Source organism: Artibeus jamaicensis, unplaced genomic scaffold, assembly GCF_021234435.1.
Source record: "Artibeus jamaicensis isolate MK-2021 breed Jamaican fruit bat unplaced genomic scaffold, CSHL_Jam_final contig_700, whole genome shotgun sequence".
In the NCBI taxonomy this organism is placed as follows: Eukaryota; Metazoa; Chordata; class Mammalia; order Chiroptera; family Phyllostomidae; genus Artibeus; species Artibeus jamaicensis.
The window spans coordinates 5,998,266-6,232,779 of NW_026521930.1; the positions used below are offsets into that span (position 1 = coordinate 5,998,266).

Genomic DNA, 234,514 nt, shown 5'->3' on the forward strand with positions numbered 1-234,514 from the left:
ATCCTTTACTTGGAGGGCTAGGGAGCAGGTTGGTGGGTAGGCAGGACACATCCCTCAACAGAAGACACCCTATTAACAGCTTTATGTAATGAGGTTCTGTTTAAAATTTCTTCAGAGAAAAGCATTTACTACTGCTAAAAGAGGTTAAAAAACCTCTAGTCTATCCTTTAGGAAATACATCCTGTGTTTTTCCACACTGTTCCCAGAGCCCTGTCCTCTAAGTGGGAGGGAAGGCTTGGGCTCCTTGTGCCCCTTCACAAAGGGACAGCTCATCTTTTCACTGTTTTATGGACAGGACTTCCCGGTATGACACGATGTGGAAAAAAAGTTTTCTCGTTTAAATCTGAAAACCCCTACGAAAACCACTGCCCTGGCAATCTTATTTCTTGGGCAACTTCATGAAATTCCTATTCCTCTTGCCTGGGAAATCATATCATTTATATAAGGGACATCCTCAACCACATATTAAAGGAAGAGATCAATGATTCATTCTCAAGTCAACCCTCCTGCTCAACTGAACAGATCTTCCTACTCCAGGAGAACCTGCCCTGGCCCCCCCCTCACCTGTGTCCCCTTTTGGGGAAGCCCGCTTGGCACTGGCCCCAGTCGTGGTGGCAGCTCGGGGTTCGTGCTCTGGGGAAGGGGAGTGGAGGCATCAGTCAGAATAGCTGGCACTAGATGTAAAATGGGTCTAGAACCAAGCTGGGGACTGGGGCAGGAAGGGAGCATGGCTTTGGGGAGACCTGGGTCCACTGGGGGAGGACAGGAAGATGGGCACGGTTTGGGGAAGAGGAAGAAGGCATGTGGACCTGGAGGACCTGGGTCTTAAGGGGTGGGAGGTGGTGGTGGTGTCCAGATTGGGAGCTCACCTTGGGCTGGAAGGCCCCCTGCAGGGAACCAAAGGAGACAGCCGGCGGGAGGCCCGGAGGTAGGCCGGGCACTGCGGGAGGGAAGGCCGTGTACGGCTGTGGAGAGAAGGGAACTAGTCCAAGCTGGGGATGGAGGTACAGCCCATGTCTGGTCTGCCCATCAGTTCTTTGGCCTCCACCCTAAAGCCCCCCCAGGGAGACCTCTCAGGCTCAAAGCTCCTGCTTTTCAAGCTGAAGACTGGACTCCAACAATTAGCGCCATGCGCACTGATACATCTATACCCACACACCACACACATGCACTCACATTATGCCGGAAAAGGCCTTCCATCTTTCCTGGGTATTTCTCAAACTAGGGAAGAGAAGGGAAGAGTAAGCTGCTAGCCAGGTACCCAGGGCCTTCCCCTGGAAGCCAGACCCTCCCCCCAAGTCTCGGAGCCTCATCACCAGCCCAATGAGCTCACCATGTGGGGGCCGTGGGGTGGCAGCAGACCCGGGGGATAAGGGGTGAAGTGCTGGTGGGTATGCTGGTGGGTGTGCTGGTGCTGGTGGTTGTGCTGGTGGAACTGGAAAGCCAGAGGCCTGGCTGAGCCCCCTGGCCCCACCACCTCGGGGTAGCGAGAGTTCAGGTCCTGGCCGATCAGGTCCTGCTCTGTGGGAGGGGAGGGGGAGAAGGCTTTAATATCTCTTGCCACCATATCAGCCTCCTTGGGCCCGGGTGACTGGACTTCCCTTTTGGCCTTGAGACACTCCCTCCTCAAGCCCTGCAGTCTGCTAAGGTCCAAATGCCCCAAAGCCAACTGGGTCTAAGCCCAGGGCCATGGCCCCCCACCCCCCCGGCCAGGATCCCAAACTCACCAGAAAGGGCGTTAGCGGCTGAGGCCCCAGGGTGCCCTGGCACCTGCAGCAGGGGTGGGGGTGGGGGCAGGGTCGGGCCAGAGGAGAACAAGGAGGGGTGGTGGGGTGGGGGTGGGGGCCGCAGCCCAGGGGGAGGAAAGCCGTGGTTGGACAAAGGCAGGGGCAGTGAGGGCGTTGGGGGCCGGTGGGTGAGCTGCGCGGACGAGGAGGAGGCAGATGAGGAGGAAGAGGACGAAGAGGATGATGAGGGGGGAGGCTGAGCCACGGGAGGGGCCGGGGCCTTGGGGGGCGGCCGTGAAGAGCTGGGGAGAGAAGTGGGGAAATGAGTGAAGGGTTGGGAGATGCCAGCTCTGACAGGAATGGGTCAGAAGCCTGGGCGATACACCTTGACCTTGGTTCTCCAACATGGAAGGTGGTAGAACCTGGCCCCCAGGACCTCCACCCCCACCCCCCAAGGACCCCATCCTCAGACTGAGGTACCTCCCTCACCCAACAACCCCCTCTCTCCTTCTCTTGGTCTGGTCTTCCATACAGGTGCCTCTGATGTCTTTGGCCACATGACTTTCCCTTTTCTGACTCAACCACAGCACAAAACATATCATTCACTTTGAAGCTTAATTACAACAGGCCACTTGGGTTCCTACCCTATGACAGTGGAAGCAGCACCGTGCTGGCCTGGCCTGAGAGTTCGAGGCCCATCTTGCCATTAACATCCTGGGTGACCTTGAGCAAGTCACTGCCCCTCTCTGAGCCTTAGTTTTCTCAATAAGACAAAAAAAGCGATGACGACAATATAGTACCAATAATTCTTACCCTTTAGCGAGCACTTACTTACTGTAGACCAAGTGCTGTCACTTGTTTTACACGCTAATCCAAGTGTAAAACATTCCTCCAACATTTCACACCACCTTCCCAATTGCTGCTGTACCCATATAACTACCTGTACCATTTACTTCTTCCTTTAACATAACACTTTTATTTTTTACTTAGCTTCACCCAAGCCGTAACATGTGAAATCAAAGGGCTGGGGTACTATTTATTTTTTTCTAAGGCACGTAAAAAGCTGAAAATAATTTACTCACATAACATCTGAGATTACATCACACATCACTAACGATGAGCACACACACTTTGGGAAACACCGCATTAACTCACAATTAGTCCTCAAAACAGCTTTAGGATGAAGGTACCATTATTATACCATTTTTAGAAAAAGGAAATTGAGGCTCAGAGAGGTTAAGTGACTTCTCAAAAATCACACTGCCAGTGAGGGGCAGAGCAAGAATTTGAATCCAGGTCTGACACCAAAGCCAGCACTCTTAATCATCATGACAGCATTTCCCAAAGTATGTTCTGAAAAAGACTATTACTAGCAGATGTGCCTTGCAAAAAGGCCTCAGCGGCAAATAATACTGGGAAATGGCACAAATTGGATTCCCCTGCACGGAAATATACAAAATGTTCAGTTTTGTAAAAATCATTTAAAATTTGTTTTACCCAGTGTATTTCAAACTTTTCAGTCTCAGAACCCTTTTTCGGATCATATCTCAGATGTACTAGCCCATGTCCCAGCCACAGAATGCAAGGGTTGGTGCCAAAATGACCAGGTCTTTCCAGACCAAACCCCTAGACCACTTACCTGCCAGTGCTGAGGTCCAGGCTGCTGCCATAGGGGGAAGTGCGGAGGCCGAAAGGTGAGACCCGAAGCTGCAGCTGGGGTGGGGGTGGCAGACTGGGGGTGGCCGGTAGGGGTGCTGGGGCTGAGACAGGAGGCCGAGGGGCTGGTGGAGGTGGTGGTTCCTTCGGGGGGAAAGGCACTAGCAGCGGATCGGGCCCAGGGGGCTGTTCCTGGCTCCGCTCCAGGCCCGACACTTTGGGGACTATGGAGAGTTTTGCTTCACAGTTCCCATTAAAGGCGCCATGAGGGCCGGAGGCTGTGAAGGCAGGACAGCATATTAAGACCCATGCTCAACCCAATTCCCTCCTTTATCTCCAGCCCCAGCCTTCTGGACCAACCTTTGCTGGTTGAGACAGTAAAGGATGGATCGAGGTCATCATCGGAAACCTAGGGAAGAAGGGTAGGGACAGGGTCACGTTCTGATTAGGCCAGACCCTTCCTCAGGAAGGCCCAAGAAGCTCTGCAGTTTGCCAGGAACTGGCAGTAGTGGCAAGTCTATTCCATCACCTTAGTTAAAACCCATTAAAGACTGTGTTCTAGGGTACCTATGCTTGGGGAAAAAGAGTGAAGCAGCTGAGCTTAAGACTCTAATAGTCCAGGAGGCCTAAATCATGCCAGCACTAAAATAGCAGAGAAGCAAGGAAATCAAAACAAAAATGCCGATATCACTAATTGGCCAATGGGCCTACCTGACTTATTTAAGTGTTACCAAAAAATTATAAACTAATTGCTGATATTTAGAAATCCAGATTCTTTATAAAAACTCAGACTTGCAGCTTCTCTTGAGAATGGGCCCCTGATCTCACATGGCAACAATGAGCTAGTAACTAGATAGTGGCTGCCCCCTTAAAATGGACAAGAACTCCCTGGTTCACCATAGTCCCTGTCCCGCCAACTTTTAAAACTAAAACAAGACACACACCAGGGAGTACACATTTAATTAATTACAGGGGTAGAGCACCAACTGTTAGAACCCATTATTTCAAAATAAGCAAGTCAGCCCTATTAATAAACTGAAATACACCTTTATAGTGTATGGTCTTGTGCCAACTACAATTTCTTAGTATCCTAAACATCATGGTCTTTGCTCAGACTCTAACCTATAAGACTGATGGCTAGCAGGAATGACCAACTTGGTTCCACAGCCATTCTGAATTTCTGGGGAGAACCACTGGTACCTTAGAGGTTTAGAAAGGATGACACACCAAGCTAGGAGCCTTCTATTCTTTGGTTGACTAGATATAGTCACTAAAGAAATCATTTGCTCTCTCAATTCCCCCATCCTAGAAACCTAATTCTGGCTCAACCTAACCCATGTTTCCCACTCAAGAGGAGACTGTGTGTGCTGCACACAGGAGCCCTTTAAGCTGCAGTTCATTATATAAGCTGTAACACTGCCCACCCAGTAAGTTCTAGCTCCACTCACCCTCTCGTCCAGATCGCTTTCTGCATCACACTGGGGAGAAGGAAAGACAGAAGTGTCACAAAAGGGAAGGAGTGAGGCCCAGAGATGGAGTACAAGAGGCGGGACCAGTACAGGCAGAAAGCACTTACTATGTATCCAGCTTCTAGAGAGTGACGGGAGGAGGCCTGAGAAAGATCAGAGTCCAGAATTAAGGGAAGCTGACTGGTGAGGCCTATGGACAATGTCTAAACTCCCCTACAAGGCATTCAAGGCCCCTCGTGACCTACTCTCAATCTCTTTCTAGCTTCTTCTACTGCTATTGCCCTCCCTTGTTCCCAATGCTCTGGCCATTTCCCGAATACCCCATACTCTCATAGCTCTGTGCTTTGTCCCAAACAACTTTGCCCTGTTTCTCAGCAAAACTTATGACTATTCTTCAAGGCCTGACTAAGATATCCTAGGGGGCTTTCCATAACCACAACCCTCCTCCCATCCCCCAGGCAAAATGAGTGGCTTCCTCATGTGGGTTTCTGCAGCATCTCTCCCAGATCTCTGCTTTCTTTAGCTTCTCAGGTTTTAATATAGATATTTGCTTGGAGACTGTTTCTTTCTCATCAGACTGCCACCACCTCCAGGGGGAGGTCAAAAACACATCTAATTCATTTATGATTCAACTAAGTCCCTTTGATATATCTCTGAATTATCCATGTTGAGGCAGACTTAGTTCCAGCCAGAAGCAGACAAATCTGACTGTGGACATGTCTTTGTTAGATTTGGATAAGTAGGGAGCTCAAATCTGCTCTGCTTTCATATTTGTCCTTAGATAGTTTCAAAAGACAGGGATCTAGGACCAACTCACCTCTTTCCTTCTCCTTTTATTGGGCCATTTTCTGGCACGATCTCCAGAGGGCGGCCCAGGCTCCCGATCAGAGCTGTCCCCTGGCTCTCCAGTGGCCCCAGTGGAGCCCCCCCTCTTCCGCTTCCCAGAATGCTTTAGCCGATGTTCCAATCGTTCTGGGGGCTGAAGAGAGGCATCCTTCTGTGGAGGAGGAGGTGGGACAAAAGTAGATGGAAAAAGGAAAGCTCCCAACCTCTCTAGGGGTGACCAGGATACCGAAGTGGCTCCCAAGCGGGTAACCTAGTTGGTCCCTGGAGACTACCTCTACCTCCTCCCACCCCAGGGCGGGGCAGAGGCCTGGCCAGAGCAGCCGGTTGCTCTGGTTTGGGGTGCCAGTATTCCCCCCACAACTCCACCCACTCCAGGAACCATACCCTTCTCTCTGCCCCTGTGGAGCCCCCAAAGGTCCCCAGCCCCATCAAACCCCACCTGCAAGGCCTCAAGGCTGGCGAAGCTGGCGATGGCAAAGCCATCGATTAAATCCTCCTCCTCTTCTTCCTCCTCTTCAGGCTCCTCCTCGGCCTCCCCGTCGTCTGCACCCCCCTCCTCCTCCTCCTCTTCTCCGCGACTACCGGAGCCGGCAGGGCGCTTCCGAGCTCGGGGTCGCGGTGGCCGAGGCCTGGGACGCGGCCGCCGCCGTCTCGGGCCTCCAGGCCGTTCTCCAGACGAAGCTGACGACCAGGGCCTGGCGGGCGGCGGCGGCGACGACGAGGATGAGGATCCTCGCGGGGCGGCCAACAGGGCCCGGGGTGCGTCACCACCAGGACCTCGGCGGCGCCGCTGCTCCCGGTCTCGGTCTCGGCGCGAGCAGCGCCGCCGCCGCCGCTCTCCCTCAGCGGCCCAGCCCGGGCCGGGAGCCGCGGCCGTCTCCATGGCGACCGCCCTCAGTGCCGCATCCGGAGGCGGCGGGGCCCGAAGCCGCCTGTCCGCAGGCCTGGGGTCGCAGGCGCGGCGCTGGCTGTTGCACAGGGACCAGAAGGCCACGCTTCCTCTTTAAAGCAGATTCTGATGACCCGGAGCTTACCCCAAGGCCAAGGCCTGGGGAACCGGCGCCGCCCCCGGGGCGACAAGCCCGAGGGTCACCTCCCCCTCCCGAGGGGCCGGCGGGGACAAGACGGCGAAAAAGGGGCGGCCGTCCCTTTAAGACGAAACCTCAAGTTGTCCAGCCCCTGGCCCCTTTAAGACAACTCGACGGTGTCCGGCCGGCCTAGTGTGGCGGCCGCCCCCTGCCAGGGGTCGAGACTAGTCTCCCCGAAGAAGAGGAAGGACCACCCCCTTTAAAAGGGACCGAAAGCTCGCCCCGAAACGCAGACCTTCCCTTTAAAAGTGTCTCAAGTCCTCCGGCTAAAAGAGGCCACCCCTTTAAGGAGTCCTCAAAACAGCAGGCCGTCACTTTACAGGATCGTAGTTTGTTTCCAGTACTCCACAATCGGCCGCTTCCCCTTTAAGTTGAATTTAAAGGACTTCTGGAGTGGGGGGAAGAGGAGGTAATAATCCTCACTGGCTCCAGGTCTCCGAACAGCACAGTTTTCAATTTGTCAGCTTCAGTTCGGCGGCTTCCCCTTTAAGGCAGGAGTTGTAGTCTGCCGAGCCCAGTGGCCACCCCTTTAAGAAGATTTAAAGGGGCCTCCGCCAGTCCCAGCTCCTCCAGCCTCCGCCTCCGGTCGCCATGAAAGGCTCGGGGTGGGGGCGGGACCGCGACGGCCAGCCCTCCAAAGCCCCGGATGTGAGGCAACGGTGACGGGTAGAGCTTCTCTGTCTGCCGACATAAACGTCTCTTCCTCCTTTCCTCGTCTCTGTGTGACTTGCTCTTGAAGGGATCCCAAAAACGGCCGTTGGTCAGCTGGGGAGCTCCAGCGCACCCTGTTGTCTCTCTTGGAGTCTTGGGCCTCTTCTCCGCCAGGACTTCCCTGCCCCTCCTCCCTCTTCCTCCTCAGCCTACGCCTCTTTCCTCTCTCTGCCTCCTCCCACTCTTTGCCCCTTTACCCCGGCACCCCTCCACAAGTCTAGTCGTTGATAGGTGGAAAAGTGTACGTCAGGGTGGAGGGCGGAGTCAAAATCTGGGAGTGGGTAATTTGTAACCGCCCTCAAATTCTGGATTAGGTATACGTCAGAATAGCTGCGTCGTTCATCAGGTCTCGTGACTTGACTGGTTAGAAGTAGGTGCTTGGGTGGTTCTGCAGAGGACTCCGCCTTTTCCTGTTTTTCGGTCATTGGCCCACTTTTTGACGGCATCAAACCGAGCAGCCGAGTTGTGGTGCGGGAGGCTTGAGGAGCGGTTGGCCACTGGGCGGTGCGCAGCTGCGGAAGGTACCTGTCGACTTCCACTTACGTCGTCTTTGCCTTTCCGCCGCTCGGCTTAAACCAAAGGCCTCCTGGCTTCTCGTCACGCGCTTGTCAATACCGTCGTCTGGGGAGCAAGTTGCAGGATCAGCTCCACGGAGCAGGGTGACCGGGACACGCGGTGCCCCTGGCGACCGCCAGAGGCGCGAGGAGAAAGCCGCGTCGCGTTTTCTTTCGGTTTAATGGAAAAGTGCTGGCTTGTGGTATCTCCGTGATAACTACAAAAAAACACCTTGCTCTTGTATGCCAGGCACTTCTTCACATATTTACTCATTGAGCAGTAAGGGTTATTTTAGTATAAAGTATTGATATTAGCCCCATTTTACAGAGGGGGAGGGGATCGATGCACAAACATTTAGCTTGCTAATCAGGATTTGGGCTTGACCTACCTCTAGTGTGTGCTGTTAGCCACTGCTGTATTTTGCCTCTAAGTTATCAAAGCTGTAGAGTGCCACTTCTGACCTCTGTTTGCCTGGGTTATCTTTTTAATATATCACAATGATATATTCAGTGTGCTTTCCAATGTTTATATGGGTATAATCCCCTCTCACTGGGTTATGAGCAAATCAAGTACCATGACAGTTTTTCAAAGGTGCCCAATTGTAGTTGATTACTCTTAGTTCTTGAATCCAGCAGCAGGTGCTGCACTGCATGATAGGAGGAATTCAGGGCCATCTTGATCATGGCCTTGGTCCATTCTGGGATTTTCAGGCTCCTCTTTATTGTGAATGAATTGGGAGGGCCAGGGTCCAGGATCACAGTATCTTCTGGAACAGATTCAGAAGTATCCCTCCACACAGGAAAAATCCTCAAAAGTTATCTCCAGTGACCATTTCCTGATTCTCTTTCTGTTATCTAACCCTCATTGCCTTCCCTAACACCTCCCCCATTTCCCAGTTTTTGAGTGCCAAAGTAGAAACATCAGCCAATATTGCCGATCAATCTCCCACTCAGCTAGGAACATACAAAAGAATCAGAAGTATATTGAAAACTTTACTAGAAATATAGAGAAAAAAATGAAATGGCCTCAAAGGCTTCTTCTCCCTCCTGGATGGATGTACAAATAAACAGATGAAGCTCCTAGGTCTGATGGGGCGGCTCCCTAATCCACTTCCTCCTCTTCCAGGAGCAAGGCATCCAGCTCCTTCAGCCGCTGTTGCAGCAGGGGTCCCACATCTGGGCTGGGGGCCATATTGGGAGTAAGGGTCCTGCTAGCTGCAGCCCGGACCCCACGAGATGGCCTCCGGGATCGAGGAAGGCTGCTGTCCCGAAATTCCACAGCCCGCCGCAGCTTCCTTGAGCTGGTAAAAATCAGAGTCCCGTTGCGCTCCCTCGGTTCTTCAAAGATGGTCTCAAAGGTCCTGGACAAGGCAGGGAGGGGCGCTGGTTACCAGCAGGCCCCCCTAGTTTTAGCCTTCCCTCTTATCAACCCCAAACCTTTAAAACTTCTCACCTCCTGGTTGTAGGTGATTGATAATTCTTGTTGGTGTAAATTTCTTCCAAGCTGAACTCCTTCTTGTTCAACCTGGGAGCAAAGAGCAGAGACCACTAAAAAACCTGGAGCCAGTGAGGTCTGGAGAAGTGATAAGCAAGGCCTAGTCTGCATTTCAGTTTCTGGGACATGCCAGGTGTTAGGAGTACTGCCTGAGGCAGACAGATGGTTCTAAGCACAAATCATGTTCAGACCAAATTGGACTGGGTTCCCTGAGAGGAGACAAAGCCATACTTCAGAGAATGTGAACCTACATCCGCCCTGTTTGCCCTGTTTGGCCAGGGCAGCTCCATACACAATAAGCATTCACCTGATTGGTCGAGGCAGCCCCATTGGTGTAAGGTTTAGTTGAGGACGGGCCACTGTCCTGCGTATTCTAAATCGAGAAACCTTTCCCATGGTCTGCAAAAATGGGACAGAGGGTAAGAATGCAGCATGGGAACAAGCTTCCACTAATCTCCTCCCCTTCGTCTGTACACCTACCTTGGTCTCGGGGTCTGACAGCACTTGGTCCTGTGAGGCCTGTGGCTCCTTCCCCTTGGTTGAACCCAGCCTACAGAGAATGTAAAGGCTCAGGGTCAGACAACATTCACAGTAGTGTCCCCAACTCCTGCCCTCTGGATACTAGGGAAGGAGGCTAGGCCTGGACTGTGGCCAGGGATTTAAAGGTTTATTGAGAGCACTACCTGGGTTTTGCAGGTTCAGAGAAGGAGGAGGAAGTGGATGCGGTGGACGAACAAGATGTGATGAGGGGAGGAGAGCCTCCCACTCCTCCAAGAGGGAAGACCTCTTTCCGGAGACAGGGTCGAGGGGGTGGTGGTGGTGGGGCTCGAGCCATCTCTCCACTACCCACAGTATGTCGCCGAGGCCGTGGCCGGCTTGGGTGGTGTGAAGACAGGGGCCAGCTGCAGGTATCTGAGCCAGGAGGCCCCAGGTCAGGGCAGGAGTGGCTTCGGCCCAGAGGTGGCTTAGGGAGAGGTATGGGGGGATGATGATCTTGAGCTCGCCACTGGTGGATAGGAGGGCGGGGACTGACAGATGCAGGACTCTCAGCAGCCCTGGACTGCTCAGCCTCTGAGATGGCAATCTTCAACTCCAACTTCATGGGGGGTGATGGGGGTGGGGGCTGTGGGGCTTTGTTGGGTGTGAGGAAGATGTCAGCAAAGCTCTCCAGCTTGGAACGAACGGAACGGAAGAGGGGTGCCAAGCCCCAGGGACTGAGGCGGGGGCGTAAAAGGCTGGATGGTGGTGGGGTCGATGGGGCTTCCAGAACAGGATCTGGGGCTGAGGAAAGGAGAGGGTCACAGGTGGGCACTCCTTAGCTGCAGGTGGCTAAGCCCCACCTCAGGAGCTTCAGTCCCTCCCCAACACTAACTTGCCCAGAGGAAGCCCATTCCTAGATAAAACTAAGCCCCAAATTTAGGAGTTGAACATCAGGCCTCTGAAGTTGAAATCCCATCTTCATACACCAAGCTCTGCCCTGGGAGAGGGGTTAATCCCCATCCTCACCTCTACATCTCACACTTCTAAGCTCAGCTACGATTTGCCAGAGCTCTGAATTTCTTCCCTCTATCTCAGTCCTTACCTGGTGATAAGTTCTCCAGAGGGTCTGCAGACAGGGCAGATGCCTGGAATGGGGCTTCCAGGTCCTTGGGTGGAGGTATTGTCTGGTGAACCATCATCATGGATTCAGCTCTGGGGTGAAGGAGCAAGGTAAAGGCTTCCAGATGCAAATCCCGCCTGAACCAGCACCTCCCCTGTCCCTTAAGGCTACTGAGGATACTACATCGAACTACTGAACAAGAAAATTCTAATGCCCCTAGCTCTGGCTGCCTGGACAATGGTTGTTGTCTAGACATCTCCATAATTCCTTCCCCAGCCCTCTCACCTTCTCGCTGGGATGATGAAGTTGGAAGTCTCGTCCATGAAGCCCTGAATATAAACAGGAGATGTTTGTGGGTAGGTAGGGAAGCCCCCTATGGCCTCCTTAGCTTCCCACATCCCGACTCTCTGTCTCCAGATAACCTGCCTGGGTTCACACCAAAAATTTTTTCATATAGGTCTCTGTTCAAGTAGTGTCTTCCACCTAAAATGCTGTCCTATTTGAGCAAAATGTACCACAGACTCAACTCACCTACACTTGTCGCCTACCCACATTGGAGTGCCTGCCCCCAGCTACACCCCTAATGTCCATACTAGAAGTCCCCATACCTCAGCTGGGGGTCTTGGACTGGCAACATCTTCTAACATCACCACCAGAGTGGGCTGGGGGGCCCGGTCCACCTCTCGTGAAGGGTCTTCCTCTAGGCCAGGGGTTGTCCTTGATTGATGCCTCAGGGTGGAAGACTGGTGGATGCGGCTCAAGGGCTCTCGGCATAAGTGCAGTGGGCAGGGAGGCCTAGAGAGGGAACACAGAAATCAGAGGGGCTCAGCGGTGTCCCCAGCTTACCCCATATTCTGCCTTGCTCACCTGGCCTGTGACGACCACATGGCCTGTCTGGGTGGCGAGGCAGGCAGCTGGTTGTGGACAGAATCCCAACGGTTGCTGCAGTGCCATGGGGTAGAGGTCTCCTCTTGGGGCACCAGGGGGACCTAGAAATATTAAGAATAAGGTGACAGAATGAGATTGGAGTGGACAGGGCTTCCCTGTGCCTAACTATGCCCTATGCCAAAAAGATAACAGAGGTAGTGGTTTGAATTCCCTCAAGACCTCCAAAGAAGCGAGTCATCCTGAATTGGGGGCCACATAGTACTCTAAGCTACTGGTGTGGGAGTTGGGGTAATCTCACCCAGGCTCTTTGGAGAAATGAAAAAAAAAAAAAAAAAAGAGGGTGATTTTGGGTTAGTTACTGCCCTGTTTGGGGCCTCCGTTTTTCACTGTAAAATGGAGCCAGTGATGTCAGTATGCGTCTTAAGGATTGCCTAAAAGTTGGGCTGGGAAGAAAGCAGAAGGGTTTCTTTTACTTAAAGAATTGTAGGGATGTGGTTCCAGTCCAGCACTGTTGGCTGTGGTGAATGGGCACTAGAGACCCTGCCCAATTTGAGGCTGGAGTTGGAGAGCCAAGCAGAACTCTAATATTAGAAAGGCTGCCTGAGCGATGTCTGTGAGAATGAGGTGTTTGGACCTCAATTATCCTCGCTAGTGATTTGGCCTGATTGATACTGAGAAGGGACCTGCGAAAGAAGAGAGCCTCTTCAGTTCAGGGGGCTCACCACACGGGCAGCCATGACATCTTCCAGTACCACGGCCAGAACCCGCCGAGAGGCCTTTTCCAAGGGTGAAGGAGCCACTGGGGGCTGCAGCCTCGGCCGTTTCGGGCTTCTGGCTCCCCATAATGCTCGACTCAAAGGCTGGCGGCACAGACGTGGCTGGCCAGGTGGGCTGCAGGATGAAAGCAGAGGGCGGTCGCCTGAGCCTGTGGTTGGCTTTGTGATTTCCCCCGTACAGTGGCCAGGCTCCCCGCTTCCCGAGCTCAACACAGGCTGGCAGGGTGCACTCTCACCTGGATTCCCCGGGCAAGTCCATTGGGGAAGCGGCGGCTCCGGGGAGTCCCTGGGGGATCCCAGGCTGCAGCCTGGGGTGGGAGTGGGGGAGTGGGGGAGTGGGGAGTGAAGGCCAGCCCTTTTCCTAGGGCTCCGCCCTTCATGGTAGCCCGCAGCTCCCGGTAGCCCAAGGGCCTGAGAATTGGGGTGCAAAAGGGCGCCCCCGGTCGGCCGTCCCGAGCGGGCCTTTTCCCACTGCCGCCGCAGCCGCCACCGCGATCAAAGGATCACTTGCGCCAGATTTAGCACCTGCCGCAAGAACCTGGATTGCAGCGGCCCCAGTTCTCCCACGGCCTGAGCCTCCTGAGGCCTTTGTCTCCGTAGATTCCGCCCTGAGAGGCCCCCCGGGATCAGCTGGGATCCCGGTCCTGGGAGGCTCAGTTTCCGCCCGATCCCGCTGCGATCCCTGTCCACTCTCAGTGAGTGGCTAAGGACTCAGAAGCAATACACCCAAACACCGACGTTTCTCCCTCCCACCAGATCCCCTAAACTGGATCCAAGCGGAAAGAATCCTACAGTGCGTTTCCTCCAATCAGACGCCGCGGGAGGATCCTCCTCTCCCTGTAAGCTTCGATTCTGCAAAGCTTCACTCAAGGGCCGCCCGAGCTTGAGCATCACAAACTCAGTCAGGATCCCGGGGGATCCACTGTCCAGCAGATACCCCCTCCACTCCAATCCCGGGAGGTCCCGCCCCCAGACCCCTCCCCCCACCCTCTCCTTATCCCCGCCCAGCGCTCTCCTCAGCCTGGTCAAATGCTTCCTGCCTTCCCTCCCTCCTCCCGCCCTTTCTCCAGCCGCTCCGTGCCCTCCCCCGCGCGCTGCTCACCGCCGCCTCCCGCCGATCTCGGGTCTTCGATGGCTCCCACCTGCGGCTCCTTTAAAAATCAGCCTTACCCTGCACTGCCCAACCGCGGAAGGCCTTCTTCCTGGAGCCTCCAGGCAGTGACCAATCGCCGGTCCGCGTCTTCCTGGGTGGTGAGAAAATAAGTGAAGCCACCTGGCAGCCATCATTCCTAGGGGCATGCAGCCAAATTGAGCAGCACTGCCATTGTGGTTGAGGGCAGATGTCGCTGTCCTGGAAGAACCAAAGTAATCCGCTGCCGTCACCTTCGGATGTCCAGGCAGTGGCGGAAGACTACGCCAAGTTTCTTGATATAGTGGGACAACAGTAGTGAAGCTAGAGTGCTGCCACGTTTTTTAAGGGCATCTTCCGGTTCTTTCGATTTTTTTTTTTTTTTTAGGCCAATCGAGGTTAACTGAATGCTAACGATATGTGAAATTCCCAATTTCCTAGAGAGGCTCCATCGAGGCGGTTTCGTACAGCTCTGGGTACCTCTGCTGGGTTCCCACCTCACAGGCAAGAGTTTGGGAGTGGGTGGCCAGGGCCAGAGACTAGGGTGGGTACCCTTTCCGGCTCCGTTGCTCGCGCGGTGTCCTGTAGAGACTGGGTTGAGCCAAAGAGGGGAAGAGACTGGGGGCGTTGGGCTTCAAGAGGTGTTGTGCACCTCTTCCAGGAGAAGTAAGGGTTTCTCCGTACCTTGCGTACGTCTCAGTAGAGTAACGTCATTGCAGGAGACCAATAACCAATTTGTCGTGCTCGGTGGGGTCCAGCCTCTTTCCTTTCAGCTCCAGTCTCTTTCGAGCCCTCTTTCAAGAGGTGCGTGGCCGATGGGGCGTGGAAACAGTCCTAGTGGTAAGGGATCGGGGATGTACTCCCGTTGCCTTGAGAGGCTGCATTAAGGAACCTTTATCAGCAAGCCAGGCTGTTGGTGGGAAGTGGGTAAGTCCTGCCTTTTTGCATTCATTGTGAAGGCGCTCTCCCTGCCTAACCAAAGCCTGTTCCTCCATTAGTTCTCCTTCCCTGGTCCAAACCAGTACATATTTTCTTTTCTTTCTTCCTTTTAGAGGGAGAAAGGAGAGAGAGAAGTCACTTTGTTATTGTTGCTGCTGTTATTCCGCTTAGTTATGCATTCATTGGTTGCTTCTTGTGTGTGCCCTGACCAGACATAGAACTCGCAATCTTGGCATATCTGGACAACGCTCTAACTAACTGAGCAGCCCAGCCAGGGCCAGTCATGTTTTCTTGATATGAGAGCCTGAAGCCTAGAATTCTTAGCCTGAGAGAAAGGTGCATATCCAGCCCAGCATACTTCTTTCTTATGGAATTAAATGATAAAAATAACGACAGAAAAGATTCGGAAAGAGCAGATTGAGTAAGAGTTGGTGTGGAAAATGAAAACCCCCCAACTTCATAATCTAGGACTCATCCAGATAGCTCTCAGCTCTCCCAGGACTATAGCGACTGTAATGGCTTGCTGGATCCTCTGGAATTCCATGATGAGTGGAAGTAGGCAGCATCTCTTTCAGCTGCAGGTATTCTCTCCTGGATCAGGACTGGCTACATAGTGCCTAAGGATGTTCCTTGGGGGTATGGTGGTGTTTGGAGATCCTTCTCAACCTTCATGAGTTAAGAGGTCCCCCTGTAGGCTCTCATTAATTGCTTAAACATACAGGTGCTTCCTAGGTCCAAGAAAAGCTGCCAGATCTGAGTTTTAATTCTGTAGGTGTCTTGAAGAACTCAACACCAAGGGCAAAGGAAGTAGTGTTAAAGAAAGGGCCTAAAACTGAGAAATAAGGTAGGGAGGGCCCAGCCCTATAACCCTAACCTGGGCACTAGAGTTCATCAAGTTGAAGTCTAAAGTAGAGCCTGGTGTCTTGGCCCCCAGCCCGGGCTAGCAACTGTGAGGCTTCATAGTTTTAAGGTCTTACATCTGCCCTCTTTGTGACTACCATTTCAATAATCCCTATCTTACCTACCACCTGTGTTCACACTCTAAGGTGCGGCCAGAGGCCCCACACAGCCTCCAGTAAGGCAGGTAATGTGCCTGGAGATTGGCTGTTAGGGTACATCAGTGTATCATTCTAAAGGGACCCTGGGCCCTTTTAGATTCTGTGTCTCCCACCTGTTTAACTGTTCCCTGGCTTCAGTAAAATGAGAACAATAAACGCTGTCATGCCTATATCAAAATGGACTTGGAAAATCAAGATAAGTGAGAAATCACATCTGAATGTGCCTGATAAATCAGTTAAGTCTCAGGCTACATGTAAAAAGAGGATGATAAAAACTGCCTCTTCTTCCCCTTGGAGAGTTGTATGCCTCCTGGTCCCCAAAGCAGCTGCTTTGTGCAGTACCTTTCTCTGGAAGCTTGTAGCCTGAGCTCCAGATCAGCCAGGTAGGTTGGGTTAGGATGTGGCTTTAGGGAATTGAGATGAGTTCAGGTTGCTGCTCTGGTTTGCACCAACGATTCAACAAAATTTGTATGCCATGTCCTGTGGATAGATGGGTGCCCTAAGAGTTTGGAGTTTCTGTTCCTATATGCAAAAGTGCTACTCGGGCTGGGAGGCTCGGTTGGAGCATCATTTCACGTACCAAAAGGTTGTAGGTACGATCCCTGGTCCGGGCACATATGGGAGGCAACTAATCAATGTTTCTCATGCACATTGATGTTTCTCCTTTTCTCTCTAAAATTAATAAAAACATATCCTTGGGGTGTATTAAACACAAATACATACATGTATAAATATATATGTATATTTAGTTTTTTTTCCAATATTTTATTTCCAGAGAGAGGGTAGTGAGAGAGAAGGAGAGGGAGAGAAACATCAATGCATGGTTGTCTCACACGTCCCCAACTGGGGACCTGGCCCACAAACCAGGCATGTGCCCTGACTGGGAATCGAACTGGCAACCCTTTGTTTCTCAGGCTAGCACTCAATCCACTGAGCCACAGTGGATTGAGTGCAACACCAGCCAGGGCAAAGTATCTTCATTTTTTTAAATCTTTTTTCTTCCCACTGTTTTGATTGGGTGTTTTCTGCTACCTTGTCTTCCAAATCGGTGATTTGATCCTGTCTTTCATCTAATCATATATTGTTTCCTTCTAGTGTTTTCTTCATTTATTTTTTTTTTTTTTACTTCCAACTAGTTTCCATGTCCTTTTTTTGTGTGTTTTCTATCTCTTTGTTGAGGTTCTCACTGAGTTCATCTATTCTTCTAAGCTCATTTAACATTCTTCAATCAGTGTTTTGAAATCTGCTTCTGGAAGATTGCTTGTTTCCCTTTTGTTCTTTTTCTGGAGTGTTGTCATGTTACTTTAATTTGGGACATGTTTCTTTGTCTCATTTTGCCTTCATCTTTGTGTTCATTTCTATGTATTAGGTAGATCTGCCATATCTTCCAATCTTGGCAGAGTGGTCTTATACAGGTGTCCTGTAGGGCACAGGGGCACAGTCTCCCCTGATCACCTAAGCTGGTGTTCCAGAGGTGTCCCTGTGTGGGTTGTGTCTGCCTTCCTGTTGTAATTGAACCTTGATTGCTGTTGGGACATCAGTGGATGGAGTCGACCCTCAGAAATGATTGACTGTGGGGACTAGCCATGACCACAGCAGACAAACTGCTGTGTAGGTGCTGACCCAACAGAGTGAAATTTGCCCCAGTGGGCTCTGATGCCTTTCAAGATCGCCCTTTGAGTATGCCATTTATGGAGCTGTGAGTATGGCATTTATGCCATTGATGGCATACCCTTTGAGTATGCCAATCTGGAGGTGCTCTGTTATGGCCTGAAGGTGGCCACTAGGCGTGTTGGTTCTGAGGCCCACTGGGAGGGACTCCGTTGCAGGCCAAGGTCAGCTGCTCCTCGTGTCCACCCTGGGCCACCTAGTAGGAGCTACAAAACTATCTGTAGTTGGTAGCTGACTGTGTTGGGCCCAGAGGCGTTTGGGAGAGGCCATGCTGCAAACCAAGGCCAGCTGACACCAGTGCCAGGCCTGGGGCTGCACAGTAAGAGGCACAGGGCACATCAAGGCCTGCTGCTGCTTTCCTGGGTCCTGTGGATCTTTGAGAGTTTTTAGGAAATTCCAACATGAGCCAAGGCCAGCTGCCTGTGTGGAACAGCCGCTGAAAGATCCTTGGACAGTGTGTGAGTTGGGTATGGCAGGGTCACAGGGAGACACCAGGGTTGGGTAAGTGGTACTTACCACGTTAACGCAGGCTCAGGCTTGGTGCCTGCCTGTACCTGCACACGCAAGCTGAGTGGGAGGAGGACTCTACACAGGAACAATGGCAGCTGCCCCTTTAGCCCTAGCCCTGAAGCCACACAATTCAGTTTCTCCCCATATGTCCCTCATGCTTTTCAAGGTGCTAAAGGACTTTTTTTTTTTTTAATAGGACTGCTGGTGGAAGAGAACGGCAGAGTGTTTTAATGAGGTTAGCAAGATTTAGAGAGAATTGTCTTAGTGGAATAGAGTCAGAAGCATTGTTGGAATGGGTCTGCATGAGCAGGGGCACACATTTGCATCCTAGGTGGAGCAGGCGATGAAAAAACAGATACAGTTTAGTAGCCAGTGACAGAAAAGCAATGAAGCACACCTGGAACAATTAAGGCAGAGAGAAGGAATCAAAGGAGAGAGTGAGGATACAGGAGAAATGAGAGAGCAATTATACACTCCACTGCATTCTCCAGCCTTAGAGAGTCTTGGAAAGGACAAAGTATCAATCATCCTTCTTCCATCTTGAGAAGGAAGTTTGTTGAAGGAATGAAGGGAGCAGTAGGTTTTTTTTTATTATTTTTTTATTGATTTTTTAAATGTTTTTTTTTAGAAAGAGAAAAATAGAGAGTTCTCTTGTTCCACTTATTTATGCATTCATTGATTGAATCTTGTATGTGCCCTGACCAGGAATTAAACACACAACCTTGCTGTATTGGGACAATGTTTTAACCAGCTGAGCTACCTGTCCAGGGCAAGGGGCAGAGCTTTAACAAATAAAGTGGGAGAAAACCATGAAGTGAAATCTGGGACCCAACCCTTGGTTTCCTTGGACTAATTTCAAGAGAGTGGTTTACTAGGTTGAAATCTGTAAGAATTTTCTCTGACCGTGTCATTCCTTTAGAACACAGTAGACCACAGAAGTTTCTGGAAAGGACCCTCCTGAGACAAAACCCCTGTTTACTCTTCAGTGGATGAACTAAAGCAAAACTCTAAAAGAAAGAAACAAAAACCCTATTCTTATCCCCAAGTTCTCCTCTTTCAAATCTTAAAACCGTGTACTTCCTTTGCTTACAAGTAGTTAGTACCTCGCTGCCTGCAGTGTGAAGATCAAAATTTCTAGTTCAATTCTCAGGGAAACATGCATGAATGCCTACTATATGCTACATGTATTTGTTTCCCAGGGCTGCCATAACAAAGCGCTACAAACGGTGACTTAAAACAACAGAAATTTATTCTCTTAAAGTTCTGGAAGCTGGAAGTTCAAAATCAAGGTGTCAGCAGGGCCATGTTGCCTCTGAACCCCGAATAGAATCCTTCCTTTCCTCTTGCTAGCTTTCGGCGGTAGCCAACAGTCCTCAGCATTCCTTGGCTGCATCATTCTGATCCTGCCTCTGTAGTCGTGGTGTCTCCTTGTATCTGCTTTGTGTGTCTGCTTTTCTTTCTTATAAGGACACCAGTCAGATTAGATTAGGGCCCACTCTAATCAAGTATGGTCTTGTTTTAATTCGAGTACATCTGTATACAAAGATTCTATTTCCAAATAAGGTCACATTGTAAGAGTATTAGGGATTAAGACTTGAACATATCTTTATAGAGACACAAACAAGTCAACCCCTAACAGTGCTATTTAAGTTTTACAACAACTTTGCAAGGTAGAAACTAAAACTGAGACTCAGAGATGTAAAGTGATTTACTAAATGTCACAAAGATAATTAAAATGAGAGTTGAATTGTCCCTACCTAGCCTATCAAGCTGCAAATACAGTGTTCATTTTCTGTAGCACGAGCTTACCCAGATATTTGCAAAAACTCTTCTTTAAATATTCTATGCTAGAGCCAAACTGATCTAATTATTACCGTGATATATGTCCTATGCTTTCCCATCTTCTAGGTCATAATTCTGTCTCCATTCGTCTGTCTCCATTCATCCAGATTCTATCATCCTCGAGTGCGCAGCTCAAATGGAACCTCCTCCCTGAAGCCTTCTTCAGTCTCTTTTTCTCCAGGCCGTGTCTCACTGTCCCTTCTGCCCTCCAATTATTTGTGTTTCTTTCTCAAATGCTGATCACCTTAAAGGATTGAGTAGAGGGAAATCAGATAATAGATGCGGAAATTTTGTAATATGTAGAATCCCCTAAATTTTTCAGTGAAGTTACAAAAAACTTTCACACATTTTAAAACAGCTTTATTAAGATAGATCTCATATGCGACATAATCGGCCTATTTGAATGGTACAATTGGAAGGCTTTTTGTATATAATCACTACTACAGTCTAATTTTAGAACATTTTCATCACCCCAAAACATTCCACGTCCATTAGCAGTCACTTCCCATTCTGCCCTCTTCCTGGCTCCCACTTCTACAGAAAGAAGTTTGTTTATTCTGGATAGTTCATATAAAGTTTGATACATTATTTTTTTACTTCAACAAGGGCTAGTCTTTATAGGTATTTTTCACAATGAACTAGGGGGATCAACACCCCTATTCTAGAAGAGAAAATTGACCATTATTGAAGATTCATGAGTGCAAAGCTCGTACACGGATTTTGGGTACCACCCCTACAGAGTCTAGCCTAGATCATGAGCTCTTCAATGGGAAGCTCAACCTCCTCCCGCAGTGCAACTCGGGTCAAGCCAGGGCTGGAAAGGGGCACCGAGTTTCAGGGAGAGCCTCTTGGTCCTCTCCCAGCACTCCGGCTGCTGCGTGGCATGAAGAGGTGGTTGCAGGCACAGTCCCGTAGTGTCTTCCTGCTTTGGCTCCAGTGCAATCGTAAGGACCAGCACTCAGTTCACGTAGGTCCCTGTGCGAGAAGAGGATCCCGACCTGTGCCTGGTTTAATAAGGTTAACTTGACCTAGCAGGGAAAGGATGTCACTGCTTTAGGGAAATAAGTGGTGAAGCTGACGTCGCCAAGTTTTTCCAGTAACTTTCTTAGGATTCTTATCCAAAGTGAGAGGTCTTCCAGGGGCGTGGAATGAGGAGGATCACTGGGTGAGAAGGAGACGGGACTGCTGACCAAGGCCATCATGGGTCTATGAAAAAATTGGAAGAAGTCCTAGCTGGTGTGGCTCAGTGGATTGAGTGATGGCCTGAAAACCAAAGGGTTCCTGGTTCAATTCCCAGTCAGGGCACATGACTGGGTTGTGGGCCAGGTCTCCCATAAGGGGCGCTCCAGAAGCAGCCACACATCAATGTTTTTCTCTCTTTTTCCCTCCCTCCTCTCTCTAAAAATAAATGAAATCTTAAAAAAAAAAAGTTGGGAGAGATCCTAGCCTTTTTTTTTTCAGCTGCCATCATATTTAAAAAATGAAAAACAAAAACCTAAAATAGTGGTATTTTCTACATGCATTTAGCAAACTGATGCAATATAATTGTACTATTCATAAAATAATTATAAGGAAAAAATAATACATAAAGCCAAAATAGGATGAGATTTAGGATGATCTCTGGGTCCAGACTACTTGTTTAAGGATAAAATCAAAAGTTTAAATTTTAGAGTTTCCTAAAAGTGAGGCCTGGGACAAAGATCCTCTACCCACAAACCAAGCTGCTGAGGTCCTAAAGCTACGTGTCACAGAGGTACCACATTCAGTGCCTCACAAATGGTTTAGTGTCGGGGATTGATGTCAGGCAGCCTTGGATTCTGATCCTGACTCCATCTCTTCTTACATGCAATGTGGACTTAGGAAAACTAATTTCCCTGAATCTTTTTCTTTAACATAAAATTATTCTAATAACACCTGTTGCATTGTCTACCCACGCCCTTGCCAGACCTCTGCCCAAATTCTGACTCCTTTCTTCCCCAGAATTTAAAAGCACCTTTGTCTTGTGAATAGAACAGTAAGTTGAGGTCTGAGTCCTCTGGAGCTGGGGATCCCAAAGAGAAGGCAGGTCCCAGAGGAGCCTGTTGAGATGAGGGAACATAAGTATGCCTAAAGTCAGACCTTTTGGAAGACCTCAAGGGCCCATCATTGACAAAGATCTCCCTCTGAAGAACTAACCAGTGCAATTTCAGTGTCTGTTCTGGGTAAGTTCCATTCTCTCAGCTTCCAAGTGACACCAGGTTGCTTCCAGGTTTGGGGAATATCCAATATAACTATAGATTTCTAAAAATAACCCTTGACCATCTTTTCTCCAGTGAGTGTTATGGAGAGTCATGTGGGGCTAGGGAAAGGAAGTAAATTTTGTTCAGCACATACGGAACCTCATTGCTTCCCATTTAATCTTCACAGCATCCCTAAAGGGAAGAAACGATTGTCCCCATTTAACTAATGAGGAAATTAAGGCAGAGAGGTTGAGGCTCTTGCTAATGAGGGACGAGGATTCTCAATGAAACAGGAACTCTTTGGAAAGGGACCCAAAGATGACTTAAGTGTTGAAGCTTGGGGTACATATCCTTTGGCTGGAGTGAGAGAGTGCAAGGTTAGTTGACATTCAACATCCCTTCAAGGTGAAGACTAGGGTTTTAATGTGCCACTCGTTAAACGATCTTGGGATCTAGTGTTTTGTGTGTGTGTGTTTTTTAAGCTTTTTGCTACATCACCCTGAATATTCATGTTTACTAATCTCGGGCCTTTATAAACCTGAAATATAAAGGATGTTGAAGTAGTTTCTCTACAGGTTCAGGATTTCAGGATTCTGGTTGGTTGGTTTTTGTTTTTTCCCTGAGCTGGCCCTAGGGAGTTCCTAGAAGGATCCTCTTGTTGGTGAGGCGTATAGGGGAAGGTCTTTCACAGGTGGGGAACAATGCCTCTGACTGAGGTGGTTTTATCAAATCTCCATGGACAAGAGGAACTCTTGGTCAGTGGTCCCAGGATTCTATAGGACTATGAGCCAGATGTGAGGGCTTGAGGATCTACCTCTCTTAATCAACTATGCAAGGGAGGTCTGGCTCAAGTCTTTGAATTTTCCCACTGCCCTCGTCCTCACCCCTCCAAAACTGAAAATCCTCATGGACTAAAACCACTTACAGCCCAAATCCTGAGGTTCTCCCTCTTTTCCAGCAGAAATGAAGGGGAAGAAGATGTAGAAGGAAGGGACCAAAAGTCAAGAGGCAGTGGGAGATAAAGATACCAGTGTCACAGCTTGTGCCTCATCCTGAGACAAAGAACCATGACCTGACACTCACTATGCCCTAACCTTTCAACCTGAAATTTTTATTCAGGTCTGTGTTAATCTCCCACTGCAAACCCTGTGTCAGATATGTTGCTTAGACTGTATCTGGCCTGTTCAAACTCTACCTTGGATTTGCACCCGAAGTACATGGCCTTGCCTCTTCCCTGCGTATGGCTGTTGCTTCTCTAGGAGTCTAGGAACTCATTAGCCACAGAAGAGGCACCTGGAAATTTCTCATTACTTGTGCATGAAGTGCAGGGCCCTGTTCAACTCTCACAGGACATTACCTGAATTAGCATCAGAAGAACTGCCCTCAATGGCAGAACAAATATCAAGAAATATGTTAAGAAGTAGCAAAGATCTTGAGCTTAGTTTTAGATCCAGACCCAGAGATATCTTCCTGAAGTTAAGCATTACCCAGATATCTTCCACAAATCTAGGTGAGTCAGCTAGGAGAGTGAAGGGGGTAGGCACCAGGGATATGGGAATGGAAGATACCTAGTTAGCCAAGGGATAGGACCAGAAGAAGGTGGGACTATGCCCCCAAACTTTAAGGCTTCTCCAAGAAATAAAATTACATTCGTGTGGTGTTTTTTGTTTTTGGTGTTTTTAAAAAACTACTTCAAGATAATAGAACATGCTAGGAAGCATCTGTTGGAGGAGATCATCAAGAGAATATGACTTACATCTCCTAGGCAAGGGACACAAAAGAAAAGATAAACAAATGGGACTACATTCAACTAAGAAAGTTTTCGCACAGCAAAGGAAAATATTCAAAAAATAAGAAAAGACAACACACAGAATGACAAAACATGAGCCAATACATCTGAAAAGGGGTTAATAGCCAAATTTTATAAAGATCTTACAAAACTCAACACTAAAAAAACAATCCAGTTAAAAAACGGGCAAAGGACCTGAATACACCCTCCTCCAAAGAGGACATACAGATGGCCAATAGACAAATGAAAAGATGCTCAACATCACTAATCATCAGAGAAATGCAAATTAAAGCCACAGTGAGTTCTGGCTGGTGTGGCTTAGTGGGTTGAGTGCCAGCCTGTGTTCAATTCCCAGTCAGGGCACAGGCCTGAGTTGCAGGCCAGGTCCTCAGTTGGGGGTGTGCAAGAGGTAACCACACACTGATGTTTCTCTCCCTCTTTTTCTCCCTCCCTTCCCCTCTCTAAAAATGAATGAATAAATAAATAAAAATCTTTAAAAAATAACCACAATGAGACATTATCTCACACTTTTCAGAATGGCTATCATCAATAAATCAAACAAGTGTTGGTGAGGATATGGAAAAGGGGAACCCTTTTACACTGATGGTGGGAATGCAGACTGGTGCAGCCACTGTGGAAAGCAGTATAGACATGCCTCAAAAAATTAAAAATGGATCTGCTTTTTGATCCAGTGATCCCACTTCTGGGAATATGTATGAAGGAACCCCAAAACACTAATTTGAAAGAATATAAGCACCCCTATGTTCATTACAATTGCCAAGATATGGAAGCAGCCTAAGTGTCCATCAATAGATGAATGGATAAAACAACTATGATAGAATACTACTCAGCCATAAAAAAGAAGAAAAATTTTACCTTTTTTGACAGCATGGATGGACCTGGAGAACATTATGCTGAGTGAAATAAGCCAGTCAGAGAAAGACAAATACCATATGATTTCACTCATATGTGGAATCTAATGAGCAAACCGAACTAACAAGTGAAATAGAGGCAGATTCATAGATAGAGAGCAGGATGACAGCTAAAAGGAGGGGACAGCTAAGGTTGGGGATGGAGGGATTGAGCAAAAAGGACTCCTGGACATGGACAACAGTGGGTGGTTATGGTGGGGGGGGAGTAGAGTATAAGAGGACTAAAACTGTAATGGGAAAAATACAATAAAAATTAGGAATAAAAACAGATGTGATACATATATACCATGGGATATTACTCAGTCATAAAAAGTGAAATAAATATTGCCATTTGTGAAAACATGGATGGATCTTGAGAGAATATGACTATTGATTGATCTGTGAGCTCAATCTGAGCAGTCGGAGGCTCCTCACCCCCCTCCCCTGTCCCTGGAATATATCTTCTGCTCACCAGTCCCACAGTGGGAGCCATTTTCAATGGCGCAATATTGACAAGATATTAATGTGTTGTTGAGACCATCTGGATAGTATAGGTGACTGAACCCTGTTAAGGCCACTGTATAAACTTTTTAAGATTCTGGTGGGCATGGGTGGAAATGGACTCGTCTTGCAGCTGCCCAAGACAAGCTTTTTTTTTTTTTTTTTAACTTACTTATCTGTAGATGGGAGGGGAAGGAGAGAGGGAGAGAAACATCAATGTATGGTTTCCTTTCGTGGGTCCCCTGCTGGGAACTGGCCTGCAGGGAACTGGCCTGCAACCCCGGTATGTGGCCTGACTGGGAATCGAACCGCGATTGTCTGGTTCACAGGCCCACGCTCAATCCACTGAGCTACACCAGCCAGGGCCCCAAGACAAGCTTTTTATTTAACTTCCCTGGCCTGTTAAATCTGCCACCTACCAATATGGAGTAGTCTGCCTCTTTCTTTGGTCTCTCCTTGACCTCTGTATATGGGAAGCAGTTTTAGATTTCACCTAGGAAAGTTCCCAGGTTGTGAACCAACAGTATCCCTCTTGTTAGCTAAGTTCCATCTCTCTTAGCTAACTAACTGCCTACCATAGGCCCCACACTGGACAGTTAACTCTTCAATTATGGTGACATGGCTGTGAGATAGACAGTATGATCCCAATTTTACAAATGAAGAAACCTACAATGGTAAGGTGAAGAAATGTGCTTATATTACACAGATGCCAAGAGGTATCAACAGTTTTGCCTGACTGCAAGGCCTGAATTCACAGGTCCTGTACCTCATACCTGTAGAGGGAGTTAATTATGGAATGAGGGTCTCTTTCTGGGGGTTGGGGCGAGGGTGGCACGGGTGGCACAGGGACAAAGGGAAAGCAAAGAAAAAAATTTGCATTCCTTATTTCTGAACTATCGTGCTGAAGAGAATCTGTATAGCATAATGATGAGGATACTTGAGTTTCAAAGTCGGATACATTGGATTCTATTGCTGGCTCACTTCAGCTCTGTTTCTGCGTTTCTTACTGGACTGAGTGTGAGCGCCTCCATTCGGAAAGTGATATGATCAGCCTCATGGGTTTGTCTCCAGTATTAAAATAACAATATAATGTATTTGGAGTGTTTTGCACAATTCCCAGAGCACTGCATGGGTTATTGTTTTTCTTATTACCACTACAATTATTCTTAGGCACAACAATGAATAAGATTCTGACTTTGTCTACTCAGCCCTCAGATCGGTGGAGAAAAGGGAAGAGAGTGCTTCTGTAAATCATGGTGGTCAGGGATCTCTATCCCAGAAGTGTGTATGAGCCCTCCAAGGCTGTGCAGGCTCAAAAGGGAAATCCCTAGTGATTAAGTCAGTAGAAAAGCCACTGGACTTTAAACCTGGGCCAGTCAGAAGGGAGACCGAAGCATCATTGGTTGCCACCCCCAAGCACCCGACAGGGGAACCAAATCCAGCAACCTAGCCCCAACAGGGAATCAAACCCGCAACCTGGTTAGGGAAGATGCTCCAGCCATTCCTAACCAACTGAGCCACACCGGTCAGAGATCAGTTTTCTTATTCTCTGCCCTCACATCGAGCATGTACAAGTTCCATAAATGTGCTCAGCTTCCCAGAACCGTCTTCTCTCAGAGCAGGAACCCAGTTAGGATGCACTCTCAGAGGCATTGTGAGTCAATGGAACCTGAGAGGCCAGGTAGAATAGCGCAGACCAGGCTAAGGCTGGTTCTTTGCGCAGTAAGCCACTGGGTGGCCCTCTGGGGAGGTGAGAAGCCAGCCTCCAGTCAAGTGTTACCTAGCAATATAGAATCTAAAGAATTTGAGACACGTGGTCATAAACTAAAAGGGGGGGGGTGAATGGTGGGGGAGGGGTGTGCGGGGTGGAGGGGAATGAAGGGGGAAATAGAACGGTAATGGCATAATCAATAAAATATATATTTTTTAAAAGTGTTACCTAGCAACAGAGTCCTAGAGTGCAAACCAAAAAGCCAATCAGTAGACGTATCACTGAGCGCTATCAAGAAGCAACATCCTTAAGATCAACTGAATGTCAAGCTTCTGACTATATCCGAATGATGGTTGTACGCCACTGCCATATTTTCTTAGGCCATCCAGGATGGTACTGTCGTTCCAGTATGAGAGTCAGCAGACCAGTGTCTCCTCAGCACCGCAAGAAACAGTGGGCCTTGGGGCTGAAAGACTCCAGAGAGCTGCCCTTCTGGGCAGTGGAGGAAGCTTCGCTGCCAAGTGCTTGTATTTCTTCCTGGGGGAGTGGTGAAGCCTACAGCTCAAAAGGCAACAAGGAAGAAAGAAGGAGGGAGAGGGAAAGGGGGAGGGGAGAGAGGGAGACTTGTGTGTGTTGCCTCTCTTGCGCCCCCTACTGGGAACATGGTTGGGCTCTCACACGCCCCCTCCTGGGGAATCTGAGCGGGAATTGAACCGCCTATCCTTTGGTTAGCAGGCTGGCACTTAATTCACTGGGTCATACCAGCCTGGGTAAAGTTTTTATTTGGCTTTCCCAAGAGAGGGAAAGGCCTAGGTGCAGAGATATGCACCAACCCTGAGGGTTTGGGGCTTTGAGTTTTTATCTGGCAGTGGAGTGGTTGTAGAGCAGGACATTTCAATTAGGCTGCAACGTGTTTCCATGCTCTTTGGAAGCACGGGCTGGGTCATAGTGGTCTGGCATGTTCTATTATATTAGTTCCCAGAGACTCTGCGCCTTAAGGGTACTTCCAGTAATTTTCTAGTCCTGAGGATAAAGGCTCATAAAACAATTAGGGTCAGTCATGCTTAATGGGGTCCAGCTAAGAAGGTCTGAAAGGGGGGCTTTTGTCCTGTTAGTGGTGTGGCCCACTCTGGATACCTGGGTGTGATCAAAGAGACTGGACCCTCTTTTGCTCTCCCTTTTTGCAACGTGGAGACCATTAGGCTTCCATCTGGATGCACCTGAGAGCATATCTCTTGAGGAGGTCTTCTCTCTGAGGGTTCAGAAGGATGTACCCCACCATTGCAGAGGAAGTACTTCCCTAGGCCCCATTCTCTTACCCGGTGTGTTGTTGGTGCCTCCTCCCCTAGGATTTTCAGGCCCCAAACATGCCCACATCTCTTGGATGCAGAGAAAAGAAGGAGGCGTGGAGCTTGGAGGCTGAGGATCCTGAGAAGGGGGCGAGAAGGGGGCGAGGCAGTCAGGACCTGGGATAAGTGAGGAAAGGGGGCTAAGGTGGAATTCAGCATCGTGGTAGTAAACTGGGGCTGCCCTTCCTCCCAGCAGCTCCCTTCACCCTACACCCACATCCCACTCTTCTTTTTAAAGACCACAGTAAGAATGCTCTGAACCTCTCTTCCAAAGTTCTCTTTCCCAGACCTAGAGTCTTCCTTGCATTAAGAGGTAGCTAGCTGATCCTGCTGGGCCCAACTGGGGCTGTGGGGTGAGGTGCCCTTGTTGAAGTGAAGTCTTTTGCCTACTTTCTGCTGAGTACCTAGAACACTGCTGTCTGAAAGAGCTTTCTTCTACTATGCTAATATTCTATATCTGTGTCGTCCCACAGAGAAGGCACAAAGCCACCACAAATGGCTGTTTAGCGCTTGAAATGTGGTTAGTCAGCCTGATCACTTAGGTCCTTATGCCTTGGATGAACAGGCACTTGTGCTGCTCCAGCTCCCTACCCAACTGCCTGATTCCAGGAGAAAAGATGGTTATGGTTATTCAAAGTACCCTACAGTCTTTGGTTCCACTTGTCCTCGCAGAAAGCAAGAGTAAGAAAATAAGGAAGAAACCGAGAATCTAAGAACTTAATTCAGCTTATGTGTGAGAGAGAGAGATTGTCGCTGAAGCTGTAGCAATACCCCCTAGAAGTAATTGCAGGGGCTGTTGCCAGTAATTGCCTCAGGGCTCCTAGCCACAGGGCAACAGTGCTCTCAGGCTCCAGAGAAGCGGTACCCATGGGTACCGCTTTGGGCTGTCCTCCTCCTGGCCAGCCACTAGCAGGTCTAGTCTGCTGAGCAGCCTTCTCTGTAGTAGTATGGGCACTGCTTTCTCAGTGCAAGAACCTGCTTCAGCATCGACTCATCCACACAGGTGAGACACCATTTCTCTGCCCACGGCGTGGCTGCTGCTTTTAAAAAAGCAGGATACTGGCCACCCACATAAGGAAGAAGCCCTCTGCATGTCTTGACTGTGGGGATATTTTTTGCTTTCCCCTTACTGTTAGTCAGACATTGGCAGGTTCACTCTGGTAACTGTCCCCATGTTTGTGGGTCGCATAGTGTCCACTTTTACCAGTGTGCTTACCTGGTCTAGCACTAGCTGCTCCTCAAAGGGGGCAGGCTCTACCTGTACCCCAACTGTGGCTGCCACTTGCACTTGAGCAGGGGCATGTATATCCACAGGTACAGACATTTGTGCACAGACAGTGGGTGTCATGCTTTGCATACTCTCCCCTACTGGACCACCACCAGCTTGTGTACTTGGGTGGGCATTGCCACCATTCCTTACAATGTGGCAGTTACTTTGCTCACCAGGAAAACTTACTCCAGCACCAGCTCATGGCTGTAGGTAGTGCTTCCACTAGAAGCTCTTTTGGCAGATGCACACACACACACACACACACACACACACACACACACACAGGTGAGAAGCCTTACCCTTGCCCAGAGTAAGCTATCTGCTTCTCTCCTGCCCAGCCACAGGTACATCCACTCTGATGATAAGCCCTTTCTCTGCACTGAGTGTGGGAAACCCTTCAAGAGAAAGTATGCCCTGAAAGCCCATTGGTGGATCCATCAGGCAGAGGGTGAGACATAGTCTGGAGACTTTCTATGCCAGGCTCCTGACCTTATGGTTCCCCAGTTCATGTCCACTATTTCCCAGATAAATCGCGGGACTGTGGATGACCTGGGTCAGGCCTGTGAAGGAGTTTATGATGGATGAGATTCCTCCTTATCAAATGTTGGCAATGCAGAGCAAGCAGGGACAGAAGAGAGAGGAAAAACGAAGGTGTACAAAGCAACAGGTCTGTAGGTGCCTTGAGGTACCCCTTCAGAGAGCAGGACATAGAGGTAATCAGAAATGTGTTAGTGAGTTCCGTCACTCAAAAATGGAACAGGTTAGAACTTGACTATGTGCATCCGTTAAGAAAAGGCGAGACTCCTTAATTTTCCATTACCTTCCCCTAGGATGGACACTGTTCACCCAGGTCTGGATTCTAGTCAGTATATAAGGCGCAGTCTATGTGTACTTTAACTGAAGTTGCGTTTTTAGGCACTTTTCCTCACTGAGCATGAAATGAGGAGAATTAATGTCAAAGCCTTTCACCCAGTTGTCCTGCCAGTGCAATCCAGAGAACATTCTAGGTTCAAATCTCACCTCCCTGCCTTTACTAAGAGGTTTTGGACAAGCTGCTCAACTTTTTGAAAATTGTAAATAAGGATACGCATCCTTATAAGGACACTCATTTTTATAAGGACTCTGGAAGGAAAGTTTCAACTAAGATCATCTATATCACTGTGCCCATACAGTGGCACCTGCTATTTAGTTGGTCCTGAACACCATTTCTCTTTACCCAGAACAGGGTGCCTTTGGTCTTTATGTGGCCTCTTGGTGTGTAGACTCCCTGGATCTTCTCCACCCTTTCTGCAGTGGATGGCCTTCCTTCAAGAGGAGCCCTGCTTGTCCCTGTGCCCAATGGGTCCAGGAATTTATACAGAAAGGCACAAGGGGCTCTGCTCTTATCAAGTCAAGAGTGTTTTTTTTTTCTCCAAAGTATTTCCCCATAATAAGAAGTATCTGATTCTGCCTGAATCCTAGGTTCTACCTTAGTGGCTCCCATCAAAATGGTCACAAGCCTGGTGTTAAAAAAACAATTCAACTGAGTAAATTTGAAGATCTAATTGGTTTTATTAAATGATTCAATTCATGAATTGGGCAGCATCTCATCTAGCAAGCAGAGCAGTATTCCAAGAAGTTACACAAAATGGAAAGGAGGCTGCGGTGAGGACATTATTAGCAAAAGGAAAACAATGAACCAGAAGTTCTTTGGAGGAAAACAAAAGTTCATGGTGACAGTGTCTTCTTATTGGCTGAGCTGCACACTTTCCATTGGCTGGGCTGGAAAATCTTCCCTTATTTGATACATCTTTCTGTTGGAGATGCAAGGTAAATCTCTTCCTGTTTGGGTAATTGAGGATCAGTGACTGGGCATGGAAAGCTGCTTGTACAGGCCTTCCCAACTCCAGTTTTAATTTATGTTTCCTTTATTAATTTTCACACTGGCCAAATGGGGCCTTTAGAGCCTAGGGCCAAAAAGGCTAGGCAGAGGCTGCACCTTCAGTCCAACCTTCCTTCTCAGCACTTTAATACCTCAGTATTTAATCATCTTTCCCATTCAATGTCAGCATCTTCTCCTTGTTCAGTTGACAGCACATCATTATTGTTTAAGCAGGGTGTCCACAAAGCAAGTCTGACTCCAGCCTCCTCTGTGTAGTCACTTTCTCCTTTCAAAATGAAATGTGCTATCCGTTTGACTTTTTATTCCCTTAGCAGCCTAAGTTTACATTGTTATTTCTCTAAACTGAGCTATGTGTAGACAGAAAGAGTGGGCAAAAAGCTATCATCCTGAAAACTACCAGTTTAGAAGGTCATTTACTTCTCTAGACTTATACAGAGTTCTCCAAAGTACAGAATGAAGCCCTTCGATATTTGGTACCAACCTACCCTTTCAGTCCTTCAGTTTTACCATATGTGTATCTTGTGCTACATTAGAAAGCAGCATCATTCTCTTCACACTCAGAACTTGCCTGAATTTCTGGCCTTATGCCAGAGAACTTTAACCACCATGGAATTCAGCTGTTTATAAAACAAATGGTATAATGAGCACCACTGCCCATCCCCTCATAGACCAAACTCATTTCCCATGTGATGCATCAGTCTAGAAAGTCATTAGGAGAAGAGAATCTTGTCTTACTCATTTGGGCAATCTTGACATTCTATTTGCTCTCCCAGTAGTTTGTTCAATAAAGTAACTATCCTTACAACAAAGGAGAACTCAATGGAAGATTTACTGCAGTTTTTTTCTACTTCCTCTTTTCAAAAATTATCCTCAGAATGTCTTACTGCCTATGTTATCTTTTTTTTTATCCTCACCCAAGGACATTTTTTTTTCATTGTGTGAAAGAAAAACATTGATTGGGTGCCTTCTCATATGGGCCCTGACTGGAGATGGAACTCATAACCTGGGTTATGTGCCCCAACCCAGAATCGAACCCACGACCATTCAGTCTATGAGGTGATGCTCTAACCGAGCCACACCTGCCAGAGTCTGCCTTTGTTATCTTGTGACTTTCTGTCACATTGTCTTTATTCCCTGTAAGTTTTGGGATAATGTTTTGCCCAAAGAAGGTACTTTAAAATATTAATGGATTGGAAAGATAAATGTGTATGTTACCAGCTGAGGCAAGAGATGTAGCAAATGGAATATTCTCCTGTTCCCAGCTCCCCTGGGCAATAACATTGAGTTGGTGTAATTGCATGACAACACACAGGAGTAGGGACACCCTATGGGGTGGGTGCTGACTGGTTACATCCGCAATTTTCCTTTCCTTTATGTCTTTCCCATACATGCTTGTATCATTCTGCTACTATTAGTTGTGATTTATATGCTTCACTAGATTGTTAACTTCATTCAGGGCGTGGCCCATAACTTATTTTTGTAACCCGGCCTCTCCTCACTGTCTACTACTATGCTTTGTACATTACATAAATGTTATGTAAATGTGTATGTGTGTGTGTGTGTGTGTGTGTGTGTGTGAGTGTGTGTGTGTAGAGCTACGCAGTAGATTGAACCTGAAAAGAGACCAGGTGTGCTCAGGTGGATTCTTGAGTTTCCAAGCAAATTAAGATAATGGGAGGGAAGAGTGCCTAGTTCAGTGGCATGAATAAAGGGCCTATCAGCCCCACATTTAAATCTATTCCTCTGCCTTACTAGCAGTAACCCGCTGAGAGCTTTCCTCAATAGTGGAACCAGGATGATACCATCACCTCACAGAGTGGTGGCTAAGAATAAATAAGATAGAATGTGTACTGTATCGTATATGGTACCCGGACAGAGGAAACGCTGTTAATTCCCTGCCCGAAAGAGCAACAAGTTGAGAACCCAGAGGCTTTTCCACCTGGGTTGGTAGGAGTGGCTTCTTCGCTCAAATCCACTCCTCCTTCTGGTAGGCAGCGCTTGCCGCTGAACTGGGGCGGGTTGCTAACCCCGGGCCACGTCACGGGTGTAAGCCTCAAAACTCAGTCACAAGACACCAAGGGGCCGGCTTCTTGCCCTACGCTTGCGTTGGCTTCGTTCAAACAGGCCGCTTTCGTCACCATCCAATCAGAACGCTCGATCTTCGGCCACCGCCCAATGGGCGCGTGGAATGGGAGGAAAGAGGGCGTGAAGCCTAATCGCAGCGCCATCACACTTGAGGGCAAAGAGGTAGGAAGCCGGCATGGCGCTCTGGTCAATAAAATCGATAGCTGGAAGCTGCCTGTGTTCCAGGCAAAGGCAGTGCAGTAGCAGCGCCGCCATTTTCCCCGAAGGCATCTTCCGGTACCTTTCCCCCAAGTTTGAGCAGGAGTTTCCTGAATAACAGCGAGAGGTTTCCGTTAGTAGTGCAGGCGGTTGATTCCGATTCCCTCCTGACCTGCCCTGGGCACACTCAAGTCCCAGTCCGGCGGCGAGGCGGCGAGTCCCAAATCTCGTGGTCCGCCAGGGGCCGAGGCCGGAACGGAGAAGTTTGTGGAGTCGGTTTCTCGGGTCCAATGGCACCGCCTTCGGCTCCGCTTTCCGCAAGGGGAGCAGGAAAGGCCGGACCCGGCCGGAGAAGGGGAAGGAAACCAAGGGCTATGAAGTTCGCGGACGTGGCCATGTACTTCTCCCCGGAGGAGTGGGGTTGTCTGCTGCCCGCGCAGAGGGCCCTGTACCGGGACGTGATGCAGGAAACCTACGGCCACCTGGGCGTGCTCGGTGAGGCCCGGCCCAGTCTGCTTCCGCGGGGCGAAAGGGTTGGAGGAGCTTGGCGGTTGGGGGGCAGAGTGTCCGGGCTCCTGGCCTGCGACCAGGTTATGTCAGGGGAGGAGAACGGTGGCTTGGCAGAAGATGCACCGGGTAGATATTTATCTAGAGTTACGTATGAGCTAGACCTCTGATTAAGGTTTTTCCCCAGGGTGCGCAGGTCCCAAACCAGCCCTCATCTCCTGGTTGGAACGAAATACCGATGACTGGGAACCAGCTGCCCTGGATCCACAGGAGTGCCCAAGGGGGGTAACAGTCCAAAGAAGTGAGTGAAAAAATGCTGGTGGAGGGCCTGCAGCTTCTGATGACTCAATCCAGACTTATGGTGGCTAGGAGTACCCATGACCCATGTTGCAGGGCTCCGGCTTGCTGAGTTCATTTCACAGTTTTAGGGTTTATGATGGTGTTGGGTCGGTCCACCACACAGAGATTCACATATCAGTTTGCACGCCAGTGATCTGCAGTTCTGTATTGTGTAAATGAATCAGTGAGCTTTTAGAACAAGCTACTACCCTCCTGTCTCCTTCCTAGGATCCCCGCCCCCAGCGGCCTTTGAATTTGGTTCTGACTGGGCAACCCTATACCTCTCTTGAGTTTTCTGTGTTTAGTTAAAGGGACCTCATGGAGAATATGGCTGTTTGGGGTGCAGGGGCCTCTTTCTGCCCTTCTGGCAGAACCCTGATCAGTTCAAGACACACTGCACTCCCCTCAGGATCAAGCAAGGCTCTGATTAACTCCATTCAGGTAGAAGAGCCCCAGATTCACCACAGGGGCAGATGGAACTGTCTGGGCTGGAGTTTCTATATCAGAATCTCCAAGGCCAGGACTATCTAAGATTCATATCTTACCATGGCATTTTCTTACTTAAAATCATTCAGTTTTTGCTAAAGTGGGTTGCCAAATGGCTGTTGGTTATATCTAGTCACTTGGGGAACTTGATAAAAATACAGATTCTTGGAACCCAGCCCAGAACTAGTTACTTAGTGTTATAGATGTCTAGGAATGTGTGTGTTTTGATAGCCCCAGTTGATTTTGATGTACGCTTAGGTTTGAGAACCATTGGGTAAAATATAGTTCAAGGTCCTTACTGCAGCGGTTCTCAGAGTGTGGTCCTCAGACCGGTAGCAGCATCACTCCGGATCATTAGAAATGTGAGTTCATGGGCCCTACCTCACACCTGCTGAATCCAAAACTGGGAGCAGGACTGCTTCAGGAGCTAAGGCCCTTCAGTCTGCTTTGGTAAACCTTCCAACTGATTCCGATCACACTAAAATTTGAGAACCATTGGCTTAGAGGGCCCTATGACTTAGTTGCCAGCTCATAACCTTGTATCCACTTTTTGTCTTATACTTAACTTTTCAAAAACTTTTTAAAAAGATTTTACTTATTTTTAGAGAGGGGAAGAAAGGGAGAGCAATATCAATGTGTGGCTGCTTCTAGCTCACCCCTCACTGGGGACCCAGCCCACAACCCAAGCAAGTGCCCCAGGCTGGGAATCCAATCAGCAACCCTTTGGTTTACAGGTCGGCACTCAATCCACTGAGCCACAACAGCCAGGGCAAAACTTTTAATTTTTTAAAGTTAGTTAAATCTCCAAGAAACCTTCCCAACTTCTCTAGGCTGGGTTTGGGGCTCCTGTAATTCCCTCCATATTTTCATAGCAGGGTATTACACTAGTTTGTCTATGTCACTAACACTCCCTGAAGATGGGCTGAGTGTATTTGTCTTATAACCTGTAACACTGTAATAAGCAAGAGTAGTAGCCCAGTATTTGTTAAATTAATTTCTCCTGTGTCCCTGTAGAAACCAGAACCAGAAAGAAGACTGAAGAGAAGGAAGTATTCCCACCCAAGGAGGCACCACGGAAGGGGAAGAGAGGGCGGAGACCCAGCAAGCCCCGACTGATTCCCAGACAGACATCTGGGGGTCCCATCTGCCCTGACTGTGGTTGCACCTTCCCTGATCACCTGGCTCTGAAAAGCCACAAGTGTGCCCAGAATCTAAAAAAGCCTTACCCTTGCCCAGACTGTGGGCGCCGCTTTTCTTACCCATCCCTGTTGGTTAGTCACCGGCGGGCACACTCTGGTGAATGTCCCTATGTTTGTGACCAGTGTGGCAAGCGTTTCTCTCAGCGTAAGAATCTCTCCCAGCACCAGGTTATCCACACAGGGGAAAAACCCTACCATTGCCCTGACTGTGGCCGCTGCTTCCGTAGGAGCCGGTCCTTGGCCAATCACCGGACCACACATACGGGTGAAAAACCCCACCAGTGTCCTAGCTGTGGGCGACGCTTTGCCTACCCATCCCTGCTAGCCATCCACCAGCGCACACATACAGGAGAGAAGCCCTACACCTGCCTTGAATGCAATCGTCGCTTCCGACAGCGCACCGCTCTTGTCATCCACCAGCGTATCCATACTGGTGAGAAGCCATACCCATGTCCAGACTGTGAGCGGCGCTTCTCTTCGTCCTCTCGTCTTGTGAGCCATCGGCGAGTACACTCTGGGGAGCGTCCTTATGCCTGTGAGCACTGTGAAGCCCGCTTCTCTCAACGCAGTACACTACTCCAGCACCAGCTCTTGCACACAGGAGAGAAGCCCTATCCTTGCCCGGATTGTGGACGTGCCTTCCGTCGGAGTGGCTCCCTAGCCATACATCGCAGCACGCACACCGAGGAGAAGCTGCACGCGTGTGATGACTGTGGCCGTCGCTTTGCTTACCCCTCACTACTGGCCAGTCACCGGCGTGTACACTCAGGCGAGCGGCCCTATGCTTGTGACCTGTGTTCTAAGCGTTTTGCCCAGTGGAGCCACCTGGCCCAGCACCAGCTGCTGCACACTGGGGAGAAGCCTTTCCCCTGCCTTGAGTGTGGCCGTTGCTTTCGCCAGAGGTGGTCTCTGGCGGTCCACAAGTGTAGCCCCAAGGTCCAAAACTGTAGCCCTAGATCTGTTATAGAGGGACCCAGTCAGAAGGACAGTGCCCTTTAGAATGGGAAGAACTGTCTTAAGTTCATTTCATTTCATAGAGGGGCCCAGAGAAGGGAAGAAGAAGCCTTAGGTCACACAGGGCAGATTCAGTACTATAACTCATGTCTCCTGCACAGACCTGAACTTGAGTATATTCCACCATGCTGGCTGCCTTATTCTGTCTAAAGCAGATAAGTCCCACTGGGAGAGCTGACATCTTTTGCTTAAAGTTTAACAAGCTACCCTACCCTAAAATTTCTATGTGTGGACATCAGGGTAAAAGTTCTCCCCATATATTTTAGGGTCTGTCTGCCTTTCAAACTTGCATATAGGGAATACCTGTCCCCTTGCATGCAGACAGGAGGATCTCAATAGGTGGCAGGATGTTACCCTACTCTGCCTCTTCCTCTGTACCAGGTTTGAATAACTGTGTTTAGCCCCCTTCTTACAACACTCCTGCCAAGTGGTTTTCTACCCTAACTTTAAAACTCCCTTGACAGGGAGCTCACTACCTCAAAAGGCAGGTCATTTCATTGTAGGATAGCGGTGATCTTTAGAGCATGGTTAAATGGCACAGTCTTCTTCTCTGTAAAGCCTTGCCCAAAATATGTTTAATTCTTCTACATGTCAGCCTTTCAGATAACTTAGTCACAACTACTTTGTTGTTTTCAGCATTAATTTGGTCAAGCCTTCCTTAGATAGGGTTTCAGTTCCCACATATAATCTCCAAACAGGTGCTGGTTTTTCACTATCCCTTTTAAAGACTCTTACAAAAATAAGCCACCATACCTTCTTGGTCTATAGTTGTTTTAACAGCTCTAAATTGCATTGGATTTGGGAGGAGTGCAGCACTGTACCAGGGGTTTATTGGGTTGCAGACACCCAAATACCTAAGGTTTTTTTTTTTTTTTTTTCCAAAATCCTGATTTTAGAAACATCAATCAGTTGCCTTCCATATGCGTCCTGAGGACCAAATCTACAACATTCTGGTGTATGGGATGATCCTCCAACTAACAACCACCCAGCCAGGGCCCTAAGCTTTTTTAAACCACGTGCTATGAAGCTAAGTTTTCTGTACCCTGTGTATGGAAAATTGGTTCAAGTCGGTTCTGGCACATAAGTGCAGTGAAGTTTGGGAAAAGATGGATCTTAAGGAAAAGCAGGGACAGTATGGGCTAGCAGCAAGAAGTGAAAAAAGGACCAGCTTGTACTTTACCTGGTGGATTTGCATTGGTTCCTGGCATCCAGTGGTGGGAAAATCCTTCAGCCCAGAACCTTCATGAGCTGTCAGTCAACTTTTTTTCCCCCCATAAAATGAGGTGAGGTCATTCAAGGAGGGTAGAAAGTTAGGTGATTACATATAAAGCAGAAAGAGTATACAGAGTTATTGTGTTCATGCCTGCCCCCTCGCATAAGCTCCAGAAGTCTGTGTGTCTTAATTTTTGATTTGCTTCCATGGCACCCACCCCTGAGTAGGTAAGTGCTCAGTAAAGCTTTACTGAATTGAATGAACAGTCCTGTCACTTCACCTTGGGTAGCTGCACCAAATTGGAATTTCCATACCTGACTTGTCTCATTCCAACAGCTGGAAGGGGTCATCCTACTCCTGTTGCTTTCAGTTCTCCTGATACCAGCCCCAGAGTGGGGGAGCAGCTGGGGAACCCAGCTTTTGTGAGTACCTCTGTTCTGATATTTAGCAAGTTGCATTGTAAGAGTTTCTCCTTGGATGATGAGCTACCCCAAGGCAGGGGTCAGACCAGATTGGGTCTCATTAAAATGTCTGTTGAATGAATTTGGTTCCTTGTGGAATTTTTGTAATATGTAAATCTAGCTCCTTGCTAGGTAGAAATTTTTACAGTTCTGATGGAGACCTGCCCCACCCTAGCAGAGACCTATTAGATCTGCCTAGAACCATGTTTTAAGACTGGCTCTTTCCCCTACTTTTATCACCAGGTCGACCAACTATTTCCTTACCTAGGAATTTATAACTTTCTTTGGGCCTGATTGTAACTCATTGCAACTTGGGAACCACTGGTGGCCAAGTTCCATTGTGTGGTCTATGGAGGGCACAGATGAGAGACAACTTCTAGGTTTCAATGCCAGGGTCCATTTGATGACTAGCTGTATCTTTCAAGTAAATTCCCCCTTCTGCTTTAGGTAGTTTGAGTTTCTGTTACTTGCAACCAAAAGAATTAACTAATACACAGTCCCAATATGGGTTAGTCTCCCATCTGCCTTTATGCCTGTATATGAATTATGAAGAAAATTTTCTGATACCTTTTCTGATCTCCAACCTCAGTTAAACCTTCAGTATCACTTTAGTCTTCCATATATCGTGAGCCAGTGAGTACCTTCTCCTTCACTAAGAAAACAGAGGGTATTAGATAGGAACTCCTTCAACATTCCTCTCCTCACTCTGACTCCAGATTTACCAGTGTGAACACTCAGACTCATTTGCTTCTACCCTACCTCAAGAAAGCCCCTCATATGCAATGCTCATCAACATACCTGTGCCTGGTACTCATCAACTGCCTCCTAGGGGATTTTGCTCCATCTATTATTTTTCTCTTTCCTCTTAGTTTTATGATTAGAGTTCCTCTCACATGGAACACACACTCCAGCCAATAAACATGCTAAAATCTATCTTTAAACCATAACTTTCCTTCTGGCCTCTGTCCCCATCTCCCATTTTCACCTAAATTTCTTTTTTTTTTTTTTTTAAGATTTTATTTATCTTTAGATGGGAAGAGAAGGAGAGAGGGAGAGAAATATCAATTTATGGTTGCCTCTCATGTGTCCCCTGCTGGGAACTGGCCTACAACCCAGGCATATACCCTGACTAGGAATCGAATCACAGTTGTCTGGTTCACAGGCCTGCGCTCAATCCACTGAGCCTCACCAGCCAGGGCTAGGCTAAATTTCTTGAAGCAATAGCCATTATGTTTATTCTTTTAAAAAATATATATTTTATTGATTATGCTATTACAGTTGTTCCATTGTTTTCCTCCCTTTTATTCCACCTCCCACCTGCATCCCCTGCCTCCCTTAGTTCATGTCCATGGGTCATATAAATTCTTTGGCTTCTCCAATTCCTACACTATTCTTAGCTGCCTCCTGTCTATTTTGTACCTACCAATTACTCTTATTCCCTGTATCATTTCTCCCATTCTTTCCCCCTCCCCCTCCAGCTGATAACCCTCCCTGTGATCTCCATTTCTGTGGTTCTGTTCCTGTTCTAGTTGTTTGCTTAGTTTGTTTTTGGTTTTGTTTTGTCTTTTTTAGATTCAGTTGTCGATAGTTGTGAGTTTGTTGTCATTTTACTGTTCACATTTTTTATCATCTTTTTCTTAGATAAATCCCTTTAACGTTTCATATAATAAGGGCTTGGTGATAATGAACTCCTATAACTTGACCTTATCTGGGAAGCACTTTATCTGCCCTTCCATTCTAAATGATAGCTTTGCTGGATAGACCAATCTTGGATGTAGGTCCTTGCCTTTCATGACTTGGAATGCTTCTTTCCAGCCCCTTTTTGCCTGTAAGGTCTCTTGAGAAATCAGCTGATATTCTTATGGGAGCTCCTTTGTAGGTAACTCTTCATTTTTCTCTTGACACTTTTAAGATTCTCCTTATCTTTAATTTTGGGTCATTTAAGTCTTGATGTGTTCCTCTTTGGGTACATATTCTTTGGGATTCTCTGAGCTTCCTGGATTTCCTGGAAGTAAATTTCCTTTGCCAGATTAGGGAATTTCTCCTTCATATTTTTCAAATAAGTTTTCAATTTCTTGCTCTTCCTCTTCTCCTGCCTCCCCTATGATTTGGATGTTGGAACATTTAAAGTTGTCCCAGAGGTTCCTAAGCCTTTCCTCATTTTTGAATTCTTGTCTCTTCATTCTGTTCTGGTTGAATGTTTATTTCTTCCTATTGTTCCAAATTGTTGATTTGAGTCCCAGTTTCCTTCCCTTCACTGTTGGTTCCCTGTACATTTCTCTTCATTTCACTTTGCATGGCCTTCACTTTTTCTTCCATTTTGCAACCATACTCAGCCATTTCTGTGAACATCCTGATTCCCAGTGTTTTGAACTGTGCATCTGATAGGTGGACTCTCTCTTCATGCTTAGTTCTCTTTTTGGAATTTTGATCTGTTCTTTCATTAAGGCCATATTTTTTGGTCTCAGCACAGCTGTTATAATGTAAGGGGTGGAAGGTTAAGTATTCCCCAGAGTGGGTCAACCCAGGTCTTGCATTGTGGTGCTGTCTGGGGGGAGGGGTCAGAGGGAACAGTGCTGCTTGCCAGGCTCTCGGCCAGCTTTTAGTCATTTCCTCTGCTACCCACAAGCAAATTGGGCCCTTTTGGTGCTGATTCCCAGGTGGGTGGGTTTGTGTATGTTCCAGGACCCTGTGGGTCTCTCCAATGAACTCTCCTGTGAGGCTGGGAGTTTCTCCTGCCACCGCACCCCCACAGGTTTTTACTGCTAGAGGTTTTGAGGCTTTATTTCCCTGAGCTGGAACCCTGGGTTGTGGGGTCTGTTTCACTCCCCAGTTATTCTTCCCAGTTATCAGTACGCAAATGTGGGACCGCCTGGTCTACCAGCGACCACCTCACCCACCCTGGTCCTCCAGCTTCCAGCTTGCTGTGTGTCCTCTGCACCCCGGCTGCCTGTCTGTGCCCTTCCAGTCCAAATGAATGTTTCTTCTTAACTCCTTAGTTGTCAGACTTCCATACAGTTCGATTTTTGGCAGTTCTGGTTATTTTCTATTTTTAATTTGTTTTTGTCCTTTTGGTTGTGCAAGGAGGCAAACTATATCTACCTACACCTCCATCTTGGCCGGAACTCATTCTGTTTATTCTGTGGCCAACTGTAATAGTATTACAGCCACTTTGTTGAGTATTTATGGTATACCATTTACTGTGTTAAACATTTTATGTACATTCCAATCTAATTTTTACAAAAAAACCCATAAAGTAGGTGCTAGGACATGCTCCTCCATGGGTTTCCCGGGTTGCTACCTATCTTGCTGAGTATGCCAAAAGTGCAAGGCCCTGCCTCAAATTCTCAGGCTTTAGCCAATTCCAGATCTAGAGATCAAATGAGTGAGGGGAGGCTGAGTACTATTGGTTACAGACCATGTTACATTGGCAAAAACATACAATAGATGTTCCTGGCCTTTTCCAAATGTATGTGCAGCCATTCACCAGGGTGCCTAGAACTGATAAATAAATACAGTAAAGTAGCAGGATACAATGTAAATGTTCAGAAATCCATTGCATTTTTATATATCAATAATAAACTACCAGAAGGGGAAACTAAGAAAACCCATTAACAAGTGCATTAAAAAATACACCTAGGAATAAATTTTACCAAGGAGGTGAAAGACATGTTTTCAGAAAATTATAAGACACGGAAGAAAGAAATTGAAGAAGTTACAAGTAAAAGGAAGCATATACTCTGCTAATGGATAAGAAGAAATAACATTGTTAGAATGTCCATACTACCCAAAGCAATCTACAGATTCAATACAATACCTACCAAAATACAAGGATGTACTTCAAGAATAGAACAGCCCTGGCTGCTGTGGCTCAATGGATTGCACATCAGCCTGCAAAATAAAAAGTTGCTGGTTTGATTACCGGTCAGGGCATGTGCCTGGGTGCAGACCAGGTGCCCCATTGTCGTCCAGGTGCCCTGTTGAGGGCATGTTAACCAATCAGTGTATCTCTCACACATCAATGCTTCTCTCCTTCTCTTTCTCTCTCCCCTTCTCTCTAAAAATAATAAACTCTTTTTGAAATGTTAGAAAAAGGACTGAATAAATAATCCAGAAAATTTATATGGAACCACAAAATACCCCAAATAGCCCCTGCAATCTTGAGAAAGAAGAACAAATTTGGAGGAATCACACTACCTGATACCAAACTATACTACAAACCCATAGTAATCAAAACAGCATGGTACTGGCATAAAAACAAACAGATCAATGGAACAGAATACAAAGCCCAGAAATAAATGTATGCCTATAGGGCCAAATACTAAAGGAGGCAAGAATATAAAATGGGGTAAAAACAGTCTCTTAAATAAATGATGGGAAAATTGGACAGACACATACAAAACAAACAAAACTAGACCACCTTCTTACACCATATACAAGAATAAACTCAAAATGGGCTAAAAAATGTAAGACTCCAAACCATAAAACTAGAGGAAAACAGGCAATAAAATCTCTGACATTTCTCTTAGTGATAGTTTTTCCTGATACATCTCAGGCAAGAAAAGAAAAGGAAAAAAAAATAAACAAATGGGACTACATCAAACTAAAAGTTTTTTAAAAAAGACTTTATTATTTTTATAAACGGGAAGGGAGGGGGAGAGGGAGAGAAACATCAATGTGCGGTTGCTTCTCACACACCCCCTTACTGGGGACCTGGCCCACAACCCAGGCATGTGCCCTGACAGCAACCCTTTGATTTGCAGGCTGGCACTCAATCCACTGAGCTACACCAGCCAGGGCCCAACTAAGAAAGTTTTTGCACAGAAATAGAAACCATCAACAAAATGAAAAGACTACTCACTGAGTGGGAGAACATTTTCCAATGATACATATGATAGGTTAATATCCAAAATGTATAAAGAACTCATACAACTCAACAACGAAAACTAAACAGTCCCATTTAAAAATTGGCAAAGGACCTGAATAAATATTTCTCTAAAGAGGACCTACAGATGGCCAATAGACTAATGAAAAGATGCTCAACATTGATAACATCAGAGATATGCAAATTAAAATCACAATGAGCTATTACCTCAGACCTGTCAGAATGACTATCACTAATAAATCATTAAGTGTTAGTAAGGGTGTGGAGAAAAGGAAATCCCCATGCACTGTTGGTAGAAATGCAGATTGGTGCAGCCACTATGGGAAACAATATGGAGGTTCCTCAAGCAATTAAAGATGGAACAACCTTATGACCCAGTGATTCAACTTCTGGATATATATCTGAAGAGACCCGAAACACTAATTTGAAAGACTATGTAAACCTTTATGTTCATTGCAGCATTATTTACAATAGCCAAACTATGGAAGTGACCCAAGTGCCCATCAATAGACGAGTGGATAAAGAAGCTGTGGTACACATATACATTACTTTGCCATTAAAAAAAAACCAAAACATGAAATCTTACCATTTGTGACAGTGTACTAGAGGGTATTATGCTAAGTGAAATAAGTCAGTCAGAGAAAGAAAAATACTATATGATTTCACTTACATGTACAAAATAGGCATGGAGATGTAAAATACAGCATAGGGAAAATAGTCAATAACATTGCAATAAGTATGTATGTATGGTGCCAGTGGGGTGCTGGAAATATCAGGGGGGACACTGTATGCTGTACACCTGAAACTGGTACAAAATATCAAAGTACTGAATGTATACTGTAATGGAAAAAAAAGGTTTTAATACATGACAGAGCATTTTTAAAAATCTGCCCATAGACCACATTTGCTGATATTATCCATTTCACTGACAATACTCTTCAAAAAAAAAAAACTGGGAAAAAGCAAGAAAGAAAAGTATTATTAATTTCTTTGAATTAAAACTTAACAATCAACAATCAATATAGAGATATCCTGACCAGCGTGGCTTAGTTAGGCATCATCCTACAAAGTGAAAGGTCAGCAGTTCAATTCTGGTCAGGGCCCATGACTGGTTGCAAGTTTTGTTGCAGGTCAGGGTATGTCTGGGAGGCAACAAATTGATGTTTCTCACACCCATGCCCCTCTCGCTCTCTCCCTTCCTTCCCCTCTCTCTCAAAAAAAAAAAAAAAAGTCATAGAGAAGTTACTGGTTTGGAGGATACCACTGAAAGCAAAAGCAGAAAATGCTGACATGCTGATTTGAAAGTTCATGTTAATATGTTTAGGAAAGAGACAGAAGCACCTAGAAGATACCAAAACAGGGTCAGGTCCTTTTGCTTGTAGCTGTTGCCATGTTGTAAGTCTGTGTTCCTGGTCCTGCTGCCAACAACGAGTCAACTAATAACAATGAGTCATTCTTGCAAATAAAATAAATATTATACTCACAGGATACTTTGTACAAATCCTGAGTGGTGTTCAAGAAATACGGTTGGAAGCAAAATAAGTTTGTTTTAAAAATTACTATGAAGGGTGCAAAATTATAATTTTTTTGTGGTAAAATTGACCATTTTAACCATTTTTAAATGTACAGTGCATTCACAATGTTCTATAACCATCACCATTATTTTTAGAACTTTTTCATTACCCCAAATAGAAACTCTGTACCCATTAAACAATAAGCAATTACACAAATGTTATATTTGTAAATTTTTTTTAGATTTTATTTATTTACCTTTAGAGGGGGAGGAAAGAAGAGAAATATCAATGTATGGTTGCCTCTCATGTGTCCCCTGCTGGGAACTGGCCTGCAACCCAGGCATGTGCCCTGACTGGGAATCGAACCGCGATCCTTTGGTTCACAGGCCTATGCTCAAACCACTGAGCTATGCCAGCCAGGGTGATATTTGTAATTTTGATAGTTATTAACAAATTGCTTTCCAAGGAGGTTGAATAAATGAATTTATGCTATCAATAACAATATACAGGAATTCCTCTATATACACCTTTAATAACAGTGTATCATTCATTCCTTCATTCCACAGTTATCTTGGGCAACTGCAAAATGCCATGCAATGTTCTAGAAGATGGAGAGGCAGTAGTGCACAATACAAAGTCCTTGCCCTCATGGAGATTAGAGACTATAAGGAAAAGGGAGATGCTATCAGGAAGTAGTCAGTGCAATATGAGTGGATGAAAGTGATGAAGGTATTATTTTGGATAGAAGTACCAACAAACTATTTTTTAAAATATTTTATTTATTTATCTTTAGAGGGGAAGGGAAGGAGAGAGGGAGAGAAACATCAATGTGTGGTTGCCTCTCATGTGTCCCCCACTGGGAACTGGCCTGCAACCCAGGCACGTGCTCTGACTGGGAATCCAACCACGATACTCTGGTTCACAGGCCTGCGCTCAATCCACTGAGCTACTCCAGCCAAGCCCCCAACAACTTTTTAATCCTTGTTCATCTGATAGGTGAAAAATATTATCATGTAAGTTTACTTTGCATTCTCTACTGCAAGGAATAATATGAAATAATACTTTTTCAGCCCTGGCTGGTGTGGCTCAGTGGATTGAGTGCTGGCCTGCAAACCAAAGGGTTGCCGGTTTGATTCCCAGTCAAGGCACATGCCTGGGTTGAGGGAGGTCCTGGGGTAGAGGGTGGGGGGGGGGTGGGGGGGGGGGGGGGGGGGCGGGAAAACACATGAGGCAACCACACATTAATATTTCTCTCTCCCTTCCTCTGAAAATAAATAAAATCTAAATTTTTTTTTAAATATTCTTTTTTCAAATGTTTTGAGAGATCTCTGTTTTCTTTTATAAGAATTGTTCTTTATAGATCCTGCTGGTGTGGCTCACTGGAGTGAGCTCTGACCTGTGAACCAGAGAGCTGCCAGTTGGATTACCAGTCAGGGAACATGCCTGGGTTGTGGGCCAGGTCCCCAGTGGGGGTTGCTCGAGAAGCAACCACACATTGATGTTTCTCTCCCTGTCTTTCTCCCTCTCTTCCCCTCTCTCTAAAAATAAATAAAAAATATAATTTTCTAAAAACTAACCACATCTGAGTAACAAGCATCTAGATCAAGAAACATAATATTATTAGCAAATACCCTAGAAGCTAATAGAGTAACATATCTTGTTTTTTTTTCTTTTAATCCTTATCCAAGGGCATGTTCATTGGTTTTTAGAAAGAGAAATATAGATGTGAGAGAGAAACCAATCAGTTGCTTCCTGGACACACCCTGGCCAGGGATCAAACCTGCAGTCTAGGTATGTGCCCTGACTGAGGATTGAACCCATAACTTTTTGGTGCTGGGATGATGCTTCAACCATCTGGCCAGGGTTATCCCGATTCTTAATAGCTTGGCTTAGTTTTCCATTTTTTAATTTTATATGAATGGAGTTATATATACTATTTTGTGTCTGGCTTTTCTCACTCATTTGTCTACAAGATTTATCCATGTTATGCATGTGATCGTAGACCATTCTCATACCTGAAGAGTATTCCATTTAATGAATATCCTATAATTTATTTATTCACTTTATTGTTGTGGAGAGTTTCCAGTTTTTGGCTGCTGCAACTAGTGTTACTGTGAATAGTTGTGCACATGTCTTACAGTAAACATATGTATGCATTTCTGTTAGGTATACACCTGGGAGTGAAAGTGCTGGGCCATAGCATATGTATATATTCAGCTTTAGTTGGATACTGCCAGTTTTCCCAAGTGGTAACAACTTACATCTTACCAGTGCTGTAAGAGTGTTCAACAATTGCAAAACTTACTTTTGAGTACATATTCTTTTGAATTTAGTTATATTATAAAATAGTATGCAAGCCCTGGCTGGTGCAGCTCAGTGGATTGAGCGCGGGCCTGCGATCCAGACAATTGAGGTTCGATTCCCAGTCAGGGCACATGCCTGGGTTGCAGGCAGGTTCCCTGCAGGCCAGTTCCCAGCAGGGGACGCACGAAAGGCAACCATACATTGATGTTTCTCCTCCTCTCTCCTTCCCTTCCCCTCTAAAGATAAATAAATAAAAATCTTTAAAAAAATAGTATGCAAATTTACATGAATTTTAAAGCCATACTACGTCTTCAAAGTAGTTTCACTGCTGGGGTGGACAGCTTTTTGTTACACCTCTAGAACTTTTCTTTTTTTTTAGAAAAGATTTTATTTATTTATCATTAGAGGAGAAGGAAAGGAGAAAGGGAAAGAAACATTAATGTGTGGTCACCTGTCACAGGCCCCATACTAGGGCCTGGCCTGCAACCCAGGCATGTGCCCTGACTGGGAATCGAACTGGAGACCCTTAGGCACTCATCCACTGAGCCACACCAGTCAGTGTTGGAACTTTTCTTATATGCTCTTATGAATACTTGGTTGGAAATACTTGAAAAAAAATCTTAAAAGATGATCTGATTCATTTCCCAGTTTTATTATTCATTTATGAGCTATAATTTGAACCTAGGTTTTCTGATCAAGGCAGGGTACAGATGGTAATATATGAGAGGGACCCCCCCCCCAAAACCTGGAATTCTGGACAGCAGGCCTCTAGTAGTACAGGCTTCCCCTGCTAAGTAAGTGTTCTAGGAGCCCATATATATGTATTGTATGCCAACTGGGGTTGTGGACGCTGCCTTATGCATCAGTGAATTGTTTTTTTAAGACTCTTGCCATAGCTGGTGTGGCTCAGTGGATTGAGTGTCAGCCTGCAAAACAAAGGATCACCAGTTCAATTCCTAGTCTAGGGCATGTGCCTGGGTTGCAGGCCAGGTCCTCAGTAGAAGGCACCTGAGAGGCAACCACACCTTGATGTCTCTCTCCCTCTCTTTCTCCTTCCCTTCCTCTCTCTCTCTCTCCCTAAAAATAAATAAATAAATAAATAAATAAATAAATAAATATATATATATATATTCTGTTTTTTGGGGGTCCCTCCTCATAATTACAACTATAAATTCATACTTATTAAGTACTTACTTTGTGCAGGGCTCTACACTAAGCACTTAGCTAAACCTGGGAGCCAGGTTTAAAGAAAAAAAACACAGGCCCCAAATGGCAACACTGTAACAGGGTGCAGCCAAGGGGGGGAGGCAAGTAGGGATTTGGAATAGGGTCCAGAACTCAAGGTGTCCAGGAAATATTAGAAAGATGTATAGGATGTCCTCCCCCACCCCCTACACGCTGTAAGCTGGGGGAAGGGACAAATGGAGCAGGGCCATTGAGAGCTGTTTTGCATATCAACAGCTTTGCAGCTAACCTCTGGCATGGTCTATATCTATAACCTTAACATATCTATAACCTTTAACCGGTTTCAGAGATATGTTAAATAGCTGTGGCTAGTCTTTGAGCCAGGGGAATGGAAGTGACTTCCACCCAAGACGTAACTGGGAGGCAACTCCTCCTGGTTAAGCACCTCCATGAGAACTTGGAGATGATTGGCTTCATGCCATGGGGCCACGCCTGCCCAGACCCACTGTGGCAGCCCAGTAAAGCTGGAAGGATATGGGAGTGCTGGCAAGTGTAGCCAATTGTGGGAGGAGTCAGAAATGGAGCTGCAAAGGAAGATTGGTGGGGGGATTTAAACCCAGTCGTGGCAGCCATTAAGGGGAGAACCATGCAGTTTTGGCAGAGTGGAGACCCTCTCACAGCTTTCCCAAGGAGAACCAGGCAGTTTGGCCAGGGTGGAGACCCTCACAGCTTTGCAGAGGAGAACCACACAGTTTTGCCGGAGTGCAGAACTTTGCAGTTTTGGCAGAGTGGAGACCCTACCGCTTTGCAAAGGAGAACCACCCGGTTTAATCCTGGCTGATGACACAGCTGATGGTGCCAGGAGCCTGAATCTACTTCTTTTCCTGAGATAGGGCACCCCAGTTTAGGGCAGAGGGAGAAAGAAGCACTGCGAGCACCTGTGGTACCCTAAAGGACTTTGATATTTTAATGAAGACATTAGGTCACTATTTTAAGTCTGTATAGCTTTAAATAAATATTTCCTTTCCTTTTCACAAATCTCTGGCATTGAGAGACATCTGTCCTCTGGTGGCAGACAAGCAAACCTAGTGGGGGATCCTTTTGGTAATAGTGTATTGTACCCCTCCCTGGCCTGTTCTGTAACAATACTAATGCTAAAGGTCCATGATACCAAACCTAGATTTAATACCTGATCTAACAGCAGTTTCAGCTTCTCCCAGAAACATAATCTTGATCAACCAACGTGGAATTTTCTGGTCATCACTAGTAAGGTAATCTGTGTGTGGGACCCTTCTCCATCCCCCCACCCCACCAAAAAGAAGCAATCTAGGAAATAAAAACCTTCCCTTTCTCTCCATACAAATATATATATATATATATCTGCAGGCCCCCAAATAATTCTTTTTTCTTCCTTGCTAAAAGCACTCCTGCCCCAACTTTCTTCCTATAAAATCTTTCCATTTGTACATCTTGGAGCACCCTTCTAGTTACGAGATGGGATGTGCCGGATATATGAATTGCTTAATAAAGCCAATTATATCTTCAAGTTTACTTGACTAAATTTTGTTTTCTAAGACTTTGAATCTGACTCTGCTTTGGTGATCAGTCACCTGGCCTTTCTATCGCTCGGGTTCTGTGTCTGAAAAAGGGACGCCATTTGTGACCTCTGAGCATGGGCCAAATCAAATACTCAATGGGAACCTGTTCCTGCAGCGGGCTAGGGCTAACTCTGAACGAGTACCCAGAGCACAGTGTTTGGGCAGACTCCCCCAACTCTGTTTTCCCCACTCCATCTGCCTCGGTTTTCGCCCTTCAGCTTTTATTCACCTCCAATTCAAAGATTCTGCCTTTCAGTCAACGCAAGGGAAATGTCTGGCAAGGAGAGATACATGTGGTGTCAAGCCTTGTTGGCACTCTGGTCTTAAAGACCTAGAGGTGGACACAGAGAGAAAAAAGGCTCCCATGCTCACTCTGCTCACAGTATGCAAGGGTATTAAACTTAATGAATTTAAATTTTTTCAAAACTTTTAGGCATTAGTGATTACAATGTTTTTCTTCAGATATCTGCATGCTCCCTGGATTTTACATCTTTTGAATAAAGATGTATTCTTAGGTCACAGAAGCTGGAAATATATGTTGACTTTATTTTTTTAATCCTCACTTTAAAATATTGATTTTTGTTTATTGATTACAGAGAGAGGAAGGGAGAGACAGAGAAATATTGATGTGAGAGAGAAACACGGATCAGCTGCCTCTTGTACACACCCCAGCTGGTGATCAAACCCACAACGTAGGCAGTACCCTGACTGGGATTGAACCTGCAGCATTTTGGTGCGCAGGGACGACACTCCAACCAACTGAGCAACCCGGCCAGGGCTGGGTCCAAGGGGGTTTTTTGTTTTAGAGTAATTACTTGTACTTAAGAATTGAAATCAAGGCATAGTATCTTCAGTCTAATTTTTTCCGTAATGTGTCAACAATTCAGAGTTTTTTCTGACCCATTTAGAAATGCTAGCCCTACTTAAAAACAAGAAGATGTTGAAGGAATAACCATGGAGGTGGGTAGGACTAAGCATGTCTGCATGCCAGGAGCGGTACTTAGTGACTCCAATACCGCTAAACAAAAGACTGCTTCTCCCAACCCTTGAGTTCCAAAGATGATTATTAATGGGAACTAGGTATTATTTTCACTTCATCACATAAGCTGTCTTTAATTAGCAGACCTGGACAGGTTCAGCTCAGTCTCTACTAGCTGGGTGGCCTTAAGCATATTATTGAACATATCTGCACCTTACCTGTCTCACTTGTAAAATGGGGCTAATGTCACCTTGATAGAATTTTCTGAAATAAAACATGAAGGCACCTAATATGTATTTATAGTTTGGAGAACAAATAACAGCTGCTTCCCAACATTTTACTTTAAAATTTTTCAAAGATTCAGCCCTGACTGGTGTAGCTCAATGGATTGAATGCGAGCTGCGAACCAAAGGGTCACCAGTTCAATTCCAGTCAGGGCACATGCCTGGTTGTGGGCCAGGTCCCCAGTATGGGGCACTTGCAAGGCAACCACACACTGATATTTCTCTCCCTCTCTTCGTCCTTCTCTTCTCCTCTGTCTAAAAGTGAATAAATAAAGTCTTTTAAAAAATTCAAAGAGTTGAAAGTGAATACTCATGTCCATCACTTATATTCTGTGATTGACCTAGATTTTTAACTTTTGCTGAGTTTTATCACGTCAGTCCCATCTCTTCCTCTATCCATTTATTTATCCGATTTATTTAATGTAATTCATAGTAAGTTGCAGACATAAACTTCATCCCTAAATACTTCAAAGTAAGACTGAGCTTTATATGCAAGAAACTTTAGCTCTCCCTTGAAGTTCAGATGCACTGTATTACTGACAAGTAAAATTTATGAACCATAATGATCTGTATATTTTATAACATCTCATAATTATCTGATCAAGGTTATTGAACAAATATGTACAATTTGGTGGGCAATAAAACTATCTGAAAGAGCATCTTTGTATTTTTATCATGGTTGGCAGGAAAAAAAAACCCATGACATCAGCCACTTATAATGGAATAGCTTTAGTCTTGAAGGTTTGTTTCAGTCTGACTAGTTAACAGCCAAGTTTGTTAAGTCTTCCTAAGTCTTTCCCATCCCTAGTGCAATGAGAATCAACTTACAATACAGTACCTGAGTAAACAAAAGTATTTTTTGGTACTCATGAAATGCTTAATAGTATCTCTTTAGGTAAAATTAATCCTTCCATGTAAAAGTAGATTCGTTTTTGAGCATTTATTTTCCCTTATTCCATTTCCACACTATTCACCACAGTAAGTGCAGTGAGATACCCCCAGAACACAAAGTTATAAAAATGAGCATATAATTGTAGAAGTGAAATTAGCAGAAGCCACACTTTAGCCAAAAAAAAAAAAAAAAAAATCCAGGTAAAAAAGAACAAGGGTAGGGCCAAAAAATATAAAGATTGAAAAGGCAGTAGCTTGATCAGCAAAGAACATTCTTGAACACAAACAGGAGGCTCAGCATGTGCTACAGAGCCAACCAAAAACTGGTTCCAAGGCCAGACTGTGGGGTGCTGCCAACAGGGACCTTGAAGGCCTTGTTACCTCCAGTGACTAGTCCCATACTGAGCAAATGCTGTCAGACATCCTGCCTCATTTCAGGAATATTCCAAACATGAGGATGAAGACATCTAGTACCTATGGCTACAATCCATTAAGATGAACCATCTGGACTAAAATATACAGGAAGATGTTCAGTCCAGGAGACAGAGGACACAACCCAGGAGAGCAGGGAAGACCCTGCACGACATCTGAGGCTGAGTCCAGGTTGGAGAAAAAGGCCTGAGGGCTTCGGGAGGAAGGTCCCGGGAAAAAAATGGTGATTTGAGATTTGATATTATCCTTGGTAATTTGGAATAAGTTTAAGAAGCAGAAAGGGCAGATGATGCAAGGAGAAAATAAAGAATTAGAAAATTCAAGAAATGCAAGGTGATAATAGCAATTATATTACAATATATACATGTATCAATATGTATACCTTAAATTTACACAATATTATATGTCAAATATATTTCGATTTTAAAAAACCACAACAGTTGACAAGAAAGGAAATATAACATAGAATGTACATGAAATATTATTTATAATAGTTTATTACATTACATATGTTGGGAAAAGGGGTGAAGGGAATGGGGCTAGAAACTAAGAAAGTATCATAGCAGGATGTCCATAAATAATATATCTAAAATTAAGATATCAAGAAATAGCAGTACAAGTATGTTTTTAAATGAAAGCTTCAGAAGAAATGGCTAAAAGTGTATTGATTCAGCCCTGTCTGATGTGGCTCCATGGATTGAGCACCGGCCTGTGAATCAAAAGGGTAACTTGTTCGATTCCCAGTTAGGGCGCATACTTGAGTTGAGGGCCAGGCCCCCAGTAGGGGGCGCATGAGAGACAACCACACACATTGATAGTTCTCTCTCTCTTTCTCCCTACCTTCCCCTGTGTAAAAATAAATAAATAAAGCCCTGGCTGGTATAGCTCAGTGGAGTGAGCACAGGCTGTGAACCAAAGGGTCGTAGGTTTGATTCCCAGTCAGGTCATACGCCTGGGTTGCAGGCCAGGTCCCCAGTGGGGGGTGCACAAGAGGCAACCACATATTGACATTTCTCTCCCTCTCTTTCTCCTTCCCTTTTCGTGTTTAAAAATAAATAAAATCTAAAAAAAAAAAAATAGATGAGATGTTAAGATAGTTTCAGAAATAAATAAAGAAATAAAATCTGACTTCCGGCCAAAATGGAAGCGAAGGTGGAAACACTGTGCCTCCTCGCACAACCAAGTTTAAAGACAACAAAGTTTTAGTAACAAAAATGCAACCAAAATGCAGAAAATTGAACTGTACAGAAGTCCGACAACAACAAACCATTCATCCAGACCGGTAAGAGGAGTGGAGTCAGCGGCTGGTGGAGAGGGGTCTGGTGGGAAAAAGTGGTCAGACTGACCCTGAAGTGCAGGCAGCGGTTGGCAGATCCCAGGCGTGGGGATGGCAACTGCAGACCCAGTAAAGGCACAAGGTGGCTGGCTCACTGCGGTCACACATTCACGTGCAGATAAACCAGGCGAAGGAGCGAGCAGTGAGACAGACCATGCAAACTAGGGCCCCAGCAACGGGAATCAAAGCCTAAAAGCACCAATTGAAAAAACTTTCAGGGTTGAGGTGCCAGTAGAGGCTCCCAGGCTCATAGAGAGTTTGTTGGAGAGACCCACAGGGTCCTGGAGGGTGCACAGACCCACACACCCAGGAGCTGGCACCAGGGCAGACAGGTTTGCTTGAGGGAAGTAGCAGAGGGGACTGAAATCCAAGAGAGAGCGGAACAAATGCCATTGCCCCTCTCTGACCCTGCTTCCACATACAGCATCACAACCCAGCAACCCAGGCAGCCCTGCCCTGGTGAACACCTAAGGCTCCGCCCCTCATATGTAACAGGAGCAAACAGACCAAAATGTTATGGCTCAAGAAGAAGAACAGCTCAAAGCCCCAGAGCCAATACTTCTAAGTGACCAAGAGATAGCCTATCTATCAGATGCACAATTCAATGATCAGGATGCTCACAGAACCAGTTGATTTTAGTCACAAATTAGAGGAACATATGAAGGCTAAACTAATTGAAATGAAGGGAAATGCACAGGAAACCAATAGTGATGGAAAGGAAACTGGGACTCAAATCAAGGCAGTGGACCAGAAGGAAGAAAAAAACAACCAAACAGAAAAGAATGAAGAAACAAGAATTCAAAAAAATGAGGAGAGGCTTAGGAACCTTCAGGACATCTTTAAACGCTCCAACATCCAAATTATAGGGGTACCAGAAGGGAAAGAGGAACAGCCATGAGTGGAAAACTTATTTGAACAAATAATAAAGGAGAACTTCCCCAATCTGGCAAAGGAAATAGACTTCCAGGAAGTCCAGGAAGCTCAGAGAGTCCCAAAGAAGGTGGACCCAAGAAGGAACACACCAAGGCACATCATCATTACATTAGCCAAGATTAAAATGAAGGAGAGAATCCCAGAAGCAGCAAGAGATAAGGGGACAGTCACCTACAAAAGAGGTCCCATCAGACTAACAACTGATTTCTCAAAAGAGACCTTATAGGCAAGAAGGGGCTGGAAAGAAGTATTCCAAGTCATAAAATCCAAAGACCTACATCCAAGATTGGTCTATTCAGCAAAGCTCTCATTTAGAATGGAAGAGCAGATAAAGTGCTTTTCAGATAAGGTCAAATTCAAGGAGTTCATCATCACCAAGCCCTTGTTAAAGGAACTTATCTAAGAAAAAGAAGACAAAAAATATGAACAGTGAAAGGACAGCAAACTCACAGTTATTAACAACCACACCTAAAACGAAAGCAATCTAAGAGGACAGCTAGATCAGGAGCAGAACCATAGAAATGAAGATCTCATGGAGGGTTAGCAACAGGGGAGTGGGAGGAGAAGTAGGGGGGAGAAGGTACAGAGAATAAGTAGCATAGATGGTAGGTAGAAAATAGATAGGGGAGAGGGCAAGAATAGTATGGGAAATATAGAATCTAAAGAACTTGAGACACGTGGTCATAAACTAAAGGGGGGGCGAATGGTACGGGAGGGGTGTGCAGGGTGGAGGGGAATGAAGGGGGGAACAGGACAACTGTAATGGCATAAACAATAAAATATATTTAAAAAAGAAATAAAATCTTTTTTAAAAAGTGTATTGATTCAGTTTGTGAAGGTGAAAAAGTTCTGAAAAGGGATGGTGCTGATGGTTGCACAACAATGTGAACGTACTTAATACCACTGAACTGTACACTTAAAATGGTAACTTTTATGTTATGTATTACCACAATTTTTAAAAGAATAAAGTGCTGCCTTGAGCAGGTAGCTCAGTTGGTTGGAGTGTCGTTCTATACACTAAAAGTTTGTGGGTTTGATTCCAGTGAGCGCACATACCTAGGTTGTGGTTCTATCCCCTCTCAGGACGTATACGGGAGGCAATCAATGGATGTTTCTTTTTCACACAGATTTTTTTTTCTTTCTCCCTCCCTCTCTCTTTCTCAAATCAATTGTCTGGTAAGGATTAAAAAAAAAAAGGAATGAAGTGCTAATACATGCTACAACACAGATGAACCACACTATATTAAGTGAAAGGAGCCAGACACGAAAGGACAAATACTGTATGATTCCATTTATATGAGGAACCAGGACAGGCAAATTGAGAGACAGAAAAATGAGAAGTTACCAGGGGGTGGGGTAGAGGGGAATAGCAAGTGACTGCTTAATGAGTTCTGGGTTTCGTTTTTTTTTTTTAAGATTGTATTTATTTACTTTTAGAGAAAATAGAAAGAGGGAGAAAGAGAAACATCAGTATGTGAGAGATATGATTGGTTGCCTCTCTCACGCTCCCAACCAGGGACCTGGCCCACAACCCAGGCATGTGCCCTGACTGGGAATCGAAACAGCAACCTTTCTGTTTGCAAGCTGATGCTCAAGCCACTGAGCCACACCAGCCAGGGGTAGGTTTCCTTTAGTGATGATGAAAACATTTTGGAAATAGTGGTGATGGTTGCACAACAATGTTAATGTAATTAATGCCACTGAATTGTTAATATAAAAATGGTTAAAATGGCAAATTATATATCATATTTTCTACCACAACCTGAAAATCAATAATGTAATATACCAAAAAACATTGAACTGTACACTTTAAATGGGTGAACTGTATGACTGAATTACTTCTTAAAGCTTTTAGACAAAATTGTACACAAATGTTCAAAGCAGCACTAGACAAAAGGTAGAGACCACTTAAATGTCCATCTCCATCAAGTGATGGATAAACAAAATATGGTATATCCACACAGTGGATACTATTCATATATTATTTAGCCATAAGAAGGAATGAAGTACTGACACCTGGTACATGGTACATGAAAACACTATGCTAAAGACAGAAGCCAGACAGTAAAGGCCATATAATGCATTGAGAAAAAGCAAATCCATGGAGACAGAAAGCAAATTAGTAGTGAAAACACCACTGAATTGTGTTTAAAATGGCTGATATCTAATGATTTATGTGATTTGTATTTTACCACAATAAAAACAGTGCGTATTGACGCCGCCTGGTGTGGCTCAGTGGATTTAGTGTCGGCCTGAGAACTAAAGGGTTATCGGTTCCCAGTCAGGACACATGCCTGGGTTGCAGGTCAGGTCCTCAGTAGGGGGCGTGCGAGGCAACCACAATATGGTGTTTCTCTCCCTCTCGCCCTCCCTTCCCCTCTCTAAAAATACATAAATAAAATCTTTAAAAAAACGTGTCTGGACTGGGAAATGTGCATAAGGAAACATTCAGGGGTGACATCAATGTCCTATACCTTGTTTGGGGTGATGGTTAATACGGTGGTATATATTTGTCCAAACTTGGCGAATTTTACACTGAAGATCGGTGCATTTTACTCTATGTACAATATCACTCAAAAGAATAAAAAGGGTTAAAAGTAGTTTCCTCTAGCGAACAGGGGAAAAGGGTAGAGGGACTGCTTTTACATAACTTTTATATCACTTTTTGAAAACCATATACATTAACTAATTTGGAAAATATGTAATGAAAAATTCCCCATTACAGTTCTAACCTCACCAACCACATTTCTTCGCCAGCTGCTCCAGTCCATTGGCTGAGTGAACCAAATCATGGGTGCAAGGAGTCGGTCGGGCTCCGCAGCTGCAGTCGCAACTGTAAACGCGAACAAGCTTTTCGCGTAGAACAAGCTTTCTACCTCGGCTGTCTCCAGAGTTTGGCCACAGCGTGAGCTTCTTCCCGCAGGGTCTGAGGACCGGATTCCACCCTCCAGAGGCATGGAAGTAAGACTTTTGGAAACACAATTTTAGACTCTACAAATGCCAAGGTTCTCCTCCATCGGCTCCAGAGCCAGCCAACCGAGAGTTGGAGACACGGGCGCCTTTTCCAATGCCCCGCCAGTCCCGAGCCCCCGCTTCCTCTGCTAGGGGCCAATCATCGGTTGCTTTGCTGTGCGGGCTAGGAAGGCGCTGGAAGCTGCCGGCCCGTCCATCTTTCTTGAAGGCAAGAAGGCTCCCCACAACCTCCCCTCGGTTTTGTCTTCCCTCTAAAAACCCACCTGCAGCGGCCATCTTATTTGAGGGCAAGTGGAAGATGAGACCAGAGAAGCCAGACGGGCGCCATGTTTGATATGATCGAGGGACGGCGCCCTTAAGAGCAATCCTTGACAACTGAACCCAGGATGTCGCCATATTTTCTGAAGGCACCTTCCGGGTCCCTCAACCAGGGTGTCTATGGCCAAGCTGCCAAGAAATGAATAAACACCGCGGGGGTTGGTTTGCCCCTATGAGAATCCCTGAATCCCTAGCAGATAGCCCCTGCTACTTCTGTACCCTGGGCTGCGTTGGGACGCCAAGGCTGGGAGGGGCCGTGGCCTGGGGAGCCGTTCCTGCGGACACGAAGAAAGCTGATCCCGATCCGGGAGCAGGGAGGCGGTGGCCCTGGGGACAAGGCCACAGCTCGGGGCTGTAAGGCCCCATGGCGCCGCCCCCAGCCCTGCTCCAGGCGCTCAGAGCTGGGGAGACCCAGCCTGATTGCAAGAAGCCCGGGTCCGTGAGCTTCGCGGACGTGGCCGTGTACTTCTCCCGGGAGGAGTGGGGGTGTCTGCGGCCCGCGCAGAGAGCCCTGTACCGGGATGTGATGCGGGAGACCTACGGCCACCTGGGCGTGCTCGGTGAGGCCCGGGTCAGAGCGCCCCCTCCTCCTTCACTGGGATTCACAAAGGAGATGAGATAGAGGGATTTGGAGGAGTGAGTGCCCTAATCCCGAATTATTCCACAAACAGCACCAGCCACCTCCTATTCCCAGGGCTTCAGGTACCCCTTTGGAACTTCTTCCAACCCGAATCCACTTCCTTCAGGCAGAGAGCACTGAGACTGTATCTATATTGAACATAAATTCTGAGGAAGTGCCCTCACCCTGGCAGGGGGATGTCTTCCCAGGACAGCCTTTCAGGCTAGTACTATGATCCCTGTTCTCTCCCAGGATTCCCAGGCCCTAAACCAGATCTCATCTCTTGGATGGAACAAGAGAGTGAGGCTTGGAGCACCGCCGCCCAGGATCCTGAGGAGGGGGAAAGCGTGGGAGGAGCTCTGAGAGGTGAGGGATTGTCCCAAGTCTACCTGTGCCTGGCACCCCAGGGCTTCCTGTCTAGCAAAAAATATATATATATATATATATATTTCAGATCCCCACTTTCAGGATCCCTAAAGGAATGAAAAAGCCACCCAATGTTGGATCATGGTGGAAAGGGGGCCAACCTGGTACAGTTTTCAGAACTTGAAACAGTCCTCATGTTGAGACCAGAGTAGGAAAATCAGAAGCTCAAGTCCAAACTCAGGTTTCCAGGTCCCTGTGGTAGAAAACACTCATTCTCCCTATTTAAGGAACGACTAAAACACCCTAAAATAGATATGACTTCAGATCTGCCTTTCACATTCCTCAAGCAAAGCAAATTAATACATCAGAAAATGCCCAGTCATGGACAACTTGGCTCTTCTCTCTTCATCATTCCCCAGCACAGTGATCTCCAGTGTATAGGTTTCCTTCTCTGTAAACACCTTATCCCACAGAAAATTAAAAAAACAAAAACACAGTACTAGCTACTGTTTATTGAGCACTCACTAAATGCTTAACATATTTCTACTGATTTAATCCTTCCAACAACCCTGTAAAGAAATCATTATGATTCCCATTTGATATATGAGAAACCAGATAATTCACTCTGAAGAGATTTGAACTTGTTTCCTGTCCTTCAAAGCCTATGTGTTAGTCACTAGGCAGTACTTTTCCAGCACTTCTTAAGTAAAAGTAACCTATAACTTGAGACGATCTAAACAAATGTGTTTTAAAATATATCTTGATTCCTGTTTCCCAGGCAACTCCCCAAACAAGAAGGAAGAGGAACTGGAAGAACTACCAGGAGCCAAGGGACCCAGAAAGACTCCTAGGAAGGGTAGGCCTGAGGAGCTGGTTAAACATAACCCTGACTCAGCCCTGAGCGAGACCTCTGCAAGACCACAGCCACCCACGAAAACGGCCTGGGACCAGAGCACAGTTGCACAGACCCCAGTTCCAGTACCCAGCGTGAGCTCTCAAGCCAGCCAGCGGCGCCATGTATGTGCAGACTGTGGTCGCCGCTTCACTTACCCATCGCTACTGGTCAGCCACCGGCGCATGCACTCCGGTGAGCGGCCCTTCCCTTGTCCGGAGTGTGGCATGCGCTTCAAAAGGAAGTTCGCAGTAGAAGCGCACCAGTGGATCCACCGCTCCTGCTCTGGGGGCCGGCGGGGCCGGAGACCTGGAATCCGGGCTGTGCCTCGAGCCCCTGTTAGGGGTGACCGGGACCCACCTGTGCTATTCAGGCACTACCCGGACATCTTCGAAGAGTGCGGGTGAGTGGCTCCCACGTGTGGGTTTGAGCCTGACCTCTGTGATAAGGACTGACTGGGCCCTGAAGGAGGCTCCTAAATCAGAAACTCGGGAACCTAAGTCATTCCTTAGGCTTCCCTGAAGTTTTCAAACATGTAAAAAGGAAAGTGCCTGTAAAGATTCAAATAGATTAAATTTGACCCTTCCCCTCTCCAGTCTTTCTAAAAAAAAAAAAAATGAAGAGAGTGAGACGCTAGACTTTTTCTCAGTGTTATTTCAGTAGCAGGTGCCACCAAGCTCTTTCCACTGTCTCAAAAAACCTCCCCTTGCTGCCTATCTACATGAGAAGTAAATGCTGAGGAGTGCTAAGGTTTGGGGAAGGGGCCCAGATGAAGGGCACGGCCAGGCCCTAGCTGACACCAGCATGTAGTCCGGGAAGTGGAGTGGGTGGAGAGAGCACAGAATCCCCAGCACAGATCTAGTCTTTACACAAGGCACAGCTGGTCAATTACTCACCCTCCTCAGCCTCACTCCCTCATCTGTAAAATGAGGATGACTAGTATCTACCTCAAAGGAAAGGGTTACTATGACGACTGAAATTTTAACAAGACAGCATGTATGATATAGCAAATGTGCAATAAACATGTGTTGAAAGAATGAATTATCTGCAGTTTACGCTTCAGAAAGGCTAAGGAGGCAGGGTGTGGATATCAATTATCTATAGCCATGTTCTGCAGATGAGTAAACCAAGGCTCAGAAAGACAAACTGATTTTTTCAATATGTCACTGCTTTAAAGCAGCAAAGCTGGACACTGACAGAGTCCAGATATTTCCACCACATTCTCTGAGCAGTCATATCTGGGCAGAACATGATCAGCGTCTCAAGTGAGAGTGAGGTAAGAGCTGAGACCTGGGCAGGAAAGCAGCAGGACAGCAAACAATGGCAACTACAAGAAGGTTTTTTCGGTCCTTAGTTTCCAGTCACAGTGGCCTCCCCTTGGGGCTAGAGGTGGCTCCTCAGGATGCAGGGCCCAACCCTACCTGTCTGGGGGAGTCTCAGCAGGAAAACAGAGCCCCACCAAAGCCAGTAATCTTTTTTTATAAATTATTCTATTTATTTATTTTTAGAGCGAGGGGACTGGAAGGAGAGAGTGGGAGAGAAACATCAGTGTGTGGTTGCCTCTTATGTGTCCCCTACTGGGGACCTGGCCTGCAACCCAGGCATGTGCCCTGACTGGGAATCGAACCGGTGACCCTTTGCTTCACAGGCTTGCGCTCAATCCACTGAGCTACACCAGCCAGGGCCAAAGCCAGTGATTTTTTGCTAAGAAAAGTAGAGCCCAAGCTGGGTTATTCAGTTGGTTGGAGCACCATTCCATATACCTAAAGGCTGTGGGTTTGATTCCCCGTCAGGGCACATATCTAAGTTTTGGGTTTGATCCCTGGTCAAGGTGTGTATGGGGAGGCAACTGATCAATGTTTCTCTCTCACATCAATGTTTCTCTGTCTCTTCCTCTCTCTCTAAAATCAATAAACATGTCCTCTGATAAGGATTAAAAGAAAGAAAAAGGAAAAAAAGTACATACAATATTCAGTGACCTTCTATTGGAGGGACAGCTAGGTGATAAGGGAATTCTGGGGCTCGGAAAGGCTGACTCCATTCTGTCATTCATCAAACAATATCTGAGGCCTCTAGGTTTGTGTGCTGGGCCCCAGCGCACCCTGACTCAGAAGAGAGTGACTGGGGCTGTGATGAAAGGTGTGTAGAGGCACCCGCCTAACCCACCTGGTTGGCGATAAACCAGGAAATGCACCTTGGAGGAGAGGTGCACCTCCCACAGCATTAGGTAGTTGGTGTGTGGGAGATTTTCAGGCAAAGGGAGCAGCCTTGTTTCATAAAAAGGATAAAAAAAATGGACACAGCGTGGAGTAGAGGTAAGACCATGGTCTCTGGAGGCAGATTGTCTGGGTTCGGGTCCCGACTCACTTGCTTTTTAGCTATGCAATCTTGGGCAAGTCACTTCTTACCTTAGTTTACCTATAAAACCTGGATGATAATAGCACCTACCTCATAAAGTTGCTGTAAGGATTAAATGAGATAATATAGAAGAGTACCTTGCATGTTAGTATTTAATAAACAGTGATTATTGTTATTCTAGTCAACATATAATAGTATGTGAAGAGGACCAAGAGGGGACCTAGGCAGGTCTTCTGAAACAAGGTTTCCTGGAGGAAGTAGTTCAAATTGGCCTTGAAGAATGAGAAAGATTTCAACCAAGATAGGCATGCATACGACATGGTAGTACTTCTACCTGACTGAAACATAAAGAGCTAGGTAACATGATGGAAGACAGCAGCAGAGAGGTGCATGCCAAACGGGAAGGGCCACAGGTTCCAGCAGAGGAGCTTAAGCTTTACCCCACAGGCACCGTAGGTATGCAGAATTCTTGAGCAGGAGCAGGGCTGTTTGAGAGGTACTGTCAGACGGTGTCTTTGTAAACAGTGTGCAGTGTGCCCTGTGGAAGGAGACTGGACATCTGCGCCCAAATAGAACTGATCAGGAGCTGGGACCAAGCTAAAGAGCAAGACGTTTTCTTGCAGTTGTTCTTGCTTCCTGACCTTGGAGTTGAGAAGAAAGACACCCATAAGAGGTTTCTGCCATGGAATCTGCATGGCTCAGTGACTGACAATATGATCTGTGAACAAGTAAGTCCCAGAGGTTTGAAGCATGGAGAATAGAGAGCTGGAGCAAGGGAGCCTGACTGCTAGGCAAGGGGCAGTCAGGAGTGGGAGGGTGTGAAGGCCAAGGAGTGACCAGGACTGGAGAGGGGTGAGTCAAAGCAATGAGAAGGTAGAGCTGGAGAGAGGAGGTGCCACCAGGAAATGGGGAACATAACAAAATGTATCATTTTAAATATTTTTAGGGGTATGGTTTAGGGGCATTACGTACATTCACACTATTGTACAACCATCACCACCATTCCTCTCCAGAACTTTTTCATCTTCTCCAACTGAAACTTTGTACCCATTAAACAACAACACTCTATGCTCCCTTTCCCCAGCCCCTGGCTACCACTGTTTTACTATCTGTCTGTATTTCACTACTTTGGATACTTCATATAAACCATTGGGGGGAGGGTGGTTTAAGCAGTGTCAAGATAATCTGATTCACATTTATTTATTTATTTATTTAAAAAACCCACTCCGACTGTTCTGAGAATGGACTGCAGGGTGGAGATACAGAGTAGTACCACCAGAGGTAAACACTGAAAGATGAATGGACAGAGCCTGTCTGTGAGCTGGATGTGGTGGCTAAGAGCATCAGAGGAGCCCAGAACAATAATAAGGTTTTTGAATGAGTGGGAAAGATGGAGGAGCCAGTTCCTGGGGTGGCCCTGGGGGTGATGGCAGGGTGGACCACAGCATTTTAAAGCTGTAAGGAAGCTCTTGGAGTTGTCTAGTTCTACATTTTAAGAAGGGTTTGGGAAGCAGAGGGTGAAATGGGTTTCTTTGTTGATGGGACTCTTTAAGGGGCATAGGGAAGAATGCTTGTCTTTCCACCAAGCATCTCATGGGGAATGTTGGTCTATCCACAGAATAGGCTCTGAGAAAAGCTGAGGCCCAGAGAAGGGAAGGTACTTAAGATCACAGCTGAGTTAGTGGCAGAGGTAGGCATGGAACCCAAACCTCCCAATTTCTCAGCTGATACTCTTCCTCTTTTCACTAGACCAGGCTGCAATGCTGGATGGATGGGAAAGGCAAAAGGCCGGAGGCCCGGAGACCAGCTGGGAGACCCCAGGTCTAAACCAACAAGGGTCTGAGCAAGAGGAGCCTGCTGATGAGAGCCGCTGTCTTAGTGAAGCTTCTCACCCTTGCTCCAGGGCAATTTCATATACCTCCCAAACACTGAATGACATTTTGCCCCCATGACATGATCCCTAAACATAACCCTTATGTTTACTTTTCACTATTTATCATATCATAGCCCACCATTTAAACTTTTTCTCTTTACATTTATATAACAGTATAGAATTGTATGTGTGACCAGAAGCGGCTCTTCTGATCTCCTAGGTCCCTGCTTCTTGCACTACCTCACAATACAACTGCATCTTGGTAACCCGGCCTAAAATCCACCTCTCTTTGGTTGCTGAGACTGTGCCTTCAGTAATTTGAGGCAATACGGCATGCAGTTGCATGGTGTCAGGTTGCCTGGCTTTGAATCCTGTCTTAACCACTTACCACCTGGGGCAAGGTCATCCATTTGTGCCTCAGCCTGCTTATCCAGAAAGGTACCCATCTCTGAAGTGTTGTGAGGGTTAACTGAGTTAACAAGCAAAAGCACTTAGTCTGGAATACAGTAAGTGATATATCAAGGTAAGGGAAGATTATTAGTGTTAGTCATAGCACAAAACCAATTGCAGCTCTTGCATAGTCTGCCATTATTCTGTTTAGGAGAACTTAGAATTGGGAAATCAGGGGGCACATTTAAAGAGAGCATCAAAACAATGAGCCATGTCATCTGTTATCGCATCTAGTTAAAGAAAAATATTTTTATTTATTTTTAGAGAGAGGGGAAGAGAGGGAGAAAGAGGCAGAGGGAAACACTGATGTGAGAAGCACTGATATGTTGCCTGTCAGTTGAGCCCTGACTAGGGATGCAACCCAGGCATGTGTCCTGACGGGAACTGAACCAGCTCCCTTTCACTTTGCCAGACAATGCCCTGAGCCACACAGGTCAGGGCTCATCTCATTTTTTACGCAGTCATAACATAATAAATTAAGAATCCAATTCATTTCACAAGGTTAGCAGGGGTCAGTAAATTCAAAATTATCATGTTGCTTTTCTGAAACAGGCCTGGAGGAGGCAGGGCGAGGTGGGGGAAAAGGCTCCGATTTAGGAGTCTGAAGACCCAAGTCACTACTGGGCTGCCTGAACTTGGGTAACAACTGGGCCGTAGTTTCCTCATCTGTGAAATGAATGAACTCTAAGGCAGAGAGGCTGATTCACCCTAGTGTCCTCAATTAAAGACATAGTAAATGTTGGAAATACCAGATATAGATGATAGATAGATAGATAGATAGATAGATAGATAGATAGATAGATACATACATACATACATACATACTTAAACACAATCTCTGGAGGGATATTTAGGAAACTGTTAAGACAGGAACAGGATACCTTGTAAATGAAAAAGAAATTTAGAAATGAACTGCTTTATCAAAAAACATTCTTTTATTAAGGTAGGTCACTGAGTGGGCCTTTTAGAGGAGATTAGTTAGTGCACGTCTGGCCAGAGCCCCCCGAAAGCTAGACCTGGTTCCCCCTGGGCTAGAACTCCTTGCCACCCGCCGTGCTCACGCACCCCAGCCTCACTTTTCAGCTGCCAGACGTCAGTCGCCGAAGTGGTTGCGGCCATCTTAACTATGGGCAAGGGCGATTCCAAAGCCGCTTGGGGGAATAGCAAGAGAAGAAACTCGAGGGGGTTAATAAACCTGGACGTCAACACCAGACCAACACTGAAATTGTTTAAATGCCGTTCTCTAAAAATAGAAGACGCTAGAATACCGCCATCTTGTCTGAGGGCGCCTTTATTTTCTCGGTCCTGGGACCACCGAGTTCGGGTACCTAGTTCTCGCGTCCTAGAGCGGCCTCACCCGGAGTTAGTTCCGGTCTCCTGGGTCCAGTGGACCTTGGTTCCTAGAGGCGGAATCCCTAGCAGCATCACTCCTTGGATCCGGGCAGGGTATGGCATTATCCCGGTTCCTGCTCCTAGCTTCCAGCAGAGGTGCCCGCGAAGGCCGGCCGGAAGAAGATGATTTGGGGGTGAAGAGGCAGGCACCACGAGCTTTGTGGAGGTGGCCGTGTATTTCTTCCCGGAGGAGTGGGATTGTGTGGGGCGTGATGTGGAAGACCTAGGGGTACCTGGGCGTGCTCCGTGAGGGCCGTTCTTCCCTGATCTTTGAAAAGAGAAGGGGGCTGGTGGGATGGGCAGGACCAAGTGCCTGATTCGCCCTTACTGCTGCACCTGGTGACTCCGTTTCATGTGATTCCCGCTAGATCACCCTAACTGAAATTCATAACTGAGCCTCCCCCCCGACAGACTCCCCCACTGGCTCTCCAGTACTTCCTGCAAAAATGTAAGCTCCCGTGCCACAACGTGAAGGCCCATGGCACGCTAACCTCCAGTTCAAACCAGATCTTTCTCTCCCTGCAGGCAAGCAATCCCATTTGGCCCCAGCTAAATGGGATCTTCGGTTTTTCTACATGCCTCTAGCTCAGTGAGCTTGTATACTTGCTGTTCTGCTCTGTATACACTATATCTTCAAATCTAACATTCTTCAATGCCCTTCTTAAATGCTGTCTCCAAGAAATTCCTCTTGGAGTTCCTTCTGTCCCCTGCTGAAAATAGCCACAAAGCTGGGGCTCTGTCTATATAGACCTGAGCACAGTCTACCCAAAGGTCTCCATACCTCTGTCAGCAGAGCTTATACCTGTTATCTTTCTCCCTAGTGCAAATGTAGAGTTTAGTGTAAATTTAGAGCAGGAACGTTAGCTTGGTTCACCAGTGCCTTCGACATTTAGAATATGGAAAGATGGAAAGGTGAGAAGTGGGGGCAATGTCCCAATTCCAGCTGGAAGGGAAAATGTTTTGTTGAGCAAGAACCATCATATACATGTTCCTTATTAGTTTTTCTTGGTCTGAATTTACGACACCCACTGGAGGCTGAAATCTTAACCCTCTCATTCTCAACTGACTTTGAGGCATCCAGTGTTCCCACGATCAAGTCATGCTGTATGAATCATCCAAACTCTAGGTCCGTGGCAGCATGTGAATTCAAGTTCAGAATGGAGGCACTTCACTTTTTTGTCTCCAGGTCCCTGAGCCCTGTAACCATTGTTCCTCTGGTTGAGGGTATCTTTTCTAGTTGATTCTGAGGTAGTTGGGAATGTACCTGACTCATGAGCCCTTTAACTGGTCAACACAGTTTAGGGGGAGCTTCCGGGGGCTAGGTACCCACCTCAATGCTTCTGCCATTGTAAAGGTTGATTCTGTCACTCAAACATTGGTAGACATGGGAGAATTAACAAGGCAAGTTTTGAATCTGCTGCATCACAATAGCTGTTCAGCAAAACAATACATTTGGAAAGGGCCAGGTGAAGGAGTCTGTTTGGGAATCAATCATCATGAGCCCCTGGGGTCAGAAACACTGACCTGGCCCTGGCTGGGGTGGCTCAGTGGATTGAGTGCCCTGGCCTATGAACCAAAGAGTCACAGGTTTGATTCCCAGTCAGGGCACATGCCCTGGTTGCAGGGCAGGTCTCCAGTAGGGGTGCATGAGGGATAACCACACATTGATGTGTCTCTCTCTCTCCCCTTCTCTCTAAGATAAATAAATCTTAAAAAAACAAAACCGAACCACTGACCTCTTCCCTGAGCCTGTGGGCAAGGCTTCCCATAACCAGGCCCTTCCCATTGCTCTGCCTCCCCCACCTTCACCTAGTCTTTAACATCTGGCACTAATGCAGCACCCTCATCCGTGCCCCAAGTGCAGTCACGCTTTGCCATCACTTTTAACCTGGTCCAGTGTACTGTCTGGAAAGGGACACTTCCCAGCAAGTGTGGCACCCACCTCTGCCTCAGCTAGTACCTCTCATGCTACCTGCTGACTGACACAGGCAAGTGGCCCTACCTCTGTCCCTGCTGTGGAAAGTGCTTCAGCCAGAGGCCTACCAGGCTGGTACCACAGGCAAACCACCCTAGTTTATTCCCCAGGAGGGTTCAGACCCTCTGTGAGTTTCCAGAGCTACCCAGAGCTGTTCTAGGCTTGTGTGTCATAGGCACCGCAGTAAAGGGTGGGCCCTGACAGGTGACAAAATGCTGTTGCACTTAATGGAAATTTTCTGTTTTCTCTTGTGTCCTTTGGGGGCCCGAGAGGCTGACAGAGCTAGGGCCAAGGTTGAGTCCTTGGGCAACTCTGTGTCCTTACCCTTTCCAGATTTTTATCTTCTCTCCCCTTTCTACTGTGATCAACTATTTACTTTCAAGCTTCCCAGCTGTAGGGAGAAGCATCCACCAGATACAAGGTGTCAGGCTGAAGACTCGAGAAGGCCTTTGGAAGTGTTGGTGCCAAAATGGCACCAGGTGTTAGACCTCAGTTCCACAAACTCAGTACTTGAATTCTGGCTAAGAAATAATTCAGAGCCAAGACTCAAACTATAACAGAAAGTTTATTTAGAAAGTCACAGATGTAGAAGAAGAGAGCCGTAAAAAAAAATGGGCTCAGGAAACAAGTTACAGAGTCAAAAGAAGGGCCCTTGGAGCTTGGTGGGGTAGGGGGAGGTAGATAGATAGATAGATGATAGATAGATAGATAGATAGATAGATAGATAGATAGATAGATAGATAGATATGGGTGTACCTTGAGAGATGAGAAAGAGGAAGAAAGGGGAAAGGCACGTAGATGCTCCAGAAAAAGAAAGAGCACACACAAGGTCCCTGTCATAACATCTCAGGGAAGGCTCTCAACAGAGTATGCATCAGCTTTCCAGGTGTTCCCCATCAGGTTTGTGGTTTCCACTGAATGGTCGGTGCCAGGATGGGGTTGTTAGTCAATGCAGCAGACCCTAATGTCAGTTAGGGCAGTAGCTCAGTCTGATTTTGCTGCTTGTCTGGGCCTGGAGCTGAAATCCAGCTGAGGCCTAGATGTCATCTCCAGGGGTTAATGCTTAAGAGAGTAGTCCTCTACAAGGGCTTGTAGTTTTTGCCCATTGCTAGGCACCTGGGGCTCTTGTCCTGGTGACCCTCTGCACCTGGCCTATTATTCCTGCTCTGTTCATGTCTAACTACCTACTACTGAGGGAGGCAAACAGAAGAGTTTCAGACTAGAGCCTGAACCCATTGAAGGTATCAAGTGCATTTCCAAGAACTGCGTGAAACACTATGATTGATTTAGCTGGCCAAAGAAAAAGTATCAAGTCTTTTTAGAGTAGGGTATTTAGAAAGATGTGTGGGAGCACAGAGTAGGAAGTCAACAAATATGCCCAGTGAGAGAGGAAGGTTTGGAGTTATAAATGCCAGGGATTGCTGGTGCCATTTGCTGAGATAAACTCAGGAAGGGGCAGGTTGTGGGAAGGAAGCGATGAGTTCAGGTTGAGGTATGCCAAGTCTGAGGTGCTTGTGGGATATCCGTGCAGAGGCAAAGTGGTACGTGGTTCTCTGATCAAGAGGAGCTCAGGAGCCAGGCCTGAGCTAAAGGCAAATAGATGTTGGAGAGGCGACCTGCAGGACCTGTGGAGGGAGGGTGGGCTTTCATAAAGAGGTTCCTTCCGACCTTTCTCAGATTTTACACTTACTTTCTCCTAGCAGCCCCCACGATCTCCTGAAATAGAAGCTCCCAGAATTTCAGGCTCGGATAAGCTTCCGATAGAAAACGTTCTTTTTCCCTATTTTTTCTACCCTCAGCACTGGGGAAAACATTGCTTGTCACTCAGTGAGAGGCCAAGATCCAATAATGAACGCCACGAAAAATAACTCCCGAAGGCGGGGCGTGCCAGGTCCGGGCTGGGACAGCTGTGGCCCTCCACCAACCTCCAACCCTGCCTCGCCGGGTTGGTCCTCCAAACCTGGGCGGAGCCGCTGCCAGCCAATCGGCGCGGTGGGGCGGGGACCGGCGCGGGAAAAGGATGGCTCGGAGGGCCGAAGACGGGCAGGACGCCCGGCTCGGGCACAGGTAGCTGTCGCAGCCATTTTGATTGTGGGCTGGTGACCCAACAACCTGGAGACCCCGGGCTGACATCATTTGGGCAGAACTACGTAGGCTCCAGGTTCGTGAGGCCGTGTTGCCGCCATTTCTAAGGAAGACGTCTTCCAGTTCCGATTCTCCGTGTGCCTCCAGCAACGAACTTTTAGCTTTTAGCCTTTAGCCATTCGCGTGGTCCCTGGGGAAGCCTCTGCCTGCTTCCCCGGGTTTACTGACCGTGCCCCGTACGTCCGGCCCGCCGGCCGAGCAGGCGTTCCGAAGCACGTGAGGCCCGGCGGACCCAGGGGCAGCGCCGGCCTGTCGCCGGAGCAGGCACTTACCATGGCGCCGCCTTCGGCCCTGTTCTCAGCGCGGGAACCAGAGGGGACACTGCGCGAGGGGAGGAGCCCCGAGCACGTGAGCTTCGCGGACGTGGCCGTGTACTTCTCCCCGGAGGAGTGGGGCTGTCTGCGCCCGGTGCAGAGGGCCCTGTACCGGGACGTCATGCGGGAGACCTACGGCCACCTGGGCGCGCTCGGTGAGAGCCCCACTGTTCGCTTGGGTCCACATCCCCATCCACCCTGCCCAGCATTCGGGCTCTGCTCGGGGAGTGTGACTTCTTCGGTCCCGGACGTCGGGACCGCGGGGTGGGCGGTGGCCTCCCGGCAGCGTGGGGTTTGCGTTCTTCTCCGCCAGGATTCCAAGGCACCAAGCCGGCCCTCATCTCCTGGATGGAGGAAGAGGCTGAACTGTGGGGTTCAGATGCCCGAGATCCGGAGTTGGGAGAGTGTCTGTCAGAAGACCCAGGTGAAGTACTGGAGACCTCTGTCTCATGGGATCTTCCTCTGGGCGGCCTGACCAGACCTGCTACCCTCTGTCACTTCCTTACCCTGATTATCCGTTTCTTCCCTGATGTGCATTCCCAGCTAAGGTGATGATGCCTGGCCGCTGCTTACCTTCTGGATTAAGCAAAGGGGCTGTGAGTGTGTCCAGGCGGGGGTGCGGGTCCCTGGCATACCTGCCTTCACTCCCTGTTCCTGCAAATATGATTGGTCTCTAAGCTCTGTTGAGCTCCACGTCATCCCTCCAGTTTTGCCACGTCCTGTGCTTTGCCACGTCCTGTGTTTTTGTTTATTTATTTTCTGTTTATTTTTTATTTTACTTATTTTAGACAGAGGGAAAGAGAGGGAGAAAGAGGGAGAAACATCAGTGTGTGGTTGCCTCTCATGGCACCCCCTACTGGGGACCTGACTTGGTCAGCAACCTAGGCATGTGCCCTGACTGGGAATTGAACCAGTGACCCTTTGCTTTGGTTCACAGGCCAGTGCTCAATCCACTGAGCCACACCAGCCAGGGCTGTTTGTTTTTATTTTTGTAGCAGCTTCCTTTCTCTTGGCCTCTACTGTTTTCTTCTAGCAGTTCATCCTGGCAGTTTGTTGCACAATACCCAGCCCCTCTGAACTTGGTTCAGCCAGGTTCACATCCCTCTCTGGGCTGTTCCTGATGCTTGAAGCACCCTTAAGCATCTGATCCAGCTAAAATATCTTCTGCCTGTCCCCCAGCCATTTCCCCAGGCCTGAGGTAGAATGTACTGTTTCTTCCCGCTGCTGCTCCGCTGTCTCTGCTGCTTTTCTTTCTGTCCTCTGCAGCTGAGGAAGGGTTTCACTCCAAGCTTCCTTGCCTATATACTGAGCTGAGTCCCAGGGGCACCTGTGGGTCCAGAAGGTGGCTGTATATAAGAGGCTTCTCCATCACCATATAGGGCAGAGGTGTCAAACTCATTTTCACCAGGGGCCACATTGGCCTGACAGTTGCCTACAAAGGACCGAATGTAGTTTCAGCTCCTTAACAGTTAAGGAGTAGTTTCATTTATATGGTCCTAAAATTATTTCAGCCTTTTGAAGGCAACTGTGAGCCTGATGTGGCCCCTGGTGATAATGAGTTTGACAGCCCTGAAATAGGGTGTGGGATTGATTCAAGGACCAGGATAAATAAGCCAGGGTCTGAGCTGTCCCCTTATTTCCTAGCAGGTTCCATAAACAAGGAAGAGAAAGGACAAAGAGAAGGCACTGAGGCACTGGAGAAGATCCTTTCTATGAACACTTGGCCTCTTGGGCTGAAGCCTCTCAAACCCCCTTCTGCTGTGCTCCCTTACAGTGTGGAGCAATCAACCAAGGTGCCTCACCGGGGTCGCCCCCCACTCTTTGCCCATCCCCCTGTTCCGAGGGCGGACCAGCGTCATGGTTGCTATCTCTGTGAGAAGAGTTTTGCCTGGCGCTCCACATTGGTGGAGCACCTATACACCCACACGGGTGAGAAGCCCTTCTCTTGTCCTGACTGTGGCAAGGGCTTCGGCCAAGCCTCCTCTCTGAGCAAGCACCGGGCCATTCACCGTGGGGAGCGGCCCCACCGCTGCCCCAACTGTGGCCGGGCGTTCACCCAGCGCTCTGCCCTTACCACCCACCTACGGGTCCACACGGGTGAGAAGCCGTACCGCTGTGCTGACTGTGGCCACTGTTTCAGCCAGAGCTCTGCTCTCTACCAGCATCAGCGGGTCCACAGCGGCGAGACCCCCTTCCCCTGCCCAGACTGTGGCCGTGCCTTTGCCCATGCCTCAGACCTTCGGCGCCATGGGCGCACCCATACAGGCGAGAAGCCTTACCCGTGCCCAGACTGTGGGCGCTGCTTCCGACAGAGCTCTGAAATGGCAGCCCACCGGCGTACCCACAGTGGGGAACGCCCCTACCCCTGTCCTCAGTGTGGCAGGTGCTTTGCCCAGAAGTCAGCCATGGCCAAACACCAGTGGGTCCATAGGCCTGGTGCTGGGGGACGCAGGAGTCAGGGTGCCAGTGGGTTGCCTGTACCTCTGTCTCCTGGGCAAGGGAACCTAGACCCACCTGTGGACTTCCAGCACTACCCAGAGATATTCCAGGAGTGTGGGTGATGGCCTCAAAGGTGAAAAGAGAAAGGGTGAGGACCTAAACATGTCTTGAGGCTCAAGCTGGAATAGGTATTCAACTTCTGGGGGCTCCAGGGAGGTCATAGAATTCCTTGTAAGAGCTGGACCTGCGGGATGAGGACCATCTTATTTTAGGTTCTTACCAGCTTGAAATGCTGACACCTCATTCTCTACTGTCCTAGACTCCAGAAGTCCCCTTCACTGAATTAGGGCTGGGGTTAGAACCCTGAGTAGGCCTCTGCTGTAGGAAGAAAAGGCTGTTTGTCAGCTTAGATGTGTTAAGAGGATTGAGGTAGAAGAGAACCTTGTTTTACCTATTATCTATTTTTACTGCAGGAGTTAATAACTGATGGTCATGTATTGAATCTGGCCTATAGCTGTCTCTCTCTCTCTCTCTCTTTTTTTTTTTTTTTTTGGCTCAGTCAGAATTTTAAAAGGTTACAAATTACTGGTTAAGATCTCACACAAAAATCTAGGTTTCTGACTTCTGAGAAGTTCAAAAGATTTGGCAACTCTCTCTGAGCTCCCACAAAACCACAGTTGGTGGGAGCTGGGGGCAGTTGTCTGTCCCCTTTGCTCAGCGTGCTCACTACTCTGCATCAGCTGACCAGCGTCAGCTGACACTCATGGTCTGACCAGGTCTCTGGCAAAGCAGGCCTTCTTCATCTGGTAGTTTCCGCTCCTTTACAGGACCTGTTGGGATCCTGTGGTCATTGGAGTTTGCAAACCACAGCATATAGCTTTCCCAAATCAGGGATTCAGGTAGAGAGTATATATGTGAAAGAGTGGCAGGAATGAAGTAAAAGTAGGCTTTATTTTGGAGCTTCCTTGCATTGTATTGTTAACAAGGTACTGTCTTGACCATGATCTCATTTCACCCTCATAACTGCCTGAGGAGGGGAGCACCTTGGTTGGACAGGACAGCTCAGTTAGGAAGAGGCAGTCACACTGAATCTTTTTTCCCAAACCAGTGGCATCTCTGCTGTATCACAGCACTGCTCTCAGCTGGCCAGCAGTTCCTGGTTCTAAAGGGGAAGGCCCTGAGAGCACCCTCCAGCCCTCTGGGCCTCCGTGGGAGAGCCCTATGGCTCAGGCCTTACCCACCCTAGACCCAGCCAGCAGGGCCAACCTCATCACATTCTAGAACTGGAAGGGATCTGAACTTTTGCAGTTGGGGACACTGAAACTGGGGAAAACTAAGCAACCTGTCCAAGGTCACACACAGGGATGGTAAGGTTCTTGGTTTACTGCTCTCTTTACCACACCATTCCTGGATCTCTTGCCAGTGTCTCAGCCAGGGTTCTGGAGGCATCTTCCATTCCTGTGAGGGCTCCCAGGCACTGACCAGAACTGGGGACTGACCAGCCCAGGGTCAGTGAAGCCCAGGTGTAAGATAAGTGACAAAACAGCCACATGGCAGACCAAGGGAAGGCAGTAACCAACCTGAGAGTTAAGGGCAAATGAGCAAAGCTTGATCTTCACTCTCTTCAGGTACATCCATCGTGAACCAAGAGGAACTAGCCCAGGAACATTGGGATTAGTAGCCAGAGGGAACTGTACTCAGCTGTATTCCCAACCTCTGTACACATTCTTTCCCCTCTCACCGTGTGATTACATTATACAACTATCATGAATTCCTTTGTGGTTAGAGTCCAGCCGTGTCCAGGTGATGGAAGCAGCCAGCCCTGGGCAGACCCTGTCCTGCATCTGGTCAGGATGATTCTTGACTAAAGGAGGAGTAGCAGGGGATATGTCCCCTGCTTGCCTGTGTGCACTTGCCTTCTTTACTGAATTCAGCCTCTTGTCTGGCCTACCTTAGGGAGGAAGAAACCAGATTTGTCAACCTGGAGAAACTTCTAAAGAAAAAGGTAGAAGATTCGGGGAAAAGACACTGTTCAGGTGAAGTAATGAAATGAGTTGATTCCCCATCCTAAACCTTTCTGGGAGGATTGGCTTCTGTGCCACCTTATTATAAGTGGGACATGGTGAGAGGAGGTACATTGGTAGTAGGAACTACCTGTGTACCAGCTTTTAATTCCCTACAGAAGCCAGTGTACAACCCTCCCATCCTCTCACCCTCAGGACTGCCTGGGGAAAGCCCAGCTTGAAATGCTAGTTTTCAGCTCAGACTCAAAGCCAGATCTGGACCCTACCCTCAGTTTGCCAATTAAAGGTGCTATAATTACTACTTTCTCTGAGTGCTTTGAAGTTTGCAAGGCTTGCTTCGGGCCCAAACACCATACCTAACTTCTGCTTCCTGCCTTTATGACCCAACTTTCCACTAGTAAATCGCTTTTTGAGTGTCATGAAAATGTTTAAGCCTCGGCCTCCCAGCATTCTTAGCTCCTCATTTCTTGGCATGGATACGTCCACCAAAGGTGGGGTTCTCTCTCTGCTACTGCAGGTCTTTGAGGCTTAGAACCTAAAGCAACTTAGGCCAGGAAGAGAATTTTTCTAGGACTTCACTGGAGAAATGCTTGTCTGTACCAGACATGAGCCCATCCATATGGCCAGTATGAGAGGTCAGGCCATGACCGCATGACCCTAGTTTGTCCAAGCCAACTAAAATAAGGGTAAGTACTTGCTTGAATTGCAAAGATCTCTACAATTTTTAGAAATGTTTACGTGCACCTTTCTAGGAATAGGATTTGTAAAAATGTTTGTGATACAAAGAAGCTAAAACCTGTTCTAGGCCTGCAGTTTTCAAAGTAAAGCCTTCTGCCAAAGAATCACATACTATTTCTTGAAAATATGGCTAGCTCCCTGGGCCTTGTCTCTAGCTATTGAGTCTGGATCCAGGGATGGAATTTTATGCCTGCTAAACTTTGAGAACCACTGCTTTGAACAAAATGTTACTTTCTAGCTGCTCCTAGCTTTGTAAGAGTAAGGGTTGGTCTCAGGGCCTGTTCCAAATGTCAGGCCAGGGAAGGACCTAACCATACACAAAGACTCCCATTTCCTTTGCTCTTGACAAAGGGACCTGTGTCTGGTATCTTCCTGTGTATTTCCAATCTTGAATATACTGGCACATATCTTGTAGCATCTCTAAGAAGGCTTCTTAGCTTGTCCTTTGCATGCAGGGAGGAAGCAGTTCATTCAGGAGCTCCTCTCACACTGAGACCCTTATAAGGTCTTGTTCAAGTGTGGGCTGACCATAAGCCTTGGGTGCACACTAACAGCTCTGCCCCTGTAGTGCCGCACACCAGGGGATGATGCTGTGGGGAAAGTGACTGCCCAGCTTGGGACATATTCAAGGCTCCTCACCAGCACACAGGGGTAGAACAAGGTCAGTGCAGTCCTACCTTGGATTAGTTGGTGCTAGGTCAAGTTGGAACCCTCATCAGAGGCTTCCCTGTGCTTAAGAGACTCACGGCTCTGGGCTGGTGACAGTTGGTCTGGTTGCCTCTTGAAGGCTCATTGCATAGACAGAGGAGGCTGCCTCGAAGTCACTAGTGAGACTGAATTTCCACATGGAAATGATGGTACCAAAGCAGGTTGAAGCCCTGGCCCAACTTCTGCTACATGTGGGCTCATAATCTGTGCTGTGAAGAGTGCAGGCAGTGGACTCTCTCAGACCTGTGGTTGGAATCTTTGCCACCCACTTTGCAGAAGCAGCTGCTCTCCTGTGTAAATTTCTGGTGGGTAAGTGGGTCAGAAAGACTCATCTCTTCACTTGTGTGAGTGGTTTGGGGCTGACCAGGGGGTACGCCAAGTCCAGTTCTTCCAACCAGTTCTTGTAGGGTGTCCATTCTTAGCATAGGTTTTAGTACAGACATTGGGATGGAGAGAAGCATGAAGCTGGAAGCTTTTGCTGTGGTGGGCAGAGAAATACTTCTGCTTTATTTGTAGGAAGATCTCTGTGATTCTAATTGTAAGCGTCTATTGACATCATCCTTACATCTTTTACCACTTGGAATTCTTATGCTTGTCTCGAGACATTAAGGAGACATGGAAAATGCCATTTTCCTCTTAACCAGTTTCTTTCCTTCACTTATCTGGGAAGGCAGCAAGAAGACAAACCATGGCTCTGCATTGCTCATGCAGGAGAAATTTGGCTCTTATCAACAAAGCTACCAAACTAGTTTTCAGCAGCAAGGGACAAGAATTGGATCCAGTTGTCTCTCCAGGGTCCTTTCCCCTCCTTGATTCAAAGCTGCACCTAGGGCAGTGTTTCTCAAGTTTCCTTTCTTTACAATCCTCATTCTAAAGCGGACAGGGCTGGAGAGTTCTTAGCTGTCTTAAGACCCGATGGTTCTCTCCAGTGCCACTCCTGAACTTTATCACCCCACCCTTACCTGGAAGAAATTCCCACATGATCATTGCTTCCTGTGAGACAATTCAGGAACCATGAGCTAAGGCTTCCAAGGATTGAGTTAAACACAGGCTTTGGGGAATTGGAGGGAAGAGGCAGGGTAATTGAAAAGAAAGCAGCTTCCTTTCTGAGGAAGAAGCTCCCGACAAGCTTCTTCAGGAAAGTGCTGAGAAAGAGTGGGGGACTGTCTGCCCTTAGATTCTTAGGTTTTTATTCCTTAGAAAGTTAAAACAAAATGAAGGGTAAATGCGAGTGGGGAAAGTTCTGAAAGCACAGGCCCAGCTCAAGGGAAGACCAGGCAGAGGTCCCTCCAACTCCTCCTACAGAAGCTCCCTACGAGGAGGTGGAACCCTCCTGAGCACCTTCCAACGAATCACAAAGGTGCCTCGCGTTTCCTGGCAACCATTAACGTGCAGCCGCGGGTGTAGTAGGAGAAGGCCGGAAGGTAGGAGCACGAACTTCACTGGCCAATCACTAAGCACTTCAGGGGGAGGGGCGGTACCTTAGGAAATTGGGGGCGGGGCTGTTTCCTTGGCAACCATCCTAGCTCAGCCGGAGGTGGGGAGGGTAGAAATTAGGAGCAGATAAAGGAGGGAGCCAGGAGGTGTGGGGGTAGGCATGCCAGTGGGTGGGTAGTGGAATTCGAGCGGGAATTGGGAGAAGGGTGTCCCAGAGTCTCGTAGAGCTACAGGAAGGCGAGGGTCCGTCTAGGTTCCCCAGGGCGGCCGCAGTTGACCCCAAGGCCCGAGAGCTAAGAGGAATTCGACACCGCCCCCGCTGGCGCTGGGAAGCGTCGCTCCTCGCTGACCTTGTCTCGCCTGTCGTCTCGCCCTTGGCCACAGTTACAGACAGACGCAGAGCCCGGTAGAAGGACAGATAGGCCATTGGACAGATGGAGATCTAGGACACAGACACACAAACTGCCCCAGCCTCTCCAGCTGGCTCCAGGATACTTTGACCTCCCCCACCTCAACGCCGGGGCCGTCCAGCCCAGGGTTAATGCCAACGAGTTTCCACCTCCAGCCACTCCTAGAGAGGCTGCAGCTAGAGAGGCTGCAGCGCTAGCCAACGGGGGGAACTGGCCGCGGACGGACACTTCCTGTGTTGGGGGAGGGGGTTGACTGCTGCATCCCAGCCCTGGGCTGGGGGCCTGACGGCGGGGTCTCAGATGGGGAGTGGTGTCTGGGGACGGCAGGGCGAGTCGTGAAGCTGCCCCATCTCCGAGGCTACAACGAGTGGGGGCTTGTGAGGGCCCCAAGGCAAGCTGGGACCTTGTGAGTGGGGGAGGGGAGGGGCCCGGCCGGCAGGAGAGGCCCAGGGTCAAGACGTCCGGCCTTGGGGGCTGGGGCTAGGCGGCCGGGTCTCCTGGGTGACGCTGAGTGGGCCGGCGTCCAGGGCCTGGGTCTCAGGGCACTCAGGACGGGTCTCAGGATCGTCCGCCATTGCTGCCGCCACCACTGCACTGGGAGTCAGCGGGGATGGAACAGGAGGCGTCGCAGTGGGGCCTCGAGCCGCGGGATGTGCAAAATCTTGACGAAATGGGGTCCGAAGAGTCCCTCAAAGGTGAGGGAGGGAGTGCCCCTCCGAAGAGCGTGTCTGGGATCGGGAGATGGGGTGGTGGTCCGTGGGAGTGAAAGAGGGGGGGGGACTTGGACATCTGGGACTTGGAGGGGGTGGGGGGTGGGAACCGAGTCTCTTGGGTTTGCTGAGGGGAAGGTGGGAATTTCAGCACCTGCTCAAGGGCCAGCGACCATGTTTGAGGAGGAGGGAGAGGTTTGTGTCAACTAATGGTGGGACCCAGTGACCTTCCAGGCTCCACACAATCTGGGTTTTCTGTAATTCTCTGATCCTGCAGGCAACATGCATGAGAATAATGAGGAAGAGGAAATTTCTCAGCAAGAAGGCACTGGGGACTATGAGGTCGAAGAGATTCCTTTTGGGCTTGAACCCCAGAGCCCTGGGTTTGAGCCACAAAGCCCAGAGTTTGAGTCTGAAAGTCCAGATTTTGAGTCCCAGAGTTCTGGGTTAGTGCCCCCAAGCCCTGAATTTGCACCCAGAAGCCCTGAGTCAGATTCTCAGAGCCCTGAGTTTGAACCACAAAGCCCTAGGTATGAGCCTCAAAGTCCTGGGTATGAATCCCAGAGCCCAGGGTATGGACCCCAAAACCCTGAGTTCAAAACCCAAAGCCCTGAATTTGAAGCTCAGAATTCTAAATTCCAGGAAGGTACAGAGATGCTTCTCAATACTGAGAAAAAGAATTCCCTGAGCATCCCCTTGGGAGTCCATCCCTTGGACTCCTTCACCCAGGGGTTTGGGGAACAGCCCACAGGGGACCTTCCCATAGGGCCACCTTTCGAGATGCCCACAGGGGCCCTGTTGGCTACACCACAGTTTGAGATGCTCCAGAATCCCCTGGGCCTGACAGGGACTCTGCGAGGTCCAGGCCGCAGGGGTGGCCGGGCCAGGGGTGGGCAGGGCCCTCGGCCTAACATCTGTGGCATCTGTGGGAAGAGCTTTGGCCGGGGCTCCACCCTTATCCAGCACCAGCGCATCCATACGGGTGAAAAGCCCTATAAATGTGAGGTCTGTAGCAAGGCCTTCTCCCAGAGCTCTGACCTCATCAAACACCAGCGTACCCACACAGGAGAGCGGCCCTACAAGTGTCCCCGTTGTGGCAAGGCCTTCGCTGACAGCTCTTACCTGCTTCGCCACCAGCGCACTCACTCTGGTCAGAAGCCCTACAAGTGCCCACACTGTGGCAAGGCCTTCGGAGACAGCTCCTACCTCTTGCGGCACCAGCGCACTCACAGCCATGAGCGGCCCTACAGCTGCCCCGAGTGCGGCAAATGCTACAGCCAGAACTCATCCCTGCGTAGTCACCAGAGAGTGCACACTGGGCAGAGGCCTTTCAGCTGTGGCATCTGTGGCAAGAGCTTCTCCCAGCGATCGGCACTTATACCCCATGCCCGCAGCCATGCCCGTGAGAAGCCTTTCAAGTGCCCTGAGTGCGGCAAGCGCTTTGGTCAGAGCTCTGTGCTGGCCATTCATGCACGCACCCACCTGCCGGGCCGTACCTACAGCTGCCCAGATTGTGGCAAGACCTTCAATCGCTCTTCTACGCTGATTCAGCACCAGCGTTCTCACACAGGCGAGAGGCCCTATAGATGTGCTGTGTGTGGCAAGGGCTTCTGCCGGTCTTCAACGCTGCTGCAGCATCACCGAGTCCACAGTGGGGAGCGGCCCTACAAGTGCGATGACTGTGGAAAAGCCTTCTCACAGAGCTCCGACCTCATCCGCCACCAGCGGACCCACGCTGCTGGCCGTCGCTGATCTGGGGCCCTGTCAGGGGCAGGCCTGTGGTGGTTGGAAGAGGTGGGGACAGGGAGCTAGACGAATCTTTAGAATAGTGGAAAAGCTGGAGGAGAAAAGAGGAGTTGAGGATTCTAGGAGGAGAGGGGCTAGGGTGGAGGAAGTTTCGTGCCCTGGAGACTTAAGGGAAATGGGTAATGGAAAGGGGTTGGAGGGAGGCCAAATAGGCAGCAGGAGGCTCTGGGAGAATCCAGAAAGAGGTCAACAGAGAGCTGGCCTCAGCAGTAGCCTGCTCCTTGGTGGATGCCTGCTTGGCAAAGTGCTGGAGGGGGGAGGGGGGAGGGGAGGGCTTCTTAAGAGTGGGTTAGCTTAGATCAGTAGCTGCTGAGACCCTTGTTGAGTCAGGAAGGGGTTAGGGTAGGTGGGGTGAGGAGTAAAGCCCAGAGTGGGGCCTGGGCCTCAGTGCAAACCCAGCCTCCCTTGTCTTCCTCAGGCTTTTTGAACCCCTGAATTTGAGTTCAATAAAAACCTTTATGTGCTAAAAGAAATCTGTCCTTAACGTGTGCATTTGCAGTGTCCTGGGCAGTGGGAGACACCAGGTCAAAACTACCAGCAGTCAGTGCAGCTATAGAGCTCTGCCTGGGAAGTGCTTTTATAGTCAGTGTTTCACTATAACCTTATCACGGGCTCAGGAGACACAACTTGCCCATATCTGCCCAAGTTCATCTTCCATGCTTTGAATGCTGCAGATACAGAGGGCTTATTGTGGGTTTGAGAAAGCCCTTCAACTTTGTTGATATACCTCTTCCCAAACATGAAGTGTCTGCCCTTGGGCCAGAAAGCAGACTCATTCTCATATCCAGGCATGGAGCCTGTGTACCTTTTCTCCCTGGCTTCCACCACCTAGCTGTGCCCTTCTCCCTCCCCGCAACCCAGCTGCAACCTCTTGCCACCATTCTGGGCAGACCCTGACCCTGACCAGAACCACAGGTTCCAACTCCACCCATAGGGGTTCATTGTATTGGACCCAGTGCAAGAATTGGATGTCAGCTTTTTTTTTTTTTTTAAGATTTTATTTATTAATCTTTAGAGGGGAAGGGAAGGAGAGAGGGAGAGAAACATCAATGTACGGTTGCCTTTCGTGCATCCCCTGCTGGGAACTGGCCTGCAGGGAACCAGCCTGCAACCCAGGCATGTGCCCTGACTGGGAATCGAGCCGAGATTGTCTGGTTCGCAGGCCCGCGCTCAATCCACTGAGCTACACCAGCCAGGGCTGGATGTCAGCTTTTAAGATCCTCTGACCAGAATGGCCTGATTTTCTGATTTGCTACAGCTCTGCCTCCTTTTTTTAGGACTCTTGGACCTTTTGGTGGGAGCACTCTCTTACCACCCCACCTTTATCTTACTTTCATCTGAGCCTCAGCTCTCCTAACAGTTGGCTCCTCAGGAAAGAATGGGAAGTTGGTGTCATTAGTGATTCTGGGGGGTTCTGGGGTGTGGCCTGATAGTGTCCTGTGAAAGTTTGTTTATTCTATTTCACAGATTGGGAAAGTGGAGGTCACAGGGCTAAGTGACCTGCTCAGAGTCATTCCATGACTAAGAGGCAGATCAGACATTTAGACCTCATGGCTCGGCTTCCCCTGCCCCCAGGAACTTTGCCTCAAGAGACCTTATAGTTGTAGCTCTATGAGAGCTCATGGGCCTTAGGATACTGACATTACCCCCAGCCCTATGGCCATCCTCGGGGCCTTATAACTTGTCAAGGGCAAATCACTTCTCTAAGCACATTTCTTCCTCTTTTAAAAAATATTTTATTTATTTTTAGAGAGAGGGGAAGGGAGGAGGGAAGAGAGGGAGAGAAACATCAATGTGTGGTTGCCTCTTGAGCACCCCCCCCCCACTAGGTACCTGGCCTGCAACCCAAGTATGTGCCCTGACTGGAAACTGCACCCATGACCCTTTGGTTTGCAGGCTGGCAGTCCACTGAGCTACACCAGCCAGGGCCAAGCACATTTAAAATATATATATTAAAATTTTTTATTTATTGATTTTAGAGAGAGAGGAAAGGAGAGAGAAATAGAAGCACTGATTTGTTGTACCACTTGTCTATGCACTCATTGGTTGCTTCTTGTACGTGCCCTGATCAAACCTGCAACCTTGGAGTATCAGGATGACACTCTAACCAACTGAGCTACCATGCCAGGGCCTAAGCAACTTTCAGTCTGGCCTCTCGTGGTCTGCAAGCCTGGAAGAGACCTTAAGAATCGTGTAGTTCAATAGACTTAGGCTGCGTTTAGTGGTTTTGGGAAGTAGAACACTTTTAAAGTAAAATTTCAGTCTTTTAAAGACCTTTGCAAATTTTATACACATTCTAATATAGATACTCTGCTACACAAATTTTTAAAATACTCCCACATTTAATATATAGGGCCCAGCACAAATAATACCTTTTTAATTATAAAATCGTTTATTACAAAATCATAAGCATGTGATTCTGCAACATAACAATATCGTGCTCAAGCACACCACATGACATTTTAGGTGAAATGTTCACATTAAAACTATAAATCAGCCCTGGCTGGTGTAGCTCAGTGGATTGAGCAAGGGCCTACGAACCATACGATCGCGGTTCGATTCCCAGTCAGGGCACATGCCTAGGTTGCAGGCCGGTTCCCAGCAGGGGACTCATGAGAGGCAACCATACATTGATATTTCTCTCCTTCTCTCCTTCCCTTCCCCTCTAAAGATAAATAAATAAAATATTTTAAAAAAACTATAAATCACTATGTCCATATGATTACCCTATCAACCCCACTCAAGCAGGCCTTACTTCTGCTGGACCCTGTAGTTTGTATATGTAAGTATATACGCAGAACTGCACCTGGCTACCTGAAATGATACCACATTTGTAGACTTCAACATTTGTTTCAATTATACAAATTTAATTTTCATATTTTAGAGTTGAATGTTTTTTCAGCCTTCAAACATGTTCATAGGCCCTTGAAAGCTGGGGAACCCTGGGCACAGTGCCTGTGGTGCTTAATGGATAAAGTAGCTTGTAGGCGCAGAACATCAGTATGTAAAAGCTCATCAAATGAGGATGGTGACTCAGCTGCTCAGTCCCCACTCCTTACTTCCATGACAATCCTGAGGTACCTCTAGATGCCAGGCTGGGCAGACCAAACCCAGAAAGAGCATGTGTCTTCTCCGAGATCACGGTGGAAGAACTAATAATGGAAGAGGGAAGAACTCCTAACACAAGATGTCTTGATTTGTGGTGCAGGATGCTGCTTTTACCACATCGTCCTGCTCACCTAAACAACCATTTCTATCTACCACCGATAGGCTCGGAACAGTGCTCAGCAGTTTACAAGTGTTATCTCATTTAAGCTCACACCAACTCTGAAGTATACTCATTACACACGGTGGAGCGAGCATAGGCTTACAGTTGTGAGTACATGGAACGGAGTTTATTTTTGTATTATTAATTATTATTTTCCATTAGAACAACTGTAAACCTACTTTGGCCCCTGCCCTCACACAGTCATTATTCCTTTCTTACAGGTGAAGAAGTGAGTCCCATAGAGGAGAAGTAACCGGCCCACAACACATAGCAGAGCCCGGATTCAAGCCTCGGGCTGACTGGGTTTGACCACTTTACTAACAATACTAAGATGTTACTTTTTCACTGCCTTTCTCCCATGAGGACAGTGTTTCCTAGAGGTTGCCTGACTTGTCATGGCAGATGTCATCACTCCGATGGCTTGTGTGGAATGTAGGCTTGGATGTTATGTTTTAAATTTCTCTCTCCATTTCAATTTCTTCTTTTTTAAAATTAATTTTATTGATTATGCCATTATAGTTGTTCTATTTACCCCCTTCATTCCCTTTCACCCTGCACCTCCTCCCCCCACCATTTCCCCCTTTAGTTTATGACCACGTCTCAAGTTCTTTAGACTCTACATTTCCCATACTATTCTTGCCCTCCCCCCTATTTTTTACCTACCGTCTGTGCTACTTATTCTCTGTACCTTCTCCTCCTCCCACTCCCCTGTTGCTAACCCTCCATGAGACCTCCATTTCTTTGGTTCTGCTTCTGATCTAGCTGTCCTCTTAGTTTGCTTTTGTTTTAGGTGTGGTTCTTAATAACTGTGAGTTTGCTGTCCTTTCACTGTTCATATTTTTTGTCTTCTTTTTCTTAGATAAGTCCCTTTAACATTTCATATAATAAGGGCTTGGTGATGATGAACTCCTTGAACTTGACCTTATCTGAGAAGCACTTTATCTGTCCTTCCATTCTAAATGGAAGCTTTGCTGGATAGAGCAATCTTGGTTGTAGGTCTTTGGATTCTTCTTGGTTATAGGACTTGGAATACTTCTTTCCAGCCCCTTCTTGCCTATAAGGTCTCTTTTGAGAAATCACCTGACAGTCTGATGGGAACTCCTTTGTAGGTGATTGTCCCCTTAGCTCTTGCTGCTTCTAGGATTCTCTTCTTCATTTAATCTTGGTTAATTTAATTATGATGTGCCTTGGTGTGTTTCTTCTTGGGTCCAACTTCTTTGGGACTCTCTGAGCTTCCTGGACTTCCTGGAAGTCTATTTCCTTTGCCAGCTTGGGGAAGTTCTCCTTTATTATTTGTTCAAATAAGTTTTCCACTCATGGCTGTTCCTCTTCCCCTTCTGGTACCTCTATACTTTGGATGTTGGAATGTTTAAAGCTGTCTGCTAAGCAGCTAAGCAGCTAAGCAGCTAAAGCAGCTAAGCCTCTCCTCATTTTTTTGAATTCTTGTTTCTTCATTCTTTTATGTTTGGTTGTTTTTTTCTTCCTTCTGGTTCACTCCCTTGATTTGAGTCCCAGTTTCCTTTCCATCACTATTGCTTTCCTGTGCATTTCCCTTCATTTCACTTAATTTAGCATCCATGTGTTCCTCTAATTTGTGACTAAAATCAACCAGTTCTGTGAGCATCCTGATCACCAGTGTTTTGAACTGTGCATCTGATAGATTGGCTATTTCTTGGTCACTTAGAGTTATGGGCTCTGGGTCTTTGAGTTCTTCTTGAGTCATGTTTTGGTCTGTTCGCACCTGTTACATATGAGGAGCAGAGCATTAGGTGTTCACCAGGGAGGGGCCACCCAGGTTGCTGAGTTGTGACGCTGTATGTGGGGGTGTGGTCAGAGAGGGAGCAATAGCGGTCCCCTCTGCTGCTTCCTGCTGCTGGGGCCTGTGTGGTCTGTCTCACTGCTGGTTCCTTTGCTTGGTTTATCTGCACATGAATGTATGACCGCAGTCAGCCAGCGGCCTTGCAGCCTCACTGGGTCTGCCTGTCGCAACCCCACACCTGGGATCTGCCAACCACTGCCCACATGCCTGGGTCAGTCCAGCAGAGTTTTCCTGCATGACCCTGCTCTGCCAGTCGATGGCTCTGCCCCTCTTACCGACCTGGCTGAAGGGTTCGTTGTTGTCGGACTTCCGTATAGTTCAATTTTCTGTGTTTTGGCTGCGTTTTTTATTACTAAAATTTTGTTATCTTTAAACTTGGTTGTGCGAGAAGGTACAGTGTTTCCACCTACACCTCCATCTTGGCGGAAGTCCAAAACCACTCCATTTTAATTTCTAACTGGACAAACACCAGTAGATATACCCCTTTAACAAAAGCTCTTTGGGGATCCTCAATAACTTTTAAGAGTATAAAGGGGCCCTGAGACCAAAACATTTGAGGGCCACATTTGAACCTTTGTGCCAGCCCTGGTGAGGGGTCAGTGTTAAATGAGTGAGGCCTGAGTCCTACCTTCTGGAACCTTCTACTCTTGAGACTGGAACCCGAACAGTCAGTGCCGTGTGCTCTAATGAGGTATAAATAAAATGGTGATGGAATGGGTCGTTTTGTCCAGGATTTGCGGGATTAAGAAAAGCTTCAAAGTGCTTTGAAATAGGGGAATTGTGGGTAGAAAAGCGGAGGACCTTCACGTACTGGTAAGGGGAACAGCATGTACAAAGGCACACAGGTGGGACAGGACGTATAGGCATTCGAAGACAGGTGCTGGTAAGTGAGTTGGTCTATAGATTCCTGGGGATGGTGGTGACAGGTCTGCTCTGAATTGAGCCTCCCAGGTCTTCTGGGCTTTTTGTTGTTGTTGTTGTTCAATTACATTTGTCCCAATTCCACACTCCCACCCTGTGCTCTCCCGTTTTGTGCTTTTTTTGCTTCCAACCTGGATGCAAATATCCCTTTTTTTTCATCATGGAATATTATCTTCTTAGAGAGACTCTGTTGACCACCTGTATAAAAGGACCCTCTCCATCACCCTGTAACCCCATTATCCTGCTTTATTTTCTTCACAGTCCTATCACTACCCGGAATCACATTTCAACATTTTTATTCTATTCCTCACTGGAGTGATGATTCTTGAGGGGAGGGACTTGTCTGCCATGTTCATCACCATGTCTTCAGAGCAAAGAACAGAGTATAACACCAAGCACTCAAGAAATACTGCCTGAGTGAATACAACCTGACAGGCTTCACCAGACCTACAGACACTTTGCTGTACAGTTTAGTTCTGCGATAGTCCTGTTAAAACTGACCACAAGAGGGCAGTAGTGACCAACCTCTTCAGTCCCTGCAACAGGAGGGGGCCTCAGGGTTTTAAAAAAGTATGGGGGGGGGGGGGAGAGCAATAGCAATGGAGGTTCTACTCTCCCGCCCTAGTAAATTGTTAATGCTTCTCTAACATTTTCTCACTTTCTGTGTCTCTTTCCCTGCTTATCTCTCTTCTTAATATCCTCACCCAACTGATAATGTTTTTTTTACCGATTTTTATAGAGTAAGGGAGAAAGAGGAAGGGAGAAATAATATCAGTGTAAGAGAGAAACATCAATCAATCATTTGTGCACCTAGGTGTGTGCACTGACCAGGGATCCAGCCCACAAACTTTGGGTGCACGGGATGATTCTCCAACCAGTTGAGGTACCTGGCCAGAGCTCTCCCTGCTTCTCTCTCTCTCTCTTTTTAAGAATATGTTTATTGATTTTAGAGAGAGAGGAAAAGAGAGAGTGGAGGGAGAGGAAGGGGGGAGAGAGAGAAGAGAAAAAAGAAAAAAAATGAGAGCTACTATTTGATTTTTATTTAGTGAGAGGGTTGAGAACAAAATGTTCATTTAATTGAGCTATGCTAGAATGTTGCACTAGCACAGAAACATCACAAAGTTGGACAGAATTTTATATTTATTGGGTAAATATACACAGGCAGTGTGCTTGGTACTGGGAACCAGGTGAATGGATATGAGCTCAGAGCCTCACGTGGAGGCCAGAGTGAGGGTGTGAGGGAGTCCTGGCGGGGGCTGCAGATTGAGGGGGCAGGTGCCTGCAGAAGACTGAGCCTGCCATGGGCCCATCCAGACTTGTTTCTCTCTCTTATCACACACACAACTCTCTCGTTAACTGACTGAAATTGTGTCAACTACCTACTATGCATCTAGCTCTGTGATATCATCAGGGATCCCAAGGTGTGATTCCCTACCCATGGAGTTCACTGTTTAATTTGAAACATGAATATTAAGTAAATCATTTAACAATTAACAAAAGAGAAAGAGGGATCAATTAACAAATATGATCCCTGCTGATACAGGCAATTGCATAATAGTCTGCGTGCATATGTGGGATCCTAAATGAGTTGGGGTCAGGGGGCTGCCCTGAGAAAGTGATACATGAGCTGAGACCTGGAGACTGATGAGAGTTAGCCACCCCCCTCCTTAGGGAAAGGACAGGATGGGGGTGTTCTAGGCAGAGAGCTGTCTGGTTGAACGCAGTGAGAGAGGAATAAGCTTGGCGAGTGAGAAAGGCCTGTGTAACTGGAGCTTTGAAGGAAGGTGGGAAGTCTCTACAGGAGGCTGGAGAGGCAAAAGGGCCCAGTTTTGCATTGGTGTAGCATTAAGGATATTTTGCAGATTTTGTAGGGCACACTAAGGAATTTGATCTTTAGCTAAAGAGCAAGGGTTCTGCAGTAGCAATGAGTGACATGTAGCAGATCTGCTCTTGGGCAGCAGAATGGAAAGCTGACTGGACTCCATGTGGGAGAGAGTGCAGGGCAAGTTCTGAGAGTTGGAAACCTCCGTGGACCTCCGTGGACCTCCGTGGACCTCCAAGGGCAGGTGGGTGTGAGGGCCGGGAGCATCACTAGGTCCTGGGATAACAGTTTCTCCAAACTGAGATCAGACATTCTCTCCTAGGGCAGGAAACTAAGAGGGACTGATAGAAGCCAGGAGCACCTAATTACCAGGCCTCACCTCGGTAGCCTTCCTGGCCCACCACTCAGTGAATCTTCACCATAATCCTGCAAAGGAGGCACGCAGGAATGAACTCCATGTTCAAGACAGAAAAACTGGAGCCTAGGGAGAGGCGGTGACTTGCCAGAGGACGCAGAGTGACATGCAGGTAAAGGCAGATGGCTACCAGACATCCCCAGTCCAGTCCTGGGCCCCTTGCATCATGCCTGGGCCTCAGTCTGTGCTACCTCCATCCTGGTTCTTCTCCGTGAGGAGCAGGTCCAGGCCACTCGGATCCACGGCCTCTTTCTCAGACTCCTGCTGTCCAGAGTCTTCTCCAGGGATTCCATTGGAGGCATCGATTGTAGCCTCCATCTTCTCCTTCAGGTTCCGTTTGAAGAAGCCGACCTGTAGGAAGACAAAAACTGAGTGAACAGGAAGTCCATGGAGCATAGTTGGCCCTGGAAAAACATGAAAACACTCATTATGTTAAGAATTCATATGTGCCCCAGACACGTGGTGTCCACTCCAGGGATGCGGTGAAGGTATCTGCCACCTTTCTTGGCAATATGTTGAAAAGATGTACATTTACTGGTTCATTCTTTAGGCTCACCAAATCATCACTGAATACCCTAGCTGTGTGGCTCAGTGGATTGAGAGCCAGCCTGCAAACCCAAAAGTCACTGGTTTGATTCCCAGTCAGGGCACATGCCTGGGTTTCGGGCCAGATCAATGTATCTCTCATACACCTATGTTGGTCCCCCTCTCTTTATCCCTCCCTTTCCCTCTCTCTAAAAGTAAATAAATAAAATCCTACAAAAAAAAAGAAAAAAAACACCACGTACAATATTTTAGGTGGGTGTCTTGACAATATCTAGTGATACAAATAGTGCTTAGTAAGTGTCATATACTCTCTGTGGAAAGTTCTATATATATATAATTTGGCTCAGCAATTAATTCCCAGATCTAGGAATTAATTTGAAACAATATTTGGAAAGTGTGCAAAGATGTGGTCAACAAGAGCCTTTTTTGTCATACCTTTGAAATAGATGTAAATTACAAACAACCTAAATGTTCACCAATAGAGAATGTGTTAGATAAAAGGCGGGCACCCAGAGCACAGGAAACCACCCAAGTTACAGAGTGAGAAGGGGGTCCGACTGGGCTCGGTCGGAAGGACACTGAGGTATAACATCCGGGGCGGGGGAGAGAACACAGGTTCCCAAGCCGTATGTACAGTGTAATCCCATTTACATTTTCTATACATGCACACATGCACTGATTTCTCTGTCTCACGCTCACACGTACATACATATGTTAACAATGAAACTATAACCTGGAAGAATTGAAACAAAAAAGTTGTTAATGACAACCTTCTGGGGTTACGATAGGAAGAAACTTCGATTTTTAGGTTCTCTTTTCTGGAGTCTTTGAATATTTTACATGGAATACCTGCCCTCCAGCTTTCTTTATCTAGCCCACTTCCACTCATCCTTCAAATACCAACTCAAATGCCACCTCCCTTGGGAGGCCTTCTCGTCCTCCCCACCCTAAGTTGGGCCCCTGTGTTCCAGGCCCCAGAACACACAGGCTTCACAGAGGAGCCTTCATCGTGTTTGTTCCTGTCTCTCTCCCCCGTTACACTGCAAGCTTTACAAAGGCAGGAGCCGTGTTTGTGGGACGCGCCTCTGTGTTGCGGAGCCTGGTCTGGGTGTACAGGAAAGCCCTCTCCCTCTTCCTGGGCTCCGAGTCCTGGCCCTGCCAGTGCTTGGCGGAGTAATGGGGGAAGTCTTGCTTGCTCTTTGGGCCTCAGTAGCCTTATCTCTGGATGGAGAGAGTAGGCTGAGGCCCCTTTTCAGCTTTGATGTTCTCTGGTCTTGGCATTCTCCTGCCCAACACCTGCCGATCCCTCTTCCCCAGCCTGCCCATTTCAGCGATGCTCATTCCTTCTAGTCTGACCTTGTGGAGAACCAGGAAAATCAGCAGCAGCAACAACAGCCCCCCAATTCCGCTCAGCACGTAGAGGTACAGCATATCCTTCTCGTATACGACGTCAACCTTCATGATGACCTGGGGGAAGATGAGAGGAGGGAAGTGCAGGGAAGGAGCCTTCCGCACCCCCTAACATTTCTTGGGAATCTGGCCTCAATCTCTAGATCTTCACATTTCCAGTCTGGGCCGTGTTGCAGTGACACTGGCCGGTACAGGCCCCCTTTCTCCAGTACACCTCCCACTGCAGCCCCCAGAGCGAACTGGCAAACAGGTACCATCTGTTTATCTTATTAAACCCTTAGATGGCTTCCCTTAGTCCCAGGAGAAAATGCTAGAATCTCAGTTCAGTACACAGTCTTCTGAATCTGGTTTCTGCTTACCGTTTTTGTTTTTTGTTTTTTTTTAAGATTTTATTTATCTTTAGAGGGGAAGGGAAGGAGAGAAGGAGAGAAATATCACTGTATGGTTGCCTCTCATGCATCCCCTGCTGGGAACCGGCCTGTAACCCAGGCATGTGCCCTGACTGGGAATCAAACTGCAGTTCTTTGGTTTGCAGGCTGGTGCTCAATTCACTGAGCTACACCAGCCAAGGCTCTGCTTACCATTTTAACTGCAACTTCCCTTCTCCTGCTTTGAGCCTTCTGCTCTTAAACCTGCCTAGCCCCTTCTCTCAGCTCCGGGCCCTGCACTTGCTGCTCTCTCTGCTTAGAGTGTCTCCCCATCGTGCTCTGCCAGTAACTCTTTGGTGAGCTGCCATCAAAATGATCTTTACCTGATGCACCTCGGACAGGGGACCTTGTGGTCTGCTTGCTCACCTTGTGGTGAATGCTTGCAGCTTCCATGGAAGCCTGTGCCAAGGCTCATGACACGCTGTGGGGAAGTTCTTACTGTGCTAATCCCAAACCTTCTCCCTCATAGCTGCCCAGTTCTAGCTCTGGCTCTTCCAGCTCTGCCCTGTGGTTCCTCAGATCTCTCTGCTGACCTCTGTTCCCGGGTCTTCTGAGGAGATAAAAAGATACCTGGGCCAGGGAGGCGTTGCTGCCGTAGAGGTGGAAGTGCTTGCTGCTGTTGAAGGAGATGGAGAGGGAGCTGCAGAGGCTGTCCGTGGAGGAGGCCTGTGTGACAGCAGGGAGAAGGCATCAGGGCCAGAACCTGAGGCCATACCCACTGACTCCTGCCCCACCCCAACCCGAGGAGCAGAGGCAGAGGGAACAGGTCCGGGCAGGGAGCATCATGCCTATGAAGTTCTGCATTCAACACGCCACTCCCATTGCTGGAAGGAAAGTGTTGCTATAAAAGACCTATCAAAATTATGCACAGGCCCATGGAAACAGCCTTGCAAATTTCAAACAGATCATGGTTCTCTTTTACCCACAACTGTGTAAACATTGGGGATCTTTTCATCAAGGTAAAACAGGAGACACAAGAAGACCCCCCGGTGGGGCGCCCACCCTCTACCCGACGAGGCTCCCACAACCACTTCCTGTCCATTGCCAGCAGGTGCTACCTTGATTTCCCCCACCAGCTCCACAGTCCCCATCACTTGGATGAGGATCTCCTTCTTGAAGAACACTGGGCAGCGAAACTGGGCTCCGGGCAAACAAGGCTGCTAGGAACAGGGAACAGCAGGGGGCTTAGAGGATCTTGTCTTTCCACCTGTACTCAGGCCAGCCCCCAGCTTAGCCCATAGGTCCATACCTCAGCCACACTGGGTGTCCTTTCCAGATTCTCATAGTGACAGTTGACAGGAGGCTCCTAGCAATGGTGAGGCAGGATCTTCAGTTAGTCCAGAGCTGAGAGAGGACACTGGCCCCTTAAGGCCAGAACCTGGCATTCCTCTCCACCTTAAGATATGCCCTTGACACCCCAGTTCTCTCCTCCTGGGCTTTGGTGGATACAGATATCACTGAATGTGTGACAGGGTTCATCTGTCCTCAATCCCTTCCCAAGCAGCCCTTTATGAGCTCATCCCCACAGGCCCAGGCATCCTTTCCTCCTCCGAGCAGCACTCACCATCTGCACACTCCACTTGTGAGTGATGGGCCCCTCGTGGTGAGATGGCGGTACCCCAATCAAAGCCTCCAGGGTGGGCATGTTATGGTCATACTCGGATGGCTGAATCTTCACCTGGTACAGAGGACAAAGGGCTGCTGAGCCCTGAACACCAGCCACTCTAACTGCCACCCCAGATCCAATCCTCACTGGCTAAGGCACAACAGCCCCCTTATTAGGCTCTGGGCAGTAACCCACCACACTGTGCCCTGTCCTCAATTACGTGTGTGGGTTACACGTGCTTCTCTGCTTTCCTCACACATCCTGCAAGGCACTGCTCAAATACCATTCTGAAAGTTTGCCTCAAGAACAGGGCAGCTTCCCACTCCTGCATTTCCCCATCACTCTACAGCTCCAGCCAGATGCCAGCGTGTCTGCTTGTGTGTCTGCATCTGCACCAGGCTTTGGGCATGAGAGGGGAGCTGTGGTTCACCTCCCCTGCAGTGCACTACTGCCTGACACAGCACCTGGCACATAACAGGCTCCAGAAAAGCAGTTTTCTGAACTAGTGAAAGAATCAGTGACGTTCAACAAGGATAGATGCAAGTATTATTTGCACAATGGAGGTTGGGAAAGATTTGTTTTGGCGAGTGCTTGAACTAATTTAAGAAATAGTTCCTGAGTACCTTTTGTACACAAGAGCTATCTGTGCTAGGTTGGAAGACCCATACGTGTGTAAAAATGTGACACAAGAGTAGTGCTAATGAGAGCCTCAGGGAGGTCGAGCAGTACAATATACATCCAAATTGAGGTGTGTTATCATTTATTCATTCAGCAAATGTTTGCGGACACTTTAAAAAAATATTTTTTTAGCCCTCACCCAAGGATATGTTTATTGATCTGAGAGAGACAGGAAGGGGGAGGGCAGGAGAGGGAGACCTCCAACGGGCCTCACAAACGGGCCCTGACTGGGGTATGTGCCCTGACTTGGAATCGAACCAGTGAGCCCCCAGTGCATAGTGTGATGCTCGACTAACCAAGCCTCCCAGCCAGGGTCATTTGTGGACACTTTTAAAATGTCAGTTATATTGGACTTCTGGCCAAGATGGAGGCATAGGTGGAAACGTTGTGCCTCCTCGCACAACCAAGTTTAAAGACAACAAAGTTTTAGTAACAAAAACACAGCCAAAACATAGAAAATTGAACTGTACAGAAGTCCGACAACAACAACGAACCGTTCATCCAGACCAGTAAAAGGGGCAGAGTCAGTGGCTGGCAGAGTGGGTCGTGCAGGAAAAATCAGCCAGCAACCCAGGCGTGCAGGCAGTGGTTGGCGGATTCCAGGCATGGGATGGCAACGGGTGGACCCAGTGAGGGTGCAAGGCGGCTGGCTGACCATGGTCACACATTCGCGCCCAGATAAATCAGTTGAAGGAGTGAGCAGTGAGACAGACCATGCAGGCTAGGGCCCCAGTGACAGGAATTAAAGCCTAAATGCACCAATTGAAAAAACTTTCGGGTCGAGGTGCCAGGAGAAGCTCCCGGGCTCACAGAGTTTGTTGGAGAGACCCACAGGGTCCTGGAGGGTGCACAGGCCCACACACACAGGAGCCGGCACCAGGGCAGCCAGGTTCGCTTGCGGGAAGCAGCAGAGGGGACTAAAATCAGAGAGAGAGTGGAACAAACGCCATTGCCCCTCTCTGACCCTGCCCCCACATACAGCATCACAACCCAGCAACTGGGTTGCTCCACCCTGGTGAACACCTAAGGCTCCGCCCCTCATATGTAACAGGAGCAAACAGACCAAAACATTATGGCTCAAGCAGAAAAACAGCTCAAAGCCCCAGAGCCAATACTTCTAAGCAACCAGGAGATAGCCAACCTATCAGATGCACAGTTCAACACACTGGTGATCAGGATGCTCACAGAACTGGTTGATTTTAGTCACAAATTAGAGGAACATATGAAGGCTAAACTAACTGAAATGAAGGGAAATGCACAGGAAAGCAATAGTGATGGAAAGGAAACTGGGACTCAAATCAAGGGAGTAGACCAGAAGGAATAAAAAAACAACCAAACAAAAATATGAAGAAACAAGAATTCAAAAAAATGAGGAGAGGCTTAGGAACCTCCAGGACATCTTTAAATGTTCCAACATCTGAATTAAGGGGTACCAGAAGGGGAGGAGGAACAGCAACAAGTGGAAAACTTATTTGAACAAGTAATAAAGGAGAACTTCCCCAATCTGGCAAAGGAAATAGACTTCCAGGAAGTCCAGGAAGCTCAAAGAGTCCCAAAGAAGTGGGACCCAAGAAGGAACACACCAAGGCACATCATAATTACATTAGCCAAGATTAAAATGAAAGAGAATTCTAGAAGCAGCAAGAGATAAGGGGACAGTCACCTACAAAGGAGTTCCCATCAGACTGTCAGCTGATTTCTCAAAAGAGACCTTCCAGGCAAGAAGGGGCTGGAAAGAGGTATTCCAAGTCATGAAATCCAAAGACCTACAACCAAGATTGCTCTATCCAGCAAAACTTTCATTTAGAATGGAAGGACAGATAAGGTGCTTCTCAGATAAGATCAAATTCAAGGAGTTCATCATCACCAAGCCCTTATTATATGAAATGTTAAAGGGACTTATCTAAGAAAAAGAAGTTAAAGAAACATGAACAGTGAAAGGACAACAAACTCACAGTTATTAAGAACCACACCTAAAACAAAAGCAAACTAAGAGGACAGCTAGATCAGGAGCATAACCATAGAAATGAAGATCACATGGAGGGTTAGTAACAGGGGAGTGGGAGGAGGAGAAGGGGGGAGAAGGTACAGAGAATAAGTAGCATAGACGGCAAGTAGAAAATAGACAGGGGGAGGGCAAGAATAGTATGGGAAATGTAGAATCTAAAGAACTTGTGACACATGGACATAAACTAAAGGCGATGGAATGGTGGGGGAGGGGGTGTGCAGGGTGGAGGGGAATGAAAGGGGGAATAGGACAACTGTAATGGCATAATCAACAAAATATATTTTAAAAAACATTAAAAAGTCAGTTATACTGAACTAAAAAGTCTAATGTCAGAGGCAGCATTTGAATTTAACTGTGAAAGATAGGAAATTCACAGGTGAAATGGGGGAAGGTATACAGAAAGAGAAAGTGCAGGGAGTTAGGGCGATCCCAGGTGAGTGTGATGTGGACAGAGGGCAGGGTGCTTGGAAAAAGAGGTGGGAGATAAGTCTGGAAAGGAGACACAGGACCAGACTGGGGCCCAGAAGGCCTGGTGGCAAGAAGTCAGAGAACCATTGGCTGGGCAAGGGGGAGTCATGCAAAACAACTGAGGAGGGGGCGGTTCCAGGGGACTCACCCACTGCAGGCATGGAATGGGAAGAAGCTGGGAAAGGCGGGTCAAGGCCCACGTTGGGAGCCAGTGCCAGCAGTTCACTTGCAAGAAGAGGAGAAATCCAGTCGGAGCAGTATCGGAGAGAAAGGAGAGAAGAGGATACAAACAACAGAGCACGAGGAGGTCTGGGCATGGTGGGAGGAAAAACTCACCGTGACTTGGAAATTTTGCTTGAGGAAAAACAGGTGCTTTTAAAGCACTCTAAGCTAAGACTTCCGCCAAGATGGAGGCATAGGTGGATGTGCCGTGCCTTCTCACACAACCAAGTTTAGAGACAACTAAATATTAGCAACAGAAAACACAGCCAGAACACGGAAAACTGAACTTTTCGGAAGTCCATTAACAACAAATTCTTCAGCCTGACCGGTAAGGGGCAAAACCAGCGGCTGGTGAAGCGGGGTTGCACAGGAAAACTCGGTCAGACGGACTCAGGCGCAGAATGCAGATGCATGGAATCCCGGCGCAGGGTTGGACCTAGTGAGCGACCGAGCGAGCCACCAGGCAAGCGACTGCAGGGGAGACAGCAGGGGAGCGGTGCTGCATGTTGACTGTGGTCTCGCATTTGTGTGCAGGCGGACAGGCGAGGGAGTGGGCAGTTGGACCGGGGCCCGGCGGGTCCCCGCGGCGAGCGGCAGTGGAGGGTGCCGCCATTTCCCTGCTCTGACCCCACCTCCACATACAGCATCATAACCCAGTGACTCTGAGTGGCCCGGCCCAGGTGAACCACCTAAGGCGCTGATCCTCACCCAGCTGTGAGAAACAGCAGAGGGGGTTGCCATTTCCCCGCTCTGACCATGCCCCCACATACAGCGTCACAATCCAGCGACCTGGGAGTCCAAGGCGCCGCTTCTCACACTTAAAGGGCAAGAACAGACCAAAAAGGTTGCAAGAAGATCTCAAAGCCCCAGAGCCCATAGATCTAAGCAATGAAGAAATAGCAAAACTCTCAGATGCACAGTTTAAAACACTGGTCATCAGGATCCTCACAGAACTGGTTGATTACAGCCAAAAATTAGACAAATATATGAAGGCAAAACTAATTGAAATGAATGGAATTGCACAGGACACCAATAGCAATGAAAAGGAAACCAGGACTCAAATCAATGGAGTGGACCAGAAGAAAGCAAATAATGGCCAAACAGAAAAGAGTCAAGAAGCAAGAATTCAAAGAAATGAGGAGAGTCTTAGGAACCTCCAGGACAACTTTAAACGCTCCAACATCCAAATTATAGGGGTACCAGAAGGGAGAAAGGCACAGCCACCAGTGGAAAACTTATTTGAACAAATAATAAAGGAGAATTTCCCCAACCTGGCAAAGGAAATAGGCTTCCAGGAAATCCAGGAAGCTCAGAGAGTCCCAAAGAAGTTGGACCCAAGAAGGAACACACCAAGGCACATCATAATTACATTAGCCAAAATTAAAATGAAGGAGAGAATCCTAGAAGCAGCAAGAGCTAAGGGGACAGTCACCTACAAAGGAGTCCCCATCAGACTGTCAGCCGATTTCTCAAAAGAGACCTTCCAGGCAAGAAGGGGCTGGAAAGAGGTATTCCAAGTCATGAAATCCAAAGACCTACAACCAAGATTGCTCTATCCAGCAAAACTTTCATTTAGAATGGAAGGACAGATAAAGTGCTTCTCAGATAAGATCAAATTCAAGGAGTTCATCATCACCAAGCCCTTATTATATGAAATGTTAAAGGGACTTATCTAAGAAAAAGAAGTTAAAAAAACATGAACAGTGAAAGGACAACAAACTCACAGTTATTAACAACCACACCTAAAACGAAAGCAAACTAAAAGGACAGCTAGATCAGGAGTGGAAACATAGAAATGAAGATCTCAAGGAGGGTTAGCAACAGGGGAGTGGGAGGAGGAGAAGGGGGGGAGAAGGTACAGAAAATAAGTAGCATAGACAGTAGATAGAAAATAGAAGGGGGGGCAAGAATAGCATGGGAAATATAGAATCTAAAGGACTTGAGACACATGGTCATAAACTAAAGGGGGGGTAATGGTGGGGATAGGGGGTAGGGTAGAGGGGAATGAAAGGGGGAATAGAACAACTGTAACAGCATAATCAATAAAAAATTAAAAAAAAATAAAGCACTCTAAGCAAGCCAGCGATGCTAATATAGGAAAAGATGAAAAATTTAGAACATGTTGAGACCAAAGTTTCAAGAGGAGCAATTGTAGTCCTAGTTGTATATCCAAGAGAAATAAAACATGTCCCCACAAAAGCTTGTAGAGGAATGTTTAAGCACATTAGCCATAAAAAATTTAGAACATGTTGAGACCAAAGTTTCAGGAGGAGCAATTGTAGTCCTAGTTGTATATCCAAGAGAAATAAAACATGTCTCCACAAAAGCTTGTAGAGGAATGTTTAAGCACATTAGCCATAAAAAATTTAGAACATGTTGAGACCAAAGTTTCAAGAGGAGCAATTGTAGTCCTAGTTGTATATCCAAGAGAAATAAAACATGTCCCCACAAAAGCTTGTAGAGGAATGTTTAAGCACATTAATCATACTAGCAAAAAAATGGAAACAACCCCAATGTTCATGATTTGATGAATGCATACATCAAATGTGGCCTGCCTTACAGTGGAATATTATTTGGCAATAAAAATGAATGAGATGCTGACCACCTATGACATGGATTGACCCTGAAAATACTATGCTAAGTGAAAAGGCCCATCACAAAAGACTACATGTTATATGGTTTCAGCTGTATGTGTTGTCAGAGCAGATAAATTTACACACAGACAGAAGTGGTGGTTGCCAGGGGCTGGGGGAGGGAGGAGGAAGTGACCACACACGGATACAGAGTTTCTCTTTTGGAGCAGCGCAAATGTCTTACAATTAGACTATGGTGATGCCAGCATGACTTTTGAATGTACTAAAAAACCCCATTGCTTTGTACACTTCAAGCGTGTAAATTGTGTGATATGTGAATCAATAAAGCTGTCAAAAGATCAAAAATAAAAAGATGCTAGGAAGATATCCCAATGGAGGTGAGTGACAAGCTGCAGGGACAGGTGCTTGGGGAAGGAAGAGGGACATGATCTGGAGCTGTCAGTGGAAGGGGGACCCTGACCCTGTGGAAACTGACCCAGAGCAGGCAGTAGCACCGGCCCAGGGCACGTGCCTGATGAGGGGAAATGGTGGTGGTGGTGAAGTAGAAAATAAAGGGTTAGAACCCGTGTGTAATATCATCATTCCAAGCACTGAGAGCACAAGGCCCCTTCTCCTTCTCAATAAATGCATCATCTCATTTAGTTCTGAGTTATTTTGTCTGAAGTAACTGAGTCCTGGAGCTGATGTTTTAACCCAGAGACAGATCACTACACTCCATCACCTTCCTCAGGCAACAGTAGTAACAATAATGCTAAAGGCATGCAAGTTGATAGATACCTTATGTGTCAATTACTAGGCACTTGACACACATTTTCTCATTTGCTCCTTATAACAACCCATAAAGTAGGTGTTAGTATTTCTATTGTACAGATTGAAAAACAGGCTCAGAGAAGTCAAGTAAACTGCCTAGGGCCGCATTAAATGGCAGAGTTCAAAAAGATTTCAGGTCCAAATGGAGCCTCTGCTCCTTACCAGCTAGGGGAGCCGAAGACCTTGAGGAAGGAGACCCTATGGCCCACCTGTCCTGTTCTCACTGGGTTTCATGCTTGTCTAGCTGGTAATAAACCTCAGTTCTTAGAGCTGACCTCCTTGTGGCAAAAAGGGCCTGAGTAACGGGGCAGTTTCAGGAAAGAGGGAGTGGATCACCAATGTCTTATACTGTGCCAGGTTTGGTTAAAACGGAGACCATATCAGGGGCTGCTTGGAGGCCAGGTGTGGGCAGCCATCTGTTTGGCTTAAGATGCTGGAGGGTGGTGAGATGGATGGAGGTATTCGGCCCTGATGACTCTTCTGAGGGAAAGAGGAAGCTCAAGGGGTTTGAGCTGGTTCTGGGCTGAGTGAGGCAAGAATGTAAAGAGGCTTCCACAGTAGCAGGGGGATCTCAGGGCTGCACATAATACCCACCTCACCCCTTGAACAACTTCCACTTCCCTGGGCATGGTGCCAAGCACTCGACAGGCAGAAGGTAACCCACCAAACCTCATGGCCGCCTGTGAAATTCTTATTTCAAACTTTGTTTGTGACAGGGGAACTGAGACTCGGACAGGTAAGTTCCTGGCCCAAGGCCACATAAGTGCGCCAATGGCAGATCTGGGGTCTGGATCCTGCTTGCCTAGTGAAGGGAGTGGCCCGGGTAACCGCCTGGGGGAACCTCAAGCCATTCCAGTGAGCAATACTAAAAGCCAACTCAACTGGCTGTTCCAAACATTCTATTTCCATGCAAGAGGCGGATAGCCAACCTTCCCAAAGGGCGCACTCCCTCATCACAGTCTCCAGGGGAGATGGCTCCAGCCTCTATTCTGAAGGGGCCAAACCTGCTCCAGGCTCCTCTCCCAGTCTGCCCTGCCGTCCCCGCACAGCCTTGGGTGAGACAGTTCCTCTATGGACCCTCCCTTTTTTTTCTCCACCATAAAATGAAAATGCCCTTGACTGGTTGGTCAGTGCCTAGTTCTCTCCCGAGTTGAACTTTAAGAAAGCTTTAGATTCCTCAGCTTTGGGCTCAGGGGCAGCCTCCTCCTTCTGAGTTCCCACAAGGAGGGTCACTATTACAGCACTGAGCCAATTGCATGAGAGAGGACAGATCCTTAACTCAGAGGTTAAACACATGGATCCCGGTGTTCAAGTAAGTGCTCAGATCTCATCTTTCCCCTTATTAGCCGTATAACCTGAGCAAGTTACCTGACCTGTCTATGCCACAGACTTCTCACCGGTAAAACGGGAGTGACAGTGCCTCCTGAAGGTTAGAGGGCTCTCACAGGCTGGTGTGAGAGTTAGAGGGGCTGTGTACATAAGCACCAGGCGCAGAACTAGCGCTTGGTAAGTGGACAGGGAGCCTGTTTTATCTCTCCCTGCTCGGAGCCTTAGCAAAGTCCCTACACTAGCACAGTGGCTCATCAAATGTTTCGGTGAAAGACTAGCTTCTCTTCTCAGAGCCCTCCTGGTTCTCAAGTTCTGTGATTCTAAAAAGAATTCACCCAGTGGTGGAAAGGAGTTGGTGAGTATGCTGTCAGTGGAGGCGGTGAAACCACACAGAAAGGACTGGAGAACTAGGAGGAGGGCCAGACTCACTGCGGATAAGACTGAGTCTAATTGGTCTCTGCATCCTCGGTCCCCAGGATGGGGCTGAGTGAATGTGCAACCTTTAGGGACCTTTTTACATTAAGGTTTGTACCTGGTAAATGTGCTTGACATGGTGGATCTTGGTACCCTTGGGGACGAAACTGATGTAGAGTGTGGAGTTCTCCTGGCTGTGGAGAGAGAGAAGGGAAGAGGTAGAAGGTGAAGAAGACAGCAACCCAGGGGCAACCTGGGCACCTGGGCCAAGGGAAGACTTTGAATTGCCAGCACTGTGCCAGGGACCTCCCCGGCATGACCTCATGTAATCCTCACAAGGCCCTGCTGTTTCCTTTTGGAAACTAAGGCTCATGGAAGGGGTCAGCCTCTTGCCCCAGGCCTGGAACCCAGGGGAATGTGTCTCTGGAGCCGTGTTCTTTTCCCTGCGCACCACCTCCCTAGGGTCTCCACTGTACTGGCCTGTGGCTCCCTCTCCCACCTCACCTTTCCCTTGACCTTCCTAACATCATGCTTTGATCCCGCCACAAACCTACACAGTATCTATCAGAGGCTCCAGCTGCCCCCAGGGTCAGGTCTGAAGCCAGATCCCCCGTCTGCCTGCTTGCTCTCTGCTCCCAGACCTGCCTGACGGTTTGCTGCCTCTGATCCTTCACCTAGGCTTTTGTCTCTGATGAGAATGTCCTCTTTCCTCCCTGGCCTTTGTCCTCACCCTCCAGACCCCAGTTCAAGCCCCCAGCTTCTCCATGACCTCTTCCATCTCTCCTCCAACCCACATCATCTTTCCTGGCTCTAATTGCATTGTACACTTCCAACAATATCATTGTATTTGGCATTTGTGTTCAAAAGCACCAGAGCCCCTGGCTCAGATGCCGGCCCTGTCTTTACCTCACTGAGCCAACTTAAAAAGCCACTCCACTTTTCTGCCTTAATCTCCTTTTCTGTAAATGAGAAAATCCAACTAGTGATCCCTATCGGTCCTTCCTTCCACAATATTCTGAGACTTGCTGATTCTGTGTATGCATGAGTTTGGTCTCTCCAATCTGAACATAAGCTCTATGTGGGCGAGGGCCATTCTGAAAACTCTCCTCCCAACCTCTCCTAGCAGTGCCCGCCCTGGAGGGAAAGGAACTTAGTGCAGCTGAAAACAACAGAGAGACTGGCTGTAGACTTGGACTCAGACTTAAGTTCAGATTCCAGTGTCGATACTTCGTAGCCGTATGACTCGGAGCCAGTCCCTCCCTTCTCTGAGCCTCCGTTTGTTCGTTAGTAAAGTGGAGGGAGGCACAGCTACTTGGGAGGTGGGAAAGCCTAGGGAAAGCCACCAGCTGTGCACACAGCTGGCTCATGGCCTCATGGAAGGTCAGTACTCAATGCGCTTCTTCTTCCATCTGTAATGTTGATCTGACTCAGAGCTCTTAAAAGGCCTTTGCCCTTCTGAGTGTTGAAAATGTTGGGGTTGCAGCTGGAGTCAGTTCTAATTACCCTGAGGGGGTACTCTAGGACAGGGAAGGGGTTTTGAGGGACAATTCAGGCAGTCAAGATCTAGGCCCTGGGTAGGGAGGGTGGGAAGAGAGGGTGAGATGCTGCTCAGGACTCACTTTTCCGTGAGGATGTTGATGGGGTACATGACTGGAATGGTGGTGGTGGCTGAGTTGTCCTCCAGGAGGCCTGAGTCCTCATTGTCACTGCATTGGGGCAAAGGAAGGGCAGTATCAAGAGCAGAGCTTGGCCAGAGCTGCATGGCAGTCTGAGACCACGGCAGGATGCCGGGGGTGCTGCTTGGGGTCTGCTCACCAGCTCACATTGGCGTGCAGCTTGGCAAAGTCCCCCCAGGAGCTGTTCAGCAGAATGTGGAACATCACCTGGATAACAACCTGGCAGGGGAAGAGAGGGCAACGAAGAAGAAAGGGCCTGAGCCTCAGGGGGCAGCCTCAGCACCTCACAACCCCCATACCCAACCTCCATAATAACAGTGACCACTTACCCAGGGCTTGCTACATCTCAAGCTCTGGGCTAGGTGTTTTAACCCCATCACACACAATTAAGTCATGTGTGTGTAAGTTCAGAAAACGAGTAACTCAACTCCAGGTTTGTCTAATTCCAGACTCTCAAACATGACACAAATCACCTCTGCACACATTCCCTTTGGGGTGGTGGGGTGCAAGCCCTTCTCTGCCACTCGCCAGCATCCTTCTCCAGGGCCAGGAGCTCCTTCCCATCCTGAGCTCAGAGGCCCTGGCTTGGTTCCTAGGGGCTTGAAGCACTCACCGAGCTGCCTGCTTTAAAGATGGGAGAGCTCACATTGCAAGAGAGGCTCCTGGTCAGAAGCTTGGGCTCCTCAGGAAGCTCCTCACAGCTCACAGGAATCTGGCTATGGGGCTGGGGGTGAGGAGAGAGAGCGAGCTTTTTAGTGGGTAAGGTGAAGTGGCCTTCTCCAGAGGCCACCAACACCCAGGGCCCACCTCCTCCATCTCTGTCCCTTTCAGGGCACATTTTCAGAAAGGTGGGGTCAAAGACCCAGCGGTGCAGCCAGAGGTTTAGTGCTAAGATGTTCACTGCAACACCATTTATAATAGCGGAAAACTGGAGGTGATCAAGCAGTTCAAAAAGATAGGAGTTGTTCAGTCAACCGGGATATGGTTACAGGAGAGGACATTGTGATGTTAAAATGCTGCTACATCGGCACACTCAGCAATTATTTATTTATAAGAAGATTTTATTTATTTATTTTTAGAACGAGGGGAAGAGAGGGAGAAAGAGAGCGAGAGAAAGATCAATGTGTGGTTGCCTCTTGCATATCCCCTACTGGGGACTTGGCCTACAGCCCAGGCTTGTGCCCTGACTGGGAATTGAACCAGTGACCCTTAGGTTTGTTCACAGGCTGACCCTCAATCCACTGAGCCACACCAGCCAGGGCAGTATAAAAAGAGATTGATCCTGGACTAAGCAGTATAAAATGTTCATCACATTCTGTGAGCAACAGATTTCAGCCTCAGATTGGGAGGGGAATTAGATAAGGTGATAAAGGCTCAGGGAAGTCAAGTGACTTCCCCACAGTCTCACAGCTGGGTAAGCTGGCAGGGATCTGGTAGGAACCTGAACACAGGTTCAGGTGAACACAGGTTGGTTTGACTTCAGATCTCAAGTTCTTTATCCCTCTACTAGATGCCCCTTCAGGACACATTTAATATCGCTGTACAGGAAGAATTCCAGTGTCCACGAACAGCTGAGTGGATAAACAAAATGGAATATTACTGAGCCTTAAAAGGGAATTCATACATGCTATGACATGAACCTCAAAAACATTACGATGAGTGAAGTAACACAGACACAAAAGGACAAATATGTGATTGCGCTCATATGAAATATACAGAATATGCAAATTCACTGAGATGTAAAGTAGATTAGAGGTCATACGGGAAGAAGGTGGGGAACTGGGAGTTATTGCTCAAGGGCACAGAGGTTCTGTTTGCAATGATGAAAAGCCCTGAAAGTAAAGAGTGGCCACGGTTGTGCAATGTCGCCGGCATGATCCGCGGCACCAGGCTGTGTGGTTGAAATGGCAAATTTTGCATTATGTATGTTTTGCCAGAACAAAAACGTTTTTTAAAACATGGAGAAAAAATAATGGTATGGAGAGCAAAATGCCAATTCAGTCCAAATATAGAATAAACAAATGCTGTGATTTGTAGTGGGATAAACTCCTGTAGAAACGGAAGGACAAACACCCAAACTGTAAAAGCAGTAATTGCTGAGTTGCGGAAGTGTGGGGGATTTCGGGCTTTAAACTCCTCTGTAACTTCCAAGTTTCCATGGGGACCGGGTATTACTTTTGTAATAATAATTTAAAAAATAAAAGTCATATTTCAAACGACCCGGGCCATCCCTAAAAAACCTGGTCACCTTTAGGAGGGAGGTAGCTTGATCTCACTAAACCTGTGCACGTCTTGGTCACCAGGTCCCAGAGCCTCTGTCATGCTCCATTTCATGAGATTGTCTCACTCATCCTGTGGGTGTCCCCAGCCTCATTTTTTAGTTATGGAATCTGAGGCTTGCACTAGATGAACCTTGTATCTCGGGTCATACAACTTGAAGGTGGCCACTAGGCTGTAAAACTAGATGTGGCCCTAGGACCTCTGCCTGACAGCCAGTGCCCATGTCTTCAGGCTGTTCTCGCTGCCTATGGCTCCCAGAAGCTTCGGGGTCAAGCAGGTAACGTGGGCAGGCCCTGCCTTCTCACTCACCTTGAGCATCTCCACTTTTCGGAAGGAGAGTCCCCAGGGGAAACTCAGGCTGAGCCGGACCCAGTAAGCATCTTCTCCCGAGTTATTCAGTGTCAGCTCCATAGAGAAGCTGGCAGAGGGGCTCAGACGCAGGACTCTGGATCTGAGGGGGAGATCAGGGAAAAGTTACCGGGGCCAAAGTAAAGGAAGCAGGATCAGTGGTGGGGACTTCCTGAACTGAGGAATTTGGTAGTCCAGAAAAAAATAAATACACATAAAATAAGCTCCTGCTTTAAGCTCCTGCACCGGCTTTAAGTTTTGCGATCTCATTTATTCTGAAGCCAGTGAGGCCAGATAAGACATCTAGTGAGGTGGGGGGATTTCAGAGTGGGGCAGGAGGAGGGGCGGGGAGCCTTACAGACCTTGCAGGGTAGAAGGATAGCCCCAGGTTTGCTTCGCATTGCTTGTCCTCTCCACAGTTTTTTTCAAAAGGGACCTGAAACAAGAAGAAAGGACCAGGAGGCTCAGGCCCCCAGATCCAGACGCCCTGGCCTCTGTTGGCCACTCTTCCCTTCTTACCTCCCTGGTCTCTGAGTGTGGCGAGGGTCTCAGGATGGGCTGTCTGTCCTTACCCTGCTGAACACAGAGGAGTGGGAGGGCAGGGAGACAGGAGAGGTTAGTTAAGGCAACAGAACTCATGAAGGAGGCAGAGAGTTGTAGCTCAGGGCCCGGGGCTCAGCTGGGCTAGCTGTAGTCTGCCCCTCTTAGGAGCCAGCCCCCTCCCAGGCAGGCCCCACCCTCCGGATTCAGCCTAAGGCCATCTGTGCAGTCCTCCTCTGGTGGCAGCTCCTTGAGGATCAGGGTGTCCATTTCTTCTCTTGGACAGATCTGGGCTTTGACCAGGCAGCTCCCACAGGTCCTTCTAGCTCATCCCCTCCTCTGGTGGGAATGCCTGTTGCACAGCCTCTAGGCTCGCCTACCTGGGACTTCTTACTGTGCTTCTCCTCTGTAAACCCCTTCTTCCCCTAGAACAGCTCTCTAATCAGATAAAGGCCAGGTTTTTTTTTTTTTTTAAGTTTCTTTTCCTCCCCTCACCTGAGGATATGTTTATTGATTTTTAGAGAAGAAAAAAAGGAGAGAGATGGGGAGAGAGAGGGAGAGAGAGAGAGAGATGTGAGAAACATGGATAAGTTGCTTCCGTTATGCACCTGGGACAATGCTCCAACCAACTGACCCATCCTGCCAGGGCGAGATCGAGACTCATTTGTGCAACATTTCCAGAGCTTCTGCTCTGGGCCAGGCTCCATGACAGGCACTGGGCATACACCAGAACAAAATGGGTACATGGCCTGCCCTTCTAGTCTGGTGGGAGGAATGACCTGGCATCTTCGGGGTTATGATGGGACAGGATATCTTTAGAGAATGTAGAAGAAAATTCTACCCCACACTTGGGGGTGAGGGAAGCTTCCTGAAGGAATGGCTTCTCAACTAAAATCTAAAGGATGAGCCAGAGGGAGCCAAGTGAAGAAAATGGAGAGGAAGGAAGAAAGAACAATCTACACAAAGGCTCAAGACAAGAGAGACTGTGCCAGTGCAGGAGCAGGAAGGTGTTCAGACTGGCTGGAGCGCCGTGTGTTGGAGGGGCAGGGGAGAGGAGCGGGGTCCAGCTTCCCCTGGGCCTCATAAGCTCTGTTAGGGAGGTGGGACTGCAACCTGAGCATAATGAAGTCTTAGAAGTGTCTTATGGTTTTTCAGCTGTATGTTCTAGTGAGATTCCAGTGTCCTCTGCCTTCAGGTCACCTGCCAAGCAGCCTCTAAACTCTTTCTTGAGGGGCAAGAGTCCTGGCAGCTTCTGCTGACTGCTCGAACCCAATTTCAACATTCATACAGATTCCCACCACCCACTGGACCACCAGTTCCCAAATGGATATTGAGGGCCTCTGTCTTGCTCAGCTGCCCCTCTGCCAGAAGCCAAGCACACCTCTCATTCACCTTGAATTTACCACCATACTTTTCCTCAAGCTGTTGTTCCCTTTGCTTTTCCTTTCTTCACCTACCCAAAGTCTTACTTACTCTGCAGGATTCTGAGACAGTGACACCTCCCCCGGAAAATCTTTTTGGATAACTGTGACCTCGGGTCTCTTTTCTACCCTGAGTTCCTATATCACACAGTTTGGCTTTTTAAAAATTAGGCTGATGGCAGACTGCTCATTGTCCCCAGATAGCCTCCCTCCCCTTCTCCTTCTATTCTTTAATCTGGTCAGATGAGCTCATGTGTTTCTCAGGCTCTTTTGTAATTAGGCGTGGCCATGTGTCTGTGTTCTGACTAATGAGATGTGTGCCCTGGACTCTCCACCCACTATTCCTTCCCCTGGAGCGGCCCCAGAGCCTCCACCCTACGACCCCTTCTTCCCAATCTTGCTTTTCTAAACTTCTCTTAAATACAAACTCCCATAAATTCCTTTGCTGCTTAAGTAAGTCATATTTGGTTATTCATTGCTTTAAACTAAAGACTCCTTTATGGAAAACCTGAGGACTTCCGCCAAGATGGAGGCATAGGTGGATGTGCCGTGCCTTCTCACACAACCAAGTTTAGAGACAACTTAATATTAGCAACAGAAAACACAGTCAGAACACGGAAAACTGAACTTTTCGGAAGTCTGTTAACAACAAATTCTTCAGCCTGACCAGTAAGGGGCGAAACCAGCGGCTGGTGAAGCGGGGTTGCACAGGAGGTCTCGGTCAGACGGACTCAGGCACGGAATCCAGACGCGCGGAATCCCGGTGCAGGGTTGCACCTAGTGAGCGACCAAGCGAGCCACCAGGCAAGCGACCGCGGGGGGAGACAGCGGGAAAGCGGTGCTGCGTGTTGACTGTGGTCGCGCATTTGTGCGCGGAGGGACAGGCGAGGGAGTGGGCGGTTGGACCGGGGCCAGGCGGGTCCCCGCGGCGAGCGGCAGTGGAGGGCAGTGGAGGGCATCACCATTTCCCTGCTCTGACCCCACCTCCACATACAGCGTCATAACCCAGTGACTCTGAGTGGCCCGGCCCAGGTGAACCACCTAAGGCGCTTATCCTCACCCAGCTGTGAGAAACAGCAGAGGGGGTCGCCATTTCCCCGCTCTGACCACGCCCCCACATACAGTGTCACAACCCAGTGACCTGGGAGTCCAAGGCACCGCTTCTCACACTTAAAGGGCCAGAACAGACCAAAAATGTCGCAAGAAGATCTCAAAGCCCCAGAGCCCATAGATCTAAGCAATGAAGAAATAGCAAAACTCTCAGACGCACAGTTTAAAACACTGGTCATCAGGATCCTCACAGAACTGGTTGATTATAGCCACAAATTAGACAAATATATGAAGGCAAAACTAGTTGAAATTAATGGAATTGCACAGGACACCAATAGCAATGAAAAGGAAACTGGGACTCAAATCAATGGAATGGACCAGAAGAAAGCAAATAATGGCCAAACAGAAAAGAGTCAAGAAGCAAGAATTCAAAGAAATGAGGAGAGTCTTAGGAACCTCCAGGACATCTTTAAACGCTCCAACATTCGAATTATAGGGGTACCAGAAGGGGGAAAGGAACAGCCACCAGTGGAAAACTTATTTGAACAAATAATAAAGGAGAATTTTCGCAACCTGGCAAAGGAAATAGACTTCCAAGAAATCCAGGAAGCTCAGAGAGTACCAAAGAAGTTGGACCCAAGAAGGAACATACCAAGGCACATCATAATTACATTAGCCAAAATTAAAATGAAGGAGAGAATCCTAGAAGCAGCAAGAGCTAAGGGAACAGTCACCTACAAAGGAGTCCCCATCAGACTGTCAGCGGATTTCTCAAAAGAGACCTTCCAGGCAAGAAGGGGCTGGAAAGAACTATTCCAAGTCATGAAATCCAAAGACCTACAACCAAGATTGCTCTATCCAGCAAAACTTTCATTTAGAATGGAAGGACAGATAAGGTGCTTCTCAGATAAGATCAAATTCAAGGAGTTCATCACCAAGCCCTTATTATATGAAATGTTAAAGGGACTTATCTAAGAAAAAGAAGTTAAAGAAACATGAACAGTGAAAGGACAACAAACTCACAGTTATTAACAACCACACCCAAAACGAAAGCAAACTAAAAGGACAGCTAGATCAGGAGTGGAAACATAGAAATGAAGATCTCAAGGAGGGTTAGCAACAGGGGAGTGGGAGGAGGAGAAGGGGGGAGAAGGTACAGAAAATAAGTAGCATAGACAGTAGATAGAAAATAGAAGGGGGGGCAAGAATAGCATGGGAAATATAGAATCTAAAGGACTTGAGACGCATGGTCATAAACTAAAGGGGGGGTAATGGTGGGGATAGGGGGGTAGGGTAGAGGGGAATGAAAGGGGGAATAGAACAACTGTAACAGCATAATCAATAAAAAAATTTTTAAAAAAGACTCCTTTATAATACAGTCTTGCTAAATTAAATTTCTATTTCCCACCAATTCCCCCAGCTGATCTCTCCTTACCGCCCTTTGGTCTCTCGATGTCCCTTCTTCTTCCCAGAGAGAGAAATTTAGGGTGACATTGATGGGAGAGATGAGGTCTTGAACACAAACCTGAGGGTGGTAAGAATATATCTTATGTTGTCCTGGCTGGCATAGCTCAGTGGATTGAGCACGGGCCTGTGAACCAAAGGATTGTGGTTCGATTCCCAGTCAGGGCACATGCCTGGGTTGCAGGCCAGCTCCCAGCAAGGGACACATGAGAGGCAACCATGCATTGATATTTCTCTCCCTTTCTCTTTCTCTTCCCCACTAAAGATAAATAAATAAAATCTTTTAAAAAAAGAATATCTTATGTCAAGAGTCAAACTTTTACCACACTTCCAGGTACACACGCACCTTGTCCACAGTTTACAAATGATGAAATTCTCGTAATTAATTGTCTTCCTTACTAGTCGCAGAAAGAGATTTACTGGCATCAGGGTTGTTTCTCGGCACACGCGTCATTCATTCCTCAGCCCCAATTGCACCGCAGACTTTGTAAATTTACCACGGATTTTTTTTTCATTTGAGTCCTGACAGAAGCCCCTGAATCTGTCAAACTGCTCTAGGCAACCATTATTAAAACTTGCATAATAAAAGACTATTCTAGAAATCCTAGTTCCTTGAGAGCAGTGGTAGGGCTTAGTCTTTCATGTTTTTACCAGTGCCTGACAAAGAGACTTTAAAGGTGCTCAAATCACATTCACCTGAAGTTTCTACCAACCCAAAGAGGTAAGCATATCATTTCTACGTTAAGGAGGAGGATAAAAGGTCTAAAAAGGCAGCACAGCTTTTCTGAGGGCTAGAACTAGTGAGTGAACCCAAATCTTTCCAGCTCCCAAGTCTGAACGTTAGTTCTCCCCAGTACGTCTCAGTGTCTCTTCTCTGGCAAATTTATGTTTAAAAATTTGAAGTCTTGTGACAGGAGGTAGGGGTGTGAGGAGGCCCTGCGATGAGTTAGGAATGAAATAAAATTGAATTGATAATTGTCGAAACTAGGTGATAGGTAACTTGGAGGTTCATTCAACTATTTCTTGTACTTTCGTATGTCTGAAAATTCCCATAAAAGAAAAATATAAAACCAACTTCAAGATCTTATATACCAATCATGTACCAAATAATTTATAGGCACACCTACTTTACGCAGGACCATGATGAACCAACTGACTCTGGGTGTTTTAGTAATTGTTTAAATCAAAATGAAAAAGCCTTTTTCTGGTATGGATGTGAATAATAAATGACTATGTGTACTTGGCAAATAATAACACACTACCCCTACTGAATAGTCTGTAACTCGTACAAATAATTATGAAAGCTGGGTAGCAGCATTAATGCATAATGTATGAAAAAGAGTAGGAAAAATGCAAAGTACTTTACAATCACAATCATGCGAAAAAGGTCTTTGTACATGGATGAAGGACTAGAAGAAAACACACTAAACTTATTACTACTGTTATGCAGTAGAAGAAATGGCAGTATAGAGAGATCAAAGTGACTTGTCACTCAGCTGTGACCCAGAGCTAAGCCTTGCACCCAGTGCTGCCTCTCAGGGCATCAGCTCTTCTACCTCTTCATTTCCTGGAGCAGCCTTGCTGGTTCTCTTACCGGGAAGTGGAACCAGAACTCAGTGCAGGATTTGACTGTGGTGACAGCCATGCTCCTGCTGAGTTCGTGTCTCCCTCCTGGAAACAATCCCCGGCTTCTTGTCCGATGGCCATCCAGCTGCAGAGTGTAAGTGAGGTTGGTAACCAGGGGCCCTGAGCAGGGTAAAAAGATGGGAGTTAAATGGTGGTGTATCCTGGGGCCATAAGCCTGGATTTTGGTGGGCAGTGTGCACGGGGAATGGCATAGATGCTCTGGGGAGCAGGAAGACAGTACTGACCTTTGAACTGGGACATGAGAGGCTTGACCTGGAAACAGACTGTGATGTTAACTCCTTCCTTCTTCCTGTTGCTAGTTGAATAGGAGCACTCTACTTCATGCACCGGGATCTCAGCCGGGGAGAAGGACATCAGAGTGATGATATCCACCACAGGCCGGGAGCTGCAGGGCAGAAAACGACCCACTCTCTCCCTTGGCCTCAGCTGCAATCCCCAGGTAGACCTACAGCTCCATCTATCAGAGGCCAGGGAGATCCTCCATCTCTAAGTAGACCTCAACATCAATGTCTCCTTGCAACAATAAAAATAATATGTGATTATGTAAAAATAATTAAAAAAATATGTGATTAGGGCTCCCTGTTTCACTTTAGCAGTCTTCTGAACCATTTTCCATACAGAAGAGTGAGCTTTTAAAAAGAGGAATCATACTGAGCTACTTCCATGCTTATAACCCATCCCTGATGCCATGTGATACAATAAAATCCAGATTCTTTCCTATTCATGCCATCCTGCCTTTCTCTCCAGTCTTCCTTCCTCCACACTCGCCCTTAGCTGGCCTTGTTCCAGCCATATCAGACTACTGCCTTACGTTCATGCCTTGGCAACTCCTGGGCTTTCCACATGGACAACTCCTAAGCCAGACTTCTGCAGGCTTGGCTGTTTCTTACCTTTTAAGTCCCAGCTCAAGTATCACCTCCTCAGAGAGGCCTTTTTTGGCTATTCAATCTATAGTAGATACTCCCTGCTATTCTCTCTCACAGTACCCTGTACATTTCCCTCATAGAACGTATCACAATGATCATTACATCTTTACTGGCCTAATTTTTTATTATATACTTTCCCACACATTCACTCTGTACCCAGTTCAGTACTTAAGACATAGTAGGTGCTCGGGAAATATCTACTCTTTACATGATGTTACGTGATGCTTCCAATAAACTGTAAGATAGGGGTAAGGCAGGAGATTTAATCATCATCTCAGAGGTGAGGAAACTGAGGTCCTGAGAAGCTACATGACTGGGGTAAGATCATCCAACAAGTAAATGGCAGAGCTTCAGCTTGACTCTAGGTCACTAGGTTCTAAAGCCATCACACGCTGCTGCTTCTGTAGGTTTTAATATCAGATAGGCTTGGGTCCAAATCCTAGTCCATCACTGAAAAGCAGCTATTTTGCTTGGAGTAAGGCATGAAGGCTGTATACAAAGAAAACCCATCTCACAGGATTGGAGGGAAGACCAAATGAGCTAACGCCTATAAGCAGTTAGCACAATCCCTGTACACAGTAACTGTTCAAAGGATGAGAGCTGAAATTACTATTAGATGCAAGTCCCAGGAGTCCCATCTTACCTCAGCACCATCACCTGACCCTCAGCCCCCACAGCCACATCTGCCAGGCCGTCCCCTCCAAGGTCCTTCACCCCGTGGATGGAGCGTCCAAACCACCGAATTCCTGGGAACACCTGGATCCCTTCTATCCGCTGAGATCAAGAGAGAAATTCATGCTAAGCTAGGAAGAGAACTGGCTTGAGGGTGGAAGGGTGAGTCCTCGGAGCGGAGTGGAAGCTTAGAGGCTTCCAGGCAGCTGGGGAATGGGTTTTAATTGTCAGGCAGGGTGCCTCACCTGACTCCGCTGGTTGCTCAGCCCACCATGCTGCCCATTGAAGATGTATACAGCCCCCTGCTCCTCCAGAGGGGCTCCCACAGCCACGTCCGTCAGCCTGTCCCCATTGATGTCTGTCAGGGCAGTGATGGCGGCTCCAAATCGTCCAAGAGGGTAGCCAGGATCCCCCTGCAGCTCTGAGACCCTTTCGAACCCCCACTAGGAAGGAACAAGGTGACAAGTTCCACCTCAATCACTTAGCTTTCACAGGGTGAGGCAGTTCATGAGTGGAGAACACTAAAGAAATGTTGGGTGTGGTCCCTCACAGAATCAGCGTAATGCCATCAGACTAACCTGAGTTCAGGTCCCACCTCCACCTCTTGCTATGTGTGACTTTGTGGCTTTGGAAAATACTCAGCCTTGCTAACCTGCAGTGTTCCCATTTGTAAGACAAAGCTCCTAGTACCTTGTGAGGCAATTGTAAGGATCAAATAAGAGCTTATATAAATAAAAGTTTTGGCATTGGGCCTCGTACAGTCTACTGTTAGTGAGTATTAGCTGTAGTTTATCTGTTGATCTAAAGATTGTATGTCCGATCATATGTCTGGTTAACATACGGTCAGACAGGGAAAGCCTTTCAAAGTAACTGGGACCTGCGCAGGCCTGGGAATCTGTTTCTTCCACCCTCTCAGCTCAGTGCTCTGACCCTCACCTGCTTTCTCTGGTAAATAAACACTCGGCCTCCTCTCTGCTCCCCATAGAACAAGGGGGCTCCAATCAGCAGCAGCTCTGTATCTCCATCCTGTTCTATGTCAACACCACACAGCTCACCACCGAAATAAGAGCCAATCTGCAGGGAGAGGAATGTTTGAGGATGAGCCCGTGAGCGGTATATACCTTTTCCCTCAGCTACATCCACTCTCTCAGATGAAAGTTTGTATTCTGGATCCCACTTAGAGCCTGTATGAATTAAGACAAGTTGGGTTCTTTGAGGTTCAGTTTCTTTAACTGGCAAGCGGAGACGACAAAGTTTACCTCAGAGGGCTTTGTGAGGAACAAATGTGACAGTGTTTGCACAGGGCCTGCCACACCACAGGTGGATAAGTGTTCAGAAGGCAGCAGGAAGCATCAACAGTGTCATACCAGCCTGACCTGCAGCGCCCGTGGGTCATGCTCACCTGGGTCCCATTTATTTCCTGGATCTGGCTCCATTGTCTTTTGTCCTTGGACTCTTGGAACAACAGCACCCGCCCCGTATGCTGGAATCGGGGGGCTCCAGCTGCCAGCAGTGACATGAGACCTTGGGAGGGCAACCAGGTCACCGTGTAACCTGAGGAGAGAGGATGGGACTTGGAGTTAGCAAGACAATGACTGCCTTGGAAGAAGGTAAAGCCCAGGAGAAAGGGGATAAAGACCCTGGGAAACTGGGTTAGTAGCAAAGATGCATTGAAACATCCAGAAGATCTTCTCCTGGGAAAAAGCCATGTGCTCCAAGCAATACAAATCCTCCCATCTTGATCCAAGGATGTGTTCCTCAAACTGTGGGCAACACATACACCCAAGGAAAGCAGCCACAAATTAAATATGGTGCAACTTCCTGAGCCTCAGTTCACTTGAGGGTTGGTGAGATTATATTTTGAAAAACATAATAAAATATGGGGGTGGGGTGGGCTGGGGGTGAGGAGGGCAAGAGGGAAAAGTTGGGACAACTGTAATAGCATAAACAATAAAAATATTTAAAAAATAACAAAATAAAAAACATAAAATGGGATAGATTAGTAAGAAGAATACAAAGTTTGCACAAATATTAAAGATAAAGGAGGAGACTTGACAAAATTTCTTGCTTAAAGATATTGCTTCAGGCTATCTTCATACATCACACCTCCTGTGGCAAGGTTCTGGCCCCTCCCTTATGGCACTGATGAGGAAATGCTTCTAGAAACAACTAGCAGTTAGGCTAGAGCTAGGAGCCACCCAATAGGAATATTGTGATTCAGAAAGGAAGGAACTGACTCGATTGGATCTTCTTTGCTTAGAGAAGTTGAAAATGAATGGGAAAAGCAGAGATGTCTGCAACTCTATAGCACATGAGAGGAAGAGTGAGGAGGCTGAACCACTCTCCTATTCATTCATATACATTGCTGAAGTGCAGGGGTTAAGAACTTGCCTTTTGCAATCTAACAGATGGGTTTTAATTCTAGTGTTACTACTTCCTAGCTGTATGATCTTGAGTAAATTGCTTTGCTCTGAGCCTCAGTTTTCTTATCTAAAAAAAAATGGGGGTAGTACCAACCTTATAGCATGGTTCTGAGGAGTAAATAAGAACAAGGATATAAAATGCTTAGCACTATGCTAGTGATATCTAAACTAAGACCTAAAGGATAGTAGCATAATAGGTTCTCAAGATTACATTTATTCATATATATATACATATGTGTGTGCATGTGTGAGGAAAAACTCCCAACAAACAAAATTTATTTATAAAAAATTGTGTATTTATTCTTACGTTTATTTTTATTTACTTTTAAATATATTTTATGCTACTACACTTGTCCCATTTCCCCGTTCATTCCCCTCCAACCCCTCCCACCCACATTTCCCCCTTTTAGTTCATGTCCATGTGTCATAAGTTCTTTAGCTTCTACATTTCCCATACTATTCTTACCCTCCCCCATCTATTTTCTACCTACTGTCTATGCTACTTATTCTCTGTACCTTTCCCCCTTTCTCCTCCACCCACTCCCCTGTTGTTAACCCTCCATGTGATCTCCATTTCTGTGGTTCTGTTCCTGTTCTAGTTGTTTGCTTAGTTTGCTTTTGTTTTAGGTGTGGTTCTTAATAACTGTGAGTTTGCTGTCTTTTTACTGTTCATATTTTTTATCTTCTTTTTCTTAGAAAAGTCCCTTTAACATTTCTATAATAAGGGCTTGTGATGATGAACTCCTTGAACTTGACCTTATCTGAGAAATGCTTTATCTGCTCTTCAATTCTAAAGGAAAGCTTTGCTGGATAGAGCAATCTTGGATGTAGGTCTTTGGATCTCATGACTTGGAATACTTCTTTCCAGCCCCTTCTTGCCTGTAAGGTCTCTTTTGAGAAGTCAGCTGACAGTCTGTTGGAAACTTCTTTGTAGGTGACTGTCCCCTTATCTCTTGCTGCTTCTAGAATTCTCTTTCATTTTCATCTTGACTAATGTAATTATGATGTGCCTTGGTGTGTTCCTTCTTGGGTCCAACTTCTTTGGGACTCTCTGAGCTTGCTGGACTTCCTGGAAGTCTATTTCCTTTGCCAGATTGAGGAAGTTCTCCTTTATTATTTGTTCATATAAGTTTTCCACTGGTTGCTCTTCCTCTCCCATTCTGGTACACCTATAATTCAGATGTTGGAATGTTTCAAGATGTCCTGGAGGTTCCTAAGCCTCTCCTCATTTTTTTGAATTCTTGTTTCTTCATTCTTTTATGTTTGGTTGTTTCTTTCTTCCTTCTGGTTCACTCCCTTGATTTGAGTCCCAGTTTTCTTCCCATCACTATTGGTTCCCTGTGCATTTTCCTTCATTTCACTTAGTGTAGCCTTCATTTTTTCATTTAATTTGTGACCAGAATCAACCAATTCTGTGAGCATCCTGATCACCAGTATTTTGAACTGTGCATCCAATAGGTTGGCTGTCTCCTGGTCGCTTAGATGTATTGGCTTGGGGCTTTGATCTGTTCTTCTGTTTGAGCCATTTTTGGGGGGTCTGGTTGTGCCTGTTACACAGTGAGGGGCAGAGCCTTAGGTGTTCACCAGGGCGGGGTAACCCCCCCAACCCATTGCTAGGTTTTGAAGCTGTATGTGGGGGCAGGGTCAGAGAGGAAGCAGTGGCACTTGCTCTGCTCTCTCTTGGGTTTCAGTTGCTTCTGCCACTTCCACAAGCAAATTGGGTTCTTCTGGTGCTTGTTCCCAGGTGGGTGGGCTTGTGTACATTCTAGGACCCTGTGGGTCTCTCTAGCAAACTCTCCTGTGAGTCTGGGAGTCTCTCCCAGCACCTCAACCCCCCACAGGTGTTTTTAGCTGGTGCTTTAAGGCTTTATTTCCTGGTGCTGGGGCCCCTGGGTTGTGTGGTCTATCTCACTGCCCATTTTCACCTGGTTTATCTGCATGCAAATGTGTGACCACGGTCAGCCAGCCACCTTGCACCCTCACTCAGTCTGCTCATTGCCACCCTGTGCCCAGGGTCTGCCAACTGTCACCTGTGCGCCCAGGTAGCCAGCCACTGCTTTTTCCTGCTGTGACCCCTCTCCGCTGGCTGCCAGCTCCACCCCTCTTACTGGTCTGGATGAATGGTTGTAAAGTTCAATTTTCTGTCAGTTCTGGTTCCTTTTTTGTTCTAAATTTTTGTTGGTGTTAATTTTGGTTGTGTGAGGAGGCACAATATGTCTACCTATGCCTCCATCTTGGCCAGAAGTATTCTTACATGTTTAAACTTGAGTCACCTTCAAAGTGCTCCCCATTTAATGCAATATACCCATCTAGACATTTTTTCCACTGTTCAAAACAGTTTTGAACTCATTGATTTTGATGCCTTTTAGTGCTGCTGCTGTTTTTTGTTTCACCTCTCCCACATTAGCAAAACGTTTTCCTCTGAGGACTTTTTTTCCTCCAGGGAAACAAACAAAAAAAATCGCTCAGGATGAGATTAGGTGACTATGGAGGGTGGGGCATGTGGGTCAGGCTATTGTTGGTCAAAAACTGCTTAACACTCAGCACGGTGTGGCCAGGTGTTTTTTAATTAAAAAAAAAACATCATTAATACACAGGTGAGGGGTTATTAAAAGAAAAGTTAAGAATGTTATAAGCATATTTAAAATCTAAGTTTTATTCATGCTGTTGCTTAATTGCTTTCATTTATTTTTTGAAAGTCAGCCCAAGTGATTCTCTGGCCCCTAAAAGTAAAAGAACTCAACATGAATCCCCCATCATAAAATGGGCAAATGCATTGAAAGAGTCTTAAAAAAAACTCACTGAAGCCAAACGCAGCCTCTCAAAATAATGCCAGTAGGTACACTGATACAGATGGGTTCCTAGAACACTCACCTAGCAGGGAAAGCCTGTACCACAAAGGGCCACCCTCCAGAAGATAATTCTGGGTTTCTTTTTGGTCCCCCCTCGTGTAGTAGGCTGGGTGCCTAACTTTGGAGCAACACTGCCAACTCTTCTGCAGGATGCTAAAGAATGAAAAACCACCTTGCAGGCAGTTGTGTAGGCAGTGCAGTGTACTAGCACAGGATTTGGGGCTAGACTACCCTGGCTCCACCTACCAGTTTTGTGACCCTGGGCAAGTTATTTATTTATTTTTTAAGATTTTATTTATTTATTTTTAGAGAGAGGGGAAGGGAGGGAGAAAGAGAGGGGGAGAAACGTCGATGTGTGAGATCTATCGACCTGTTGCCTCTCGCACACCCCAAACTGGGAACCTGGACTACATCTCAGGCATGTGCCCTGATTGACAGCATTCAGTCCACTGAGCCACACTAGCCAGGGCTGGGCAAGTTATTTAACCTACCCAGTTTCTTCATCTGTAAAGCTAGAGGTAATAAAAATGCCAACTCAAAGAGTTGTTGTGAAGATAAAATATGTTAATACAGGCCATGGACTTAGAACAGTGCCTTACTCAGTAAAGAATGTCAAAAAAAGAAACAAATCACCAAGGGCAGCCTCTCTTAGAAGGGTAAGTACCAGGTGAATGGCATAAATTTTCTCAAGGACAGAACTTGATAAGATCCTAGTGTTTTGAGAATTTAATAAAGGAGTGGCCCACGCCCAGACAAAGGTCATGGGTGAGTCAGGGTGGTTCTCAAGCTATGAGAAGGTAGAACCTGGAAGCAGTCCTTTTCCAGGGCTGTTGGAGCCATTTTGGTCTTGGGACATGCTGACTACATGAACATAAATGAAAGGAGATATAACCTCCAAGCATAAAGGCGAGTCCCCTCTGCAGTCTGAGATGGCCGTCACCTTAGGTAGACAAGCATCTACAGAACCGGGCAAGACTTGCAGGACAAGACTGCAACAGTGGCACCAGGAAGCAGAGGCACACAATAGCAACTATGGATTGACCAGACTCATTTCCTTTGTGCTTGGCATCTAAAGAACTCTGGAGACTCAGTCCCTGGACTTCCTGGACAATTCAACTGGAAGAAGCCTCAATGAGTCACTCCTGGTTCTCTTACTAATGAGGCAGATTGTTTTCAAATGGACCCGAGATTTAATTTAGAGGTATGACTAAGTGACAATACAAAGAGGTCACTGCCACTGAAAGAAGTTTATTACTTACAGCTCCTCAAAGCAGGAGGCAGGCAGGCAGGTCATGCTGGGCCACAGGGAGAAGCACTAGGCTTAGTAAGGAGGCAGGAGTAAGGGTGAGTATGGCCTGAGCCTTTGTTGTGGTTTCTGAGGGAAGGAATGAGGGAGGCAGGAGATATAAGCTTGAGCAAGTTTAGGATTGGATAGTTTGAGCAGTGTTGGCAGGCTTCAGGCTACAAGGATGGTCTTCAGGTGTCCAGTACCTGTCCTGGGATGATTTAAGTCAGGGGGAATGTTGATTTGGTTTACCAAAGTCAGCTAAAAGGGGAAGTTGGGACTACAGCCTCTGGGCTGTTTTGCTGGTGTATGCAACCCCTGCTCTCGGCTGTGCTGTTTACTCTCTGTAGGAATGAGCTGGCCTTGAGAGGAGCAGTCTCTCCATGATTAGCAAGGCTTCAAGATATCAAGGCCTCATAAAGTACAGAAAATAAAAACACGCTTAATACACAGGGGAGGGGTTATTAAAAGAAAAGTTGAGAATGTTATAACCATATTTAAAATCTGAGTTTTATTCATGCTGTTGCTTAATTGCTTTCATTTATTTTTTGAAAGTCAGCCCAAGTGATTCTCTGGCCCCTGAAAGCAAAAGAACTCAACATAAAGGAGAAGTACTCACCCAAATATCCTTCTTTCACTTCTTGTGTCAGTGGCTCATTCCCAACAAATGTATCATCCTGCAGGTCTGCCTTCAGGTCTAGAAAGCCCCCGGCCCAGTCCTTGGCTCCAACTGTCCCCACAATGCCACGGCCCTGCCCAGGGAAGGAGACACGCAGGGTCAAAGCAGGGACGGCTGCATTCCCGTAGGAACACTTGGCCCATTGCTCCAGGCCTGACACTCACCCTACGGAGGTCAGCGCTGATCCCACTGGAAGACAGCTCCATGTTGAAGGATGTCAGGTCATGTTTGCTTGTGCCTAAGAAAAAAGGAGAGGAGAATGGGCTGAGGTGGAAGGAGCAGGAAAAACAGTGATATTCAGTAAAGGACAAAGAGAGAAACACAGCATTTGCAAGATAGAAAGAGAATGAACTTTAGAGTCAGACAGACTGGGAAGTGGATTATGCTTGGAATCTCAATGACACTCCATGAACCCAGATGGGTATCCAGTTACTCCAATCAGCATGTCAAAGATGCAGCGCTTGATTTCTGTTCCTACTCAAACTTCCCACTTCAGTGGATGCTACCCTGACCCACCTGGTGAATCATGCTAAAAACCTAAGAATAATAATGCTTAATTCTTCCCCGTCTCCCTGTTCTATCTCCAATATATCATTAAATCATAGTGGTTCTATCTTCTAAACACATCTGAATAGTCTGCATTGCTACCACAGTAGTCCAAGCCAATCTCGTCCCTTCCCTGACTAATGTGGTAATTTACTAATTGGTCTCTGACTCCATTCTTTGTCTATCCATGCCTTTTTCCCATGGAGCAAGGCAGAGAAAACTCTTTTAAAAAAGGTATATCAGACCAACCTTTTACCTTCTTAAAAACACTGTATTAGTTCTCATTGCTCTTTAGACAAAAATTCAAAGTCCTGTTAGGGCCTTGAATGTCCCTGCCTATCTCTCCAACTTTTCTTCTCCCTCACTTACCAGATCCCAATAACTGACCTTTCTTTCTATTCCTCCAGTATGCCTTCCCCATCTCTGGGCCATAATACCTGCTCTTCTCTCTGACTGAAATGCCTTTTGCCCACATTCTTCACATGGCTCCTTGATTCTCATCTTTTATGTCTTAGTTAAAAGTCATGTCATAGTGAATGTTACCTCAACTAAAAAAGGCATCTTCCTTGAAAAGTCTATCTAAAGTGGCTTCCTCCAGTTAAGACTGTCTTATTTTGTTTTTCTTTTACAGAAGTACATAGGAAGAAACCCCTAGTCCAGGCTTGGGGACCAATGAGAACTTGCCAGAGGAAGTGACATCTAACCTAAGACCTAAAGAATGAGTAAGGGCAGGTCAGGAGAGAAGATAAAAGCTACAGATAATAAGAGTTACGGTTTAGCAAGTGCCTACAAGGTACCAAGCAATTTGCTAAGCAGTTGTTGGGGGATGAATTGTGTTTCCTAAAAAAGGTATGTTGAGACTTCCAGTCAAGATAGAGGAATAGGCAGACACTCTTTGTGTCCTTGCACAACCATAGAAAGAATTACAACTAGATCTCAAAACAAGTAACACTCAGAATCATCAGCAACTTGAGCTGTATGGAAGTCTGGCAATCAAGAATTTAAAGAAGCCACATTCATCCAGAGGAGTAAGAAGGGTGGAGTCGTGGAGACTGGCCGAGAGGCATGCAGGTGCAGTGTGGTGAGGGGAGGTGATGGTGGTGGCAAAACAGATGAGGCCACATTCACATATGGTAGAGAAAAAATTAGAAGAGATAGCTTGGGAGGGAGCGATCACAGCCCCAGGCACAGCCCAGGGTCCAGTGCCAGGGAGATAAATCCCCATAACTTCTGGCTGTAAAATCCAGTGGGGGATCGGGCAGTGACGAAACCGCTGGATTTTCAGGACACTCAGTTTAAAGAGCCCACACGGACTTAGAATGAACACAAACTCACCCACTCTGGGATTCAGCACCAGAGCAACCAGAGCAACAGCTGGAAGGGAACCAGTCACATATGGAAAGTGGGTGAAGTGACTGGAAATGGGGAGAGTGCCAGGCAAACCTCTAGAAGCCAGGCAGTGGCACTGTTCCCTCTCCGAGCCCTGCTCCCACACAGCTACAAAGCAATGAAACAAGTTGCCTTGCCCTAGTGATTACCTAAGCCTCTGCCCCACATAATTTACAGGTGCCTTTTCTTTTTTTTAAGAAAAGATTTTATTTATTTATCTTTAGTGAGAGGGGAAGGGAGGGAGAAACAGAAGGAGAGACACATCAGTGTGCGGTTATCTCTCATGGGTTTCCTACTGGCGGCCTGGCCCACATCCAAGGCATACGCCCCAATTGGGAATCAAACCAGCAACCCTTTGGTTTGCAGGCTGACACTCAGTCCACTGAGCCATACCAGCCAGGGCTACAGGTACCTTTTCTACAACAGGCCATGCTACTAAGACAGGGAGTCAAATCAGTTCTACCTCATACATAGAAACAAAACAGAGAGACTGCCAAATTGAGGAGACAAAGAAATATGGCCCAAATGAAAGAACAGAACAAAACCCCAGAAGAAAAAAAAAACTTAATGAAACAGAGATAACCAACCTATCAGATGCACAGTTCAAACACTGGTGATCAGGATGCTCAAAGAACTGAGTATGGATGACAAAAACATAAAGGAAGAAATGAAGGTTACACTAAGCGAAATAAAGAAAACTCTACAGGGAACCCTCAGTACAGAGAAGGATGCTAGGATTCAAATCAAGGATTTGGAACATAAGGAAGAAATAAGCATTCAACCAGAATAGTAAAAAGAAAAAAGAATTTTAAAAAGAGAGTATAGTATAAGAACCCTCTGGGACATCTCCAAACATACCAATACTGAATCATAGGGATGCCAGAAGGAGAAGAGGAAGTGCAAGAAATTGAAAACTTATTTGAAAAAATAATGAAAGAAAACTTCCTTAATTTGGCAAAAGAAATAGACATACAAGTCCAGGAAGCACAGAGAGTCCCAAACAAGTTGGACCCAAAGAGGACCACACCAAGACATCATAATTAAAATGCCAAAAGTTAAAGATAAAAAGAGAATATTAAAAGCAGCAAGATAAAAGCAGAGAGTTACCTACAAAAATACATTCTCATAAGAATGTCAGCTTAAGGGGGGTGGAAATGGGAGGGAGGTGGGGAGCAAGGGGTGGGGGAGGCTGGGATGGGAAAAATAGACAAAAAAACTGTACTTGAAAAATAAATAAATAAAATGTAAAAAAAAAGAAAAAAGAAAAAAAGAATGTCAGCTGATTTTCCAAAAGAAATTTTGCAGGCAAGAAGTATTCAAAGTGTTGAAAATCAAGGACCCACAACTAGATTACTCTATACAACAAAGCTATCATTCAGAGTGGAAGGGCAGATAAAGTGCTTCCCAGACAAGGTAAAGTTAAAGGAGTTCATCATTACCAACTCATTATTACATGAAATGTTAAATGGGCTTATTTAAGAAAAACATGATGATCAAAACTGTGAACAGTACAAGGGTAACAAATTCACAGCTATCAACAACTGAATCTAAAAAAACAAACTAAACAAACAACCAGAACAGAAACAAAATCATAAATATGAAGATTGTTAGGAGGGTTATCAGCTGGGAGTGGGAAGGGTGAGAGTGGGGGAACAGGTACATGGAATAACAAGCATAATTGGTAGGTACAACATAGACAGGGGGTGTTAAGACTACTATAAGAAATGGAGAACTCAAAGAGTATATGTGCATGACCCGCGGACTAAGTTGGAGGGTTGCTGGAGGGAAGGGGGTACCAGGCAGAGGGGCAAAGGAGGAAAATTTGGGACAACTGTAATAGCATAATCAATAAAATATATTTTAAAAGCATGAAGTCTTAACCCCTAGTACTTCAAAACGTGACCTTATTTGGAAATATGGTCTCTAAGAGACAATCAAGTTAAAACTGGGTCATTAGGGTGGGCCCCAATGGAATATGAATGGTATCCTTATAAAATGGGAAATTTGGACACAGAGATAGATACGTACAGAGAGAAGATAACATGAAGACATGCAGAAAGAAGACAGCCATGTGATTGGAGCAATTCAGAACAAGTCCAGGATTGCCAAGGATTACTAGCAAACACCACAAGCTGGAAAAGGCAAAGAAGAATTTCTCTTCTAGAACTGTCAGAAAGAGCATGGCCCTGCTGACCCCTTGATTTTCATATCTACTCTCTAGAACTAAGAGATAATAAATTTCTGCTGCTTTAACCACTTTTTTTTTTATACTTCGTATTAGCATACCTAGGAAATTAATACAACAGTTAAACCCTACAATTCTGTGAGATTGGTATTATTGTCCCCATTTAACGGAGAACAATGAGCCTCAGGGAAAATGACCTGTCTGAGGTCGCACTGCACAAGAGTGGATTCTTGAGTGGATCTGCCTGGTTCTACTATATACACCACACTGCTTCTTGAATTCTCACATTTCCCCTTCCTGGACACAGAACCAAAGTAGTTCAGCAAGATGTGGAGGCTGGGCCAGAAGTCACCAAAGTGCTGAACTGAACACCAAGGCTGTGTCCTAGCAAAAGGGCATTTCCTGTGGGAACCATGTACCATCCTGCAGACTAGGCTTCCTGGGGAAATACCTTCCCATAGCCAGTCCTCCATCTGGTAATGGCAATCAAAATCTTCCCTTATACTGGACCAAGTAAGAGGACCTATGGAATACTTGCAATTGGCCCCAGCCCACTTGCCCATCTTAGGTAATTTGAGTCCTAGGAAAAGTGAAAACCAGAGAGCTCAGTCCTCCTACAGGGCTCAGCTGACACCGGCAAGACAAAGGTCAGTTTTGGGCCCCACCCTGGACCAAGCTAAATTTCAAGAAGATAGAATTTCAGAGGAAACAGAGGTTGTTCCTAAATTGCCATCTCCTAAATTCCTACTCAAGGTCTTTTTTTTTTTTTAAGAAGAGCTCTTAGCTCACTGTCAGATACTGAGTAGTACTTCTAACTATTATTCAATGTGTCTCTAACCTAATATCCCAAGATGAGTTTCTGTATACGATCTCCTAAACTCTCTCTCCAAGGTCTACCACTCACCCTCAATGACATAGATCTTCTTCTGCAGCTCATTGAATAGATCTTTAAGTTTCTCAAATGTGTCCAGAATCTTTACAAAGTCTTTAGTGGGTGTTGAAGCAAATTTGTGGAGTGTCTCCTGACTTTTCTTGGTCTCAAAATGCTTTCCGATCTGTGAGGGAGAGAAGAATGAAGTGCTGACATCCTCAGAATCTCAGACCAGTTTTCTACTATTTTCATAAGACCATGGCCCCAAGGAGAAAGGGGAGAGGGTTCAGGAATAGGAGAGGGAAGATGAGATGTAGGAAGAAGGAGCCAGAGGCCTGGGGCCAGGGGCCCATACCCCAATGATGTAGCGGATGATGTCTTTGGCCAAATCAATGTTGCCACTGTCAGTGGCTTCCCCATCAGTGATGATGATAAGCACTTTGGTGGCATCTGGACGGGCCCCGAGATCCTGCTGGAATACATGGGTCCTGCATCCAGAAAGAGGGAATATGAGAGACTCCCCCAAAATCATATGAAGTCTTCCCCACTGCTTCCTTCTTTCCCTAAGTCATTTCCCTGTTGATTGTGCAAAAGGCTTTCTTACATTCCTCAGTAGCTATTACCAGCCTTCCAAGTTCTCTACTGGACTTCCTTCCTTGCCCTTGCTGCCACACCTCTCCTAAACCAGTATCTTAACTGAATCCTGAGTAGTCAGCAAGTTGTCCCAGAGTATATGGGTGGTAAGGGGGAGATTTTGTAAGGGGAAACTCGGCTTCCTACCCTCCATTTCAATCACATGGCAACTATCACTTCAATCTGATATGCTGGTGATTTAGGTAAGATTTCAATAGAAAAAAAAATGAGTTCCATGGCCAAAGAAAACTGGAAAGTCACTTGTCCAGAGAAAGCTCATATAGCACTTACTCTGCCACCCCTACTACCCCAGGCTGCCTGTAGATCTCTGCTACAGCAAGTTTCCTAGGGATGTGAAATAGCTAATTTCTGTTTTGGTGTCCTCTCAGACTCACATGACATGAGTTCCTCAAGGAAAGGACCATGTTTGATTTGCTGCTGTATCTCTGGCTGATGACCCAGAGTAGATGCTCAGTGCATGTAAAATAATAAAAGGAAGGGAGGACTGAATACTGGACAAGCCAACTCTCTCAATTCCTGCCCTGTCCACAGCCTCCTTATGATGCAAGATAGGTTGCCCACAGCTTTTGCTGGGACAACAGTTGTATCTGAACCATCTGATCCTTCTCTCCCCACCCCCCAGCTAACCAGAGGTGGACAGTTGATCCAAGAGCAGCCAATTCACAACCCTTGCCTATGACATGACCTGCCTTAAGAGTGGAAGCTGAAAGTCATATGGAGAGGTCACAGTGGCAGGTGGAGGAGAGATAGAGAGAGGAGGGCTGAAGAGTTACTTGGAAGCTGCCAAAGACAGAGGAGCTCTGGTGGGCAGAGCCAGAAACATCTGCTGTCAAGACCTCTAGTTCTGTCTTGGATGCAAAACTTTTCTTTCTTTCTTTTCTTTCTTTCTTTCTTTCTTTCTTTCTTTCTTTCTTTCTTTCTTTCTTTCTCTCTCTCTCTCTCTCTCTCTCTCTCTCTCTCTCTCTCTCTCTCTCTCTCTTTCTTTCTTTCTTTCTTTCTTTCTCTCTCTCTCTCTCTTTCTTTCTCTCTTTCCTTCTCTTTCTCTCTCTTTTCTTCCTTCCTTCCTTCCTTCCTTCCTTCCTTCCTTCCTTCCTTCCTTCCTTCCTTCCTTCCTTCCTTCCTTCCTTCCTTCCTTCCTTCCTTCCTTCCCATAGATTTGTTTTGAAAACCTCTTACTTTTATTTTTACTTTATTTTATTTTTTAGTATTTTATTTATTTAATTTATTTTTATTCTCAATCACTAAGGATAGGCTTATTGATTTTAGAGAGAGGGAAAGGAAGGAAGAGAGAAAAGGAAAGACATCAATGTGAAAGAGATCGATTGGTTGCCTTTCACACATGCCTGACAGGGGAATGAACCCACAACCTAGGCAGGTGCCCTGACCAGGAATTGAACTTGTGACTTTTCAGTTTATGAGAGGACACCCAGCCAATTGAGCCACATCAACCAGGGCTTTCATAGATTTTTTAAAAAATTGATTTTAGAGGGAGAGAGACAGATAGAAACATTGATTTTTTTGTTTTACTTATTTATGCATTCATTGGTTGATTACTGTATGTGCCCTGACCAGTAATTGAACCTGCAACTGTGGCATATGGGGCAATGCTCTAACCAACTGAGCTACCTGCCCAGGGCCAGAAAAACATTTCTTTAGCCTCCATCCACACAGACATGGCCTATTACAGGTCCTGTTCATGGATTTCCACCCCATTTTAAACCATCTCATCTGCATTTTTCAATAGCCTCCTAACTGGCCCCCTTGCTTCCATCCCTGGCACCTCCACAGTCTAATATCTACCCTGTAGCCAGAAGGATCCTTTAAAAACATAAAGCAGATCATCACTCCTCTGCTCCAAGGCTCTGACAACTTCTCATCTTACTTAGAAGAAAAGCTCAAGTCCTTACTATGGCCTCTAGCTCATCCACACATCCATGGTCTCTGACCTCCTTTCCCACTAGTTTCTCCCCTTACTTACTTCTCTTCAGCCACACTGACTTCCTGGCTTTTCTTGGAACATCCCAAGCATCTAATCTCAGGGCCTTTGCTATGTCCTCTGCCTGGACTGTTCTTCCCCCAGGTTTCCACAAGGCTTGCTTCCTCACTTCCAACAAGTCTTTGTTCAAATGTAACCTTCCCTGATCTTTCTATTGAATATTGCTTTATTATTTAATCAAATTTATATCTCCTACTGTATTAGCTAATTTACTTATTTATCTTGTTTATTGCATTTCTCTCACTTACTAGAGTATTAATTTCCAAGAGGGCAGAGATTTTTCTTTGTTCCATTCGCTGCTATGTCCCAGCACCTGGAACGTGGCAAACAACCACCTGCCAGCCAAAGCCAGCTAACAGCTTGTTTTTTTATGCTGTCCATGAGCTAAAATTTTTTTAAAAATATTTTTGCCTTTAAAGGGTTACAAAAACAAACAAAGAACAGTATGCAACCAATACTGTATGTGGCTAGAAAAACCTAAATATTTACTATATGGCCCTTTACGGAAAAAAAATTGCCAACTCCTAATCTGGAACACTGCCTGGCACACAGCTAGATGGTCAAGAAGTATTTATGAAATACATTTCCATGATTTCTCCCTTTTGCTTCCACATTTGACACCTTTCAGGATGTCTTCCCATCCTGTGGTGACCTTTTCTCTAACAACTGCCCCTTTCCCATGGAGAGGCCCTAGAATCTATGTTTGTGCCGTGTGACTCTGCGCCATAAAGTAGATCAAGGCCATAGCTGGGTGGACCCGTGGACATCTAACCCAGGCTTAGCCAGTCATTTTCTCAACTGGAGGCTGGGATTCAGGTAGAGGAACCGAGGCTGCCATTTTTTCAGGGAACATCATTTAACTGTGTACCCACCTAAGCTGTCTACAAAGAGAAAAGAATGAAATGAACATGACAGGTCAAGGGAGCCCCAGAAGGAAAGATCTGGAAACACACATGCAGAGCTTTGAGGTATATGCCACAGGCATGTTTAACCTATGCAAATTCAACTATACATGCTGGGCAAAGAAATGAAAATGAGAGAAATAAGTGTAATAGTACAAAAGATTCTTCTGGCTATTTCATTTAACTTGAGAATACACACAGCGGGTACATGGCATAGGAGCCATAATTCTCTTATTCTTCAAATTGGCCTCAGTTTTCATGGCTAGTGTAATGTTTAAAAATAGTTATTTTAAAAATATACAGTATGGCCCCTCCACATAATCCAGCTATGTTTATTTAGGTCTCAATTTAAACACATTAATCTGATCCAACTTCAGGGGAATAAATTTCTGTAGTAAATTTAGGAAATTAAGATATGCTCATTTTCAGTGTGGGACATGAATATATTGAATTTTATGAACAATTCAAGAAATTCCTCAAGGATAATTTTGACTATTTGTTCATACACTGACTTCAAAGCTGGTCCCCATCTATGAGGTGATTCTGCGGAGGCTTCCATGGTTCACAATAACTTTCCAAGTCCTAGTTCTAGTCCATTGTGAGGCTGGCAATACTCTCTGCCCCAGAAGCTGATGAGCTATCCCTGCAATATCCCTTTGGGATTTATTTAGTCAGTATAAAGTCAATTTCTGTTACTTATAGTTCATAACCTGGACTTAAGTTGCTCCACTTGAATTCTTTTTTTTTTAAGATTATTTATTTATTTTCAGAGAGGGGGAAGGGAGGGAGAAATAGAGGAAGAGAACCATCAATGTGTGGTTGCCTCTTGAGTGTTCCCTACTAGGGACCTGGCCTGCAACCCAGGCATGTGCCCTGACTGGGAATTGAACTGGTGACCCTTTGGTTTGCAGGCCTGAGCTCAGTCTGCTGAGCCCCAGCCAGGGCTGAATTCTTACAATAACCTTCCCCTTGCTGACCCACCTGTTGAGCTCTACATATCAACTTAAAGAAGCTAGTGCACACAGAACAACTGATGGACGGGCTCTCGCCTACAAAAGGGAACTCACGCAACATAGTTTATGGCACCAAAGGTGTTGGTCAACAGGCGCATGTGTTTCACGTTGGCCAGCAGAACATCAGGGTCCTTCAGCTTCACATAATCCAAGAAATTAAATTCTGTTTTGTAGGTTGTGGAAAACTGAACAGCAGCAAACTGTAAGAATAAAAAAGAAATGGAACAGTATATATCCCTTCTCACCTGTCTGCTCCAATCATTACTTCTTTTTTTTTAATTTTTATTTACTGATTTTAGAGAGAGAGAAAGATCAATTTGTTGTTCCACTTATCTATGCATTCATTTGTTCTTCATGTGTGTGCCCTGACCAGAGATCAAACCTGCAACCTTGGTAATTTGGGAACACACTCTAACCTACTGAGCTACCTGGACAGGGTAGATTGGACAGGGTCTCCAATCACTACTTCCCATCTGGGACCTGGGCAACCACACTCCACATCCCTGGCCTCAAATCATTTTTCTTTTTTTTAATCCTCACCCAAGGTTGTTTTTTTTTCCCCATTGCTTTCAGAGAGAGAGGGAGAGAGGAAGAGAGAGAAATATCGATATGAAAAAGAAGCATCAATCGGTTGCCTTCTGCTAGGGATCAAACCCACAAACTGGGTATCTGCCCTAACCAGGAACTGAACCTGCAACCTTTCAGCCTACATGACAATGCTCTTATCAACTGAGCCACACTGGCCAGGGCTCAAATCATTCTTTTGAAAATAAACAAACACCAAAATAAAATTAAATAAACCTCTGACCCTTTATGTAGTACTGTCACTGGGCTCAGTTTCTCTGGGTCTGCCTGCCTCACCAATAGGAAGGGTTCCCAGTAGCCATTATTCTGCTGAGTGACCCTGCTAAATAGGATACAATTGGCTTGGCCAAAGACAGCCACCTGACTGAGGCTAGGCCAGTAATAATGGCCAGTAATAACTTTTTCTCTGAGAATTTAGGATTTGCAGTGGGAGAGGTTAGTTGAGAGAAAGGTTAAGAGAAAAAAAGAAACCTCCTGAAACTTGAACATGTGAACTTAAGACCTTTCCACAGGCCCACGTGATCCAAAGAAGCCAAAGGAGTCATTCTACAGAAAGAAAGAGAAGAGGGAAGCAAAAGCCAAAAAGAAACAGAAATGAGAACTAGAGAAAATTTCAGAAGCTTTCTACTTCTTGGTTCTTGTCCCTTCCAGAGGTCCAATTATAGCCATCCCCTTAGCTTCTGGAGACACTTCTTACTAAATGTTCCTTTTATGCCTTAAGCTGGTTTGGGTAGACATCTATTGCCTATAACCAGGAATCTTAACTGTTATATTTACCTGGTAGGAAGAGTTGCTGAGTTTCTTCATCACATCCTTCATGAATTCCAGAATTTTCTGAAATTCGTATTGTTGCAAGCTCATTGAGCCATCAAACAGAAATACCAGGTCCACATTGCCCTTCAGACATTCTACAGAAGCCAGACACAAAGGGACTTGGTAAGGTGTCTCTGATGGCTGGCCTGCTTGTGCTGGTTCCCGTGTATGCGCAGCCAGTTGGAGGTATTTTTACCCACTGGATCCCCAGTTCCTTACCCTGGTAACCAGGACGCCCTTGCAGCACAGGACCCTTCAGATTCTGATGGAAGAGGTAACACAGGCCACTTAGATAGATATTCTGGTCACATGTCCGAGACAGCCCAGGGTCACAAGCCTGAAGGAAACAAAAATAAAAGGGTCACAGTTTCCTCTTGCTATGTTTTTTTGGTATCAACAGTCAAGAACAAAAACTTTCAGGGTCATCATCTCCTGACCTCACACCTTACATCCAACTGGTTATTGAGCCAAGGTACTTCTGCCTCCAGGTTTCTCATATCAAATCTCCATCTCTACAACCAATGTTCTATACCAATGGATGCTCACTGCCTAGAGGATAAAATCTAAAATTCTTAGTTTGGCATTCATGTTGTTTAGAGCCGGGCACTATCCTGCTTTTCCAGGCCCATCCCCTTCCATTCCAATCTCACATTCTGTGTTTAACCAAATCAAATTACTCACTATCCCCAGAATATACAATGATGTGCCTTTCATTTATGACTTACCTTTCCTGCCAGACTGTAATTTCTTGAAATTCAGAGCTCATGTCACAATCATCTTTATATCTCACTCCCCTTCCCCCATCATAACCTAGCACAGTGTGTGGCATATAACAGCAGCGAAGTAAACAAGCTCCAATTAAATACAATCAATATTTCTCTCAGTCTTTTATTTCTCACGTAGCTGTCACATGCTGCTGGGATGACTTGTAAAGAGCAATAGACTTGGAATCAAATGGGAATTTGATTCAAATCCTGGCTCTACCTCTTTAAAATCATGTAACTTTGGCCAAGTCTCTCCCCCTTGGCCCTGTTTTCTCATGCGTAAAATGTGTACACTAATTCTTAACTCACCTGTCTTGAGGGCTAAGAAATAAAGCAATGTGCCCTGGCTGGTGTGACTCAGTGGATTGAGCACTGGCCTGCGAACCAAAGGGTTGCTAGTTCAATTCCCAGTCAGGGCACATGCCTGGGTTGCAAGCCAGTTCCCAGCAGGGGACACACGAGAAGCAACCATACATTGGTAAAAAGAAAAAAAAAAAAGAAATAAAAGAAATGCTTTCCAAACTTTAGGCATTTGTGTACCACTTCACAATTTCTGCTATGGTATACCATTCATACTGTTGTTTACTTAAAATTTTATTTACTTTAAATTTACTTAAAAAAAACTTTAGCCTTACCCTGAGCAATACAATCTAAGAAATCATGAATTTGATGTGCTTGTATATTGTTTCTACTAATCTATTAAATAAATATATAACAATCAAAACATTAAGTTTGTGCACCACCAAAAATTCATCTTGAATATCAGTTGTTAATAGGTATATAATATTTGGAAGAAAACATAGGTAAGTCAGGTCTTGAAAATAACTAGCTCATAATTTGTTCTCAGTAAACACTAATTGAATCTGAATCTCTCTGATGCCTTTAATCTTCTACAGGATCTTTCATCCATTTTTCCCTTTCGTCTTTTCAATCTGTTTACTAGCATTGAGCTTCGTAGGCTCTGACACCACACTACACAAAACTCTTACCAAAAGGCTTCCATTTGTGGGGTCTGTCGCCAAGGTCATTCCCAAGTACTTAGAAGTGTAGTTGGAACCTGTAGACACCGTAAGATGATTGGTCTGGAGGGATTTAGGCAATCCAGGTGTGGTGGGGCCAACCTCAGTTTCCTTGAGACACAACTCCCTCCAGCTCCCTCACCAGTTACTCACCACTCAGGCTCACTGGCAGGCAGTTTCCAGTGTCGGGCTGGCACTGATAGAGGTTTCCTGTGCTGTTCCCCTCAGCTGGAGCTCCCACAACAACCCTGATGAGAAATCTCACTTGTGAGACGGAGTTACCTAGGTCTTTACCTTCCCACTCCTACTGAATAAGGGGTTTCTGACCCCCTACCAGGGATCTCAAAGCAATACAGCCATTCTCCTTCATGTCCCTGCCAATTTCTTCCCTATCAAATCCCTGGCAAATCATCCAATATGTCAGAATTCTAGAAAGTTAAGGATTTGTTCCATCTGAAGTCTAGAAAAACTGAGGCCCAGAGAATATGCCAGAATGTTATAACTATTCAATCAGTCATCAATTCAAGAGTTACTATGTGCTAAGCTTGGGGTGGGAGGACCGGGAAGAAATTCATTGTCTAGTTAGAGAGACACTCAGGAATCTAGGAAGTATCACCAAGTGTTTTAGGGGCTGCGGTGTTTCCCTTTCTATTTCACACATGGCATTTTAACTGTAAATGGCCCTCATCCTATTATCTGATGGGTTTGCTCCTATTTCTGAGAAATCCCACTATGGTTCTCCTTGTGATCTGTTGGTTTCACTGGCCAGCCCCAGAGCTGGCACGGGGGCGCCCCTTCCGGGGCTCTGAAGGGCAGGGAGGACCTGGGGAATCAGCTCACCGGTTTCCAACCTGCAGGACACGATACCCAAAGTGCCTCCCGGCGTGTGGGAAAGACAAATTTTGCACATGCCGCACATCCAGGTTGTAGCTGGAGGCCAGGGCTGAGGGAAACAAGAGGCACTTTAGCCAATTTCAGCCAGGGATCCCCCCAACTCCATGCCCAGTGTGCAGATTGTTTATCACCCACTTGCCCCAAAGGGACAGGCCAACCTCCAAGAACCAAGCTCCCTCCTAACCAGGCAGCTCACATCCAAGACACAGCTGCAACCAGCCTCCCTGGACTTCCCCTTGAGGGCCTTGGGTCAGGGAAATATGGAAGCAGTGACTCCCTTCGACCCAGAGCTCTGGCAGTCCGAGGGCCTGGGAAGGACACACTTCCTGTTTGGCCTTTCAACAAAGTTGGAAGGATGAAAAGGCAGAGGCCCCTGAGAAAGGAGCAGGCTGAAGAACCTCTCTGAGGAGTTGGGGATGCTTCAAGGTGGGGTGCATCTCCCCATACACTCATTTCTCCCCTGGGTCTGGGGCACAGGCACCCAGAGAACTCAAATAATTAGCCTCAGGCTTCCTCCCACAGACTAATGGTTTCAAGATCCTCTGATCCCTGTGAAGCTGCTTCCTCATTCCTCTAATGCTCCCACACTCCTCACCCCACCAGAGTCCAGTGTCTTCCTTAACCATTACATCTCAGATTCCCCCATCTCAGGCAGCCTAGTCATCATCTGCAAGCCCCAAATTATACTTTCAGACCCTGATCTCCTTCTAAACATCAGGTTTATTACACAGCATCTTAGGATGTCAGAGATGAGGCCCCACCCTTTGTTCAGATGAAGAGATTGAGGCCCAGAAAGGGGAAAAGACTTGCCTAAGATGGCACAGAGAGCTGCCATAGGAGGAACCAGACCCCAGCCCAGCTCTAGACACCCATTACCATCTGCCTTCTTTAGGGGCTCACTCCCCCATCTTTCACTATTGCCATCTTTGTCTCCCTTCTGTGTCTTTGTCTCCATACCTTGCCTATGCTTTGGACTCTTCTTTCTTTCTTCCTTTCTTCCTTTCTTTCTTTCTTTCTTTCTTTCTTTCTTTCTTTCTTTCTTTCTTTCTTTCTTTCTTTCTTCCTTCCTTCCTTCCTTCCTTCCTTCCTTCCTTCCTTCCTTCCTTCCTTCCTTTCTTTCCTTCTTTCTTCTTTCTTTTTCCCCATCTCTCCCTAGGATTTCTGGGCTCCACATTACATGTGGACAATTGCACCCTTACAGCAGCTCCTCCTTTGTTCTTGGTCCATAAAGCATTGCGGTTCCCTGGTCACAGACACATGTTGCTTCCCCTCCTCTCCTCCTTTGCTTACCAAAGAGAAAAGGCCCAGACAGCAGCAGCCTCATTATGATGATGCAGGAGTTCATCCTTCAAACAGTTGTCAGATCCTGACCCAGACTCAGTCTCAGAGGACCTTTGGGATTTGCTGGCAACCTAGACAGGGTGAAAGAGGGAAATAATTATGCTCCGAGGCCTCTTGCAGTGGAACATTCTCGCAGAGGCACCAGGCTGATGACACTCGGTGGTGGTAAAGGAGGGGTGATAGGGGTTGTGAAACCACAGGGTTCAGAGAGGAAGTGTAAGCAGGTTAGAGACATTTCCTGTGCCTGCTTGCATTTTTCACATCATCCAGCAGCAGACAAGAACTGTTGCAGCTTAGTCTTCACCCACTTATGAACTTCAGACCCTTTACAGCTCAGGGGAGGACTGGTCAAATAAACAGTGGTACAACCACAATGGGATAGCTTTGTCTTAACATTAAAAGATGCCCACAACACACTGTGAAAGAAATAGAGCAGGTTACAGAACAGTATATTTAGAAATTTATTTTGATTCCAAAAATAAAATAATAATACTCACAGAATGAGAGAAAATATTTGTATACTATATATTATGATATGAGATTTGATATGTTCTGATATGAGTATCTTGAATATATAAAGAGTTCTTGTAACTCAACAATAAAAAGACAACTCAATTTTTTAAGTGGGCAAAAAGTGTGAATAGACATTTGTCTAAAGATGATATGCAGATGGCCACCAAGCACATGGAAAGATGCTTAACATCATTAGCCATTAGAAAAATAAAAATCAAAACCAAAAGAAGTTACCACTTCATGCTCATGAGAATGGCTAGAATGAAAAAGAAAGAAAAATAACAAGCGTGAGAGAGTGTGGAGAAATTGGAATACTTGTGCTTTGCCAGTGGGGATGTAAAGTGGTGCAGCCACTGTGAAAACATTTTGACAGTTTGTCCAAAAAGAGAAATGGTAAACATAGAGTTACCATGTGATCTAGTAACTTCTGGGTATAGACCCAAAATAATTGAAAACATATGTTTATACAGAAACTTATATGTGAATTCTCATATCAGCATTATTCGTATCAGGAAAACTGGAAACAATGCAATGCCCATTCAACTGATAAATAGATAAACAAATGTGGTTTGTGTCCATAGAGTGGAATATTATTTGGTCATAAAAAGGAATAAAGTACTGGTATATGCTACAACATGGATAGACTTTGTAAATATTATATTAAGTTAAAGAAGTCAGGCACAAAATGTCACATGTTGTATGATTCCATTTCAATGAAATGTTCAGAATAGGCAAACTTATAGAGACAAAAAGTGGATTAGTGGTGGTGAGGACGGGAGGAGTACGGAAAGAGAAGTGACTGCTAGTGGGTATATGGTTTCTTTTGGGGGCAATAAATTGTTCTGGAATTAGATAGTGATGATTGTTGTACAACTTTATAACCATATTAAAAACCATGAATTGTACACTTTAAAACTGTAATATTATGGTATGTGAATTATATCTCAAAAAATGAAAAATAGGAGTTGAAATTAAGTGTGTGTATATGAGTGTAAAACAAATCCAAAAAGACATAACCAAACTCCAAACAGAGTAAGGCTTATACATTTATTGTCTGAAAAATGTTTTTACAAAGAGGATGTAAAATGGGTAGTTTTGGAAAAATGAAAATATTAAAAACACAACAGAATAGAGGAACTGCATTTGTTTATGGGAAAGTGGAAGGGATGTTGAGATTTTCCCTGTGTTGCAGGGAAAGCCTGCTCAACCTGAAAGGTCACTGCCCCAGGGAAGGCTTTTGCAGGTAGATTATTTCTAATGTACTGCCAGGCAGCTTCAACGTGCCAAGTTGGTGCCTGGTAATTGGATGAAGTCAGATGGTCTATTCCAAATTCACTTAAAATCAGACAGTTCAGAGTGACTCCTTTGATTATGTAGCAGTTCCCATGTACATCTAACCAGGTTCTCTGTTTTGTTATGAAATTAAAAACATATATATATTTTTAATTTAAAAGTTACAGAAATATATAGAGTAAAAAGATGATAACTTACCTCCTGCTCCTAAATCTCAAAAATAACCATTGTTAACAATTTAGAGCCATGGATTCTTTATGACAAAAAAAATTGTTCGTTTTAGTTAACCGTACAGGTTTGACCTTTTTGGAAAAGCTAATTATCTCACCAGAGAACATCTAACTCAGAATTAACAGTCAAATTAGCCACCTCCAATGTGAAGGGTTTTTTTTAGGCCATCTTTAAAATTGGGATGCTTGAATTACCAATTAAGTTTCTAGAAGCTGTAAGCATATCATAGCAACGCCTGGGATAACAGGAATTCTGGAAATAATCTCAAAGTCTCTACTGCTTGGATTACAGGTTATGTGTATGTTTCAGCAGGCAAAGTATACTCATTTACATATTTATCATGTTCTGTTGAAGAAAAAAGAATACTTTTTTCTTGTTCTGGTTAAGGACTATAAAGCTGAGGAAGCTACAAACTACAAGTAAGCCCCAAGGATTCTGGAAATTAGTCAGGGGCTCAATGCCCAGACAGCAGGAAATTCCCCTGAAGACTGGGGCTGCAGAACTCTCAGCCCAAGAGGCAGGGTGGATGTCCTGAGGCAGGATGTGCCTTGCACTCACACACACTTCTTCCTCAGTCAAAGCTGACTTCATCATATCTCAGACTGTCATTCTCTGAGGGCCCAAATCCTCTGAACTATCTCTCATTTCTATTCCTTTTGTTTGCAACTCCATCAGGTGTCAACAGAACCATTACCGCCATTCTAGTTTCCTTTCCTCAGTTGGCCGTCCCAAGAGAAGGTTTTATCTTTCAGGTACTACCAAATTCATCTTCAGAAATCTGATCATCTCTCTCTTAGGCTTTAAAACCTCTCATGATTCCCCTTTTGCATACACAAAATCAAGTCCAAGCTCATTGGCATGGCTTTCAAGAGCCTCATTGCTTCTCCATACCCCATGCTCTAACTTACAAAGCTTCTCATCAGTGTTCAAATAGACCAAGTATCCATAGAGGAGTGTATGAAACTTGAAGCACTGGCCATACTGGCAGCCCCTTCTAAGGAAAGCAGTTTCAGTAGGTGCTTTCTATATGATGTCATCTTGGCTTCATCAAATGAACAATATGAAACTGATCCTGCTGGTCAGGTGATGGCTGACCGACCTGAAATTAATGCTCAGGGCAAAGGTAGCCATGGATAGACTGAACTCTACAGATACTAGCTCTCTTCAAGATGGCTCGGTTACTCTACTTACTATGAATTGTTCCATACAAGATCATGAAAATGGACTCCGAACGTATAATCTCATAGATGAATGACAAATGAGATCCTAGACTGGGAAGTTCCGGGGCACACGGAATCTGTGCATCTAAGACAGAGCCAGAAGTCTCAATACCTCAAGTGTCCTTTGTAAAGTAAAATTATTGTAATAATGTCTTATTTTTCTATATATTTATCAATAAAAAGTGAGAGAGAATTTTCTATTGCTCCACTTAAGAGAGTAAACAGGATTTTGTGTCCAGCCATTTCTCATTGTCATCACTGGTCATTCCCTGGTCCAAAAAACCATCATCTTCTGCCTCCTGAATTTTGTGGCACTCCCCTAACTGGTCTACCTGTTTCCACCCTTGCCCCTGCTACAGCCTATTCTCTGTACAGCAGCCAGAGGGATCCTTTGAAACTATGTCAGACTGTGTCACATTCTTACTCAGGTCCCTCCATTGGCTTTCCATTTCCTTCTAACTACGAACCTCAGTTCTCAATGTGGCCCACAAAGCCTTAACCTATCAGATATCTCATTATCTCTCTAACCCTGCCCTCTCTCTAGCTCACTCATTTCCAGCCAGTCTTTTTTATCATTCCAGCACACTCTGCCTCAGGGCATTTGTACTCACTCTGCTGCTCTCTTGCTTGACTTTCTCAAGAAAGCCTTATGGCTTCTGCCTTTATCTCCTTTAGATCTTTGATCCTTAACAATTAGAGACTTCTGTTTATGCTTTCCAATTTACTTATTCATCCAATTTATTGTCCATCTTCCCTACTAAAATATAAACTCCCCTGGGACATTAATATTATTTGTTGTTATTCACTGCTCTATCCTCAGTACCTAAAAAAGTGCCTGGAGCAGAGTAGGTAAATACACACTCAGTAAATATTAACTGAGTGAGTGAATGTTGCTTGGGGCTGCCTTGCCCCTGAGGACAGTTTGGAAGCTTCTTGTTTTCCAATGTCTAGGCTCTCAGAAGCAATAAGCTGTATCCCCAAAAGGGAAAGGTTGGAGGAGTTAAAAGAATGCCAAATTTCTAGAGTCAGGAATTTACTTAATAAATATATAAAGATAAATAATAAGCTGGAGGCAGGTAAGCAACCAGTTGGTTCCTTCCACAAATGTAGAGAGAATTGACCAGGTATAAATAAAGGGAGAATGGTGCAGAACTATAGAGAAGTAGACGTGAGGGAGAACCGGCGAGGTCATCAAATGAGGAACAGTGATAACTTGGAAAGCTACCTCCATTCCCAACAGCCCCTCTAGTCCTAGCCCACATATACTCTCATATTGAACTCTTTCTCTCTTGTGGCTCTTGAATGAATAAAATGTAGAAAATCATGGGTGTGACAGCAGTGAGCTTCTGGGTGTACTTGGGGACCTGTGGGCCTCTGGCAGATGTGGAGTGCAACAGAAAAAGCAGGCTGAGGCCTCCCTACCCCCACCCAACCCACCAGGCTTGACTGCCTACAAACCTAGCATTAATCAGGTGTTGAGATAAGAAACATCCAAACATGTGGAGAATTTGTATGAGTTTATTTGAGTCAAACTGACTACATATGCTGGGGAGCAGGATCTCAAATGCTCCAAAGAATAACAGTTTTGCAGTTTCTTTTGTGCATTGGAAATTAAGGCGTGAGTGCTAGCTGGTCTGACTCTTTCTCTCTTGTACACTCAGTAGATTGAGTGCCGGCCTCAGTAGATTGAGTAGATTGGTGACCAAAAGGTCACCAATTTGATTCCCAGTCAGGGCACATGCCAGGGTTGCAGGCCAGGTCCTCAGTTGGAGGCATTCGAGGGGCAACCAATTGATGTATCTCCCACACATCCGTGTTTCTCTCCCTCTCTTTCTTTCTTCCCCTCTCTCTAAAAATAAATAAATGAAATCTTTTTAAAAAGAAATTAAAAAGCGACCATAAGAAAGATCACACGGATAGTTAAGATTATGTGCTTTCTTATGGGTGATCTACTTTAGAAGGAGAGGTCTGAAAGGGGGCATTTCAATGGTGTGTTAACCTAAAGGCATAGAAACAATGGAAGGGCTTGCTTAAGATAAAAATAAGCTTTTTACTAAAGAAGTACAGGGCTGGGGCTGTGACTACCCACCATCACTTGCTGTTAGGAATTAACAATCAGGTCGCCCTGTGAGGTTACTTTCCATAGAACCCCTTGTTTACACGTGAGAGCAAAGTTCTCTCTTCAGATTCACACAAAAGATTTCCTGGTGCAAATGCTGCTCATTGCCCTCAACTGCTGTCTCCTGGCCCAGGCTCCCCACCCACTGCTTCCTCCTGGGTACAGTGACAAAGGCCATTTTTGTCAGGATGGTTCTGACACAAATATCTGAGTCACCACAGTGATCTTTCCCTTTCTTCCCACCTGCCTCAGAGAAGAGGAGAGGAAGTCACTGAAGCCCAGAAGGGCCCTGTGCCATTAAGGGGCACACACAAGATTGAGGCCACTTAATTTGGAGGTTCAGATTTGCAGACAATAAAAACCCCAACTCAAAGTTGAATAGCTAAGCACTTTATTAAGTGAGAGCAAAGTGAAAGCAAGAATCAAGATCATACATCACCAGATGGGAAATCACCAACACCTAAAAACACACACTGGAGAGTTCTGGAGACGGCATTCGGGGTCCGACCGGGAAAAGTTCCAAGCAAAGTGTCCTCCTCTCAAGTGAGATTCCCAAGTCTCACTTTGGGGGGCTATGGTTAAATACGTTTTAGACAAAAGTGGCTATGCGCCAAGGGCCTTGTGTGACGTGACTAACCAACAGGTCCCTCTGGGAGAAGGGCCAGTTCTCCCTGAAGGAACAGTTAAATATTAAAAGTACTAATCTCCCCAGGGAGAAGGGCCAGTTCTCCCTGGGAGGCAGCATGCCCATATTTCATTCTTACAACAAACGTTACAGCTTGGGCAAAAACAGGGTGGATTCTCAATGTCCCTTTAATCCATCAGGCCCACAGCAGGTGGGCTCGGAGGCCATCGCCCTATTCCAAGGCCCTTATGATATCACGGCTAAGTTGGGCCAGGGCATTCTAAAGTTCTGGAAAACTCTAAAAATTCCCACAAAATTTTCTGAGGGAGGGCTGAGCTGAACACACCACAGGTAGGGATTTGCTAAGTAAGGATGGCATGCCTTAGATGTTCACATATAGTCCAGTCCATGGGGCTCAGTTGTCATGGGGTGACCTCACTCCAGAGGCTCCATTTCCAGCTTCTAGGCATGTGATTAATTTCTGAGGTCAAAAGAGCATACAGTTCAGGACAGAGACCTGGGAACCAGTTCCTGGCAACGTGTTTTGCCATGTTGTGCAGATGAGTTTCTTCACCTCCTCGGGTCTTGGTTCCTTCCTCTGTATGTAGTTCAGATTTCTGTGGGACTCACCAAGCTGTGAGTTGAAATAGCATCATATTAATCTTAATATTCCCATGTTGTTGCCTTATTATTCCCACCTGCTAGTAAAAGGTCTCTAGCTTCCTGCAAATTCCCATGTAACTAACTTCAGAGAATCCAGTGGTATTTTACTTGTGTTCCATTCCCTGGCACGTGAGCGGCTCCTGCTCACACCTTGGCTATTGTCCTATAGCCAAGACCTTACATATTGCATTTTCTTTTTATTGTTGAAACCATTACAAATGTCACCCACTTTCCCTTTCCTTGGTACACCTCCATCCAGCCCCCGCCCTCTCTCTTCCCTGGCCATGGGCTATGCCTATGCAAGGCCTGGCACAAATATCAGCCCTCTTTTATTACATAAAAATCTTTCATTACAAAATGATAACCATGTAATTCTGTAACATAACAATATCACACTCAAGCACACCATATGACATTTTAGATGAACTGTTCAAATTGCTGTCTATCTTGTGCAAGACATTCATGTACCCTACCAACCACACTCAACAGTGTTGCTTCTGCCAGACCCTGTATGGCTAATCTCTTCACTTTCATTCATGTCCACACTCCCCTCTGACAGCTGTCAGTCTGTTCCATGTATCTATGCCTCCGGTTCTATTTTGTTCATCAGTTTATTTTGTTAATTAGATTCCACATGTAAGTGAAATTATATGGTATTCGTCTTTGACTGGCTTATTTCGCTTAGCATAATGATCTCCAGGTTCATCTATGTTTTTGCAAAGAGTAAGAATCCTTTTTTTTTTTTACAGTCATGCAGTATTTCATTGTGTAAATGTACCATATCTTTTTTATCCACTCATCTACTGATGGGCACTTGGGCCGTTTCCAAATCTTGGTTATTGTAAATAATGCTGCTATGACACATAGGGGTGCATATCTACTTCCCGATTGGTGTTTTGGGATTCTTAGGGTATATTCCCAGAAGTGGGATCACTGGGTCAAAAGGCAGATCCATTTTTAATTTTTTGAGGAAACTCCATACTGCTTTCCACAGTGGCTGTAGCAGTCTGCATTTTCACTAACAGTGCACTAGGGTTCCCCTTTTTCCACATCCTTGCCAGCACTTATTGTTTATTGATTTATTGATGATGGCCATTCTGACAGGTGTGAGGTGATACCTCATCATGGATTTAGTTTGCATTTCTCTGATGATTAATGATGTTGCGTATTTTTTCATATGTCTATCAGCCATCTGTATGTACTCTTTGGAAAAGTGTTGAGTTGTATAAACACTTCATAAATTTTGGAAATTACCTCCTTATCAGATGCATCCTTGGCACATATGCTCTCCCATACACTGGGTTCCCTTTTCATTTTGTTGATGTCTTCTTTTGCTGTGCAGAAGCCTGTCAGTTTAATGTAATCCCATTTGTTTATTTTTCCTTTGTTTCTTTTGTCCTAGGAGATATAGATATAGCAATTCTTGACTTTTGGCCTCAAACCCGTGAAAAGGCCAAACCTGAGGGCAGACTGTGGTAGAGTTGAGGAGACTCTCTCTGATTGTAGTTACATTATGAGAGAGGTGTCCCCAGGTGCTACTTCTTGGGCTCTAGTGTGTACAGTCTAGTGAAGTTGCTCTTTCAGGTTTTACTTATGTTTCTTTTCTTAATCTGTCTCTTTTGAACCCTGATTTATATTCAGGGGGCTGAGCCGGACATATACTTGAAAAATAGCCGCTATGTATGTGAAGGATCACTATTCACCTCTGACAACTAAGTCTTTGTTCCTGGATCAAGTTTATTCTGAGTCTCCGCCTGCACCCCCACCCAACTTTAGGAAGTTCCTCTGCTCCCTCCTGAAAAGGTTTTTTGTAGGGTCACTTTTATTTGTTCTCCAGGCATGCCCAGTCATTCTTAAACTTCAGTAGGAGCCTAAACCTAAGTTTGGCCCGCTACATATATCATGGGGATATCATTATGCCCAGTGTATTTTATTTGTTATATCTAGGAAAGAGAACTCCCTTATATCACTCTACCTCAGTGGGTAGAAGGAAAGCTACCTAGTCTTCTCACTAAGTAGCTTGAGTTTATCTAGGAAACAAATCAAACAGAACCTGGAGACTTATTACTGCACGATGTGCTTGCGCTACATAAGGAGGTGAAGTGTTTGTGGGAAGTAGCAGCTATCTCTAGTATCTAAAAGATTAGCAAGGCTTCCTCCCCCATCTCACCACCAATCAGATTCTTCTGAACCCCTTCTGACACAACTACTGCAGCTGAACATTTGGAGCTCCTTCAGGAACTGTGGGTGACTCCCTTCAATCACTTGGATGACTCCATATAAATTTAGATGATCTTAGTCAAATCTCATATTGTGGCAAGTAATAGGAGCTCATTTGAGCTGGCTAAATGAAAAGGACAAATATGTTGAAAGGATATCATGAAGACCTTAGAGGAACCCCAATACAATCAGGATATACAGTCTTCCAAGTGATTAGAAGGGCACCAAGTGATTAGAAGGGCACCACATATCCCACATCTTTCTCTCTCTCTCTGCAGGCCGCCTTTCTCCTCCTCAGCAAAGGTTGATGGTGGCTGCCCCTAGTGGCAAACTCATCTCGACTTTACCTATACTTAATTGAAAAGACTGAAAGGCTAAGATCTCTGAATTTCTACACTATTAGGAGGGAGAATCTGATTGGGATAGCTGGAGTCAAATCTCCACCCTACAGCAATCAGTTGTGGCCAAGGGAACAGGGTCAAATCCTAAACACAAACCAGCATTTGGCTACCTCATCCTCAACCCATGGGTGAGGAAATAGCTCTCAAGGAGAGGTTGTAGGGCTAAGCAGAAGCACCAAAATTCCTTGTTACCTGGGGTACATACAGCTCAATCTTACTTCATAACTTGGCTCAAACTTTCTTTAGCCTCATTTCATACTTTTCTTCCTCTATCCCTCATTGGCCTATTATTATTGCCTGAAATGTACATTCTCCATCACCACTTGTCAAAATCTTCCCAGTCCTGAAGGCATCATGCCAACTTTCCCTTGCCATCCTTTATGATACTTTTGACTAGACGTGTAGTAACAAATTTCAGATTTAAAAGGGACTCCTGAATATCACCTAATTCAGCTCTCCACCATTTCACAGAATCCCTTACATATTACCTTCTACTAAACCTCTTTTTAAGATATTTTATTTATTTATCTTTAGAGGGGAGAGGAAGGAGAGAGGGAAAGAAACATCAACGTATGGTTGCCTCTCGTGCGTCCTCTGCTGGGAACTGGCCTGCAACCCAGGCATGTGCCCTGACTGGGAATCTAACCGCAGTTGTTTGGTTCTCAGGCCTGTGCTCAATCTACTGAGCTACACCAGCCAGGGCACCTTCTACTAAATCTCCAACCAGGCTCTGCTTCTACACTTCCAGAGACAAGATGCTCATGACTTCTTCAGGAGATCCACTGAGTCTTCAGTAGCACCACCTCTAGGAAAATGATTTGTTGTATTACACGCCATTTTGCCTTCTTCTTGACTTCCATGCTTTAGACAGGTTTTTCCCTGTGAAAATGCCCAGGACAAGTCTGTTTTCTTCCCCACTTGGAAGTCCCTTCAGAAATTTGGCCAGGGCTCATTTCACCCCTGAATCTTCTTTTCTCAGTTATATCTATTATTCCCCATAAGACAGTGTCAAGTCCTCTGACCACCCCAAGAGAAACATCTATTTCAACTACCCTTCTAAAATCTGGTGTCTCAAAATAAATGCAACAATAATGTTCCAAGAAATATTTTAATATAAAAGGGAAGAAAATAAATTAAATAACAGTAAAAATAGGAAGTTGGTTGTACTGATTAAAAAATCTATTTTGTAGGCTACTATTAAACTTTAACAAAATAGAATAGATTTACATGTACTAACATAGAAAGACTGTCATGATGATGCAAGTAGAAAAAAGTAAATTACAAATAAGATCTAACAGTCTGTGTTAGATCTTATTTGTCTCAAGTAGGCAGTCTGTCTTCCTCAGCCTCTTTCTCTCCCACATCTCTGTCTCTTAAATATTTCATTTTTGGTGTACATATTAAACAAATGGGGGATGATTTTGCTGAATTATGCATGATTTATTTCTAGGTTATTTCTAAATTCTAGAGATGTCAAGTTCTCTCTACAGTATAGAGAATGAAGTCTGGGGGACTTTCATTCTATGACATATATCTGTAATGTTTGGTTTCTTTTTAAAAAATATTTTATTCATTTATTTTTAGAAGGGGAGGAGAGAGGGAGAGAAATATCAATGTATGGTTGCCTCTCATGTGTCCCCCGCTGGGAACTGGCCTGCAACCCAGGCACGTGACCTGACTGGGAATCGAACTGCACTCATCTGGTTCGCAGGGCTGCACTCAATCCACTGAACTACACCAGCCAGGGCGGTTTCTTTTTTAAATAAAGAGCACATATTGAGTATGTAGGGACTTCCGCCAAGATGAAGGCATAGGTGGAAACACTTTGCTCCCTCGCACAACCAAATCTAAAAACGACAAAGTTTTAACAACAATAAACATAACCAAACCACAGAAAATTGAACAATACAGAGTCCGAAAACAACAAACCACTCAGCTAAACCGGTGAGAAGGGCGAAGCCAGCAGCGGAGCAGGTCAGGCAAAAAAGATCCCCTGACCTGGGCAGCATGCAAGCAGCCGAGGACGGGATCCCAGGTGCGGGGTAGCTACAAGTGGACCCAGGAAAGGCACGATGCGGCTGGTTGTCTGAAGTCGTGCATTTGCACACAGACAAACCAGTGAGGAGACGTGCATTGAGACAGACTGCACAGGCCCTGGCATAGGGCAGCGGTCTCACACATTTGCGCTCAAATAAACCGGTGGGAGCGAGCGGTAAGGAGGACCGGGAGAGAAGAGAGGACTGCCATTGCTCCCTCTCTGACCCCACCCCCACATACAGCGTCACAAACCAGCGACCTGGGTGGCCCCGCCCTGGTGAACACCTAAGGTGCCTCTCCTCATACGTAACAGGCACAAACAGATCAAAACATGGCTCAAGAACAACTCAGAGCCCCAGAGACAATAAATCTAAGCGGTGAAGAAATAGCCAAACTTTCAGATGCACAGTTCAAAACACTGGTGATCAGGATGATCACAGAACTGGTCGATTTTAGTCACAAATTAGAGGAACATATGAAGGCTAAACTAATTGAAATGAATGGAAATGCACAGGAAACCAATAGTAATGGGAAGGAAACTGAGACTCAAATCAAAGGAGCAGACCAGAAGGATGGAAAGAATGACCAAACAGAAAAATATGAATAAACAAAAATTCAAAAAAATGAGGAGAGGCTTAGGAACCTCCAGGACATCTTTAAACGCTCCAACATCCAAATTATAGGGGTACCAGAAGAAGAAGAGGAACAGCCACGAGTGAAAAACTTATTTGAACAAATAATAAAAGAGAACTTCCCCATTCTGGCAAAGGAAATAGACTTCCAGGAAGTTCAGGAAGCTCAGAGAGTCCCAAAGAAGTGGGGACCCAAGAAGGAACACACCAAGGCACATCATAATTATATTAGCCAAGATTAAAATGAAGGAGAGAATCCTAGAAGCAGCAAGAGCTAAGGGGACAGTCACCTACAAAGGAGTCCCCATCAGACTGTCAGCGGATTTCTCAAAAGAGACCTTCCAGGCAAGAAGGGGCTGGAAAGAACTATTCCAAGTCATGAAATCCAAGGACCTACATCCAAGATTGCTCTATCCAGCAAAGCTTTCATTTAGAATGGAAGGGCAGATAAAGTGCTTCTCAGATAAGATCAAATTCAAGGAGTTCATCATCACCAAGCCCTTATTACAGGAAATGTTAAAGGGACTTACCTAAGAAAAAGAAGATAAAAAATAGGAACAGTGAAAGGACAGCAAACTCACAGTTATTAACAACCACACCTAAAACAAAAGCAAACTAACAGGACAGCTAGATCAGGAGTGAACCACAGAAATGAAGATCACGTGGAAGGTTAGCAACAGGGGAGTGGGAGAAGGAGAAGGGGAGAGAAGGTACAGAAAATAAGTAGCATAGACCGTAGATAGAAAATAGATAGGGGGGAGGGTAAGAATAGTGGGGGAAATACAGAATCTAAAGAACTTGAGACACGTGTTCATGAACTACAGAGGGGGGGAACGGTGGGGGAGGGGTTTGCAGGGTGGAGGGGAATGAGGGGGGGAAATAGAACAAATGTAATGGCATAATCAATAAAATTTTTAAAAACCTTTTCTAAAACAAAGAGCACATATTATTTTTATAATCCAAAAACAGCAATAACAAAGGATTTGCAAGATCTCTTCCCTCAGTCACATTCTTTCCATTTATTCATTCAACAAATGCTTTCTAAGGCCTTCTCTGCTTCAGATCCCATACTGGGCCTTGGGCTATGGAGCCCAGCTGTGAGGGGTTCACAGATGTCAGAGAAAACCTGGCATAATAAATGCTAGAACAGAATAAATCCTAGGCTATGAAATCTTAGGACAGGAACTTCCTGGAGTTTTGAAGATAGTACTGTTTGTTGGTAGTAAAGGGCTTTTGGGTGATTGAGAGCATCCTGTGCAAAGGCCCAGAGATGGGGAGAGCTGAGCTGTTTTCTATTTACCCCCAGCCCTACTCTATCCTAGGCCAAGCCACCACCCTCACTGGTCCTCTGCTGCATCCTGCCCCTCCGGTCTATTCTCTACGTTGCAGCTAGAATGACATTTAAAAAAAAACAAATGCAAACATGTCATAACTGTGCTTAAAACCAATCCTGTGGCTTCCTCTTTCTTTTAGGACAAAAAGTCCAAAAATCAGACCCATCAGATCTTGCATCCAATCTATCACAAATCTCTACACTAAAGAAATATCCGGAATCTGATCACCTGTTACCATTTCTAATGTAGCCCAACTGGTTACAAGCCACCACCTTCTCTCCCTTGGATTTTTGCAGGAACCCCCTCACTGTTTCTCTACACCCACTCTCTTACCCCTTCCAACCTCACCCAACAGCCAGAGTAATCATGTCATTCTTCTGGTCTAAAATTTCTAATGGCTCCTATCATACCCAGAGCCAAATTCAAAGGCCTTACAGTGGCCTTATACATCTGGCCTTTCATTTCTTCTCTGACATCACCTCCTCTTGCTCTCTCCCTTGTCCACTTCTAACCAACCACACTGGCCTCCTTTCAGTTCCTCCAACACATAAGGTTTGCTTCATCTCAGGTCTTTTGCCAAGACTGTTTCTCTGCTTGGAATACTGTTCCCCCGGAGCATCACAAGACTTTCTCCCCTACCACCTTCAAAGACATTCTCTCGTTCCCTCTATCTCCAAATTCTACACTCCCTGAGTTCTGTTGTCACTTTGAGTCTTTTTCCCACCTCTCTCTCATTCTTATGACAAGAGATGACTCAGCAGGGCTTCACACATTTGCCCCAGATACAAAGCTGAAGCTCCCTGTCACTTGGGATGATGGAAGGTGGTTAAGTGTGTGAGGGCTGTGGCCATGGGTGTCATTTCTCAAATATCCTGAGGCAGAGCCTGCTGCTGGAGCCCCATGGGGCAAGCCTAGGGGAGTAAGAGTTGAGAACTTGGGCTGTGCCTGGCTTGTGTCAGGTCCAGGTCAGGGACCAGCAATGGGGATACTGACCTGGATGTTGGGCCACAGTGGTAGGGACTCAGATTGATGGGAAAGGTTTTGGATCGCTGGGGTTTGACTGCAGATCGAAAGCTATAGCAAGGTCAGATTAAATCAGCTTTATCTTGGCTTATGAGGCCCCGTGTCCTGAGCTACCTTCCTCTACCCTGTGCCACATCTGTCTGTCCTCATTTCCTACAACTCTCTCCTCTCACCATTCATCAGGCACCCTGGCCTCCTTGTTGTTCCTAGAATACCCCAGGCATATTCCTACCTCAGGGCTTTTGCACTGCTATTTTCTCTGCCTGAAACACTCTTTTTCAGATATCTATGTTATTTCTCTCTTTACTTAGTCCTTTACTTCAAAGTCACCTTTTCAGTCAGTTCTTCCTTGACCACAATCACACAATCCATACCTCCTACCCTCCTTTCTCCAGACTTCATTTTTTCTCCTTGATATCTACCCCTAACAAACAAATGATTGATCATAACTATTACTACCTCTATTAGTATGTCAGCCGCATGAGGACAGGGTTTTTGTTTGTTTATTTGTTTGTTTGTTTTGTCTGTTCTGTTCATTGCTATAGCTCTAGTGTCTAGTACGGTGACTAGCACAAAGGAGGTCTTCAATAAATATTTGTGAATGAACCCAGAGAGGGTGTTGAGCATTTATAATGTGCCAGATATTTTCCAGCCATTAGTTTATTTCTTACCAGAAAAAAAAAACCGGGATGATTCCATTTTTTGAAAAGTATAGTATGTGTAATAGAGCACACAGTACACAGCTTAACAGAGCATAGAAGGAGGGACAGGATGCCCCCTGGAGTTCAGTATGAGGTGGTAGCCCTTCATGTACACGAAAACTGGATAAAATATGCTCAGCTAAAATGTTAATAGTATTTCAGTCTAGGAGGAGGGATTTCAAGTTATTTCAACTTTCTTACTAAGCTGCATGTTGTGATTTTCCTACAACAACAGAATGACTTTGTAATAAGAAAAAAAGTAATTAGAAGTATACTAAACTTACTGAAATATTTCAGTGTACTGAAAATATACTGAATGTGTAGTTTACCACAATAAAAACCATTTTTTAAAGTGTTGGTTCCAGTCCAAGATGGGGGCATAGGAAGACCCTGAACTCATCTCCTTCCTTGAACACATAGAATTTATACCTACAAACAGAGCTGTGCCCCTGAAGAACTGAAAGCTGATTGAACACCTTCTGCACAACCAACAAGAGAGAGACCACTTAAGAAACAATAGGTAAAATGGAGATACTATACCATATCCTACCCTCAACATACTTCCCTGCTGTTGAGAGGGATCACTGGAGGGCATGCTCACAGACTCAAAGGCCAGTAAAAAAACAACAACAACAAAAAAACAGTGGTTTGGGATCTGGCTGGGTGCCTCAGTTGGTTGGAGCACTGTCCTGTACACCAAGAGGTTGTAGGATCGATCCCTAGTCAAGGAACATACCTAGGTTGTGGGTTTGATCCCAGTCTAAGCATGTACAGGAGGCAACTGATCAATGTTTCTCGCTCTCATCAATGTTTCTCTCTATACCCACCCCTTTCTTCTTCTAAAAATCAATAAACATATCCTCAGGTGAAGATTTTTTAAAAAATCCAGTGGTTTAAAGAGCATGTAGACTATATGGAAAGGAAATCCACTAGAGCACCTACCAAACAGGAGGGGGGCTGCAGGAACTCTCTCCTGTGTCAAAGGGCCATTTGTGGGCCCTCCCCCACCCTCTTGATCACACAGGCAGGAGCACAATCCAGGTGCTCTAGCCAACTGACCAAGGCAGTCTGTAAGTGCACTAGGCCCCAGGCCCACACCAGCTCCACAGCTTGTTCCTGAGATTCCCCATGGCCCACACCTGCTCCAACTACAGCTCCAGGCCCCAAAGGGTCTTACCCCAGGGACTAGCATGGCCGAGCTGTCTCCAACTAGATCCACAACCAGCCCACCAAAGCAGCCTCAACAAGGCTTGTCCCAGAGACTCCACATGGTACTTGCCCACTTCAGCACCAGCTCTGACCTGGCTTTCCCCCAGGTCTTCCTGTGGCTCCTGCCAGCTCCAGCTCCAGCTCCAGCTAGCCTGCCAAAGATATCCAGCACAGAGCACATGCAGTCTACAAAGAGAAAGTTCCTACATAAGGCCATTTCTTCAAGACCAGGTGAGGTTTCTGTTTCACTTAATTTATAAAAACAAACACACAGAGACAGCTGAAATGAGGAGACAGAAAAATATGTTACAAACAAAAGACCAGAGCAAAAGCCCAGAAAAAAGAACTAAATGTAATGAAGATAAGCAATCTCCAAAGATAAAAAGTTAAAAACACAAGTTATAAGGATGCTCAATGAACACAGGAAAAGAATAGATGAACTTAGTGAGAACAAAAAGAGATTGAAAATATTAGAAAGAACCAATCATTAGCTGAAGAATACAATAACTGAAATTAAATACACACACACACACACACACACACACACACACACACACACACACATACATTAGAGGGAATCAATGGCAGATTAGTTGATGCGGACAAGTCAGTGAGCTGGAAGACAAGTTAGTAGAAATCCCCTGATCAGAGCAGCAGAAAGAAAAAGAATCCAAAAAAATTAGGATAGTTTAAGAAATTTTGGGGACAACATTTGAATCATAGGAGTGCCAAAAAGCGGAGAAAGACAAAAAGGGACAGAAAACCTATTTAAAGACATAATAGCTGAAATCTTCCCTAACCTGGTGAAGGAAACTCGTTCAAGTACAGGAAGCACAGAGAGTCCCAGAAAAGATAAACCCAGCCCTGGCCAGGCAGAGCAGTTGGTTAGCGTGTTGTCCTGATGCTCCGAGGTTGTGGGTGTGATCCCCACTCAGGGCACATACCAGAATCAACCAGTGAATGCAGAAATAAGTGGAACAACAAAATGATGTTGCTCTCTCTTTCTCTCAAAAAAATCAATCAATAGAAAATATTTTAAAAGATGAACACAAAGAAGCCCACCCCAAGATACATCATAATTAAAATGCCCAAAATTAAAGAGAGAATCTTGAAAGAAGCAAGAGAAAAGGAGCTAGCTGCACACAAGGTCAGAAGGAGTGACATAATATGTTTAAAATGATGAGAGGAAAGACCGACAACCAGCAATACTCTATCCAGCAGTTACTCAGAACTGAAAAACAGAAAATTTCCAGACGGGCAAAAGCTGGAGAAGTTCATCACCACTAAACCAGTATTAAAAGAATGTTAAAAGGATTTCTTTAAGTGAAAAATAAAAGGCCAAAACTAAAAAATAAGAAAATACAGGAAAGAAAAAAACTCACTGATAAAGGTAGACATTCAGTAATTGTAATGGATCAACAGACTACAAATTTAGTATGAAAATCAGAAGATGAAAGTAGTAAGAGCAAATGCAACTACAGTAATGAATTAAGAAATACATATACACATAAAAAGATGTAAAATATGATATCAAAAACAAATGTTAGGATGAATTTTTTTAAAGTGGTGCTTTTATTTATTCTTTTACAACTCTGGGCCCCCCAAAAGTAGTGTTTTTAGAATGCATTTGAACATAAGTGACCATAAACTTAAAATAGAGTGCTATAGACCTGGCTAGTGTGGTTCAGTTGGTTGGAATGTCATCCCATACATCTAAAGGTCACAGGTTCAGTTCCTGGTCAGGGCACATACTTGATCCCGTTGGGGAGCCTACGACAGGCAACCAATTGTTGTTTCTCACATCAATGTTTCTCTCTCTCTCTCCACCACCCTTACTTTCTTTTTAATAGCAATGAAAAAAAGTGTCCTTGAGTGAGGACAAAAAAAATTTTTTTAATCAAATAGACTACTATTATATAGCTTCTTATATAGGAATCTTTTGGCAGTCACAAATTAAAAAAAACTATAATAGATACCCAAAAAATTTTTAAAAGGTACCCAAACAAATCATTAAAGAAAGTCATCAATATACAAGAGAGCAAGAAAAGAAGAAAGGAACAGAGAAGAACTAGAAAAAAGAAACCCCACAGAAAACAAATGGCAATAAGTACATACCTATCCATAATTACTTTATTACTTTGCCATTAAAAAAAAATGAAATCTTTATGGCAGGCCTGTCCCATGGGTCTTTCATAGTGCCCCTTGCCAGGGCAAACTGTGGCCTTGAACCATTCCCTGGCCTCTGCCTGTAAGCTGTAGGAAAAAAAAGAGAGAGAGAAGAATGAAGTTTTGCCATTTGTGACAACATAGATAGACCTAGAAGGTATTATGCTAAATAAAATAAGTCTTACAGAGAAAGACAAATACCATATGATTTCACTTGTAGGTAGAATCTAAAACACAAAAACAAATAAAAAATGAAACAGAAACTAACTTATAAAGAAAACAAAGTGATGGTTGAGAGAGGGAGGTAATAGGAGATTGAGTGCAAAAAGGGAAAGAGATTAATCACAACAAACTCACAACTATCAACAACTGAACCTAAAAAAATGAAACAAGAACCAAAAATGAACTAAGCAAACAACTAGAACAGTAACAGATTCACAGAAAAAGGGATCACATGGAGGGTTATGGGTGGGGAGGGGGGCGGAGGAGAATGGGGAAAAAGGTACAGGGAATAAGAAGCATAAATGGTAGGTACAAAATAGACAGGGGGAGGTTAAGAATAGTATGGGAAATGGAGAAGCCAAAGAACTTATATGTATGACACATGGACGCGAACTAAGGTGGGAGAATGATGGTAGGAGGGGGTTACAGGTTGGAGGGGAATAAAGGAGAGAAAAAATGGGACAACTATAATAGCATAATCAATAAAATATATTTAAAAAGGGAAGGAGATTAAGAAATACAAATTTCCAGTTATAAAATAGATCATAGGGCTATAATGTACAGCATAGGGATAGAGTCAATAATATCATAATAACTATGTATTATGACAGATGGTTGATAACCATTGCAGTGATCACTTTGTAAGGTATATAAATGTTGAATCAATATGTTGCAGGGCTAAAACTAATATAATATGTGCATAAACTATAATGAAAAATACATTTATTCATTGGAAAAAAGTGTACAGGACCTTAAAATGTAGTGTTGTAACTCTAAATTATTATCATAATGGGAAATAAATTATACATAGCCCTGGCCCCAATGCTTTTGCTGTATTTTAAAAACAAATGAGGGACTGGTACTCAGATCCTCTTAACTTATTTAAAACTCCACTTTCTCCTCCTTTGCCTGCTCTTCCAACCTCACCTTCAGGTTTTTACCTTTATGATCTTTGACCCACACACTTTAACCCAAGTGGTAAATGAAGATCAATGGATCTCTCAGTAAAAAAAACAAGAAAAAGATTTTTTTTTAAAAAAAAGGATGCTTTCAGATGTCCATGATACAGTCACACAAATCACTCTCAAGAGTCCTATATGAGCCCTGGCTGGTGTGGTTCAGTGGGTTGGGCATTGTCCCACAAAGAGGGTCCATTCCAGGTTGGGGCACATACCTGGGTCCCTGATTGGGGGCAGGAGAGGCAACTAATCAATGTTTCTCTCACACATCCATGTTTCTCTTCCTCTCTTTCTCCCTTCCCCTCTCTCTGAAAAACAAATAAATAAAATATATATATTTTTAAAAGAGTCCATGTGAATCACTTGCACATGAACTTGTTCTGAGCCTAGTGGGTTGGTCACTGGCCAAGACAAATTCATCACTTTCTTTGCATTGGTTCAAGTGAACATTGCTCCCAAGTAGAAGCAACAGGGAACTATGTGAATAAAAACCTTGCCCTAAAAGAGTTCTGGTTACTCAAGGGGCATGGTTAAGGTTTACTGTAATTATCGAGGGAGACCTCAGAATGAAGGACAGAATGCCTGTCTTCAGTTCAAACAGACCTGGGTCTGAATTCTCACAGGTTGGTTTCCAGATGGTGACCCTGTGCAAGACTCTTAACCTATATGGGAACTCAGTTTTCTCATCTGTAAAATGGAGATAATAATGCTAATCTCCTGTGACACCTATGTAGAGGTAAATAAATGTGAAATGCTCATCATATGTGCTCAGCAAAGTGTAATGTATAAAATGACATATTCATTCAACAAATGTTGTTATGTAAAATGCTAGAGAAACCAGGGTAGACAAAACATGGTAGTCCCTGCCCCGTGGTGCCCACAGGCTAGTGGGGTAGACAGATAGTCAGGGTGCAATTACATGAATAAAGAACTACAAATTGGAGATGAAATCCATGATGGAAGGAACCTGGAGCTTCATTTCCAATAGAGCAGAATTCCTTCCCCATGGCCTACCCTCCCTTCCCCTTCCCTCTCCCCCCCCCCCTCACTCCCTCACACTGGTGTGGATGCTTGTTTTTTAAAAAGTCATGTTAATAAAAACTTAGATGAAAAAAGGAATCACAAATTGTGATAACTACTGAGAGGGAAATGTCCAGAGGGAAAAGTCTAAAGGAGAGAACATATAACCAGGGGCAATTGAGCTAGTTACTTTTTAACCCAGGTGAGGTAACTACGGGTAGATAGAATGTTTTTGTTTTCCTTTAGTGATGTGAGGATCCTTTAGAGGTACAATATGCTGGACACTTTGCAAAGAACTTTTCATAGTTGAGGTTTTCTTATATGATCCTCTCACAAGATCCTAAGCAGAGATTATGACCTTCATTTTACAGAAGTGGAAAATAAGGTTTAGAGAGGTTATATACCATATTTTTCTGTGTATAAGGTGTACTTTTTTGCCCAGATTTTTGAGGAAAAAATAAGGATGAGCATTCTATACCAGTAGTACCTAGATACTTTGTACCTGTTCTTGTGTTTTGTAATTATTTGTTACATAAAATTTCTTGTACCATAATATGTTAAAAAAATAAGTGCTAAAATTCCTTTATAATACAAAAAACAGTCCTGGCTGGTGTGGCTGAATCAATTGAGCACCATTCTACAAACCAAAGGGTCACTGGTTTGAATCCCAGTTAGGGCACATGCCTAGGTTGCGGGCCAGGTCTCTGGTTGGAGGCATGCGAGGCAACCACACATCTATGTTTCTCTCCCTCTCTTTCTCCCTTCCCCTCTCTCTAAAAATAAATAAATAAAATCTTTTAAAAATACATAAACAAGTATCTAAATATAAATAAATAATTGAAGCAAAGATTTGTTTCCGGAAATTTTGGGTCAAAACTGTGAGTGTACAGTATACACAGGAGTACATTATACATGTCAAAATATGGTAACTTCCACAAGGCCAGACACCTCACTGATATCTGTCCAAAGGTAAGACAAAACCCAGAGGTCTTTTGCTTCCATATCTATTGCTTTTTCATGATCTCACTTTTTTCTTTTTGTATTTTTGATTCTGAAATACAGAAGCTTTCTTTTTTAATGTTAAAATACACCTTACAAAAAGGTTTTGAAAAATATGTGTATGGTTTAGAGAACACCATGTAACTATTGATGCGGACACTGGCCTGAAATGTCTGTGTCATTATGGACAAAAAGAGACATTCACACGGACTACCGAGTCTGGTGGAGGAAAAGGGATAGCATGGCTTTTTCTCTCAAGGGGAGCAAAAGCCGAGGCCCTTGCCTTTATTGGGTTTCTTTTGCACAAGAACACAGGTAAAGCTCATTAGTCATCAGGCAGTGAGAATCAAACATACAGAGAACTCTGAGGGTCTATGCTAAGTCAGGGTCAGATAGCTAAAGAACCATAAAACTTTGAGGAACAAAGTCACTTCTCACTTGGACCCTTATCATTTAATTGAGAGCATTCTAAACAAAGCAGGTTTCACAGGAGTTTACATATTCTTTCTTAGGTCTGATCCCCTAGGGAACCCACCTTTTCCAGCACAGGACTGCACCTACCACCAGCATTGTTTCAAGCTTAAGTCAGGCAGGGGAAGTTTCAAGCTTAAGTCAGGGGAAGTAAGGCAGCCAAGAGATTAGGAGACTTCTTGCAGACAGAATGTGGAGGACTCAGGCTATGTCAAAACTGAGGGGCGAGAGTCCATCACCCCCTTTTGCTATAGCCCCCCCAAGTCCTTCCCTGGGGCATCCACGTGATCATGCCTGTCTTAGGTCATTCCCCCCTTGGGGAATGTTACCCGTCATTGGCTAACTGATCAAGCACTGGAGGCCAGTTATGGATGCAGTAAAAGGAGCAGAAGTGGCGCTCCTGCTAGGGAGATAAGCTTTGTCTACTCAGTGGCTTCTGGTCCGAAGGTTGCTCATTCAGCCTTTGCCATGGGGGGTTACAGCTTCTGAAACCAGACAGGGTGGTTCCAAACAACTACCACCCAGGAAGAAGAAATTTAACATACCCCAGAGATCCCCTATGTACCCTTCCCCAGAAGTAATCCTTATTCTAAATTTTGTTATTCATTCACTCTTACCTTTTAAAAAAGTTTTTTTTATCATTTATGTATGTCTTAATATATCATTGCTTTGCTTGGTGTTGAACTTAGATAAATGGCACCTTAGTTTATGCATTATCCTCTAACCTGCTTCTTATTCCCAACATTTTCCTTTTGATATTATCTATATTGATTCTTAGACTTATAATTCATTTTCACAAATAAATATTTCACTATAATGATACCACATTTATTTATATATTCCCCCTTTACACAGACACTTGAGTTATTTCCAATGTCTTGCTGTTTTAGCTATTCTTTCTGTTAAGGAAGATAAAAGGATTTGTTTTAATAAAACAGCTTTCCAAGATGTTACGTTTTGTGAGTTTAAATTCAGTTCTTTTGTCAACATTAACAGTAATATATAATAATAGGTTCTACCATTTATCTTCAGTTTACAATCAGTCAGGAATTATGTTAGGTGTTTTACACACATTTTTAAATTTAATTCTCATAACTTTCCTATCTGGTATGGATTATTTCGAAAGGTAAAAGGGCTATTTCATAGGCAATAGAAACTGAGACTCCTAGAGGCTAGACAATATACCCAAGGTCAATTCACCCAGGCCAACACTGCAACTCAGTCTAATTTTAACGTTCGGCTTCCTTCCACTTTGCTCCATCACTTAATACTATGCTGTACACTAATAAACCAGTGTAATCACGTACTATAAGATATTTAGTACGTCATATATATATTTTATCCTCACCCAAGGATATTTTTCTTCTATTGCTTTTACTGAGAGAGGAAGGAAGAGAAGGTTTAGAGATGGGAAGGGAGGAAGAAAAAGAGGGAGGGAAACATAAATTGGTTGTCTTTCGTAAGCACCCTGATGGAACCAAACCCACAAACTAGGCATGCGCCCTCACCAAGAATCAAACCTGCGAACTTTTGGTTTCTAGGGAAGATGCTCAAAAAAATGAGCCACACTGGCAAGGGCTAGTTTTAATATTTTTAATTATAACAAAATACACATAAATTCCCATTGTTGTACAACCCATCTCCAGCACTCTTACCCATTACTTTAATGTTGCAGTTTGTTTATCTAATTTCTTATTGCTCTTTCCGATTTTTTCCACTGGCTATTTTCTTACCCCAATTGATCAGACGCGCTGTCAAGTGACCTTTGGACAACTCTGGCCGGCTAGAGGTTTGGCAAGCTTATCCATCTTCCCTCGTCTTACAAAAGGCAGTACTTGGTAAACAGCCTCTAGGGGAGCCGAGCTTCGTCAGCCACCTCCACCCCTCAAAGGGCCATCAACTCACAACACCTGGAGCAAACCAAAGCACTTGCTCTGTAATCTACGGGAGACCAAATTTCGCAAGTCGGTGGGTGATTTTGTGACACGTTAAGTCTTTTAGACCAAAGGAAACCCGCCCCTCCGTGGCAAAGCCGTTATTGGATAAAACGGCTGTCAATCACCAGGGAATCGCTAGGAGTGGCTGTCGGTTGCTCACGCTGGAAGGCCAGGACGGCGGGGCGTGCCTTGAGTTCCTCCGCGCGAAGCGCGCGGGCTACAGTCTCTGCGGTAATATCTGACTGTACTCCGTCCCAAGTGGAGTAGAAAATAAAGGGACGTCTCCTCTTCTCCCTCCCTGCCCGGCAGGCGCAATGGCAGAAACCTCAGCGACGGGTGCCGGCGGGGAGGCCGTGGCGGCGGCGGCGGCGGCCGCGGCAGGCTCCGCGGGAGCCTCGTCTTGGGGCCGCGGCTTCTCGAGCTACCGCGCCTTCGATCCTCAGGCGTTGGGCCTCAGCCCGAGCTGGCGGCTGACCGGCTTCTCCGGCATGAAGGGCTGAGGCTGCAAGGTCCCCCAGGAGACGCTGCTCAAACTCCTGGCGGGACTGACGCGGCCGGACGTGCGGGCCCCGCTGGGCCGGGGACTGGTCGGAGGCCAGGAAGAGGCGGCCCAGGAGGCCGGCCTGCCGGTCATGGCGGAATGCAGCCCAAGTTTTCCAACCCTGGGCATTGGCATGGACTCGTGCGTCATACCCCTGAGGCACGGAGGCCTGTCACTGGTGCAAACCACGGACTTCTTTTACCCTTTGGTGGAAGACCCCTACATGATGGGACGCATAGCTTGTGCCAATGTGCTGAGTGACCTCTATGCCATGGGCATTACTGAATGTGACAACATGTTGATGTTACTCAGCGTCAGCCAGAATATGACTGAGGAGGAACGTGAAAAGATAACCCCGCTCATGATCAGAGGCTTTCGGGATGCTGCGGAGGAAGGAGGGACTGCAGTGACTGGTGGACAAACTGTGGTAAACCCTTGGATTATCGTGGGTGGGGTTGCCACTGTGGTGTGTCAGCCAAATGAATTCATCATGCCTGACAGCGCAGTTGTTGGGGATGTGCTGGTGTTAACCAAACCCTTAGGCACCCAAGTTGCTGTCAATGCCCACCAATGGCTGGACAATCCTGAAAGATGGAATAAGATAAAGATGGTGGTCTCCAAAGAAGAGGTAGAGCTGGCCTATCAGGAAGCCATGTTCAACATGGCTACCCTAAACAGAACTGCTGCCGGGTTAATGCACACATTTAATGCCCATGCTGCCACGGATATCACGGGCTTTGGTATTCTGGGACACTCTCAGAACCTTGCAAGACAACAGAGAAATGAGGTTTCTTTTGTCATTCATAATCTGCCAATCATTGCCAAGATGGCTGCCATCAGCAAGGCCAGTGGGCGCTTTGGGCTCCTTCAAGGAACCTCAGCAGAAACTTCTGGGGGATTGCTGATTTGCCTGCCGAGGGAACAGGCTGCTCGCTTTTGTTCCGAAATCAAATCTTCCAAGTATGGGGAGGGTCACCAAGCATGGATCGTCGGAATTGTGGAAAAGGGAAACCGGACGGCCCGGATCATTGACAAGCCTCGAGTCATTGAGGTCCTACCTCGTGGGACCACTGCTGCGGCTCTTGCCCACGACAATTCCAGTGCCTCTGCTGAGCCTAGCTTGTGAGATGGAGTAGCAGAAGCCGCTTGGACCTTGGAGCCTTTGCACACAATCCCAGATGAGTCTCAAGAGTTGATTTTAGGAACAAATTTCCAAAGGCGGCTGCCCACATACCAGTTCCACAGTTGCCCTTTCTAGGTGATTTCAATCAGCCCATCACAAACTGCACATTCCAAGGCCAAAAGTAACATTTTGGACTTCGGTGGGGAGGTTTGTTCAATTTCTGCTTGGAAGACGAGCAGAAAAACCAGTTTCCTCTTTCCAAGAGCAAAATGAGGTTATTCCAGTTTGAGGGAAATGCCAGGGGGGAAAAACTCCGAAGCAAATGAATCTGGATTAATAGGGTTGATAAATTTAAATTGTTGAGAAAGATCTTATAATAATGCAGCGTCAGATTCTTTATTAGACTTTTCTGAAATACTGTCTTTTTCCTGCTCCGGACAAGAATTGAGCACCTTGTCCAGTGACTGGGAAAGGAGGCCCTGCAACCACTGACTTGGTCTCTGTTAATGAAGTCTCTCCCTCTAAACCCCTTTAAGGACTGGGAGAGGCAGAGCTAGCCCCAGAGCCCAGGCCTTGGTAGTCACTAAGATGTTAAACTTTGTGCTGAAAAGTCCTGGTGATTTAGTCAATAACATGATTTCTAGTGTAATAAATAAAAAGGACTTGGTTGAAAATTCTTGTGGCTAATGTTTGGATCCTTGGAATTCTGAATCTTTTAAAGTCTGATAAAAACGAGTCAACTGATACATTTAGAGTCTGGCAAAGTAGAGAGTTTTCTCGTTTCCCCAGTCCTGGACCAGGGGATGTAACACCCAGATTTAGGTTTGCATCTTCCCCTGAGTTGACAGCAAAGGACTCAACAGCATAAGAAACCCCAGGGACTAGAAGGTGGGAGAGGAAATAGCAAAAGTGTCAGTAGTTCTTGGAAAAGGAGAAGAGGCGGAAGAGGGGTAAGTGACTTAGCAGGAGAGAAGAAGCCAAAGTGTAAATGCCTTCAGAGTTGGGGAATACTAACAGGAAGTGAGGAGATATGCCCCAGAGGTACTAAGGGAGTTGGGATCAAAGGTGGGGGTAAAAACACACTCCTTGAAAGTTTATACAGGGTAATTAGATCTTTGAAGTTCTCAAACTTCTCCCCCATTCAAACATCGAGAAGACTGTTCCTCACCTTGGCAGATAAAGGGAGGTTTATTCTCAGGAAAAATGTGAATAAAAAAAAATACTGCAAAATCAGGGCTACTAGGCACAGCAGAAGACAGGGGGCCTGACCCAAAACAGAATAAAACCCGGAAAATGAGGCCCCGAACCCCTTTCTCAGCTATTAAAAACACTGCAGGAAGCTTCTACCAATACTCCTGGAGAAAATGAATATGCCCCCCAGCAAAAGGCCTATAAATAGAAACATTTGAGGAGCCCCCAGTCAAAATCCTTGTGTATGGAAACCTCCCAGTCGAAAAGCTTCACTCCAGCACATTCTTTTTAATGTCTAATTCTTAAAAATGAGCAGTCATCTGAGACAAGCCTCCAATTTGAAGGAAGACAAAGCTAAAAAAAAAAAAGAAAAATTCAGGAAAGGGCAATATAGGGAATGGGAGGGGGAAAAGAAGGCAAACATAAAAGAAGATAAAGTATTCACAAAAAGATAAGAACAAAGCCCTTACAATACAAAAGATAGCTTAAGATTTTAAAATTCAGCAGAAGACATAGAAGATAAAGCTGAGGAAATTGACCAGGAAGTAGAACCAAAAGAAAGATACACAGCCCTGGCTGGTGTGGCTCAGTGGATTGAGCTCAGGACAGTGAGGCAGAGGGTCGCTGGTTCGATTCCCAGTCAGGGCACAAGCCTGGGTTGCAAGCCAGGTTCCCCCATGTAGGGAGGGCAAGAGGCAACCACACACTGATATTTCTCTCTCTCTTTCTCCCTCCCCCTGTCTCTAAAAATAAATAAATAAAACCTTTTTTTAAAAAAGATATACAATAGGAGAAGAAATATGAAAATCAGAGGTGAGCCCAGATGTTCAACATCTAAGAGGCATTCCAGAAAGAGGTAATAAAGCAGACAGAAGAGAGAAAGTTTACCAAAGACTAGTACAAGGAAGTTTTATAACACTTAAAAGCTGTGTCACATACCTCTTGATACCCAGCATGGTGAGTAAAAAAAGACACTAATTATTCAAATTTAATAAAGAGACCCTAATAATAAAAATGTTTATGTAGTGCATACCCTTTGCCAGGCACTGTGCTAAGTTTTATATGTATCAACTCATTTAAAATTCCAACAACTGGCCCTGGTCAGGTAGCTCACATAGATACTGCATCATCTTGATACACCAAGTTTACAGGTTCAAGCCCCAGCCAGACCACATACAAAATCAACCAATGAATGCATAAATAAGTGGAACAACAAATCTCTCTCTCTCTCTCTGGCCCTCTCCCTCCCTCTCTCTGTCTTTCTCTCTCTCTAAAGATCAACAAATGAAAACTTCCAACAACTCCATTTTGTAAATAAGGAAGCTGAGGTGCAGAGAGATTAAGAAATTTGTCCAAGATTACATAGGCAGTCTTCTAGGTGGTTTTAGTCCAAAGCCCATGCTTCTAATCACTGTTCTCTCCTAAAATCTTCTGGAGAGGGAACTAAAGGATCCATAGCCATGAGTCTACAGGAGCTGAGCAGGGCTGCCAGGGGCAGGACATTGTGGACATCACTCATTCAAGACAGGAGTTGGAGCTGACCCAATGGCATGTAACAACAATATAGAAACCAGCAAAGGAAAAAAGGAATGAGGTACATCGACTGTGGACAAAAACAAAACCTTGCATAACAAATTAAATGTAATCATATATAGTACCCAGCAATGAATTTTTGTTTATTCTTTTGACTTTAAATATATTTTATAGATTATGCTATTACACTTGCCCCATTACCCCCCTTTATTGCCCTTCCTCCCACCTGCATTTTCCCCCTTAGTTCACGTCCATGGGTTATACATACAAGTTCTTTGGCTTCTCCATTTCCTATACTATTCTTAACCTCCCCCTGTCCATTTTCTTCCTACCATTTATGCTACTTATGATATGGGAAACTTTGAGAAACCCCTGTTTAACCTTTATTTGCCCAGGCCCCAGGCTCTCTAGAGAGAATGATGGGGCGGTCTGGGAGGGTGGGTGGCCGGATAGTGAGGACTGGAACTGGCACTGATAGGAGAAGCCCTGGGAGACCTTTGCTCACCCAAGACCCCAGGCACCATAGGAGAACGATAAGGCCGTCTGGGAAGAGCAAATAAAGCAAATAGCCAGATAGTCACTAGGACTAGGGCTAGCACCCCCGCAGATAGAACCAATTTTCACATTTAGCCTTTGAACTCTGCTTCTGCCCCGTAGATAGAACTAATTACCGCATTCTGCTTCTGTATCCTGCTTTGCCACGTAGATAGGAAGACCCCTAATCTATATATTCCCCAAGAATCCTTTGTTCGGGGCTCAGAATTTGGAGACTGACTGCTCTGGGCCCGTGCACGTAAAAAGGAATAAACCTCGTACTCCAGAATCCCTCGGTGTCTGGTCGCTTCATTTCCCGTAACACTTATTCCCTGTACCTTTTCCCCCATTTTCCACCCTCTACCTCCCTGCTGATAACCCTCCATATGATCTCCATGGCAATAAATATTTACATAACTAATAATGTAAATACACTTTAACGGAAAAAAGATAATTCATTGGTCACATCAGTTTTTCTTCTGCACAAATCTCTCAAATGGCTTCCCATAAAGTTCCTGCTACATATCTCCAACTTTACCTCATGGCATTCCCCCTGCCTCTCTCACCAAACTCTAGCCCATCAACCTTTCCACGGTGCTTCAAACAAACCAAGATCCTTTGTGCTTCCAGTTCCCTCCATCTGGAGCCTCACCTCAGGCTCTCTACCTGGCAGGCTCACAGTCCTGGCTCAGCTTAAAGAATCCTCTTCATAAAAGCCCCCTCTGACCTTAGCCAACACCTAGCTAACTCTCCCTGTTAATTGGCTTCCCTATGATCCCACAGGACATACTTCTATCCATTAATATTTGTTTAATCTAGTCAAGTACAAGGCCCTGGAGAAACAAAAGCCTGACACTGCTTCTGTTCTCTAGGAGACCCACTCTAGAAGGACATGTAGGAAAGGGACATCAGTCATCTCCAGAATAAGGTGAAAAGTGGTAGTACCAAGAGAGCTAGTGTGGGTGAACTGCTATAGATAACTAACTTGGTGATCAGTGCTCACAGCCAGTCTTTGCATCTGACTGGCCTGGGTAAATCCCTCCCAGTCACCTGCCCACAGCAATCAAGGCTCAACTACAAGAGGAGGGGTGTACTCAGCACACATTAAGGGTGTACCTCGAGTTTCCAGATTGGGTGCTATGGGAGGCTGTGCCAATTGACTCTATGGGACAGGGACTACATCAGGCCATGCTACCAAGACAGGGAGTCATAGAAGCTCGACCGAAAACAGAGCAACAAATGCAGTGAGGTTGCCAAAATGAGGAGACAAAGAAACATGGCCCATATGAAAGAACAGATCAAAATTCCAGAAAAAGGAACTGAAGGAAATGGAGATGAACAGTCTATCAGATGCAGAGTTTAAAACACTGGTTATAAGGATGCTCAAGGAACTTAGGGAGGACCTCAACAGCATAAAATGATCCAGTCAGACACAAAGGATACACTAATTGAAGTAAAGAACAACTTACAGGAAAGCAACAGTACAGTGGATGAAGCCAACAATCAAAGCAATGATTTGGAACATAAGGAAGCAAAAAATAAGCAATCAGGACAACAACAACAAAAAGGAATCCAAAAACACGAGGATAGTGTAAGAAGCCTCTGGGACAACTGCAAGCATTCCAGCATTTACATCAAAGGGGTGTCAGAAGGGGAAGAGAAGAAGCAAGGACTTGGAAATCTGTTTGAAACAGTAATGAAAGACAACTTCCCCAATCGGGTGAAGGAAATAACCATGCAAGTCCAGGGATCAAAGAGAGTCCCAAACAAGATGGATGCAAAGAGGCCCATTCCTAAACACATCATGATTAAAATGCCAAAGGTTAAAAAGATAAAGAGAGATTCTTTTTTTTTAAATTTTTTTATTGATTATGCTGTTACACTCGTTCTAATCCCCCCTTCATTCCCCTCCACCCTACACCCCCGTCCCCACCATTACCCCCTCTTTAGTTTATGACCATGTGTCTCAAATCCTTTAGATTCTATATTTCCCATGCTATTCTTGCCCCCCATCTATTGTCTATGCTACTTATTTTCTGTACCTTCTCCCCCCTTCTCCTCCTCCCACTCCCCTGTTGCTAACCCTCCTTGAGATCTTCATTTCTATGTTTCCACTCCTGATCTAGCTGTCCTTTTAGTTTGCTTTTGTTTTAGGTGTGGTTGTTAATAACTGTGAGTTTGTTGTCCTTTCACTGTTCATGTTTCTTTAACTTCTTTTTCTTAGATAAGTCCCTTTAACATTTCATATAATAAGGGCTTGGTGATGATGAACTCCTTGAATTTGATCTTATCTGAGAAGCACCTTATCTGTCCTTCCATTCTAAATGAAAGTTTTGCTGGATAGAGCAATCTTGGTTGTAGGTCTTTGGATTTCATGACTTGGAATACCTCTTTCCAGCCCCTTCTTGCCTGGAAGGTCTCTTTTGAGAAATCCACTGACAGTCTGATGGGGACTCCTTTGTAGGTGACTGTCCCCTTAGCTCTTGCTGCTTCTAGGATTCTCTCCTTCATTTTAATCTTGGCTAATGTAATGATGATGTGCCTTGGTGTGTTCTTTCTTGGGTCGAACTTCTTTGGTACTCTCTGAACTTCCTGGATTTCCTGGAAGTCTATTTCCTTTGCCAGATTGGGGAAATTTTCCTTTATTATTTGTTCAAATAAGTTTTCCACTTGTGGCTGTGCCTTTCCCCCTTCTGGTACCCCTATAATTCAGATGTTGGAGCGTTTAAAGATGTCCTGGAGGTTCCTAAGACTCTCCTCATTTCTTTGAATTCTTGCTTCTTGACTCTTTTCTGTTTGGCCATTATTTGCTTTCTTCTGGTCCACTCCATTAATTTGAGTCCCAGTTTCCTTTTCATTGCTATTGGTGTCCTGTGCAATTCCATTCATTTCAATTAGTTTCGCCTTCATATATTTGTCTAATTTATGGCTATAATCAACCAGTTCTATGAGGATCCGGATCACCAGTGTTTTAAACTGTGCATCTGAGAGTTTTACTATTTCTTCATTGCTTAGATCTATGGGCTCTGGGGCTTTGAGATCTTCTTGCAACATTTTTGGTCTGTTCTGGCCCTTTAAGTGTGAGAAGCAGCGCCTTGGACTCCCAGGTCGCTGGGTTGTGACACTGTATGTGGGGGCGTGGTCAGAGCGGGTAAGTGGCGACCCCTCTGCTGTTTCTCACAGCTGGGTGAGGAGCAGCGTCTTAGGTGGTTCACCCGGGCCGGGCCACTCAGAGTCACTGGGTTATGACGCTGTATGTAGAGGTGGGGTCAGAGCAGGGAAATGGCGAGCCCTCCCTGCCTCTTGCTGTGGGGACCGGCTGGGTCCGGGTCCAATCGCCCACTCCCTAGCTTGTCTATCCGCGCACAAATGCGCGACCACAGTCAACCCACAGCCCTGCTCCCTGTAGGGGTGAGGGTGTGGAAAGAGCCTGGGATGAGGAGTCCAGGTGATAGGTATAATCATATGCTCGGGTCTGTTCCCTCTCCCGCATGAGGGCCTCCCCTGCCCCCCAACTCCATCCTGTGCTGGACCTGGGTTTAGTTGGTTTTCAGAGGATGATGCTGTGGAGCAAAGAACTTGTATGTCCCTGAAGGAAACTTCACAAGAGCCTTACAGCTCATTCGCAGATGTCCTGGGAGGAAGGTAGAGACATTCCCAGAGACAATGCCTCCTCCTTTCTGCCAGTCCCCAAGGAGCATCTGACCTGTGAGCTCTAGAAGTTCCAGTCCCTGGCTCTTCAAAAACTCTGAGATCCCCAAGACTCCTGAAAAAGGTACTCTCCAAGTGTATTTTATAGTCCAGTAAAAGAGCTGGGTTCTTATCTGGAGAAGCTTAGCAAACACCAGGGAAGGTGCTGAGAAAGGTCCTTGGCTTTTGAAACTTTCAGTTCTCAGATCCCTAGGATAACTCAATGCTCTGAACGTCAGGCCTGTATGTCTACCTGCCTGCTGTACATCATCTGGATGTCCTAGAGCCATCTTGCACTCCATGTGTCCCAAACTAAATTTGTCATCTTCCCTCCCTCCCCAGCATCCAGGGATTCTGTGTCCTCCCTTCAGCAGTTGGCAAAACTCTCCATCCATTTACTCGAGCCACAAACTCAAACGGTTACCCAGGACTCCCTCTGTTCCCCTATCTCTCTTATCCAACTTCCCCGATGCCTAATCCAGGGGCAAATTCAGTGTTCTCGCCTAACCCGGCAGCTCAGCAGCATCCAAATCAAGTGTCCACTCATTCTGGAACACTCTCCTCTCTTAGCCTCCTTAACAACACATTCAGCCAATTTTCTTCCTGCCTCACCTGCCTCTTCTCCACTGCTCAACTGCTAGAGTACTGCAAGTCTGGTGTTGTCTAGCTAGATTCTTGTATTAGTTATGCTTCTCCAATTCCATGCCTTTCAAGTAGTGTCTAAATGTCTGAAGCTACTAAATCTGGATCTCTCCTCTCTCTCCACTAAAGCTTAGGCTCATAGCCCCAGCCAGTGTGGCTCAGTTGCTTGGAGAGTCATGCCATACACCCAAAGTCAGGGGAGTCAATCCCTGGTCAGGGCACATCCCTTGGTTAAGGGTTTGATCCCTGGATGGGCCACATTTGGAAGACAACCAATCAATGTTTCTTTCTCTTTCTCTCTCTAAAATCAATTAACATACTTTAAATTGTTTTAAATTTAAGCTTAGGCTCATAAACGCACCTGCCAACTTGACATGCATCTTCAATTTCCTTTGTGATGATCAAACTGCTGAGGCCACCTGTGTTCAGTCTTGCACCTCATCTCTGTCACAGAATGAGTCTTCTATCCACCACATTGTTCAATATTCACAACCAGTAAACCATGCTCCATTCTACCCTTTCTCGCATCCCTCTAGTTCAAAACTAACAGAGCCTATATATAGACCTACCTCCTAAATATCTTCCCAATTGTCCACTTCTCTCCATCTTCGCCCACCATCAGCCTGGCCCAAGTAACCATCGTCTCTTACCTGGACAGCTGCAGTAACCCATCTCCCTCTTTCTACTCCTGCCCTCCTCCAGTTCATCCTGAACACAGCAGACAGAGGGCTCATAAATACAAAATATAATTATATGGCTCCCCTGCCTAAAACCCTCCAAAGGGCTTCTGTAATACTTAAAATCCAAAGTAATAGAGAATTCGTGGCTACTTGCTCTAATCTGGCCTCAGTTCACTTCTCTAAAACCATATCCAGGCACTCTCCCCTTTGTTTACCATATCCCTGCCATAATGGAATTCCTTTGTCTTTAGAACATGATGAGCCTTTCCTGCTTTAAGCATTGGCGTTCCCTTTACCTGGAAATCCAGTCCACTCGAGTTTGGCATGGCTTAAATGTCATTTCTCAAAGGCAAGTAACAGAAAAACCAAGTAAAAGTGGCTTGACCAACAAATCGATTTATTAACTTACATAGCCAGAATTCTAAATTAGGGCATTTCTGCAACTTGTACAAAGAAAAAAGAAAAAAAAAAAAACCTGGCCCAGCAATACCATCAAGGATCTGAGTCTTTTCTATCTTGGAATCTACCAGCCTCAGCTGGTGGGCTAGCTTTCCTCTCAATCCATTCCTCGCATACTAACATCAAAAGTAGAAACTCCCTGTGTCCTTTTTTGAAAAAGAACCAAGAACCTTCCCCCAAAGACTCTAATGTACTTCCTGTAACTACTCATTGTCAAGAATGGGCCACATGTTCACCCATAAACCGACCCATGGCAGGGCAAAGGAGACAGACACATGATCAACCTAGTAGAGAAGGGTGTACCCGAGAATATAATCGCGGTTCTGCCAAGACGCAGGCGTGATATGGGCAGTTGAATAGGTAACCAACAGTGCTTTACCGCATCTTCCCTGGGCCATGCAACCTAAAGTTGCCCCCACTTTGCATAATGTTTAAATACGTTTAAATTTATTTGCATAGTACGTATCACCATTGGATGCAATACAGTGTGCTCCAAAAAGACCTGGAGGCCAAACTGAATTCGAAACTGGCTACCACTTTCCTAGCTGTTAAGTTAAATTACTCAATGTAATTTCGGTTAAATGGGAATGAGGATGGTGAACGTGATGATGGCATTACCTACCTTTGTGAGGATTAAATAAGTGAAATGCTTAAAACGGCTGCTCTAGCGTCAGTTTATTCCTAGAGCCCACCTGTATTCGGGAGATATCTTTGTAGCGGTACAATAAATGGCCTTCTTGCTAAAACCCCACATTTCCGGCGTTTCACACCGAGCGCCTCTCCTTTTCCGGCGTCGGTAAGTGCAGTGACGCGCCTGCGTTCTTCCCGCCACCTGCCCTTTGTCTCCTCCCCCCCCCCCCGGTGGTAACTGGGGCAGTACCTACACCTTTAAGAGGCTTGGTGAGGTCTGAAAAAAATTCGAGGGCAGAGGTGTAGCAGCGCCCACTGGAAACTTGCTCAATTGGTCCGGGCCGCGTGAGGGGCGGGCCATAGCAAACTCCACGGAAATCGATTTCCTGCCATCCTGCGGCTCCGCCCCCGGAAGCAATGGGTTACCTGGTCCGCGATTGGTGAGAGCCTTTGGAGGCGGGCCCAAGCTGAGCGCGAGTTTCCTCAGTGCAGTGAAGTTTGTAGCGGTGTGCGACATGGCTAGTGGTGGTGGGGAAGAGCGTGGGGTCGCCGGAGGAGAGGGCACCGTTGCCGCCAGCCTCTTCAGATTCAGCTCGGAACCCACGCTCGAGGACATGTAAGATGTCTTTCCTTAGCCTGGGCTGGTGAAATCGCCCCTTTTCTCCCTTTTATTGGGGAGGGTCGCTCCATGTGGTCGGAAGCTAGCCCCTGTGTTAGTCACCCAGCTCTGGTGTTCCAGCTCTGCTGTGTGACCTTGGCCGAACCTTCTACCCTCATACGCAAAAAGAACTTAGCAGTGCACACCCGAGGCAAGGTAAATGGTGACCCCGGGTGAAGAATGTTAGAAGCAGCCCTGAGGAGAAATACTGGTTCCTTGCTGCTTCTGCCTCTGCCCCGCAGGAGTGGGAAGTAGAACGTGGCAAATGGAGCGAGACCTGGGAGGCCCTTGTTTCTTGGTGGAGGAAACCAAGGAAGAGCTTCTTAGGGGCAGTGCCGGTTGGCCTGCATGTTTTCTGTAAGACCATAAGATATAGATATGCAGAGATAGGGGTGTGTCTGGTGGAGGAAACTGCAGAAGCAGCAGCAGGAGATGGAATGGAGAAGAGGTAATTGTTAGGTTTCCATGGAGTTTAGGGTCTGTGTAGGGGTTTGGCTATTTTATAGTCCCATAGAAAGGAGATGACTTGTTTAAGGCCATCTAAGGTGTTAGTTTCAGAATCCCGCTGGATACCCATGTCCCCATTACGTATCACTGAGATAGTCGCCTGGACCCTGCATGCCCTCCCCAACCCCTAACCCTGTGACCTGGGCTTATACCCCTTTTTTCTGTACCAGCCGCCGGCTCCATGCTGAGTTTGCTGCTGAAAGAGACTGGGACCAGTTCCACAAGCCTCGGAACCTCCTCCTGGCCTTGGTGGGGGAAGTCGGGGAGTTGGCAGAGCTCTTGTGAGTAAATAAAAGGCTTCATGGAAGAGTCTTTATGTTGTGGGGGTGGGGACATTTATTTGGTCACCAAATATGCATATTTCCAATTTCCCCTTCTCACTGCAAGGATGTGATCTTCCTGCTGGTGATACAGAGATGAGTTCCTGCTCTCTAGGGGCACCCAGCTTACTGGGAGAGAAAACAGGGAGGCACATTCAGCTCTAAGAAGGGGTGGGTGGCAACCTTCTGTCACCCATGCCTTTAGGGTGGAATGGAAGGTGTTCTATAGAACAGGGGACCCCAACACCTGGGCCACAGACCAGTTAGGAATTGGACTGCAGCGCAGGAGGTAAAGGGGAGTTTGTATGTGTTTCTAGTGTCTGGCACACAACAGACATTCAGTAAGTATGAACTGAATATTTGAACAGGCTCTGGAGGAGTGGGATGGAATAGAATTGGTAATTATAAAATTGGGGTAAGAATTGCTGGAGTGGACAGAAGACATGAACTGATTTGAATGGCAGAAAGAGTACTGTGCCTGTCGGGTACATTGGTCCCCAGAAGAATTAAGGCTGGGAAAGCTCAGGGGGGATTATTCAGTTGGTTGGAGTGTGCTCCTGTGAACCAACACTTCAATTCCCTGTCAGGGCATGTACAGAAAGTAACAGATTCATGTTTATTTTTCTCGCTCTCCCTTTATCTCTTTCTGCATCAATGTAGATATTCTTAGGTGAGGATAACAAAAATTTTTTTAGGCAGAATTAGGGCCCTGGCCACTGTAGCTCAGTGGATTGAGCACAGGCTGCAAACCAAAGGGTCCCCAGTTCATTCCCATTTGGGGCACACACCTGGATTGCGGGACAAGTCCACAGTGGGGGGGGGTCACGTGAGGCAACCACAAGTTGATGTTTCTTTCTCTCTTTCCTTCCTTTTCCCTTTCTCTGAAAAAATAAAGTCTTAAAATAAAAAGAAAGAAAGAGAGAGAGAGAGAGAAAGAGAGAAAGAAAGAAAGAAAGAAAGAAAGAAAGAAAGAAAGAGAGAGAGAGAGAGAGAGAGAAAGGAAGTAAGGGAGGGAGGAAGGAAGGAAGGAAGGGAGAGAGAGAAAGAAAGAAAGAAAGAAAGAGAGAGAGAGAGAAAGAAAGGGAGGGAGGGAGGGAGGGAGGGAGGAAGGAAGGAAGGAAGGAAAGAAAGAAAAGAAAGAAAGACAGGAGAATTAGGGTGGGATGAGACCAGTGAGGGGGCTAGTGTAGATCAGGGGAGAGATGGTGAGGTCTCAGCCAGTGAAGTCACTGTGGGCATGGAGAAATGAGGGCACAGAGATGTGTGTGAGGGCAGGCCATTCATTTATACAGATTTACGAGCACCATCTGTGTACTCATCTTCCAAGGTGAAGAGATGTGGCTTTCCAAGGGATACACATCATTCCCATCTTGACAGTGCAATAAGATGGACAACAGATAAGCAAACTGATGTTAAAATATCGGAAACTGTGATAAGTTCTATAAGGAGAATAACCCAAGGTTGTGGGAAGGAAGGAAACAGGAAGACAGCTTTTCTAAGGAGGAGAAATGTGAGCAGAGACCTGAAAGACAACAGGAAGGAGCCAGCCATGGGGAAGCTCTGGGGGGGAGCAGGGGAAGATCATTGAAGACAAAGAAGCACAAAGGCCTGTGACAGTTTTGACCTGTTTGCAAGACAGAAAAAGTCATAGTGACTTGTAGGTGGGGAGTTGGGGAAAGTAGTGAATCATGACATTGGAAGAGGCAGGAGTCAGCTCATGCAGGACCTGGAGGGCGTGCATGGTCAGGAGTTTAGATTTTATTCCAAGCCCAGCTAGGGGAGATTCAGCAGAGGAAGGACAAAATGTAATTTGTGCTTTTAAAAGCTGATACTGGGCAAGAGTAGAAGATGAGTTAGCAGGCTTCCCCAGTGGTCCAGGTCTGAGATTTAGTCTGGGGTAGCAGTTTCTAGACCTGATGAGGAGTAGAACCAGGTCTTGACGAGTAAAATGGTCTTTGCCAACTCTGGTTTGGCTTAGGTGAGGACACAGAGGTCTGGGTGAATCATATGCTGGTGTCTCTTTCCCGGCCTGGCTCCACCCAGGGCCCAGACAGGTTGAGCTGCCCTTGAAGGAGATTTGCAGGAGGTGGGAGTTCAGTGCTGCAAGGACTGGGGTGCCCTGAGAGGGGAAGCCCATTGTCCAAGTTAGCACCCGCATGTCTGTGCCTGTCTGTGTTCCACCCCCAGTCAGTGGAAGCCTGATGAGGAGCCTGGCCCCCAATCCTGGCCCCCCAAGGAACGGGCAGCCCTTCAGGAGGAGCTTAGCGATGTCCTCATCTACCTGGTAGCATTAGCAGCCCGCTGCCATGTGGACCTGCCCCAAGCGGTGCTCTCCAAGATGGACACCAACCAGCGACGCTACCCGGCACATCTGTCCCGTGGCTCCTCCCGCAAATACACGGACTTGCCACACGGGGCCACCTCTGAAGACCAGACTGTGGGGACTATAGACCTTGCCTGTCAATCCACACGCCAGAACTCAGCCTAGAACCATGGACCCACGGTCTGCAGCTCAGCATGGCATCTGAGGAACAGATGGTGGCCTGGCCATGGAACCTCATTCTGGCCCTTTCCTTACAGCTCATCAGCCTGGCATCCTGATGTCTGAGGTTTGAGGCTCAAGAACCTCTGGAAGACAGCCTCTTGCCACTCTTCTCTCTCAGTAAAGTTTTGTCCAGCAACTTCCGGATCCTTCCTGGGTTGGGGAGGCTCTGTCTCAGCAGGTACTACAGAGGGGCAGCAGGGCTGCTCTGATCTGAGCTCCCACGTTTCTCTGCTGCACCTCCCACCTGCCACGCAGAGATCTCATTTCTAGCAGGTTCCCTGTGGGCTCTCCTGCAAGTTTGTTTCCCCTTTGGAGCCTCTAACAGAAGATTAGAGGCTGTACTTGGTGGTAAAAGCCCAGATTTTGGAGCCAGCACATCAGGGTTCAAACGCTGTATGTGATACTTACCAGCGGGATGATGTTCATCAGTTTCTTCACCTCAAGTGAAAATAATAGTATTTCCCTAATAGGGCAGTAAAGTTAAAGTCGGTTATTGTAGGTAGAGTACTTAGGACGGTGCCTGGCACATACTAGGTACTTAGGTAGTTTGCAGTTATGTCTTTCAACTCAAAACACTGGGATCCCACAGCAGGAAACGTCACCAGTCCAGGTAGGCCTGGGCCCAGGATTGAGCCTCAGGACCCAGCACAAATCAGGGTCAGTCTCGGATGTGGGACAGAACAGGGCTTCCACTGCTCTTGGGCCTCTTGCCCTCCCATCACCAATTTCCCATCCCACATCTACGCCTAAAGATAGTGTTAGCTGTGTGTAATTTATCTGTTGTGTGGCCTCAGGCACAGCACTTCCTTTTTCAGACTCCCATCCCCTGCCTGCCTCATAGGGTGGGGTAATGCTGGGAAAAAGACCTTTAAATTACTCTTGCTGCCCTTATGGGCCTATTTCCCCATCAGTGAGAGGAGTCATCCCTTTTAATGGCCTCATTCCTCTAGTGACCTTATCCCTCTTAACCAGTGACTCTTACTTAGCAGCTAAAACTATCCAGATTGGCACTGCTTGAGCTTTCTGTTCCCAAATCCACCCTGCTTCTCCCTACCAGTGAGAGCAGGAGCCTTATCCTTTCATTCCCTCCCCTTGGTCAGTTATCTCCTGTGCCCCCCATACAATCAAAGGAAGCTTCTCTTCCTTTCCATTAGCCTTCCCACCAACACAAAAACTGAGTCTCCTCCCCAAGACAAAACCAATAAAATTACCCCGGCTTCACAGCCAAGCCTCTTGAAAAGGGTTGTCTACATCCAGCCACTTTGCTTCCTTATTCTCCCATTGATACCCTAACACATTCAAGGCTGGCTTTTATCCCTACCCTTCCACTGAAACGGCTCCCCACTTAATGCAAACCTACAAACAGCAGGCACCAAAGCGGAATCTGACTATGCTAACTGTTTTCTGTGAAACTTTCCTCGATTTTCCAAACGTGACTGTTCTGGGTATCTTTCTACCTGTGGCTGTTCAGATTTTCCCTAGCTGCCCTCTTCTGAATGAGGTGTCATGCACTCCAGCCCTGATATCTGAAACTGTTATTTCCAGTCATCTCCCTGACCCCTTCACATTTACCTCACCTTCAGTATGTCAGGACTGGGTATAAAACAGTTGTTGCCATTTCTGTCTTACTCATCTTGGACCATCCCAGTGACACTGTGGACATCTAAGAAATGAGGTCAGCTTCATCCTCCTCCCCAAAATTCTAGCTTAGTATGTCCCCTACATCTCTTCGGTCTCATGCCTCAAGGCTTCTTTGCTGCTTTGGATTCTTTCACCCTCTCAGGAGACTGACCACTAAGATCCCTAGTGGCCAATCTGCTAACGTTGCTTTTGGGGGATCTGTACAAGATCTAACAAGAGTAGTGTGCAGTTTCAGATGCTCTATATATTTCCCTGACCCTATCTCAGGCAGCCTTCAAGAGCAGCTTAAGCTTGTACACACTGAGCTGCACAATGCTCACTGGCCGTTCACCAAAACGCTGTGGAATACAACATGTGTTTGATCACAAATGTGGTGTATTCATAGAATTTTCCAGATGTGACGTTAAGGACATACCCAGGGAGGGATTATGGGATGACCACACACACACCCCAGTGCCAGCAATGCCTTTTGGTCTTGTAGCCACACTTGGTTTTGTAACAATTGACTTTAGTCTTTGAAGCCTTCCACAGGTCCAACTTTGGTCCTCTCCCCATCTACGTCATTAATAAGTAGATGGTGAGGACGTAATACTTTATTTAGTTACACAGGCTGAAAATTTATACTGAGGAGGACTGGGCATGGTTTCCAGAGTTCCACTAGGGGATTCACCATGTGTCCCAAGTCCAGCCTGCCCGCCATCACACCCTTTCCTAGACCAGAGACCTGGAGTCATTGCCCAAGATAATTCAGACCCTGGGGCACAGGTCCCTGACCCCTCCCTAGCCAGCCACACCCCATAGCAATAAGCTCAGCTACCCTCGCATTCTGGGCAGCGCTCAGAGGCAGTGCTGGCTGTAGCTCCAGAGGGTAGCTTGAAGTCTCGCCCACAGCCAGCGCAGATGTAGAGACGGCGCCGCATGTGCGCACGACGGTGGCGGATGAAGTGGGAACTGAGGCGAAAACGCTGGCCACACTCGCCACACGGGTAGGGCCGCTCGCCAGTGTGTGTGCGGGCATGCTCCGCCAGGTTGGAGCGGTGCCCAAAACGGCGGCCACACACCGCACAACGGTGCGGCTTCTCTCCAGTGTGCACACGCCGGTGCTTGGCCAACGCCGAGCTCTGCGCAAAGCGCGTACCGCAGTCAGCGCATGCGTAAGGCCGCTCGCCTGTGTGTGTGCGTCGGTGGCGCGCCAGGCACGAACTGCCGCCAAAGGCGCGTCCACAGTCTGGGCAGGCATAGGGCTTCTCGCCCGTGTGCACGCGTAGGTGCTGTGCGTAGTTGGAGCTCTGCGCGAAGCGGCGACCACAGTGAGTGCATAAATAAGGCTTCTCGCCAGTGTGGCGCCTTCGGTGCTGCTGCAGATTGGAGGCAGCCGAGAAGCGCTTGTCGCACTCGGGGCACTTGTAGGGCCGCTCGCCGGTGTGTGTGCGTATGTGTTTGGTCAGCGCCGACTTCTGCGAGAAGCGCTGGCCACACTCGGTGCACGTGAAAGGCCGCTCCCCAGTGTGTGTGCGGCCATGTTTGGTCAGTGCTGACTTCTGCGAGAATCCCCGGCCACACTCGGTGCATGCGAAGGGTCGCTCACCCGTGTGCGTGCGCGAATGCTTCGCTAACGTGGAGCGCCGTGCAAAAGCACGGCCACAGTCTGGACATGTGTGCGGTCGCCCCGGATCAGCAGATGGTGCTGGTGCCTGACTTGATACCTAGGGAGAAAGGGAGGACATGTGACTCCTGAGCCATGGGCCTGAGAGCTAGGGACCTACAAGCTGTAATCATTGTTTGCCATATGTAAAACAGGAAAGCAAGGATGCCAGCCTCATAGGATGGCAGTGTGCATTACATTACGTACAAAGTTTTAGAAACAAAAACGCAGCCAAAACATAGAAAATTGAACTGTATGGAAGTCCGACAACAGTGAACCATTCAGCCAGACGGGTAAGAGGGATGGAGTCAGCCGCAGAGTGGGACTGGGCAGGAAAAAGCGGTGGACCGACCCAGGAGCACAGGTGGCGGTTGGCGAATAACAGGCATGGGGTAGCAATGGGCGGACCCAGTGAGGGCGCAGGGCAGGTGGCTGGCCGTAGTCATACGTTCCCGCGCAGATAAACCAAGCGAAGAGCAAGCAGTGAGACAGACCGCTCAAGCTAGGGCCCCAAAGACGGGAATTAGAGCCTGAAAGCACCGATGGGAAAGAGTTTTGGGGTCAAGGTGCTGGGAGAGTTCCTTGGAGAGACCCACAGGGTCCTGCAAGGTACACAACCCGACACACCTGGGAACCAGCACCAGAAGGGCCCAATTTGCTTATGGGAAGCAGCAGACAGGACAGAAATCTGAGAGAGCGGAACAAATGCCACTGCCCCTCTCTGACTCTGTCCCCACATACAACATCACAACCTAGTGACCTGGGTGGCCCTGCCCTGGTGAACACCTAAGACTCCACCCCTCATTCGTAACAGGTGCGAACAGACCAAAACATTATGGCTCAAGAACAGCTCAGAGCCCCAGAACCAATCATTCTAAGCAACCAAAGATAGCCAAACTTTCAGATGCACATTTCGAAGCACTGGTGATCAGGATGCTCACAGAACTGGTTGATCTTGGTCGCAAGTTAGATGGAAAAATAAAGGCTACACTAAGTGAAATGAAGGGAAATGCACAGGAAGGCAATAGTGATGGAAAGGAAACTGGGACTCAAATCAAGGGAGTGAATCAGAAGGAAGAAAAAAACAACCAAACAGAAAAATATGAAGAAACAAGAATACAAAAAAATGAGGAGAGGCTTAGGAACCTCCAGGACATCTTTAAACATTCCAACATCCGAAATTATAGGGGTACCAGAAGGGGAAGAGGAACAGCCACAGGTAGAACACTTATTTGAACAAATAATAAAAGAGAACTCCCCCAATCTGGCAAAGGAAATAGACTTCCAGGAAGCTCAGAGAGTTCCAGAGATATTGGACCCAAGAAGGAACACACCAAGGCACATCATCATTACATTAGGCAAGATTAAAATGAAGGAGAGAATCCTAGAAGCAGGAAGAGATAAGAGGCCAGTCATCTACAAAGGAGTTCCCATCAGACTGTGAGCAGATTTCTCAAAAGAGAACTTACAGGCAAGAAGGGGCTGGAAAGAAGTATTCCAAGTCAAGAAATCCAAAGACCTACAACCAAGATTGCTCTATCCAGCAAAGCTTTCATTTAGAATAGAAGGGCAGATAAAGTGCTTCCCAGATAAGGTCAAATTCAAGGAGTTCATCATCACCAAGCCCTTATTACAGGAAATGTTAAAGGGACTTATCTAAGAAAAAGAAGATAAAAAATATGAACAGTGGAAGGACAAAAAACTCACAGTTATTAAGAACCACACCTAAAACAAAAGCAAACTAACAGGACAGCTAGATCGGGAGCAGAAACATAGAAATGAAGATCACATGGAAGGTTAGCAGCAGGAGAGTGGGAGGAGGAGAAGGTACAGAGAATAACTAGCATAGATGGTAGGTGGAAAATAGACAGGGGGAGGGCAAGAACAGTATGGGAAATGTAGAATCTAAAGAACTTGTGACACATGGACATAAACTAAAGGCGATGGAATGGTGGGGGAGGGGGTGTGCAGGGTGGAGGGGAATGAAAGGGGGAATAGGACAACTAATGGCACAACCAATAAAATATATTTAGAAAAACATTAGCATAAAAAATAATGATAATTACATACTGCATTAATGCACATGTCACAATGTTCAGCGTCATTCTGGCTATTCTTTATGAATTCAACAAACACTTATTAAGGGCATACAATGTGCCAGACTCTGTTCTAGGCACTGGGGATTCAGTATTAAATTTTTTAATTCCTGCTTTTGGAAAGAATGGATAAGGAGTGCTGGTGTTACCGGGATGCTACAAATTTAATAGGATTAAGAAACTACTGGTGTAACATGAGCAAAGATGTAAAGGAGGTGAGAAAGCAGGCTAGAGAGGGAACAGCCAGACCCTGAGGTAGGAGTTTTGCAAGTTCCAGGGAGAGCAAGAGAAAGTGCCTAGGGCAGAATGCATGAGGGGGGAGAGTAACCCATGGGGTACTCCTGGAGGGGATCTCTTAGCTTAAGCCCTTGCGATATGAATGAGATGCAGAACCATTAGAGGAGATGTTAGAAGGTTTTGAGTAGGGACATGACCAGATCAGACTCATTTCAAAAGCCTCCATCAAGTTGCTGGGGTTGCAGAAGACAAGAGGGCAGAGGCAGGAGGCTACTGGACTGCAGTGTCTGGCAAGAGAATACAGTGACTCAGGTCCAGGTGACAGGTGAGAAGTGAAGGTGGTGGGAAGTGGTCTGCTTCTGAATACATTTTTGCCATTTGAGAAAACACTTGATAAATAGATTAGACATGACACATAAAGAAAAAGGAGTCAGAATTACTCCAAGGATTTGAATTTGGCAACTAGCAGGATGGCTGGGGAAGAACAAGTTGACAGGTGAGACCTGCTTCAGATCACATCTGCAATTCTTGATACATCTGCAACTCAGGAGATAGTCCTAGACCAGACATGTTAATTGGGAAGCCATCAGCCCAGAGATGGTTTTTAAAGCCTTAAGACTGAATGAGGTACTCAGGAAGCAACTATCATTTTTAAGCTGTGAAGAAGGCAAGGGTAAAAATCCAAATACAATTCTGAGGCCTGAACTGAAAACAAGCCATGTTCATTAAGACTGGGCTTGTGAAGATAAAATCAGAAAATGTCTTGTAAATGGTAGGTGAAGGGAAAACGTATTTACACTATTAACACTGATCATGTTAACATTTTACATTAACAGTAGAAGGAAGAGGAATTTTGAGGGCATACGGTTCCCTCCTTAGAAAAGAGAAGGCTCATCCCTGCAAAAGTGATGCTGAGTTGTCTTCTGTGGGCCAAGCAATTAGATACATTATTTCATGAATGAATAAATACTCCGCACATATGAAGGAAAAGACAATGTCAGCTTCTCCCATAGTTATCACATTATTATTTTATAGATGAGGAAACAAGTTAATAGAGGCTAAATGACAGCTAAGGAGCAGTTAACACCTTTTTGTTTTTCTTAAGTTGTAGTGAGTACAAATTCAAGGTCTTAAAAATGCTGTGTAAGAACGCAGTCACTTTTTGGTAGCCAACCCGGACATTGGAACACAAGGCAGTTTGGAAAATTAGTGACCAGCCAAGGCAACTCTAACAGTAAATATGGTGTTAACAGCGATCCCAACATTACAGTGTAAAGCTTCAACAATGCTATTTTATATACATTATTGTATTATATCTTCCTGTCACACCCTGAGTCAGGTGTTATCTTTGATAATAGAGAAAACTGAGGTGTGTCCTGACTGGTGTAGCTCAGTGGATTGAGTGTGGACTGCAAACTCAGGGCTTACCAGTTTGATTCCCAGTCAGGGCACAGGCCTGGGTTGTGGGCCAGGTCCCCAGTGGGGGCCATGTGAGAGGCAACCACACACTGATGTTTCTCTCCCTCTCTTTCTTCCTCCCTTCCCTTCTCTAAAAGTAAATAACTAAAAATCTTTAAAATAACAATTACAACTACCATTTATTGAGCAGTCTATGTGCCAGGGACTATGCTAGTGCTTTTCACCCATGTTCCATTTTAAACTCTCACAACCCTTTGGGTAAGGTATCATTAGCTCCACTTTATAAATAAGGAAATAGGCTCAAAAGTAAAGCAGCCCTCACCCACGGCCCTATAGCTAATCAACGGCAGAAGCAGGGTCTGAACTGGAAGTCCATCACTGTCAGAACAGCTGTTCTCTTAGCCATGATGCAATTCTGTCTCACAAGTTAGAGGTCACCTGTGCACCTTACCTCTCTCCGCTGGACGTTTTCAGAACACCGCTTCTTTTTAGCACCAAGTATAAAACGTGGCGCCTGTCCTCCATCCCCTTGCTCCGGGAAGTGTGGTCCACAGACCAGCCCTATTGGCATCACTGGGCACTTGTTAGAATCTCATGTCCCACCCCAGGCCTGATGAGTCAAAATCTTCACTCTGACGAGATTCCCAGGTGATTTCTAAGCATGTTAACAGTAAGATACTATCTAGAAGAGAGCGGAGAAACTCCTGGAGGAAGCAGGTGGAAAGGTGAAGAGGGGTTTACAGGCTGAAAGACCTCATGTGCGAAGTCTGAGCCTGGGCCCAGAAACCCTGCTCAGCCACAGTTCTCCAGCCGTTTGAAGCTGGGGCAAGGGAAGGGGGTTGGGTGATGAAGCCAGTACATGAGTCCCATGGTGTAGATTTTGAATGCCAGGCTTAGGAGCCAGGACTTTATCCTGAGGGGAACAGAAAACCACAGGTTTAAGGAGAGGGAGAGTGGGGACAGAAAGAGAGGATTGGATGTGCAGAGAGCCCTTTAAGGAAATCTCTGTATTCATTAAAGAGACTGGCTTTTGACAGACAGTGAGAGAATGCTTCAGCCCCTGCGTGGACCACAATTAAGGCCTGTCCCGGACAGTGACTGGCCTTAGGACTGGGTGACAGCTAAGAGTTATAGGATGTCAGCACTGGAAGAGGCTTTCAAGATCGCCATTTTCATAGAAACTGGGATTCAGTTTACAGTTCCAATTTCCCACCCTTTGCTCCCCTCCCCCCAGGTTCTCCCCTCCCCCCACCTCACTCCCTCTGGCAGTCCATGTCCATGGGTCATGCACATATGTTTTGGGATTCAGGGAGACCACACCACGAGTTGAGTTATCTTGTGGGCACAGTGCAGTGCTAAATGTTTATGGGGTGTGTGTGAGCATTGCTCATTTCCACCCTCTTCCTCCAAATACAGTCACCCAGATGATACTTAGACTGGCTTTCAAACATCTGACTTTCATCATCTCATTTTACAGACGAGAAAGCACAGGCAAAGCTGATCAACGGTGTAGTCAGAATTTGAACCAATGCTTTTAACTGCTCCCTGTACCATGTACAGTGTGTCCCCACTTACAGCGCATGACCCTCCACCTTCCCATCCTTAGCTCCAGCCAGTCCAGTCAAGGTGCCCAAATATCCCCTGCTTTCTGTCTTGCCTCCACTGCTGTCACTACCTTAGAGCAGCCTACCAGCCTTTTATGACCTGTTCTTCCCACAACAGACAATACATCTTCTAAACAGAAAATCTAAGTCTTTCTTCTGATTTGAGGCTTCGGATAACACGCCACAATCTCACACAACGTGTTAGTTCCTATGCTGGCTTTCAATGCCTTTAACTCTCGGGCCCCATCTCCTCTGAGCCTTTGCTTTAGTTGCTCCCTCCTCCCGGGATGCCCCTCCTTCTGCCTCTGTTTGAGGAATCTGCACTAAGCTTTCTCTGTAAAGCCTGCCCCAGTGCCTTGAGTTGGTTGCCCTCGATCCTGTCTGGGCCTCTGTGTTGGTTTCCCCTTTCACCCCCAGCCCCAGGATTCAGCCTAAAAGGCCTTTGGTAAAAAGGAGTTGAGCCCTGGCTGGTGTAGCTCAGTGGATTGAGCACGGACTGCATACCAAAGGGTCATTGGTTCAATTCCCAGACAGGGCACATGCCTGAGTTGCGGGCCAGGTCCCCAGTGAGGGGCATGTGAGAGACAACCATACAATGATGTTTCTATCCCTCTCTTTCTCACTCCCTACCCCCATCTCTAAAGAAAGAAGGAAAATCTAAAAAAAAAAAAAAGTAGCTGAAAAATTTACTGAAGGATGACCTAGACCCAAGTCCTCAACTTTAGTGAGAATGGATAATAGCAGCAAATATTTACAGTGTTGATCATGTGTCATACCCAGTTCTAACTCTTTACATGTATTAACCCATTTAATCCTCAGAAACTGAAGAAGTATGAGCTGTTACGGTTTTGCTTTTACAAATGAAGAAAGTGAGGCATGTAGAGGTAACAGACTTGCCCAAGTCATATAACTCGTAAGTGATGGAGATGGAAGTCCACCTTAAGTTCTGGAGTGTCCTTTTTTTTTAAGATTTTATTTATTCATTTTTAGATGAATAAATACCCACACCCGTTAGGGGGCAGCAGAACTTTTGTTCCCTGGAAACTGGCTGCTGTGCAGGAAGAAATCTAAGCCTGCTCCCCCAGAAACCTGGTTCAGCCAGAGTTCTCCAGCTATAAGTAGTGTTGGGCTGGCTGAGGCTGGGAGTTCTGTAGGGTTCTTGGAATTGGTGAGAGTTCAGGTCTTGAATGGGGAAATCTAACTAATATTCTGATATTAAAACTCCTCTCTTTCAATTTTTTAAAAAACTCCATCACCCTTAGGCTAAAACCCAAATACCCTACCTGACCTGCCAAATACCCTAACCTCATCCATGCTACAGCATGGCTGAGCCACTTGCATTCACTTCTCCCAGTGCCTCCTCATGCTTGCTGAGCCACTTAAAGGCCCATTTCTTTAGCCTGAAGTAGTCACTCACTTCACCCCTCACTCTCGCTGGTCTCACATAAGCCATCTCTTTACTAATTTTGAGAGCTGGAGCCAGCCACCCAACTGTCTGGTTTCCTGGGCTTCAGTCTCCTCACCTGTGTAATGGAACAAATACTACCTACATTATAGAATTGAGGTGCTTAAAACAGTGTCTGGAGGAGACTTCTAGTCAAGATGGTGGTGCAGGTAAACATGGTTCGCCTCCTCGCCCAAACACAACAAAATTACAACTAACCTATAAAATAACCATCATCCAGAACCATCAGAAATCGACCTGAATGGAAGTTCTCCAAATACAGAATCAAAGAAACCACATCAAGACTGGTAGGAGGAGCAGAGACAAGGGAGGGGCTGGTCCCGCACCCACATGTAGGAGATAAAAATCAGGAGGAATTTCTCAGGAGGGAGGAGTCCCAACCGCACACCAGGACACCCAACCCAGGATTCCACTCAGGGAAAGAAATCTCCATATCTCCTGGCTGTAAAAACCAGCAGGGATTGAGGTGTGGAAAACAGAAACTTTTGGAGTCCCAGACAATTCCTCTTAAAGGGCCTGCATAAAGAGTTACTTGAGCTCACTTCATCTGAGCTCCACCGAGCAACAGTAGGTTGAAAGGCATCAGACACATGGGGGAAAAACTGAATTGTTCAGCACCCCCACAGAGCCTGCAGGTGGGGGCTATATCTGACATCAGTCAATCTGGTTCACACTGTTTGCCCCACCCTGGTGATTCCCTGTAGCCTGTACCCACCCAATTTTGGGCCCACCTAAGCTGTACAGTGGCTTTTCACAAACGGCTTCTCTTGCACCAGGCTTCAGATTATCCTAAATTCTCTCAAGCAACATCTAGCTTTGGGAGCCCTGTATATCTTGCTAAATCGTCCCGGTGCCAGCACTAGCAGCAGTCAGGCTTGGTTCACAGCTTGGTCTTGTATGGGCATCCCCAAGCCCAGCACAAGTAGCTTCCATCTGCAGATCACTTTGTAGCTTATGGTGTGTGACCCCAGAGAGAACACAGGTGATGGCTGTCCCTGGACGTACCAATAGCAATCAAGGATCAACTACAAGAGGAGGGTGTACACAGCCCACCCAGGGAGCACGCCTTGAGTACCCAGCTTGGACAATAGGAGAAGCTGAGCCACTGAACCCTACAGGACACCTACTACATTAGGCTACTCTATTAAACAACTCTACCTAATACACAGAAACAAACACAGGGAGGCTGCCAAAATGAGGAGACAAAAAACATGGTCCAGATGAAAGAAGACGGAGACGAGCAATCCACTAGATGCAGAGATCAAAACACTGATTATGAGGATGCTGAATGAACTTAGTGAGAACCTCAACAACATAAAAAAAGATCCAGTCAGAAATGAAGGATACACTAATTGAAATAAAGAACAATTTACCAACAATCAACAGTAGAGTGGATGAAGCTAAGAAGAAAATCAGTGATTTGGGTTATAAGGAAGCAAAAAACTACCAATCAGAACAGACTCCAAAAAAAGAATCCAAAAAAATGAAGATACTATAACAAGCCTCTGGGACAACTTTAAGCATACCGACATTTGCATCATGGGCATGCTGGAAGAAGAGAAAGAATGAGAAATTGGAAATATATTTGAAAAAATGATGACAGAAAACTTCCTAACTTGGTGAAGAAAACACATACAAGTCCAGGAAGCACAGACAATCTCAAACAAGATTAACCCAAAGAGGCCCACCCCAAGACACATCATAATTAAAATGCCAAAGGCTAAATACAAAGAGAGAATCCTAAAAGCAGTAAGAAAAAAGCAGTTAGTTACCCACAAGGGAGCTCCCATAAGGCTGCCAGCAAATTTCTCAAAAGAAACTTTACAGGTTGCCCTGACCAGCACGGCTCAGTTGGTTGAGCTTTATCCTGCAAAGTGAAAGGTCACCAGTTTGATGTCTGGTCAAGGCACATGCCTAGGTTGCAGGCCTGTTGCCCAGTTGGGGAAGGTGCAAGAGGCAACCACTGTTTCACACACCAAAAATTTTCTCCCTCTCTTACTCTCTCCTTTCCCCTCTCTCTAAAAATAAATAAATAAAATCTTTAAATAAAGAAAAAAAGAAACCTTGCAAACTAGAAGGCATTGGCAAGAAATATTCAAAGTCATGAAAAGCAAGGACCTACAACCAAGATTACTCTACCCAGCAAAGCTACCATTTAGAATCAAAGGGCAGATAAAGAGCTTCCCAGACAAGAAATAGCCAAAGGAGTTCATCATCACCAAACCAGTATCACATGAAATGTTAAAGGGTCTTCTTCAAGAAGATCAAAAATATGAACGATAAAATGGCAATAAATACACATTTATCAACAATTGAGCCTCAAAAACAAACAAGTAGAACAGAAACAATCATAGATACAGAAAATGTTCTGATGGTTGCTAGATGGGAGTGGGTCAGGGAGATGGGCGACAAAACGAAGAAATTAAGAAGTACAAATTGCGTCCTGGCTGGTATGGCTCTGTGGATTCAGTGCCAGCCTGGGAACTGAAAGGTCAAGGGTTTGATTCCCAGTCACGGCACATGACTGGGCTGTGGTCCAGGTTCCTAGTTGGGAACATGCCAGAAGCAAACAATGGATGTTTCTCTGGCACATCAATGTTTGTCTCCCTTGCTCCCTCCCCTCCCTCTAAAATAAATAAATAAAATATAAAAAAAAAATTCTTTAAAATACTAAAAATAAAAATTATTGTATTTCCCTGGCTGATGTAGCTCAGTGGATTGAGCACTGGCCTGCAAACCAAAGGGTTACTGGTTTGATTCCCTCTCAGGGCACATGTCTGGGTTGCTGGCCAGGTCCCCAGCAGGGGGCACATGAGAGACAACCACACATTGGTGTTTCTCTCCCTCTCTCTAAAAATTAATTTAAAAATCTTTAAAAAATAAAAATTGTTAAAAAAAATACAAATTGCTAGTTCCAGAATATCATGGGGACATAAGTACAGCATAGGAAATAGTGTAGCCAAAAAACATATGTGCATGACCCATGGACATGGACTGCCAGAGGGAGTGCAGTGGGGGGAGGGGAGAACCTGGGGGGAGGGGAGCAAAGGGTGGAAAATTGGAACTGTAAACTGTAATAGCATAAACAATAAAATACAATTTTAAAAAACATGGGAAAGATTATTTTCAAAAAGCAGTGGAGAATAGTAAATGACACTGTACCAAGAGTCAGAGGTTACCTTTGCCTAACCTGGCCCATCCCCCCACCCAGTCAGCAATAAGTTCCCAGCTCTGGGGTTCCATCCTGGTGCCTGCACTCATCACACAAAACTGTAGCTGCATGGTTACTTAGCAGTCTACCCTACTACACACTTCAGGCTCCACGGGGAACGAAGGATAACATTTACTCTCCATCACCCAGCACAGAGTTTGGCACAGTAGGTGTGACATGTTTGACGTCAGCATGGGAAGTGGGGGCACAAGGATGGGTTATCAACCCTCAGATCCTAAACCTGAGATTCATGGAGAAGTAGGGACAGGACCCGGCTTCTGTAGCATGGAGACTGGAACCGAACCAGGTTAGGGGAAACGGGGCCCCAGAGTGTGGGACACATACCTCCTTGCTGTCCACGGGGATCTTGAGTTTCACCACCTCATACTTCTCCTCACCCTCATCCTCCTCACCCTTCACCAGCAGCACCATCTCCTCTTGCATCTCTTCCTTCTCCTCCACCGTCTGTGGTTCGCCAGGCATCTTGGTGTCCTGGGGAGGGCAGCTGAGTCAGAAGCTCAGGACCCGCCTCCCACCATAGCCCTGGCCCAGGCAAAGTGGTGTAGTAGCCCTGACTTCTCTAGCTCGATCCTCTTCTCTGGGTCTGGTCCTCTCCCCCTTCCACCCCAGCTCGACCCTAGGCACAAGCACTTCCCAGGGACCAGCTCTGAAGACACTCGTTCACCCCACTCATCTCTGTATTTTGGAACCTGAGCAGTTCGAATCTCCAATCCCAAGGAACCGCCAACCTCCCTGCGCTGAGTCACTCCCTGACGGCCGAGAGCTGCGGGTACCCGCTGAAGGCGGGATCAGGGCGGAGAGCCTGAAGAGCGCGTACTCACCAGCTAGGGGTTCCGTGCTCGCGCAGCCCAAAGCCACAGTCCCAATGGTTGGCCACTCGGTAGAACGGCGGTTCCGGGGGCGGGTCAGGGCCTAGGGGCGGCCGGTCATTGGTCAGAAAACCTAATCCCGCCCCTAGAGGAGGGATCCAGAGGACCCAGGAGTCCCTGCCACACTGTCCCTGGAGGGTGGAAAGCTCAGACCTGCGTGTTCCGCTCTGTCCTTATTCATAGGACCCCCCCCACGCCCCCGGCTGTACAACCCCAACTTTCAAGGTCCTCGCAGTCCGCTTGGAACCCACCTTCAAGGATTGCGTCTCTCGTGGCCGGCTCGAGTGTCTCAGCTGCAGCCAGGCACATCGGCTCCGCCCAAACTAGGCCACGTGTACTCCAGCCCTGGCCTAGGCCTCTGGGTGTGCCCCGCTGGAGGACGAGCCCTGTTGCCTCCTCCTCACTTCTTCCCTTTCCTCTTCTTCCTTCTTTGCCATCTTTTCTCCTTTTTGCGCGTCGCTTCTTCGGTTTCCTTGTCTCATGAATATCTTGATCTTTGAATATATACTTACCAAATCAACAGCCACAAAAAGCTACCGCCGTCACGTCTTGTTGTGGGCCTATTTGCCAGTGTTAGGCAAAGCGTTCGGCATTCACATCTGTTTCATTTTAAATGTATTGGGGTAAAATATCACTACCCAAAGGCTAGTTGCCTTCCCGGACCCTATATACGACCACGTTCATCCTCATACTCCTCCCGCCCCTTCCAATCTGTTGTCTGTATCTGAGTTTGGCGATCTCTTATGATCTGCACAAAGGCGGCTCCATTTTACAGATGGACTAATTGAAGTTCTGGGAATTAACTAATTTGCCTAAATTATATAGCATCCCTGACAATCCAGTAGCCTGAGTGGAAAATCGGTAGCTCACAGTCCAAATCCAGACCACGGAAGTATCTTATTTGACCCTCAGGATGTTTTTACATTTAAAAAACAGCTTAAAAAAAAAAGATGCTTTACACGTTTTTATTTCCAACATTCCAAAATTGGGATATTTCATGTAAAAACTGTATTTCCCATTTCCCTTGGGAAAAAAATCTAATTCTCCCATTTTATGAATGGGATAGCTAAGAATCACATGATGAAAGAAAAGAGAAATAACATTCAGTAAATGCTTAAAATCCCTACCTTGCCTCTACAACTCCTCTGTGGGGATCAGTAATAGTATCTCCCTTTGACAATTGAGGAAACTAAAGCTTGGAGACAGACTTTAAGTCATTTGTTCTAAGTCATATAGCTGTAACAGACTCCAAGGCTGGCGTTCTCTCTATTGCATTAAGCTCTCTCTCACAAATGAGGTTACCTGTGGGATTTTGGTAGCAGAGCTGGGACTCAAATCCAAGCCTCAATCCTCAGATCTGGGACATAATTTGAATGTTGGGATTAAATGTGGACAAACTTGTGTTCTTCCCCAGAGCTGGCGAGAGGTGGCCAGTGCCAGGATACTCAACACTCAGGATCCCCAAAGCCACTTTGATTGCGTTCATTCTTTCATCAAGTATTTATTGAGCCCTACTAAGTGCCTGGCCCCATTCTAGGTACTGGAGATGCAGTAATGAATAAAACAGACAAAAACCTTGACTATTATGGCCATTCTAAGGGTATAAAAAATGTCGACTGTAGCCCTGGCCATATGGCTCAGTGTGGTAGAGCATGGCCCCCACACTGAAAAGGTTGCTGTTGCGGCAGGTTTGGTCCCCAGTCAGGCTGGGAATGGGAGGCAGCCCATCGATGTTTCCACTGATGTTTCTCTCCCTTCCTTTCGCTTTAAAATCAATAAACATGTCCTCGGGTGAGGATGAAAAACATCCAAAAATGTAAAAAATAAAGATAATTTCAGATACTGATAGGTGCAAGAAGGAAATAGAGCAAGATGATGCACTACTAGGGAGTGGTTTGATTGGGGGCTTCTTTAATGTGGGCAGGGGCTGCATCTCTGAGGAAATGATAATTGAGATGCTTTCAATGATGAGAAAACATTAGCCACTTGTAACTCCAGAGGACGTGTGTAGTTCTAAACAGAACTACAGAGGCCTTAAGGTAAGAAGAAGCTTGGCATATTTGAGAAAAAGAAAGAAGGCTTGTTGGGGGGGGGGGGATGTAGTGTGTGAGGTGGAAGAGAGGTAGGTGGGGACCAAGTTCTGGCTGGAACCCCACCTCTAACAAAAGGCAAGGCTTGCTTGGCCTGATTAGAGTGAGTGAGGACACCCAGCTGAGAGCAGGAAGAGTATTCCACTGTGGAAGGACTTGGAAGCAGACTTTTTGAAAAGGAGGACAATGACTCCATGCATTTGTTTTACAAACATGTACAAATATCTACCTAGAATTAGAGATAGTTCCTGTTTTTGATAATCTTAATCTAGTAAAGGAGATTGTGATAAAAATACATATGGGTATATATACATAAGTTTTATATATACATGCAAAGGAAACCACAGGTGTTCTGACAGACTAGTGGGGAAACTGAGTAACTCCCCTGAAGGGAGTAGATATTTGGTACAGCCCTCACTGAGAAGATAAACGTGCTGTGGGAGTTTGCCAGATTGATGAGGACATAGCAGCTTGTGAGGTTATGAAGTTTTGTAGAGGCACAGCACAGTCCAAGGACATTTCACTAAAGTATGGAATGTAATTTCCATAGCCCAGCAGAAGTAATTCCACTGACTGTGGATGGTGGGGCACATGAATGTCTCACGAGATGGACAGCAATTTGAATAGTTTGCCTATAACATCATATTGTGTGCTTCAGGGTGATATTGTTATGGTACAGAACTACATGCTTATGACTTTGTAATAAAAGATTTGGTGTAGAATACCAGCTCATGAAAAGGGGGTGTTATTTTTGCAGGATCCTGTGTTTAATGAGACCTGTTGTGTGCCAGGCCCCTTTCAGGACTGGGAAGTTGAAGTTGAATTAGGAAAAAGCTGTCTTACTCATTACTGTGCACTTCACTATTTGCCTTCAGCCTCACTAGAACTTCAGTTCTTGAATCCCCAGGGCCTTGGTGCATACTCTTCATTCTACTTAGAACACTCCGCCTCCCATCCCATCCCCCTCCTCCTTTCTTGCTTATTCCAAGTCACTCTTTACCGCTTCTTTGGAGAGGCCTTTGGATCATGTAGGATTCTCTCCTGCATCTATGCCTCCTGCATAGTCCTTACCACACTTGAAATGACTTCTTCAGTGTCACTCTTCTGCGTAGAAACTGAGGACAGACTTTGTCTTACTCATCCTTCTACCTCCAGTAACCAGCACTCACTGGGTAATGCTGTTGAGTGACTAAGTATCCTCAAGGAACTCTTGATGGTTAAGTGCTCAGATGAAGGGGATTCCAAACCAGGATGAGATTCAGGGAAGGCTTCTGGGAGGCGGTAATGCTCCAGGTGTTTTGACTGGAGAGGTTAATCAAATAGTGTGTGTGGGAGGGAGCATTCACTTAAAGAAACCAGCATTTCAGAGGCACAAGGCTGAAACCACACTAGGCAAAGGGTTTGAATGCCAACTAAGGAGTTTTCATTTTACAGAAACTGGCATAGGCTAGTGTGGCTCGGTAGTCTGAGCATTGGCCTGCAAGCTAGAGGGTCAAAAAGTCACCTGATGGATTCCCAGTCAGGGCGCATGCCTCACACATGAATGTTTTTCTCTCTTTCTCCCAGCCCTTTTCCTCTCTCTAAAAATAAATAAATATTTTTAATATTACTTATTTATTTTTAGAGAGAGGAGAAGGGAGGGAGAAAGAGATGGAGAGAAACATCAATGTGTGGTTGCCTCTCATGTGCCCCCCCACTGGGGACCTGGCCACAACCCAGGCATGTGCCCTGATTGGGAATCAAACCAGTGACCCTTTGGTTCACAACCTGTGCCCAATCCACTGAGCCACACCAGCCAGGGCTAAATAAATAAAATCTTTTAAAACAGGTGAAGATATGGCAGGGTTTTTAATTGGGGGAGTGACATAGTCAGATGTAATTTTGCAAAGTTCACCGCAGGCCCACTTCAAGGCCAATATGGTAAGGAGGGGAGACAAGGAGAACAAACCAGCAGAGAGGATGTTCCAAGGCCCCAAAGGGTCTCCATTTAGGCCCGGGATGTTTGTGCCAAAGCCTCAAAGAATCCCAGGCCTGAATGCAAAACTTACGGTTTTGAGTGTGTATAACAACTTGGCAGGGGGTGAAGGACCAGTAGGGACCACACCATAACAAGCCTTTATTGGTTCCAGGGGAAGCCTGGCCAAAGGTCAAGATCTCGCCAGAGAGCATCTGTCCAGGTACCATTCCCACAGGCAGATTAGCTGAGATGCCCAACCAGAGAAGTTGCAAAGAAGTCTTGTACTTTATTTCTAGGTGGGTGAACTGCCCTATTCTTTTTTTCCCCTGGCCAGTCATACCAGTTCCTCTCATCCCTTCCTGCCTATTGGTGCCCTCCTTGGAAAAAACTAGGAATTCAAGTTTTGCCACTAATGATACATGGGTCACTGATAAATGTAATTGCCCTTTCCAGGGGATAAAGAGGTATCCCCTTTGCCTTCTCTTAGCTATGTGCAACCAAGTGACCTGTTTCTTGACAAATGCAAAAGGTTTCCTCGTAGACAGAGCATCATTTTCGGGGCCTTTGTACCTATACCCGAGCAGTTGGCCACATTTCTCCCTTACTTGTGTTGAACTTTATGTAAATGGAATCTTAGTTTATGTATTATTCTGTAACTTGCTTCTTACTACCAACATTTTTATATTATCCATATTGATTCTTAGAGCTTTAATTCATTTTCACAAATAGTTTATTTATGTATCCCTGTAATATTCTTTCTTTTAAGGAAGACAAATGAATTTATTGTTATAAAAATTCCTACCCTTTGGAACAGCATGGATGGAACTAGAAAGCGTCATGCTAAGCAAAATAAGCCAGGCGGTGAAAGACAAATACCATATGATCTCACCTTTAACAGGAATCTAATCAACAAAATAAACAAACAAGCAAAATATAACCAAAGACACTGAAATTGAGAATGGGCGGACAGTAGCCAGAGGGAAGAGGGGAGGGAATTTCAGGGGAGAAGGGTGAAGGGTTTGCAGGAACAAGTATTAAGGACACATGGACAATAACGAGGTGGGTGGGAACAAGAGGGAGGGAGGGAGGGCTGGCGGGGGGAGGTCTGGGATGGGGGTAAAAGGCAGAAAACTGTACTTGAACAATTAAAATAAATAAATTTTTCCAAGATGTTTTAAGTTTTATGAATTTAAATTCCAGTTCCTACCTATACCCACCTTAACAGTACTGAGTGATAATAGGTTCTACCATTTAACTTGAGTTTACCATCAGCCAAGAACTATGTTAGGTGCTTTACATGCATTTTTTTAATTGAATTTTCATAACATGCCTATCTGGTATGTATTATCTTTAGGTGACAGGACTCTTTTATAGGCAAAAGAAACTCCTGTTTCTGGAGATTAGATAATTTACCCTAGGTCAACTCACCCAAGCCATGATTGCAACTCAGTCTAATTCTAAAGTTCAAGTTCTTCCAATTCACTCCATGCTTTAATACTGTGTTGTGCACTAATAAAAGCCAAGGGTGATGATGTATTGGGTTGGCCAAAAACTTTGTTTGATTTTTTTCGTAAGATGGCTCTAGTCACACTTAGTTGTCTTTAACTTCATTTGAAACAATTTTGTTAGATTGTATTGTGACAGCTGTCATATCAGTATGCATTAAAAAAAATCATTAAAACTGGTGAATTTTTGTGTAGCCATTTTAATATTGAAGATGGAAGAAAATATGCAACATTTTCAGCATATTACGCTTTATTATTTCAAGAAAGGTAAAAATGTGACTGAAACACAATAAAAGATGGGTGCGGTGTATGGAGAAGGTGCTGTGACTGATGGAACATGTCTGTAGCACAGGAGCTCCAAACCCAAACCTGGGAGCTGCTTCAGTGTTCATGATATTCTGGAAAAAACCCATCTGGTGGACTGCTGTGGACATGCTGTTTATTACTCACATCACAGGGAGGTGCACCAACGGCAGCAGGTCAGGAGAGACCTCATCTCCTCTAGTCTGAAGATCGCTGTAAGGGGTCCCAGACAAAGGAGGCACATGTCCTATGCGTGACTCTAAACTACATTACCTCAGTGTGTGAAAGGTCAAGAAGCAGGCACAGGACAAAAAGCTGCTCCCAAAAGGAGATTAAGGAGGGAGTTACAATCCATTCCCCAAACAATACACATTCCTTCTGGCCAGTGGCCATCTGGTCCACCCTCAGCCATGGGAGGGTGAGGGCCATGTCCACTGACCACACTGTTAAAAGTGGTTTGTGAAGTTTTGTGCTGGAGATTTCTCACTGGACAATGCTTCATGGTCAGATAGATCAGTTGAAGTTGATAGCAATCAAATTGAGACATTAATTGAGAACAAGCAACATTATACCGTGTGTTGTATACCGCTAGCCAACATACTCAAAATATCCAAGTCAATAAAGTTACTGGTGAAAATGAAAAATGTGTCTTCCATTTTATGAAAAAATTATTTGGACTTTTTGGCCAACCCAATACTATAGGGTCTATAACTACCTCCTGTATTTTTAATTATGTCAAAATACAAATGGCACGTACCCTGGCTAGTGTGGCTCAGTGGGTTGAGGGCTGACCTGAGAACCAAAGGGTCGCCAGTTGGATTTGGTCAGGGCACATGCCTGGGTCACTCACTGGTCAGGCCCCTGGCTGGGGGCATGGGAGATGAAATTCTTTTTCATTTTATTTTATTTTTTGTGGTGGTGGTGGTGGTGAGAGGCAATTCCATTAATGGTTTTCTCCACCCCCCCAAAAAAAAGTCTGAAAAAATGCAGATGACATGAAATTTACCATCTTAACCATTTTTAACTATACAGCTCAGTAGTGTTAAGAACATTCCCATTGTTGTGCAATCCATCTCCAGTGCTCTTACATTCTTGTACCTGTGCCACAGGTACCTGTACCTGTACACACCTGTGCCAGCTGTCCTCTAGGGTATGTCCTATAAGTCGAATTGCTGAGGCATTACACTCATGGGTGGAATGCACAGCTTTATCAGTTAAAGCCAAACTCTTTTCCAAGATGGCTGCACCAATTTATACTCCTTTAAGCAGTTCCTTTTTAAAAAAGGTGTGTAACATCTTCGAATGTTTTTAAATGTTCTTATTCAAGTTCCAGATGTTAAAGGAACCAAAAGGCAATACAATTAAAAATCTCTCATCCCCTAACCACCTCATTCTGTTTCCAGAGGCAATCAATATTACCAGGTTCTGGTGATTACCCTTCCAGAAATAGACTAAAGCATATAGTTCCACTTTTACAACAAATAGTATCATTGTATACATACTGTTCTGAAGCTTGCTTATTTCTTTTAACACACACCATAGGCAGTATAACCTGGTGGTCTCTGGGACAGACTGGATACATAATGAATATACTGCTTCACAATAAACTGTCTGTAACCTTCAATAGATGATTTTATCACTCAGTGTCTTATATACCTTATTTGTAAGGAATGGAAAGAATCCTAACTCAAAAGGTTTTAGAGAATTAAATTAGTTAATATATGTAAAGCTTTTAGAACTGTGCCTATTAGAACTGTAACTGTTATCAATATAACTCCATCAATGTTTTCTGATTCTGTTTTACAATTGCTTGTTAGCGTGTTATATCAATGTATCATAATGTTTTAATCCTAATGGATAAACATTTAAGTTGTCTCCAGTATGTCGTTATTACAAACAGCAAAGTAATAACTAATATATCACTTTCCACTCACATCTGTAGGATAAAGTCCTAGAATTGGAACCGCTGCATCAAATGTATTAAATACCGTTGTAACATTTACTAAGATTTTATTTATATATATATTTTAGAAGGGAAGGGAGAAAGAGGGTGAGAAACATGAATTAGCAAGAAATACATTGATTGGTTGCCTTCGCCACAGCACCAAAAGGGGACCTGGGCCACAACCCTGGCATGTGCCCTGACCTTTGGATTTGCAGGCTGGCACTCAATCCACTGAGCAACATGAACCATTAAGGGCAAAATGTCCTTATAATTTTAATAGATTATATCCTTCATGGATATATCTATGTTCATATATATATATATATATATATATATATTAACTTAAAGAGATACGGAAACTTCAGAACAGAAGACACCTAGGTAAGCTACTTTGTTGCCCCAATGAGTAAGCTGATGCCAGGAGAGGGAAAGTAACTTACATACTTAATGCTGGGAACAGCACCAGAATTTATGAAGGTGTCCAGGGTCCTAAAATTCATTAAAGCCCTTTTAAACATTTCATTATTTTGATGTTGCAGTTTGCTTATCTAATTTCTTATTGCTCTTTCCGATTTTTTCCACTGGCTATTTTCTTACCCCAATTGATCATGCGCGCTGTCAAGTGACCTTTGGACAACTCTGGCCGGCTAGAGGTTTGGCAAGCTTATCCATCTTCCCTCGTCTTACAAAAGGCAGTACTTGGTAAACAGCCTCTAGGGGAGCCGAGCTTCGTCAGCCACCTCCACCCCTCAAAGGGCCATCAACTCACAACACCTGGAGCAAACCAAAGCACTTGCTCTGTAATCTACGGGAGACCAAATTTCGCAAGTCGGTGGGTGATTTTGTGACACGTTAAGTCTTTTAGACCAAAGGAAACCCGCCCCTCCGTGGCAAAGCCGTTATTGGATGAAACGGCTGTCAATCACCAGGGAATCGCTAGGAGTGGCTGTCGGTTGCTCACGCTGGAAGGCCAGGACGGCGGGGCGTGCCTTGAGTTCCTCCGCGCGAAGCGCGCGGGCTACAGTCTCTGCGGTAATATCTGACTGTACTCCGTCCCAAGTGGAGTAGAAAATAAAGGGACGTCTCCTCTTCTCCCTCCCTGCCCGGCAGGCGCAATGGCAGAAACCTCAGCGACGGGTGCCGGCGGGGAGGCCGTGGCGGCGGCGGCGGCGGCCGCGGCAGGCTCCGCGGGAGCCTCGTCTTGGGGCCGCGGCTTCTCGAGCTACCGCGCCTTCGATCCCCAGGCGTTGGGCCTCAGCCCGAGCTGGCGGCTGACCGGCTTCTCCGGCATGAAGGGCTGAGGCTGCAAGGTCCCCCAGGAGACGCTGCTCAAACTCCTGGCGGGACTGACGCGGCCGGACGTGCGGGCCCCGCTGGGCCGGGGACTGGTCGGAGGCCAGGAAGAGGCGGCCCAGGAGGCCGGCCTGCGGGTCATGGCGGAATGCAGCCCAAGTTTTCCAACCCTGGGCATTGGCATGGACTCCTGCGTCATACCCCTGAGGCACGGAGGCCTGTCACTGGTGCAAACCACGGACTTCTTTTACCCTTTGGTGGAAGACCCCTACATGATGGGACGCATAGCTTGTGCCAATGTGCTGAGTGACCTCTATGCCATGGGCATTACTGAATGTGACAACATGTTGATGTTACTCAGCGTCAGCCAGAATATGACTGAGGAGGAACGTGAAAAGATAACCCCGCTCATGATCAGAGGCTTTCGGGATGCTGCGGAGGAAGGAGGGACTGCAGTGACTGGTGGACAAACTGTGGTAAACCCTTGGATTATCGTGGGTGGGGTTGCCACTGTGGTGTGTCAGCCAAATGAATTCATCATGCCTGACAGCGCAGTTGTTGGGGATGTGCTGGTGTTAACCAAACCCTTAGGCACCCAAGTTGCTGTCAATGCCCACCAATGGCTGGACAATCCTGAAAGATGGAATAAGATAAAGATGGTGGTCTCCAAAGAAGAGGTAGAGCTGGCCTATCAGGAAGCCATGTTCAACATGGCTACCCTAAACAGAACTGCTGCCGGGTTAATGCACACATTTAATGCCCATGCTGCCACGGATATCACGGGCTTTGGTATTCTGGGACACTCTCAGAACCTTGCAAGACAACAGAGAAATGAGGTTTCTTTTGTCATTCATAATCTGCCAATCATTGCCAAGATGGCTGCCATCAGCAAGGCCAGTGGGCGCTTTGGGCTCCTTCAAGGAACCTCAGCAGAAACTTCTGGGGGATTGCTGATTTGCCTGCCGAGGGAACAGGCTGCTCGCTTTTGTTCCGAAATCAAATCTTCCAAGTATGGGGAGGGTCACCAAGCATGGATCGTCGGAATTGTGGAAAAGGGAAACCGGACGGCCCGGATCATTGACAAGCCTCGAGTCATTGAGGTCCTACCTCGTGGGACCACTGCTGCGGCTCTTGCCCACGACAATTCCAGTGCCTCTGCTGAGCCTAGCTTGTGAGATGGAGTAGCAGAAGCCGTTTGGACCTTGGAGCCTTTGCACACAATCCCAGATGAGTCTCAAGAGTTGATTTTAGGAACAAATTTCCAAAGGCGGCTGCCCACATACCAGTTCCACAGTTGCCCTTTCTAGGTGATTTCAATCAGCCCATCACAAACTGCACATTCCAAGGCCAAAAGTAACATTTTGGACTTCGGTGGGGAGGTTTGTTCAATTTCTGCTTGGAAGACGAGCAGAAAAACCAGTTTCCTCTTTCCAAGAGCAAAATGAGGTTATTCCAGTTTGAGGGAAACGCCAGGGGGGAAAAACTCCGAAGCAAATGAATCTGGATTAATAGGGTTGATAAATTTAAATTGTTGAGAAAGATCTTATAATGCAGCGTCAGATTCTTTATTAGACTTTTCTGAAATACTTACTGTCTTTTTCCTGCTCCGGACAAGAATTGAGCACCTTGTCCAGTGACTGGGAAAGGAGGCCCTGCAACCACTGACTTGGTCTCTGTTAATGAAGTCTCTCCCTCTAAACCCCTTTAAGGACTGGGAGAGGCAGAGCTAGCCCCAGAGCCCAGGCCTTGGTAGTCACTGAGATGTTAAACTTTGTGCTGAAAAGTCCTGGTGATTTAGTCAATAACATGATTTCTAGTGTAATAAATAAAAAGGACTTGGTTGAAAATTCTCGTGGCTAATGTTTGGATCCTTGGAATTCTGAATCTTTTAAAGTCTGATAAAAACGAGTCAACTGATACATTTAGAGTCTGGCAAAGTAGAGAGTTTTCCCGTTTCCCCAGTCCTGGACCAGGGGATGTAACACCCAGATTTAGGTTTGCATCTTCCCCTGAGTTGACAGCAAAGGACTCAACAGCATAAGAAACCCCAGGGACTAGAAGGTGGGAGAGGAAATAGCAAAAGTGTCAGTAGTTCTTGGAAAAGGAGAAGAGGCGGAAGAGGGGTAAGTGACTTAGCAGGAGAGAAGAAGCCAAAGTGTAAATGCCTTCAGAGTTGGGGAATACTAACAGGAAGTGAGGAGATATGCCCCAGAGGTACTAAGGGAGTTGGGATCAAAGGTGGGGGTAAAAACACACTCCTTGAAAGTTTATACAGGGTAATTAGATCTTTGAAGTTCTCAAACTTCTCCCCCATTCAAACATCGAGAAGACTGTTCCTCACCTTGGCAGATAAAGGGAGGTTTATTCTCAGGAAAAATGTGAATAAAAAAAAAAATACTGCAAAATCAGGGCTACTAGGCACAGCAGAAGACAGGGGGCCTGACCCAAAACAGAATAAAACCTGGAAAATGAGGCCCCGAACCCCTTTCTCAGCTATTAAAAACACTGCAGGAAGCTTCTACCAATACTCCTGGACAAAATGAATGTGCCCCCCAGCAAAAGGCCTATAAATAGAAACATTTGAGGAGCCCCCAGTCAAAATCCTTGTGTATGGAAACCTCCCAGTCGAAAAGCTTCACTCCAGCACATTCTTTTTAATGTCTAATTCTTAAAAATGAGCAGTTATCTGAGGCAAGCCTCCAACTTGAAGGAAGACAAAGCTAAAAAAAAAAAAAAGAAAAATTCAGGAAAGGGACAATATAGGGAATGGGAGGGGGAAAAGAAGGCAAACATGAAAGAAGATAAAGTATTCACAAAAAGATAAGAACAAAGCCCTTACAATACAAAAGATAGCTTAAGATTTTAAAATTCAGCAGAAGACATAGAAGATAAAGCTGAGGAAATTGACCAGAAAGTAGAACCAAAAGAAAGATACACAGCCCTGGCTGGTGTGGCTCAGTGGATTGAGCTCAGGACAGTGAGGCAGAGGGTCGCTGGTTCGATTCCCAGTCAGGGCACAAGCCTGGGTTGCAAGCCAGGTTCCCCCATGTAGGGAGGGCAAGAGGCAACCACACACTGATATTTCTCTCTCTCTCTTTCTCCCTCCCCCTGTCTCTAAAAATAAATAAATAAAACCTTTTTTTAAAAAAGATATACAATAGGAGAAGAAATATGAAAATCAGAGGTGAGCCCAGATGTTCAACATCTAAGAGGCATTCCAGGAAGAGGTAATAAAGCAGACAGAAGAGAGAAAGTTTACCAAAGACTAGTACAAGGAAGTTTTATAACACTTAAAAGCTGTGTCACATACCTCTTGATACCTAGCATCATAAGTAAAAAAGGACACTAATTTTATTATTCAAATTTAATAAAGAGACCCTAATAATAAAAATGTTTATGTAGTGCATACCGTTTGCCAGGCACTGTGCTAAGTTTTATATGTATCAACTCATTTAAAATTCCAACAACTGGCCCTGGTCAGGTAGCTCACATAGATACTGCATCATCTTGATACACCAAGTTTACAGGTTCAAGCCCCAGCCAGACCACATACAAAATCAACCAATGAATGCATAAATAAGTGGAACAACAAATCTCTTTCTCTCTCTCTCTCTCTCTCTCTCTCTGGCCCTCTCCCTCCCTCTCTCTGTCTTTCTCTCTCTCTAAAGATCAACAAATGAAAACTTCCAACAACTCCATTTTGTAAATAAGGAAGCTGAGGTGCAGAGAGATTAAGAAATTTGTCCAAGATTACACAGGCAGTCTTCTAGGTGGTTTTAGTCCAAAGCCCATGCTTCTAATCACTGTGCTCTCCTAAAATCTTCTGGAGAGGGAACTAAAGGATCCATAGCCATGAGTCTACAGGAGCTGAGCAGGGCTGCCAGGGGCGGGACATTGTGGACATCACTCATTCAAGACAGGAGTTGGAGCTGACCCAATGGCATGTAACAACAATACAGAAACCAGCAAAGGAAAAAAGGAATGAGGTACATCGACTGTGGACAAAAACAAAACCTTGCATAACAAATTAAATGTAATCATATATAGTACCCAGCAATGAATTTTTGTTTATTCTTTTGACTTTAAATATATTTTATAGATTATGCTATTACACTTGCCCCATTACCCCCCTTTATTGCCCTTCCTCCCACCTGCATTTTCCCCCCTTAGTTCACGTCCATGGGTTATACATACAAGTTCTTTGGCTTCTCCATTTCCTATACTATTCTTAACCTCCCCCTGTCCATTTTCTTCCTACCATTTATGCTACTTATGATATGGGAAACTTTGAGAAACCCCTGTTTAACCTTTATTTGCCCAGGCCCCAGGCTCTCTAGAGAGAATGATGGGGCCGTCTGGGAGGGTGGGTGGCCGGATAGTGAGGACTGGAACTGGCACTGATAGGAGAAGCCCTGGGAGACCTTTGCTCACCCAAGACCCCAGGCACCATAGGAGAACGATAAGGCCGTCTGGGAAGAGCAAATAAAGCAAATAGCCAGATAGTCACTAGGACTAGGGCTAGCACCCCCTGCAGATAGAACCAATTTTCACATTTAGCCTTTGAACTCTGCTTCTGCCCCGTAGATAGAACTAATTACCGCATTCTGCTTCTGTATCCTGCTTTGCCACGTAGATAGGAAGACCCCTAATCTATATATTCCCCAAGAATCCTTTGTTCGGGGCTCAGAATTTGGAGACTGACTGCTCTGGGCCCGTGCACGTAAAAAGGAATAAACCTCGTACTCCAGAATCCCTCGGTGTCTGGTCGCTTCATTTCCCATAACACTTATTCCCTGAACCTTTTCCCCCATTTTCCACCCTCTACCTCCCTGCTGATAACCCTCCATATGATCTCCATGGCAATAAATATTTACATAACTAATAATGTAAATACACTTTAACGGAAAAAAGATAATTCATTGGTCACATCAGTTTTTCTTCTGCACAAATCTCTCAAATGGCTTCCCATAAAGTTCCTGCTACATATCTCCAACTTTACCTCATGGCATTCCCCCCTGCCTCTCTCACCAAGCTCTAGCCCATCAACCTTTCCACGGTGCTTCAAACAAACCAAGATCCTTTGTGCTTCCAGTTCCCTCCATCTGGAGCCTCACCTCAGGCTCTCTACCTGGCAGGCTCACAGTCCTGGCTCAGCTTAAAGAATCCTCTTCATAAAAGCCCCCTCTGACCTTAGCCAACACCTAGCTAACTCTCCCTGTTAATTGGCTTCCCTATGATCCCATAGGACATACTTCTATCCATTAATATTTGTTTAATCTCATCAAGTACAAGGCCCTGGAGAAACAAAAGCCTGACACTGCTTCTGTTCTCTAGGAGACCCACTCTAGAAGGACATGTAGGAAAGGGACATCAGTCATCTCCAGAATAAGGTGAAAAGTGGTAGTACCAAGAGAGCTAGTGTGGGTGAACTGCTATAGATAACTAACTTGGTGATCAGTGCTCACAGCCAGTCTTTGCATCTGACTGGCCTGGGTAAATCCCTCCCAGTGACCTGCCCACAGCAATCAAGGCTCAACTACAAGAGGAGGGTGTACTCAGCACACATTAAGGGTGTACCTCGAGTTTCCAGATTGGGTGCTATGGGAGGCTGTGCCAATTGACTCTATGGGACAGGGACTACATCAGGCCATGCTACCAAGACAGGGAGTCATAGAAGCTCGACCGAAAACAGAGCAACAAATGCAGTGAGGTTGCCAAAATGAGGAGACAAAGAAACATGGCCCATATGAAAGAACAGATCAAAATTCCAGAAAAAGGAACTGAAGGAAATGGAGATGAACAGTCTATCAGATGCAGAGTTTAAAACACTGGTTATAAGGATGCTCAAGGAACTTAGGGAGGACCTCAACAGCATAAAAAGATCCAGTCAGACACAAAGGATACACTAATTGAAGTAAAGAACAACTTACAGGAAAGCAACAGTACAGTGGATGAAGCCAACAATCAAAGCAATGATTTGGAACATAAGGAAGCAAAAAATAAGCAATCAGGACAACAACAACAAAAAGGAATCCAAAAACACGAGGATAGTGTAAGAAGCCTCTGGGACAACTGCAAGCATTCCAGCATTCACATCAAAGGGGTGTCAGAAGGGGAAGAGAAGAAGCAAGGACTTGGAAATCTGTTTGAAACAATAATGAAAGACAACTTCCCCAATCGGGTGAAGGAAATAACCATGCAAGTCCAGGGATCAAAGAGAGTCCCAAACAAGATGGATGCAAAGAGGCCCATTCCTAAACACATCATGATTAAAATGCCAAAGGTTAAAAAGATAAAGAGAGATTCTTAAAAGCAGCAAGAGAAAAGCAGTTAGTTACCTACAGGAGAGTTCTCATAAGACTGTCAACTGATTTCTTAAAAGAAGCTTTGCAGGACAGGAGGGACTGGCAAGAGAAAGTAAAAGTTATGAAAACAGGAACCTACAGACAAGACTGCTCCACCCAGCAAAGCTATCATTTAGAATTGAAGGGCAGATAAAGAGCTTCCCAGACACGAAAAAAATGAAAGGAGTTCATTATCAGCAAACCATTATTATATGAAATGTTAAAGGACTTTTTTAGGAAAAAGATCAACACTATAAACAATAAAATGTCAGCAAATACGTGTCTATCAACAATTGAATATAAAAAACAAACTAAGCTAACAAGAGGAACAGAGAGAGAATGATGGATGCAAAGAGTGTTTTGATGCTTGCCAGTTTGGGAGAGGGGTGTGGGTAAATGGGTGAAGAGGTGAGGGGATAAAGAAGTCGAAATAGGTAGTTACAGAGTAGGCCTGGGAAATGTAAAGTACAGACTAGGAGTGGAGTAGCCACAGAACATATATGCATGAGCCATGGATTGAACAATAGTGTAGAGATTGCCTGAGAATATAAGGGGTGGTAGTGGGAGGAGGAAGGTAAAGGGGGGTAAATGGGGAAATGTAATACTTAATCAATAAAATATGATTTTTTTAAAGGAAAACAAAGTGATTTCCTTTGGAAAAAAGGTCATGGAAGCCTTTCCAGATGAGGTGGCTTAGAAGAATGGCTGTGCAGATAGAGGGGAATTCGGAACTGAATATGCAGAGACGGTTAATGGGCATTCCAGAAACAGTGGACTGTGTAAACTTTGGCAGGAAGCAGGAGAGTAGGGAACATCTGGCTGGATTTCAGCATGTGCGGAGGGCGCAAGGCAGGATAAGTAAGACAGGGAAGGAGTTCTAAGGTGTGTCTGTGACTTATTCCAAATAGGCTAAGCCACAGATTCCTACAAACCCTCTGTCAGGACTCCCACTGAAACATTTAATAAGAACAAACACTTTTCTTAAATTTAAATTTATTTAATTATTGTTCAAGTACAATTTTCTGTTGCCTACTCCCATCCCAGCCCACACCCAGTGCTCCCCACCTCCCTCCCACCTCCACCCCCCTAGTTGTTGTCCATGTGTCCTTTATACTAGTTCCTGTAAATACTTCCTCCTTTCCCCCTGAAATTCCCTCCCGTCTACCCTCTGGTCACTTTCCCCCTGTTCTCTATTGCAATGTCTTTGTTTTTATTTTGCTTGCTTGTTTGTTTCGTTGTTTAGCTTCCTGTTAAAGGTGAGATCATATGGTATTTGTCTTTCAACACCTGGCTTATTTCACTCAGCATAATACTTTCCAGTTCCATCCATGATGTTACAAAGGGTAGGAGCTCCTTCTTTCTTTCTGCTGCATAGAATTCCATTGTGTATATATACCATAATTTTTTGATCCATTCATTTACTGACGGGCACCTAGGTTGCTTCCAGCTTTTGGCTATTGTAAATTGTGCTGCTATGAACATTGGGGTGCATAGGTTCTTTTGAATTGGTGTTTTAGGGTTCTTAGGATATATTCCCAGCAGTGGAATTGCTGGATCAAAAGGCAGGTCCACTTTTAGTTTTTTAAGAAAATTCCACACTGTTTTCCATAGTGGTTGTACCAGTCTGCAATCCCACCAACAATGCATTAGGGTCCCCTCTTCTCCACAACCTCTCCAACACTTGTTGTTTTTTGCTTTGTTTGTGCTGGCCATTCTGACTGGTGTAAAGTGGTATCTCATTGTGGTTTTAATTTGCATCTCTCTGATAGTTAGTGATATTGAGCATCTTTTCATGTGTCCCTGGATCTTCTGCATGTCCTCCTTGGAGAAATGTCTCTTCGAGTCCTTTGCCCACTTTTTAATCGGGTTGCTTGTCTTCTTAGAGTGGAGTCATGTAAGTTCTTTGTATATTTTGGAGATTAAACCCTTGTCTGAGGTATCATTGGCAAGTATGTTTTCCCATACAGTTGGATCTCTTCTTATTTTAATACTGTTTTCTTTAGCCGTGCAAAAGCTTTTAATTTTGATGAGATCCCATTTGTTTATTCTTTCCTTTATATCCTTTGCTCTGGGGGACATATCAGTAAAAAAGTTGCTGCGTGAAATATCTGAGATTTTCTTGCCAATGTTCTCCTCTAGGACTTTAATGGTGCCACGGCTTATAGTTAAGTCCTTTATCCACCTTGAATTTATTTTGGTGTATGGTGTAAGTTGGTGCTCAAGTTTCATATTTTTGCACATAGCTGTCCAGTTCTCCCAATACCATATGTTGCTGCCCCCTTTGTCGAATATTAATTGGCCATAGAGATTTGGGTTTATTTTTGGGCTCTCTGTTCTGTTCCATTGGTCTATGTGCCTGTTTTTATGCCAGTACCAGGCTGTTTTGATTACAGTGGCCTTGTAATACAGTTTGGTATCAGGTATTGTGATCCCTCCTACTTTGTTCTTCTTTCTCAAAATTGCAGCTGCTATTTGGGGTTGTTTATAGTTCCATATAAATTTTTGAAGTGTTTGTTCTATATCTCTGAAGTATGTCACTGGTACTTTTATAGGTATTGCATTGAATCTGTAAATTGCTTTGGGTAGTATGGACATTTTGATGATGTTAATTCTTCCAATCCAGAACCAACATTTTTAAAAAAGATTTTATTTATTTATATTTAGAGAAGAAGGGAAGGAGAGAGGGAGAGAAATATCAATGTATGGTTGCCTCTCCTGAGTCCCCTGCTGGGAACTGGCCTGCAACCCAGCCATGTGCCCTGACTGGGAATCAAACCATGATCATGTGGTTTGCAGGCCCACGCTCAATCCACTGAGCTACACCAGCCAGGGCCAGAATGCACACTTTTAATTTAATTATAGCAACACTTTCTCCTCTCCCCCAGTACAAATCCATCAAGGCCTTAGACTCTGCCTCCATTAAGAAGAGCACTGGGATAATTTGGACATACAACCATGAACACAATACATATTGTCCTGGTCCTCCAGGCATACCACGAAGGGTCCTTGAAGGTCATCATTATATACATGGGGAATTGACGCTCAAGACAAGAAACAGTCTTCCCAATGACATTGGTCAATAGGGTCCCAATCACCTAACTCCCAGTTTCCCATCACACTCTGTGGTCTCTGGGATCTCTGACTGGCCCAGGTTCTCCCACCACAAAGCCACCTGCCCAGCTTATGGGCCTCTACTACTTTATGCTCCAGCTGCTGCCACCGGTTCCATTCTCCAGGGCTTCCCAAGGCTCAATGGAACACCATGGGAACCTGGGCTTTAATGGGCAAGGTGGCCAAACTCTTCTGAGCAGCAGAAGGCCCTGTGTGTTCATGTGTACATTTGCCTGTCTCAGCCAATCCATCCTACATTAAACTTTTATTGGCCTGCACTTGGGAAACACCTTTAGTTTGGGAAAACGAGGGCACCCAGTTCACTCTCTGGAGGGGGAAGGGGAGGCATACAGAGGGCTAATCACAAAGGTAGAACAAAACACAAGACCAAGTACACTGAGGCCCTGACTAAAGCAGGAAGGTCTGGTTGCCTGGATATTTCTGAGAAGAATGGAGAAAACTGACTGCATGTAGGGGTAAGGATGTGGAAAGAGCCTGGGATGAGGAGTCCAGGTGATAGGTATAATCATATGCTCGGGTCTGTTCCCTCTCCCGCATGAGGGCCTCCCCTGCCCCCCAACTCCATCCTGTGCTGGACCTGGGTTTAGTTGGTTTTCAGAGGATGATGCTGTGGAGCAAAGAACTTGTATGTCCCTGAAGGAAACTTCACAAGAGCCTTACAGCTCATTCGCAGATGTCCTGGGAGGAAGGTAGAGACATGCCCAGAGATAATGCCTCCTCCTTTCTGCCAGTCCCCAAGGAGCATCTGACCTGTGAGCTCTAGAAGTTCCAGTCCCTGGCTCTTCAAAAACTCTGAGATCCCGAAGACTCCTGAAAAAGGTACTTTCCAAGTGTGTTTTATAGTCCAGTAAAAGAGCTGGGTTCTTATCTGGAGAAGCTTAGCAAACACCAAGGAAGGTGCTGAGAAAGGTCCTTGGCTCTTGAAACTTTCAGTTCTCAGATCCCTAAGATAACTCAATGCTCTGAACGTCAGGCCTGTATGTCTACCTGCCTGCTGTACATCATCTGGATGTCCTAGAGCCATCTTGCACTCCATGTGTCCCAAACTAAATTTGTCATCTTCCCTCCCTCCCCAGCTTCCAGGGATTCTGTGTCCTCCCTTCAGCAGTTGGCAAAACTCTCCATCCATTTACTCGAGCCACAAACTCAAACGGTTACCCAGGACTCCCTCTGTTCCCCTGTCTCTCTTATCCAACTTCCCCGATGCCTAATCCAGGGGCAAATTCAGTGTTCTCGCCTAACCCGGCAGCTCAGCAGCATCCAAATCAAGTGTCCACTCATTCTGGAACACTCTCCTCTCTTAGCCTCCTTAACAACACATTCAGCCAATTTTCTTCCTGCCTCACCTGCCTCTTCTCCACTGCTCAACTGCTAGAGTACTGCAAGTCTGGTGTTGTCTAGCTAGATTCTTGTATTAGTTATGCTTCTCCAATTCCATGCCTTTCAAGTAGTGTCTAAATGTCTGAAGCTACTAAATCTGGATCTCTCCTCTCTCTCCACTAAAGCTTAGGCTCATAGCCCCAGCCAGTGTGGCTCAGTTGCTTGGAGAGTCATGCCATACACCCAAAGTCAGGGGAGTCAATTCCTGGTCAGGGCACATACCTTGGTTAAGGGTTTGATCCCTGGATGGGCCACATTTGGAAGACAACCAATCAATGTTTCTTTCTCTTTCTCTCTCTAAAATCAATGAACATATTTTAAATTGTTTTAAATTTAAGTTTAGGCTCATAAACGCACCTGCCAACTTGACATGCATCTTCAATTTCCTTTGTGATAATCAAACTGCTGAGGCCACCTGTGTTCAGTCTTGCACCTCATCTTCTCTGTCACAGAATGAGTCTTCTATCCACCACATTGTTCAATATCCACAACCAGTAAACCATGCTCCATTCTACCCTTTCTCCCATCCCTCTAGTTCAAAACTAACAGAGCCTATATATAGACCTACCTCCTAAATATCTTCCCAATTGTCCACTTCTCTCCATCTTCACCCACCATCAGCCTGGCCCAAGTCACCATAGTCTCTTGCCAGGACAACTACAGTAACCCATCTCCCTCTTTCTACTCCTGCCCTCCTCCACTTCATCCTGAACACAGCAGACAGAGGGCTCATAAATACAAAATATAATTATATGGCTCCCCTGCCTAAAACCCCCAAAAGGGCTTCTGTAATACTTAAAATCCAAAGTAATAGAGAATTCATGGCTACTTGCTCTAATCTGGCCTCAGTTCACTTCTCTAAAACCATATCCAGGCACTCTCCCCTTTGTTTACCACATCCCTGCCATACTGGAATTCCTTTGTCTTTAAAACATGGTGAACCTTTCCTGCTTTAAGCATGGGCGTTCCCTTTACCTGGAAATCCAGTCCACTCGAGTTTGGCATGGCTTAAATGTCATTTCTCAAAGGCAAGTAACAGAAAAACCAAGTAAAAGTGGCTTGACCAACAAATCGATTTATTAACTCACATAGCCAGAATTCTAAATTAGGGCATTTCTGCAACTTGTACAAAGAAAAAAGAAAAAAAAAAGCTGGCCCAGCAATACCATCAAGGATCGGAGTCTTTTCTATCTTGCAATCTACTGTTACCGAACAACAAGAGGTTCGAGGGAGGGGCAATACAATATTTGGCCCACCTAGGGATGCCCAAAACTGCTATACAACAGGGGCCCCTCCCAAAAACAAAATACTAAAATCTACTGGGCCTTTCTGTCCACCGCCAATTGGAAAGACATCTCTTAAAGCCAGAGATTTGTGAAAAGGAAACAAAATGTTTATTTAATGCTATTCAGGCCTAATGCCACCACTAAAATATCAAAGTCCTTTAGGGTATACACCTACACCCACACAGTGCTCCCTTCTCCCACTGTCCCAACTCCGGGTACCGTAAATCAGGAAAAGAGCACACGTCTGTATTGCAGGCTGCTGGCACCGTCAGCTGTGTCACTGTGCAGGATCTCGAGTTAATCCAAAGTACTGTGGTACCCTCTCATGGTCCACTAGCAAGAGTCCTTTGTACCCAGTTCCAGTCAAAGTCTCTGTTGCTTTTCAGGCTCCACGGCCAAAGGGGTCACCCCAAAGCCGCGTGGGCCTCTTCTACCAAAGCTGCAGGAGTCCGCACTCCACCAAAAGCATGTGGCTTTCTTCTTCACCTGGCTGCAGGCATCTCCATTCTGGCAAAGCTCAGTGATTCTTCCCCTTTCACCTGGGCAGTTATCGCCTCATGTCCTGGAGCCAGTCTTTTCCAAGCTCTCTCACAGGCCTTCACTCAGGAGTGCAGCCCCTCGTTACATCTTGAGTCCTCTCTCACTCAGAAGAGCAGCCCCTAGTTCCATCTTGAGTCCCCCTAGTTCCATCCTGAGTCCCCTGCTACTCCCTTCTCACTCAGGTGTGCAGCTCCTTAGTTACATCCTGAGTCCAAGCCCTTCTCACTCAGGAGTGCAGCTCTTAGTTCCCATCTTGAGTCCCCTATTTCCGACTCCTCCCAAGATTAGTTACACCTGCCAGTATTTCTGTATTAATACAAGTTTACTGGGCTGCCATCGTTAGTCTGGGCAGTAATCATCCCATGTCCTCGAGCCAATCTTCTCCAAGCCCCTACGCAGGCAGGCGCTGTAACTTGGGGGACCTGCCCCCAGTTACATCTTGGGGGGAAGTGACTTCATCCCCCTAGCTCCAAGCCTGGCCACAGCCATTTAACACATCCAAGTGACCGCCAAAGGCTATAGATATGTTAAAAGATAATGCCATGGATTAGCTGCAAGGCTGAGGCTATACAAAACTCTCCCTTCCCCCCCAACTCACACCTGTGGGGGGGGGGGAGTGAGGACATCTTATATGTCTCTCCATTATTCCCATACACTTTGAACTCTGGACACCATTCCAAACTTTTTTGGGGCCCCCCCCCTGGCTGCACCCTGTATCACTACCAGCCTCAGCTGGTGGGCTAGCTTTCCTCTCAATCCATTCCTCGCATACTAACATCAAAGGTAGAAACTCCCTGCGTCCTTTTTTGAAAAAGAACCAAGAACCTTCCCCCAAAGACTCTAATGTACTTCCTGTAACTGCTCATTGTCAAGAAGGGGCCACACGTTCACCCATAAACCGACCCATGGCAGGGCAAAGGAGACAGACACATGATCAACCTAGTAGAGAAGGGTGTACCCGAGAATATAATCACGGTTCTGCTAAGAAGCAGGCGTGATATGGGCAGTTGAATAGGTAACCAACAGTGCTTTACGGCGTCTTCCCTGGGCCATGCAACCTAAAGTTGCCCCCACTTTGCATAATGTTTAAATACGTTTAAATTTGTTTGCATAGTACGTATAACCATTGGATGCAATACAGTGTACTCCAAAAAGACCTGGAGGCCAAACTGAATTCGAAACTGGCTACCACTTTCCTAAGCTGTTAAGTTAAATTACTCAATGTAATTTCGGTTAAATGGGAATGAGGATGGTGAACGCGATGATGGCATTACCTACTGTTGTGAGGATTAAATAAGTGAAATGCTTAAAACGGCTGCTCTAGCGTCAATTTATTCCTAGAGCCCAGCTGTATTCGGGAGATATCTTTGTAGCGGTACAACAATAGCCATCTTGCTAAAACCCCACATTTCCGGCGTTTCACACCGAGTGCCTCCCCTTTTCCGGCGTCGTCATTAGGCAGGGGACGGTGAGTGAAGTGACGCGCCTGCGTTCTTCCCGCCACCTGCCCTTTGTCTCCCCCCCCCCCCCCGTGGTAACTGGGGCAGTACCTACACCTTTAAGAGGCTAGGTCAGGTCTGAAAAAATTCGAGGGCAGAGGTGTAGCAGCGCCCACTTGAAACTTGCTCAATTGGTCCGGGCCGCGTGAGGGGCGGGCCATAGCAAACTCCACAGAAATCACTTCTGTGATTTCCTGCCATCCTGCGGCTCCGCCCCCGGAAGCAATGGGTTACCTGGTCTGCGATTGGTGAGAGCCTCTGGAGGCGGGCCCAAGCTGAGCGCGAGTTTCCTCAGTGCAGTGAAGTTTGTAGCGGTGTGCGACATGGCTAGTGGTGGTGGGGAAGAGCGTGGGGTCGCCGGAGGAGAGGGCACCGTTGCCGCCAGCCTCTTCAGATTCAGCTCGGAACCCACGCTCGAGGACATGTAAGATGTCTTTCCTTAGCCTGGGTTGGTGAAATCGCCCCTTTTCTCCCTTTTATTGGGGAGGGTCGCTCCATGTGGTCGGAAGCTAGCCCCTGTGTTAGTCACCCAGCTCTGGTGTTCCAGCTCTGCTGTGTGACCTTGGCCGAACCTTCTACCCTCATACGCAAAAAGAACTCGAGGCAAGGTAAATGGTGACCCCGGGTGAAGAATGTTAGAGCAGCCTTCTGCCTCTGTCCCGCAGGAGTGGGAAGTAGAACGTGGCAAATGCAGCGAGACCTGAGAGGCCCTTGTTTCTTGGTGGAGGAAACCAAGGAAGAGCTTCTTAGGGGCAATGCCGGTTGGTCTGCATGTTTTCTGTAAGACCATAAGATATAGATATGCAGAGATAGGGGTGTGTCTGGTGGAGGAAACTGCAGAAGCAGCAGCAGGAGTTGGAGTGGAGAAGAGGTAATTGTTAGGTTTCCATGGAGTTTAGGGTCTGTGTAGGGGTTTGGCTATTTTATAGTCCCATAGAAAGGAGATGACTTGTTTAAGGCCATCTAAGGTGTTAGTTTCAGAATCCCGCTGGAAACCCATGTCCCCATTACGTATCACTGAGACACTCCCAGGACCCTGCATGCCCTCCCCCACCCCTGACCCTGTGACCTGGGCTTACACCCCTTTTTTCTGTACCAGCCGCCGGCTCCATGCTGAGTTTGCTGCTGAAAGAGACTGGGACCAGTTCCACAAGCCTCGGAACCTCCTCCTGGCCTTGGTGGGGGAAGTCGGGGAGTTGGCAGAGCTCTTGTGAGTAAATAAAAGGCTTCATGGAAGAGTCTTTATGTTGTGGGGGTGGGGACATTTATTTGGTCACCAAATATGCATATTTCCAATTTCCCCTTCTCTCTGCAAGGATGTGATCTTCCTGCTGGTGATACAGAGATGAGTTCCTGCTCTCTAGGGGCACCCAGTTTACTGGGAGAGAAAACAGGGAGGCACATTCAGCTCTAAGAAGGCGTGGGTGGCAACCTTCTGTCACCCTATGCCTTTAGGGTGGAATGGAAGGTGTTCTATAGAACAGGGGACCCCAACACATGGGCCACAGACCAGTTAGCAATTGGACCGCAGCGCAGGAGATGAAAGGGAGTTTGTATGGGTGTCTAGTGCCTGGCACACAATAGACATTCAGTAAGTATGAACTGAATATTTGATAGGGTTCTGGAGGAGTGGGATGGAATAGAACTGGTAATTATAAAATTGGGGTAAGAATTGCTGGAGTGGACAGAAGACATGAACCGATTTGAATGGTAGAAAGAGTACTGTACCTGTCGGGTGCATTGGGTCCCCAGAAGAATTAGGGCTGGGAAAGCTCAGGGGGGGTTACTCAGTTGGTTGGAGTGTGCTCCTGTGAACCAACACTTCAATTCCCTGTCAGGGCATGTACAGGAAGTAACGGATTGATGTTTTTCTTTCTCTCTCTCCCTCCATCTCTTTCTGCATCAATGAACATATCCTTAAGTGAGGATAACAAAAAAATTTTTTTAGGCAGAATTAGGGCCCTGGCCACTGTAGCTCAGTGGATTGAGCACAGGCTGCGAACCAAAGGGTCCCCAGTTCATTCCCATTTGGGGCACACACCTAGATTGCGGGACAAGTCCACAGTAGGGGTCACGTGAGAGGCAACCACAAGTTGATGTTTCTTTCTCTCTTTCCTTCCTTTCCCCTCTCTCTGAATCAATAAATAAAGTCTTAAAATAAAAAGAAAGAAAGAAAGACAGGAGAATTAGGGTGGGGTGAGACCAGTGAGGGGGCTAGTGTAGAACATAGGAGAGATGGTGAGGTCTCAGCCAGTGAAGTCACTGTGGGGATGGAGAAATGAGGGCACAGAGATGTGTGTGAGGGCAGGCCATTCATTCATACAGATTTACGAGCACCATCTGTGTACTCATCTTCTAAGGTGAAGAGATGTGGCTTTCCAAGGGATACACATCATTCCCATCTTGACAGTGCAATAAGATGGACAACAGATAAGCAAACTGATGTTAAAATATCGGAAACTGTGATAAGTTCTATAAGGAGAATAACCCAAGGTTGTGGGAAGGAAGGAAACAGGAAGACAGCTTTTCTAAGGAGGAGAAATGTGAGCGGAGACCTGAAAGACAACAGGAAGGAGCCAGCCATGGGGAAGCTCTGGGGGGGAGCAGGGGAAGATCATTGAAGACAAAGAAGCACAAAGGCCTGTGACAGTTTTGACCTGTTTGCAAGACAGAAAAAGTCATAGTGACTTGTAGGTGGGGAGTTGGGGAAAGTAGTGAATCATGACATTGGAAGAGGCAGGGAGTCAGCTCATGCAGGACCTGGAGGGCGTGCATGGTCAGGAGTTTAGATTTTATTCCAAGCCCAGCTAGGGGAGATTCAGCAGAGGAAGGACAAAATGTAATTTGTGCTTTTAAAAGCTGATACTGGGCAAGAGTAGAAGATGAGTTAGCAGGCTTCCCCAGTGGTCCAGGTCTGAGATTTAGTCTGGGGTAGCAGTTTCTAGACCTGATGAGGAGTAGAACCGGGTCTTGACGAGTAAAATGGTCTCTTGCCAACTCTGGTTTGGCTTAGGTGAGGACACAGAGGTCTGGGTGAATCATATGCTGGTGTCTCTTTCCCGGCCTGGCTCCACCCAGGGCCCAGACAGGTTGAGCTGCCCTTGAAGATTTGTAGGAGGTGGGAGTTCAGTGCTGCAAGGACTGGGGTGCCCTGAGAGGGGAAGCCCATTGTCCAAGTTAGCACCCGCATGTCTGTGCCTGTCTGTGTTCCACCCCCAGTCAGTGGAAGCCTGATGAGGAGCCTGGCCCCCAATCCTGGCCCCCCAAGGAACGGGCAGCCCTTCAGGAGGAGCTTAGCGATGTCCTCATCTACCTGGTAGCATTAGCAGCCCGCTGCCATGTGGACCTGCCCCAAGCGGTGCTCTCCAAGATGGACACCAACCGGCGACGCTACCCGGCACATCTGTCCCGTGGCTCCTCCCGCAAATACACGGACTTGCCACACGGGGCCACCTCTGAAGACCAGACTGTGGGGACTATAGACCTTGCCTGTCAATCCACACGCCAGAACTCAGCCTAGAACCATGGACCCACGGTCTGCAACTCAGCATGGCATCTGAGGAACAGATGGTGGCCTGGCCATGGAACCTCATTCTGGCCCTTTCCTTACAGCTCATCAGCCTGGCATCCCGATGTCTGAGGTTTGAGGCTCAAGAACCTCTGGAAGACAGCCTCTTGCCACTCTTCTCTCTCAGTAAAGTTTTGTCCAGCAACTTCTGGATCCTTCCTGGGTTGGGGAGGGTCTGTCTCAGCAGGTACTACAGAGGGGCAGCAGGGCTGCTCTGATCTGAGCTCCCACGTTTCTCTGCTGCATCTCCCACCTGCCACGCAGAGATCTCATTTCTAGCAGGTTCCCTGTGGGCTCTCCTGCAAGTTTGTTTCCCCTTTGGAGCCTCTAACAGAAGATTAGAGGCTGTACTTGGTGGTAAAAGCCCAGATTTTGGAGCCAGCACATCAGGGTTCAAAAACATTGTATTTGATACTTACCAGCGGATGATGTTCATCAGTTTCTTCACCTCAAGTGAAAATAATAGTATTTCCCTGATAGGGCAGTAAAGTTTAAGTCGGTTATTGTAGGTAGAGTACTTAGGACAGTGCCTGGCACATACTAGGTACTTAGGTAGTTTGCAGTTATGTGTCTTTCAACTCAAAACACTGGGATCCCACAGCAGGAAACGTCACCAGTCAAGGTAGGCCTGGGCCCAGGATTGAGGCTCAGGACCCAGCACAAATCAGGGTCAGTCTCGGATGTGGGACAGAACAGGGCTTCCACTGCTCTTGGGCTTGGGCCTCTTGCCCTCCCATCGCCAGTTTCCCATCCCACATCTACGCCTAAAGATAGTGTTAGCTGTGTGTAATTTATCTGTTGTGTGGCCTCAGGCACAGCACTTCCTTTTTCAGACTCCCATCCCCTGCCTGCCTCATAGGGTGGGGTAATGCTGGGAAAAAGACCTTTAAATTACTCTTGCTGCCCTTATGGGCCTATTTCCCCATCATTGAGAGGAGTCATCCCTTTTAATGGCCTCATTCCTCTAGTGACCTTATCCCTCTCAACCAGTGACTCTTACTTAGCAGCTAAAACTATCCAGATTGGCACTGCTTGAGCTTTCTGTTCCCAAATCCACCCTGCTTCTCCCTACCAGTGAGAGCAGGAGCCTTATCCTTTCATTCCCTCCCCTTGGTCAGTTATCTCCTGTGCCCCCCATACAATCAAAGGAAGCTTCTCTTCCTTTCCATTAGCCTTCCCACCAGCACAAAAACTGAGTCTCCTCCCCAAGACAAAACCAATAAAATTACCCCGGCTTCACAGCCAAGCCTCTTGAAAAGGATTGTCTACATCCAGCCACTTTGCTTCCTTATTCTCCCATTGATACCCTAACACATTCAAGGCTGGCTTTTATCCCTACCCTTCCACTGAAACAGCTCCCCACTTAATGCAAACCTACAAACAGCAGGCACCAGAGCAGAATCTGACTATGCTGTTTTCTGTGAAACTTTCCCCTTGATTTTCCAAAGGTGACTGTTCTGGGTATCTTTCTACCTGTGGCTGTTCAGATTTTCCCTAGCTGCCCTCTTCTGAATGAGGTGTCATGCACTCCAGACCTGATATCTGAAACTTATTTCCAGTCATCTCCCTGACCCCTTCACATTTACCTCACCTTCAGTATGTCAGGACTGGGTATAAAACAGTTGTTGCCATTTCTGTCTTACTCATCTTGGACCATCCCAGTGACACTACCTGTCAACATCTAAGCTAAGAAATGAGGTCAGCCCCATCCTCCTCATCCCCAAAATTGTAGCTTCTTAGTATGTCCACTTCATCTCCCCTCTCATTTCATCTGGCTTCTAAGATCCCCAGTGGTCTATTGCCCACTAATCTTGCTTTTTGTCCCTACCTTCCACCAGTAAAGGTCTACAAGCTGTTAAGTCTGGTAAGCATTTTCTAGGGCTCTCTGTGCAGTTCCCTATCCCCATCTGTTTCTTACCCTCAAGACCACTGACCACCTAAAATGATCACCTCTGAAAAGAACTTCTCAAGTTGGGGACCGCATTAAAGACCTAACCAACAAACTTTCCTCACGTAAACTCCAGAGACAACAGACTGCAGATACCTATTTACTTGTCCCTATCTATCCTTCACTGGCTCTCAGATACTCATCTGAAGGAATGGCAATAAGACTTGCTGAACTTTGGGATGTTGAGCCTGAAGACGAGCTGAGTTAATAATAATGAAGCACTTAAAGCTCTGAACAGTGCTATAAAGTATTATTGTCTCTTTATTACGCACTGAGCTCCTTGAAGTTAATGGCAGTCCACCAAAGCCCTGTGGAATGTAGGGCCTGTTTGGTCACAAGTGTGCTATATTTATGGACCCTTCCAGATATGACTCCACACACACAAAACCAGTTCCAGGCATGCTTTTGGATTTATATCCCTGCTAGGTTCTAAGTTGCCTAGCCTGGGGAAGACAGCAATTTGGTTTCTCCCCACCCCACCTCCCCCCGAACCACCTCAATCACAGGCCAGGGCCAGGTGAGGATATACTTCATTTACTAGCATGGGCTGAGGACTTTTAAGGGGATGTGAGCATGGTTTGCAGGGATCCGCATGTCTCCCAGTACTGGAAAGCCAGGCCTTCCATTCCACCCTCTCCCAGACCAGGGTGGTGGGGAGACCGTCACATTAATTGAGCCTGTAAGGGTTGCACCCATAGAGTTGGTTCAGGAACACTGGTGTACTGGACACTAGCACCCCGCAGCAACCAGATAAAGAGATCAGCTACTTTTGCACTCTGGGCAGTGCTCCGTGGCAGTGCTGGCTGTAGCTCCAGAGGGTAGCTTGAAGTCTCGCCCACAGCCAGCGCAGATGTAGAGACGGCGCCGCATGTGCGCACGACGGTGGCGGATGAAGTGTGAACTGAGGCGAAATCGCTGGCCACACTCGCCACACGGGTAGGGCCGCTCGCCCGTGTGTGTGCGGGCATGCTCCGCCAGGTTGGAGCGGTGCCCAAAACGGCGGCCACACACCGCACAACGGTGCGGCTTCTCTCCAGTGTGCACACGCCGGTGCTTGGCCAGCGCCGAGCTCTGCGCAAAGCGCGTACCGCAGTCAGCGCATGCGTAAGGCCGCTCGCCTGTGTGTGTGCGTCGGTGGCGCGCCAGGCACGAACTGCCGCCAAAGGCGCGTCCACAGTCTGGGCAGGCATAGGGCTTCTCGCCCGTGTGCACGCGTAGGTGCTGTGCGTAGTTGGAGCTCTGCGCGAAGCGGCGACCACAGTGAGTGCATAAATAAGGCTTCTCGCCAGTGTGGCGCCTTCGGTGCTGCTGCAGATTGGAGGCAGCCGAGAAGCGCTTGTCGCACTCGGGGCACTCGTAGGGCCGCTCGCCGGTATGCGTGCGGCCGTGTTTGGTCAGCGCCGACTTCTGCGAGAATCCCCGGCCACACTCAGTGCATGCGAAGGGTCGCTCGCCCGTATGTGTGCGCGAATGCTTCGCTAGCGTGGAGCGGCGAGCAAATGCCCGGCCGCAGTCTGGGCACGCGTGCGGGCGTGCGGGATCGGCAGATGGCGCTGGCGCCTCACTTGGGACCTACGGGGAGAGAGGGAACAGGTGAGGCCTGAGAGCCAGGGACCTAGGTGTCTGGAAGCTGTAATCATTGAGTTTGCCATATGTAAAACAGGAAAGCAAGGGAGCCGGCCTCAGAATGGCAGTACGCATTAAATTACATACTGCATTAACGCACATGTCACAATGTTCGGCGTCATTCTGGCTATTCTTTATGAATGCAACAAACACTTATTAAGGGCATACAATGTGCCAGACTCTTCTAGGCACTGGGGATTCAGTATTAAATTTTTTTAATTCCTGCTTTTGGAAAGAATGGATAAGGAGTGCTGGTGTTACCGGGATGCTACAAATTTAATGGGATTAAGAAACTACTGGTGTAACATGAGCAAAGATGTAAAGGAGGTGAGAAAGCAGGCTAGAGAGGGAACAGCCAGACCCTGAGGTAGGAGTTTTGCAAGTTCCAGGAAGAGCAAGAGAAAGTGCCTAGGGCAGAATGCATGAGGGGGAGAGTAACCCATGGGGTACTCCTGGAGGGGATCTCTTAGCTTAAGCCCTTGCGATATGAATGAGATGCAGAACCATTAGAGGAGATGTTAGAAGGTTTTGAGTAGGGACATGACCAGATCAGACTCATTTCAAAAGCCTCCATCAAGTTGCTGGGGTTGCAGAAGACAAGAGGGCAGAGGCAGGAGGCTACTGGACTGCAGTGTCTGGCAAGAGAATACAGTGACTCAGGTCCAGGTGACAGGTGAGAAGTGAAGGTGATGAGAAGTGGTCTGCTTCTGAATACATTTTTGCCATTTGAGAAAAGAGACTTGATAAATAGATTAGACATGACACATAAAGAAAAAGGAGTCAGAATTACTCCAAGGATTTGAATTTGGCAACTAGCAGGATGGCTGGGGAAGAACAAGTTGACAGGTGAGACCTGCTTCAGATCACATCTGCAATTCTTGACACATCTGGAACTCAGGAGATAGTCCTAGACCAGACATGTTAATTGGGAAGCCATCAGCCCATATATGGTTTTTAAAGCTTTGAAACTGAATAAGATTACTCAGGGAATGGGCTGAGAGAACCTGGGGCAGTAAGAGTAGGAGCAGGATGGTTTCTTAGGAGCCAGGCCAGGAGAAAATCCATGCCTTTTAATAACTTTTGAAGATCCAGCACCTACCATTTTTTAAGCTGTGAAGAAGGCAAGGGTAAAACCCAAATACAATTCTGAGGCCTAAATTGAAAATGAGCCAGGTTTATGAAGTCTGGACTTCTAGAGATAAAGTCAGAAAAAGATAGAACTCTTCTGTTAAAGGCAAGTGAAGGGAAAATGTATTAATGTTGTATGATGTTAGTAGTTTGTGTTAACAGTAGAAAGAACATGAATATTGAGGGCATATTGCTCCCTCCTTAGAAGAGAGAAGGCTAATCCCTGCAAAAGTCATGCTGAGTATCTTGTATTGGCCAAGCAATTATGTACATTATTAATTCATGAATGAATAAATACTCAGCACATATGAAGGACAAGACAACATCAACTTCTTCCCAGAGTAGTTATCACAATACTATTTTATTTTATTTTTTAAAGATCTTACTTATTTTTAGAGAGAGGAGAAGGGAAGGAGAAAGAGAAATATCAATGTGTGGTTACCTCTCTAGCACCTCCTATAGGGGTCTCGCCCGCAACCCAGGCATGTGCCTTAATTGGGAATTGAACGGGCAACCCTTTAGTTCGCAGGGCAGCATGCAATCCACTGAGCCATACCAGCCAGGGCATAACATTATTTTATAGATAAGGAAGCAGGTTAACAGAGGCCAAGTGACAGTTCAGGAGCAGTTAGCACATTATTTTTCTTATTGCAATGAGGGCAAATTCAAGGTCTTGAAACCTGCATAAAAGGCAGTCACTTTTTGGCAACCAACTCAAATTAGAACACAAGGCAGTTTGGGAGATTAGTGACCAGTAAAGGGAACTCTACTTTAAACCATACGTAGAGTGGTAACAGTGATCCCAACATTAGTGTAAAGCTTCAACAATCCTATTTTATGTACATTGTATTAAATCTTCCCATCACCCCCTTGAGTCGAGTGTTATCTTTGATAATTGAGAAAACTGAGGTGTGCCCTGACTGGTGTAGTTCAGTTGGTTGGGCATCATGCCTCAAAGCAAAAAGTTGCTGGTTCAATTCCCAGTCAGGGCACATGCCAGGGTTGCCAGCCTGGTCCCTGTGAGCAGCATGTGCAAGAGGGAGCTGATGGGTGTTTCTCTCACACATCGATGTTTCTCTGCCTCTCTTTCTCTCTGCCTTCCCCTCTAAGAATATATAAATAAAACCGTGGAAAGGAAGGAAGGAAGGAAGGAAGGAAGGAAGGAAGGAAGGAAGGAAGGAAGGAAGAAAACTGAGATGGAAGGAGATTAAATTCCTGTAGCCAGTGAGGGTCAGGACCCTTAACATGTAGTAGGGCTACATTGCACTTCCCTGCACTTGAACAGCCAAGATGTGACAGAAGACAGACGCCAAGTCCCTGCTTCTCTCCAAGAGGGATTCAAGTAAAAACACAAGTTGATACTTTAAATTGAGAAACTCTCCATAGCAGATTTGGCACAGTCTGAATTCAAGGTCACACTTTCCTGTCTTGCCTGGGTTTTGACACCTATTGGTTTTATTTCAACACCTCAGCCCTTGCAGAGAGAACTTTCCCTATTATATCTGTGTTTCTTCTGACTCCTTTTTCTTTGGCACCCTTCTTTAAGATGGCTTTGACCAATCTGAGGGCTTCCTTATGCCGGGTTCACTGATTTAGGCAGAACTTCTCCACACAAGCATTCTTGGTATCTGCAGCTCCAAGAGGAGGGGCCTTGGGTGTCCCAGGGAAAATCAAGGTAAGAGGGGCTGAGACTAGCTCATTAAGACCCCAGGCAAGTCACTAGCTTCCCAGGCCTCAATGAACCAAGGAAGGTGAGGGAGGCTAGGTGAGATCAAAATGACCGAACCTGAGGTATACACACATCACAGGATGCAAGAGGATTCTAAGTCTTCTGTAGGCACACTTTTATCTCATTACAATCATTATGTACTCATTTTCACAGATATTAGAAACACAATAGATCACATGAAACCTACCATTCCATCAGTAATATGGTGTGTATGAAGGTGGATTTAATGAAAACAATGAGAATCTATCTGAAGAAAAGCATTAAGTAAATGAGGCCAGCAGGTGAGTGATTTACATGGTGACTGGCAAATACCAGACTAGGTGGTCATTAAAGGACCTCACATGTCTTAAATTCTACAACTATTAGATTTAAAATGAGAATAACAGGTATCTGCACTATAACAAGAGGGTACCAGCCCTGGCTGCTGTAGCTCAGTGGATTGAGTGCGGACTGCAAACCCAGGGCTTACCAGTTTGATTCCCAGTCAGGGCACAGGCCTGGGTTGTGGGCCAGGTCCCCAATGGGGGCCATGTGAGAGGCAACCACACACTGATGTTTCTCTCCCTCTCCTTCTTCCTCCCTTCCCTTCTCTACAAGTAAATAACTAAAAATCTTTAAAATAACAATTACAACTACCATTTATTGAGCAGTCTATGTGCCAGGGACTATGCTAGTGCTTTTCACCCACGTTCCATTTTAAACTCTCACAACCCTTTGGGTTAGGTATCATTAGCTCCACTTTATAAATAAGGAAATAGGCTCAAAAGTAAAGCAGCCCTCACCCACGGCCCTATAGCTAATCAACGGCAGAAGCAGGGTCTGAACTGGAAGTCCATCACTGTCAGAACAGCTGTTCTCTTAGCCATGATGCAATTCTGTCTCACAAGTTAGAGGTCACCTGTGCACCTTACCTCTCTCCGCTGGACGTTTTCAGAACACCGCTTCTTTTTAGCACCAAGTATAAAACGTGGCGCCTGTCCTCCATCCCCTTGCTCCGGGAAGTGTGGTCCACAGACCAGCCCTATTGGCATCACTGGGCACTTGTTAGAATCTCATGTCCCACCCCAGGCCTGATGAGTCAAAATCTTCACTCTGACGAGATTCCCAGGTGATTTCTAAGCACGTTAACATTAAGATACTATCTAGAAGAGAGCGGAGAAACTCCTGGAGGAAGCAGGTGGAAAGGTGAAGAGGGGTTTACAGGCTGAAAGACCTCATGTGCGAAGTCTGAGCCTGGGCCCAGAAACCCTGCTCAGCCACAGTTCTCCAGCCGTTTGAAGCTGGGGCAAGGGAAGGGGGTTGGGTGATGAAGCCAGTACATGAGTCCCATGGTGTAGATTTTGAATGCCAGGCTTAGGAGCCAGGACTTTATCCTGAGGGGAACAGAAAACCACAGGTTTAAGGAGAGGGAGAGTGGGGACAGAAAGAGAGGATTGGATGGGCAGAGAGCCCTTTAAGGAAATCTCTGTATTCAGTAAAGAGACTGGCTTTTGATAGGCAGTGAGAGAATGCTTCAGCCCCTGCGTGGACCATAATTAAGGCCTGTCCCGGACAGTGACTGGCCTTAGGACTGGGTGACAGCTAAGAGTTATAGGATGTCAGCACTGGAAGAGGCTTTCAAGATCGCCATTTTCATAGAAACTGGGATTCAGTTTACAGTTCCAATTTCCCACCCTTTGCTCCCCTCCCCCCACCTCACTCCCTCTGGCAGTCCATGTCCATGGGTCATGCACATATGTTTTGGGATTCAGGGAGACCACACCACGAGTTGAGTTATCTTGTGGGCACAGTGCAGTGCTAAATGTTTATGGGGTGTGTGTGAGCATTGCTCATTTCCACCCTCTTCCTCCAAATACAGTCACCCAGATGATACTTAGACTGGCTTTCAAACATCTGACTTTCATCATCTCATTTTACAGACGAGAAAGCACAGGCAAAGCTGATCAACGGTGTAGTCAGAATTTGAACCAATGCTTTTAACTGCTCCCTGTACCATGTACAGTGTGTCCCCACTTACAGCGCATGACCCTCCACCTTCCCATCCTTAGCTCCAGCCAGTCCAGTCAAGGTGCCCAAATATCCCCTGCTTTCTGTCTTGCCTCCACTGCTGTCACTACCTTAGGGCAGCCTACCGGCCTTATATGACCTGTTCTTCCCACAACAGACAATACATCTTCTAAATAGAAAATCTAAGTCTTTCTTCTGATTTGAGGCTTCAGATAACACGGCACAATCTCACACAACGTGTTAGTTCCTATGCTGGCTTTCAATGCCTTTAACTCTCGGGCCCCATCTCCTCTGAGCCTTTGCTTTAGTTGTTTCCTCCTCCCGGGATGCCCCTCCTTCTGCCTCTGTTTGAGGAATCTGCACTAAGCTTTCTCTGTAAAGCCTGCCCCAGTGCCTTGAGTTGGTTGCCCTCGATCCTGTCTGGGCCTCTGTGTTGGTTTCCCTTTTCACCCCCAGCCCCAGGATTCAGCCTAAAAGGCCTTTGGTAAAAAGGAGTTGAAAAACCAGCAGAAGGATGACCTAGACCCAAGTCCTAAACTTTTGTGAGATGAATGGATAATAGCAGCAAATATTTACAGTGTTTATTATGCTACACTCAGTTCTAACTCTATGTGTATTAACTCATTTAATCCTCACGAATCGAAGAAGTATGAACTGTTATGGTTTTGCTCTTATAAACGAGGAAAGTGAGGCAAAAAGAGGTTAAGAATCTTGCCCAAGGTCATACAGCTGATAAGTAATGAAGATGGAAGTCCACCCTAAGCTCTGGAGTCTGAGGTTTTTCTTAGTTTTTAAGATTGATTGACTCATTGATTGATTTACAGTGAGGGAGATGGAGGGGGAAAGAGATGGAAAGAAACATCGATTGGTTGTCTCCACCCAGGGAACCGAATCCACAACCCAGGAGTTGCCCTCACCAGTATTTGATCTCTTGACCTGTAGTTTCTCAGAAGGACTGAGAAACTAAACTTGGTTGGGTGTGGCCCAACCAAGCCGCACGGGTCAAGGCTGGTGTCCGAGTTCTTACAAGAGGAAGGGGGAGATCAGGAGATCCACAGGATCAGAAAAGTCAGACTAAGCTAGAATGATGGGCCAATGAGGCCTAAGAAAACCAGAATTAAGTAGTTCTGTTTTACTGGCAGAAGCCAAAGCTACAAGCAACCTCTGCCTTGTGTCCATCAGGCCCACTAGGGGGCAGAAGAACTTTCTGTCTTAGAGATCTGGCTCCTGTGCAGGAAGAAGTAAGAGCCTGGTCCCAAAACACCTGGCTCAGCTGGAGTTCCCCAGCTATAAGCAGAGTTGTACTGGCTGTGAGTGGGAGTTCGGGTCTCCTTTATTTTTTTCACCGGGGAATATTTTTTCCCACTGCTTTTAGAGAGTGTAAGGGAGAGGAAGAGAGAGAGAGAAACATGGATCGCTGCCTTCTTGCATGTGTCCACACCAGGGATGGAACCTGGCAACCTGGGTATGTGCCATGGCCAGGAATCAAATCCACAACCTTTGGTCCAATGGACGACACTCCAACCAACTGAGCCACATTGGCAAGGGTGGCAGTTAGGATCTTGAATGGGGAAATCTAACTCATTCTGATATTAAAACACCTCTCTTTTAATGTTTTTAAAAACCCACTATTTAAACCTTCATCACCCTCAGGATAAAACCCAAATATCCTACCTGATCGGCGAACACCCTAAACTCATCCATGCTACAGCATGGCTGAACTACCTGCACTCTCCCATCATCTCCTCACTCACTCCCTCTGAGCCACTGAAAGTCCTGTTTCTTTTGTTTGGAGTAGGCACCCACTTCACCCCTCACTCTCCCTGGTCTCACATAAGCCATCTCTTTATTAACTTTGAGACCTTGGGCCAGTCACCAAATTGTCCAGTATCCTGGGCCTCAGTTTTCTCACTTGTAAAATGGAACAAATACTACCTATGTTATTGAAATAAAATGCTTAAAATAGTGTCTGAAGAATAGTAAACAGCTACTAAGAGTCAGAAGTCACTGTTACCTAACCTGGCCCTGCCCCCACTCAAGTCGGCATTAAGCTCCCAGCATCCACGCTGGTGCCTGCACTCATCACACAGAATTGTAGCTGCGTGGTTACTTAGCAGTCTATCCTGCTACACAGCGGGCTCCACGGGGAACCAAAGACCACATTTACTCCCATCATCCAGCACAGAGCTTGGCACTGTAGGTGTGACATGTTTGACATCCGCATGGTCAGCACAGGGATGGGTTGCCAACCCTCAGATCCTAAACCTGAGATTCATGGAAAAGTGGGAATAGAATCCTGGCTTCCGTAGCATGGAGACTGGGACCGAACCAGGTTAGGGGAAACGGGGCCCCAGAGTGTGGGACACGTACCTCCTTGTTGTCCACGGGGATCTTGAGTTTCACCACCTCATACTTCTCCTCACCCTCATCCTCCTCACTCTTCACCAGCAGCACCATCTCCTCTTGCATCTCTTCTTCCTCCTCCTCCGTCTGTTGTTCGCTAGGCATCTCGGTGTCCTGGGGAGGGCAGCTGAGTCAGAAGCTCAGGACCCTCCCACATTGTGGCCCTGGCCCTGGAGGCAGTGCAGCCCCGGTTTCTCTAGCCCGATCCTGGTCTCTGGGTCAGACCCTCTCCCATCTCACCCCAGCTCAGCCCTAGGCATCAGCATTTCCCCGGGACCAGCTCTGAGGACACTCCTTCACCCTACTTATTCCAGCATTTAAGACCCTGAGCAGTTCAAACCTCCAATCTCAGCAAGTCGCCATCCTCCCTGTGCTCAGTCACTCTCCTGGCCCCTCGGTCAGCGGCCTAGAGCTCTAGGGTACCAGCTGGAGGCTGGATCGGGGTGGAGACCTAGGAGACGGAGCACTCACCGCAAATTCCTCGCTGGCCGCGGCGCAGCCCCAGGCCAGGGTTCGGGGCGGTAAGAGTATTCAGTAAGACCCTGTTCTGGGGGCGGGACAGCCTAGGGAGCGCCTGGTCATTGGTCAGAAGACCTAACCCCGCCCTCTAAGGGGAGGGACCCAGAGGACCCAGATGTCTGAGCTGAAATGCCCCAGGAGGATGGGAAACTCAGATTGAGCGCCTTCCTATGTCCCTCAACCCCTCAACCCCTCAACGTACAGGACCCCATGCTGCTCCACCCTGTCTTTCAAGGTCCTCGCAGTCCAGTTGGAATCTACTACCTTCAAGGCTTGTCTCCCGTGGCCAGCTTGGAGGTGTTGTCTGCGGCCCGGCGCGTCCGCTCCTCCCAAACTAGGCCACGTGCACTCCAGCCCTGGCCTAGGCTTCTAGGTGGCGCCCCGCCTGGAAGGCAGACCCTGTTACCTCCGCACCTCTTCCCTTTCCTCTTTTGCTGTCTTTTTTCCTTCTTTACTAAAAGGCTGTTGCTTTTCCGGTCATCTGGTCCCTGAGGTATCTTGCTCCTTCAATACATACTTACCAAATCAACAGCCACAAAAAGATACCGCTGATCCGTCTTGTATTGGGCCTGCTATGTGCCAGCGTTGTGCTAAGGGCTTCGCACACCTCACGTCTTTTTTAAAAAGATTTTAGTTATTTATTTTTAGAGAGAGGGAGAGAACATAGATGTGTGGTTGCCTCTCGCATATGCCTCATCAGGACCGTGGACAGGCCCTAACACAGGCATGTACTCTGAGCAGAATGGAATTGGTGACCTTCCGTTTTTGCTGGATGACGCTCAATCAACTGAGCCACGCTGGTTGGGGCCACCCTAAGGTTTTTTGTTTTTTTTTTAATTAAATATATTGGGCCCTGGCTGGTGTGGCTGAGAACCAGGAGGTTGCCGGTTCGATTCCTAGTCAGGACACATATCTGGGTTGCAAGGCCGGGTCCCCAGTTGTTAACCTTCGAGAGACAGCTGATTGATGTTTCTTTCCCTTTCTCCCTCCCTTCCCCTATCTCTAAAAATAAGTAAACATCGCTCTGATCTGTCGACATTAGTCTCAATTTCCTTTTCTGGAAAGTGGAGGTCATGATACAAAATTTGAAGCATGCTACTGTACAACGCGGCTCACGGCAGCACAGTGGCTGCACATTACAGATGCTCAGTTCACCCCTGCCTCCTTTTCACGGTAGGTCGGAGGACTAGAGGAACACATCACAGAATTCAAGGGGGACTCTGATCTGGTCCCAATCCTGTGCTGTGTCTTCGCAAAATCAACAACGGATAGCAATGTTTTTATCGACTATAATTTAAACTTTGTGATTTAAAATATCTAAAAATAAATAAAATGTTCAAAAAATAAATGTATTGGGATAAAATATCACGACCCAAAGTCTAGTTATCTTTGGACACCATGCATTTGACCACCTTTACCCTCATCCTCCTCCGCCAACTCCTTTCCCCTCTGTTCTCTGTATCTGTATTTGTTGATTTCTTTTCCTATGCACAAAGGTGGGTCCATTTTACAAAGATGGGGCTAATAGTTCTGGGAAGTAAACTATCCCTGACAATCCAGTAGCCTGAGTGGAAAATCGGTAGCTCACAGTCCAAATCCAGACCACGGAAGTATCTTATTTGCCCCTCAGGATGTTTTTACATTTAAAAAACAGCTTAAAAAAAAAAGGTGCTTTACACATTTTTATTTCCAACATTCCCAAATTGGGATATTTCATGTAAAAACTGTATTTCCCATTTCCCTTGGAAAAAAAATCTAATTCTCCCATTTTATGAATGGGATAGCTAAGAATCATATGATGAAAGAAAAGAGAAATAACATTCAGTAAATGCTTAAAATCCCTACCTTGCCTCTCTACAACTCCTCTGTGGGGATCAGTAATAGTATCTCCCTTTGACAATTGAGGAAACTAAAGCTTGGAGACAGACTTTAAGTCATTTGTTCTAAGTCATATAGCTGTAACAGATTCCAAGGCTGGCGTTCTCTCTATTGCATTAAGCTCTCTCTCACAAATGAGGTTACCTGTGGGATTTTGGTAGCAGAGCTGGGACTCAAATCCAAGCCTCAGTCCTCAGAGTCTGGGACATAATTTGAATGTTGGGATTAAATGTGGACAAACTTGTGTTCTTCCCCAGAGCTGGCGAGAGGTGGCCAGTGCCAGGATACTCAACACTCAGGATCCCCAAAGCCACTTTGATTGCGTTCATTCTTTCATCAAGTATTTATTGAGCCCTACTAAGTGCCTGGCCCCATTCTAGGTACTGGAGATGCAGTAGTGAATAAAACAGACAAAAACCTTGACTATTATGGCCATTCTAAGGGTATAAAAAATGTCGACTGTAGCCCTGGCCATATGGCTCAGTGTGATGGAGCATGGACCCCACACTGAAAAGGTTGCTGTTGCGGCAGGTTTGGTCCCCAGTCAGGCTGGGAATGGGAGGCAGCCCATCGATGTTTCCACTGATGTTTCTCTCCCTTCCTTTCTCTTTAAAATCAATAAACATTTCCTCAGGTGAGGATGAAAAACATCCAAAAATGTAAACAATAAAGATAATTTCAGATACTGATAGGTGCAAGAAGGAAATAGAGCAAGATGATGCACTACTAGGGAGTGGTTTGATTGGGGGCTCCTTTAATGTGGGCAGGGGCTGCATCTCTGAGGAAATGATATTTGAGATGCTTTCAATGATGAGAAAACATTAGCCACTTGTAACTCCAGAGGACGTGTGTAGTTCTAAACAGAACTACAGAGGCCTTAAGGTAAGAAGAAGCTTGGCATATTTGAGAAAAAGAAAGAAGGCTTGTGTGTGGGGGGGGCGGGGATGTAGTGTGTGAGGTGGAAGAGAGGTAGGTGGGGACCAAGTTCTGGCTGGAACCCCACCTCTAACAAAAGGCAAGGCTTGCTTGGCCTGATTAGAGTGAGTGAGGACACCCGGCTGGGAGCAGGAAGAGTATTCCACTGTGGAAGGACTTGGAAGCAGATTTTTTGAAAAGGAGGACAATGACTCCATGCATTTGTTTTACAAACATGTACAAATATCTACCTAGAATTAGAGATAGTTCCTGTTTTTGATAATCTTAGAGTCTAGTAAAGAAGACTGTGGTAAAAAATGGATGAGCCCTGGCTGGTGTGGCTCAATGGACTAAGTGCCAGACTGGGACTTAGTCTTTGCCAGACTAAGTGCCGAAAGGTTGCAGGTTCAACTCCTAGTCAGGGCACATGCCTGGGTTGCAGGCCAGGTCCCCAGTTGGGCTGTATAAGAGACAGCTGATCCATGTATCTCTCACACATCAATGTTTTTCTTCCTTTCTCCCTCCCTTCCCTTCTCTCTAAAAATAAATAAAATCTTAAAAGAATGCATGTATTTATAAATAACTTTTCTATATACATGCAAAGGAAACCGTAGGTATTCTGGCAAACTAGTGCGGAAAGTGAAAAACTCCCTTGAAGGGAGTGGATATTGGGTACAGGCCTCACTGAGGAGATAAACACACAGGTCCTTGGGAGGTGAGTGGAAATTTGCCAGATTGACAAGGAAGTAGCACTTTGTGAGATCATAATGTCTTGTGAGGAGCAAGGACATCATGGTCCAAGGACATTTCACTGATATATTTAGTGAGGCCTATTGTGTGCCAGGCCCCTTTCAGGACTGGGAAGTTGAAGTTGAATTAGGAAAAAGCTGTCTTACTCATTACTGTGCACTTCACTATTTGCCTTCAGCCTCACTAGAACTTCAGTTCTTGAATCCCCAGGGCCTTGGTGCATACTCTTCATTCTGCTTAGAACACTCCGCCTCCCATCCCATCCCCCTCCTCCTTTCTTGCTTATTCCAAGTCACTCTTTACCGCTTCTTTGGAGAGGCCTTTGGATCATGTAGGATTCTCTCCTGCATCTATGCCTCCTGCATAGTCCTTACCACACTTGAAATGACTTCTTCAGTGTCACTCTTCTGCGTAGAAACTGAGGACAGACTTTGTCTTACTCATCCTTCTACCTCCAGTAACCAGCACTCACTGGGTAATGCTGTTGAGTGACTAAGTATCCTCAAGGAACTCTTGATGGTTAAGTGCTCAGATGAAGGGGATTCTAACCCAAGATGAGGTTCAGGGAAGGCTTCTGGGAGGCGGTAATGCTCCAGGTGTTTTGACTGGAGAGGTTAATCAAATAGTGTGTGTGGGAGGGAGCATTCACTTAAAGAAAACAGCATTTCAGAGGCACAAGGCTGAAACCACACTAGGCAAAGGGTTTGAATGCCAACTAAGGAGTTTTCATTTTACAGAAACTGGCATAGGCTAGTGTGGCTCGGTAGTCTGAGCATTGGCCTGCAAGCTAGAGGGTCAAAAAGTCACCTGATGGATTCCCAGTCAGGGCGCATGCCTCACACATGAATGTTTTTCTCTCTTTCTCCCAGCCCTTTTCCTCTCTCTAAAAATAAATAAATATTTTTTAATATTACTTATTTATTTTTAGAGAGAGGAGAAGGGAGGGAGAAAGAGATGGAGAGAAACATCAATGTGTGGTTGCCTCTCATGTGCCCCCCCCACTGGGGACCTGGCCACAACCCAGGCATGTGCCCTGATTGAGAATCAAACCAGTGACCCTTTGGTTCACAACCTGTGCCCAATCCACTGAGCCACACCAGCCAGGGCTAAATAAATAAAATCTTTTAAAACAGGTGAAGATATGGCAGGGTTTTTAATCGGGGGAGTGACATAGTCAGATGTAATTTTGCAAAGTTCACTGCAGGCCCACTTCGAGGCCAATCTGGTAAGGAGGGGAGACAAGGAGAACAAACCAGCAGAGAGGATGTTCCAAGGCCCCAAAGGGTCTCCATTTAGGCCCGGGGTGTTTGTGCCAAAGCCTCAAAGAATCCCAGGACTGAATGCAAAACTTACGGTTTTGAGTGTGTATAACAACTTGGCAGGGGGTGAAGGACCAGTAGGGACCACACCATAACAAGCCTTTATTGGTTCCAGGGGAAGCCTGGCCAAAGGTCAAGATCTCGCCAGAGAGCATCTGTCCAGGTACCATTCCCACAGGCAGATTAGCTGAGATGCCCAACCAGAGAAGTTGCAAAGAAGTCTTGTACTTTATTTCTAGGTGGGTGAACTGCCCTATTCTTTTTTTCCCCTGGCCAGTCATACCAGTTCCTCTCATCCCTTCCTGCCTATGGGTGCCCTCGGAAAAAACTAGGAACTGGTGTCCTGCTCCTAATACTGCTGGTAAATGCATTTGGCTTTTTCAGGGGATAAAGAGGTATCCCCTTTGCCTTCTCTTAGCTATGTGCAACCAAGTGACCTGTTTCTTGACAAATGAAAAAGGGTCTCAGAGAGGCAGGGTTTCGCCATAGTCAGAGCATCATTGTCAGGGCCTTCTGTGCTTGTACCAGAGAGGCTTGTTGCCATAGCAATAGAACTCACTGAACACCCCCACCCCCTGATGTCTGTGGATTTTACTTTTAAGGGTGGTGCTGGATGGTGTGGTGCCTGTAGGCATGAAAAACTCAGATCTGGGTCATGCTGACAGACCTGGTAGATTTCTAACCAGATGTGGGAGCTAGAAATCAACTGATTAAACCAACTTCTTTGACTAGTGCAAAGAGGGCAAAGAACCCACAAAAGTTTCTACAGGGCTTGGCGATTTGGCCTTGGTGACTGTTCTATTGGTAGTGGAAGTGGGGCTCTTTTATGGGTGGAGAGAAAAGCATTTCACCAGCCCACATGGGAGATTGTGGTGTAGCAAAGTTTATTTGGGTGGAAGGCCACCCCCACGTCCCATTTCTGTGGTTTTACCATGGGAAAACTCTAACCATGTCTTCAGCAAGGTCAAAACAGAGGCCAGTGTCTATAGAGTATCCATTTCATATTAAAGCTTTGTCCTTCAGAGCCTGCAGGCAGCTGCTAAACCATCTCAGTCCCCATTCTGGTAGCTTAGCACTGTCACCCAGGGTGCCACCTGTAGCCTGTGTTCATTTTATTTATTTATTTCTTTACCTCACCCAAGGGCATATATTCATTGCTTTTACAGAGAGAGAGAGAGGCAGGGAGGAAGAGAAGCAGAGAAACAGCAATGCAAGAAACATATTGGCTGCCTCCTGCACACTCCCGGACCGGGGATCATATGCCCCCAGACTGGTGATCATGGATCGAACCCACTACCTACATATGTGCCCTGACCAGGGGTTGAACCTGCAAACTTTCCATTACAGGGCAATGCTCCAACTAAGTGAGCCACACCAGCTAGGGCTGGAGCCTGGGTATAGAGTCCCTTAGTGCCACATGGATAGAGAAGGCCAGAGAGAACAGGACAAATATGGGTTCAGGGTGGGATGAGAGATGCAGGGAGCAAGTGCTTCTTTGTTCCCCTGGGATTATATTATTGCAATGTCTTGGGACGGATCAGGAGCATTTTTATTTTTTAAGCCTCACTTGAGGATATTTTTATTGATTTTAGAGTGAAAGGGAAAGAGAAACTTCAATGTGTGACAGAAACATTGATCAGTTGGCCCCTGTATGCACGCCGACCAGGGATCAAACCCACAACCTAGGTATGTGCCGACTGGGGATCAGACCCACAACTTTTTGGTGTATGGGATGACATTCCAACCACCTACGCCAACCTGCCAGGGCACCAGTTTTTGGGTTTTTTTTAAATAACCAATCAAATTCCCAATCAACTCTC

At 46.1% G+C, this 234,514-nt stretch overlaps 13 protein-coding genes and 2 long non-coding RNA genes across 35 annotated transcripts in view; 8 read left to right on the forward strand and 7 right to left on the reverse strand.

Moving 5' to 3' along the window:
- Window positions 1–7,702, reverse strand: part of FBRS (fibrosin) — a 12,251-nt gene extending 4,549 nt beyond the window's left edge. The window contains exons 1-11 of one of the 2 annotated variants that reach the window (XM_037134338.2): window positions 6,138–7,702; window positions 5,670–5,849; window positions 4,960–4,995; window positions 4,832–4,861; window positions 3,744–3,792; window positions 3,367–3,661; window positions 1,728–2,029; window positions 1,334–1,521; window positions 1,177–1,221; window positions 870–965; window positions 565–633 (exon numbers count right to left, since the gene is read on the reverse strand). In XM_037134338.2, the coding sequence (XP_036990233.2) occupies window positions 565–633; window positions 870–965; window positions 1,177–1,221; window positions 1,334–1,521; window positions 1,728–2,029; window positions 3,367–3,661; window positions 3,744–3,792; window positions 4,832–4,861; window positions 4,960–4,995; window positions 5,670–5,849; window positions 6,138–6,581 (1,734 nt within the window). In that variant the 5' untranslated portion in view covers window positions 6,582–7,702. The remainder of the gene's footprint in view (window positions 1–564; window positions 634–869; window positions 966–1,176; window positions 1,222–1,333; window positions 1,522–1,727; window positions 2,030–3,366; window positions 3,662–3,743; window positions 3,793–4,831; window positions 4,862–4,959; window positions 4,996–5,669; window positions 5,850–6,137) is intronic. The other variant, XM_037134339.2, reaches the window with a different exon arrangement.
- A 1,322-nt stretch (window positions 7,703–9,024) lies between these two features.
- Window positions 9,025–14,203, reverse strand: PRR14 (proline rich 14). 3 transcript variants are annotated; one of them, XM_037134342.2, is made up of 12 exons: window positions 13,913–14,203; window positions 13,047–13,118; window positions 12,757–12,925; window positions 12,014–12,135; window positions 11,755–11,941; window positions 11,432–11,475; window positions 11,129–11,238; window positions 10,230–10,827; window positions 10,027–10,096; window positions 9,854–9,945; window positions 9,505–9,576; window positions 9,025–9,412 (listed from the first exon to the last, which is right to left on the reverse strand). In XM_037134342.2, exons 1-12 carry the CDS (start codon window positions 14,107–14,109, stop codon window positions 9,154–9,156), a joined length of 1,992 nt encoding a protein of 663 aa, XP_036990237.2. In that variant the 5' UTR covers window positions 14,110–14,203; the 3' UTR covers window positions 9,025–9,153. The 3 variants fall into 3 exon arrangements, with proteins under 3 accessions (XP_036990237.2, XP_053527669.1, XP_053527668.1); XM_053671694.1 differs by lacking the exon at window positions 13,913–14,203 and adding an exon at window positions 13,603–13,771; XM_053671693.1 differs by lacking the exon at window positions 13,047–13,118.
- Window positions 14,204–33,687: 19,484 nt separating this feature from the next.
- ZNF689 (zinc finger protein 689) lies at window positions 33,688–39,175 on the forward strand. 2 transcript variants are annotated; one of them, XM_037134350.2, is made up of 3 exons: window positions 33,691–34,369; window positions 34,569–34,682; window positions 36,221–39,175. In XM_037134350.2, exons 1-3 carry the CDS (start codon window positions 34,165–34,167, stop codon window positions 37,402–37,404), a joined length of 1,503 nt encoding a protein of 500 aa, XP_036990245.2. In that variant the 5' UTR covers window positions 33,691–34,164; the 3' UTR covers window positions 37,405–39,175. The 2 variants fall into 2 exon arrangements, with proteins under 2 accessions (XP_036990246.2, XP_036990245.2); XM_037134351.2 differs by lacking the exon at window positions 34,569–34,682 and having other exon boundaries at window positions 33,688–34,369.
- A 19,346-nt stretch (window positions 39,176–58,521) lies between these two features.
- Window positions 58,522–70,753, forward strand: ZNF688 (zinc finger protein 688). 8 transcript variants are annotated; one of them, XR_008392709.1, is made up of 5 exons: window positions 58,522–59,285; window positions 59,597–59,710; window positions 60,489–61,005; window positions 63,584–64,329; window positions 64,710–64,777. XR_008392709.1 is itself a non-coding variant. In XM_037134358.2 (5 exons), exons 1-4 carry the CDS (start codon window positions 59,090–59,092, stop codon window positions 63,663–63,665), a joined length of 909 nt encoding a protein of 302 aa, XP_036990253.2. In that variant the 5' UTR covers window positions 58,522–59,089; the 3' UTR covers window positions 63,666–63,688; window positions 64,710–64,793. The 8 variants fall into 8 exon arrangements, 7 of the variants coding, with proteins under 7 accessions (XP_036990253.2, XP_053527515.1, XP_036990251.2 ...); XM_037134358.2 differs by having other exon boundaries at window positions 63,584–63,688; window positions 64,710–64,793; XM_053671540.1 differs by lacking the exons at window positions 63,584–64,329; window positions 64,710–64,777 and adding an exon at window positions 70,450–70,753.
- Window positions 69,197–70,653, reverse strand: LOC128628335 (uncharacterized). Its single transcript, XR_008392710.1, has 2 exons — window positions 70,611–70,653; window positions 69,197–70,275 (listed from the first exon to the last, which is right to left on the reverse strand). It is a non-coding gene; the product is annotated as an uncharacterized LOC128628335 (long non-coding RNA).
- A 313-nt stretch (window positions 70,754–71,066) lies between the features above and the next one.
- Window positions 71,067–75,598, forward strand: LOC119041164 (zinc finger protein 764-like). Of its 3 annotated transcripts, XM_037134353.2 has the most exons (4): window positions 71,067–71,264; window positions 71,423–71,533; window positions 72,754–73,696; window positions 75,505–75,586. In XM_037134353.2, exons 1-3 carry the CDS (start codon window positions 71,069–71,071, stop codon window positions 73,668–73,670), a joined length of 1,224 nt encoding a protein of 407 aa, XP_036990248.2. In that variant the 5' UTR covers window positions 71,067–71,068; the 3' UTR covers window positions 73,671–73,696; window positions 75,505–75,586. The 3 variants fall into 3 exon arrangements, with proteins under 3 accessions (XP_036990248.2, XP_036990247.2, XP_036990249.2); XM_037134352.2 differs by having other exon boundaries at window positions 72,754–75,598; XM_037134354.2 differs by having other exon boundaries at window positions 72,757–75,598.
- A 2,972-nt stretch (window positions 75,599–78,570) lies between these two features.
- On the forward strand, window positions 78,571–81,848 carry ZNF768 (zinc finger protein 768). Its single transcript, XM_037134349.2, has 2 exons — window positions 78,571–79,560; window positions 79,853–81,848. The coding sequence occupies exons 1-2, from the start codon at window positions 79,476–79,478 to the stop codon at window positions 81,325–81,327; spliced, it is 1,560 nt and encodes a 519-aa protein (XP_036990244.1). The 5' UTR covers window positions 78,571–79,475; the 3' UTR covers window positions 81,328–81,848.
- A 6,663-nt stretch (window positions 81,849–88,511) lies between these two features.
- Window positions 88,512–136,555, reverse strand: ITGAL (integrin subunit alpha L). 4 transcript variants are annotated; one of them, XM_037134324.2, is made up of 31 exons: window positions 136,324–136,555; window positions 134,980–135,082; window positions 134,293–134,387; window positions 134,110–134,177; window positions 132,576–132,693; window positions 132,321–132,451; window positions 131,013–131,158; window positions 126,749–126,881; window positions 126,427–126,577; window positions 121,567–121,640; window positions 121,343–121,475; window positions 115,566–115,717; window positions 115,100–115,237; window positions 114,409–114,606; window positions 114,135–114,265; window positions 112,790–112,950; window positions 112,513–112,664; window positions 110,890–110,979; window positions 106,963–107,016; window positions 106,806–106,879; window positions 106,405–106,546; window positions 104,429–104,539; window positions 103,955–104,034; window positions 103,759–103,845; window positions 102,258–102,333; window positions 93,575–93,688; window positions 93,260–93,316; window positions 93,069–93,170; window positions 92,581–92,676; window positions 91,529–91,639; window positions 88,512–89,977 (listed from the first exon to the last, which is right to left on the reverse strand). In XM_037134324.2, exons 1-31 carry the CDS (start codon window positions 136,376–136,378, stop codon window positions 89,804–89,806), a joined length of 3,507 nt encoding a protein of 1,168 aa, XP_036990219.2. In that variant the 5' UTR covers window positions 136,379–136,555; the 3' UTR covers window positions 88,512–89,803. The 4 variants fall into 4 exon arrangements, with proteins under 4 accessions (XP_036990219.2, XP_036990217.2, XP_036990220.2 ...); XM_037134322.2 differs by having other exon boundaries at window positions 106,963–107,019; XM_037134325.2 differs by having other exon boundaries at window positions 93,069–93,167; window positions 136,324–136,554.
- Window positions 136,556–142,124: 5,569 nt separating this feature from the next.
- Window positions 142,125–160,161, reverse strand: LOC119041157 (uncharacterized). The gene is made up of 6 exons (XR_008392701.1): window positions 160,088–160,161; window positions 156,158–156,250; window positions 154,711–154,848; window positions 152,688–152,781; window positions 144,293–144,436; window positions 142,125–143,009 (listed from the first exon to the last, which is right to left on the reverse strand). It is a non-coding gene; the product is annotated as an uncharacterized LOC119041157 (long non-coding RNA).
- Window positions 160,162–160,506: 345 nt separating this feature from the next.
- On the forward strand, window positions 160,507–162,709 carry SEPHS2 (selenophosphate synthetase 2). The gene has a single exon (XM_037130743.2). It carries the CDS (start codon window positions 160,684–160,686, stop codon window positions 162,034–162,036), a length of 1,353 nt encoding a protein of 450 aa, XP_036986638.2. The 5' UTR covers window positions 160,507–160,683; the 3' UTR covers window positions 162,037–162,709.
- A 9,136-nt stretch (window positions 162,710–171,845) lies between these two features.
- On the forward strand, window positions 171,846–176,092 carry LOC119058995 (dCTP pyrophosphatase 1-like). Its single transcript, XM_037158500.2, has 3 exons — window positions 171,846–172,008; window positions 172,728–172,838; window positions 175,065–176,092. Exons 1-3 carry the CDS (start codon window positions 171,908–171,910, stop codon window positions 175,363–175,365), a joined length of 513 nt encoding a protein of 170 aa, XP_037014395.2. The 5' UTR covers window positions 171,846–171,907; the 3' UTR covers window positions 175,366–176,092.
- A 1,328-nt stretch (window positions 176,093–177,420) lies between these two features.
- LOC119058974 (zinc finger protein 771-like) lies at window positions 177,421–198,337 on the reverse strand. Of its 3 annotated transcripts, XM_037158488.2 has the most exons (5): window positions 198,028–198,337; window positions 189,882–190,229; window positions 189,583–189,673; window positions 189,086–189,232; window positions 177,421–178,769 (listed from the first exon to the last, which is right to left on the reverse strand). In XM_037158488.2, exons 4-5 carry the CDS (start codon window positions 189,221–189,223, stop codon window positions 177,873–177,875), a joined length of 1,035 nt encoding a protein of 344 aa, XP_037014383.1. In that variant the 5' UTR covers window positions 189,224–189,232; window positions 189,583–189,673; window positions 189,882–190,229; window positions 198,028–198,337; the 3' UTR covers window positions 177,421–177,872. The 3 variants fall into 3 exon arrangements, with proteins under 3 accessions (XP_037014383.1, XP_037014389.1, XP_037014376.1); XM_037158494.2 differs by lacking the exons at window positions 189,583–189,673; window positions 189,882–190,229; window positions 198,028–198,337 and adding an exon at window positions 189,490–189,566; XM_037158481.2 differs by lacking the exons at window positions 189,583–189,673; window positions 189,882–190,229; window positions 198,028–198,337 and adding an exon at window positions 189,451–189,553.
- Window positions 198,338–198,407: 70 nt separating this feature from the next.
- On the forward strand, window positions 198,408–200,569 carry LOC128628333 (selenide, water dikinase 2-like). Its single transcript, XM_053671479.1, has one exon. The coding sequence runs from the start codon at window positions 198,546–198,548 to the stop codon at window positions 199,896–199,898; it is 1,353 nt and encodes a 450-aa protein (XP_053527454.1). The 5' UTR covers window positions 198,408–198,545; the 3' UTR covers window positions 199,899–200,569.
- A 12,603-nt stretch (window positions 200,570–213,172) lies between these two features.
- On the forward strand, window positions 213,173–216,617 carry LOC119058954 (dCTP pyrophosphatase 1-like). The gene is made up of 3 exons (XM_053671776.1): window positions 213,173–213,328; window positions 214,004–214,114; window positions 216,124–216,617. Exons 1-3 carry the CDS (start codon window positions 213,228–213,230, stop codon window positions 216,422–216,424), a joined length of 513 nt encoding a protein of 170 aa, XP_053527751.1. The 5' UTR covers window positions 213,173–213,227; the 3' UTR covers window positions 216,425–216,617.
- Window positions 216,618–218,592: 1,975 nt separating this feature from the next.
- On the reverse strand, window positions 218,593–228,161 carry LOC119058937 (zinc finger protein 771). Of its 3 annotated transcripts, none has more exons than XM_037158453.2 (3): window positions 227,654–227,767; window positions 227,281–227,427; window positions 218,593–219,992 (listed from the first exon to the last, which is right to left on the reverse strand). In XM_037158453.2, the coding sequence occupies exons 2-3, from the start codon at window positions 227,416–227,418 to the stop codon at window positions 219,180–219,182; spliced, it is 951 nt and encodes a 316-aa protein (XP_037014348.2). In that variant the 5' UTR covers window positions 227,419–227,427; window positions 227,654–227,767; the 3' UTR covers window positions 218,593–219,179. The 3 variants fall into 3 exon arrangements, with proteins under 3 accessions (XP_037014348.2, XP_037014339.2, XP_037014330.2); XM_037158444.2 differs by lacking the exon at window positions 227,654–227,767 and adding an exon at window positions 228,097–228,161 and having other exon boundaries at window positions 218,594–219,992; XM_037158435.2 differs by lacking the exon at window positions 227,654–227,767 and adding an exon at window positions 227,785–227,869 and having other exon boundaries at window positions 218,594–219,992.
- Between the last annotated feature and the right edge of the window lie 6,353 nt (window positions 228,162–234,514).

Bases quoted from the DNA above. Each gene is read 5' to 3' on its own strand.
- LOC119058937 (XM_037158453.2), bottom strand. From the start codon at position 227,418: ATGCCTAGCGAACAACAGACGGAGGAGGAGGAAGAAGAGATGCAAGAG. The intron at 219,993-227,280 runs GTACGTGTCCCA...CTCTCCCCGTAG, and splicing joins TCCCCGTGGACAACAAGGAG to GTCCCAAGTGAGGCGCCAGC.
- LOC119058954 (XM_053671776.1), top strand. From the start codon at position 213,228: ATGGCTAGTGGTGGTGGGGAAGAGCGTGGGGTCGCCGGAGGAGAGGGC. The intron at 213,329-214,003 runs GTAAGATGTCTT...TTTCTGTACCAG, and splicing joins GAACCCACGCTCGAGGACAT to CCGCCGGCTCCATGCTGAGT. The intron at 214,115-216,123 runs GTGAGTAAATAA...TTCCACCCCCAG, and splicing joins GGGGAGTTGGCAGAGCTCTT to TCAGTGGAAGCCTGATGAGG.
- LOC119058974 (XM_037158488.2), bottom strand. From the start codon at position 189,223: ATGCCTGGCGAACCACAGACGGTGGAGGAGAAGGAAGAGATGCAAGAG. The intron at 178,770-189,085 runs GTATGTGTCCCA...CTTTCTCCCTAG, and splicing joins TCCCCGTGGACAGCAAGGAG to GTATCAAGTCAGGCACCAGC.
- ZNF688 (XM_053671540.1), top strand. From the start codon at position 59,090: ATGGCGCCGCCCCCAGCCCTGCTCCAGGCGCTCAGAGCTGGGGAGACC. The intron at 59,286-59,596 runs GTGAGGCCCGGG...GTTCTCTCCCAG, and splicing joins CGGCCACCTGGGCGTGCTCG to GATTCCCAGGCCCTAAACCA. The intron at 61,006-70,449 runs GTGAGTGGCTCC...TTCTACCCTCAG, and splicing joins GACATCTTCGAAGAGTGCGG to CACTGGGGAAAACATTGCTT.
- ITGAL (XM_037134322.2), bottom strand. From the start codon at position 136,378: ATGAACTCCTGCATCATCATAATGAGGCTGCTGCTGTCTGGGCCTTTT. The intron at 93,317-93,574 runs GTGAGTGCTGCT...CACCATTGCTAG, and splicing joins ACAAGTGGAGTGTGCAGATG to GAGCCTCCTGTCAACTGTCA. The intron at 89,978-91,528 runs GTCAGACTAGAA...GTCTTCCTACAG, and splicing joins TTTTCCTGGTTCTCCACAAG to GTCGGCTTCTTCAAACGGAA.
- ZNF768 (XM_037134349.2), top strand. From the start codon at position 79,476: ATGGAACAGGAGGCGTCGCAGTGGGGCCTCGAGCCGCGGGATGTGCAA. The intron at 79,561-79,852 runs GTGAGGGAGGGA...CTGATCCTGCAG, and splicing joins GTCCGAAGAGTCCCTCAAAG to GCAACATGCATGAGAATAAT.
- ZNF689 (XM_037134350.2), top strand. From the start codon at position 34,165: ATGGCACCGCCTTCGGCTCCGCTTTCCGCAAGGGGAGCAGGAAAGGCC. The intron at 34,370-34,568 runs GTGAGGCCCGGC...GTTTTTCCCCAG, and splicing joins CGGCCACCTGGGCGTGCTCG to GGTGCGCAGGTCCCAAACCA. The intron at 34,683-36,220 runs GTGAGTGAAAAA...GTGTCCCTGTAG, and splicing joins GGGGGTAACAGTCCAAAGAA to AAACCAGAACCAGAAAGAAG.
- PRR14 (XM_037134342.2), bottom strand. From the start codon at position 14,109: ATGCCCCTAGGAATGATGGCTGCCAGGTGGCTTCACTTATTTTCTCAC. The intron at 11,942-12,013 runs GTGAGCAAGGCA...TTCCCTCTCTAG, and splicing joins ATGTGGTCGTCACAGGCCAG to GCCTCCCTGCCCACTGCACT. The intron at 10,097-10,229 runs GTAGTGCTCTCA...CATTCTCTGTAG, and splicing joins TCTGAACCTGCAAAACCCAG to GCTGGGTTCAACCAAGGGGA.
- LOC119041164 (XM_037134352.2), top strand. From the start codon at position 71,069: ATGGCGCCGCCTTCGGCCCTGTTCTCAGCGCGGGAACCAGAGGGGACA. The intron at 71,265-71,422 runs GTGAGAGCCCCA...CTTCTCCGCCAG, and splicing joins CGGCCACCTGGGCGCGCTCG to GATTCCAAGGCACCAAGCCG. The intron at 71,534-72,753 runs GTGAAGTACTGG...CTTATTTCCTAG, and splicing joins GTGTCTGTCAGAAGACCCAG to CAGGTTCCATAAACAAGGAA.
- LOC119058995 (XM_037158500.2), top strand. From the start codon at position 171,908: ATGGCTAGTGGTGGTGGGGAAGAGCGTGGGGTCGCCGGAGGAGAGGGC. The intron at 172,009-172,727 runs GTAAGATGTCTT...TTTCTGTACCAG, and splicing joins GAACCCACGCTCGAGGACAT to CCGCCGGCTCCATGCTGAGT. The intron at 172,839-175,064 runs GTGAGTAAATAA...TTCCACCCCCAG, and splicing joins GGGGAGTTGGCAGAGCTCTT to TCAGTGGAAGCCTGATGAGG.